Here is a 256,363-nt window from a genome sequence, read left to right as displayed (position 1 = left end):
AAGAGGTGATAGAGACTTGTAACCAATGGCACCCCATATCATCATGCAGGGTGATACGCCAGTATGGCGATGACGAATATACGCTTCCAATATGCGTTCACTGCGATGTCGCCAAACACGGTTGCGACCATCATGATGCAGTAAACAGAACCTGGATTCATCCGAAAATATGACGTTTTGCCATTCGTGCAACCAGGTTCGTCGTTGAGTACACCATCGCAGCCGCTCCTGTCTGTGAAGCAGCGTCAAGGGTAACCACAGTCATGGTCTCCGAGGTGATAGTCAATGCTGCTGCAAACGTCGACGAACTGTTCGTGCAGATGGTTGTTGTCTTGCAAACGTCCCCATCTGGTGACTCAGGGATCGAGACGTGGCTGCACGATCCGTTACAGCCATGCGGATAAGATGCCTGTCACCTCGACTGCTAGTGATACGAGGCCGTTGGGATCCTGCCCGGCGTTCCGTATTACCCTCCTGAACCCACCGATTCCATATTCTGCTAACAGTCATTGGATCTCGACCAACGCGAGCAGCAATGTCGCGATACGATAAACCGCAATCGCAAGAGGCTACAATCCGATCTTTATTAAAGTCGGAAACGTGATGGTACGCATTTCTCCTCCTTACACGAGGCATCACAACAACGTTTCACCAGGCAACGCCGGTCAACTGCTGTTTGTGTAGGAGAAATCGGTTGGAAACTTTCCTCATGTCAGCACGTTGTAGGTGTCGCCACCGACGCCAACCTTGTGTGAATGCTCTGAAAAGCTAATCATTTGCATATCACAGCATCTTCTTCCTGTGGGTTAAATTTCGCGTCTGTAGCACGTCATCTTTGTGGTGTAGCATTTTTATTGACCAGTAGTGTATTTACGAACCGAAATTTTTCAAGGTTTTCATTGAACTTGTGCCCACAGCTGTAGCGAATTTTTCGAATGGTTGCATTTCGCTTGCAACTGTCTGTCTTACTTCACTTGTAAAATTTTGGCTTTATGCTATTCTCAAGTATCTAGGCGTTTGAAGACAACATATTTGCCGAAGACCAGCGGGTACACATTATGTCATTCTACTCTCGTGCACAGGTTACATACGAAGAGTGTCCACGACATTATGCTTGTGAGTGCAAATGTCGTACTTTTTAATTAAACCATGTGTCATTAGCCTAGTAAGGCACAATGTGCCATTGCTGAATTTTGACAGACAAATGCCCACATACTTGAAAGTGGCCCAAGACAGAAATTATAAGACAGTACAACAACCAACTCACAATTGCAGAAGAAATGCAATCATCTAAACATTTTTTCAGGTTTCGTTAGGACATAATCTAATCTAGACCTTATCTATTGTGTAAAAACACGAAATTGTTTAAAGGGACAAAATTTGCTTAGCTTACAACAGTGGGAAGAATGTAAAAGATGCTTTCAAGTTTTATGTGTTACTAAGTAGGATGTTTTGATTTGTCTCCATGGCAGTCCATAGAAACTTATGCAAGGAAGTACAAGATTCTAAAATGGCCGTTTCTGGTACCATAGATTCAGTTATGTTGACATATATGTATCGGCATCCCAAGAATAAATATGACAGAAAGTACACACAAGTTCCACGATTGTTAGGTACCAACAACGTTTTTAGGTAGATTAATTTGACACATAAATGGTAAGTATATTTCATTTTATCATCTTTTTGTATTATTAAAACAAAGATGAATCGTACCTTTCTGAGTCAAGAATCTCTTATTAAAACCAGGACGTTCAACGACCTATTCACAAAAATCGTATCAACGCATTTACTACATTACCCTCCTGCCTTCTGTAATTAAATGTCTACTGGTACAACAGACCTGAAAAAGTGATACAGCAAAGCTATATTGTCTGGTTTGTTTGGGCAAGTTGGTAATAAGCATTGTTCGAGACGAGTGAGAATTGTGTAATGAATAAAAATTCTGCACGCTCAGATTCCAAGAGGCCGCCCCTCCCTGCATCGAACGGTCATACTCGTCTCAGAACTGGTGGTTCTTCGCTTTTTTATTAGTTATCAAACAGCCCTGCATTCTAATTTATTAATTTAGTATAAGTTCTGCAGAGAATTTGAGACGTTTTCAATCTGCGTAAATCGAATCAATTATTACTTATTTCCTCCATTTTATTTACTTTTTCTTTTGTCCATATCGTTTCATAGTAAAAACCAGATGGCTGCAAATATCCAAGTTACAGAATACCATATATACGAGACATCACCGTCACACAAAAGTACCCAGCATGGGAACTTCATAATCTATATATAGTAAATGCTACATGGAAACAGGTATTTTACTGGCTCGTAAAATTTCAGTTCCCAGTGTTCTGCCTGCCCAAGAAACAATACGGTTGGTCTCCATTTTTCTTCACTTTTTTTGATGCAATGAAACGAGAAACCAGTAACGAGTAGTACGTTTACTTGCAATTCATATACGATTAGGTGAATGAATGAAAGAATTGCACAGACGACAGCAAAACTGTTTCACATTACAGCATTCTGGACCTTATTCGAAAGAAGCTGAACAAACGGCGAGTATGAAAAATGAGCTGGGTAACTGTTGTCAGGTAACTTCACATGGAGTACTTGGATTTTAAAACTGAGAAAAATGTAAAGGTTTGCTATCACATAGAGAATGTATTTTCGTTGAGGTGAACATTACAGCAATTGGTTATTGTCTCGCACTAACTACATTCACTACTCAGAAATTGCTCAGGCACTTCGACACAGTTACACATACATATTATACACACGATTTACGTTCACATTTAGATCTAACGTTACTATTAGCATTACGGCGGGAACGAATCTCAAGGGCAATAATAATAATGGAAAGAGATGTAGTGGCATCGCAAATGACCGTAGCTATGGGCTACATAAAATGTTGCGTTTTAGCATCGTTTCAGTGATATAATACTTGGTTTCAACTCTGACGTATACGTCACAGAATACAGCAGTACTGGGGCAGAAATGTCTCGAATGAGGAGCCTTCTTTTGTAACGTCGTTCATCCCTAGTAGTAGTAGTGGTAGTAGTAGTAGATCGGTGGATCACTGTTACAACGATATTGGATATATCATAGTAATGGATGTCCATTATAGAATGTTATAGTATCAGCTGTAAGCGTTGTAGAGTGTCGGTTCAAGGATACAGCTAAAGAATAGCTCACGAGGGAACCTCCCCATCGCACCCCCCTCAGATTTAGTTATAAGATGGCACAGTGGATAGATCTTGAAAAACTGAACACAGATCAATCGAGAAAACAGGAAGAAGTTGTGTGGAACTATGGAAAAAATAAGCAAAATATACAAACTGAGTAGTCCATGTGCAAGATAGGCAACATCAAGGCTACTGTGAGCTCAAGAGCGCCGTGGTCCCGTGGTTAGCGTGAGCAGCCGCGGAATGAGAGGTCCTTGGTTAAAGTCTTCCCTCGAGTGAAAATCTTACTTTTTTTTATTTTCGCAAAGTTATGATCTGTCCGTTCGTTCATTGACGCCTCTGTTCACTGTAATAAGTTTAGTGTCTGTGTTTTGCGACCGCACCGCAAAACCGTGCGATTAGTAGACGAAAGGACGTGCCTCTCCAATGGTAACCGAATACATTTGATCGCAAGGTCATAGGTCAACCGATTCCTCCACAGGAAAACACGTCTGATGTATTCTATTCGACACTGGTGACGGCATGTGCGTCACATGACATGAATATGTTGTCGACCCACCTAACTTGTACACTTGGCGAATGGGTAAAAAGATTCTTCTACCTTGCCTGATTTAGGTTTTCTTGTGGATGTGATAACCACTCCCAAAAAAAGTGATCGCATCGGACGGACAGATAATAATTGTCTGAAAATAAAAAATTAAGCTTTTCACTTGAGGGAAGACTTGAACCAAGGACCTCTCGTTCGGCAGCTGCTCACGCTAACCACAGGACCACGGCGCTACTGAGCTCACCTTAGCCTTGATATTGCCTGTCCTGTTTATGGACTACTCAGTTTGTATATTTTGCTTTTTTTTTCATAGTTCTACAAAACTTCTTCCTATTTTCTTGATTGATCTGTGTTTAGTTTTTCAAGGCCTGTCCACTGTGCCAACTTATAACTAAATTTGAGAGGGGTGGGATGGGGATGTTCCCTTGTCAGATTTAGATGACGCTGGTTCATTGTTTTCCCGCTTGCAGCGCCACTTGCGCCACACACGCAAAATGGCGTGAGCGCAAAGCGTTTTGTGTTCTTTAGTCTGCTAAAAATGAATCCGTAATAACAATTCAACGTGAATTTCGTTTAAAGTTTAATTACGCGAATGCGTGGTGCCTGTTCTTTCGGACGTGGAGAATCAGCAGCTGTGAAACAAATGTAAATTGAAGAGCATCACTGCTGTCAGCTGCAGCCGGGCATTACGCGGAATCAGCGGCAACGAGCACCTGCATGGTAAGCAAGAGATGCGGGGTTCGGATCCCAGTCCGATACTCGTTTCCGCTCGTCACCGCTGTTTGCACCTAATGTCCGGCTGCTGTTGACAGCAGTGATCCCCTTCAATTTACATATAAAGGTTGACTATTATCGCCCATGTGGGAAAACATTTGCCGAAGGTACAGTCAGTTCAAAATGACAGTATGTGTGAGTAACGGAAAAAAAAACCATAGAACGGCCAAAAGCGTATGAAGAGGACGTTGACCGTGTCAGATCATTTTACCTACGTGGTCCTAAAAAGTCTCTTCAGAAAGCAAGTCTTGAACTTGAGTTGCCAAAGACGATAGTTTGGAAAATTTTAACAAAACATTTACCCCCACCTGCATACCGGCTTCAGTTGGTACATGCTTCAAAGCCAGATTCCTGCGGTGTACATTGTAACTTCGGAAGTGATGTGCTGCAGTGAGAGTATGACTTTCTTGATCACGTGGTGTTCAGCGATAAGCCTACTTTTCATCTAACCGGGAAGGTAAATACCCATAATGTTTGTATCTGGGGGATCAGAATATCTTCATGACGCTGTACAATATCAAGAAGATTCCCCAAAATTAAACGTTTTCTGAGCTGAGTCCCGACGTCGAGTGTACATACCATTTTTTTTCCACTGAAGCTACAATAACAGGGGTTGCTTACCTGGATACACTGCAACAATGGCTCTTCTTCCAATTGGAGTGTGAACCTGAAAACTTTATCTGGCAACAAGATAGAGCCCCTCCCCATTGGCATCGCTTTGTATGAGGGTGGTTGAACGCTGAAGTCACTAACCGTTGGACTGGTCGTAACGGACAATACGGTAGATCTCTTTTCCGCTAGCCTACACGTTCACCTCCTGTCATGAGATTTTTTTCCCTTTAGGACTTTATAAAAGATCGTGCCCATGTTCCACCATTAACTAATGATTTGCCACAGTTGAGATACAGAAATGAAGACGTTATTGCTTCCATTGATCCGTACTTGTTAACCAAAGTGTAGGAAGAATTTAATTTTAGGCTGGACGTGTGCCATTTAGCAAAAGGTGCACATATTGAACACTTGTAAGAAAAACTAGGTTAGTTTACCTTCAACTTGATGTATCGTAGTAAATTGTTAAACATTATAATGTACAACAATTGCCACTGCGACATTCGTTTTTGGACACCCTGTTAGTTGGTTATGTGTTCCATTGATCAATCGCACGGTACGGTAGCTGTTATGATGTGGAAAGTGTCAAGTGCACAAGAAATGGACATATGAAACAAGATTTATTTAATATATATATATATATATATATATATATATATATATATATATATATATATATATATATATATATACAAGGTTATTACAAATGATTGAAGCGATTTCACAGCTCTACAATAACTTTATTATTTGAGATATTTTCACAATGCTTTGCACACACATACAAAAACTCAAAAAGTTTTTTTAGGCATTCACAAATGTTCGATATGTGCCCCTTTAGTGATTCGGCAGACATCAAGCCGATAATCAAGTTCCTCCCACACTCGGCGCAGCATGTCTTCATCAATTAGTTCGAAAGCATCGTTGATGCGAGCTCGCAGTTCTGGCACGTTTCTTGGTAGAGGAGGTTTAAACACTGAATCTTTCACATAACCCCACAGAAAGAAATCGCATGGGGTTAAGACGGGAGAGCGTGGAGGCCATGACATGAATTGTTGATCATGATCTCCACCACGACCGATCCATCGGTTTTCCAATCTCCTGTTTAAGAAATGCTTCTGCTTTAGCCCTTTCCGTAAGATTATCCAAACCGTCGGCTGTAGTACGTATAGCTCCCTGCTTGTTTATTCGTCGACTTCCGCGGCTACGCGTGAAACTTGCCCGCACGCGTTCAACCGTTTCATCGCTCACTGCAGGCCGACCCGTTGATTTCCCCTTACAGAGGCATCCAGAAGCTTTAAACTGCGCATACCATCGCCGAATGGAGTTAGCAGTTGGTGGATCTTTGCTGAACTTCGTCCGGAAGTGTCGTTGCACTGTTATGACTAACTGATGCGAGTGCATTTCGAGCACGACATACGCTTTCTCGGCTCCTGTCGCCATTTTGTCTCACTGCGCTCTCGAGCGCTCTGGCGGCAGAAACCTGAAGTGCGGCTTCAGCGGAACAAAACTTTATGAGTTTTTCTACGTATCTGTAGTGTGTCGTGACCATATGTCAATGAATGGAGCTACAGTGAATTTATGAAATCGCTTCAATCATTTGTAATAGCCCTGTATATATATATATATATATATATATATATATATATATATATATATATATTACAATACACGGTTAAAGATTAATATTTATGTGCTGCAGAGTACGAAAAAAGAATTGTATATTCAGGAATTTGCACCCTTGCGTGCTTAGTTTGGCAAGGGCAGCCTAGTAATTCAAATCATTCCCGCATTTACTGAAGGGGATTTAGGAGAACCACGGAACAACTAAATCAGGATAGCCAGATGGGGAGCACAGCCTCCTTTTTCACGAATACAAGTCAGTCTGGCAAAACAGCGCAGTCTCATTCGGTTCAAGCTCTATACACAAAAACAGGAATTTCACTAGAGTAAAATAAAAATTAAACATGCAGAAGCAACGGTCTCGTATGAATGGAGTTTCATTTTCATATTATACAGGGTGTCAAAGCATCAAATGTGCGTCAAACGTGGTAATCGAATGCTTTTCTAGACGTCTGATCAGGAGCTGCAGTGGCATAGCCGTTAAGAGAACTTGCAGAATATCGTACGTTTCCTGATCATGCTGTTGTGACAGGAGACCACTTCAGTTTGCCAGCTATAGAATTGGAGAGTCATGCGATCACAATTGGTGCCACAGACAGGGATTTGTGCAAGATTAATCTGAATGTCGTGTCCGAAAATTACTTTGAATAGGTAGAGAATGTACTTGTGTTGGTAACATCTTAGACCTCCTAGCAACAAAGAGGCATGAATTTTCCTAATCAGTGAACATTTAGTGGAGATAATCAGTTATCAGAAAGTTGTGACAGCTTCAACGATTATCGGTGTTGCAAGAACTATTGAGTAGGAAAACATTTTTGCTTAGCAAGAGTGACAGGGTACGAATTGCAGAGTGGCCAACATCAAATATTCAAATGGAGAAAGTTCAAAAACTTTGTTCAATATGCCTTAGACAAGTATCTTACCAGCAGGTTTTTAAGGGGTGGGAGACACACACAGTGGTTTAATAGCCCCTGTTAAAAAGTTGCTAGGAAAGCAAAGAGATACTGGTCATAGATTTAAGCCGACTCCAAGTTTAACTGACAAACAAATACTGAACGAAACGAAAATAAGTGTAAGTAGTGCAATAAGATCAGCGTTAAATGAATTCGGAAGTAAAATTTTTTCTGATCAGTTCGACTAAAAACACTAAGCACTTTCAGTCTTACATAAAGTCAGTAAGCGGATCTAAATCACTTATTTAGTCGCTCAGCTACCATACTGGCCCGCTGAATCAACGAAGGGTATCAAACGACTGGAGAAGATCGCACATCATTTCGGTTTTCAAGTAGCACTGTAGGTTAGATTCACGTAATTATAGTCCTATGTCACTGACATCAAGGTGTTGTAGAATTATGGATTACGTTTTATGCTCATGCCCGTGTAATACACAACTGGCCATTAAAATTGCTACACCACGAAGATGGCGTGCTACAGACGCGACATTTAAACGACAGGAAGAAGATGCTGTGATATGCAAATGATTAGCTTTTCAGAGCATTCACACGAGGTTGGCACCGGTGGCGACACCTACAACGAGCTGACATGAGGAAATTTTCCGACCGATTTCTCATACACAAACAGCAGTTGAACGGCGTTGCCTGGTGAAACGTTGTTGTGACGCCTCGTGTAAGGAGGAGAAATGTGTACCACCACGTTTCCGACTTTGATAGAGGTCGAATTGTAGCCTATCGCGATTGTGGTTTATCGTATCGCGACATTGCTGCTCGCGTTGGTCGAGATCCAATGAATGTTAGCAGAATATGGAATCGGTGGGTCCAGGAGGGTAATACGGAACGCCGGGCTGGATCCCAACGGCCTCGTATCACTAGCAGTAGAGATGACAGGCATCCCCATGACTGTGACGGATCGCGCAGCCACGTCTCGATCCCTGAGTCAACAAATGGGGACGTTTGCAAGACAACAACCATCTGCACGAACAGTTCGACGACGTTTGCAGCAGTATGGACTGTCAACTCGGAGACCATGGCTGCGGTTACCCTTGACGCTGCATCACAGACAGGAGCGCCTGCGATGGTTTACTCAATGACGAACGGTGAACGCGCATTGGAAGCGTGTATTCGTCATCGCCATACTGGCATATCACCCAGCGTGATGGTATGGGGTGCCATTGGTTACACGTCTCGGTCACCTCTTGTTCGCAGTTACGGCACTTTGAACAGTGGACGTTACATTTCAGATGTGTTACGACCCGTGGCTCTACCCTTCATGCGATCCCTGCAAAACCCTACATTTCAGCAGGATAATGCACGAGCACATGTTGCAGGTCCTGTACGGGCCTTTCTGGATACAGAAAATGTTCGACTGCTGCCCTGGCCAGCACATTCTCCAGATCTCTCACCAACTGAAAACATCTGGTCAATAGTGGCCGAACAACTGGCTCGTCACAATACGCCAGTCACTACTCTTGATACCGAGCGAGGTGGCGCAGTGGTTAGACACTGGACTCGCATTCGGGAGGACGACGGTTCAATCCCGCGTCCGGCCATCCTGATTTAGGTTTTCCGTGATTTCCCTAAATCGCTCCAGGCAAATGCCGGGATGATTCCTTTCAAAGGGCACGGCCGACTTCCTTCCCCGTCCTTCCCTAATCCGATGAGACCGATGACCTCGCTGTCTGGTCTCCTTCCCCAAACCAACCAACTACTCTTGATGAACTGTGGTGTCGTGTTGAAGCTGCATGGGCAACTGTACCTGTACACGCCATCCAAGCTCTGTTTGACTCAATGCCCAGGCGTATCAAGGCCGTTATTACCGCTAGAGGTAGTTGTTCTGGGTACTGATTGCTCAGGATCTATGCACCCAAATTGCGTGAAAATGTAATCACATGTCAGTTCTAGTATAATATGTTTCTCCAATGAATAGCCGTTTATCACCTGCATTTCTTTTTGGTGTAGCAATTTTAATGGCCAGTAGTGTAAGTTATTTTACGATTCGGAGTCTCCGCTCAAATGAAATCCTGATGCCGTGCATTTGCCAGCGGGCCGTCCCATAAAACTGAGGGAAGCCAGGTTGGCCGAAAGATAGCCATCTCGTTGCCTTCACATGGGAAGCTTTGTGGCAGGCATTATTAAGAAATTTTTCTTGTCCTGCTTGTGGGGACGTTTAGCGATGTCTGGATGCCATTCCACGTGGACTGCAAATTTCTTGACAGTCTCTGCCGGATGCTAAAATCAACTTTATTCAGTATTATGACGATACAGCTGTTCGCCATCTGCAGGAGAACGCTGCTTCTGCAGACGGGTCCCGCTGAGAACTGACGTCAGGCTCCAGATCGACGTCTTATACTGTATTGGCCTCCGTACTGCACACGGTGGATGCGCCGCCCATCACAGTTGCTGCCCATCACGACTGCGCAGGTGGCGCCGCCATTAACAGAACACTGGCGGTAACGATATACAGCACTTAGAGACGCTTTTCGAACACTCGGACTCGTCACAACGAAGAACGTTCTGTTTTGATGCGGGATAGTACACGAGTTCTGCTGAGAGGAAACCCATTGTCTCTACTAATTAAATTGTGCGCCATCATAATTTCAATTGCCTCTTTATACTGTTCCAAAAAATCGGAAGTATTGGCAACTACCACAGTTTCGTCAAATTTCATACTGTGTCCCTCGTTGAAGCTGTGCTCTGCTACTGCCTATTTTCCGGCCGTTGTAGCCTCGTATGACGGCGATGTTCCGCACACCTGTCATGAACTGTGCGAATCGAGCGGCCAATGTAAGCCTTCCCACACTGACATGGAATTTTGCATACAGGGTGTACATTTTAAGTTGACAAACCACAATAACTCGAAAAATAAGCTTCACACGAAAAAATGTGTAGAATACAAAGTTGATTATTTTCGAGGGGGAGATCTGCTAGTGCTAAAATTAGCCCGTCACCCCAGCCCCCTGGGGGTGGGGCGGGAGGCAACTTTAAAATTTCAAATGGGAACCCCCATTTTTTATTGCAGAATCAGATTCTACATAAAAAACCACGTACATATTGTCTCAAACATTTGCTTTGATTCTTGGTAGTTGGCGCTGTAATTCAAGAAAATCCATGTTCTCATTTTTGCGTGGAAAATGGTTACGTATAAATAACAAATACTTATTTACTTCGTAAATTTTGATTCGCTAAAACTAAAACTCTCCCTCTTTCCCCTTAGGGTGAGGTTTGAGAGAGAGGAATTAGAGTTTTACAAATATTGACTCAAATACTGTATTAATTTTTCCCGCGGATTCTGGTCAACATTTGTAAAACTCTAGAACATGAATGTTTTTCAATTCCAGTGCTAACTACCACGAATCAAAACAAATATTTAAGACAAAATGTACGTAGTCTGATTTTGCAATAGAAAATGCGGATTTCCATCTGAAATTTTGAAGTTGCCTCCTGCCCCACCCCCCGGGGGCTGGGGCGACGGGCTAATTTTAGCACCAGCAGATGTCCCCCTCGAAAATAACTTTGGATTCTACATCTTTTTTGCGTGTGAAGCTTATTTTTCTAGTTATTTTGGTTTGTCAACTTAAAATTTACACCCTGTATAACAGGGTTCCTAAGCCCCAAATCATCTTTCACAGAGGTGCCCTAATCTTGGAAGAGTGGACGGAACACACACTTAATGTTAAAACTCCTTAAAATTTTTCGACTCTTAAACGGTATGCTCCCAGCATAAGGAATAAAGGCCACCGATGTATGCCCCTCTTCATGCGCCTCCGGTGATGGTCCAAACTCAATAGCCCGACGAATCTGCTTCTCAGAGTATCCATTTTCCTTAAGAACAGCCATCAAATGCGCACGTTCTTGGGACAAACTGTACGCGTCGGAAATGGCATATGCTCTGCGTACCAGAGTCCTAAGGACGCCACTGCGTTGGTATGGTGGCTGACAACTCTTAGAATACAGATACCGATATCAGTATGCGTCGGCTTTCGATAAACACTATGTCCCAAAGTATCATCTGGTTTTTGTAAACCATACGTCCAAGAATGGAAGCATCCCATCATTTTCAGCCTCCATGGTAAATCTAATACTGGGATGAAGACAGCGGAAGTGCTCCAAAAATCTGTTGAGAGCATCACGTCCAAGTGGCCAGACGAAAAAGGTTTCATCCACATACCTCCAGAAGCACGTTGGTTGCAATGCCGAAGTCCTCATTGCCATACCCTGGAAGTCCTCTAAAAAAATTGGCGACCCTGGGTGATAAAGGACTCTACATAGCCACTCCGTCATTCTATCCAAAAATTTTACCGTTAAATAAAAAATACATGGATGTCAGCACATGACGATAAAGCTTCGCCAACTATTATCTAGTTTTTCACTAATCAAACTAAGGCACTCTTCCAGAGGGCCTCGAGTAAACAGAGATACTACATGAAAATTCGCTAATAAATCTGAAGGACCCAGCCTCAAATATTTCAATCGTCCAATAAAATCCACCGAATTGGTGATACGGTGTTCACACTTGCCAACGTATGGACTGATAACAGATGCAAATTTCTCTCTCACACAATGTGGGGAGACAGTTTGTTGGTTAATATCACCTAGGCGGGCGTTTGGAATTCCGGTTCTCAAAACGTGCATGGGACGGCAGGTCGGTAGACAACTAAAAGATGTCGCCTAGGAGAGGTGTTGGAGCAGAGTCTCGGAAAAACCTTATTCGTTAATCACCGAGCCATTACTATTGGTGGAAGCTCATCTGTGCATATTTTGTATACTGCATAAAGGAAATATAAATTTTTAAGGATTCTGGGTAGGGATGCAGAAGACAGGACTCATCCATGACAGAGGGGGTTTAGGCATTTGCATGTGGAATCTTGGAATCTACATCTTCCTATCAAAGCAATCATTGCACGTCCAGCCGTGATTATAAATTGTAGAGAATAATCTGTTGACACAATGATCACTCTCATCCTTCCCACCCCTTTCGGGCCTTGCCAAGCTGATCTAACATTCAGTTAAGTTGTGCTACTGTCAATGATTGCCATTCTTTTTGTTTATTTTGTATCCTTGCTATTCTTATTAATGTGTGCTCTTTCCCTTTGCTTTTTAAACAATTGGGGTTATTTTGGACCAAGATCATCAATTCCATAGATGGTTGACCCCTCCAATTATCCAAAAATCTTTAATTATTTTGTAGGAACCAATACCCATGACTCATTTATGAGCGCCAATTTTTTTTCATTGTTCAGTCAGTTGTACAACAGATCAGTTTCTATATCTGTGTTCATAGGGATCACATTCTCTCTGACAGTCCACCTAGGACAGATTATTAAAATGACCAAAGGTTGATTAGCTCAACATCAACATCTACATGGATACTCTGCAAATCACATTAAAGTGCCTGGCAGAGGGTTCATCGAACCACCTTCACAATTATCTATTATTCCAATCTCGTACAGCGCGTGGAAAGAATGAACACCTATATCTTTCCGTACGAGCTCTGATTTCCTATTCGTTCCTCCCTATGTAGGTCGGTGTCAACAAAATATTTGCGCATTCGGAGCAGAAAGTTTGTAAGCTCCCCCCTCACTTATCGACCTTAATGACAGTGAAAAATTAAACCGCGTGTACCTAATGGAAATTTGGGAAAAGCAATCGTCACCGAAGTTAATCTGTCGGTAAAGAGGGAGGAAAGGGTTACATCTAAATGAAAGGAAAAATGCAAATGAAACTGGTGGAAATTAATTTTGAAAAGGGGTAAAGTTAATAAAGAAAGTAAATGTGCGGCCGTTACGTTAATAATTAACTAGCGGTAATTAGATATTTGAGATTTGGGGGAAATTACGGTCGCCAGTCCTATGGACAATTACTATAGTAACTGAAAAAGAAAGGTTATTACACATATAATTAGCACTAGAAGCGTGGCAACTGAAGGTTGACACGTGTAGTGTGAAAACTGAAAGTTTGTCAGAAGTAATAAATTTCGCTACACTCTGACTTAATTTAGCGAAAGAATTAATAAAACTGGAAAATTTAAAGTTAATTTAGTGACTGAAATTAATAGTGAGCTTTGTTTCTGAAGCGCATCGAAATTCAGTAAGATACGGCTAGTCTTGGGCTACCTCAACAATCATTTCAAAAGCTACTTGAATCCACGCAATTTAGAAATAAGAGATTTAACTTTGAACTTGAACTAAATGATTCTGAACAATTAACAATAGTAAAATGTAGTACGTACCAAGCTGAGCTGCAGTCACAGGTAAGCTAAAATATGCTAACAAAACTCGCACTCTTAATTTGTGCTTGTGTAATCTAAATATTGTAGCCAGCCATGAATACCTTAACTGAACTTTGAAATTAAAGCAGTGAAATCGAATGCTATTACTTTAATGCTGGCGTTTGAATTTCAACGACACTCGGGTTCATTCCGGAAAAGGAGGGGACCCTGCTTGGTAATGCAACTGGAACAATGAGCAACAAAGGTTCATGCTAAGTTGCTGTAATTTTGTGATGCAACAATTTTAAAAGCTGAGATCTGCCATCAGTTCTAAAACTTTACGTACTTCCAGTCTTCCTTGTTGGTTGATTGAAGGTTTGAAGTCGTCGGTCGAGGAGGTGGCGACAGTCACTCATTGTCGGCGCCACACAACACACCTGCTCAACCGCACTACTCCAGCCAGACTCGCTCTGCCCGCGCTCCACGCGACAGAGTTAACACTACCAAAGATCCTAAACACTTTCGTTCTCCACACGACCTATCGATGTATTCGTTCGATAGTATAGTTTTCCCTAGGCAAGACCCAGCGTAAAAATACAAATAATATTTACAGAACAAACCAATTATACATCGACATAAATGCATATATATATATATATATATATATATATATATATATATATATATATATATATATATATATATACTCCTGGAAATGGAAAAAAGAACACATTGACACCGTTGTGTCAGACCCACCATACTTGCTCCGGACACTGCGAGAGGGCTGTACAAGCAATGATCACACGCACGGCACAGCGGACACACCAGGAACCGCGGTGTTGGCCGTCGAATGGCGCTAGCTGCGCAGCATTTGTGCACCGCCGCCGTCAGTGTCAGCCAGTTTGCCGTGGCATACGGAGCTCCATCGCAGTCTTTAACACTGGTAGCATGCCGCGACAGCGTGGACGTGAACCGTATGTGCAGTTGACGGACTTTGAGCGAGGGCGTATAGTGGGCATGCGGGAGGCCGGGTGGGGTGGACGTACCGCCGAATTGCTCAACACGTGGGGCGTGAGGTCTCCACTGTACATCGATGTTGTCGCCAGTGGTCGGCGGAAGGTGCACGTGCCCGTCGACCTGGGACCGGACCGCAGCGACGCACGGATGCACGCCAAGACCGTAGGATCCTACGCAGTGCCGTAGGGGACCGCACCGCCACTTCCAAGCAAATTAGGGACACTGTTGCTCCTGGGGTATCGGCGAGGACCATTCGCAACCGTCTCCATGAAGCTGGGCTACGGTCCCGCACACCGTTAGGCCGTCTTCCGCTCACGCCCCAACATCGTGCAGCCCGCCTCCAGTGGTGTCGCGACAGGCGTGAATGGAGGGACGAATGGAGACGTGTCGTCTTCAGCGATGAGAGTCGCTTCTGCCTTGGTGCCAATGATGGTCGTATGCGTGTTTGGCGCCGTGCAGGTGAGCGCCACAATCAGGACTGCATACGACCGAGGCACACAGGGCCAACACCCGGCATCATGGTGTGGGGAGCGATCTCCTACACTGGCCGTACACCACTGGTGATCGTCGAGGGGACACTGAATAGTGCACGGTACATCCAAACCGTCATCGAACCCATCGTTCTACCATTCCTAGACCGGCAAGGGAACTTGCTGTTCCAACAGGACAATGCACGTCCGCATGTATCCCGTGCCACCCAACGTGCTCTAGAAGGTGTAAGTCAACTACCCTGGCCAGCAAGATCTCCGGATCTGTCCGCCATTGAGCATGTTTGGAACTGGATGAAGCGTCGTCTCACGCGGTCTGCACGTCCAGCACGAACGCTGGTCCAGCTGAGGCGCCAGGTGGAAATGGCATGGCAAGCCGTTCCACAGGACTACATCCAGCATCTCTACGATCGTCTCCATGGGAGAATAGCAGCCTGCATTGCTGCGAAAGGTGGATATACACTGTACTAGTGCCGACATTGTGCATGCTCTGTTGCCTGTGTCTATGTGCCTGTGGTTCTGTCAGTGTGATCCTGTGATGTATCTGACCCCAGGAATGTGTCAATAAAGTTTCCCCTTCCTGGGACAATGAATTCACGGTGTTCTTATTTCAATTTCCAGGAGTGTATATACAAATAGTAAAACAATTACAATATATAAAGACACAGAAATGTCATATCTTGAGGTAACAAAACAAGGAAAAAAATTATAGTACAATAGATGGAAATAGGAGGATATGCATTTCCGGCGTTACAAGTCTTTGATTGGAATTTCGTGAGAAGATGCCGTCGGAACGAAAAACGCCTTTCTTTTAATGATGTCAAGCCCAAATCCTGTATCATTTCTGTGACACTCTCTCCCATATTTCGCGATAATACAAAACGTGCTGCCTTTCTTTGAACTTTTTCAAGTAGGTATCTTGCAAGAAATATTGCGAAATTCTTGAAGGCATTTGATACAACTACACAATGTCATTTAATGAATAAAATGCGAGATTAGTGAGTAATGAATCAGCTTTGTCACTGGATTCACGACCTCCTTGCAGACAGAACTCAACATATCGATCTTAATGGAACAAAATTGACAAACCGGAAAGTAATTTCAGTAGCGCCCCAAGGAAATGAGATAGAACTGTTACTGTTTATAACAAACGATAGTCACTCAGAAAGGAAATAACGTTTTTTTTCGACAGAAATTTTTGTTTGATATAATTAAACGAAACTGTAATTTACATACAATTTGGTACCCAAGCTACGTTTCTACGTAGTCAGCGTTCAAATTTAGGCACTTTCTCTACCGTTTTACCAGCTATCCTATGCCGTCTGCATACTCAGTTGCCGCCAAGTAGTTAAACCTCTGATTAATGGCTTCTTTAAGTTCCTCATGACTTCCATAGGGTTTTTCACTCAAAAATCTTCAACTTTGTACAATAAGTGATAACCACTTGGGGCTAAGTCCGGATTGTGTGGCAGATGTTGAAACACAGCGACTGAGAAAAGTCAGTGCAGCTGCCACTCGTTTGGTTATGTGTTCGTCTGCCGATATTCGAGGAATCCATCTGGCACACACTTTTTTATAGCCCAGATTTGCACCAGAAACCTCGTACATCACAGTTCTAGAAATGTCTGGAAAGAATGAATGCTGTCCACTAATTGCAGAACGCCTGTCGTCTTGGATTGTTGTTTCAGACCTTGCTTTGAGTCCGTCAATCACCACTGAGGGCCAGCCCGAGCGATCTTCGTTGTGAACAGTTATCCATCCGCCATTAAACATGACACACCACTTTCGAACTGACGCTTCGTTCATCGCATTATCGGCAACCTCAGTTATCTGTCTATAAATTTCGGTGGGTCGGACTTCATGAGCACGGTTTATACTGCGCACCTCACGCTTGGCGGAATCGTTAATTTTGTCACACATTTGAAGTCGAACAGCTATGCAATAAGCAATCATATTGGATCGTAGCTTCCGCCAAAATGAAGTGGATGCGTATCGAGGCTAGTTGGTCGACGGTGGTGGTGAGGAGACGCGGTTACGTAACGAAAAAAAACGTTCTCTACTTTCCGAATGGTCCTCGTGGAAACCCTAGTGGAAAACGTCAGAAGCTCCATGAGGCTCTTCATAGATGTTGCGATTGACTGTGAGACGGTTGCAACGCCAGAAGATTGTAGCGAATTGCAAGAAACCTGCAGAAGATCTAAGATTGTTGCAGGGACTCGCAGCTGAGTCTGAACATAAATAAACGTATGGTACTGCTCAAAATTAGTCTACAATTACATAATTGGCGATAAATCACCGAAAACAGTAACTAGTGTAAAAAAGGTAATTATCTGTAGCAACTAAGACAGACTCAACACACAAAACAGACAAGAAAAAGGGATGTCAGGTGAGGTCCATTGGAAGAATCTTAAGGAAATGTAATTCATCCACGAAAGAAGTGACTTGCGAAACAATTGTCTACTGAACGTTGAGTATTGCTCATTAGCGTGGGACCATTACGTGCTCGAATAATAGAAGACAGAGAGACAAGATCTAATAAGAAGCAGGGAGTTTAGTCACTGGGTCGTTTAGTCAACGCATAAGCATTACTAAGATGCTACACTAATTCCACTTGCAGGCGTTGTAAGGGGCATTGTTCATCATGAATAAATTTTCTATTGAAATTCCAAGAGTGTACATTCTGGTGAGTGTCGAGAACCATATTACTTTCTCACATGTATGTCCCATGAAACGACTATAACGAGAAAATCCGAAAATTAGAACTAAAACAGAGGTTTACTGCCAATTATTCTTCGCAAGAGTCATTTGTGAATTTAACAGATAAGAGGATAAAGACAACAGTACCAAAAGTATCCTCCTGCATAAAATATAAGGTAAGGTGACTAGTGGAGTAGCTGAGGAATGATCATTATTCCGAGATATGACAGGAACGATCATCTGTGGGCATATGACCTATTCCGAATGGTTTCTGAGGTAGAACACGTTTTTTGTACACACATCAAAAACGTTTTGCATCAACCTGGTTCGCAGAACTCCTGAAGACAGAAATTGACTGTGTAAGGTGGCAGATTGAATGAATGTCAGTTTCGCACCTTATATGAGAGATTTCATATGTCATAACAAGTAGATCAGTATGTCATGTGACATACTTCAGTGTAAATGAGCAGATTTGCCTATTAAAATGTACAGTATGTAATGCAAAGGGATGACACTCGATTTGATGGTATTAACACACCGAACCCAAATCCTGCATGTCAATGAGCAAAAGGCGAAAAAAGCTGCTCGAGGAAACGTTTTAGTTTGGGTACAGACGCGAGTTGCACTGTCACAGCCCGAGTACAATAGAAAGCTTTTAAAAGGGGTTGGTGACCTGAGGCGATAGGGACAAGTAACACGCCGGGCGATACATCAAGCAGAGCGACGCAGTTGATCACTTGGTGGGCTCATGATCCACGGGAGTAACTTTTAGGCGTCAGGAGCGGGCAAAAAATGTCCTATTGGCTGGAATAAACTAGGAAGAAGTAGAAAGGGGCAAAATTTCGACACAGTTTGAAGGCAAGCCCTTTGTGATCGGTATAGGTAGTTCCCACAAGATGAAAGGAATGTTCCCATTGGTCTGAAAAAGGCATGACATGAAACACGAAAGGACACAGATGGGGAACAGTTTGCTACGAAAGACACAAGACCCGAAACTTCGGGGACTCTCCTCTGAACCAGAGTCAAATGTAGAACAGGGCCCCTCATGCTCCGTACGACGCCAAAAGAGGAAATTTGTGTGAACACTGCGTTCACTTCGGCTGACATTCAGCTAGAAATTAGCTGAGTCATTGAGCTCCAATAATAGAGAAACGAAACAGCCACGTTGTTAATTGTTCTTGCGAGAACTGAGAGGGCATTGTAGTATACACGCTGCTCCATCTATGCACACGTATATCGCCATATTTCCAGGCTAGAGATGACTGCATGTTTTCTCGCCTAACGAGAAACATAAGAAAGTTTCTGCTGATAAAATCAGTAAAGATTTTGATTAGTTTTTTATAGGATTTTCAGAGGGTGAGAGCAGCACCTCAGTTGACAGTTCATCGCAGCTAAGGTAAATGCCGCTAGCAGAGGTGTAAACTTGTTTCATCAACTTGCTTCCACTGTGAACTCGAACAACCTTGAGTAATCTTTTGCTCATCTTCTCACAAAAACTAACCATCCTCTGTAGACTTGATTGTCATCCTAAGTAGTATCGGGCTTAGAACCAGAATTGGATGATTTGTCGTAATATTGGCCAACTTAAACTTGTAGAGAACCATCTACTTAAATTTGATATTGTTGTGTTCAGTGTAATTTGGCTAAACAGGACGTGATGCGTTATCTTGACAACTTACATTGTCATGTCACAACCTATGTACTTCTTTGACAATAATTCAAAAAGTAAACAAATTGTGTACAGCTACACAACAATGTGCTCTGTCCTTGATTAAGGGTCTATTCCCAGCCCCAGTCACTGATTCTAGAGACGCTAATGCACTCACAGGGTGTTTTTGCTTATGTCTGACACAAGTGTAGAGTGGAGTGTCAAAACTGGGGATACTGTATCAAAGACACAGTCGATTTGACTGTTCAGAGATGTCACTAAACCCGCCCAAAGATATGAAAAACCATGCATGAGCAGCGCCTATTGGATGGAGAGGTCCGACAGCCGATCGGTTCCAGTCATTCCACCAGGAAAGAGGTAGACGGCTCGTGTTGTTTGTAGTTCAACCGTGCGTAGGCGTTTAGATCGTGTCGGCATTGTCACTTTGTGCCAGGAAGGGCTTCAACAAGGGAAGTGTGCAGGCGCCTCTGACTGAACCAAAGCGATGTTATTCGAATTTGGAGCAGATACAGAGAGACAGGAACTGTCGATGACATGCCTCGCTCAGGCCGCCCAAGGGCTACTACTGCAGTGGATGACCGCTACCTACGGACAATGGCTCGAAGGAACCCTGACAGCAACGCCACCATGTTTTGAATAACGCTTTTTGTGCAGCTAAAGGACGTCATGTTATGACTCAAACTGTGCACAATAGGCTGCACGAAGCGCAATTTCACTCTCGAAGTCCATGGCGAGGTCCATCTTTGCAACCACGACACCATGCAGCATGGTACAGAGGGGCCCAACAACATGCCGAATCGACCACTCAGGACTGGCTTCACGTTCTCTTCACCGACGAGTGTCGCATATGCCTTCAACCAGACAATTAGCGGAGACGTGTTTGGGGGCAACCCAGTCAGGCTTAACACCTTAGACACGCTGCCCAGTGAATGCAGCAAGATGGAGGTTCCCTGATGTTTTGGGGTGGCATTATGTGGCTCAAATGGCTCTGAACACTATGGGATTTAACATCTGAGGTCATGAGTCCCCTAGAACTTAGAACTAATCTAAGGACATCAAACACATCCATGCCCGACCGTAGCGGTCGCGTGGTTCCAGACTGAAGCGTCTGGAACCGCTCGGCCACTCCGGCCGGCGGCAATACGTGGGGCCGACATATGGCGATCATGGAAGGCGCCGTAACAGCTGTACCATACATAAATGCCGTGCGCTGACTGATAGTGCAAACACATTGGTAGCATATTGGCGAAGCATTCGCCTTCATGAACGACAATTCGCGCCACCATCGTGCATATCTTGTGAATGGATAATGAAATCGCTCGACTAGAGTGGACAGCATGCTCTCCTGACATGAACCCTATCGAACATGCCTGGGATAGATTGAATAAGGGTGTATATGGACCGGATGACCCACTAACCACTCTGAGGGGTGTACGCCTAATCGCTGTTGAGGAGTGGGATAATCCGGACCAACAGTGGGTTGATGAACTTCTGTTTAGTATGCCATGATGAATACAGGCATGGATTAGTGCAGGAGGACGTGCTGCTGGGTGTTAGAGGTACCGATGTGTACAGCAATATGGACCACCACCTCTGAAGGTCTCGCTGTAAGATGGTACAACATGCAATGTGTGGTTTTCACGAGCAATAAAAAGGGAAGAAATGATGTCTATGTTCATCTCCATTCCAATTTTCTATACAGGTTCCGGAACTCTCAGAACTGAGGCGATGCAAAGCTTCTTTTGATGTGTGTATATTGTTATTTATTTTATGTATTATTCAGTACATTGTTAGGTTTACACATGTACAGTCGTACTCAAAAGTATCCGAACGACCTGAATTTCATTTCGCCTGATTCGCATGCAACCCACATAACGCAGCTGTCTAGCAGGTCCTCTAAACACTTCTTGGTACAGTCGTTTGACTATTGAAAATGGCTCCAACAAGTCACCCCTAGAAAACTCGGCTCTGTAACGCAATAACGCAAAATTTAAAGTAATACCACGATACTATAAATATCAGGGAACACCTTATCAAAGATATGACTGTCCATAAGGCTTGTGAGCTCACATTTATTGCAATAAATACGTACCTGAAATGTTACCACCCTCATTATTACATCATATAGGTAATGCACCTAGTAAGTTCGTCGTATTCATGATTTCTTCTTCAAAGTAACATACCGTACTTGTTATTTAACACAAAATGACATTAAAAATTTAAGTTATTCACGAGCAGTTAGTTGAGAATATGTATGAACTTCAAATGACACGACGAACCGTCTCGTTCTGCATATGAATTCAAACACAGGTCATGCAGACTAATATTTCGTGACTGACGGAATCTAACAGTCATTCCTGATTAGGAATACAGGGAGTGATATACCTTGATTTTAGACAGTATCAGTTAGCAAATATCAACTTTAAATTACATAACGTAAACATTAACCGGAATTCGAATCCAGAACCTAATCGGATTCTTATCGAAGCACAATCAACTGTGACATATCGGCTTTTCTCGGCAGTAGTTAGATGTTTTAACTGAAATGACGAGACGAAACATTAATTTTTTGCTTCCCAGGCTCCAACCCGGAACCTATCGCTGTTATATTCCAGAGAAAACGAACGTTAAATATAAGTTTTGTTACATCAGCAGAGACATGTGAGCATGTTTGAACTAGAAATAATATGACGAAGAGTTCAGTGCTGACTGGGAATCGAACCACACACATACCGTTGTTGACTACACACAAAGAGGCGTCAGCTACCGAATTTTTCTCCACCAGCAGCTCGGAAAAACATCCTTGAACTTACAGTGATCTCTCAAATAGTCCTGTGTCTCACTGGGAGTGAAAACCGTCAGATATCGTTAGAGTTGATAACGAATGAAAGTGCATTAAAAATCAAAATTATTATCCACCAGCAGACAGGTGTTCTCATGGTAGAGCTTGATAACACATAATGAAAACTTTAGTGCCAGGGCAGCATTAGAACCCATTCATGGGCAATGTGTGGAGATGTTGAGGAATCTGCAGTTTTTAACAAACAACAAATTGTAGTCGAGCTGTATTGTCACGAAGGGATCAAATTCCGCGTTAAGGCCGATCTGAGTTGCATTCCAGTTCAGAACCAATTTTATCGACATACAGAAGCTCAAATAAAAGATGGAATAAGGGTCCTGTGACCCTACATAGCGTTTTTGCGTCACTAGAAATAAATAACTAGTATAAGAAAGGTTACGGGTGATTGAGTTCCCACATTTCGCCACTCCTAACTTTATTGTGGTTCAACCTTACGTCTACTTGGTAAAGAAGGAATATCATGTTTAATGTGAATTTCAGACCACAATGCCATTATACCTTCTTCACTTGGCGTAGCCAGAAGAGACTAGAAGCCGTCTCTCCTTATTAAAAATCACCGGCAGAAGTTGGAATCGAACCCAGACCATCATCATAGGAACCTATCACCAATCCAACAGACCACCAACGCCTACTCTATATGACTCATTTTCTATAATAACACCGCTGCGGCACACTCGATAAGAATTCTGACACACAGGCTCCCTGTAGTGGTTTGCAGCATGTTCAGTACATTCATTTACTTGGTTGACCGAATCGCCATGAACTAGCTGCCTCGGCTACCCAGTGCATACATTCGACTCTATTTTGTAATCACCGACATGAAATCACGTAACTGCCACCTACACAGAACTTCCAACAGTGTAGGATGCAGATATTTAAATAGGAAGTGTCCCTCTCCAGTTGAGCTACTCTATTGCGCTCTGTTTGTTGAAAACGTCCTGCAATGCAAAAGAAAGGCTGTAACTGTCTGTCTCTCAGAAGTCTACACCCGGCCATATGGGTTATATCCCTGCACTGTGGAGTGCGGAAGGTCTGGAGGAACAGTTGTCGACTTCTGGAGGCGCTCTCGCTAGATGGCAGCTAGTAGCGTCACGGTAAGTGTCGCACACTGTAGATAAGACGTCGCGAGTTCTATTGCATTCGCTGCTACATTTTTTACAGCGCAGTTCTGCTGTCTGCTGAAGTTAATCTAATGGAACTTCGAACATAATTCCCTTCACTTCTCAACCCAAAATAGCCGCATGTGTAAAAAGGGTTAACTTCTGCGACATTTTGTTCTTTTTAGGTTTAATAGACGGCCAGGCAGCAGATGCATCGCGAAGCTTTTGCATTATCTATGGGGAGAGCGCATCGTGCCAAAATAGTCAGAAAAGAATTTTCTGCATTAGCTGTCGCCTGGTAGTGGCATTTTATTCTTCTTCAAACCTTGTTTGACAGCTTTAACTCAGAACAAGTTTTATGCATGCATGTAATCAATAAACTGCATGTGCATTGTCAGACAGTCATAGATAACGTCAGGGATTTCACATATATCGTTGATGTTTAATTTCTCTCTCATGTTTAGTATTGTTTTAACAAAACTAAAAGAAACCTTACGAAAATTGTGCACTGCATCATAAGAAATGAAATAAAACTACCCACGATAACCTTACATAACCTTACATAACCTTACGACGACAGTCTCTTTGATAACACTGAGTATCTGTATAAAAGCGTATATCTATCGGCACGAATTGGTAAAATACTACTCGCTTAGATTTCGATTGGGTCTGCGTTTAATTGGTATGCTGTGTCATACTCAACAGGTATGCAAATATGGCATTTCATAAATAAAGTTATGTATTCCTAGAGACCCAAAATTTTCTTGTCAGCAGCGAAACGAGGCGCTACCTGTTGTGCAATATTGTAAGTTTTTCACCATTGCACTATGAGGTGAAAGTATTTCCTTGCGATTTCCTTATCGATGTTTGATCTGACTGCTTATAGCTCTTTCACAGAAGGGATAAAAACTTTACACTAAGCGAGAATGGAACCACGAACCATAGCAGACTCTTTTTCAGAGGTCAGCACGTCACCAAAGAGCTAGCGAAGACGTATGTGTCGTGCGTTCCTCTTACGAGGCCAATAGTGGCTAGAACTCGTAAACTGCAATTTAAAGGACGAGTTTAGTTGCGATTTCCACATGCAACGAATTTCCTGGGCTCAATACCGTAAATTTACAATCTTTTGTTACACCTCAAGAAACAATAACTCAGATTTTTCAATGGAAACGGCAGGAAAAGTCAAGTGAACTTTGAGGCTTAATTCTGTGCACACTAGGAAGTAACTCGTCGATCACAGGGTTGCCAAATATACCTTGCCTTGTTGCCAAATCTCAGTTACAGTACCTGCAGGAAGAAGACGAACCAATGTGATCCAACAGCGGGCTGGGAAGTGACCATAGCTGGCCTCTCAAAGACGCGGCTGCTACGGCCTGGAATACGTAATTGGTCTGATTCGCAGTTCTGTAGCCAGGTTTAGAGACTGGAGCATAGTTACTAATAATACTTAGAACTGACTGCAAACTAAGTATCATAAATCAGTAACTCTCATAGTTGTTTTTATATTTCTTTCGTAACTGTACTCAAAACTAAGAAACTCCATTCACGGACGTTTTCGTGCCTCGCCGATAGTCGAGCACACCAAACAAATAAAAATAAAAAAAGTATGTGTGTGTGTGTGTGTGTGAGAGAGAGAGAGAGAGAGAGAGAGAGAGAGAGAGAGATAGAATGAGGGAGGCAGTAAAAAAATTTTGTAATGAAATAGAATACCAGTATGTAAAGAAATCTTTCATTAAAATAACACATTCCACATCATTACGAAATGTCGTATTCATGATCTATGGCACAATTATTAATCTCATCTAATCTAATCATATCATATTGCTGACTAGCCGTGAAGAGTCATGAATTACCGGAATTTTCACTAAATCTAATCTTGAAAATAAAAGACGACAGTTTTTGTAATAACCCGGGACTCCTATCAAGACCCTTTCATCCCTGTTAACTAACCACGAGAGATGTCTGATATACCTCCTTTCAGAAGTAACAAACTGTGTATGCATTTAAAGGTGAAGTGCATGGTGTGAAGTTCTGTGACGGAGGTACGAACCCAACACGTAATCGGATTGTTAATTAAGAAAATCAAATGTTAAGCATCGGTTTTTCTTGACAGCTGCTAATTGTTTGAATATAAAATGAGCAACAATCGAACCGCACTCCTATCGTTCTTCTTTGTCGTCCATGAATATAGCTTAAGTATCAATTGCTTACAACCAACAGTAAGATGTGTGCGTGTTTGACCATAAATTGTTGGCAACACTTGAACAGACATTAAAAATACACGTTAATTTTCATTAGCAGGCCGGTGTGCACGTGATAGGGCTTGAAATGAAATTATGAATATTTTTGTACTGAATCGGGAATCGGACCCACATACTCACCTTTGGAGGGTTCTTAGAGAAGATTGCAGTCTTGGAAAAAGGAAGGAAGTGATTGAACTATACTGTTCTGAGAGATTCAGATCCTCGAAAGAGGAGATACTAATTTGAAACACAGTCCAGCACCAAATTTTTCAACGTCTCTAGTTCAATCAAGTACAAGTGAAATAAGAGCCCTGTTCCTTTAAATGGCTATCGGTTTATCAAATGAAATAAGATTTTGTAATGTAAGTAAGTTTACTGTCGACAGTATTTCTGTTTAGACCTCCGCCTATGTCATTTCCTAAAGCAAACCGGCTATGTCCAGTTGGGAATGAAGGAACGTGATGTTTAATGCGCATTCTGGATTATAAAGTATTTCTCGAGGTTACCAGAGGTACAGTAAATCTGTTTGTGCCTCTTAAAAGTAAATGCCTGAACCCACGCATTGCACTTGTGATAGTTCGTTCCACCAGACCATTGTGGCCACATTTCCCAGCCCCAGGAGTGTGCTGTAACGGATGATGTTCTTAGCATACAAAATTAGTTATGGCGGAAAAAAATGCGAGTCTATTAAATGGTTAAGTAGAAGCAAGCTTCTGACGAAGGATGTAAAGACTCTTCTAGGCATCATAGCCACGATGTGAAGCCATTTTGAAATTTTCACTAATTCAGGAAATTTCTTAGTTCGAGAAAATCCACTATGAAGTGTGAAGTTACCGGATAAATCGATTATTACCGTCATTATTACTATCATTTTCTTCATACCGCTGCTGGAACACATGTGCTTGAAGATCTTTTAAGGCCTTTTGGTCATTATAGAGGTAGCTGCCCAAGAACAGGTTCTTTCCCTGTCTACTGAATCCTTTTCATGTTAATATCAAACATCAGCAATTACTCGTAGATTACATTAAAACTAAAGTAATTGATGAAGACGTTACTTCATTTACTTGCGCCTAGAAATGGCTGTCGAATACTGCCAAACCAAAAGCCAAGGGATCTTACTGCCTTCCGATATACGTCGCTGTCAGTTCTTCCATATGATATTGTCGACGTGACCTGTTTCAAGTTGTGTATGACAGAGAATGTTTTAGAGAAACAATTGTTTTCCTTTGCAGTAAACAGAAAGATTTTCATTCTAAGCTATCCAAGTTCAAAATTTTCGCAATATTAGTTCAAATTTAATATTCGCTTCTATGATGTAGAAAAGTATTTCACAGTTGCAAAAGCCGCATCCGACTCAATGTCCTTACACTCAGTCGCTCATCATAAATGCTAGCCCAGAGTGACACCAGTTTAAGTTACCTAATGAAGCGAAGACTGTTTTCTAGTGCTATTTCCCACCGGAAAATATGCAATTCACTCATTGGGCTCCATTAGTATACTGTAACAGTAATTTCTGTGTGTGTATGCAATGCATACGGATTGTAGAATTCAGTGGTGCTCTCTCTTCCACTTCTGTATACAACATGCCTGACCTAAACGGGCCCTTTATCATTACAGCCCCTGGGCGGTGCCACATCATACTGACAACAGTAATGTGCTTATACTGACAACCTCACTGTTCGTTTTACCTTATTTTGTAATCATTTAAATAAAACAACATGACCTTCCAGTGGGAGACATTTCGTCCCCCTTTTCCTCCTGTGAAATTCGTCAGTAATATTTTGCCTTCCTACCAGCGAAATGCAGCAGAGTACGGCCGGTAAACGATTCACAAACCACGATTTAGCGCCGTTAAGACGATTTCTTTAAACATTGGCGTAGCTGCAGGAATTTAGTTTCTTCTTAAATCGCCTTATGCAGCAACGTTGACAGATATCTCAAATAGGAAAAGCTCTTTATCCAGGTACGAAGGTTGTAAAACAAACTTCCCACAGTTTGTGTCAGGTTGATCTTTTCGTCTGATAGCACTGCATAAGTATTTTGTCTAAGAGGTATCACAAGTAGTATTCCTGTAGCTGTGGGAATCATTGGTTGAAAACGAGTTTAACACCAGTGGGTACAGCACTGCTAAATATTCAAAATGATTACCAACCTAAGTCTGAGTTCGTCCACAAACTGAGGTGTATTTATAATATTGAAGATAGGCTGTGTATCCTTGTCTTCCTTGAGTGGGCATTGGAAGGCGTTGACTCACACGTATACAATACAATGAATACTTCGAACGGTATCGTTAACGTTGCTCTCATAAACTAATTTTGTTTTTTTAATTCTTATGGTTCTTATGCATGCAATCTGTGTTGTAGATACAGTCTCGGACAAAAACATTGACCACCGAGTCGTTCACGTAAGGTGGACAATACAGTCGTACTCCCCTCTGAAATCTATGTTCGGCAATATTCTCGACCTGGCAACATAGTAGACTGCTACACTTCCCGAAGGAACTCCTGACTGCAGTCAGAATACATCACTCTTGTCTACTGCCGTAGTCTTGAAGTAAAACGCGAGACTAGCTAATACGACGTCTGGTAACCAAAAGCACACATTGACAAATTTTTTATCGCCCCTTTCTCTCGGTGCTGAAGCTATGAGTATAATTCAAGCGAATCTACAATATATTTCGCTTTCTGTCACATTGGTAATAATAGTTTGGTTCAACAATATTTTAGCGGGAGGTTTCCTGGAGCTACCATCTGCTTCTGAACACTGCACGTGCCTGAGTTCTTTGGGACCCGTTTGCTGCCTACCGGCGGGCGCTGAGGCACTGCGCTGCTTCGCCTTCTGCCGACAACATCTGCTACACTCCTCAATCTCGATGGGGGTTAAATGTTTTAATGTTGTTGAGTGGTGACCCATAAAATTTATCTACGATTTGTGTTTCACACTCGATAGCATTGGAGGCACAAAACCGTTTTTATTTGATGAGTATTTTATTACACTAGTATGCATTACATCAATGTGGCATGGAATTAATTTCATTATGTCTGATCCAGTGCACTATAATTAAAACGTCACATCCTGTTCTTTTACCTTTCACAGGAGATTCTTCAAATAATTTATTTTTGCCATTGATTCATATGTGTTAGTCAAGACACAGAGAGTAACTGTAATGTAATGTGTTTGGTTTCTTTCTTTGATTCCCGATGGTAAATGGATGCGAAACATTGTGTCAATAGCTTTCAGAACCTGCTCTATAGCTACTAAGGCAAATTGCTTGTTTTGAGGTCCATACATTAAATAATGGAGAAGTGAACACTGTTCAAATGTGATATTTAAAATATTCAATTGGATTTAAGACGACAAAATTGCCCATATTTGAAGCTACCCAGAGAAAAAGTAAGTTGCTAGAGCCGCCTGTTAGCAAATGTCTGCAGAGAGTTCCTAATTTCTAATGTGGAAATTTAGCACAGATGCCCTGTAGTAACCAAGAGGTTCCTTTCTATCGTACTTATCACCAGGGCATGCGAGTCTTAAGTGAAGAACAATATTGAATTTCTTATCGTTGACAGTCTATTCGAAATTCTTCAGAGACGCTTGTATTGTGAAGCAGCTTGGCAGTCAGAAAGGCGAGATCTATGACCATTAACACAACTTACTGTAATCTTCAACTTTTGTAGTCCTGTTTTCCTCAGTTGCGTGTAATATTACGGTATATTGATTATGTTTACTTATGGACCGTCTGATACAAAGATAATATCAGATGTTGGAAGTATGAAACAAACCATTCCACATTTGCAGAACATTTTAAACACCATAACCTTCATCCTACAAACATGGAACACGAAATGAAAATAATGAGAATAAGCAACCATGACAAACATCTTATACAAATGCAAGAAAACTTCCACATCCAGAAGGCCATAGCAGAAAACAAACACGTGATAAATGAACAAACACGCATCAGCACAGGCTCCCTACTACACTTAATAAAGGAAATGATAAGATAGAACAAAAAAACTCTTCCCCCTTCACCTTCTGGACACACTCATACACTCACACACACACACACACACACACACACACAAACACAGCCAAAAAAAATTGTATCAGACCAAAATACACCCACACCCACACACACATACACATACACATAAGTAGAGCCCACAAAAAATTATATATATACCACACCAAAAAAAAAACACACACACACAAATGCATACACAACAGATCACAGATACTCCAATAATTACACTCGAAAATTTAGCAATAACATTCGATCTTTGGCAAAAACATTTGACAGTCGGCAACAGAAACCAAAACATTGCATTGAAACAAGCGTTCAGTTCATAGTGCTGTGGAATGTGGGAAAAAACGCAAATTGGCATTCATAAGAAGAAGAACAACACCAAAAATGCAACAGGAGTGTAATATGTAAGAAATTGTCCACGCAACCTGTAAGTACAGTTCAAAACATTACTACTTAATAGGAAATACCAACCGCCAGAACTGTTTATAATCTATAGGTACAGTGACAAAAATGTAAATTAAATAGCAAACATATGTACACATTCCAGGCCGCTGATGATGCCTTGCAGAAAATAAAGGCGAAACGTGTATGGCACTAAAATTGTGTTTTATTCAATTGCTTTCAGACGGTCCATAAGTAAAAATTATCAGTATGCTGTAATACAACTTACTGTGTCGAGTTACCAAGAGGATTTGATGTGTAAAGGTTTTCTCCTGATTTTGTTACAGAATTTTTCTGCAAATTCGCAGCCCCATAAAATAAATTAGAAAAAAAAAACTCACACACGCAGGCCCTGACTACCGTTAGAACTGACGACTCATTGAGCCGTTGCGACACGAGACATGGGCGGTACCAAGAGGCTACGGACACACTGCTGCCAGCACGCCACTCTTATCATGGTGTTGGTCACTCAGCCTTGTAATGCATCGTGTATGATAATAAAAGTTGTCACTTACGTGAAGAATAGAATTTCTTTAGCCAAAAAATTGAATTTTCTGTCTCACTGTCTTAGATTACATGAAGATTATATAGCACGAGTCATTCAAATGGAAAGGGAATATCAAGTAAATTTAGCGAGTCAATTCAGTACCATACACGGAAGTGATTGCAATGTCACAGTGTTGCCAAATGTTTGTGACGATGTTGCCAATTCTCAGCTGTGCTAGGAACAGCTCTGTAGCGTTATGATAGGAGAATCCCGTGCTCATGTCATAGGAGGGTACAGAGAGGAGGCGCGGGGTTTGGTTAATATGCAGCGTTTTCTCCTACCAGTTGTGTCAAACATTCAGATGTTCAATCTTCCATCACGATTACAGTTGCCCAAAAATATATATACGAATAAAACACTTACCTTGTTACTTTGTGACAAAAGATTATTTCAGTAAAATAAAAAGTCTTTGGAAATCAACTTTGTCCACCTGCCACGAAAAGTAAGATAACAAACACTTTGCACCTCGAAATCGATTGCATCTATGTGCAGTCTTGTGATCATACAAGTAGAATTTCATGAATTGCACGAGAATGTAGAAAAATGTTGGTGCGAATGGAAGGTGTAAGAAACACAGGTAACTAATTATTCTGTACCACGTAATAATCAATTCATTTGAAAATTCAGAAGAGAATAAACTAAAAATTATGCCCTTTAAGACAGAAACTAAAGTGCAGATTCGGGCACTGTGCAGATCTGCGCTTTTTCGTCTCCAGTTCTATACAAATAACGTATACTAACCAGGGTATTCATTGCTCTCTTAATGTTTCCCTTTTGTTTAGCCTTCTAGTGATGAACTGGATCCACACCCATGAGTCTGATTGTTTCTTTGTATCCTTCCATCTACTATCTTTGTGTGTTATTGTTCGATGTTCAAAAACAAAATATTATGCCTGCTCCCACGCGGTATTAAAACGAGGTCGCAAGAAGGCTAACGAATTACAATCGAAATACAGTGAGACGTTAATTTGTCTGTCGTCTTGGTATTAAGTCGACAGAAATAGTTGGGTGTTATTGCCTGCATCACCGGCATCCCGTTGTCGTCTTCCCTTATTGAGATTTTCATGTTACCCTGAACACAAGACGCCGAGATAAAGGTGTATATTCTCTGTGACGAAACATCCCACATTCCATTCATCCTGATCCATTCGTTACGTGTATCGGCAGCAATGAGTGATAGGAAAGCTGTTGTGAGGTGACGAATAACAATAAAAATGGTAGTAATAACAAATCAGTAATCAAGGATGTTTACTGCATTAGAGACGATTAACAAAATAATCAAGAAAGGCTGTTAATTGGCCCACTGCATAGGTGTTCTTACCACTTTGTTACTGAATTCTGTTCTGGTTGTTTGCAGAGAGAAAAGAAAGAACCCTTTAGCCATACATATCGCTAGTTCAACGAGATATTATCTATCAATTACCCTTGCCTTACATCACGAGACGAACATGGCGTCACCGAGCTAATATTTGAAATACATTTCTGTTTTCTCTCTCTGTCTCTCTCTTTTTATTTTTATTTTTCGAGGAAAGCATCGAGAAGCGCGAATAATAAGCAAGTAGGCATATAACCTGTTTACTGTTATTTTCATTGGACACATAATGCAAAAATACAACTTTTAAGGGTATTATTGCGTAATTCCAGTTATTGACAGTCTATTCGTGAGCTTGCTTGCATTCAGTGGGGTGAAACCTATCACAGAAGCAAGCAAAACACAAATATTTCTTGCACCATGCGCATCACACAAACGAAATCTCCCTGCACTGACGTGTCGTCCGATATATTGCACGGAAAACATATCTGATTCATGTTGCTAAATACAGCTCTATCAGATATCAATTTGGATGCGTACCAAGTGTATAAAAGTATATCTTGAAATACGCAGAAAGTCACATGGAGGTATTCGACTGAAACACAGCCACGACCAAGACTGTAACTGGGGTCGACGGCGTCGTCGTCTACCACCTTGACAACTCGAACGGTGACAGGCTCAGCCGGTTACTTACGTTTGCTGGTAAAGCAGTAATTAGTCGGAGGATTGGTTTCAACACCACAGTGCTTTAATAGGCACGGTGTTGTTGGAGGTGGTATGCCGTTGCTTTCTTCCGACCTTTGAGTTGACTTACCTAGCCAGTTAATAGGGGAACCTACAGTTTAACGTGGCTTTCGGACCACAGTGCAACTCGGCATTTTTCACATCAACAAACACTGCCTGTCGGGAAATAAGTGTAAAATGGCACATATAAATCGTGGGCCTAACGAGGGATTGAACCTGAGACCTTCGTATTCGTTCTCTTGCTCTTTATCACTTTGCCACTATGCAGCTACTACTGTGGTCTGTGCTTAGCGTTAAAATTAAGAATCTCTCATTTGTGCCTGCGTTGGCATATGCGTGTCCGCTAGGAGACCTTACTTTCTGGATTAACCTCGTATAAGTGTGTGTAAACGCCTTCCGATGCCCACTCAAGGAAGACAAGGATACACAGTCTAGCTTCTAGATTATAAATACGCCTCAGTTTGTGGATGAACTAAGACTTAGGTTGATAATCATTTTGAATATTTAGCAGTGCTGTACCCACTGGTGTTAAACTCGTTTTCAACCAATGATTCCCACAGCTACAGGAACACTGCTTGTGATACCTCTTAGACAAAATACTTACACATCGTGGTTTGTGAATCGTTTACCAGCCGTACTCTGCCGCATTTCGCTGGTAGGAAGGCAAAAAGCTTACTGACAAATTTCACACGAGGAAAAGGGAGACGGACGAAATATCTCCCACTGGATGGTCATGTTTTATTTATATGGTTACAAAATCAGGTAAAACGAACAGTGAGGTTGTCAGTATAGCACAATACTGTTGTCAGTATGATTTTGCAACGCCCAGGGCTTCTAATGATGAAGTGCCCGTTTAAGTCAGGCCTATTGTATACAGAAGTGGAAGAGAGAGCACCACTAAATTCTACAATCCGTATGCATGCATACACACAGAAATTACTGTTACAGTGTATTTATGAAGCCCAATGAGTGAATTGCATATTTACCGTTGAGAAAGAGCACTGAGAAACAGTCTTCGCTACATTAGGTTACTTAAACTGCTGCCACTCTGAGCTAGAATTTATGGTCAGCGACTAAGTGTAAGCCGGCCGTAGTGGACGAGCGATTCTAGGCGCTACAGTCTGCAACCGCGCGACCGCTACGGTCGCAGGTTCAAATCCTGACTCGGGCATGGATTTGTGTGATGTCCTTAGATTAGTTAGGTTTAAGTAGTTCTAAGTTCTAGGGGACTGATGATCTCAGCAGTTAAGTCCCATAGTGCTCAGAGCCATTTGAACCATTTTGAACTGAGTTTAAGGACAATGAGTCCGATGCGGCTTTTGCAACTGTGAAATACTTTTCTACATCATAGAAGCGAATATTAAATTTGAACTAATATTGCGAAAATTTTGAACTTGGATAGCTTAGAATGAAAATCTTTCTGTTTACTGCAAAGGAAAACATTTGTTTCTCTAAAACATTCTCTGTCATACACAACCTGAAACAGGTCACGTCGACAATATCATATGGAAGAACTGACAGAGACGTATATCGGAAGGCAGTAAGATCCCTTGGCGTTTGGTTTGGCAGTATTCGACAGCCATTTCTAGGCGCAAGTAAATGAAGAAAGGCAGCGCGTTTTTGTTATCAAGTAAAGTCTTCATCAATTACTTTAGTTTTAATGTAATCTACGAGTAATTGCTGATGTTTGATATTAATATGAAAAGGATTCAGTAGACAGGGAAAGAACCTGTTCTTGGGCAGCTACCTCTATAATGACCAAAAGGCGTTAAAAGATCTTCAAGCACATGTGTTCCAGCAGCGGTATGAAGAAAATGATAGCAATAATGACGGTAATAATCTATTTATCCGGTAACTTCACACTTCATAGTGGATTTTCTCGAACTAAGAAATTCCCTGAATTAGTGAAAATTTCAAAATAGCTTCACATCGAGGCTGTGATGCCTAGAAGAGTCTTTACATACTACTATCGTGAGAATAGCATAATATCCGCATCAGAAGCTTGCTTCTACTTAACCATTTAATAGACTCGCATTTTTTCGCCATGACTAATTTTGTATGCTAAGAACATCATCCGTTACAGCACACTCCTGGGGCTGGGAAATGTGGCCACAATGGTCTGGTGGAACGAACTATCACAAGTGCAATGCGTGGGTTCAGGCATTTACTATTAGGAGGCACAAACAGATTTACTTTACCTCTGGTAACCTCAAGAGAAAGAAGTTATAATCCAGAATCCGCATTAAACATCACGTTCCTTCATTCCCACCTGGACATAGCCGGTTTGCTTTAGGAAATGACATAGGCGGAGGTCTTTGTAAACAGAAATACTGTCGACAGTAAACTTACTTACAATACAAAATCTTATCTCATTTGATAAACCGATAGCCATTTAAAGGACCAGGGCTCTTATTTCACTTGTACTTGATTGAACTAGAGACGTTGAAAAATTTGGTGCTGGACTGTGTTTCAAATTAGTATCTCCTCTTTCGAGGATCTGAATCTCTCGGAACAGTATAGTTCAATCACTTCCTTCCTTTTTCCAAGACTGCAATCTTCTCTAAGAACCCTCCAAAGGTGAGTATGTGGGTCCGATTCCGACTCAGTACAAAAATATTCATAATTTCATTTCAAGCACTATCACGTGCACACCGGCCTGCTAATGAAAATTAACGTGTATTTTTAATGTCTGTTCAAGTGTTGCCAACAATTTCTGGTCAAACGCGCACACATCTTACTGTTGGTGGTAAGCAATTGATACTTAAGCTATATTAGTGGACGACAAAGAAGAACGATAGGAGTGCGGTTCGATTGTCGCTAATTTTATATTCAAACAATTAGCAGCTGGCAAGAAAAACCGATTCTTAACATTTGATTTTCTTAATTAACAATCCGATTACGTGTTGGGTTCGTACCTCCGTCACAGAACTTCACACCATGCACTTCATCTTTAAATGCATACACAGTTTGTTACTTCTGAAAGGAGGTATATCAGACATCTCTCGTGGTTAGTTAACAGGGATGAAAGGGTCTTGATAGGAGTCCCAGGTCATTACAAAAACTGTCGTCTTTTATTTTCAAGAATAGATTTGGTGAAAATTTCGGTAATTCATGACTCTTCACGGCTAGTCAGCAATATGATATGATTAGATTAAATGAGATTAATAATTGTGCCATAGATCATGAATACGACATTTCGTAATGATGTGGAATGTGTTATTTTAATGAAAGATTTCTTTACATACTGGTATTCTATTTCTTTACAAAATTTGTTTACTGCCTCCCTCATTCTGTTTTATCTTTATTCTCTCTCTCTCTCTCTCTCTCTCTCTCTCTCTCTCTCTCTCTCACTCACACACACACACACACACACACACACACACACACACACACACACTTTTTTTATTTTTATTTGTTTGGTGTGCTCGACTATCGGCGAGGCACGAAAACGTCCGTGAATGGAGTTTCTTAGTTTTGAGTACAGTTACGAAAGAAATATAAAAACAACTACGAGAGTTACTGATTTATGATACTTAGTTTGCAGTCAGTTCTAAGTATTATTAGTAACTATGCTCCAGTCTCTAAACCTGGCTACAGAACTGCGAATCAGACCAATTACGTATTCCAGGCCGTAGCAGCCGCGTCTTTGAGAGGCCAGCTATGGTCACTTCCCAGCCCGCTGTTGGATCACATCGGTTCGTCTTCTTCCTGCTAGTACTGTAACAGAGATTTGGCAACAAGGCAAGGTATATTTGGCAACCCTGTGATCGACGAGTTACTTCCTGGTGTGCACAGAATTAAGCCTCAAAGTTCACGTGACTTTTCCTGCCGTTTCCATTGAAAAATCTGAGTTATTGTTTCTTGAGGTGTAACAAAAGATTGTAAATTTACGGTATTGAGCCCAGGAAATTCGTTGCATGTGGAAATCGCAACTAAACTCGTCCTTTAAATAGCAGTTTACGAGTTCTAGCCACTATTGGCCTCGTAAGAGGAACGCACGACACATACCTCTTCGCTAGCTCTTTGGTGACGTGCTGACCTCTGAAAAAGAGTCTGCTATGGTTCGTGGTTCCATTCTCGCTTAGTGTAAAGTTTTTATCCCTTCTGTGAAAGAGCTATAAGCAGTCAGATCAAACATCGATAAGGAAATCGCAAGGAAATACTTTCACCTCATAGTGCAATGGTGAAAAACTTACAATATTGCACAACAGGTAGCGCCTCGTTCCGCTGCTGACAAGCAAATTTTGGGTCTCTAGGAATACATAACTTTATTTATGAAATGCCATATTTGCATACCTGTTCAGTATGACACAGCATACCAATTAAACGCAGACCCAATCGAAATCTAAGTGAGTAGTATTTTACTAATTCGTGCTGATAGATATACGTTTTTGTACAGATACTCAGTTTTATCAAAGAGACTGTCGTCGTAAGGTTATCGTGGGTAGTTTTATTTCATTTCTTATACTGCAGTGCAAAATTTTCGTAAGGTTTCTTTTAGTTTTGTTAAAATAATACTAAACATGAGAGAGAAATTAAACATCAACGATATATGTGAAATCCCTGACGTTATCTATGACAGTCTGACAATGCACATGCAGTTTATTGATTACATGCATGCATAAAACTTGTTCTGAGGTAAAGCTGTCACACAAGATTTCAAGAAGAATAAAATGCCACTACCAGACGACAGCTAATGCAGAAAATTCTTTTCTGACTATTTTGGCACGATGCGCTCTCCCCATAGATAATGCAAAAGCTTCGAGATGCATCTGCTGCCTGGCCGTCTATTAAACCTGAAAAGAACAAAATGTCGCAGAAGTTAGTCCTTTTATACATGAGGCTATTTTGGGTTGAGAAGTGAAGGGAATTATGTTCGAAGTTCCATTAGATTGGTAACTTCAGCAGACAGCAGAACTGCGCTGTAAAAAATGTAGCAGCGAATGCAATAGAACTCGCGACGTCTTATCTACAGTGTGCGACACTTACCGTGACGCTACTAGCTGCCATCTAGCGAGAGCGCCTCCAGAAGTCGACAACTGTTCCTCCAGACCTTCCGCACTCCACAGTGCAGGGATATAACCCATATGGCCGGGTGTAGACTTCTGAGAGACAGACAGTTACAGCCTTTCTTTTGCATTGCAGGACGTTTTCAACAAACAGAGCGCAATAGAGTAGCTCAACTGGAGAGGGACACTTCCTATTTAAATTTCTGCATCCTACACTGTTGGAAGTTCTGTGTAGGTGGCAGTTACGTGATTTCATGTCGGTGATTACAAAATAGAGTCGAATGTATGCACTGGGTAGCCGACGCAGCTAGTTCATGGCGATTCGGTCAACCAAGTAAATGAATGTACTGAACATGCTGCAAACCACTACAGGGAGCCTATGTGTCAGAATTCTTATCGAGTGTGCCGCAGCGGTGTCATTATAGAAAATGAGTCATATAGAATAGGCGTTGGTGGTCTGTTGGATTGGTGATAGGTTCCTATGATGATGGTCTGGGTTCGATTCCAACTTCTGCCGATGATTGTTTTAATAGGGAGAGACAGATTCTAGTCTCTTCTGGCTACGCCAAGTGAAGAAGGTATAATGACATTGTGGTCTGAAATTCACATTAAACATGATATTCCTTCTCTACCAAGTAGACGTAAGGTTGAACCACAAAGTTAGGAGTGGCGTAATGTGGGAACTCAATCACCCGTAACCTTTCTTATACTAGTTATGTATTTCTAGTGGAGCAAAAACGCTATGTAGGGTCACCGGACCCTTATTCCATCTTTTATTTGAGCTTCTGTATGTCGATAAAATTGGTTCTGAACTGGAATGCAACTCAGATCGCCCTTAACGCGGAATTTGATCCCTACGTGACAATACAGCTCGACTACAATTTGTTGTTTGTTCAAAACTGCAGATTCCTCAACATCTCCACATATTGCGCATGAATGGGTTCTAATGCTGGCCTGGCACTAAAGTTTTCATTATGTGTTATCAAGCTCTACCGTGAGAACACCTGTCTGCTGGTGGATAATAATTTTGATTTTTAATGCACTTTCATTCGTTGTCAACTCTAACGATATCTGACGGTTTTCACTCCCAGTGAGACACAGGACTATTTGAGAGATCACTGTAAGTTCAAGGATGTTTTTCCGAGCTGCTGGTGGAGAAAAATTCGGTAGCTGACGTCTCTTTGTGTATAGTCAACAACGGTATGTGTGTGGTTCGATTCCCAGTCAGCACTGAACTCTTCATCATATTATTTCTAGGTCAAACATGCTCACGTGTCGCTGCTGATGTAACAAACCCATATTTAACTTTCGTTTTCTCTAGAATATAACAGCGATAGGTTCCGGGTTGGAGTCCTGGGAAGCAAAAAATTAATGTTTCGTCTCGTCATTTCAGTTAAAACATCTAGCTATTGCTGAGAAAATCCGATATGTCACAGTTGATTGTGCTTCGCTAACAATCCGGTTAGGTTCTGGGTTCGAATCCCAGTCCAACACAAAACTTTTCCTCACGGCATTTCATGTAAGTTACCTGTGAGGAAGCAATATTTAACATCTCTCGTAGTTCGTTAACAGGGAATGCTGGGTAGTAATTCGTGTCAGTTAAAAATGTTTAAGTTATGTAATTTAAAATTGATATTTGCTAACTGATACTGTCTAAAATCGATGTATATCACTCTCTGTATGCCTAGTCAGGAATGACTGTTAGATTCCGTCAGTCACGAAATATTAGTCTGCATGACCTGTGTTTGAATCCATATGCAGAACGAGACGGTTCGTCGTGTCATTTGAAGTTCATACATATTCTCAACTAGCTGCTCGTGAATAACTTAAATTTTTAATGTCATTTTGTGTTAAATAACAAGTACGGTATGTTACTTTGAAGAAGAAATCGTGAATACGACGAACTTACTAGGTGCATTACCTATCTGACGTAATAATGAGGGTGGTAACATTTCAGGTATGGATTTATTTCAATAAATGTGAGCTTACAAGCCTTAAGGACAGTCATATCTGTGATAAGGTGTTCCCTGATATTTATAGTATCGTGGTATTACTTTAAAGTTTGCGTTATTGCGTTACAGAGCCGAGTTTTCTAGGGGTGACTTGTTGGAGCCATTTTCAATAGTCAAACGACTGTACCAAGGAGTGATTAGAGGACCTGCTAATACAGCTGCGTTATGTGGGTTGCATGCGAATCAGGCGAAATGTAGTTCAGGTCGTTCGGATACTGAGCACGACTGTACAGCAGTTAGTAAACATAACAACATGCGTTTTACAAAGTATCAACTGTAAAATAAGCATTTTCAAAACAATTACCTCTAAGCATTATCGCCATGTGGTGAAAGTATGACTGTGCTGAACCATTTCAACAATGTGTTGCTGTTCCTCCACGGATTGTTGAACTACACTTCCAGAAAATAAAAATGGGAACTTTGAAGGATACCTGTTTCATGCAATGTGCTGAAAACTCTGGTACACACTCTATGGTCAGGAATTCGAAGTGCAGGAAAGCGCCGTGGGTATTCTTCGACAGTAGCAGGAGCTCTACATTCGTAGAAGTTATAAACAAAAGCCATATCTGCATATTCTTCGTTAGTGAAGACGTGTGGCGTTTTAGCCAGTGCATAGACAAAGATAGTTACCCGATGCATCTCTCTGATACATTCTAAATTCCTTACATCACTTTACTCACAGCACACTATGGACAACTGCGCACTCAACAGGCCGCATTAATGGCAGAATGATACCTCAATAAAAAGGCTGAAAGCCACGAGGTAGGTTGGACCAGAATAAAACGTCAAAGATGTTAGGTGGTTAAGTCATACGAGCGCACCAACAGCCAAAAAAGCAAATGTACATTTAATGAGTTCTATCTCGGAAACCGTTCGAAATAGAGCTTACATCCATATGAAGTTTTGTGCTCCATTGAGCCTTCCTGTCATATCCCTGATTATTGACCATACCTCTTGGGACACACTGTAGCTGTAGATGAAGATGTAAAATATGGGGACCGAAAAGTTAAACACAACTTGTGCAGAAATCAGGCTTCCAGTATAGAGCCAAAAAATATGAAAAAGAGGCAGCAGTTGGGAAAGGAATGGGGCAAAGTTGTAGGCACGTTTCAGCGTTGTCCAATCTGTTTCTTGGGCAATCAGTAAAGGAAGGAGAAATTTACAAAGGAAATTAAAGTTCAGGGAGAAAAAGTCAATAAAGTTGCTGATGAAACTGTAATTCTGCCAGAGACGGAAAAGAACTGTTGAACAGAGTGAATAGTGTTGCCAAAAGAGAGTGTAATATGAACATAAATAAAAGGCAAGGATAATGGACTATAGTCGAATCAAGTAACGTGGTGCTGAAAGGATTAGAATAGGAAGTGAGGTGCTGAAGTAGTAAGCCAATACTACTATTTGGGCAGCTAAGTGAATGACGAAAGCAAAAGCAAGGAGGATTTAGAATCTATACTGCCAATAGCAAGAAAGGTTTTTCTGAAAAACAGAGACATGTTAACATCGAATATAAATTTAAATGTTAGGAAGTCTTATCTGAAAGCACTTGATTGTAGTGTAGCCTTATTTAGAAGTAAAACAAAGGACGATAAATAGTACAGACAGAATTAAACAATAGCTTTTGAAACGTGATGCTAGACAAGAATGCTGCAGATTAGATGAGTAGAACGGATAACTGGTGAAGAAGACCTAAATCGAATTCTGATAGGAATAGTTAATTTTCTGACTGGGGGGGGGGGGGGGGGGGGGATGTAAGAGTGGTGAAAATCATCGAGAGCCCTCGTCTTGGAAAAAGTGAACAGATTTAACTGCATGTAGTATACGACAATCACGCTGAAATTAGAAGACTTGGGCGAAATAGAGTAGTGTAGAGAGCTTGCAAATGGGCTACTGTTTTCTGATGTTACACTACCGATGCAAGTAGTATATCTCAACCGTGATTTAGTGGAACTATGCGTAGCTAAAAACAAATTCATGACCCTATAAACAATTCGTTAACGCAATCCAACTTTGAAAAAAATAAGAAATTCACTCAGAAGCTCACACTTACAAACAAAATGCGCAGTTAATAAAATGCAGACGTAGTTTCTTCAATTGAATCTCACCACTGTGAAAAATCAAAGATCATATAAAATTAGGTGTGTAATAGTGACCAACTTATAGTTGAACAAGGTGCAATGGGGATCTTGGCTCCTACTTACAGGGTGTTTCAAAAATGACCGGTATATTTGAAACGGCAATAAAAACTAAACGAGCAGCGATAGAAATACACCGTTTGTTGCAATATGCTTGGGACAACAGTACATTTTCAGGCGGACAAACTTTCGAAATTACAGTAGTTACAATTTTCAACAACAGATGGCGCTGCAAGTGGTGTGAAAGATATAGAAGACAACGCAGTCTGTGGGTGCGCCATTCTGTACGTCGTCTTTCTGCTGTAAGCGTGTGCTGTTCACAACGTGCAAGTGTGCTGTAGACAACATGTATTCCTTACAAGGGAACCTCCCCATCGCACCCCCCTCAGATTTAGTTATAAATTGACGCAGTGGATAGGCCTTGAAAAACTGAACACAGATCAATCGAGAAAACAGGAAGAAGTTGTGTGGAACTATGAAAAAATAAGCAAAATTTACAAACTGAGTAGTCCATGTGCAAGATAGGCAACATCAAGGACAAGGTGAGCTGAGGAGCGCCGTGGTCCCGTGGTTAGAGTGAACGGCTACGGAACGAGAGGTCGTTGGTTCGCATCCTCCCTCGAGTGAAAATTTTATTTTCTTTATTTTCGCAAAGTTACGATCTGTCCGTTCATTCATTGACGTCTCTGTTCACTGTAATAAGTTTAGTGTCTGTCTTTAGCGACCGCACCGCAAAACCGTGCGATTAGTAGACGAAAGGACGTGCCTCTCCAATAGGAACCGAAAACATTTGATCGCAAGGTCATAGGTCAACCGATTCCTCCACAGTAAAACACGTCTGATATATTCTATACGATACTGTTGACGGCATGTGCGTCACATGACAGGAATATGTTGTCGACCCACCTAACTTGCACACTTGGCGAATGGGTAAAAAGATTCTTCTACCTTGCCCGATTTAGGTTTTCTTGTGGATGTGATTATCATTCCCAAAAAAGTGATCGCATCGGACGGACAGACGGACAGATAATAATTGTCTGAAAACAAAAAATTAAAATTTTCAGCTGCAGGAAGACTTGAACCGTGGACCTTTTATTCCGTAGCTAGTCACATTAACCACAAGACCACAGCGCTCCTGGCTGCATGTCACCCTTGAAGTTGCATATGTTGCACGTGGACTACTCAGTTCGTATATTTTGCTAATTTTTTTCATAGTTCCACAAAACTTCTTCCTGTTTTCTCGATTGATCTGTGTTCAGTTTTTCAAGGCCTATCCACTCTGCCAACTTACAACTAAAACTGAGGGGGGTGCGATGGGGAGGTTCCCTTGTTAGAACAGAGGATTTTTCTGGTGTTGGAATTCCACCGCCTAGAACACAGTGTTGTTGCAACAAGACGAAGTTTTCAACGGAGGTTTAATGTAACCAAAGGACCGAAAAGCGATACAATAAAGGATCTGTTTGAAAAATTTCAACGGACTGTGAACGTGACGGATGAACGTGCTGGAAAGGTAGGGCGATCGCGTACGGCAACCACAGAGGGCAATGCGCAGCTAGTGCAGCAGGTGATCCAACAGCGGCCTCGGGTTTCCGTTCGCCGTGTTGCAGCTGCGGTCCAAATGACGCCAACGTCCACGTATCGTCTCATGCGCCAGAGTTTACACCTCTATCCATACAAAATTCAAACGCGGCAACCCCTCAGCGCCGCTACCATTGCTGCACGAGAGACATTCGCTAACGATATAGTGCACAGGATTGATGACGGCGATATGCATGTGGGCAGCATTTGGTTTACTGACGAAGCTTATTTTTACCTGGACAGCTTCGTCAATAAACAAAAAAAAATGGTTCAAATGGCTCTGAGCACTATGGGACTCAACTGCTGAGGTCATAAGTCCCCTAGAACTTAGAACTACTTAAACCTAACTAACCTAAGGACAACACACACATCCATGCCCGAGGCAGGATTCGAACCTGCGACCGTAGCGGTCGCGCGGTTCCAGACTGTAGCGCCAGAACCGCTCGGCCACCAGCGGCCGGTCGTCAATAAACAGAACTGGCGCATATGGGGAACCGAAAAGCCCCATGTTGCAGTCCCATCGTCCCTGCATCCTCAAAAAGTACTGGTCTGGGCCGCCATTTCTTCCAAAGGAATCATTGGCCCATTTTTCAGATCCGAAACGATTACTGCATCACGCTATCTGGACATTCTTCGTGAATTTGTGGCGGTACAAACTGCCTTAGACGACACTGCGAACACCTCGTGGTTTATGCAAGACGGTGCCCGGCCACATCGCACGGCCGACGTCTTTAATTTCCTGAATGAATATTTCGATGATCGTGTGATTGCTTTGGGCTATCCGAAACATACAGGAGGCGGCGTCGATTGGCCTCCTTATTCGCCAGACATGAACCCCTGTGACTTCTTTCTGTGGGGACACTTGAAAGACCAGGTGTACCGCCAGAATCCAGAAACAATTGAACAGCTGAAGCAGTACATCTCATCTGCATGTGAAGCCATTCCGCCAGACACGTTGTCAAAGGTTTCGGGTAATTTCATTCAGAGACTACGCCATATTATTGCTACGCATGGTGGATATGTGGAAAATATCGTACTATAGAGTTTCCCAGACCGCAGCGCCATCTGTTGTTGAAAATTGTAACTATTGTAATTTCGAAAGTTTGTCTGCCTGAAAATGTACTGTTGTCCCAAGCATATTGCAACAAACGGTGTATTTCTATCGCTGCTCGTTTAGTTTTTACTGCCGTTTCAAATATACCGGTCATTTTTGAAACACCCTGTATTATCACTGTTTTATTAAGGAAAGAGAGGCAAGATCAGCGTCTAACATCCGGTTTTCATCAAGGTCATTAGACATGGAGCATACACTCTGAATGTTTTGAAGAATGGTAAAATAAATTGGCCATGCCTTTTCATAGGAGGCATCCCAGAACCATTATATCTCAAATCATACAGGTCAAGAGTGAATGTGTCACATCATTAACATTCCAAAGTTTTCTGAAAAAGTATATGCCGAAGTTTCACAAAATACCTCTCAAAAGCAAAATATTTTGATTTTCTGATAATTTGTTAAAATGCTATAGAACTCTCTAAATGAGAAAAGCTGTAAAAATATCATAACGAAATGGAAAATAAAAAATGCAGTAAACTGTAAGCGACACAGCTCTCGTATTATTGTTAACACAAACCTTATTCACAGTATTATCAGACATTATTTACATTTACACACTTTTTAACTTATTTTTGATAAAAAGGTGAAGTGGCTGTCCCATATTCGCGACCTGAAGGCTACCTGCATGAGGAAGTTTGATTCTCTCCTCCTCCTAAACCACGTATCTTTGGGTGTAGACCATACTACTCTTCTCCATCTTGATTGCACTCTGGTTTTGTCCAGACTAGATTATGGCTGTCAGTTTTATGGCTCAGCAGCTCCTTCTACTCTGAAACTGCTTGAACATCATCATCATCTGGCTATCGGTGCCTTTTGCACTAGTCCCATCGACAGTCTCCTCGCGGAAGCGGGGATTCAGCCCCCCCCCCCCCCCCACTCCCTTGGAGGGTACCTAGACCGCGAATTAGGACCGACCTATTCCAGGGTCCTAAGGTCTCTGTCGCCCCTATAATTTTCCGGTATATTGTATCTTCCATACTTAAGAGTTTCAGGGTGCTACTATCTTCTACAGTTATGATTCCAAACGATAGGTATGGTTTTATGTCTCCTACTAGCATGGAACACCATTTACTGCTGGAATCATTTAGTATATTCAAAGCAGAGCTGCTAGCCATTAACAGGGTCCTCCGTTTTGTTACTCAGGCCTCCCTCCACAGTGTTTTAATATGTACTCATTCAATGAGCGGCCTGCAGGCTACAGACCTATGCAACTCTCGTCACCCTTTGGTGTCTGCTGCCCATGACCTCCTCTCTGCCCTCGGCTGTACCGCTTGTTCATTCGTCTTTCTTTGGGTCCCAAGTCATGTGGGCATCCTAGGAAATGAAATGGCTGACCATTTGGCTAGAGAGCCCGATACTTGCCCCCTATTCCCTTTCATTATACCAGGTGCAAATATCAGGTGATCAAAAAGTCGGTAAAAAATTGAAAACTTAATAAACCACGGAATAATGGTGGAATGACATGGGGTTTTATTATATATATATATATAAACGAAGTTCACAAAATGTCCGACAGATGGCGCTGGACAGCAAAACGTCAGTAACTGCTACCGTGATGGGTGAGAGGTACGCCGATATGTTACAGAATCGCATCATCCCCAGCCTGGCTGATAAACACCTGCTGGAACGTACGATGTTTATGCAGGATGGCGCTCCATCCCATATTGCTAGACGCGTGAAAGATCGTGTGCCCAGCGGCCACTTTCTTCATGCTTGGCCTCCCAGGTCTCCAGACTTCAGTCCGTGCGATTATTGGCTTTGGGGTTACCTGAAGTAGCAAGTGTATCGTGACCGACCAACATGTCTAGGGATGCTGAAAGACAACATCCGACGCCAATGCCTCACCATAACTCTGGGCATGCTTTACAGTGCTGTTCACAACATTATTCCTCGACTGCAGCTATTGTTGAGGAATGATGGTGGACATATTGAGCATTTCCTGTAAAGAACATCATCTTTGCTTTGTCTTACTTTGTTATGCTAATTATTGCTATTCTGATCAGATGAAGCGCCATCTGTCAGACATTTTTTAACTTTTGTATTTTTTTGATTCTAATAAAACCCCATCTCATTCCAAGCATGTGTGTCACTTTGTACCTCTCTATCTACATTATTCCGTGATATTCAGTTTTCCAATTTATACTGTCTTTTTGCTCACCCGGTATATGGATATGCAGCAAATCTCGCTTTGCCCAAAAGTGGAATGACATCTGGTGCGCTACTGCTCTCAGTAATAAACTCCTCGCAATCAAGGAGACTACTGCAGTTTGGCACTTTTCCTTCCGCCCCTCTAGAAAGGAGTCCCCTGTCTTATTCCATCTACGCATCATACTCGGCTCAGCCATTGTTTTCTCTCTTGTGTAATGAGCCACACCCACAATGTGGATGTGGAGCCAGACTGATGGTATCCCATGTATTGGTTGGATGTCCATTTCTTTTGGCCCTTAGTACTAAGTAAAGCCTTCCAGACTCCTTGTCTTTAATATCAGCAGAAGATTCACGGTGGCTGTACTGGTCCTCAGTTTCCTACGTGAATGTGATTTTTGTGTTCAGTTAAAGGTTTTGCTTCACTCCTGGAGCAGCGGCTGGGACCCATGACTAGTCCCCTTGCCAAGACCGCTCTTTTATCCCTCTTTTTAGATTTACCCTACCCTTTTATGCCTTCTACTGTGCTTTTAGCTGCCTCACTTTATAGTTTGACTCCTCTGACCTGATCCGCCCACTTTTAGTGGACACCTCTATCTTACACAAGTAACTTTTGAACCGCGGGAGTAATGACCTCGCTGTTTAGTCCCATAACACCATAATAGCCCCCTCCCCCTCAATCTGGTATCTGCCTTTCCTACTATTTGTTTCACGTGATCATTCCATTTAAGGGCGCTATGGATGGTTATTCCTAGATATTCCCATACAATGGATGAATAATTTAACCGATAAGTAAAATTCCCCCCATGAACCATGGACCTTACCATTGGTTGGGAGACTTATGTGCCTCAACGATACAGATAGCCATACCGTAGGTGCAACCACAACGGAGGGGTATCTGTTGAGAAGCCAGAAAAACGTGTGGTTCCTGAAGAGGAGCAGCAGCCTTTTCAGTAGTTGCAGGGGCAACAGTCTGGATGATTGACTGATCTGGCCTTGTAACACTAACCAAAATGGCCTTGCTGTTCTGGTACTGCGAACGGCTGAAAGCAAGGGGAAACTACAGCTGTAATTTTTCCCGAGGGCATGCAGCTATACTGTATGATTAAATGATGATGGCGTCCTCTTGGGTAAAATATTCCGGAGGTAAAATAGTCCCCCATTCGGATCTCCGGGCGAGTACTACTCAAGAGGACGTCGTTATCAGGAGAAAGAAAACCGGCGTTCTACGTATCGGAGCGTGGAATGTCAGATCCCTTAATCGGGCAGGTAGGTTAGAAAATTTAAAAAGGGAAATGGATAAGATATAGTGGGAATTAGTGAAGTTCGGTGGCAGGACGAACAAGACTTAAGGTCAGGTGAATACAGGGTTATAAATACAAAATCAAATAGGGGTAATGCAGGAGTAGGTTTAATAACGAATACAAAAATAGGAGTGCGGGTAAGCTACTACAAACAGCATAGTGAACGCATTATTGTGGCCAAGATAGACACGAAGCCCACACCTACTACAGTAGTACAAGTTTATATGCCAACTAGCTCTGCAGATGAAGAAATTGATGAAATGTATGATGAGATAAAAGAAATTATTCAGGTAGTGAAGGGAGACGAAAATTTAATAGTCATGGGTGACTGGAATTCGAGAGTAGGAAAAGGGAGAGAAGGAAACATAGTAGGTGAATATGGATTGGGGCTCAGAAATGAAAGGAGAAACCGCGGTAGAATTTTGAACAGAGCATAAACTAAACATAGCTAACACTTGGTTCAAGAATCATGAAAGAAGGTTGTATACATGGAAGAACTCTGCAGATACTAGAAGATATCAGATAGATTATATAATGGTAAGACGGAGATTTAGGAACCAGGTTTTAAGACATTTCCAGGGGTAGATGTGGACTCTGACCACAACCTATTGGTTATGAACTGTAGATTAAAACTGAAGAAACTGCAAAAAGGCTAGAATTTAAGGAGATGGGACCTGGATAAACTGAAAGAACCAGAGATTGTACAGGGTTTCAGGGAGAGCATAAGGGAACAATTGACAGGAATGGGGGAAAGAAATACAGTAGAAGAAGAATGGGTAGCTTTGAGGGATGACATAGTGAAGGCAGCAGAGGATCAAATAGGTAAAAAGACGAGGGCTAGTACAAACCCTTGGATAATAGAAAAAATATTGAATTTAATTGATGAAAAGAGAAAATATAAAAATGCAGTAAATGAAGCAGGCAAAAAGGAATACAAACGTCTCAAAAATGAGATCGACAGGAAGTGCAAAATGGCTGAGTAGGGATGGCTAGAGGACAAATGTAAGGATGTACAGGGTTATCTCCCTAGGGGTAAGATAGATACTGCTTACAGGAAAATTAAAGAGACCTTTGGAGAAAAGAGAATCACTTGCATGAATATCAAGAGCTCAGATGGAAACCCAGTTGTAAGCAAAGAAGGGAAAGCAGAAAGGTGGAAGGAGTATATAGAGGGTCTATACAAGGGCGATGTTCTTGAGGACAATATTATGGAAATGGAAGAGGATGTAGATGAAGATGAAATGGGAGATACGATACTGCTTGAAGAGTTTGACAGAGCACTGAAAGACCCGAGTCGAAACAAGGCCCCGGGAATAGAAAACATTCCATTAGAACTGCTGATAGTCTTGGGACAGCCAGCCCTGACAAAACGCTACCGTCTGGTGGGCAAGATGTACGATACAGGCAAAATACCCTCAGACTTCAATAAGAATATCATAATTCTAATCCCAAAGAAAGTAGGTGTTGACAGGTGTGAAAATTACCAAACTATCAGTTTAATAAGCTACAGCTGCAAAATACTAACACGAATCCTTTGCAGATGAACGGAATACCTGGTAGAAGCTGACCTCGGGGAAGATCAGTTTGTATTCCATAGAAATGTGGGAACACATGAGATAATACGACCCTGCAACTTACTGTAGAAAATAGATTAAGGAAAGCTAAACCTACATTTCTAGCAATTGTAGACTTGGAGAAAGCTTTTGATAATGTTGATTGGAATACTCTCTTTCAAATTCCGAAGGTGGCAGGGGTAAAGTACAGGGAGCGAAAGGCTATTTACAATTTGTACAGAAAGCAGATGGCAGTTATAAAAGTCGAGGGACATGAAAGGGAAGCAGTTGTTGGGAAGGGAGTGAGACAGGATTGTAGCCTATCCCTGATGTTATTCAATCTGAATATTGAGCAAGCAGTAAAAGAAACAAAAGAAAAGTTCGGAGTAGGTATTAAAATCCATGGAGAAGAAATAAAAACTTTGAGGTTCGCCGATGACATTGTAATTCTGTCAGAGACAGCAAAGGACTTGGAAGAGTAGTTGAACGGAATAGACAGTGTCTTGGATAATGGAATGTAGTCGAATTAAGTCGGGTGATGCTGAGGGAATTAGATTAGGAAATGAGACACTAAAAGTAGTAAAGGAGTTTTGCTATTTGGGGAGCAAAATAGCTGATGATGGTCGAAGTAGAGAGGATATAAAATGTAGACTGGCAATGGCAAGGAAAGCGTTTCTGAAGAAGAAAAATTTGTAAACATCGAGTATAGATTTAAATGTCAGGAAATCGTTTCTGAGAGTATTTGTATGGAGTGTAGCCATGTATGGAAGTGAAACGTGGACGATAAATAGTTTAGACAAGAAGAGAATAGAAGTTCGAAATGTGGTGCTATAGACGAATGCTGAAGATTGGATGGGTATATCACATAACTAATGAGGAGGTATTGATTAGAATTGGGGAGAAGAAGAGCTTGTGGCACAACTTGACTAGAAGAAGGGATCGGTTGGTAGGACATGTTCTGAGACATCGAGGGATAACCAATTTAGTATTAGAGGGCAGCGTGGAGGGTAAAAATCGTAGAGGGAGGCCAAGAGATGAATACAGTAAACAGATTCAGAAGGATGTAGGCTGCAGTAGGTACTGGGAGATTAAGAAGCTTGCACAGGGTAGAGTAGCATTGAGAGCTGCATCAAGCCAGTCTCAGGACTGAAGACAACAACAAGTAAAATTACAACCGAATGAGTCGGTTGTTTTTCAAAAGCCAACTGAACCGATTGTTTTCATTTCTTGGGGTTATTTTCGTTCTGTCGTTGCAACTACAAATCATTCTGTTGTTATTATCACTACCCTTTTGGAAACTGATGAAATCACCCTCATTGAAATATTTTATTGAAGACCTGCATGGATCACTGGATTACCATCGATGCCTTCTTGAGGAATTTTAAATCAACTTCGTTCTACGCCTTACACTTTCTTGATTGAGGTACTATTGCAGCCTTTGCTGGAACTTGCAGGGTTACCTCTGGTGAAGACACAGCTTGGCTAACTTGAGTGCACTGTACAGGTTTTACAAGGAATGTTAAGAAAGGGAGGAAGATTTTATGCTTAACAAGAGCGACAGAGTGTCTGAATAGTCAGCATCAAATATTCAGTGCTAAGAACGAAGATATGGAGCACAAATGGAAGAAGTTCAGACGCGCCGTTCAATATGCCTGATACAAGTATGTTCCGAGCAAGGTCCTCGATGAGGAACTTCAAGAAATTTGAGCGAATACAGTGGCTTACTGAGAAACGTTCTCCCCAAGCAGCATTCAAGAGTGGAACAGGGTAGGGGAGTGAGTTAGTGGTATCATAAGTACCCTCCGTCACATACCGTTAGACGGCATGCAGTGTGTGATGTAGATAGATTCTATTAATCTGCTCTTTTTTTTTTTTGCCCGGATTATCGGACGACACCACAAATGCGTATATATCCCTCATTTCGGTATTTACAACAACAGTTAATTTCATACTTTCCCAAAAACTACTAATATAAATCTCTAGTGTTTGTCTATGTCTTAATGACTACCTAAAAGAAAAACAAATGATTGTCTAACTAATTATGACTGTGTAAGTATTTGCACCCAATTACTTTCTCTTTCAGGTATCTCACAACTGGAAACAGCTGGCAGTTAATATCCAAAAATTTCGAAAAAAGTGCTAATTTCTTTCATATCCTCGGTGCTGCGGATGGTAAACACATTCCAACGGCGAGTCTTTCTTTTACAAAGATTATCATTCTGCTGTACTGACTGCTGTTGTTGACACTGGCTACAGATTCATTTGTGTGGATCTTCGGAGGTACGATGATGTGATTCATGCATCACCATAAAAAATTAAAAATTTCTATTATCGATTGTCCAATACACGAAAATACGAGTAATGCACATTTGTCGTTTTAAACTAAAATTGGTGAATATTCCAAAAGAAATTAACTTAAGATCCGATTTTGCAGGTATCATGATAAAAGCTTGATACATTCTCCAAAATTGCGTTCATGACATACGAGGTGCGACAATAAAGTAATGAGACTTAGTTTCTTTGCAAAAACCCTGCAGGCTTGCGGAGGCACAATATCTTTGACCTTGGTCTATAAGCTGCTTCTAGTCCAAGCGGCACATCGATGCAACTGCTCAGTCGTGAGTTGTGCTGTAATAAGTTAACACGTGTTTTTTTGTCTCGTCACGGAAAAATGTGGCAGCCAATCTGTTAGAGGAAACGGAAATCAATCCAAAATTGTTGAGCCGTGTTATTACTGGTGATGAAAGTTGGTTTTTTCAGTATAATCCTGAGACAAAACGCCAAAGTAGACTGAAAAAAGATGGCATCTCAAAGTAAAAAGTGAAATGCATGCATGCTTGTGTGCTTCTTTGATTCCAAGTGAATTGTTCATATAGAGTGGGTGCCTCCTGGACAAACAGTTAACCAATATTACTACAAAGAAATTTTAGAAAGACTTCATAAAAGAGTTCTTCGTGTCCGTGCCAACATTGCTGATAATTCGATTCTGCATCACGATAATGCGCCATCCCATACTGCTCTGTCAGTACAGCAATTTTTAACCACAAAACAAATTTCAGTACTACCACAGTCACCTTATTCACCAGATATCGCTCCATGCGACTTTTTCCTATTTCCAAGAGTCTAAACGGCGGTCAAGGGACACCATTTTCAAACAACACAATATGTCCAAAAAGATGTGACGATGGTCTTGGAGGATATTACAGAAGATGAGTTCCAGAAAAGTTACCATCAATGGCAGAAGCGCTGGAAAAAGTGTGTGCAATCAGAATGGAACTACTTTGAAGAGACAACACTAAACTTGACTAAAACGGTAAGCAACATTTATCACATCAGTCATTACTTTATTGTCGCACCTCGTGGGTGGATATTCGTGCAAAGCACAAGTGTGAAAACTGTACCCACTTAAAAATCATATTACTACCCAGCAAAGCGAACTGATTTCCTGGTGACGCGGACAACAACGTCGGTTTACGCCGGAGAAACAGAAAGGACGTATCAACTAAGAACACTTAAATGCGCTGTCACAGGCTACATATTTGTTCGCGCCACTGAGTGAGGTACCTACTAATAAAATCGGAAACAAACCATACAGATAACTCACCCGGCTGCTCATGACTCTGGTAGTAACCAAAAAAATGGCCTTCCCAATGATATCACTATCTTCAGCGCCGGTTCGAGAATACTTTTTCACACAAGCAACATATCAAGCGACCCCTCCGCCCACCTCCGTTTTTTCACATCACTGACATATCGTTTGCCGCCCCCGTTCTCTCTCCCTCCCTCATACAGCAGTTACCGTTCCCTGGCCTATTGATAACACCTTTAAAACTAAATCTGAATCCACTGAGCACGGAAATGGGTTATTTTCGCTAGTCACGACACATCTTGTGCAAAAATTTTCCACTAGAGTGGCCGCTTGGGCCTTAAAACAGTTACTGGCTATCTTTCTCAGCTGTTTCACAAGCTACGACATTGTCGCGAATAAAACAGTGACCCGTATATAGAATACATTTCCTTTAATTTTCGTCTATGGTCACAAACGTTTTGTTCACAGATTGCCGGTTTCGGCCTATAATGACCAACTTCAGATCTGCAGCACAAAATATGGGAAAAACATAAATACACTCGCAGATTGTCTACAGCGTAAAAACAATAAATACACCATAATGAAAAGTACTGCTGACACATATATCCATTGGTGCTCTTTAAGTATGAAGAGACATACCTGTGTTTTATAAAAACAGTGTCCTAATGTACTGCAAAATAGGTCGCTCTTTTAACTAAAACCTTAAAGAACACACAGCCACGGAACAAAACTGCTTTAGGACAGCATTTATCTGGAACTAATCATTCCATAGGCAGCATTGAGAATTGTATGCGTATTCTCCACAGAGTGGAAAAGGGCCATACTCTCAATTTGTTACAGGAGCTTGAAATGTAAAAAGCAAAAAACATAAACCAATAAAACTACTTAACTAGCAGAGCGACTTCGTACCCAATGCCTACTTTGCTTTTTTTTTTGACAATGGTTTAATTTAATCACTTTTTTCTTCATTGAATTTCGATTCCCCCCAAAGAGGGGGGGGGGGGGCTGGCAGCAGCTTAGTACGCTGCTCTTCAGCCTACAGAATTTTAGAAATATATGAATAAACAATAAAAGCAGGCGATAAAACGGTGATTTAAATTGTAAAACGGCGGAAAATTGTGGAAAGTTGAAACATAAAACAAAGGGTGGGTGATGCTAATAAAATACACAGGAAGCAGACATGTAAAATAGTAGACAGACAATTAAAATACACGGCGACAGTCTGGTTTCTGTTCGCAAGAGATATAAATATCACACCCAGCGACAGTATGATGTCAGTTTGCAACACTTTGGAAAAGACGCGCAACACTGAACACTGCACTAAAAAGTTGGCACAAGTATGACACACCACAGCCGAGGGCAGATGGGGGGAACCTGGACAGATGATGGGAAAGAAAAGGGGGAAGGAGAGGAAAAACGAAGTGGGGTAAGGGGGGAATGAGCCGACGGAGGACAAGGACTCGTAAGAGGGGGAGGGGGCTGGGCAGACGCGAGAGGGAGTGGGGAAAGGCAGAGAAGGGGAACGCAAAAGGACTCGGGGCGGGGAGGGGGTGGGGAGAAAGGGAGGCAGAGAGGGCATCATTGGGGAGGGAGATTTGAAGGAAGCCACCTTGGGAAAGGAGATGAAGGGTGTAGAGATGGAGGATAGGGAGGAACACAACAGTGAAGACACGGCAGACGGTGGGTGTTGGAGAAGAGAGGAGCAACCAGAGGATGAGGGGGATCAAGGCAGCAGGAGGCGTAGGGGATGCGGATATGTTCGAGTAATAGGAGCAGTTGGGGAAAGGAATCAGGTCGTAGAGGATCTGTGTGGGGGACGGGGAGGCATAGACAGAAGACGAGGCTGAGTGCATGGTGCTCGAGGATCTGGAAGAACTTACAGAATTTTGGGGGGGGGGGGGGGGGGTGGCGGGCGGATGTCCAGATGGGACTGGTATAACAAAGGATAGGATGGTAGAGGGGTTGAACCTGAGGGCGGGTGGGAGGGAGGAGAGAGGGCTGAGAGAGGGCTGAGAGAGGGAGGGCTGAGAGAGGGCTGAGAGAGGGAGGGCTGAGAGAGGGCTAAGAGAGGGAGGGCTGAGGGAGAGGGAGGAGAGAGGGCTGAGAGAGGGCTGAGAGAGGGAGGGAGAGGGAGGAGAGAGGGCTGAGAGAGGGAGGGAGAGGGAGGAGAGAGGGCTGAGAGAGGGAGGAGAGAGGGCTGAGAGAGGGAGGAGAGAGGGCTGAGAGAGGGCTGAGAGAGGGCTGAGAGAGGGCTGAGAGAGGGCTGAGAGAGGGCTGAGAGAGGGCTGAGAGAGGGCTGAGAGAGGGCTGAGAGAGGGCTGAGAGAGGGAGGGGAGAGGGCTGAGAGAGGGAGGGGAGAGGGCTGAGAGAGGGAGGAGAGAGGGCTGAGAGAGGGCTGAGAGAGGGAGGAGAGAGGGCTGAGAGAGGGCTGAGAGAGGGAGGAGAGAGGGAGGAGAGAGGGCTGAGAGAGGGCTGAGAGAGGGAGGAGAGAGGGAGGAGAGAGGGCTGAGAGAGGGAGGAGAGAGGGCTGAGAGAGGGAGGAGAGAGGGCTGAGAGAGGGAGGAGAGAGGGCTGAGAGAGGGAGGAGAGAGGGCTGAGAGAGGGAGGAGAGAGGGCTGAGAGAGGGAGGAGAGAGGGCTGAGAGAGGGAGGAGAGAGGGAGGAGAGAGGGCTGAGAGAGGGAGGAGAGAGGGCTGAGAGAGGGAGGAGAGAGGGCTGAGAGAGGGAGGAGAGAGGGCTGAGAGAGGGAGGAGAGAGGGCTGAGAGAGGGAGGAGAGAGGGCTGAGAGAGGGAGGAGAGAGGGCTGAGAGAGGGAGGAGAGAGGGAGGCAGAGGGAGGAGAGAGGGAGGAGAGAGGGCTGAGAGAGGGAGGAGAGAGGGCTGAGAGAGGGAGGAGAGAGGGCTGAGAGAGGGAGGAGAGAGGGCTGAGAGAGGGAGGAGAGAGGGAGGAGAGAGGGCTGAGAGAGGGAGGAGAGAGGGAGGAGAGAGGGAGGGAGAGGGAGGAGAGAGGGCTGAGAGAGGGAGGAGAGAGGGAGGGCGGGCGGGGCGGGGAGAGGGCGGGCGGGGCGGGGAGAGGGCGGGCGGGGCGGGGAGAGGGCGGGCGGGGCGGGGAGAGGGCGGGCGGGGCGGGGAGAGGGCGGGCGGGGCGGGGAGAGGGCGGGCGGGGCGGGGAGAGGGCGGGCGGGGCGGGGAGAGGGCGGGCGGGGCGGGGAGAGGGCGGGCGGGGCGGGGAGAGGGCGGGCGGGGCGGGGAGAGGGCGGGCGGGGCGGGGAGAGGGCGGGCGGGGCGGGGAGAGGGCGGGCGGGGCGGGGAGAGGGCGGGCGGGGCGGGGAGAGGGCGGGCGGGGCGGGGAGAGGGCGGGCGGGGCGGGGAGAGGGCGGGCGGGGCGGGGAGAGGGCGGGCGGGGCGGGGAGAGGGCGGGCGGGGCGGGGAGAGGGCGGGCGGGGCGGGGAGAGGGCGGGCGGGGCGGGGAGAGGGCGGGCGGGGCGGGGAGAGGGCGGGCGGGGCGGGGAGAGGGCGGGCGGGGCGGGGAGAGGGCGGGCGGGGCGGAGAGAGGGCGGGCGGGGCGGAGAGAGGGCGGGCGGGGCGGAGAGAGGGCGGGCGGGGCGGAGAGAGGGCGGGCGGGGCGGAGAGAGGGCGGGCGGGGCGGAGAGAGGGCGGGCGGGGCGGAGAGAGGGCGGGCGGGGCGGAGAGAGAGAGAGAGAGAGAGAGAGAGAGAGAGAGAGAGGGCGGGCGGGGCGGCGAGAGAGAGAGAGAGAGAGAGAGAGAGAGAGAGAGAGAGAGGGCGGGCGGGGCGGAGAGAGAGAGAGAGAGAGAGAGAGGGCGGGCGGGGCGGAGAGAGCGAGGAGGGGTGAGGGGAGAGCGAGGAGGGGTGAGGGGGAGAGCGAGGAGGGGGGAGGGGAGAGCGAGGAGGGGGGAGGGGAGAGCGAGGAGGGGGGAGGGGAGAGCGAGGAGGGGGGAGGGGAGAGCGAGGAGGGGGGAGGGGAGAGCGAGGAGGGGGGAGGGGAGCGAGGAGGGGGGAGGGGAGAGCGAGGAGGGGGGAGGGGAGAGCGAGGAGGGGGAGGGGAGAGCGAGGAGGGGGGAGGGGAGAGCGAGGAGGGGGGAGGAGAGAGCGAGGAGGGGGGAGGAGAGAGCGAGGAGGGGGGAGGAGAGAGAGAGGAGGGGGAGGAGAGAGAGAGGAGGGGGAGGAGAGAGAGAGGAGGGGGAGGAGAGAGCGAGGAGAGAGCGAGGAGGGGGGAGGAGAGAGCGAGGAGAGAGCGAGGGAGGGGGGAGGAGAGTGGGAGGGAGGGCGGGAGGAGAGTGGGAGGGAGGGCGGGAGGAGAGTGGGAGGGAGGGCGGGAGGAGAGTGGGAGGGAGGGCGGGAGGAGAGTGGGAGGGAGGGCGGGAGGAGAGTGGGAGGGAGGGCGGGAGGAGAGTGGGAGGGAGGGGGGAGGAGAGTGGGATGGAGGGGGGAGGAGAGTGGGATGGAGGGAGGAGATGAGAGTGGGAGGGAGGGAGGAGATGAGAGTGGGAGGGAGGGAGGAGAGTGGGAGGGAGGGAGGAGAGTGGGAGGGAGGGAGGAGAGTGGGAGGGAGGGAGGAGAGTGGGAGGGAGGGAGGAGTGTGGGAGGGAGGGAGGAGTGTGGGAGGGAGGGAGGAGTGTGGGAGGGAGGGAGGAGTGTGGGAGGGCGGGAGGAGTGTGGGAGGGCGGGAGGAGAGTGGGAGGGCGGGAGGAGAGTGGGAGGGCGGGAGGAGAGTGGGAGGGCGGGAGGAGAGTGGGAGGGCGGGAGGAGAGTGGGAGGGCGGGAGGAGAGTGGGAGGGCGGGAGGAGAGTGGGAGGGCGGGAGGAGAGTGGGAGGGCGGGAGGAGAGTGGGAGGGCGGGAGGAGAGTGGGAGGGCGGGAGGAGAGTGGGAGGGCGGGAGGAGAGTGGGAGGGCGGGAGGAGAGTGGGAGGGCGGGAGGAGAGTGGGAGGGCGGGAGGAGAGTGGGAGGGCGGGAGGAGAGTGGGAGGGCGGGAGGAGAGTGGGAGGGCGGGAGGAGAGTGGGAGGGCGGGAGGAGAGTGGGAGGGCGGGAGGAGAGTGGGAGGGCGGGAGGAGAGTGGGAGGGCGGGAGGATAGTGGGAGGGCGGGAGGATAGTGGGAGGGCGGGAGGATAGTGGGAGGGCGGGAGGATAGTGGGAGGGCGGGAGGATAGTGGGAGGGCGGGAGGATAGTGGGAGGGAGGGGGAGAGAGTGTGGGTGGAGTGAGGGAGGGAGGGGGAAGGGGAAGAGGAAGAGGAAAGGGCAAGAGAGGATGGTAAAGGGAGGGGAGTGGGTGAGCAGAGGGGAGGAGGATAGAGGGAGGGGAGTGGGTGAGCGGAGGGGAGGAGGATAGAGGGAGGGGAGTGGGTGAGCGGAGGGGAGGGGGATAGAGGGAGGGGAGTGGGTGAGCGGAGGGGAGGAGGATAGAGGGAGGGGAGTGGGTGAGCAGAGGGGAGGAGGATAGAGGGAGGGGAGTGGGTGAGCGGAGGGGAGTGGGTGAGCGGAGGGGAGTGGGTGAGCGGAGGGGAGGAGGATAGAGGGAGGGGAGAGGGTGAGCAGAGGTGAGGAAGATAGAGAGGGGGGAGGAGAGGGAGGGAGAAAGCAAGCAAGAGCGAGGTAGGGAAAGAGAAAGCAAGCAAGCAAGAGCGAGGTAGGGAAGGAGAAAGCAAGCAAGCAAGAGCGAGGTAGGGAAGGAGAAAGCAAGCAAGCAAGAGCGAGGTAGGGAAGGAGAAAGCAAGCAAGCAAGAGCGAGGTAGGGAAGGAGAAAGCAAGCAAGCAAGCAAGAGCGAGGGAGGGAGGGACTGGAGGAGGAGGAGGGAGGGAGAGACTGGAGGAGGAGGAGGAGGAGGGAGGGAGAGACTGGAGGAGGAGGAGGGGGGAGGGAGAGATTGGAGGAGGAGGAGGGGGGAGGGAGAGATTGGAGGAGGAGGAGGGGAGGGAGAGATTGGAGGAGGAGGAGGGGAGGGAGAGTTTGGAGGAGGAGGGGGGGAGGGAGAGTTTGGAGGAGGAGGAGGAGGGGAGGGAGAGATTGGAGGAGGAGGGGGGAGGGAGAGACTGGAGGTGGAGGAGAGACTGGAGGAGGAGGAGGGAGAGACTGGAGGTGGAGGAGAGACTGGAGGAGGAGGAGGAGGGAGGGAGGGAGAGAGAGAGAGAGAGAGAGAGAGAGAGAGAGGAAGAGAGGAAGGGAGGGTGAGGGGGGAGAGGGTGGTGATGGAGTAGGAGGTTGTGTGTTTGGGAGCAGGTCAAAGAGGAGAGGGGGTGAGGGAGAGGGAGTGGTAAGGAGAGTTGGAATGGAGTAGTGGCGCCAGGTCCGCGACACAAGGCTTCTTGTACCAGAAACATACATGTAGACTGCAGCAATAAAAGAAAATATGTACAAAGGCTGGTATTCGAACTCAGGTCTACTGATCATTAGGCAGATCCCACCAGTCACAATGCCATCCTCGTACAGTGGCTTCACACAACTGCACAAACTACCCTAGCATGTCTCCCTCCTCAATCCCAACTCCTATTCACATTCAGTCTCTTCATATTCCCAGTAAACTCTAACAGCATCACAGAATCATATTGTTTCATTTGATTTTGTTCTATATTTATATCGTCCTCCTATTGAATAGTTATATTTTATGAAATCTCTGTTAAGATATTTTGGACCTAGTGTGACAACTGTTGATTCTTCCAATGTTATTTTTTCTGCTCTCATCACTTTTTTAACTAAATTTTATCCCATTTTTAACACATTTAGTTAGCAACATGTAGCACTTACCTACAAGCCCCAAATTCTTATTTGGATTGTATTTCTTTGGGATTTATTATTCAGATTATTGTTTCATTACAGCACAGTTAATTAAAAGTTACAGTTAAATGAAATTAGCATAACAGTTTGTTATCTGCAAAAACTGTGAGCTAATCAGCATAATTTTACAAAGTGACCTACACCATTTCAGAGTTTAAGCATTTTAAATTGCCCAAAGCTAATTCTCTTCCGCAATAATTAAACTTTAAATTTTGGTTCAGTACCACTTTCCATAGCAGATATTTTCAAAACTGCTGTTAGATTTCGGACTTCAGCTATTTACTTTTGGTACCCTAACTTTTTAATACAGTATTGATTAACTTACTAATTAATAATATCATATATTTTAGATTTTTTAAGTATGGTGTCTACTCATGTAAACAAGGTGAAACACATTGCAGAAGAAAACAGTGTCCATGCATTTTTTCTACATTTGTAACTAGTAACGTTTTCTGCAATCCAAAGCTCCATTGATTCTCATAGTTCCTGTCTAGCCAGATTTCTAAATATGTATGTACTTTTCAAATATCAGTTTGTTCTTACACCCATCTATAAGTAGTCAGATGTCACTCAAAATAGGCGGTCTATGGTTGAGATCTGATGTGTAATGTCTGTGTCTACTGCACTCTGATCGTTTGGCTCAAGTTGTGGTTACATTTATTCTGTACACGAGAATACGTGCACCTGAAGCTCATGAATTTTAATATTCAATTAGTTTTGAATGAATTCAGGATGTAAAATTAATTAATATTCTGACTGAACTGCGTCCTGATTATCAAAAGTGTATAAGGTTACAGTCAGTGAAGTGTGTGACTGCTGAATTTGGTGATGTTAGTTATGGACCGACTTAAATGATGTGATAAATTACTAATGGCCTTTGCTAAATGTGAATTGTGACTTTTTAGATAAATGTGAACTGTTTAGTTTGTGTTGAAATCTTTGCCACTGTGACTGTGTGCTGGCCTGCATAATCGAGTTACAATTGTCTGTAGTGTAAAAACAGTATCCATTCTTAGAATTCAGATTTTGAAAGAGAAAAAATTGCATGTTAATATCAACTAAAATATGGTGGTGCATACATCAATGAACAAACACCATCCCATGTACAATTAATTTCCAGCGTGGCGGTGATTGAGAATGGTGCTACTGAGGGGGCAAGACTATCAAATCCATGTAAGTTCCGCCACACAGACTTAATTTTCCAAATGTGACCAGCGTTTGCAATTGCTGCTGACAGTGTATGAAGTGAAGAGTGTGCCTGTTTACTCATGGATGACCTACATTTCTGTTATTCTTATGGTCTTCCAGTAATTAAAGCAAGTTGATGACAAAAAAATGTGCAGAACATACTAGTTTTATATTTCCAACTGATGTATCTGCCTGCACTCTGTTTAAACAATCACAGAGCACTTTTAACTGAATTGTGAATTAAAAACAATATTATAGCAATGGAAAATCCAGGATGGAATAATGACAATATTATGAAAAGAATATTTCTACTTACCATGTAGATGATGTGTCACAGACAGGCACTTGTTTAGCACTCTCTTTGTTGTGCCTGTCTGCATTCAACATGTCTACTTTATGATGATAAGCAATCTATGCTTTTCATATTGTCTGTATTTTTAAAATCTGAGTGTCAAATATCATGCTTATCATAAGGATACAGACTGAAAAGTAGTCTCCAAAAGCTTGTAAAATGGGTCAATTACATGCCACTAGTAGCAGATATAATTCATTTGCTTCAGTTGTATGTTGTTGTCATTAGTCCAGAGACTGGTTGGATGCAGCACTCCATGCTACTACATCATGTGCAAGCTACTTCATCTCCAAGTAACTCCTGCAGCCTACATCCTTTTGAATCTGTCTAGCGTATTCATCTCTTGGTTTACCCTACAATACTACACTGGCGATTCCTTGATGCCTCAGAACATGGCCTACCAACCGATCCCTTCTTCTAGTTAAGTTGTGCCACAAATTCCTCTTCTCCCCAATTTCATTCAGTACCTCCTCGTTAGTTACATTATCTACCCATCTAATCTTCAGCATTCTTCTGTAGCACCACATTTCGAAAGCTATTTTCTTCTTTTCTATAAACTATTTATCATCCATGTTTCAATTCCATACATGGCTGCACTCTATACAAATACTTTCAGAAGAGACTTCCTGACACTTAAATCTATACTCGATGTTAACAAATTTCTCTTCTTCATAAACGCTTTCCTTGCCACTGCCAGTCTACATTTTATATCCTCTCTACATCAACCATCATCTGTTGTTTTGCGCCGCCCCCCCCCCCTCCCCTTTTAGCAAAACTCATCGACTACTTTTAAGTGTTTAAGTGTCTCATTTCCTAATCGAATTACCCTCAGCATCACCTGATTTAATTCAACTACATTCCATTATCCTCGTTTTGCTTTTGTTGATGTTCATCTTATATCCTCCTTTCAGGACACTGTCCATTCCGTTCAACTGCTCTTCCAGGTCCTTTGATGTCTCCGACAGAATTACAATGTCATCAGCAAACCTTAAGGTTTTTCTTTCTTCTCCATGGATTTTAATGCCTACACCAAATTTTTCTTTTGTTTCCTTTACTGCTTGCTCAATATTCAGATTGAATAACATCAGGGATAGGCTACAATCCTGTCTCACTCCCTTCCCAACAACTGCTTCCCTTTCATGTCCCTCGACTTTTATAACTGCCATCTGCTTTCTGCACAAACTGTAAATAGCCTTTCGCTCCCTGTACTTTACCCCTGCCACCTTCGGAATTTGAAAGAGAGTATTCCAATCAACATTATCAAAAGCTTTCTCTAAGTCTACAATTGCTAGAAATGTAGGTTTAGCTTTCCTTAATCTATTTTCTACAGTAAGTTGCAGGGTCGTATTATCTCGTGTTCCCACATTTCTATGGAATACAAACTGATCTTCCCCGAGGTCAGCTTCTACCAGGTATTCCGTTCATCTGCAAAGGATTCGTGTTAGTATTTTGCAGCTGTAGCTTATTAAACTGATAGTTTGGTAATTTTCACACCTGTCAACACCTACTTTCTTTGGGATTATAATTATGATAGGATTAGAATTATGATATTCTTCTTGAAGTCTGAGGGTATTTTGCCTGTATCATACATCTTGCCCACCAGACGGTAGCATTTTGTCAGGGCTGGCTGTCCCAAGACTATCAGCAGTTCTAATTGAATGTTTTCTATTCCCGGGGCCTTGTTTCGACTTAGATCTTTCAGTGCCCTGTCGAATTCTTCATGCCGAATTCTTCATGCAGTATCATATCTCCCATTTCATCTACGTCCTCTTCCATTTCCAAAATATTGCCCTCAAGTACATCATCCTTGTATAGACCCTCTATATACTCCTTCCACCTTTCTGTTTTCCCTCCTTTGCTTAGAAATGGTTTTCCATCTAAGCTCTTAATATTCATGCAAGTGGTTCTCTTTTTCTCCAAAGGCCTCATTAATTTTCCTGTAGGCAGTGCCTATCTTACCTCTAGTGATACATGCCTCTACATCCTTCCATTTGTCCTCTACCCATACCTGCTTAGTCATTTTACACTTCCTGTAGATTTCATTTTTGAGATGTTTGTATTCCTTTTTGCCTGCTTCATTTACTGCATTTTTATATTTCCTCCTTTCATCAATTCAGTTCACTATCTCTTCTGTTACCGAAGGATTTTTACTAGCCATTGTCTTTTTACCTACTTGATCCTCTACTGCCTTCACTAATTCATCTCCCAAAGCTATCCATTCTTCTCTTTCTGTATCTCTACAATCTCTGGTTCTTTCAGTTTATCCAGGTCCCATCTCCTTAAATTCCCATCTTTTTGCTGTTTATTCAGTTTTAATGTACAGTTCATAACCAATAGATTGCGGTCAGCATCCACATCCACCCATGGAAATGCCTTACAGTTTAAAACCTGGTTCCCCAATCTCTCTCTTGCCATTATATAATCTATCTGAAACCTTCCAGTGTCTCCAGGCCTCTTCCACATATACAACCTCCTATCATGATTCTTAAACAAAGTGCTAGCTATGATTACGTTATGCTCTGTGCAAAATTCTACCAGATGGCTTCCTCTTTCATTCTTTACCCCCATTCCATATTCACCTACTTTTCCTATTCTTCCTTTTCCTACTATAAAATTCCTGTCCCCCATGAGAGTCAGGTAAGTCTTTAGTGCCTGGAAATACTGCAAGCAGGACAACTGCTTTACATTAGCTAGCAAATAGCATGGTGCAGTCCGTGTAAGAAACATACTATGTAGCCCCTACACCTCACTACAGCACCCCTATTTGCCCATAAAGATGTCATACTTTACAGTATTTCTAAACCAATGTACTCCAAATTTGATATAACAGTTCATGGGTGAATGGCCAGATGTTGTGTCCAACTGAGCACAATATTTCGGCAAGCAACCATGTACTCATCATCAGCGTACCTGATGATGATAGCAATGTGGTCAGTTGCCAAAACATTTTGGCCATTGGACACCTGGCCATTGACCTGTGAACTATTTTTTCAGGAATTAAACCAGAAGAAGTTGAAAAGTTAGCTACTCCAAATTTATATTTCAATCTCCATTTTACATTATGATAAATAAGCTCCATAATTTTAATACTGCATGTAGTGATATATGTAAACATAATGATTTCTTAGCACTTCTGATTGTATCTTTTATTTTTGCCTTCCATATCTTGATACACTCACGACAAAGCTGTATATAACCCTGAATGGACTGGGATATACAATGTGCGGTAGGGAGAATAACTTTTTGTCACTTCAGAATTCTTCAGTGCTCTCTAAACTGATTCACCAGATGCACATAGAAGAGAAAATTATCCAGAACAGAACTACCCTCTCTAGCTACAAACACAATGGAAGGTGTCTTGTTTTGTACGAAGACCCACAGGAGTGTTGCGGAGATATTGTATTAAACAGTATGGAAGAAAAACAAAAATTGGAGTTTAACATCCTGTCAGTGAAAAAGGCCATTACAGACAGAGCATATGATCAGACGGGGGAAGGTATTCAGTTGTGTCATTTTCAATGAAACCATCCTAGCATTTACCTTAAGTGATTTAGGGAAACTATGAAAAACCTTGACCTGGATGGCTGGACCAAAAGCAAGCCCAGTGTCTTAACCAATCTGCCAGCTTACTCACTTGAGTGCTACGTCATTTCACTGTCATATTCCTTTTTGTCATGACAGAAGGTTCTGCATGGGTGGGAGGCTGGAAGAGAGAATGAACAGCTGCTGATAAAATTAACTACAGCCATACTGTACCTCCCCTTCCTCTATCACAAAAAAGTTATCTTCATCCATAGAAGCATAGAGAATAGTCCTCCCACTCAGCTTTTTACTCCAGCAAAAGGACTCTCTAGTTTATGGTGGTTACAGAGCGCACAGTTCATAATGTCACTTCCAGATGTGGTATGTTATTTTTCAGACAAGTGGGTAGTTATGAGTTTAAGTCAGCTATTTTTATAGATTGTGAAAAGTCATGTATTATCAAATTTTTCCCTTAAACTTTTATGGTGTAACTCATATTTGCAGAGTATGTGGCTCATTTTACATACCTACCTACACCTAACTATCTTTGAACTTCCATTCATGAACTGCACACAAGAAAAAGGCTGGTGAAAATTTTTATTTGGGTGCATATAAAGATATACCAGTGATGTTCACATTGTACAGCACTTCACATGTGTGTGTGTGGGGGGGAGGGGGGGGGTGTGTTTCTTTTTGAAGTAGTCCTGCCTTATTTTACTTCCTGTTTCAAATAATTTGGACTCATTAATTTCAGTTTTATGCTACATATTGGCTTCGTAAATCTGAGACTGAAATCTAATTGTGGTGCTACTCTGATATAACTTTCACTTCTTACCTCCCAGAATCAATTTTCATTCAGCAGTGAAGTGTGCACCAACCTGAAAATTCCAGATTAAAACAGTATGATGAATTGGGACCTTTGCCTTCTGTGAGCAAGTGCTTTACAGATTGAGCTATTCAAGCACGGCTCATGACCTGTCCCACAGATTTACTTCTGCCACTTCCTCAACTCCTACCTTTCCAAACTTCACGAAAGTTCTCCTCCATAACTTGCAGCATTAGCACTCCTGGAAGAAAGGAGATTGCAGACACCTTTCCAGCCCTGTTAAGATCACTGTCACCATGAACTAACTGGTTTACAAACTTCAAATGAAGCTGTTGCAGAATCATGAATAACCCACTCAACAAACTCTCGAAGAAATATAATAATCATCTAGAAATGATTGTGACAGAGATATGGCTTTAATTTTACAGAATATTAAAAATTAGTGTTCAATGACCTAGTTATTCTGCAGCCATCAATGCAACGTTCACACCACGGGACACAAAATCCCTTTACCTTTCTTGCAAACAGGTTGCTGAATTTTATATTTTAAGCAAGCAACTGACAAGTCAGTACTGAAACAAAATAAGAAGCAATGCCACATAATGATGTTATGTCCCATGTCAGTACTCTATTTTCTCAGTATTATTAAGTGTCTACTACATATGAATACAGCTTCTTTATTCCAAATATAACTGCAGTCTTAAGTATTGGTGGTGGAATATAAAATGTTGGTGACATGGCATCATTCAACAACAGTTTTCCAGTTGGTATCTTATGTAAAAGGTACATCATTCAACCTTCCCAAACTAGTGCACTGACACAATATTGCAATTAAATTAAATGAATTCACTCCATGCACAAATCTAAACTGTAGTATGGTAAACTGAATGGTATAAATTCAACGGAACAGGATGTTAAAAATCTTGCAAGCTAAACCGAACAAAGGAAAGAGAGAGTAAATCATGTAACCAGTCATAATCACTTGCCACAAAAGAAAATATATCTGATTAATACACAGAGACAGACACATTCAGAACTAATACGGCTGTCAGAAATAGTTAAAAATATATTTCACATGCAGGAAACATGTCTTAACACCACCATATTACATTCTTGTAGGCCATTTCAAAGATAATTCCTGTCCCCAGTTACATTGTTAGTGACAGGAATATGAACATAATTATACAAGGGATGATTAGACCGAAAAGTCAGAAATTGTCAGGTAAGACAGATCAGTGACAAACAGAGAGAAGCACGAGATGAAAAGGGAACGAAAGAAGAAATACAAAACGATAGATAGGAAACAAAAATAAAAGAATATATTTGCAGAATAAGGTGCCATAAAGAATGTTCTTCATTCTACAGGCAAGGGACGACAGCAACTCAATACATTGTCAAGTGATTTCTTACAATGTAGGAATACAAGTAAACTTTTTCTCTGGTGCAGAACATTCTTTCCACGAAGGAACAGAAATATAGCCATCTGTTTACCGCACAAGCCATCTTTATGGTCTTTCCCAGGAATGGCATCCCAGTTTTACAATTTTGAACATGCTGAGAAGCATGCCCTTGGTACCCATGACATCCCTTGTGTAGATTTCAACAAACCTCTTTTATGATAGGCTCTTCTCTTCTTCAACCCTTTATTTATTCCCCCACCTCATCCCTCTTTTCCAGTGCTGTGCAGCCTCACCAGCACTTCTAACTGCTTTCTCCTTGGCGGTGTTCCATTAACTCCAGAATTTCAATATTCTTACATTGTTTTGCTGTTTCAAACCCAACATACTAATCCCACATTCTGAATTTGTATGGAAATGTTACTTAGCATCCAAATAAGAAAAATAAACTCCAATAACAAATGTGACAACAAGTCAAATCATTGATGAATTAAATTTTCACTCTGCAGTGGAGTGTGAGCTGATATGAAACTTCCTGGCAGATTAAACTGTGTGCCAGACCGAGACTCTAACTCGGGACCTTTGTGTAGATTTCAACAAGTGCTCTACCGACTGAGCTACTCAAGCATGACACATGACTAATCCACACAGCTTCAATTCTGCCAGTACCTCATCTCCTACCTTCCAAACTTCACAGTACACAGTAGCTCTTCTGTGGACCTTGCCGAACTAACACTCCTGGAAAAAAGGATATGCCACAAAGTTTCATACCACCGCACATTCCGCTGCAGAGTGAAAATGTCATTCTGGAAACATCCCCCAGGCTGTGGCTAGACCATGTCCCCGCATATCCTTTCTTACAGGAGTGCTAGTTCTGCAAGGTTCACAGAAGAGCTTCTGTGAAGTTTGGAAGGTAGGAGACGAGGTACTGTCGGATTGAAGCTCTGAGGATGAGTCGTGCTTGGGTAGTTCAGATGGTAGAGCACTGGCCCGCGAAAGGCAAAGGTCCCAAGTTCAAGTCTCAGTCTGGAAAACAGTTGTAATCTGCCAGAAGTTTCAAATCAATGATGCTTATCACCAGAAAATTGCTTCCTCATATTCCTGGAATCCAATAGCATCCACAATGAACATAAATACGTAGGCATGAAAGTTCTATCATAAGCTGGAAACATTGACCACATTTATAAATCATCTATGAAGAATGATAAGTTTGTTGGCAGTATTGACAAAAAACTGGAAATCACATTATTTCTGAACAGCGGAATTTTAATGAGACAAATAAGTGTTCCATAAATCTATTTTTATCTGCCTGCTAACAAATGTCAGGGCACAATCTTACAAAAACACAACCCCTCTCTCTCTCTCTCTCTCTCTCTCTCTCTCTCTCTATATATATATATATATATATATATATATATATATATATAGAAGGAAACATTCCAAGCGTGAAAAATATAAAAACAAAGATGATGAGACTTACCAAACAAAAGCACACACACACGTGTGTGTGTGTGTGTGTGTGTGTGTGTGTGTGTGCGTGTGTGTGTGTGTGCGTGTGTGCGCGCGCGCGAGCGCGCGCGCGAAAGGCAAAGGTCCCGAGTTAGAGTCTCCGTCTGGCACACAGTTTAATCTGCCAGGAAGTTTCATATCAGCTCACACTCCACTGCAGAGTGAAAATTTAATTCATCAATGATTTGACTTCTTGTCACATTTGTTACTGGAGTTTATTTTTCTTATTTGGATGCTAAGTAACATTTCCATACAAATTCAGAATGTGGGATTAGTATGTTGGGTTTGAAACAGCAAAACAATGTAAGAATATTGAAATTCTGGAGTTAATGGAACACCGCCAAGGAGAAAGCAGTTAGAAGTGCTGGTGAGGCTGCACAGCACTGGAAAAGAGGGATGAGGTGGGGGAATAAATAAAGGGTTGAAGAAGAGAAGAGCCTATCATAAAAGAGGTTTGTTGAAATCTACACAAGGGATGTCATGGGTACCAAGGGCATGCTGCTCAGCATGTTCAAAATTGTAAAACTGGGATGCCATTCCTGGGAATGTTCTGCACCAGAGAAAAAGTTTACTTGTATTCCTACATTGTAAGAAATCACTTGACAATGTATACCTGTCCTTTTTTCCCCCTAAGGTAAGTCTTTCCGCTCCCGGGATTGGAATGACTCCTTACCCTCTCTCTTGAAACCCACATCCTTTCGTCTTTCCCTCTCCTTCCCTCTTTCCTGATGAAGCAACCGTTCATTGCGAAAGCTCGAATTTTGTGTGTCTATTGACCTGCCAGCACCAGGGGCGGTTACAGGGGTAGGAGCCAGAGGGTAGGGAAGGTGGTTTGGGAATTTCATAGGGATGAACCAAGAGGTTACTAAGGTTAGGTGGACGGCAGAAAGACACTCTTAGTGGAGTGGGGAGGATTTCATGAAGAATGGATCTCATTTCAGGGCAGGATTTGAGGAAGTCATATCCCTGCTGGAGAGCCACATTCAGAGTCTGATCCAGTCCCGGAAAGTATCCTGTCACAAGTGGGGCACTTTTGAGGTTGTTCTGTGGGAGGTTCTGGGTTTGAGGGGATGAGGAAGTGGCTCTGGTTATTTGCTTCTGTACCAGGTCGGGAGGGTAGTTGCGGGATGCGAAAGCTGTTTTCAGGTTGTTGGTGTAATGGTTCAGGGATTTAGGACTGGAGCAGATTCGTTTGCCACGAAGACCTAAGCTGTAGGGAAGGGACCGTTTTATGTGGAATGGGTGGCAGCTGTCATAATGGAGGTACTGTTGCTTGTTGGTGGGTTTGATGTGGATGGATGTGTGAAGCTGGCCATTGGACAGATGAAGGTCAACGTCAAGGAAAGTGGCACGGGATTTGGAGTAGGACCAGGTGAATCTGATGGAACCAAAGGAGTTGAGGTTGGAGAGGAAATTCTTCACTGTGAGTCCAGATCATGAAGATGTCATCAATAAATCTGTACCAAACTTTGGGTTGGCAGGCCTGGGTAACCAAGAAGGCTTCCTCTAAGTGACCCATAAATAGGTTGGCGTACGAGGGGGCCATCCTGGTACCCATGGCTGTTCCCTTTAATTGTTGGTATGTCTGGCCTTCGAAAGTGAAGAAGTTGTGAGTTAGGATGAAGGTAATGAGGAAAGAGGTTTTAGGTAGGTTTTTTTTTTTTTTTTGTGGTTTTAGGGCGCACAACTTCAACGGTCATTAGCGCCCAGACTACGTTAGGAATGCACCGCGAGTCACAAGTTTAAAACAGCAACGAAACGGAAAACACGATAAAAGACAGACTGACAGGCATAGGATTAAAAAAGAAAACAGCATAATCAAATGTCCTTTGAGAGGGTTGTCAAATTGATAAAATAAAGAACGCGAGCAGCTGCTCGTGGGTCATCCGCTAAAATGGCTTCTACAGTACAGGGCAGGCCAAGATCAAGACGCAGGGTGTTAAAATCCGGACAGGACGTTAAAATGTGGCGGACCGTCAGCAATTGCCCACATGGGCAGAACGGCGCCGGCGCAGCCGTCAGCAGATGGCGATGGCTGAACCAGCAGTGTCCAATTCGTAACCGGGCCAAAACTACCTCCTCCCGCCGAGAAGGGCGTGAGGAGGACATCCAAGCCACGGGAAGAGGTTTTAAGGCCCGAAGCTTGTTGTCTGTAAGTGCAGCCCAATCGGCATGCCACAACGATAAAATGCGCCGACAAATTACCCTGCTACAATCTGATGAAGGGACACAACAAGAAGCTGTCCGAGGCTGGAGGACCGCAGCCTTGGCCGCGGCATCTGCAGCTTCGTTCCCGGGGATACCGACATGGCCAGGAACCCACATAAAGCTAACCGGAGAACCGACATCCACCAGCTGCTGAAGAGAGCGTTGGATCCGGTGCACGAAAGGGTGAACCGGGTACGGATCACTGAGGCTCTGGATAGCGCTCAGGGAATCGGAGCAGATGATATATCCAGAATGTCGGTGGCGGCAGATGTAAAGAACAGCCTGGTAGAGGGCAAAGAGCTCAGCTGTGAAGACCGAACAATGGCCATGGAGCCGGTATTTGAAACTTTGTGCCCCGACAATAAAAGAACACCCGACCCCGTCATTGGTCTTAGGTAGGGTGGCACTTGATCGGTGTGAAAGGAAGTGCTCCATCGCAGTAAGGCCCTGGACGTGTGGGATATTTGTGTACAGGGAAGTGGCATCAATCATTACAAGGATGGTTTCCGGGGTAACAGATTTGGTAAGGATTCCAGGCGTTCAAGAAAGTGGTTGGTGTCTTTGATGAAGGATGGGAGACAGCATGTAATGGGTTGAAGGTGTTGATCTACGTAGGCAGAGAGATGTTCTGTGGGGGCTTGGTAACCAGCTACAATGGGGCAGCCGGGATGTTTGGGTTTGTGAATTTTAGGAAGTAGGTAGAAGGTAGGGGTGTGGGGTGTCGGTGGGGTCAGGAGGTTGATGGAGTCAGGTGAAAGGTTTTGTGGGGGGTCTAAGGTTCTGAGGATTCCTTGAAGCTCCGCCTGGACATCAGGAATGGAATTACCTTGGCAAACTTTGTATGTAGTGTTGTATGAAAGCTGACGCAGTCCCTCAGCCACATACTCCCGACGATCAAGTACCGCGGTCGTGGAACCCTTGTCAGCCGGAAGAATGATGATGGATCGGTCAGCCTTCTGATCACGGATAGCCTGGGCTTCAGCTGTGGTGATGTTGGGAGTAGGATTAAGGTTTTTCAAGAAAGATTGAGAGGCAAGGCTGGAAGTGAGAAATTCCTGTAAGGTTTGGAGAGGGTGATTTTGAGGAAGAGGAGGTGGGTCCCACTGTGATGGAGGACAGAACTGTTCCAGGCAGGGTTCAATTTGGATAGTGTCTTGAGGAGTTGGATCATTAGGAGTAGGATTAGGATTATTTTTCTTCATGGCAAAGTGATATTTCCAGCAGAGACTACGTGTGTAGGACAGTAAATCTTTGACGAGGGCTGTTTGGTTGAATCTGGGAGTGGGGCTGAAGGTGAGGCCTTTGGATAGGACAGAGGTTTCGGATTGGGAGAGAGGTTTGGAGGAAAGGTTAACTACTGAATTGGGGTGCTGTGGTTCCAGATTGTGTCGACTAGAATTTTGAGGTTTTGGTGGGAGTGGAGCTGGAAGTGGGAGATTGGGTAGATGGGAGAGACTGGGTCTGTGTGCAATGAGAGGAGGTTGAGGTTAGTTGGAAAGGTTGTGGAGGGTGAGTGAGTTGCCTTCCGAAGGTGGGAAACTAGGAGATTAGATAGTTTTTTGAGGTGGAGGGTGACATGCTGTTCTAATTTGAGGTTGGCCTGTAGGAGGATGCTCTGAACAGCCAATGTGGATGTGGGAGAGGAAAGATTGAGGACTTTGATTAGGGATAGGAGTTGACGGGTGTGTTCATTGGCTGAGTTGATGTGTAGTTGAAGAATTAGGCGGGCGAGGGCAATGGATTGTTCAGTTTGGAACTGGTATAGGGACTGATGGAAAGAAGGGTTACAGCCAGAGATGGGAACTCCCAAACCACCTTCCCTACCCTCTGGCTCCTACCCTTATAACCGCCCCCGGTGTAAAACCTGTCCCATGCACCCTCCCACCACCACCTACTCCAGTCCTGTAACCTGGAACGTGTACACGATCAAAGGCAGAGCCACGTGTGAAAGCACCCACGCGATTTACCAACTGACCTGCCTACACTGTGAAGCCTTCTATGTGGGAATGACCAAAAACAAACTGTCTATTCGCATGAACGGACACAGGCAGACAGTGTTTGTTGCTAATGAGGATCACCCTGTGGCTAAACATGCTTTGGGGCACGGGCAGCACACCTTGGCACAGTGTTACATCATCAGGGTTATCTGGATACTTCCCACTGACACCAACCTATCAGAATTCCGGAGATGGGAACTTGCCCTTCAATATATCCTCTCTTCCCGTCACCCACCAGGCCTCAACCTCCGCTAATTTCAAGTTGCCCCCCTCGTACATCACTTTTCACTCAACATCTTTGCCTCTGTACTTCCATCTGAACTGACATCTCTGCCCAAACTCTTTGCCTTTACATATGTCTGCCTGTGTCTGTATATGTGCGGATGGATGTGCGCGTGCACACACACACACACACACACACACACACACACACACACACACACACACACACACACACACACACACCCATCCATCCGTACATATACAGACACGCACACGCGCATGTATAACTGTCCCTTTTCCCCCCCTAAGGTAAGTCTTTCCGCTCCCGGGATTGGAATGACTCCTTACCCTCTCCCTTAAAACCCACAACCTTTCGTCTTTCCCTCTCCTTCCCTCTTTGCTGATGAAGCAACCATGGGTTGCGAAAGCTTGAAATTGGTGTGTGTGTTTCTGTGTTTTTTATTGTGTATCTACCAGCGCTTTCTCGTTTGGAAAGTCACAGCATCTTTGTTTTTTAATATATTTTTCGCATGTGGAATGTTTGTATCTATTATCCTCTGCGTGTGTGTGGGAGGGAGTGGAGGAGGGGGGAGGGGGAGGCCACACATGTAATATCTGTCTCACGCAAGTTCAAAAGATGTAATGATTCCATTAAATTTGTGCACATACAGTGTGTCATCTACATTTTGAATGTGAATGTATCATCTGGCGACTTACCATTTTGGTACATAATTCAAAAAATACACTATTATTAAAAACAGCTATCATCAAAGGGATGAGAAACAACTAATCCCATTGAACTATTGTATTAATTATGTTATAGTCGTAACATGTTAGTGATTAAATTGTTGGTTTTAAGGGCACAACCTGCTGGCCTTCATTACACCAACAACTGTGCAATCACGTTAAACAGCAGGTTTTGTTTTCATTACTTAATGTTCCTAGATCCTAGTAACGAAATATTGTTATAAACATTAGGAATTACTTTGAGTTTCCTAGGGTCAAAGATGACATCAACTTTCTCTTTGTTGCATGTGCAGCCATAAAGTGGTACCTGAACTTTTACTGCTTAATACATTATGCAATATTGCTACGTAGTAATCACACTAGAGCAATATGCAGGATTTGAATCACGTCACAAAAGCAGAACAGCTTTTACTGAATTCAGATGGAAAGATAAATCATTTGAATGAAACAAAACAATGGAAGTTTGACAGAAATAGTAAGTGATTTGTCACATGCGAATCATTTTCTAAAAGTCTTTTATGTTACAGCTAAATTTTATTAATAGTATTAACATATTCATAGCCAAAAAACAATGAAAAGGGAAAGAGAAGAAAAATCGAAGAAAGGGACAAAAGAAAGAAAGAACACACAGTTTTAGAACCCACAGAGTTGAAGCTGTTGTGGTAGTTCTCGAAACATAAGTATAGTTCGACTTCTGTTGAATTGTGATAATATAACAACCTCTTCAATTTTTAAGATCACACTAAGGCCAAAGTACAATTATACTTGGAGTCCCATAAAAAAATATTTCCTTACGGGTAGGTTGTATGTCTATTCCTAAGAACATTTTTTATCTCATTTAATTTTGGTTTGTATTGTTGACTCTCTCTCTCTCTCTCTCTCTCTAAATCCGCTGTTTTCTATAGATGTTATGGACATTCAGTTTTGGTTTTTGGTTTACAAACATTGATTTTACTGAATACATTTCCTGGTTACATCTGCAGTATGTATTGCTCAGTTGAGTGCAGTTACAAACTCTGCATTTACAAGAGTAAGAGAACAAAACAACCAAATGTGCAGAACAAAGCAATAAGTTAAATTAAAGAGTAGATTTCTTGTGCACATACCATCAAAATAATGGTTTCTGTCGAAAGAGTGCAGATAAATAACTGTACATTTAATTTCATTGGACTATAATGTTTCCCATAAATTTTACTGTACTGTGCATGTTTTTCAATTCTCATGCTGATGCTAACTAGTAAGTTAGCCAGTGGAAAAATAACACTTCTACACATAACACATGTTTCTAAATACACAAATGAAACAATAATAAGGTGAATTTAGCATACAGTTAACAAAAATCTTCAAGTGAGAAATTGTTAACAAAGTCTACCTGGAGCTACAATTATCCCTGAAGATCAAATAAATCAGATGCTATGACTTAAAAAAGTAACAGCACAGCAGTAAAATATAAGAGAAAAATTTAAAATCTTTCTACAGTGGATTGTGATTCCACAGTACTGATAAAATATTCAGCAACACAGATATAAATTAAAACCAAAACATTCCAGTTCAATTCCAGCAGATTAACAAATGAATAACGCTGATCGTAATTCTGCTGTAACTTACCAGTTCTAAAATTTAACCACAGCTCTCAATATTTTCTCTAACTGAATACTCGTAAATACCTACATGCAGATGTCTCCATTTTTGTTTTGGTTACATTTAATTGTAACCAACAAAGAATACTGAAATGTTCTAAAGTGTCACACATGATGCTGCATTTAAAGAACTCACACAAACTGGAATCAGTTACACGAAAGAACACACGAAACTCTTCTGAAGCTGTGTAATACTGGTAAGGCCAAGCACATCTCTCCAGATATGCAAAACTATGTATTAAGTAACGCTGGGCACTGTTACAAGAATCTATCAACAACAGCAAAGCAGGAGAAATCAAATTAAAACTCAAAAAGTCTACTAAACTCCTTCACAACAGAAGGAAGGAAAAATTTGGTTTAATGTTCGCTAACAATTGTCACAGGAGTTGATGGATTTATCTTACAATGTTGGTGTCCCTCTGCATCACCCCACACAACATGAAGTCAGTGGGTAACAGCATCATAACTCAGCACTTGAGTACTTGAGGTTCCCCCCCCCCCTCCCCCCTTGTGTACCAGTACACAATATATGAAAGAACAGGGTAACCACCATATAGCAACACTATTACTTAGTTTCCACAATCAACTCTATTGCAAAATTAAGCAAATTCAACAGAACAACATACTTCTTGAAGAACACAATGTTTTGAAAGAATGCATTGACTTTTTTTAAAATTTTTGAAGATTTTGGAAGTAACAGTGAACTTTCAGCTGACCTTGTCCTCTCAAATGGCAGCACAAAATACAATGTGTGTTATGGAGATGGTAAGTTTCTAATGAAGTATTTCTTTTTATTTCATAATCAGGCAAACTGTATAAATATGATCTGATGAATATTTTAAAACAATAGTTCTTGCACTGAAATGTCATTCATAACAACAACACTTCACACTGCAATACAAGTTAAAGATTTCGTGAGATAGGCAAGTATAAGTAAGCAAACTTTTGATGCAGGGTGAAGATTCTGCACAACAAAAAACACATCACAAATATCTACTCACCAGACCACGTAATTTCATTACACACTGATACTGCATTAATATACATAACTTCAAAGAAACATGAGGTTCTGTGTAACACTTTGATCTCACACACTTAATTTTATGACTGTGCTAATTTGTCGTCTGGTCTGTAAGTAAATGCTACTAGAACACACAACGCACACACGCCTGTCTACACACAAACTGACGTGCACGCACACACGCGTGCGCCTACACACACACACACACACACACACACACACACACACACACACACACACACACGCCTGTCTACACACAAACTGACGTGCACGCACACACGCGTGCGCCTACACACACACACACACACACACACACACACACAAACTTTTCACACGAGAAGTTATTTACTACAATCCCGTCAAATGTAGACTCCTTATTCTAAGAAAAAAAAAAAAAAAAAAGAACAAAATTCAGAAATTTTTTATCATATGTTACAACAAACTTTGTTTAGAGAGATTTCATAATTATTACAGAAATAGCTCTAAACAAGCCTGCATTCACATATTTCTTTTCTGAATATCGTCACACCTTGCATAAAAGTCACTACCAATTAACACTAAGTAAAACTTGCCAATTAAGTGAACAAAGTGTCTCTGTAAAACCAGAGATACCAATTCCAATATTGTATAATGCACACATGTGTACAAAATGTTTATATAGTAATATTACATATAGTAGATCAAAAGCATTCTAAAAAATCTTATCAATTCTGTAATGAGTACGAATACAGTTAACACATTGCTTTCTTCTCTTTATTTTCTAGCACAATGACTACTGCAATCTTGCAGAAACAACACACTAAAAACTAAAACAAAACTGAGTACAGTTTTGGCTTACCCTAAGTTTGAAATGAAGAGGGGAAAATAATTCATGGCTCAGCCAAACAAGACACAATGCTCCATTTTCAACCAAAGCCAGCAGACCTTTCACAGATTAGTGACTTTCGTATCCGATGGAGCACCTTGTCTCATTCTTTTCAATAACAATCTTCCCTTGTGAGAGTGCAGTACAATCACCACATGGCCTACAGTACTTCTAACTACACAAATATCTTAACTGTACGTTTTTTTTTTTTTGCAAATATTTAGAAGGATTTGAAGAGTCTGCATCAAAGCAGTACTGATAACACAAACGCACACAAAAATGTGTACAGCCATTAGCACACAGTGAATCTACCATCCTACCATTCACTTGCTGCAACTGCACTCAGTCAAGAATGGGAGTTATGCATCCCTCGTGCACATTTAATTTTAGACTCAACATCCTTTCAATTACAAAAATTCTACAGTAATCATAACAAAAGCAAACGAAAAGATTAATTAGTAGGCACAGTTAGAAAAAACATTTCAATCAGTTTCAAACTCAGATTCCCCAGCAGATGTTTCTGTACAGACAATGCCATTCTCTGTAACAGTCTGCAACTGTTCAACAGCATCAATGCCATTAACTTGTCCATGATCCTCAACTAAATGTTTCTGCAATAGTTCGGACTGAAAAAAATTTTGAGGACATGATGGACATTTGTATGAACCTTTGTGTGACTTCTTGTGTTTCCACAGGACTGACTGACGAGAGAAGCAGCGGCCACATTCAGAACACGAAAATGGCTTTTCACCTGTGTGGATTCTCACATGCTGTATGAGGTATTTTTCCTTCTTGAACTGTCGCTGGCAGATCTGGCAAGTGATGCCAGGACCATCCCCTGATGTAGTAACATTGGGGCCTTCTTCATCACCATCATCATCATCGTCGTCATCGTCATCATCAACTGTAGTGACATCTACATCATCATCTTTCATGGTAATCGTTCCAGGATCACTTCCTTTCATTTGGAAGTTTTGAGCATTTGTTTTTGAAGTGCTTACCACGCCATTTGCTGCTGTACTGCCCCCAGGAGTATTTGGAGTGGTATGGATTTTCATATGCTGTAGGAGATATTTTTCCTTTGAACATTTTCGGTCACAAATTGGGCAACTGACACCACCACCTTGAGGAGTACTTTGAGTGCTTGGTGTGCTTCTATGAATCATTAGATCATCTTGAGCAAGACATTTGTGCCTCCTGAATGCTGATGTATTACTAAATGTCCTCCAGCATGCATTGCACCTGAAAGTCAAAGTTACAAATGATTAAATAGACTGCACATACCAAATCATAAAAATTTAGACAATATGCTATGAAATACTTACAGAAATAAATGTTACAAAATGAAATAATATTTCAGCCACCTACTGATTGGTGGTTTGATTGGTTAGATTGACAACTACATACATTTGTTCATATCAAGAAATGAAAAAACTATACCAGTTAAATTGAGCAGAGATACAGTAAGTCATTCAGAATAATAAAGAAATTTTAATTGCTGTCACTAATAGCTCAAAGGTGAATCCAGATTTCACTCTAATTAAAACTGCTCCAGAGAGACTTTCCATTTGAAAAAGAAATATATCAAATGAGTGAATAAATAAATTATGAACTTCCACTTTCCTCCCATCATTTTGGGGTCTTTGTCATTTAGAAATTCATTCAAAATTCATTTTCGATACATAAACATTAAAAACGAAAAGTAAAAGCATGAAAAATTACACACAAAAAAATTACACGTAGTTCCTTCATATTACACAAAAGCAGAAAGCAGATGAAAAGGTCAAGTAAAATAAAATTTGTGACAGAAACAAAGAAAAGCTGCTCAAAATATCTGATCAGGGACGAGAAAGCTTTAGCTAATAGTTTTACGAACTGGTAAGAAAAAATCAGAGGTAGAAAGACAACTGAAAGCCATAGCAAAGCTAAAATGAACAGAGAGAGAAAAGAGTGAAAATAAATAAAATGTAAAAGATGGACCTTTCTGAAACAAAAAGGAGCTTGCGTAAAAAGAGAGAAATAAATACGTAACAGGAGGCATACACTGGGCAAAGAGGCAGAGTAGTTAAAGCACAGGACTTCTATTTGCAACAAGTTAGTTTTGTAATCTCTAGATTTCCTACAGTTTTGCTGGCACATTTCAGGCAAATGTTGAGATGTTCCTGTGGCTGTACCAAACCTAAAGCCTTCCTCCACAATACATTTTTTGTCTTAAGAGTTCACTTCCAATGACACATTAGGCTCTAACCTTCTTACTTTCGGAGACGTGTGGAGGTGTTGTGGTAGAGCACCATGATAGGGAGAAGATTTTAGCAAAATTTTGAACCAATCAGATGATAAGAATTCCTCCCCTATAATTAAGTATGTTATGTCAGTGACATGACGAAGCTCAAAGCACAAGATTGGAGCAGTGAACAAAATTTAAATGACATACAGCATAAATTAGTAAATCACATACAGTGTTGCATGACAAGTATTGTGTGAGTTACACGGACAGCAATAGAGTTCTCTGAAATGTGGTAGAATATTCTCAGGAGTGTCAGACCCATTTCGTACCATGGCTTCAGTCACAGCCTTGGAGAAGAAGCTAAACCTATGTAACAAGAGGGGGACTCATAATACACCAAGTGCAGTATCACAGTGCTTGTAACAACACACTCTTAATCAAGTCCAGTCACCATTCAGTCACCCAGATTTGTATTATGTTTTTACTTAAACCAAATGATGAAATAGTTCTTTTGATTCAGCCATGACCAATTCATCTTACGGCTTTAACCAAATGAGATATGACTTCATCTGAATTAACCTTGTAATATGAAAAATCCAGGATGGAATGTGACAGTATAAAGAAAAGGTTAGTTGCTACTCACAACAGAAAGACTGTCAGAAAGTAAGCTTTTGGCCAACAAGGCTTCATCGGAAATAAACTAAACACACACACACACACACACACACACACACACACACACACACACACACACACACGTGACCACAGTCTGTGGCTGCTGAGGCCAGTCTGCAAGCAGCAGTGTATGATGGGAGAAGCAAGTGGAAGGTGAGGGTAAGGAGGGGGGTGGGAGGGTGAGGGACAGCAGAGTAGGGGACGATAAAGTGCTGCTTGTGAGAGCATATAAGGACGAGATAGAGAGAGGATGGGTGGGGGGTAGCAGAAAATGAGAGGAGTAAAAAGACTGTGGGTGCATTGCTGGAACAGATGGCTGTGTAGTGCTGGAATGAAAACAGGGAAGTGGTTAGATGGGTAAGGACGATGACTAGTGAAGCTTGAAGCCAAGAGGATTAGGGCAACGTAGGATATATTGCAGGGAGAGTTCCCACCTGCACAACTAAGAAAAACTGGTGTTGTTGGGAAGGATGCAGATGGCACAGGCTGTGAAGCAGTCACTGAAATGAACGTCATGTTAGGCGGCATGATCAGCAACTGAGCGGTCCAGCTGTTTCTTGGCCACAGTTTGTTAGTAGCCATTCATGTGGACAAACAGCTTGTTGGTTGTTGTACTCAAGTAGAATGCAGCACACTGGTTGCAGCTTAGTTTGCTGATCATGTGACTTGATTCCACAGGTGGCGGCTCTACCTTTGATGGGAGAGGTGATGCTTGTGGTACCAGACTGGAGTCCGTGCTGGTGGGAGGATGTTTGGGACAGGTCTTGCGTCTGGGTCTATTAAAAGGATATGAGCTATGAGGCAAGGGGCTGAGAGCAGGGGTTTTGTAGGGATGGACAAGGATATTGTGTAGGTTTGGTAGGATGCAGAATATCACTGTGCGATGGTTGGGAAGGGTAGTGGGTGGGATATTCCTCATTTCAGAGGTAGTCAAAATCCTGGCTGACAATGTCATTCAGTTGCTCCAATCCTGGGTGGTACTGAGTCACCATGGGAATGCTCCTCTGTGGCTGGACAGTGGAACTTGGGGAGGTGGTGGTTGACTGGAGAGATAAGGCACGGGAGATTTGTTTTTGTACAAGTTTGGGAAGGCAATTACTGTCTGTGAAGGCCTCATCGAGACCCTTGGTAAATTTTGAGATGGATAGTTTGTCACTACAGATGTGACAGCCTTGGGCAGCTAGGCTGTATGGAAGGGACTTCTTGGTATGGTATAGGTGGCAGCTTTTGAAGTGGAGGTATTGCTGGTGGTTGGTAGGTTTGATATGGACGGAGGTACTGATGTAGCCATATTTGAGGTGGAGGTCAACAATGAGGAAGGTGGCTTGTTGGGTTGAGGAGGACCAGCTGAAGTGACTTGGGGAGAAGGTGTTGAGGTTCTGGAGGAATGTAGAGAGTGTCCTCACCCTAAAACCAGATCACACAGATATCATGAATGAATCTGAATCAGGTGAGGGGTTTGGGATTCTGGGGTTTAAAAAGGATTCCTCTAGATGGCCCACGAATAGGTTGGCATAGGATGGTGCCATGTGGGTGCCCATAGCTGTACCCCAAATTTGTTTGTAGGTAATGCCTTCAAAGGAGAAGTAATTTTGGGTCAGGATATAGTTGGTCATGGTGACTAGGAAGGAGATTGTAGGTTTGGAATCAGTTGGGTGTTGGGAAAGGTAGTGTTCAACAGTGATAAGGTCATGTGTATTAGGTATGTTAGTGTAAAGGAAGGGCATCAACAGTGACAAGCAGGGCACCATGAGGTACAGGAACCAGAACTGTGGAGAGTTTGTGGAGGAGATGGTTGGTACCTTTTATGTGGGAGGGTAGATCGTGGGTAATAGACTGAAGGTGATGGTTTATGAGAGCAGACATTCTCTAATTGGAGGCACAGTAACCGGTCATAATGTGACATCTTGGGTGGTTGGGTTTATGGACTTTAAGAAGCATGTAGCAGGTAGGAGTGTGGAGAATGGTAGGGGTGAAGAGAGAACTGGACTCCAGGTAGAGGTTCTGGGATGGATCCAAGGATTTGAGGAGAAACTGGAGATCCTGCTGGATTTCTGAAATGAGGTCACTGTGGCACAGTTTGTAGATGGACAACTCTCACAATTGGCGAGGGTCCTTATGCTGGGTAATCCTTGCATTTCAAAACAAATGGTGAAGCCTTTGTCAGCAGGTAGGATTATAAGGCCAGGATCAGTTTTTAGACGGTGGATTGCAGTTTGACCATTAATAGCTCCACTTAGACAGCTGCCACCCATTCTGTACCAAGAAGTCCCTTCCATACAGCAGACCCCCCTGTGGCCATCACATCTGTAGTGATGAGGGTTCCCTATCGAAATATACCAACGGTCTCACTGAGGCCTTCACAAACCGTAATTACCATCCCAACCTTGTACGAAAACAAATCTCCTCGGCTGCATCTCTCTAGTCACCCACCACCTCCCAAAGTCCCACCGTCCGGCCACAGCCGAGCATTCCCTTCATGACTCCATATCACCCATGACTGGAGCAACTGAATCACATTGTCCGCCAGGGTTTTGACTACTACTCATTGCGCCTTGTAATGAGGAATATCCCACCCACTACCCTTCCCAACCATCCCACAGTGGTACTCTGCAGCCCACTGAACCTACACAATATCCTCGCCCATCCCTACAAAACCCCTGCTCTCAACCGCTTGCCTCATGGCTCATATACCTGTGATAGACCCAGACGCAAGACCTGTTCCATACATCCTCCCACCAGCACCTACTACAGTCTGTTGCCACAGGCATCACCTTTCCCATCAAAGGCAGGGCCACTACCTGTGACATCAGTCATGTGATCCAAAAGCTAAGCTGCAACCAGTGTTCTGCATTCTATGTGGGCATGACAAGCAACAAGCTGTCCGCATGAACGGCCATTGACAAATGTGGCCAAGAAACAACTGGATCACCAAGTTGCTGATCATGTCCCCAACACAATGTTCTTCATTTCAATGGTTGCTTCACAGCTTGTGCAAGTGGGAACTCTCCCTGTAATATATCTTATGTTCCCGTAACCTTCCTGGCCTGAAACTTTGTTAGTCATTTTCCTTACCCATCTGGCCCCTTCGCAGTTCCCATTCTAGCAGTACACAGCCCCCTATTCCACCAACGCACCCACTGTCATTTAACTCCCCACCCCCCTCCACTCACCTAGACTCCAGATGGCACCTAGTTGCCCTGATCTCTCTCTACCTCACCCTGGTACACTCCCACCAGCAGCATTTTACTGCCCCTCCACCTCTACCCTGCTATCCCTACCCCTCACCACCCAAGCCTCTTCCTTATCCCTATCACCCAGTTGCTTCGCCCATCAAGTGCAGCTGCTTGCAGTCTGGTCACAGTGTAACCACAGACTCTCCACTCTATGGTGAGTAGCAACTATCCTTTTCATAATATTGTCATTAACCTTACAATAGGATGTTAAATACTAATAACACTTCCTTCCCATAATATCAATTTACAGGTCTCCATCACAATTAAATTTTTGACTCCCTCGACTTCCTTTTAGCTCACCACACATTATGTCAATCTCATCATTTTTGGATGTATAAACTTTTATTACTATAATGTGTGTGGGCTTCATGTGCAACTTGACTACTGTAATGCATTCATTATGTGGTTCACAGTAGCTTTCTCATGTTCCTATTTTCTTATTCATTATTAGACCTACTGCTGCAGTAACCCTATCCAATTTTGTATTTACAACCCTATACTCACATTATCACAGGTCCTGTACTTCCCGGCATTGCTATTCCCACTATATCTAACTTCAGTTTATCTATTTCCCTTTTTAAATTTCCAAAATTATCTATCTCATTAAGAGATCTAAACTTCCATACCCCAACTTGTAGGATGATAGTTGTGCTTCTCCTGATTATAACATTCTCCTCGGTAGTCCTCACCCAGATATATGAACAGGGAACTGTTTTACCTCTCTAAATTTTTACCAAAGAGGATGCCATTATTAATTCATACAACCAAGCTGCATGTTACTGGAAAACATAATGGGTGTTTTAGATTCCCTTTCCTTTCAGCCATTTGCATTACCAACATAGTAAGGCTATGTTACATGATGTTACACAGTCAAATTAATCAATCAACCAGACTGTAGCCCCTGCAATTACTGAAACGGCTGCTGCCCTTCTTCAGGGACCATAGGCTAATCTGGCCGCTCCACAGATACCCAACCATTTCAATTGCACATATGGTACAGTTATCCGTATTGTTGAGGTGTGCAATCCACCTCCATTGGAATATCCATGGTTCATGAGGTGTGATGCATCGTAGTTCCCATAACTGTACATCTTATGTTAGTTCTTCCAAGATGAAGTAAAGCTTCTTTAGCTTTCTCTGCTAACTAAATTTTTCCATTTTCTTTCCATGTAAAATACTATAAAGGTGGCAACGATATATTGATAAATTTACAGAATATATTGGGCTTTCATAATATGGTTATTGGATGTAAATAACAAATTTTTTCCACTCATTCTGTTGAACAAAATTTACAAAACTAAGAGTCATTAAGTATTTCTAATATCAGATTGATGCACAACACAAATGAAAGATAAGTAAGAGACACTGCAAATTCCTAAATAACAGTTCCACAGTTACATTTCACTTTTTATGGTTCTGTACATCAATCAATAAAACTTGAACCTTTATAGGATCACTCTGTTGCCTGTCAGTATGTCTGTCCTACTGTTAAGATGCGTTTTTCTCAGGAACTGATAGAGGTAGCACAATGAACTTGATGTTGCACACTAAAGTCTACTGTTCTCAGTGGTGTAAAAAATTTTGAGCTACCCAGTCAATGCAATCAAAAGATATGGCCACATGTCACATATTTTGATACTCGCAAACTCATTCATCAAAACCTATAGGTAAACTGTGTACATCCAGGTTGGGCCTGGTGGTCTAGCAGGGAAGAGTGTACCTAGAAACCGAGAGGCTGCAGGGGGGAATCTCATTTGGACCATAGACTTTTCAGTCTTAGTTTCAGCCTAGCCTACACCTCTCAAGATGCAAGGAGTCACCAGAAACAATATGGGGTTTGAATTCCATATTAAACGGTAAGTCCCCTTTCCCCTGTCGGATAACTGGAGTAATTGCTGAAATGGTGCCCAACAGAAAGACTTGCCCCAGGTCATCGAGCCATATGAAATTATTGTCCATATACATAATTAAATTTGTACAGAACCCCCAGAGCACAAGTCCTCCTCACACTTGTCCATCATTTATTTCTTTTTTACTAAAATTTCAGGGTGACAGCCTCATTATCTAGTGACAACTTTCATTCAAGTCAGCCAAACAGCCATGCTACAACCTGGAAACATTATCACTGTGAGCAATGTTAAATGATTTTCAGTTTTCTAAGAGCAAATATATTCTTACATTCGAGATATTTTCTGTTAGTATTTAAATTGATATTTTTGAATATCATTCATTTGAGCCATGATTTAATTACACAGAAATGTTAATATAATTATTTCTCACTATTACTTGCAATCTGCAAGTATTACTTTCCCTCTGGATCTAAATTAACATAAGCACAGTATAATAAACCATCTCTATAAATTTCCTTAACTTTAAATTCAATACTACCTATACAAACTAAACATTTATCTTTAAAAACTTTTGTAGATATACACTACCACAGGCGTTTAATACAATAATTCAAACAGCATATTCCTGTCTGAAACCTCCCTACTTTTCTTATTTTTATTTTATTTAAAATCCAATATATCAAAAGTATCACTATTTCACCTCCCAATATATATTCGGCATTCATATCACTCAACTATTTACTGAAAAGTTAATACACTGATATTTCCTAAAAGATTGCAATCTCTAATAGCCAGACACCACAGTTAGGACTATTTTCTCAATATTTTCATTAGTCCACTTAATTCAGAGGTTTTTTTTTTCCTTGATCAAGATAATTATCTCACAAGTTGGAGCCTGTAAACCTGTTCAACCATTTCAAAATGAAACACAGCACCATTATGTTTACCTGCACACTTTCTGGTTCACAATTTCCACTGCACATGAAAAGGCACTACAATTTCACTGGCTCTCCAGAATACTGTTTTTAACTTTGGTGTACATTTTACATGTATCATGACTAATATTGTCCATATAATTATTCATTTCTGTACACTGGTTGGCTTCAATTACAAACATGTCAGTAGCATGAGGGGGGGGGGGGGGGGAGGGAGGGAGGGAGGGAGGGGGGGGGGGGAGAGAGAGAGAGGGGGAGAGAGAGAGAGACAGTAGAAGTAACATAAACAGTCAAAGATCACATTGAAACACTTAAAAACAGAGAGCAAGAGAAGAGATCATAACTAATGGGAACTGTACACAATGTCACTCAAGTGAATGTATATTCTCTTGATTCCCTCTGCATTAGTTTACTTGCAGTCTTGACTGTTGACTATGCAGTTTCTAACATCAATATATACAAAATGAGAATTTCATTGATTTCATCAGCTATGCTCCTCTGCCTATTTTGCTCCTCCGCTTTTTTCTTTATCTGGCCCATCCTTTATTGAAGTTTTGAATGATTTATTGCCTGCCCTGTCTCTCATTGAGAAGAATTACCCTGTGTCCCTTCATGAATTACTCACCTCTAGCTCCAAAAGTATAAAATTCCATTTAGGCCTCAAATACTTCTTTCTTATCAGTTCTACTGGCGCATATGAAGTACTAAAGTTTTGTTTTTCAAGATTTGGTGTGAATCTAATGAAGTTTTTATTACACTATATCAAAACTCGGCAATGAATCCCTTGTTAAAAACAGTAAACTGCCAATCATTTTCAACAACAGGGAGCTGTATGCACCTTGTAAATTTTACAGATCATGTGGTTTTAAGAATTTTTAACACACATGACTAGTTTCATAAAAACACTTCATTGTGTGTGTGTGTGTGTGTGTGTGTGTGTGTGTGTGAGAGAGAGAGAGAGAGAGAGAGAGAGAGAGAGGTTCAATACAGAAAAGCTAAACGTAGGCAACAGCTTTGACCTTGGGTCAATTTCCTGCATGTGTTCAACAGATAATACATTGTCCACATGATCAATTCCATGCCTGAAACAAATACCATCCTAATAACAACAGCTCTCCTGAATAAATTGTCTGTTCTGAGTGACTTAACCAGATTACAATTCCACTCTCCTTTCTGTCACTTTAATGCTTTTTCCCACTACCAAAAAAAATTAAAAACTAAATTTCCCACATAAAATCATTTTTATGCAACACTGTAGTGTAAAATGCAATATGAACTCTATCCAGCAAATCATAAAGACAGGTTACACCACAGGAATCCCATACAAAACTGCTACTTTGTTAATACAACCGACCTCCAAACAAACTGTGTATAAGGCTGTCCACGTGATGAGATTTAAACCTGTTGTGGTAGAATAATCTTTATGCATTCTGAAGATATCATCAGAAAATTACAACTTAAGGATGAACACCATTACACAACTGCGGTTGTTGCTGTGCAGAGATTAATGAACTGTGTGTGTTAAGAGCCTTCTACAAAATTAACATACACTAACTACGACAATAAATTCAGAAAACTAAATATATATTCATAGAATAGGAATACTTCTTAGGTCCAACTATTCCAGATTAACTGCTTGCCCATAGCATGACAGGCACTCATGGGCACAGTTGGGGAGGGCTGGAGAAACTGCTCACACATGGGCAGCCAACACTTTGCACACAAGAAGGCCAGCTAGGGTGTTTAACCATGACTTAGCAAATAACTGTAACAAGATATGTTTAACAAATGCACAACCTAAGTAAATCAAAATACTACAATTTTATTATATTTCTGGCAGATTATATTTCTTTTTGTTCACAAATGACACAATATTTTGTGTTGGAGCCAAAACTGCTACAAAAAGAACAGAAAGAATGCTCATCAGTGTTGGATTGTGATACTGGGACCATTCTGCAATGTTAATCCTTTTCATGAGAGGATAAAATAAAATCATTAACAAAAATAAAAATAGCAACAAGAAGAATAAGAAGAAGCTGTTCCCAAAAAAAATGTTGAACCATAAACTTCAGGTCTCCTGCATTCCCGTGCAACTTGAAAAACACTTCTACTTGTAAATCACTATACCACTGTAGTACATGTGTGCTACTTTAACACCTATTACTTGGGCAGAGTGCAATATAGTAAATCAATAACTTCTCAATATTGTATATGGTGCAACTGAATATGAACTGAGAGCAGTAAATACTTTCACTTTCTTTTTGGAATTGAACAGGACTTGACCCTTTGACTCAAAATTTTGCTGGTAGCGATGAAAGACATTTCATTAAAAGGCTAAGCTATTTGTATCACACTGCCTTTTGAGTGAGCACATGTCGTCCATCATTATGTTAATTCTACAGCAAACGTTAATAATCAACAGATTTTTCACTTGAGATGTCATATTTACATTATCCAAAATACTCATGTCGTTTGGAGGGTTTGTATGCACATGATGGAACATGGTGCGAATGCAATGCAATGCAATGCAATGGGTCCCCTTTGTGGGTAGCTGACCATCTGTGCCTGCCTGGTGGGTGAGCTACGGAGATTGTCAGGTGTCCATGCTCCATGAAGCACAGTTTGAACAACCTGGCCCAAACGGAAAAACAATGACAGCCTCTGGTCACACAAACAGTTCCATAACCAGTCTTGAGTTCTTAGAATGTCATCAGATGATTTTAATAGAAGAATATCTTTTTCATAATGCACGACACACCACTGAATTAACTGTCCCTTATTACTGCCAGTTTCTGTGTCACACCACCAGTGGAAGAATGCTCCTATCAGGGCACAAAAAACGTGAAATGTTCCCGTTTACTTAAAAGACACTGACTGAAAAATGGGATACCAGTTGCTTCATTCTACCTTCCTCGGCACCTTTAAAAATTTTGGCATGCAAATATTTTCAATCTTTTTTTTTTTTTACATGCAACTTATCTCAACCTCCCACAAATTCCCCTAACTATATATCACATACACCCAATAGTTCATCACTGTAAGTCGTTCATATCCATCCACTCCCAGTTGCCCTTTTCAATCACTATCTGCCCAACTCATTGTCATTCTCGCTTAGTGTATTTCTGTCATTGTCTCCTGTGCCACAGCGACAGTCCCCTTTGTTCTGTCCTACTACTATAGTCTCATTGTCTCCCTCTTGGTCTCTCTTACACCCCCCCCCCCCCCAGCACTGTCTTTTTCACTCTTTTCCTGGCAGTGTTCTGCCACTATCAACTATGTTCCATTGCCATGTCCCCCCCCCCCCTCGCTCCCTCACACACACACACACACACACACACACACACACACACACACACACACACACGACTTTTCTCTTTTGCTCTTTCTATGACATAACCACTGTCTAGAATCTTTCAATATTTATTATTTTTATGTCTCTTTGCCACTGCCACTGTGTTCTTATTTCTCAGCATAAAGGAAGTGAGAATATGTTCACATGGCAAAATTCTTGAGAAAATTTTTTAAGCTGCTGAGGAAGGTAGAATTACGCAGCTAGCGTCCTACTTTTCAGTCATAAACATGAACATATTCACATTTTTTGTGCTCCGATAGGAGCATTTTTCCACTGGTCCCCTTCTTTTTCCTGCTGCAGCATGGCATTTAACGTGTATGAAAAATGAATTGGTCAGTCAAATTTAGATAGTTTACTTATGTGAAACTGAAGTAATGCAAAACTAATTTTACATCTCAGACCAGATTTTATTTGAGGAGGAAGAAATTGCATGTGCTTAAGTACTACAACATGAGGTTCCCAGGTGATAATGAAGACACTACTGCATATTTTTCCACGCTACATCACTTTACAACTATGATTTCGCCACATCACTTTACAACTACAATTTCGCCTCACACCATACTTTACGTGTAACTTTGAACTTCTTTATCTCAGATATGGATAAATATATGACGAAAATTTGCAAGGTTGTTCGAGACCAGGATCTTAGGAAACATTATAAAAATTACAGCCATTTGCTGCACATAGCCATCTCAGAAATCTCGGCTGGCTTTTGGTCTGTTGGTAATGGTGAGAATATAGTAAAAAGCCCTTCTTGTGGGGTTTCCCATGGAATCACCCATGAACTACTGATGCCTCCACAAGTCCCATCAAGCCCACCATAGACCATATCAAAGAACCAACTGATTTGCTTCGTTTGTCTAAGCAGGAGGAAGTGTGTAACATTCCTAGTTGGACCATGTACTGTAGGATATTGACACTAAGACGATCCTTCTGTTGGGTATACAAACAGTTCCCAGTCCAAGGGCTATCCAAAACACTTGACAGAACCAAAGGTATGATCACCAGAAAATACTGCTTTTATGCACAGCATTTCAGAACATATTAGGTACCCACATGTTGCATGCATACCGATAATCTCATTATGTTTCTGTTAAAACTGAGATTATAGCATTATACTGAAACTGGTAGCAATAACAGACAACAAATACAATCGTATCTCATGCATTAAAAATATTACTTCAGAAAAAAAATCCTTATTTTGTTTTAGCACATGTAAGTTTTCAGCTGTAGTGAACAACCAGAACCATTACAGGTCAATGTGAATAACACGATACATCTAACAAGAAGAACCACGCAAACTGTTACTTCAGAATAGTTTCTCTGTACTGGCTATCCCCACTGTTTACTTCCACATCAAGGTTTCTGTGCACATGCCTTGAATTATTAGGAAAGCACTCTGAAAGAAGTGAACAAGAAATGTCTGACACATTTGGAGATTTTGACCTCAATTCTACCTTGGTTCCAGTGCTCACTACAGTAATGGGGTGTGAAATTCTAATACAAAATGTCTGACAGCAGGAAGTATTTCAACTCACAAAGAGAACGACAGTAAGCGCAGATGAGTTGCTTCATAAGACTGATTGGGCCCTTGGTTCAGTAAATGGCACAGGAAACCAACAAGGTAGTGTCTGTTACACCAATGTCAGGCTGAAGCGACAAACCAACTCCCTTGCCACAAGACTGAAGGCTGAAATGGAAGAAATACAAAACCACAAAATGGGGCAAAAACTATATTGTGACTGCAACTTCCACAAGACAGAAATCACAGTAACAAGTCCACCCAGAGTAAGAACAACTCATGGAATTTGTATTTTGATCGAATACACAAAAACTACATTTATAAACCTAAACATTCCGACAGAACATTAAATCTAATGAAGTCTAACATATATAAGTACTCAAAGTTTTAAATAATGCCTCAAAAAATAGTTACATAAGTTTTTTGTCTGTTTGCAGTTACATGTCTGCAGACCTGGTACACACTGAAATTCCCAGGCTATAGTTCGCCGCTTTACGCCTCATAACATTATCAATGTAATTGACGGTTCGCACCTATCGGTACGAACCCTCCAAAAATTTCAAATGTGCAATTCACAGACCTGGTACACACTGAAATTCCCATGCTATAGTACCATAGCATGCTGCTAGAAGAATCAAATCAAAATGGTGCAGCCAATTAATAAAGTGGAGTATTAGATAGTAGTCAATTTTCTGTATTTGAAAGGGAATAATGTTGGAACAATATATCCTGTGCTGGAGGAACTGTACGACTGCAATAAACCACAATATGACACAATGGTAAATGGCACAAATACTGCCACTGTGGTCAAACACGTGTGAATGCAAAAACTGAAGTGGCAGACCATCTCTAGGAAGACCCGAGAATCTCTAGAAAAGCGGAGACACTGATGTTCTAAGACCAATGTGTCACCAATCATACAATAGTGGAAAATATGAAAATCAGTTATGGATCAGTTTTGAAAATCTTACCCTATATTTTGAACACGGAAAAGGCCACACCTGCTCGATTATCAATTTACCATGCCTGATCAAAAAGGCGCCTGATCAAAAAGGCCATGAGCCAAGGCAGTTGCAGAAATGTTGCATCTGTTGTCTTTAGTTGCCTAGTCACCATGGACAAATTCTGGGTGTTCCACTACAGCCCCAAAACAAAGGAGCCAAGCAAGCAGTGCAAACATGTGCTTTCAACACTGTCAAAAGAAAGCAATGCAAAGACTCCATCATCATTGGGAAAGTTACTGGTAAGTGCTTTTTGGCGGCTGTCATGGTGTGGTGCTAACAAATTATGCTCATAAGGGGCAAACTGTTGCACCACTGTACCAAACAGCCAAAATGCAGACTTCAACAACAAGCATCTACACTATGTCATCCATTGTTGGGAAAAAGTGTCACACTGAAGGGTGAATATGTAGAGCAAGACTAGTGCCACCACTAAGTTTAATGATCACAGCTTTATTTTTTCAAGGTGATAACTAAAATTAACTAAAATTAAATGACTATCCCTCGAACCAATAACTTATGTCTCATCTACAAATGATGGCAGAATTAGCAGTGATGGAAGACCTATAATCAAAGTGCCAGGGATGCAATGGTAGGTCACCCGCAGGGTGCTGCTTGACAATCAAACATGCACCTAGAGTCCAACTGTAGCACTGAATGGCAACGAGAGAGAGGCTAGGAAAATGGTCATTAAAAGACATCTCCATGCTGTTCAGATGCATAGGTAATGTTGGATAACACTTGGCAATAGTATTTTTAACACTTGCCAACAAAATTTTTCTTCTTCGGTAAGTCATGGATGAACCAGTTTCTGGCTGTCAATCTCAGTTTTCTTGAGACACACTACCATTTATCTTTCAAAGACGTTGAAAAATGTTGCTAATTGGTTTTTCTTCTGTGGCTTAAGTTAAATATTCCACTGATTTAATTGTTGAAAAAAATAATCAAAAACATGTACAAGAAATTTCCAAATATGGTCCTTAGTTCAGAAATCTACCTCCAGGAAAATGAAGGTGGTTCTGACAATTCATGCTTGAACATGTAGAATCACACTGTTTTTGTTCAAAGTCCCTTGCAACTGAGCACAGAGTTCTGACAACTGTTGCAAGTGGAAGGGTTGTTGTTCGAAGAACATGAAAGTTTGCAGTTTGTGTTAATTCAGAAAAAAATGATTCTTATCTGCTACTCACACTTACCCAGTATAAGAAATGTAAATTATGTGTATGCGAAGATCAAGGTAATTGCAATTCTTCTTGGCATGTAGCTCAGGTACATAAAGCACTGCCACTTTCCAAGTGAGTGTGACAGCAGAGAAAGAAAAACTCCACTATAATATAAAAAAGGCCATCTCTGTATGAAAGCCATATATATAACTTCACATGGATTCATGCACTTATGAAAGAAGTTTCCAAGGATCAGTGAAGCAAATATTTGTAGGACTGCAAATATGGGAATTCAAATCTAATAAATGTTTCCTTGATTTGGTGAGTTATGTTGAAAGAATGGCATTGCTATCTTTCACAAGTGTCTGCAATTTTTTTTGGTAACCACAGGACATGGAACTATCGCCATACTGTACACTAAGTATGAAGACCATCCACTTATGTTATGTAACATGTCACTGACACTATGGTCTTGAATGATCATTTGGAATTCTTCCTGGGTAACCTCGGCACTTGTGGTATCATTTGCTATCAATGCCATACGAAGCCAGTCCACATTTAGAAGCTGGCAGCAACCATGTGAATGCGCCACCACTGTGCGCACAACTCCAAGACACACCCTCCTCAGCCAGAGCGAACAGTGGTGCCACAGAGCCGAGTTAAAGGATGCCACATGTTGTACCCGTCAATTGTGTCTGTCTAGTCTAGTCTTTGTACCATGACACACTGCCTCTGTTACTACAGTGGATATAAGGACTCTGCCTCGCTCCAGTACTTGCACTGTTTAGTGATCTGTATTTTGCTATGGGAATTCAAGCTAAGTAAAAGTAGTTTGTCATACACTACATTTGCATCTTATTGTTTTGCTGTCTTATCTTAAAACCCACAAACTCCTTGGCATCCACCAGCAGAACAACCCAACAGCTGGCAACGAGGAGAAACTACATTTTCTTTTGCTGCTTGGTCCTATTTCTTGTCAATGCAGAACACTGGCAACATTGTTTCTTTTTGTTTCACTTCCTGCCAATTGTATTTACTGTGTGTATTTCTTGCAGAATCATGGACATTATCTATGCTTGCCTGGCACATTGCTTCAGTGGCGTGTGTGTTTCAGAACATTTGCCCAGCAGCTGACTGTGTTTCTTGTGCTTTTGGATAGCCTTTAATTCATACTCTCTTCCAGCATAACATGTTTGCAGTCTGTTTTTCGTATAACTTCCACTTTTTGGGTGTTTGATCATGACCAGTCCCTCTGAAGAACTACTATCATTAACTAAGATTATTCAGTTTCATGCTCAGCAGGTGCTACAGCTAATGCAAATTATGAACAGGCTGCCGCAGTGCAAACAAACACAGGAGCGCTGCCCCAGCACTGTCACAGCATGCAGCACCTGTTTCTGCCTCACCATTCCAAACAATTGATTCTTAACAAGAGGAACAGTTCAAATAATGTGCGCAGCTTGACTCTCACTTCAGGTGCACCACACTGAAGGTAGGAACAAACAATTACGAGGGTGGTTTGAAAAGTTCTTGAAATAGAACAGGAAAAAAGTACTCACATCACTGAAACTTTTTTTATTTTTCAATGTAGTCTCCTTGTAGATTAATGCACTTTGTTCGATGATGTTCCAGTGCCTTGATCCCATCTCGAAAATGAGTTTCCCCAGGCCTGCAAAATAGTTGTCAACTCTGGCTATCAATTCTTCACTTGAAGTGAGTCTTCGTACACCAAGAAAAATTTTCAGTTTTGGGAAGAAATGGAAAGCTGACAGAGCCATATCAGGTGAATAAGGAAGGTGTGACAACAATTCAGACCTTAGTTCGTGTAATTTTGCCATGGCAACGACACGTGCAGGTGCGCATTGTCTTGTCACGGCACCCATCTTGCAAATAATTTTTTTTATTTCTAATTCTTCAGTTAAAATGTTCAGATGACATCTGGAAAGTATGAGCAATTTCACACACTTTCAATCGGCGATCCTCCATGACCATTTTGCAACGATTTCTGGAGTAGTGACACATCTTGGCCAACAACTATGCAGATCATCATCTAAGCTCTCCTGGCCAAATTTAAATTCGTTTGCCCACTTGGCAAAAGTTGAATATGAAGGAGCAGAGTCCCCCACTGTATTCTGGAAATCAGCATGAATGTCCTTTGCTTTCATACCTTTCTTTACAAAGTACTTAATCACTGCTCGAATCTCGATTTTTTCCATCTTCTCAAATCACCATGAAGGAACGACAACAGAGTCAAGTCACCACCACAGCTCTCTTCCAAGAACACTGACATGGCACGTGTTGACAGGCAACAGTCTACTGAATATCACGCGAACAACTTGTTGCACTAGCGCTGACCTCTCGTGGTGATTTCAAGAACTTTTCAAATCAACCTCGTATATTTTCTTACACCTGTTGTGAGAATCAGTGTACTGGTTAGTCTGGAAACTTTTTCCCACTGCCTGCCATGAAAGTGTTGCTTATGATGAACTATACTGAGGTGACAAAAGTCATGAGATAGCAATATGCACATATAGACATGGCAGCATTATCACGTACACAAGGTATAAAAGAGCAGTGCACTGGTGGAGCTGTCATTTCTACTCATGTGATTCATAAGAGAAGGTTTGCAATGTGACTATGGCCGCAAGACGGCAATTAACAGACTTTGAATGTGGAATGGTACTTGGAGCTAGGCACAAGGTTCATTCCATTTTGGAAATCATTATGGAATTCAATATCTCAAGATCCGCTGTGTCAAATGTATGCTGAGAATACCAAATTTCAGATATTACCTCTCTTTGTGAACAACGCAGTGGCTGACACCCTCCACTTAACAACCAAGAGCAGTGGGTTTGCATAGTGTTGTCAGTGGTAACAGACAAGCAACACTGCATGAAATAATTGCATAAATCAATGTGGGATATATGATGGAGTGGCATTAATGGGCTATGGCAGCAGATGACCAAAGTGAGTGCCTTTGCTAGCAGCACAATATTACCTGCTGTGCCTCTCTTGGGCCCGTGATCATATCAGTTGGAACCTAAATGATTGGAAAACTGTGGCCTGCTGATATGAGTCCCGATTTCAGTTGTTAAGAACTGATGGCAGGGTTCAAGTGTGGTGAAGACCCCATGAAGCCAAGGACCCAAGTTGTCAACAAGACAGTGCAAAGCTGATGGTGACTCCGTAATGGTATGGGCTGTGTTTAAATGAAATGGTCTGTTCCTCTGGTTATGTTCAGCTACTCTGAGTACATTTGCAGCCATTCATGGACTTCATGTCCCCAAACAACAAGAATTTTTATGGATATTAATGAACCACAATTGTTCGTACTTGGTTTGAAAAACATTCTGGACAATTTGAGCGAATGATTTGACCACTCAGATCACCCGACATGAATCCCATGATCATTTATGGGCCATAATCAAGTGGTCAGTTCACGCATAAAGTCCTGCACTGTCAAAACTTTCACAATTATGGAATCTGTAGAGGCAGCCTAGCTAAATATATCTGTAGGGGACTTCCTACGACTTGATGGGTCCATGCCATGTCGAGCTGCTGCATTACACCAGGAAAATGGAGGTCCAAAATGATATTACAAGGTATCCCATGACTTTTGTCACCTCAGTGTGCCTGGTGTGCTAAACAACTACTATGATGAACAAATTAATGTGGCAACTGTGAGTTACAAATTCTTTTGTTTGTGTAGGCAACCCAACCAGTGGGTGGCTGACTCACAAAGACTTGCCCAACATCCCACAACCCTACTCATAGCTGTTGAGCTCCTCTGCTGGGACTCCAACCATGCCACCAGTTGACCTAAAATGTCATCCAGACTGCTTCAGGCCTTATGTGCCCAGTTTGGTGGGGAGGTATCATGTTTCCTGGACTGATGAGCTTGAAAGCCTGTCAGCATGCATTATCTGGACAACAGTCCCAAAGCAGAGCTCTCAAAATTTGTGAGCGCCAACTCAGTGCTATGTGCAGGCCAAGCTGCCCCGTACTGGCCTATTGGAACTTGTGGCCACTCGATAAAACTAGCAGCACATGGGCTTGAACCTCTGTCACCTTCTGACTGTGCTCTCATAGTTTTCATTGTACTCATCATTTGATTCATGATTTTGCTATGTGTAGGCTCTCCATTTAGTTCAATCTCCAAAACTGGTATTCTGCTGTGTTGTCTTTGTTGTCCATCAATTGATGCTGTTTCTTTCCATTGTTTTCAGCAACTCACCATCAACACACTTGGCCGGTTGGCCAGTGTCTACTGTTCATGTCCGATTCCTATTACTACAGTACCATATTCAACAATTTAGAGGTCAATACACCAATCCAACATCATGCCTCTCCACACTATAACACTTGGTCCACTTAAACATCACCTTCGACAATGCTCCTTGGTATATTACGTATTCTAACCTCTCACTGTTTGAGGGTACATCCAGAATCACTATTCAGACTGAATCTGCTCTCACCCAAGAAGAGTGCAAGACCACATTACTCGTTGGTTTAGTCCTGAACATACCAGTCACATGCTGCAGCAGTTGCCCATGGTCGACCACCTCCACTCCTACGTGCAGCAGTGCCTGTGGTCTGGCATGCTCCCCACAGACATGAAACAATGCTTTGAGCAATAACAAACTTCGGGACTACACTGACTGCACTTCATCCTTCTTCCCTTCCTTTCTTACTCATCTCTTTATTCTGGTTAAGAACTATGTCCACATTTTTGTTGTTGTTAGCTGGCTCATTAATGGCAAATTGTGAGAAGTCAAAATTTTGGGTACATCACAGGCAATCCTCAAGCTCTAAGTACTGTTGTCATAAATACAGGTATCCATAATTTTTTTACACATGGTGCTGAGAAAATGAAGAATTGCTCATGCACCATGGACACAACATTCCACCCCTTCTTCAGGAAAAAAGCTCACCACACACAGAATGGAACAGAACCTGAGCAGCAGTAAAATGGAACAGCATTCAAAATGTGCTGCCTCACACCAGATGGCATTCAAGCAATATCTCTCACTAGTATTACTGCTATCACTAATATCTTGTTTCATTGTCAGTTAAATGTATACAGTAGTCAGCCCAAAGGTTGATCACAGAGCACTGCTAGGGCAGGATCCTGTAACAAGTAGGTGGCACTCCTTTGCTGCACAAAGCATAAACTACTGGATTATTACATGCTACATCCACACAAAAAAATTATAAACCAGGTATATTATTTCAATGATCAATGAAAATTAAAGTTTTTCTATACACAATACAAAAGTTTTGCATCACAAGAAACTTGAAAAATTATCAATGTTCCTGATGTGTTACTTCTGACAGTAATAATTACAGTACACAAACACCGATACTTCAAGATTTCAGATTAATCACAGACAGTGCACCGGGATTTGTATATTTGCTTCATGTGTACGTGTCTTATTTTCAAAGAATGAACAAAACAGACAGGCAGGAAAAAACACAATACATCACAAACAGAAAATGCCAGATAACCAACCGACAGGCTCACAAATTTCAGAAATGTGCATATAAAGAATTATTGGTAAGAAAGTATTGTAAAGATCAAGGAAGAAAAACAACAGATCAGAAAGTGAAAGCTAATCATAATTCATACAAAGAGAAATGAAACAAACATTAAGAGTGACAGGACTGCTAGCAAAAAATCTCTCTGCTCTGATTTCTTGCAGTTTCGGGGAAAACAAAACAATCAGAGAAATTATGCATGTTGTGAAAGGTTTTATAAACATATTGCCTGGTCAAGAGGTAATGAAAAAATTAGAGCCAACAGAACCCTACCATCACACAACTCACAAAACAGCCACCTACAGCATACTGTCTCAAACACAACAGAAATATAATTACATTCATACCACTGAGAAGTTTTCACAAGGGACACTTGAGAAATTAAAAAATATACGTAAGAAAAACATGCACTACACTATGCACAAAGTATTTGCAACCACAATTAAAATACACAGAGTGGAGGTAGACACTACATGCAGAGCAGTCCCAGAGCATTTTAAGGAGACAGCTATTACAAACAGGAACTATAAAACCTACAGCCACTTATAGCTACAGGTTTTATGATTTCTGTTTGTAAAATTCAATAACATATCAGTTTCAACACAAATATCTGTATTGCACAAGCGAAACTCCAATTCCTTTAGGCTACCATCTACTGTATTACAGCCTACTGCACATACCAACAATCTTCACAAGTAAGGCATACCAGAATCCCAAAGGTTTATATAGAATATCTAAAACCTACTGCACACACTGTGGCAAATCGAGATTGACACATGAACTGTTTCAACAGAAAATAATACTAGAATACTTGAGTACAGAATAACACATCAGAATTTTGCCAGATCAGAATTTACTATTTTTATATGAGAACCACTGTCCTGTCTACTGGATTGCTCAAGTATCTATTGACACTCATAACAAAACAGTTCCTACATCATCATAGTTGTGCCTGGTCATGACAGCTTTTAACTGCATAAGAAAACTGCGTGGACTGACTTTATTCATAGCTCATAGTTACATTGTACCTCAAAATATTATAAGTTTCTCTGAAAAAGTGTGAACCTGCCACAATGTAATCAATTTCCAACTGAATCTTAAAATTTGCTATGCAAACTTTGAATTTTTTCTTTTTTGATAATAATGAAAATTGTACCCTCTAAAGAAGAGAAAGCTGATCTTATCATAAAGAGGTGGCAAAAAATGAACAGTTATGTGCATACCTCAGCAGCTGTATGGACTGCATGCACAGTTTCCATTAAAGACCACAAGACATTCATTCCATGGACAGTGGCATCATGAAATGTGTCAAGTTTAAGAGTTGCAAATTCGCCGTGTCATTGACACTGTCTGTAGCCACATCTTCTGCCATGAAATCTGTTAAATTTATTTCTGATTCTTGGACAGTCATTTTCCTAGTAGAAACAACAAAAAAGTATCACCAGAAACATTTCAGAAATTCTTCTGTAACACCATTCTCTTTCTGAAATATACTTGAAAAAGAAGAGAAAGTTAAAGAAAATGCAGAAATAACGAAATGCAAATGATGATCTAATACACTAAATACAAGAGTGCTACAGTATATAAGGCCATTCTGGATGCCAAAACAATCAAAATATCATGGAACTAGTAACTGTTTTCAACTCCCAAGCACCATTGCTACAAATAACAGCAGAGATGAATATGAACCTGACATCCTACAGAAGTAATAATTACATTGTTTCATACTGTTTCTAATTTCTGACGTACTGCGGTTATCATATAAAAAATTTTAAGTTATTGCAATGACTGAAGAAGTATCCTCTCAACAGCAAACATTTTGACCATGTCTGTATCAGAAGAAAGCAAATCACTTACGGTTTCCTTTACAACAGCAAGTATGTGAGGAGAAAATCATATTCTGCAGCAAAGTAGAGTTATAAGATATCAGGACCCTTCCGATGACACAAATGCCATCAGTGGCTGAATTATACACTATACACAAACCACAATGAATTAAAATGGAAGTTCACTTGTCAATTCAAGTCAAAATTGTCTTTTCAAAAATTAATAATGCCACTAAAGTCAAATCCTCATACCAGACTAGCAAGTGATGTTCAGTTAATACAAAATGAGTAATAGACCAACTGGAAAGCTGTAATAGCACTGAATGAAACTTCCTTGTAGTCAGCAACAGTGATGGGTAACTTGAATTTTGAAGAACTGTCATATGTACACCTTATTTTTATATTATATATAAACAAACAAACACACACACACACACACACACACACACACACACACACACACACACACACACACAGATGTTAGAAATTGTCTCAGGGGATGTGAACTTGATATAGTATACCTGAGGTCAAAAAATTTAGAAATGTCCTATCAATGGGGGTGGAGAAATAGCTCTCAATTTTTGAGCAGTTTAAATTGGGACAGATTTATTCCAGTAATATTGTGTGTCAACACTGCTGAACAGCTTTTAGCAATGCTAAGAATTGCGTTATATCGAACACAAATAGCTATTTTTATTTTCAGCTATCAATTTCAGACCATCCATAGGTCATGAAACCTATTCAAATGTGTAGTCTACAACTGCAATGTTTACACATTCTGTAAACTTCTACTAAAACATAACGTGTTGACCCAACATGACCTCTGTCTTAGGATGGAGGTTTGCATGCACTGCACTGCAACTGTTGGATATGCATTTGATTAGGTTTTTATGACCACTGATAATCTTAAATCAACCAAAATTGATAACCAATAAAAAAAATAACTATAACAGTAGTGTGTTGTATAATATAATCTTGATGTATCCCACTTTTATTTTATTTGGTTGAATTCACGTATTGCATCACTGAAACACTGTTCCATGCATTAATATTTGACAACAGGGTTCGAATTTCTAGAACAGACAAAGCTATGTTGGATACTATAGTTTCATATAACATCAAAACAAATGAAGCCCAATGTATTCAATTCTTAAAAACATACTGTGAAACAAAGTAATTCTTCCTTCACATTGGACTTCCAAAAACAATTAACAAGAGCAATTTCCCAATGTTCCTAAGTGGTAAGAAGTGTCATAATCAATGGAACCTGTGTGAAGCCCTATATCAAATTACATGTATTAATACCCAACAGAGAGATTTAAAACAACTGTGACACCTCACACATACATTTCCCTCCACATAAGTTTCAAAATAATGAAGACTCAAATGGATCTTTTTTGACAAATAATTGAATGAAAATCAGTCAAATAAGAAAATAAAGGTTTTGCATAGGCTAAGAGATCTAACAAAGAAGTAAGAAAAGCAAAACAGCAAAGGGATACAGAAACCCTAGTTAAATCTGTATAGATATGTAGTAACGAGGACGGGATACTGCATGATGTGGGTGATAAACACTTTTGAAGTAGTCTAGCAGAAACTGTAAATACACAGCAAAGTTAAGCATAAAGGAAAATAACATTACCTAGCAGTAAGAGGAGGCAGATGATATCAAGAAGAAGAAGAAGAAGAAGAAGAAGAAGACAGTAACATGCATGCATGATACCTCAAAGGTACACGAAAATACATTTAAAGAATTGAAAATAAATGATTGAATACATCGGAAAGTGTTTGAGTAGTGGATGCTTTAATGGTACAAAGAAAGCAAATGCGATGCTCTTTCTCCATTGTTGGCCAACAGATAGACCTGTCAATATTTGTGAGTTTAGGATCAACTCACAGCTGCCCACAATAAGAATACACAACATGCACTGTGATGGCTTGTTTCTTACTTGTTTTCGAGCTTTTATCATACTTGTAGAACAGCAGAAACTATATTTTTTAATATATACTAACTCTTCTGTTATCTTTTCAGGCATTGGTAGCCATATGAAAGCAGATATTCGAACTTATCATAGTTTTGTAACTGTACTTTGTATACTAAAAATTTAACTGTCGTGGTCAGTGATGACATGATTGGTCGCCCACATTTAATACATGCATTTGCTGTTTGCACAGGTTGATGACATTCATAGTTAGGTATGTATAATCTGCCAATATAAGTGAACTTGATACACCATAGTGTAAATTTTATATACTATATATGCAGAATTTACAAATATTACTGGAAATGTTCTTGAAATATTTCAAACTAATGACAACTTGGAATTAAATTTCTTCAGAGGTTGCATGTGATGATGTGTAATTTTCACGAGATTATACTATAAACATATAACCGAATGCATGCTGTGGTGCTACTAATGAATGCATAAGCATAAATGAAGCAAAACGTCTCCACCATTCCCCCTCTACTCCAGGCCCCAGTTGATTATGAATTCAGGATGGAGGCAGTTCTGTGCACTCTGAAGGAGCATCTCAGAGGTTTGCTCCCACATTGAGGGGGGGTTTAAACACATAAGATCCATGTAACATAAGACTTTGTGTATTAATTAAACGATATGTAAGGTTTTGATTTGTGCTAGTAAACACACACAACAACTCATGTTCTGTAAATACATTCTTTGTAATAGAGCACTTGTTTAATATTGGCCACATTACAGAATTTGATATCAAAATTCCAGTTTTCTAAGTGTTCAACATCTGCGGTCTACTTATCCAAGAAACTGCAGAAATTCAGAAGGTGACGAATATAATTAACAAAAGCAGTTACTCAGTTACACTGGGCTTGAAACCTGCTTCGTTAAGGATACAGCACTACTATCTGCCATATGTGTATTCTCTGATATCCACTCAAGAACATGAATAAGAGTGAGATTTGCAGCTAACTGTTGCTGTTTGTGTGAATGAGACACAGAACAACATGGCATCATGACATGCTTCAAATTTTCACTACATGCACGCCTTCTTTGGTCTTCATTGTCATTTTAAAAGAAAGACAGGGTATTTAAAAAAAAAGATCCGTTTGTGAACAAAGGGTGAGAACAACGCACGATCGCAGTAGTGTATAATAATGTAAGCTGTGTGAAACTTGGGATCAGAAGGATACAGGCGGTAATAAAAGTAAGGGAGGGGTAAAGCACTCTCACGTTGGATTGCATGATGGTTCCCCACCAGTCTCTGTCACCTTACTGCCATGCAGGGGGCTGTGCATATTTTCTATGACATGCTCCAGTTCTATTTCCCTTGTAAGATTCCCTACATGCTAACTGAGCTGGACCATCAGGAGACCTATATGGCATCTGGTGTCACAGTCTATAGGGCGGGAACATCCTGACAACACCAGTTAACCCTCAAGACCAAACGGAACTTCTTTGCACTCGTCAACCTATCTGCAATCTTTCTCAAGTGATTTTCATTAAACCACTCAGTAAAAAAAGACAAGAAAAAAAAGAATTATTTTCACAAATTTTATAGCTTCAATTGTCAGCTTCATGATTAACTGCCTGTCGCATAGTTAATGGTCACAGTCTCAGTGTTATTTTGAGAGTAAGTAAAGAACTGCAAAAAATTCTCCTTTCCTCTGGACGCATTCCTCTACTTCTTTCAGCCATCTGTCTCTCAGTCTACCTCTCGGTCTCTTTCCTACCAGTTTCATCTCATGTATCCTCCTGGGCATCCTCTTCTCCTCCATTCTCTTAATGTGTCCATACCATCTCAGCCTTGATTTCTCTGTTCCACCTTCATTAACTCTCTGATCCTCTCATTTCTTAACCTATCTTTGTCACTCCAATACTGTTTCTCAAGAATTTCATCTCACTAGCTTGTACTTAGCTTTTCTCTCTTCCTTTAATAACCCAGGTTTCTGATGCATGTCAGAATCGAGACATAGTATGACCGGTATATAGCCTTTTAATGATTTGGGGTACATCCTTGCTCCATATCAGGCTTCTGACTCTCTTCTGAAATGCTTCTGCTTTTCTCCCCCGGCCGTTTATTTCTCTGCCATTTTTTCCGTCTTCCTGTATCAGGCTTCCTAGGTACTTTAAACTCTCCACTCCCCTCAAACATTCCTCACCAATTGTTATTCCAGTTGTTCCTCTCTCCTTTCTGGTTGTGATAATCATCTCACTCTTACTTGCACTAAATTTCATCCCATATTCTTGTACTGTTTGTTCCCATATGTCCAACTGCTCTTGTACTTCCTCCTACTTATTCCCCCAAATCATCAGATCATTTACAAACACCATCGCTTACATCTTCCTTTCACCAATTACTTGTGCTACTGTACTCATTATATCATCCATCACTACAATGAAGAGTAATAATGAAAGTGCACTTCCCTGCCTCAAGCCATTCTTCTGTTCAATCCAAACTGATCTCTCTCCTCCCACTTTCACACAGCTTACACTTCCATGGTACATTTCCCGTATCCCCCAAATAATCTGTTTTGCTACTCCTCTATTCTCCAGGGCTTTCCACACTTTGCTTCTACGTACACTATTGTACGCTTTTCAATGTCCAGGAAGCTCATTAGTAGATCTACTCCATATTCATAGTGCTGTTCCTGCAGTTGTCTTACAGCAAAAATTAGTACCACTATGGGTCTTCCTGTTCTGAAGCCAAGTTGCTCTTCTCTCGTTCTTCCTTCTAATTTTGCCTGAATTCTTGCTTCCAAAATTTTCTCAAAAATCTTTGGGCAGTGAGTCATCAATGTTATTCCCCCCCCCCCAATAGTTCTTGCACTCTTTTCCATTTCCCTTCTTAAAGATCAGGACAATTATTCACTTCTTCCAGTTTCCTGGGATCATCTTCTGTCTCCACACAATTTTTCATTACTTGATATAGCCATTGTATCCTCCGCTCTCCTGCTGCTCTCACCATCTCTACACTTAGCTCATCTAGACATGACTTCCCTCTCTTCATCTTGCCCAATGCCTCTTCCACTTCCCCCTATGTAAGGTCTTTACCTATTTGCTGTTCCTCCTCTTTTTTCTCCTTGGCTTGTTCCTCCTCATCCAGGTCTCCATACGGGTTCAGGAGTTCTTCAAAATACTCCTTCCACATATTCTTGAGTTCCTCCTTATTCTCTACATCTTGTCCACTTTTGTTCACCATTCGAGCATAATCTGTCATACCGTTCTTCCTCTTACTTTTAATCATCCCTTATCACACCTGTTTTGAACCTTCACTATCATCCTCCATCATTCTTGTCCACTGTTCCATCCACTTTCTTCTTTCCTCTGCCACCACTCTTTTTGCTTCTTTCTTTCTTGCCTGATACTCTTCTCTTGTCTCTACTGTTCTCTTCTGGAACCACAACCTAAAGGCTCTATTCTTCTTGCGTACTACATCCTTTGTTTTATCATTCCACCAGGGTGTTTCTTTCCATCTCTTTTTGTTGCTTGTCTTGTGATTCTGTGATAAGTCACACAAATCTGAAGGGTGTAAATTCAACTAAATACCTAGGGATTACAATTACAAATAACCTAAATTGAAACAATCACGTAGATAATGTTGGGGTAGAGCAAACCAAAGACATTCATTGGCAGAACACTTAGAAGGTGCAACAGATCTACCAAAGAGACTGCTTGCACTACACTTGTCAGCCCTATTCTGGAGTACTGCTGTGCGGTGTGGGATCTGTATCAGGTGGGACTGACAGATGATACTGAAAAAGCTCAAAGAAGGGTGGGGCTCGTTTTGTATTATCATGAAATAGGGGAGATAGTGTCACAGACATGATACGTGAATTGGAGTGGCAATCATTAAAACAATGGCATTTTTCGTTGCAATGGGATATTCTCATGAAATTTCAGTCACCAGTTTTCTCCTCTGATTGCAAAAACATACTGTTGTCACCCACATACATAGGGAGAAATGATTATCACGATAAAACAAGAGAAACCAGGGCTCACACAGAAAAATTTAAGTGCACGTTTTTACTGCGCGCCGTTCGAGAATGGAATGGTAGAGAGACAGCTTGAAGGTGGTTCACTGAACCCTCTGCCAGACACTTAATTGTGAATAGCAGAGTAATCGCATAGATGTATATGTCCTCCCAAATATTGCTTCCGCCGCCCTTACTAATGTTCCCTTGAATCTAATTTTTCATTAGATAACAAATAATAATGCACTGAAATTTATGAATATAAATTAAATGTTGGAAATACTGAATTCTCTTTTGTAATATTAAATAACAGTGATGGTTGTGATTATAAGCTTGGTATCTCTGCACTGAACAGTGGTAGAAATTGTAAATGATTGTCTGTCTACCAAACCTGAGGAGTGAACACTGAAAACCAATGCAATGAAACATGCAAGAAGTTCTTTAAATGAGATAATGTTAACACTAATAATAATAATAATAATAATAATAATAATAATAATATATCACCAGCAGATTTTGTGATATCACAAGATTCAGTAAGTGAGAATGTGCGGGAAAACGTATTTTAAAAATTCTGATGTTAAGCAACTGATTTCGGAGGTGGAGTACTCAATCTTTTAATAATGATAAAGTTTTAAGCCATGATCAAGGTGAACTTACATCATCAAAGGGTGACAGTGCGATAGGAAATAACTTTTCAAGGCCCTGGCAGAAAAATCGATCATGTTTAATGCTTATTACTACCCAGTGCTTGATTTTAAAAAAATTATGTTTTAGTACTGTGACCTACCGGGGGTTCTTTTGAAATTTAGACTTCTTAAAATGTTATTTTAACACTTTCCTAGACATTTTAAAAGAGTGAATAGAACATTTGTTTGACATCGCTTCAACTGCAGTATCAAAATGTTGCTTCTGTGATCTTCAGTCCAAAGACTAGTTTGATGCAGCTCTCCAAGCTACTCTATCCTGTGCAAGCCTCTTCATCTCCAAATAACTAATGCAACCTACATCCTTCTGAATTGCTTACTGTATTCATCTCTTGGTCTCCCTCTACAACTTTTACACCCAACACTTCCCTCCAATACCAAACTTGAAATCCCTTGAAGTCTCATAATATGTCCTATCAACTGATCCTTTCTTTTAGTCAAGCTGTACCACAGATTTCTTACCTTCCCTCCTCATTAGTTACGTGGGCTACTAATCTAATCTTCAGTATTATTCTGCAGCTCTACATTTCAAAAGCTTCTATTCTCTTACTACCTAAACTGTTTTAACATCTATGTATCACTTCCATAAATTGCTACATTACACACAAATAATTTCCGAAAAGACTTCCTAACACTTAAATCTATATAAAATGTTAACAAATTTGTCTTCTTCAGAAATTCTTTTCCTGCCATTGCCAGTCTACATTCTATATCCTCTCTACTTCACCCATGATCAATAATTTTGGTGCCCAAATAGCAAAACCTACCTACTAGTTTAAAGCATCTCATTTTCTAATCTAATTCCCTCAGCACCATCTGATTTAATTTGACTGCATTCCATTATTCATGTCTTTGCTTTTGTTGATGTTCATCTTATATCTCCCTTTGAAGACACTGTCTGTTCTGTTCAACTGCTCTTCCAAATCTTTTGCTGTATGGCAGAATTACAATGTCATTGGCAAACCTCAGAGTTTTCATTTCTTCTCCTTGAATTTTAATTCCTACTCCAAATTTGTCTTTGGTTTTCTTTGCTGCTTGCTCAATGTACCGACTGAATAACATCGAGGATAGACTATAACCCTATCTCACTCCCTTCTCAACCACTGCTTCCTTTTATGACCCTTGACACACTATAAATGTCATCTGGTTTCTACAGAAGTTATAAATACCCTTTCCCTTCCTGTATTTTACCCTTGCTGCCTTCAGAATTTCAAAGAGGGTATTCCAGTTAACACTGTCAAAATTTTTCTCCAAGTCTACAAATGTAGTTTTGCCTACCTTCTAAAATAAGCTGTTAGATCAGTACTGCCTTGCAAGTTCCTATATTTCTCCAGAATCCAAACTAATATTGCCCACGGTTAGCTTTTACCAATTTTTTCCATTCTTCTGTAAAGAATTTGTGTTAATATTTTACAACCATGACTTTACTTATAGTTGGATAATTTTCACACCTGCCAGGAACTGCTTTCTTTGGAATTGGAATTATTATATTCTTCTTAAAGTATGATGGTATTTCACCTGTCACATACATCTTTAACACCAGATGGAAGTTTTGTCACGGCTGTCCCTCTCAAGACTGTCAGTAGGTCTGACGGAATTTCGTCCACTGCTAGGGCCTCATTCCGACTTGCTCTTTCTCAGTGCTCTGTCAAATTCTTCTCACAGCATCGTATCTCCCATTACATCTTCATCTATGTCTTCTTCCATTTCTAAAATATTGCCTTCAAGTTCATCTCCCTTGCATAGAACTGCTATATACTCCTTTGGCCTTTCAATTTCCCTGTTTTACTTAGTGCTGGTTTTCCATCTGAGCTCTTGATATTTGTACAGCTGTTTCTCTTTTTTTTCCAAAGTCTCTTTAATTTTCCTGTAGACAGTATTTATTTTTCCTCTAGAGAAATATGCTTCTAAATCCTTACACTTGTCCTCTAGCCATTCCTGCTTAGCCATTTGGCACATTGTCAATCTCATTTTTTAGACATTTGTATCACTTCTGCCTGCTTCACTTGTAGTATTTCTATATTTTTGGCTTCCACCAATAAATTAAATATGTCATGTGTTATCAAAGGATGTCTAATAGGCCTTGTCTCTTTATTTATTTGATCCTCTGCTGCCTTCCCTAATTCATCTCTTAAAGCTACCCATTCTTCATCTTCTGTATTCCTTTCCCCTGTTCTAGGCAACCATTGCCTAATGCTCCCTATCAAACTCTCAACAACTTCTGGTTCTTCCAACTTATCCAGGTCTCATTTCCTTAATTTTCTACCTTTTTGCAATTTCTTGAATTTTAATCTACAGTTTTTAACCAATAACTTGTGGTCATAGTCTACATCTTCCCTAGATATGCATTTAAAAATCTGGTTCAAAAATCTGTCTTACCATTATATAACCAATTTGAAACCTTCCGGCGTCTCGAGGTCTCTCCCACATATGCACCCTCTGTCATGATTCTTAAACCAAGTGTTAACAATGATTAAATTGGGCTCTTGAGCAAAATCCTACCAGGCAGCTTTCTCTTCCATTCCTTTCCATATACATCTACTATTTTCATTCTATATGAAAATGTGGGGTCTGTTCTCTCGGACATATCTGGAAGAACAGACACTACCCAGAATTCACAGCTCTGATATAATTTCCTATAAATTGAAGGTGGGGGGAGAGAAGGTAAGGTAAGGGGAGGGGAAGAGCTATTGATGTCAGCTCCATTGCGACTTTATGCGGACTCAGCAGTAACAAGCGGAAATGTATGCTGGATCGAGATTCGAGTCCGGGACCTCTTGCTTACTAGGCAGCCCAGGATCTCCTGCTTAATAGGCAGTTGAGTTAAAAACTGTGCCAACCAGACACAATGTTTATCACAATTGTGTTAGATGGAAATGTGGCTAGGCCTAGAGCAGTGCTGTTTGCAGTACCAGCACAGCAAGACCGGTTTAGTTCGTGTTACAAGGAAAGATCAGCCAATCATAGAGACTGTTGTCCCTGCAACTACTGAAAACGCTGCTGCCACTCTTCAGAAACTGCACATTTGTCTGGCCTCTCAACAGACACCCCTCGGTTGTGGTTGCATCTATAGGACAGCTACCTGTATCACTGAGGTACACATGCTACCTCACCGACGGCAAGGTCCATGGTTCATTTTTGCAAAAGCCACAGCAATTCTCACATCACCAGCCATCGACAGCCATTAAAAAATTACATTAATTTATTAAAATAAAAAGAGTTGTAGTTACTTGAATGTTAAAGTACATATGGAAGTTTTACATATGTGGGATATTACGAATATTTCATTCCCGTTTTTATCCATTTCCTTGAGACTGGAGATGGATAGCAACATCCGTCTAAGTTTAAAGAATAACTCAAAATGTTAGTCCCTTTTCGTATGCAGCAGTAAATGACTTAACAGGCACCAAACTTGAATTCATAGCTACCCCTATTTTTCAATGCAAACCTTTAGAATTTCTTGCAGTACTCTACTCAATCTCTGAGTATCACAATTACTGTGATAGTTACATGATCTTTGCGATACAGTCTGCAGCTGTGATGAATTTTTTGAATGATTCCACAATGCCCTCAGCTGTCATTCTCTTTATTTCATGTACAAATGTATAATTTTGGCTTTAGGCCATTTTCAAGTATTTCATGGACAATTGTTTAACGGTATATTATGCCATGTGCATACTTCTTCCTATCACTGAAAGTAACTGTCACAAAATAAAACTATTTCTAATTTATTTTGTGACCATTACATGCAGCTGTAGGAGGAAGGGTGTATATGCCATAATATACCATTAAAAAATCACCCATAAAATTCTTGAAAATGGCCTGATTGTACATCAAATAAACAGAATGGCAGCTGAAGACATCACAAAATCATTTTAAAAAACTGTGACAACTAGTTAAATGTGTCGCAGTTCATCCTGAAGCTGACGAATGAAGCTATAGTATTTGCAAGAATCAAATTTTTTTACAAAATAGTTTCCTTAAAGTCGCTGAGAAAAATTACAGATTGGCCGCCTCGCGTGCCTTGCTTTTCACGCAGCGCAGTCAACAGAGCCTGGTAGCTTTAGGGCCAACTCACACCATGTCAGAGTTTGTGCACCAACTCCACCCTGCAAGCCAGCAGTCAAGCATGTTATCTAACAAACTTGCAGTGAAGCTCACTCCATAACTGAAGATGGGCTAAAGCAAAGGTTATGGTTACAGAGAAACATCAATTTCAAAAAAATATTTGTTGGGCATTACAAATTATTTAATGAAGCTAGGTTGTTTACTTAAATCTCCTGAAGTGAATTAGCAGAGGACAGGTAGTGAAAGGCCAGAGCAGGCACAGTCATCATTTTTTTTTTAAACCAGTGCACTCAACCCCAGTTGTCTTTCGCCTCTGAGGGAAGGTAGTAGTCATAACAAAGACAATGCCTTTGTTTCCAATTAATTTATGAAATAAAAATTTACTGGCTCAGTTATTAGTGGATATTTAAATTTACATCAAAGAGCTAAAAGAGCTGTTTTGGAAACAATGATTTATTGAGAAACAATACAAATTCCAATACAGAACATGTGAAATTGAATTACCTTGTGTCCAGTCTAGAATAAGTGAAGACACAATCCAAACTGGTCATGGAACACTTTATTCAACTCAACGTGTTCCAAATTCTCAACTTTGTCCGAGATACCTTAAGAGAATGGCAGCACAAAGAGAATCGCTGGAAATTTTTAGAATTAAATGGCAACATTTCATGATGAAGTAACAACTCATATCATCTCGCTGTCCTCCAGGGCCATCCATCATGTACAGTGGATAGAGATAGCTATTAAATGGTTGAAAATAATCAAAATATCCACGGGTGTGCTGCCGGTCTATAGTGCCCGTTGGACACTATAGACCGGCAGCACACCCGTGGATATTTAGATTATCGAATACGCCGGGAGAAACTCAAGAATCACAAATGGTTGAAAATGTTTATGTTCTGTGCCGAATTTGAAATTTCACCAAAAGGAGAAACTGAAAAGTGACTAGCAGAGGGGTCACAGACCTACTTTCAGACTATTTCTCAACCATTACACTTAGTTAGCATGTCCATGACATTCTCTCTCCCTATTTCACGACAATGCAAAACTATCTGCACTTTTTCCATCAATCCTACCTGGTAATAATCCCATATCGCATAGCAATACTCCAGAAAATGAAAGACAGCTGCATTGCAGGCAGTCTTTTTAGTACATTTGTTGCATCTTCTAAGTGTTCTGCCAATAACAGACAATCTTTGGTTTTCTTACCCCTCAACATTTACTATGTGATGGTTCCAACTTAAGTTGCCCATAATTGTTGTATCAACAACCTTTGAATTTTTATGATTTATTATGTAACTAAAATACTACAGACTTTTTTAAAGTGCTCATATGGAGGAACACTCACTTTCTATTATATAGGGTTAACTATGACTCTTCACACAGCGCAGGTACCTCGCCGAAATTATTTTGCAATTTGTTTTGATCTTCTGATGATTTTAGCAGATGGTAAGTTACAGCCTCATCTACAGGCAATCCATAAGGGCTGCTAGGGTTTTAATCTGAATCATTTATGTACATAAAGAACAGCTGGGGGACCTATAACACCTCACTGGGGAACCACAGATATCACTTCTGTTTCAGTAGATGACTTTCCACCAACTGCTATGAACTGTGATCTTTCCGACAGGAAACCAGGAATCTACTGACACAACTGAAATGACACCCCAAAGGCACACAATTTGATAAGAAGCCACTTGTGAAGAATGGAGTCAAAAGCCTTCTAATAATCTAGAAATATGGTATCAGCTGTCAGTGGCACTCATAACTTCATGTGAGTAGAAGCCTGTGGTATCACAAGAACGATATTTTTTTATCCATGTTATTTATGTGTTGATACATCCTTTTTCTTCAAGGTGTTTTATGATATTCAAATGCAATGTATGTTTCACAATCCTACAGTGAATCAATGTCAATGACACGTTTAAAAATTAAAACATTGCACGATCAACAGTGTGATATTTGTAGTCTCACATGTGGCCCTATAAAAATTGAAATGGAATTTATGGTGGCTATCTTCTCAGTTTGTCATCTCGGCATTCTTCGACCCCACCCCCTTCTCTTAAAAAGCAAAATATCTAAGTAATCAAAACACTGAATTGTTGGGTCAGACGGAAATATTAAAAGGATTCGAGTATGAAGCAACCAATCACAGGTATCAATAACAGGATTGCACAAGTTCTTCCTAACAAGACAATGATTTAATGTTGATATCATTAACCGCTGCTTCCACAATTTGTTCAATATGAGCACCGAAGACATCGATGAGGTGCTGCATCTGTGAAACGACTTTATCAATAGTTGCTTGCAGCTTTCCAGTGGGATCTGAGCAACGTGTTCACATATAGTGGCCTTCAGTTCAGGCCAAGATCAGATGTGTCACTGGTAAATGTGTTCTTTTAGATACCCCCAGAGCCAAAAGTCACATGGATTTGGATCAGACGATCTTGCATGCCATGCATCTGGAAAACGTCTAGAGATACCAAGCTTGTGGAAGGTGGCATTAAGCAAATCTTTCAAATTGAGGTGTCGCCCAATCCTGCATGAAAATAGTGGTTTCTACTCAGTTGCGCTCTTCCAAAGCAGTTTGACAGTTCTGTGTATCTACTGCACACTGCAGTGTAAAATGGGCCTCGTCACTCCACAGAATATTGCCCGGTCACATGTCATCGACTTAGATCCGTGCCAGAAACTGAAGAGCAAATTCAGAATGTTGCTGCAGATAATGAGATTTCAGTTGCTGCACCATCTGGATCTTGAATGGACACCAATGTAAAACAGATTGCAAAACTTCTAGTATTGCTGGGCATGGGGTGGACAATTCTCATGTCACTGCACAAACCACAGCAGTACCTGGGGTACAGGCCACATGGTCAGTTACAGCAACAGCAACCTCATCAATAACTCCACTGTGATAGGATGCCTTCCTCTTCCTAGTACCACACCACATTCACCCATGTTTTCAAAATTTCATTATCACCTTCTTTAAGCCATACCTCTCCTCAGACCTTTCAGTTGATGGTAACCTCTTCATGCAGCATTGCAACTGCTGCCTTTCACTAATAGTGCATGATCTCTCTTCTTGAAAGCCCTACTGTTCACACACTTCATGGCTCGTCAAATGGTAGCATGGATGACACGTTCGTACAACAAACAGTGTGCTGAAACTGATTCTCCCCCCCCCCCCCCCCCAAGTGTAAATTTGTTCTGCATTAATGTATTAGCATGTCTACCAAGTTCTGCTGCCACACGATAATTACAGCCCACACTGAAACTGTGTGTGCAGCTGCACTTTAATTACAATCAACTGATATTTTAAAAGAAAACATAATTTTCCTCACAAACCTAATACTGTACAGGGTAGTCTTACAGATTGTAATATAAAAGTTATACTGCAATATTAATAATTAGGCAGAATGTGATACAGCTATTAGTTAATTAGCTAATTCTGTACAGTAATTCTTAGATAAAAAATTATTTTTATTCGATTTTCGCTAAGAAACATCCCTTTCATATTTCCTATTCAGACCAAATTGTACACAACTCAATTTTTTCCTTGCAACAGAACAAAACTGGGTTGCCTAGCACAAATAAAAAAGCAAACATGGAAAATAAGAGCCACCCTGATGTGTAATAATGCGGAGCAGGTTAAGGTAGCATACCACTATCCCAGCAATTTAACAGAAGGTTTAAACACCAGAGGAGCTACTTCTCCTTCAAATAGCTCCTCACTTGTTCTCAGCAGGCTCTAATGATTAGAGCATCTACTACTTTATGGTACCAGGGATTTAAATTTGGTACATTTGAACTGAACAGAACAGGATCAGGATGATGATGATGATGATGATGATGATGATGATGATGACGTTTAGTGGTTGGTAAAGACTTCCATATGTGCTCATGTTATTTCTATAATTCTATTTTTCTGGCTCTTAATTCAATTTATAGTAAAAGGAAAAAGAGGGGAAAAGGGAGGAAGAGCTAAAGCTCAAATATATGCAATATTCACTCATGCGTGTTAAAGGAGTTTTAAAATTTTCAGTCAAAAATACACAAAATTATGAAATACTCATCACCATTTAACACAAAGTTGCCATTATCGGATTCCGTCATTTGTGAACATGCCACTATAGTTAGATATACATATATGATGCATGGTAATGCTAAAAACGCAGGCAGGCTAGTGAGTTAACAGCAATGGAATTTACAAGTGCTCTAAACATGCAAGAACAGCGAACAATCTCGCTCTCGCACAAATTTAAAGCTATACATGAAGATGAAAACTATTTCAAAAATTATGTAATTTTATACAGAGAGGATGAATTTCCATATAACTGACAGGCCACAACTTTAATCTCATGCAGTTTGCTAATCAAAATTTCATTGCTAATATACAAATATCTATGTACTAGGATCTTTTTCCTTCTCTACAGTTTTTAGCTCTATCAAAGATCAGATAACAAGTCTTGCTTTTTTCCCACATAAATCTATTTAGTTGGTGGTTAAACAATTTACTTGCAAATAAACTTAAGAAAATATTACTTTTAGAAGGAGGAAGCAAGTACTTCCACAAATTAAGCCAAGCTAAATTCAGTTAGATCAAAATGTGATTTCACTTGAGAGAAATGGTAACATTAGAAAGAGACAGAATGGCTTACCAATACTTACCTTCAGGTGGTGAAATTTCAGTATCACCAATAGAAATATTCATATTTAGGAAAAAAAAGAAGAAAAAGTAGAAAAATGTTTTTAAAGGGTACTTTAGCAATACCAGAATGGACCATGGACCTCGCCAACTGGGAAAGGGGGGAGGCGGGGGGGGGAGGCAGGGGGGTTGGCAGCTTGAGCACCTAAACAATACAGATAGCCATACACCCCAACTGGCTGAGACTAGACTATCTTGTGGTTCCTGAAGGGGAGCAGTAGCCTTTTCAGTAGCTGCAGGGGCAACAGTTCGAATGCTAAATTGGTGTGTTGTGCTGACGATGTGAATGGCTGAAAGGAAGAGCAAACTACAGCCGTGATTTTTACAGAGGGCACACAGTTTTACTGTGTGCTTAAGAATGATGATATCTTCTTGGGTAAGATATTCCGGATGTACAATAGTCCCCATTCAGATCTCCAGGCGTGGACTACTCAGGAAGATGTCATCATCAGTAAAAACAAAAATGCATTCTATGGGTCAGAGCATGGAAAGTTAGATCCTATAATTGGATACGTAGTTTAGAACATTTAGAAATGGGAAAGGATAGATTGATGCTACATATAGTGGAAATTAAGAAGTGTGGTGACAGAAAGAATGGGGCTTCTGGTCAGGTGACCACAGGGTTACACACAAACATTAGGAACCCTGGCCACCGCTACAGTAGATGCTGCCTGGTGATGTTGCGAGTACGTGACATGGTAACAGAATTATGTAAGCGGAACAGACAGATAAAGGGTAGATTATCATAAAGCAGAGCCTGTGAATGAGCGTCTAGAAAACGGCGAAGCTGGTCGAATGTTCATGTGCTACTATCACGAGCTTCTACAGAAAGAGGTAGAAGGACAATGAAACTACCACTAGGCACTAAATCGTTGCATGTCCACGACACTTCATGGTACATAGGTTTCAGGGGCTTGTCTGCTCTGTAAAGTAGGATAGATGGTGATCTGTGGCATCTCTGCGGAAAGACACAATGTTGGTGCACACATTGGTGTTTCGGAGCACACCGTTCATTGTGCGTTGTTGAACTTGGAGCTTCGCAGCAGACCTCCTCAGTATATTCAGATGTTGACCCAATGACATTGTCAATTACGATTACAGGGGGGACAAGACCATTGGGATTTGACCGTCAATTTAAATGTGTCAGCTCATCATGTGAATTACATTTTTGCTACACTATGTCGACAGTCATCTCCACAATCATCATCATCGAGGTGAACGGCTCGAAACGTGCATCATACCAAGGGCACAGGCTGGTGGGAGCAGTATTAAGCTATAGGAGACATTCTCCTGCACTTGCATGGGACCTGTGGCACTAATGGAAGTCACGCTGACAGCTGCGAACCACCTGCGTTCCTTTACGCTTGATGTCTTCCCCAATGGCGATGTCATCTTTCTATCTGATGTAAATTCTATGGAACCCATCTGGATCACTATTGGGCGCTATCACCATGCACGCAAATCAGAGGCCCGTTATTTACGTGAATTACATGACCTGTGCATAGAAATCTAATCTAATGCCACATACCTCCACAAACTTGCCAACAAACTGTCAGATAAGCGGAATCAGTGATGTATTTCTTTCCAAAGACAGACCAACAAGCAAGCAAGTGGTTATAATGTTTTTGCTCATGAGTGCAAATACAAAATCAAGTAAGAGTAATGCAGGGATAGGTCTAATAATGAATAAGAAAACATGAATTTGGGTAAGCTACCATGAACAGCATAGCGAATGCATTATTGTAGCACAGATTGACACGAAACCAACACACATGACAATAGTAACAGATTATATGCCCAACAGCTTTGCAGATGACTAAGAGATAAAGAAAGTATAATGAGATAAAAGGAATTAATCACATGGTTAATGGAAATGAAAATTTTACTGTGATGGCAGACTGGAATTTGACAGGAAAAGAAAGAGAAGAAAAAATAGCACAACATGGGCTGTGGGGAAAGGAATGAAACAGGAAGTTATCTGGTAGAATCATGCACAGAACACAATTTAATCATTACTAACAATTGGTTTAAGAATCAGTAAAGATATCGTTTACATGGAAGAAACTTTGAGGCAGGAAAGTTTCAGGTAGAATATATAGTAGTGAGACAGAGCTTACAGAACCAGATTTTAAACTATAAGACACTTCTATCAACAGATGTGGACTTTGACCATAATTTATTGGTTATGAACTGCAGATTACAACTGAATACAGAGAGATTAAATTAAGAAGATGGGGACTTGCATAAATTGAAAAAACCAGAGATTGTTGAGAGTTTCAAGGAGAGCATTAGGCAGCGACTGAGTGAAACAGAGGAAAGGAATATAACAGAAGACAAATGGACAGCTCTGAGAGATGAAATACTGAAGCCAACAGATGATAAATAGGTAAAAAGATAAGGCCTAGAAGAAGTCCTTGGAAAACGTAACAGATACTGAATTTAACTGACATAAAGAGAAAACATACAGATACAGCAAAGGAAGCAGTTGAAAGGAAATAGATAGGTAGGTAGTAGGTTTCTAAGGGACTCAAAGCTCCCATGCTGATCTCATATGATTCCTCCAGATGCTCCTGTCTTGTGCTGCCTCTTGACAGTTATTTATTCCCAATATTTCGCATATGCAATCAATTTCATTGCTCCAGGTACTCCTTGGTCTCCCCCTTGATCTTTTGCCATATGGCTTCTCCCTGAATATTCGTAACACAATTTAGTCTTCTTCCATTCTCATCAGATGTCCAGCCCATTGCAGTCTTCTAGCATTTATTATGTTTACTATCATTGGTTGTTGTGATAGCTCGTGCATTTCTATGTTGCATCTTCTCTTCCAGCATTGTGATTCATTGTCATAATATGGACCAAAGATTTTTCTATAAACTTTATTCTCAAACACTTGTAAATGGTGGTGGTCTGTTTTCATTATGCTCCATGTTTCTGTCCCATAGATTAGAACTGGTCTGATGATTGTATTATACAGCTTTATTTTAGTTTTACTAGTCAGCAGTTTGGACCATAATAGATTTTGTATTGCATAATAGGCTCAGTTAGCATTTTACAGTCTTGCTTTTATTTCTGCCTGACTCTGATTTTGTTCATCTATCACTGATCCCAGAAATTTGAACTGTTCAACATGCTCAAATGTGTGTTTACCAACTATTAGATGTGATTGGTTATCCCATTGATCTCTACAGCTTTGAACTATCATGTATTTCGAAACTTCCTGGCAGATTAAAAATGTATGCCAGACTGAGACTCGAACTCGGGACCTTTGCCTTTCGCAGGCAAGTGTTCTACCATCTGAGCTACCCAAGCACAACTCACACCCCGTCCTCACAGCTTTACTTCCGCCAGTACCTTGCCTTCTACCTTCCAAACTTTACAGAAGCTCTCCTGCGAATCCTGTAGGACTAGCACACCTGAAAGAAGTGTAAGGCAAAGGTCCCGAGTTCGAGTCTCAGTCCGGCACACAGTTTTAATCTGCCAGGAAGTTTCATATCAGTGCACACTCCGCTGCAGAGTGAAAATCTCATCATGTTTTTCGTTTTCTTGTCATTTACTTTCAGGCCAAGTCTTGATGCTTCTGTTGCAAGCTCCACAAATAACGGCCTAATCTCTATTTCACTGTATCCAATGAGCACTACGTCATCTGCATATGCTAACATGTTAATTTTGCTTTCTTGAAGGATCCCAGCAGGTACCACTTTGAGTTTCCTCACAACTCTTTCTAAAGCTATATTGAAAAGAAGGGGCGGGGTGGGGGGTGGGGCAAAGCATCTTCTTGTCTTAACCCTGTTTTATTTTTAAAATGGTCACCCATTTAGTAAAACCCTGCTTGTATTTTCATCCAAGCATACTTTGCAGAGATTTATCAGTTTAACTGGGAAACCAAATTCAGTCATTACATTCCACAAGCTTTGTCTATGGATGGAGTCATAAGCTTTCATGAAATCGATGAACAGGTAATGTATTTTATTTTTTTATATTCCCAAACTTTTTCATTTATTGATTTGATTGCAAATATGTTGTCAGTAGTGTATCTGTTTTTGCGGAAGCCATTTTGATAATGCCCAATTACATTTTCTGCATATGGTTTTAAGTGGTATAGCAATGAACAAGATAAGATCTTATAACTTTTATTTACTAATGATATTCCTCTATAGTTTCCGAGATCTTCCCTGTCTCCTTTTTTATGGTTAGGGACTATTAATGATTCTCTCCACTGTGTTTTCCAGATTATCTGTATAAGATGAAATAAACGTCTGTGCTAGGAAATATAGGTGCCTAAAAAATGCGATTAACAAAAAGTGAAAAACTGCTAAGTAGAAGTAGCTAGAGGACAAAAGCACGGCTGTAGAAACACACATGGCTAGGATACAGATAGATGAGGCCTACATGAAAAGGGAAGCAGTTGTATGACTATCAAGAGCTCAGATGGCAAGCCAGTACAAAGCAAAGAAGGGAAAGCTGAAAATACAAAGAAACAAACAGAAAGACAATACAAGGGAAATGAATTTGAAGCAATATTGTAAGAAGGGAAGAGGATGACAAGGGAGACATGATACTATGAGAAGAATTTGACAGACCTCTGTGAGAAAGCTGTGCTCTAACATGGCCTCTGAAGTACACAGTATTCCCTCAAAATTGAATAGTTTTGTTATGGCTGTGGCTCCCTCAAGAATCTCAAGACCAAACTATTCCACCTGGTGTGCAAAACAATGCAACAATTGCAAACCTTTTCAAATACAACAACACTTTCAAGATGATAGACTTAGTGTATTTCCTCCTGTGTTTGAAACTGCGAAATTTTAACAAGCGCAATGGACTGTTGTAGTGGCTTGTTTACAGTTTCTCGTATACCCCAGTACAAGTGCCACCTAAGTCAAATTTCATGATTGTTCAAGCAATGTTGACACTGTATCGAGCGCTTCAGCACTTCAGGGAATCTTGAGCCTCTTTGAATGCAAATATCGTCTGCTCATCCTGCCCTTCAGAATTCTCCAAAATCAATCGGCATGTGACCTCAGTTGCCAAAGTGTTATGTGCAAATGTAAGATGACCCCTACATAATCTATTAAACAAAATAAAAATATTACAGTCAGCAGCAGCAGTTTAATATGAAAATACAAGATGACCATGTATTTTTCGAATGATGAATATGGAAAAAACTCTAGTCTTATAATCGGGTGAATATGGCAATAATTCAGATTCCCAAGAAGGCACGTGCTGAACTATCAGTTTTATGAGTAATGGCTGCAAAATACTGACAAGAATTATTTACTGAAGAATGGAAAAATTGGTTGAAGTGGAACATGATAAAGATCAGTTTGGATTACAGAGAAATGTAGGAACATGTGAGGCAGTGCTGAACCTGCGATTTACCTTAGAAGATATGTTCAAGAAAGGCAAACCTATCTTTGCAGATTTATACAATGCCTTTGATAATGATGGCTGGAATACACTGTTTCAAATTCTGAAGATAGCAGGTATTTAATACAGGGGGCAAACTATTATATCAGTTCATTGGGCAAGCAGTAAAATAAACCCAAAAAGAAATTTGGGAAAGGGATTAAAGTTCGGCAAGAAGAAATAAGAACTTTGAGCATGTCGATGCTACTAATTCCGCCAGAGACAGCAGACTTGGAACAGCAGTTGAATGTACTTGTAAACAGGGTGTACAGTGACCATGAAAATGTAAAACAAAGGTAATGGAATCCAATCAAATTAAATTAGGCAAGTGTGTGTAGGGGGGAGGAGGGGGGGGGGGGGAAGAGTGTAGAGTGAATCCAAGTAGTAAGCAGTTTCAAATGGATGTCATCTCTAGTAATTACACAGAGATGAAGATGCTTTCACAGGATAGGCAATCATGGAGAGCTGCATCAAATTAGTCTTTGAACTGAAGGCGGCGGCAGCAGCAGCAGCAGCAGCAGCAGCAACAAAATTTCATCCCTTATGTGTCCTGGCATTCTGTAGTCTTATGAAATTACATACAATAACGCTCTGTTAACAATTACCACTGTGAATAAAGATTTGTGTTGGTCATAGTGTTTACTGGTAACTACATATTTATTCTGGATGCAAATTTATCTGATGTCTTATCTGTTCTGTGGCTGTCTCAAACCAATTATTTCTACATGATTTGCCGAAATATTTCTACAAAGTTGCATTTCATCACCTGTAGAGTCTGTTTTCATCCATTGTTTCACTGGCATCCATTAATGTGTAGGAGCGTCCATCTCCATCATCCTTTGGGCGAGATGAGCTGTCAGCAAAAGGCAGCTGAGGTGGAGACGGCCTAGGCGACCGAGCGTGCCAGCCACGATGCACTACAAGTGCTTTGGGTGTACGGAATACTTTTGGGCACAGAGCACATGGATGTCTCTCAAAACTAGTAGTTGCAGTTGGAATGGTAACTGGGCCGTTGCTGGTTGCGACAGGCGTCCCATCATCCCCATCTTCTTGAAGCACTACAAGAGGTTGTAACACAGGCTTTATGTCCTCATCTTCATCCTCTTGGTCCAATGTTTCTGGTTCCATGTCTGTCTGTTCAACATTACTGACATGTAGACGGGGACAGTTCGTTCGTCTATGTTTGGACAATGAGCCTGCATTGCTGTAGGATTTGTTGCAGTAGTCACATGGATAGAGGCGGCTGAAAAACATCAATAAGTGTTAAAAAAAATACAAAATATTCAATTATAAGTTACAATTGTCCAAGTAGCTACAACAGTAGAACAAATGATTGAAACACTTCATCGTTTCTTAAACTTATGGGAGTCAGGGGATTGGGAGAGGAGTGGGCGGTTGTCGCATCTTCATGTTACAAAATTTCACATACTCAGCATTAACATAGGTAGTTAATACAGTTTTAATACCCAAGTACTACTGGTAAATTGAAGAGACCCCAATTGAATTAATGACAAAAAAGACATTGAAAATTAACTGTACTCAAAATTCCTTCCACTTAAGACCATGACCAGCTGAAACACAGTGAAAAATTTCACTCTGTAATAATCATGGTTCCCTGCAACCCACATTAGATTCTATGGGGGATGCAGAACCAATTGGAAAAATTACATTTAATCTACAGAAATGAAATCCCCGTTACAATATGGATTTCTACAACCATAGCACAGAAGCAAAAATATGACAGCCAGGATTTGGGATTTGGTACAAGTTAAGCCACAAAAGTAACTAAGACAGTCTGCAACAAACCAAACAACACAACACAATGCCCTCTTTCCTTTGCAATAAATAAAATAATATCATACTCAGGGAATGGCCGAGGACAACACCCACTGCGCACACCAACATATTCAATGCACTCTCGGGATTTAACTGAGTCTTCTGATAGGAAGGGCTCCTGTGTGAACATGGACTCGGAGATAAAAAGATATTTTCAAAGTTATGCCTATCCAACAAAAGGGGGAAAGTGAATAAAGCCAATATTGTCAGGGCATTAACCAAATAAGCTTTGCAAGTGGGCACATTTTCACAATAGTACCCAGTGAATGTAGGGCAGTAACAGGTGACTGATATGCTACAGAAAACACATTTTTGAAGTTTTCCAGAAGAATCCAGGAAAAACAGCTGAAACTAAATGTGGGCTCAGTCGAAACCCAGTGCTTCAAGATTACAATATACACAAACTGAACTGAAGGAAAGTAATTTCAGGAAACATAAACTGGACTTCTCTTCGAAGTAAGGATATATATTTAAAAAAAAAAAAAAAATCTTTTACAGGAAACCCTGAAAAATGATGAAAAAGGGTGCAACTGCAAGTATCAACCAGGACCCCAAGGATTTGCGCCGATTTGAGAAGAGTCATGTACGGGTTTCAAGGGGACAATAACAACAACAACAACTTAGTGTGGCTCAATGGCCTGCTGCAAGTCTTCCAATTCGTTGAGATGTGTGCCCCTAACTTACGCCAGGCATCCAATCAGGAAAAGGGGACTTACAGTTTAGCTTTGACTCCAAGGCTTGTGTCGTTTCTGGCAACTCTCCCACATTGTAGAAACTTGAAGGCTAAGTTAAAATGCAGACTGAAAAATCCTTGGTCCAATTGGGATTCGATCTCTTTGTTTCCAGACACTTAAATGGCTCTCTTACAATCTTTCTTAATATTTTAACTGCATTTTGAGCAGAAAATGTGCACATGGTAGGTGGGGAAGGGGTTGGGGATGGGGGTGAATACACAGGATGTTCAGAAATTGCCCTAAAAAAATTCTAGGGCATGGACTATCCACTGTTGTGGCTAGTGCGAACAACAAGAATGTGGTATCTAATCAGGTGTGCATTATTATATAACGTAGAACTGAACAGTATAGACCATTCTAAAAACATTTTCAAGGATGCAGCTACATCAGTATTGTAAGTGTGACTAATCTAATAAGTTTCAAGCAATGTAAATGTACCAAATCATCATGTGTTTTTAGTTTATTGATACTTTAGGAATAATATTGGCCAAGTCCTTTACCGTGTGGCCTTGGTATTACTAGCTGCAGTACAAATAGATTATTAATCATACTGTCACCGTGTAAGCAACTGCTGAAATGAACAAATAAAAGAAAAATCAGATAACATGAATGATCAAAAACAAAACAAAACACAGCAAGACTGACAATTCAGTCCACCTATAATGAAATATTTGTCACATCGCTCAACAACAATTTAATATGACTGATACTAGAAGAATGTCATTTTGTCACTGAAAAGTCAATGTTCCATATACAAGACCTGAACTGATCTACATGTAGGGACTCAGGTACTCTGGCCCAGGATAACAACCAGTTCCACATGAACTGGTAACATATATGTCTTGTGCAAAGGATGGATGTTATGCTAAGCAGATGTTATAGTTCACCATGAACACCAATGATTTTATGGATGAACACATAATGTACAAAGGCATAAGATCCACTAGGTATGATTTGAATTAAGTTAGTCTGCTTGGTATCAACTTAACAAAAATGTGACGACCTTGTTTTCAGAGTATTTTTCCAACTGAATTTCAAAGGTGTAAATTCAAGATAATTTATGGACTAAGATGAAACAATTTACGAACAACTTCTCACACAATTCCTCTGTAACATTAGCTGACCCCTTAGATCATGTATTCTGCACATGGGAGATGTCAGCACCGAATAATCTGGACGTTCCGTAAAGCCGAAGTACATAAACTAAATCTGACAAGTCACATTAAAATACTTTTTTTTTTTTTTTCTTCTGGTACATATTATGACACTCTGAGACTTAAATTATATTTTTGTTTGCTGTTGCCATTCCATATTATTTCCCAGTGTTCCTGTATGACTCTCCTTATTTAGAATAACTTTGTGATACACATTCGTATATATTAGATAGAATGGAACCCCAATGTGAATACTATTCACAGGCTCAGAATGAGTTGGTTTAACTTGTGCACATTTGAAAACTACTTGAAGTTGGAACAAAGCTGTTACAATTAAGCATGTTGGGTAAACTATTCTGACAAAGGTACCTGAAATACAGTAGTATCCTGACTTATACTACCCGGTTTTATGCAAATCTGAAGTTCCGCGTTCTGTCTGTCTGAGTGCTGTGCAAATCTATTTGCCTACTCCACCCATACAGTGTTCAGCTTATAACAGGTTCGGACGTTTTTCATGTGGAATTATTTCATCCATGGAGCTTGTTTGATAGGTTCTGCATCTACATCTAGATACATACTATACAAGTGACCATATGCAGGAACATAAGCTTTTTAGTCTCTAGGAAATTTATTATCTTTAAACTCAGAATAGGTCCTTAAAATTCTACAGCAAACTCATGTTCAGGATATTGATGCGTAATTTTGCAGGTCCTTTCCTTTACCCTTCTTATATACAGGAGTCACTTGCGCTTTTTTTCAGTCGCTTGGGACTTTGTGCTGCAAGAGTGATTTGCAATAAATGCTAGCTAAGTAAGGAGCCAAAGCCAGAGTACTATTTGTAAAACCAGGTTGGGATTCCATCTGAACATGGCAGCTTATTTGTTTCCAACTCTTTCAGTTGTTTCTCTTTACCAGGGATCCTTATTACTACAGTGCCCACACAGGACTCTGTGCAATGGTTGAACGATGAGCCTTCAGATAAATGTTCCACAACTTGTTAAATACGTTGGAGCTTCCTATGTTGGCTTTCAACCAGTTCTCATTCCCAAAATTAATTTGAGTGTGACAAATTTCTTGGAGAGCAGTAAATTCAGGAACTTTGTCATGAATACTTCGACTATTTATTCATAAAATTTTGGCAGTCAACATGCCTTTACTCTGAACATAGTCTCATGTATCTATATGCACATAAAATGTTGAGTGTTCATCAGAGTGTACCTCAATCGACCACCTAGCCTACAAATATACCATGTGCCAATAAACAGATCTAGAAACCCGCAGCCAAGACCTTCACAAAGTTGACAAAGCCTTTGGTTGAAACCCTCCATTCAAATCCAAAGCAGACGACCCCCATCAATTCTGGGAACAATGCTGCAAACTGCAAGCTCTGTTTGCACCCCACAGGCGAGGCCAGTAGCTTTCACCACCTTTGCCAACTGCCTGTACGAACTGAGGATGGTCTCAGAGCCCATGCGACATGCATCATGTGTCCCAATGTGAGCCACAACCTGCCAATGACTGCACCTTGCATGCTCTAGAGCCACAGGCAAGGCTGCCTCCAGATCTCAGATGTATGGCCCTATTAATCTATCGCCAAACGCACCTGCCCATAAATACAATGGTTGAGAATCGGTGTTGAGTCCTCTTTCCTGAAGTACTTGGGGCTGCCCATAACTGCTGTCATGGAAATTCACAAAACCATCTCTTGTGAATCCTGACTCGACTGAAAATAAAATGTAAACAGCGGATCTGCGGCACATGTCTGCAACAGCCATTGACAGAACCACCATCTGCCATGATGATCCTGTGGCCTGAGGGTCTAAATGAGCTGTAGATGATATGAGTACAGTAATTGTTCACGACGTCCCCCCCTCCATTCCGACAAGAGAGTGAGGCACACCTCCTGCTGCTGGTGCTGCTAATTTTTGCACACTGGTCCCTGGGTTTCTTCCACCAAACCACCAAACATAGCACATGTTCCTGCATGCCAGATGTGTGGACTGTGTGGGGCCTTCCACTGTCAATCTTCTGAGGGGCAAGGACACTTGTGTTGGAACAGTCTGCCGAACAGCTTATCAGAGGGCACTCTGTGCTGTGGAAATTTTTCAGCATAGAGGGCACAGGCTCACAGGCTACATCCATTTGCAAAACCAAAGCACAATATTATATCCATCATTTCACTTGTCAAGTAGTGGGCTTCCACTGCTAACAAGTGTTGGAAGAGAGAAAATGTAAATGTACTACACGATTTGTACGCACAGGCAGCGCAATAACACATAAGTTACTCAGCATTTGGAAGGAGGTAAAAAGCCACAATACATACCCAGGGTTGACAGTACTGTACAATAAGGCACAGCAATATGACAAAAACTAACACAGCTTACAATACAACTCTAATCACACAGCTGACTACAGACCACCTAATGGTAGGTAGAGTACTGTGAGTATTACGACGTAATACCCTGCCAACACATTTGACGGAGTGCCAATCAAATGCCCGTGATAATATCCACAACTAGGCATCGCGCAACCCTTCCTATAAACACATGTTTATTTCAGAAAGTACGCACTATGTTTATTGGACTTTTTTTCCTTGTTTCGATGAGTACTACCACCTCTCAAAGTATTTGACCCTTTTTTTTAACATCCTATATACTACTAAGGTAACACAGGAAAAGCTAAATATATAATCTGCTGACCTGGAGATGTCCCGAACGACTACATCATACAAACAAAGCAGAACTGACTCATTTGCTTCAAGCAAGAAAAGAAACCATTATCTTTGGAACATAAACTTAATATTATCAAAGAGTATGATGCAAAAATTAAGTTTGATGTACTAGAATCAGCAGTCAGAACAATTACAAAAGGTAAAGAGAAAAGTCCTCAAAACTGAGAAAAATGCTAAAATTTTTGAATTCAAGTATCACTTGTAAATATCACGGCATTATTACTCAGACGGAAACAATTTTACAATTATGGTGTGATAATCAAGTAAGAGTGAAAAACTGTCCTCTACACCAGAATACAGTGTGCTTTCAAGCTAAGCTGATTTTTGGAGACTGAAAGTAGTAGTATTGGAGGTGGCCAAGATGAAATGTTTAAAGTTAGTAACAGTTGGTTTAAGCTGTTCAAAAGTCGTTATAATTGACACAGTAAGGGTAGAAAGTGGAGAAGTAGCATCTGTTGATACAAACACTGCATTGTTCTATCCAGAGAAACTCAAGTCACTTATAAAAAAGGGTAGCTATAACAGCTAAATGATATTCAAAGTAGATGAGATTGGTCTTTTCCAGAAGAAGATGCCTAAAATAACTTTTATCATGCACAAGAGAAAACCTACCCATATTTTAAAGACCCCAAAAATCAATTGACAGTGATTGTTGCCGTGAATGCAGATGGTGACTGGAAATTAAAACCTCTCTTAGTTTATCACTCAGAAACTCCAAGAGCTTTAAAAAATAGATCTAAAGCTGGATTGCCATGATTTGGTAGTCAAATGCTGAAGTCTGGGTAACAGCTTCCCTTTTGAGGACTGGTCTGATCATCACTTCATACTTTTTAAGTCTAATGTTATTGCCAACTAAAGCAAATCCCATTTAAAGGGATGCTATTAATCAACAATGCACCAGGCCGTCCACCCATTACTCCAATTTCAATCCATGTGTGAAAGTTATATTTTTGCCACCGAAAACAACCAGCTTGCTTCAACCAATCGACCAAGGAGTCATTAAAACACTACACGAGACAAATCATCTGTGCATCCACATTAAGCTATGAGACAAACACTGAGCTCTCTTAGAGATTTCTGGAAGCAATTCAATATTTTGGATACTATGGGAATTAGTAGACAATCTAGGAACTAAGTTTCACAAAAAAACGTAAATGTTCCCTGGAAAAACTGTCCATTTTTCATCAATAGAACCCAGGGGGAATCAGCACCAAATCCTGATAAAACCATTCATGTGACTGAAGAAGTGGTCAATCTTGCCAGACAAATAAATTTAGAGGTAGATGGTGATTATGTTCAAGAAGTACTGGATTCACACAGCTTACAGAAGTGCATGACCGAGAGCAAAACATTGAACAACCTGATTCTTTAGACCAAGCTAAATCAGAAGATCAAATGACAGTTGCAAACTTCACAGAATTCCTCATTTCAAGTGCAAAAGGGTTACAAACTTTAGAAAAAAACAGACTCCAACAAATTCTGCTATAAAGGGGAATAAAAAATTTACTGGCATGCTACGAGAAAATTTCAGGTGAGAAGAAAAAAAAAAAAAATGACAATTCAGATGACGTTAGATTTAAAGCCTCCTATGTCACAAAAGGATATAAAATGTAGACTGGCAATGGCAAGGAAAGCGTTTCTGAAGAAAAGAAATTTGTTAACATCGAGTATAGATTTAAGTGCCAGGAAGTCGTTTCTGAAAGTATTTCTATGGGGTGTAGCCATGTATGGAAATGAAACATGGACAACAAATAGTTTGCACAAGAAGAGAATAGAAGCTTTCAAAATGTGGTGCTACAGAAGAATGCTGAAGATTAGATGGGTAGATCACAGAACTAATGAGGAGGTACTGAATAGAATTGGGGAGAAGAGGAGATTGTGGCATAACTTGACTAGAAGAAGGGATCGGTTGGTAGGACATGTTCTGAGGCATCAAGGGATCACCAATTTAGTATTGGAGAGCAGCATGGAGGGTAAAAATCGTAGACGGAGACCAAGAGATGAATACACTAAACAGATTCAGAAGGATGTAGGTTGCAGTAGGTACTGGGAGACGAAGAAGCTTGCACAGGATAGAGTAGCACGGAGAGCTGCATCAAACCAGTTTCAGGACTGAAGACGACAACAACAACAACAACAACAACAACAAACAACAATGACACAATAACTTTGGTTTACATTGTCACAATGCATAGTACTGTACAGTAATATAATTTGTTGTATAGTTGAACATTAATTGATTTTCTTCTAATTATACTGTTTTCTTTACTCTCTGGCCCCGATTACACATAATTTGTATGTATTTATGTGCAAAATTTGACCCCTACTTATGCAAATTTGACTTACATGGCTGTCACTCAGTCACATCTACTGCGTAAGTCCAGGGTATTATTCTATATTAAACAACTGCGTGTACGGACTGAACTGCAATATGTTCATCCAGTTGATTGTTGATGGCATGTCAGTGGCAGGCCTAGATAATCCATACAGAGGAAGCTGTTATGAGAACAGCCTGATATACAGCACTCTTCCCTCTTACCATCACATATATTAAGTGTGTTTGAAAGTTACAGTGAAAATGAGCAAGTGCAGATACACTTTTAGGATTGGAGAACCATCTACATCCCACGTCAGGGCAAAGCAGATGCAGGAGGATTGGATCTATTGAGCATTCGTAATTTAAAGATACAGTAAACAATGGTATTCCTTTGAAAAATGGTGGCAAGAGATAGGAAGGAGAACCATATACACTCAGTGTGTATGTCGGCAGGGGAAGGGGGGGCTAACATTAATACTTTGGAGACTGGCCGCTTAGAATAATATCAGGCCTAGTAAACTGGCCATTTATGCCATTATTTAAAGTGTTACATCACGGCAGCAGCTGATATGTTTGCTATAGTTTCTTCCAAAGTAATTCTAGAAATTGAGAACAGAAGGCAGTATGCCAAGGGAAAGGTAGTGATTCTCATGTGCATTAAGTCCAGTTCTGGAGCAACAGATCACTCACATGTTGAGAAAATCACAGTCCAATCCATAATTGGGCATGGTCTTTTAAATGTGAAGCTACGGCTAGAGTTATACTTAAGCTTTAACTACGAAGTATAAAAGAGGTCGTCCTCGCATCAATTGGAGGTATAAGGTGCAACCAGTTGCAGATAACCCACAGCAAAGCAAATAATGCCTGTTGCCTGGGTTCAGAGGTGCTAGTATCTTCTCTGCAACTATTAATACAGAAAGTGAAAACAACTAGTACTGACTATAGTGTCTCAATGAAATTTGCAATCTGTAGTATTTACTGTTTCCGAAAAGATCATGGAATTCTGTGATAAGCTATGCTGTCACTTCCTAGACTTGTGCCACAGAGCTGACAGTTACAGTATTGCACTAAATAGACTATGAATGCATTAACATACAACAGGTGTCTACCAGTGTAGTTTACTGTGCGTGGAACACATACAAGATTTTATTTTTAGGATAGGTGACTCTCCATCCGGTCAGAATAAATGTTGTTATAGAGGCTCCAAAATACTCACATCAACCTCAATAAAACTACCGCACAGATGAAGATATCAGAATGTTAGTGATATATTGTAGAAGTTATTGGAAGGAAGTGCCCGAAGTTGAAGGACAATTTAAAAGCAATGAGGTGCACACACTACTCTGTCTCAAGAGTTGGTTAAAACCAGGAGGAGGAGATTAGTGTTTAACGTCCCGTCAACAACGGGTGAGGGAAGGATGGGGAAGGAAATCGGCCGTGCCCTTTGAAAGGAACCATCCCGGCATTTGCCTGAAGCGATTTAGGGAAATCACGGAAAACCTAAATCAGGATGGCCGGAGACGGGATTGAACCGTCGTCCTCCCGAATGCGAGTCCAGTGTGCTAACCACTGCGCCACCTCACTCGGTTTAAAACCAGAAATTGATAGTAATGAGAAAGTACAGCAAATGTGTTTACCAAAAACATAGATTTCTCAGGACCGGTGACAGTGTATTTTGGCAGTAGACAAGGGTCTTAAGTCAACTGGGGTAGAAACTGAGTCTGCAGAGGAAATGGTTTGCGCACAAATAACCATCACATATGAGATAAAATTTGTAGTTACACCTTTCCTTTAGTAGCCAGATTCAACAGTAAAAGTAACTGATAATTTCACAGAAAACCTGTTCCCTTCATATGTGTTTCTATGAATATTGCATAGAGCACTGGTTCAGCATCCTTCCCAAAATGGAAATATACAAGACATCTGAAAGCTAACAGACCTAACCTATGCAAGAATGCTCAAATAGTGTCTGTAACCAATTATCACTGCGCAGTTGCATCAACACCAGATAACCAACATACAAATGACAAAATTATCAGAAAGTCTACATGTTCGGTAAAATGAATAAGAATGAGGTTATATAATTTCTTAGGCAGGAGCTAGAACATCTGATTCAAGCGGTGGCCAATAGCAGAACTGTGGCTCATGTTTAAATTAACAGTCCATCAGGCACTCAAAAATTATATACCTTACAACATAATTCAAAATGATGAAGATCGTCCTTAGTATACACATAACAACAGGAAAGATTTTTAAGAAACAGTGCCTACCACAGAAACTATAAACTTGAATCACATTCAGCTCCCAGAAGGGCAATATGTGAAGCCTGTAAGGATACTGTGATCAATATCCCTACCAGAGAGTGGACTACAAGCAAGCACTACCTGGTGAGTCTTGGCATCCAGAACATTCTGTGTTTATTGCCTTTTCTGCCAGAAGCACAAAATGTACTTCTACTTAACAATGCCTACCACAGAAATACCACATGGAACCCACTGCACCAGTAATGCTACCATCATTGATGTCTTGTTATATGATGTCTCGTTCCTCTATACTCTGTCTTTTATTCTAGTTGATGATGGTTTCCGAAGTTTCACACATACAACACTTCCCCTGAACATGTCTGTAACAATCGCTGCTCATCTGTGGTACATCCCTATTGTTACCTTGCATAGTTCAGTACAGTCTCTTTCTGCGATTATCAAATCTGAAAACTGTGTCGTGGCATAGTACACAAAGTGGAGGCTCTCAATGCTGACGGGGAAGGAAGTCAGCCATGCCCTTTCAAAGGATCCATCCCAGCATTTGCTTTGAGCGATATTTAATTTTAAGGGATCTGACAGTGAGTTGGCCACTGGACTGTGTGGTGGGAGACTTACTTCAGTTATACTCACAAAAAGAAGAAGAAGAAGAAGAATTAAACTACCGCTTAGCTGTTATGTTGGTACATAAATTCTTAGCATTTTTCCTGTAAGTTTAATAAACACAACAGAAACATTATTCATCAATAATACATTATCTTTCACTATTTGCAACAGTTTGCCAACATTGTGGTAACTTTTAGATTCCGCAATTATAGAAATCACGTAGTTTTGAGGCAAAGGACTTGTCAAGCGAAGTTCAGTCTGCATTTTCATCCCGGAAGGAAGTTCCTTGGAGGCTGTTTCATAGTGTGTGGAGAAGGTGAAATTTTTTTTTTTTTTCCGTTTAGTGAAATGTGGGTAGGCGTTACAGAATAGCATCACTTCGTAGTGTTCTCGGTCGTCGTTCTTGGATTGTGTCTGAGAAACTTCTCACTTGTTGACAATAAATGTCAACAATGATGCAGTGATGGTTACATCTTGGGGAAGCAATTCAAAGTACACAACACCTTTGCTATTCCTCCAGACGCATAACATTATCTTTTGAGGGTGCACACAGGTCTTTGTATGAAGAGTTGCTGCTTTGTTTGGGATGCACATTACTGCGGATAAGGCATTTAAATGATCTTCTTCAAATTCCGAAGGCCTTCTTGAACATAGAGAGTCACTAATGTCAAAATGATCCTCCTCAAAATGAGGAAACTAATTTCTTGTTGTGCTCTGCCCATTTGCATTACCCCATACATAGTGCAAATGTTGCTGGCTTCTGTGGCTGCTGTAACCCCTCTGTAAAACTCAAACAGAAGAACATATTGAAAATGTCCCAAATTCTCTAGTGTCCACAGCCCCACTCACTAATTCAAATGACTATGTGTAAACTAGAATAGCAACACTGAACTACAAACAAAAGATGACTATCAATACATAGACCCATTGCCACTGCAATAGCAACAAGTAAAACAAAAATGCTATGAACTTGTGCACCAACCTAATATACTTGCTGGCACCACTGTAATAATTTACTTCAAAACTGTGGATGTGAATACACTAATGTACCATGTCAGAAAATGAGAATCAATGTAACAAGGAAAAAGTAGCAGAAGTCGTGAATAAAAATAATAAAAGAAGAATAAGTGGCCATGAGGAAAGTAGCTGTAGATTCAGGAATTGCAGAAATGACAAGTAGTGCAAGAGTGTCTTATTTGATGGATGAGACAGAGGGAGTGAAAGACAGTAGTATATTAATTTCACAACAGAGGCAGGAAGACTTACAAATTAAAGGAAATAAGACAAATCAGGTAACTATAAAGACAATTACGGGAAGCCAAGGGTGTTTAGATACGCAAAAGCTTTTAGCAACAATAATGGGAAAGATGGAGGACAACACATCCTACTTGCAAGGAATAGAAGAAAAGATACACGAAAACACAGCTGGAAATGCAGCTGAAAGGAGACAAGTAAAAGCTCAGCAAGCAGAATTCATCACTTACTGGAATGAGAAGATCACAAGACATGAGGAATGGTGTCGCAAGCACAAACTAATAACCCTGCAGGTACAAGTAGTTTTAACAGGTTGCACTGAGAAATACAACCAGCTCAGCACACAGCTAATCTCTGTACAAGACAACACGAAGAACAGAGCAAAACAGGTAACCGAAATTAGTGAAAGAAGTGAGGTGGAAATTGCCAAGGTGAAAATGGAATTAACAATGATTGCTAGCACTGTGATGACTAACAATAAGAACTTGGGTAACTTCACAACAGATATTTTGCAAAAAGAAATGGGGAACCACAATATTGGAGTAAACAACATAATATTAACTCATTTGGAAGAAGTAACAAGCTTTTGATAGGGACTGCAACAGATTTCGATCTGGAGAAAGATTACACTCAGTGACATTCTTGCATCGGCTTGAAAGAACAATGATTGAGAAATGGGCAGACACTTAAAAGGCAGATTTCACAGTGAGGTGGATGGTTCAAATGGCTCTGAGCACTATGGGACTCAACTGCTGCGGTCATTAGTCCCCTAGAACTTAGAACTAGTTAAACCTAACTAACCTAAGGACATCACAAACATCCATGCCCGAGGCAGGATTCGAACCTGCGACCGTAGCGGTCTTGCGGTTCCAGACTGCAGCGCCTTTAACCGCACGGCCACTTCGGCCGGCAGTGAGGTGGATGGAAGAAGGAAAGACTAACTGGGTAGATTCTCTAAATTTAACCAGGATGGTGTACAATGAGTCTGAAAAAGCCTTTGCAGATAAATTTGGTCACAAGAAATGCAAGATTAGGTTAGGTACGAAAGGAGACTACGAGCAGCAATAACCAGACATATGGGTCACTAGTTGGCATGTTAGGAAGTCACTAGAATTACATAAATATTTGGATATGCCATTGGAAGAGAAAACCTTGATAAAATAGATAATGAGCAGAGTACCAGCACTGTATGGATGTTCATCATACTGTCTTACAACTGAGAAAGAAGAGCAACCAAACTAGATTTTAGAACACACAGAAGAAAGGGAGCGAGAGGAGGGTCATAACTGTAATAGGAATAATACACTACTGGCCATTAAAATTGCTACACCAAGAAGAAATGCAGATGATAAACGGGTGTTCACTGGACAAATATACTAGAACTGACAAGCGATTACATTTTCACGCAATTGGGGTGCATAGATTCTGAGAAATCAGTACCCATAACAACCACCTCTGGCAGTAATAACAGCCTTGATACGCCTGGGCACTGAGTGAAGCAGACTTGGGTGGCGTGTACACGTACAGCTGTCCATGCAGCTTCAACACGATACCACAGTTCATCAAGAGTAGTGACTGGCGTATTGTGACGAGCCAGTTGCTCGGTCTCCATTGACCAGACGTTTTCAATTTGTGAGAGATCTGGAGAATGTGCTGGCCAGGGCAGCAGTCGAACATTTTCTGTATCCAGAAAGGCCCGTACAGTACCTGCAACATGTGGTCGTGCATTATCCTGCTGAAATGTAGGGTTTTGCAGGGATCGAGTGAAGGGTAGAGCCATGGGTCGTAACACATCTGAAATGTAACGTCCACTGTTCAAAGTGCCGTCAATGCAAACAAGAGGTGACCGAGATGTGTAACCATTGGCACCCCGTACCATCACGTCGGGTGATAGGCCAGTATGGCGATGACGAATACACGATTCCAATGTGCATTCACCGCGATGTCGCCAATCACGGATGCGACCATCATGATGCTGTAAACAGAACCAGGATTCATGCGAAAAAATGACATTTTGCCATTTGTGCACCCAGGTTCGTTACTGAGTACACCATCGCAGGCGCTCCTGTCTGTGGTGCAGCATCAAGGGTGTCCGAGCTGATAGTCCATGCTGCTGTAAACATCGTCGAACTGTTTGTACAGATGGTTGTTGTCTTGCAAACGTCCCCATCTGTTGACTCAGGGATCGAGACATGGCTGCACGATCCTTTACAGCCATGCTAGTGATACGAGGCCGTTGGGATCCAGCACGGTGTTCCGTACTACCCTCCTGAACCCACCAATTCCATATTCTGCTAACAGTAATTGGATCACGAGCAGCAATGTCGCGATACGATAAACTGCAATCGCAATAGGCTACAATCCGACCTTTATCAAAATCTGAAGCGTGATGGTACGCATTTCTTCTCCTTACCTGAGGCATCACAACAACGTTTCACCAGGCAATGCCAGTCAACTGCTGTTTGTGTAGGAGAAATCGGTTGGAAACTTTCCTCATGTCAGCACGTTGTAGGTGTCGCCACTGGCGCCAACCTTGTGTGAATGCTCTGAAAAGCTAATCCCTTGCATATCACAGCATCTTCTTCCTGTCGGTTAAATTTCGCATCTGTGGCACGTCATCTTCGTGGTGTAGCAGTTTTAATGGCCAGTAGTGTGCAAACCCAAACAACAGAAATAATGAATACAGAGGTGAATGGTCATTGCCCGAGTGGCATGACAACGATCAGCAGCCTGAAGTGTGGAATGACGAATAGGGAAGGTTTTGTTTGGTTTGGTTTGGTTGTTTGGGGAAGGAGACCAGACAGCGTGGTCATCGGTCTCATCGGATTAGGGAAGGATGGAGAAGGATGTCGGCCGTGCCCTTTCAGAGGAACCATCCCGGCATTTGCCTGGAGTGATTAAGGGACATCACGGAAAACCTAAATCAGGATGGCCGGACGTGGGATTGAACCGTCGTCCTCCCGAATGCGAGTCCAGTACGAATAGGGAAGGAGGAAGAGATGACTGCACAAAGGGAAATTTCCATGGTCACAGTGTATACAATCACAACTTCATAGGCTTTCAGTCACACAAACAAGAGAAGAGGCAACTGGTGGAGGAAGGAACGGGAACCTGGAAAACAAAGATCGGTATAAGCTTGGCTCAACCTGAACCTAAAACTAAGAGGTAAACTGTGCCATTACCACTTATAAATACCAGAAGACATACTGCAGAAATGAAATATAATCTGAGGAATAAAATTCAAGAATTAGCCAGTAATATACATGGTATAATGGCACAAAGCAGCCACCATACAATAACGAAAGAAAAGACAATACACTGACTAAGATAGATGACCACCTTATGGACGGTAGTATAGTCCAGCCAGTTGAAGATGTGATAGTTAATGAAGAGATTATGACTGAGTCAGAAGAATAAGAAGAAGAAGAAACCACAGATGATGATACAGGAGTATCAGAAGAGAGGGCTTTAGAAGTATCAAGTACTTCTAATGCTGAGCCATTGGGTGGCTCTGGATCATCATTTGAAGTAATGGTAAATGTGTGTGTGGAAGACAGATGGGTGCCAGGAGAAAGAAGCAAGATGCCAACCCAACAACAGCATTTGCAGAATCAAAAGCACAAATAGTCGCCATCAAAACAGAGATGAACAAGAGGAATTAATAGAGGAAAGAGAAATAGCAGAATGAGAGCAGTGGAGCTGTTAGTAGAGAGGTGTCAGGTGTTACTAGTTGTCTTAATCAAAGAAAAGAGGTATAAAGTAGTAGCAGTGGTAGTACCACATTTGATGATGGCATTTACTATCAATACAGACAAGATGGAAGTGCACAAGGGGAAAAACTATTTTCACAAAAGGAGTAATACGAATCATGACACGAGAAGAACAGCGGATAATAAAATTCAAAGGCAGGTCAATGCGATACTACGAAATGGGAGCTCAAGTGTTTGTCGGCTGCCAACAGAAGAAAAGCAGTTGAAACAAGAAGAATGAGGAGATCATTATCTTTACAATGAAGGGAAATGAACCAAACATCCAAGAAGAAACTGATGGGACAATTCGGGAAACAAATCTGGACCAAACATTGATCAATTGAAGATGATGTTAAGGAGGTGTAAAAATGTTCTTTCTAAGAAAACAAGAGTGGTCAAAGGACCACATTACAAAATAAAGATCTGACCACAGAAAGCATTCTTTGTTTAACTGCACCCTCTACCATAAGCAAAACACTGACATATATCTCTTTTTAGGTGCACGAAAAGGCAATCAGATATTCACGCCGGAAAGTGAAACTAACTGCATCTGATGAACTGTCACAGAAACTCAAGATATTTAGCAGTTTCAACCTGACAAGTCTTATTGGATAGAGAATCCAGACAATATGTCGCAATTTATAATGGCAGCAGATGTTATCAGTACCAAGCGTTGTCTTTTCAACTAAATGTGTCTATCACTGCCTTTATATGGACACTAGACCAAGTATTGGGCAAAGATTTGCTACGTGAATTATGCTCTATATCAACAGCCTCACAGTGGTGAGTGGGATGTGGGAGGGACAAATTTACATTACTGTGAACAAGAGATCAGTTTATTGACAACCTCACTGCACAATGTCTGACTTCTGTAATGGAGCCAAAATCTCACCTCTGCTCGCACTGCTTCTCCACTATCAAAGTGAAGTTGTTGAAGGTGTTCTTTAATTTTTGGAAACAAATGAAAGTCGGATGGAGCTAAGTCAGGATTGTATGGAGGACGATCAATGACATTGAACCCAAGACGTCGTCAGATTGTTGCAAGTGCCAAAGTGCTTGAGTGTGGTCTGGCATTGTCATGCTGAAGAAGAGCGTGCTTAAAACATTGACAAACTCTTCAAATTTGTGCTTTCTATTTTCAGAGGGTCTCACAGTAACTTGCAGAGTTTATGGTGGTGCATTTGGGCACGAATTCCAAATGCACTAGAACACTGTGATCATAACTGTCTGCGGATGGCAAGTTCTTGAACTTTTTTGGCATTGGTGATCCTTTTTAGTGGGTCTCCATTGATGCTCTTATTTTCAGGGCAAAAATCGTGACCCAGCTTTCATCACCTGTCAACATGTCGTTAAGGAACCCATCACTCTCACACTCAAAACACAAAACAAATTATTGATGGATATTCAGTCTCTTCTGCTTCATGTAATGAAACCTGAAAGCTGTGTATTTTATCTGACAATTTTCTCTGATGAGTTCATGAACTTGATTCCAATGAGTCTTGTTGACTGCCGCACACGGTCATGCACTCTGCTCCATTACCGCACCACTGCTTCCTTCATTAGAAGCACAAACAACTTAACGTAACATTTTACTGATATTGCTAAAATCATCACAGCTTTCATTCTTCTATAAATTTCAATTGGAGGAATGTTTTATGTGGTTAGAAATTCTTATGCACCAACATAGCAACGTTACACAAAGCAATGTTACACGCTGCAATTTGGAGCCCTCCAGCAGCACAGGTTTGCAACTTGCATCTGCAAAGTGGGAAGTTGACCAAGAAATACGCACAAATGTAGTATCTCAATGAACATTGAGAACAGAAATTAACAAAAGTTGAAGGCACTATTTTTTAGCACACTCTCATGGTAGAAATACTAAGATGATTGGACAAAGCTGGAGTCACCATAAATTTCAGCAAATCTGAGTTTGGACAACAAGAAATCAAATTTTAAGGCACCCCGCAAGGTGTAAGCAACTGAAGGATTTCTTAGGTTTATGCTCTTTCTAGAGTCATTTCATAGATGAGCAAACACTAAACACAGTTTATTAACTTTCTATGTCTTTAGACTTCAAGTCTGCATATTTTTCAAGACAGTCACCCTGGCAACGAACGTGTCTCCCAACACGAGACTAGTTTGTTGATACTCTCACTGCAGAATATATGACTTTGTTAATGGACCCAAAACCTCACTTCTGCTTGCACTGCTTCTTCACTATCAAAGTGAAGTCTTCAAAGGTGTTCTTTACTCTTTGGAAACAAATGAAAGTCAGCTGTGAAGACGTGTTTCAAAGGATTAAGGCAAAGCTCAATAATTCAGAAATACTAGCACTCACAAACTTGAAGAAAGTATTTTATTTGACATGTGACAGTTCAGAATATGGTATCCATTGCCAAGTGTACCAAGTGGGTGAAGAACAAGAAACAGTTGTGGAAAAAACAGTAGCATTTGCCAGCAGGATCTTAACCTCGTGGGATAGGAAGTACTCCAACGCAGAAAAGTAGGAACTAGCCGTATTGTATGGGTTTACTAAATTATGGCACTATTTAGCCAGCCAGTAGAAAAACCATTGTAGTAATGGACCAGAAACAACTGTTATTTATCATAAACACTAAGTTGTGGTACAGGTGACTAACAAAGTTGCTCTCGAGCCTTCAAGAACTAGAGTTTGAGATTGGATATAGGCCAGGTAAAGATAACAGCAGCCCTGATGTCGTGTCACGTATGCCAACTGGTTTAGGAAAAAACTAATATGCAGCTGCAGAGAGCGGAACAGCTGATTACAAATTTGGTGAAGGGAATGTGGTGAAGGGAGTGTAGTGCAAGAAACAAACATGGGAGACGTTGAGACAAATCTGCGGAGAACAAAATGCAGATGAGCGTTTAAGGGGAGCTGGAATACCCTATCTCACCAATGTTAAATTTGCTACCTTTATGTACCTTTTTTCTCTAGTACTGTTATACCTAGACACTAAAATTTTGACATCTGCTTTCAGCATGTATTGTTAGCTCCCTGAACTAGACTCAACGTTTATGAACTTTTCATCCTTAAGCCATTTTTCGTAAGGGAAAATTTCATATGAATCTCCCCAATTTAGCGAATAAGCCAGTTGTTAACATGGTTATAATTCAATGGCACCTTTTAACTATTTTGTAGCAGTCCTGAAAATCTGAATGTAATTTGTTTAGTAATTTGCGAGATAAAGGTATGTATAGGACTGAAAATGTCAAATGTCAGAAAGTGTGATTAAAGTAATTTATTATGAAAATTCACACATATCACTTATTTTATCGTCAAAAATGTCCATCAGAATAAACAGGGCCATCATACCGTTCTGTAAGCTTTCTTCTTCCTGCTGCCCTTATTCTCTTTGTACTGAATTCAGTTGCATACCGAGTTATGCTTACTTGCAATTTGTCCAGAAGCTGAAGACCTTCGATGGTGTTAATGTCACGAGCAATGCCAAGCCTTTCCATGACCTTCAAACTTCCCATATGATCATTACTGAATGAAGTAACACTAACACTGACTGCCTATTTCAGTTTTTGTCCCAACAAATATATTCTTAGGAATCCCAAGTTCATGTGAGGTTGTTCAATGATACATTCTGATTCTGGGCATGACAAAGTGTCTGCATGTGAGAGCGATAAGAAATTCCAGCTATCACTTACATAAAAGATGCCTGTAAATCGATTCCTGCAAAACTTGTGCTTTTTAAATAATTACGCTCTCCTAGGCATCAAAGTAACTAAGTCAATCAGCACTCAAAGTATAAAGGAGACTTATAACGAATCCCGTATGGGGCACACACAAAACTCTACACTTGAATCACTAACTCACAGATCAAAAATTGAACTATAAACACAGCTGGTTGCTATGACAATGGTACCAACTGAAAGATCAAAGTTGCTACAGCAGAAGTGTGAAACCCAGAGCCTTCAATATCTAATGTTTTCGCTTCAAACACAAACAAATCACCAGTTGGAAAACTTTCCTAAGCGCACACACAATTCTGAAAAATGAAATAAAAATACTTGTAATTAGAATTTCTTAACAAATTTCACACCATTTAAGCAGAAAATTCCAAATTATTTCATAGATTTAAAAACTGAAAATTTGTTTTTTTTTTAATTATTTTGTGGCATTCCATTTCCTTAAGGTTACCAAAAAGAGAACAAGGTTGTGTTGCTGATGAAGTAATTAGATCTTATAACGTGGTACATGGAGGTGTTCCATATAGGCAGACAAGCATACCAACGAACAACTGGAAGGTGTGTGCCAGAACAAAAAACCTCAGAACTGATTTGGTATAATCATTACAATAATGCACATTTAGGTGCATAGAAGTGGTTGGATATACTATGCTGAGTCTACTTTTTTTTAATAATATGGCTTTAAGAGTGAGGAATGAACTATGCAACTGTGAAATATGATGAAAGACAAAAACTCCAACTGCGCAACATAAGAGGCACATGTACCTGATAATACCAAATGAGCCCAAAGAAATACTTGTAGCAGACCTACTGGGACCGTTACTGACATCATAACTGGAGCTATTCAAGTGCAAGTAGTCACCGAGTTATTTTCCAAATATGTGAGGTTCTACCAAATGTGGAATACGCATGGTAAAATAAGTAACAAGATGGATATAGACTATTTTAACATCTGCCTTCCGAAAAAGATATTAAGTGATAATGGATCTCAATTCATAAGTAAGGTATGGCCTGAGGCTGTGCTTCGATGGTCTTTATATCTTGGCACAAGTCCATATCAAACCTGGATGATTGCACAATGATGGGTATAAACAGAATGTATTGAGCATACAGTCACAATGAAGGCTTTCAGTGGTACAAAACCTAGTACCCAGACACTTGAGAACAAGAGAGGAACTGAGATAGAAGAAAATGTCCTCCACAAAAGAAAATCGTGGAATGTTATCGCCTTTCAATAGTTGTAGCTCTGCTATCATGAGTGTCATTGTAGTCAATGCCAGTGGTGCTGAAAAACAGCTACAATTGCCGATGCTTTGCAGAGCCCCTTGGCTCAATGGAGTCCCTGTCAAATTCTATAAAGAATTTGTGATTTAACTCCACTCCAGATTATAATTTACTGTAGAATCCTTCAAGCAAATATGTGTTACCTGTGAATGGAAGGAGCATGTTGCATGTGCTTCATAAAAGAAAGTAGAACTCACCCACAGATCTGCTGTCCTATGTCATACACATGTATTTGTAGCAGAATCCTAGAACGATCCCAGAACGAATAGTATGACTTATTCAAACAGTATGACCTACCTTGAACAAAATAACCTTCTCCATGGAAATAAGCATGCATTCTTAAAACATCAGTCATGTGAAATTCAACTCATAATTTTTCCACATGATACCATCAGTGCAGCAGATAGCTTCTAGACTTTTGATTCAATACCACACTGATGTATTCTAAAAAACATGTGCGTCTATTGCATATCTAACAAGGTTTGGGATGTCATACAAATATTTTGGAGTAGCAATGTGTAGATATATATATTGGAATTACTACGTAAGTAAATCAAATGTCTGGCTACAATACATTAGTAAGATACTGGTTATGGTTGTCTGACAGATTAAATGGTTTAGCCAAAATACTGGTTTGAAAACTTTAACAAATTTCTTTCAGGGCAAAACTATGAATATTCTTCAGGTCCCTACGTACCTAACCTGTAGAGATTGTGCAAATAAAATTAATAAAGTAACAGCTTGCACAGAAGTGTGTACAAGCAATAATACGTACCATCTCTGAAGTGACTGGGGAAGAAACCTAGATATACGGCACATTATGAATCACCTTGAAGAAAATGACATTGATACATAACCAACACGGATTCAGAAAATATTGTTCTTGTGCAACGCAGCTAGCTCTTTACTCCCACGAAGTGTAATGAGTGCTGTCGACAAGGGCTCTCAGACTGAATCCATATTCCTAGATTTCCAGCAGACTTGATACCGTTCCTCACAAGCGACTATTAATCATGTGATTCTTGAGTTTCTCCCGGCGTATTTGACAATCAAAATATCCACAGGTGTACTACCGGTCTACAGTGTCCAACGGGCACAATATTTCGGCGATCATACATGACTATTAATCAAATTGCACGCAAAAGGAGTATCGTCACAGTTGTGTGTTTGGATGCGTGATTTCCTCTCAGAGGGGTCACAGTTCGTAGTGATAGATAGTAAATCATCGAGTACAACAGAAGTGATATCTGGCGTCCTGCAAGGTAGTGTCACAGGCCCTCAGCTGTTCCTGATTTACATAAATGATCTAGGTGCAGTCCCCTTAGATTTTTTGCAGATGACGCTGTAATTTACCATCTAATAAAAATCATCAGACGATCAATTCTAACTACAAAGTGATCTGGAGATAATTTCTGTATGGTGCGAAAAGTGGCAATTGGTACTAAACAAAGAAAAGTCCGAGGTCATCCACATGGGTACTAAAAGAAATCCAATAAATTTTGGGTATACGATAAATCACACAATTCTAAGGGCTGTCAATTTGACTAAATACCTAGGAATTACAATTACGAGCAACTTAAATTGGAAAGACCACATAGATAATATTGTGGTGAAGGTGAAACAAAGACTGCGCTTTGTTGGCTGAACACTTGGAAGATGCGACAAACCCAATAAAGAGATAGCCTACATTACACTTGTCTGTCCTCTGCTGGAATATTGCTGCGCGTTGTGGGATCCTTACCAGATAGGATTGATGGAGGACATCGAAAAAGTGCAAAGAAGGGCAGCTCGTTTTGTGTTATCGCGCAATAGGAGTGAGAGTGTCACTGATATGATACGCGAGTTGGGGTGGCAATCACTGAAACAAAGGTGGTTTTCTTTGTGGCGAGATCTATTTACGAAATTTCAATCACCAACTATCTCTTCCGAATGCGAAAATATTTTGTTTACACCCACCTGCGTAAGGAGAAATGATCATCATAATAAGATAAGCGAAATCAGAGTTCGAATGGAAAGATTTAGGTGTTCCTTTTTCCCACGCGCCATTCAAGAATGGAATGGTAGAGAAGTAGAATGAAAATGGTTCGATGAACCCTCTGCCAGGCACTAAGTGTGAATTGCAGAGTAACCACGTAGATGTAGACTATACAAAGTATCTTCTACCACACACTTCACAATAGTTCACAAAGTATACAGGGCACCCCAGGAGGAAGGATCAATATTAAGGGATATGATACAAATGATCGTTTGAAGCGAGAAAGTCTAGTAAACACAGGCTCTAAAACACTTTCCTTAAGAGCTTTGAGCACTTGTTCAGCAGAACATATGTGTTTCACAGCATCAAAGATGAAGTGCTCACAGCTCTTTAAGGTACGCATTTTAGAACCCACATTTACTAGGCTTTCTGCTTAAAATGATCGTTCCTGCCATAGCCCTGAATATTGAGCGTTCCACCAGGAACACCCTGTACCTGTAGAATAGGGGTTATTTTGCCAACCTGGTGGCATCAGCATAAAATTAACTGCCAGATGTTGCTTGTCCTTTTGATATCCAAGTCAAAAAGTAACCTACACTTGAAGCCTGAACTTCTAAAGCTTATTATACAAGCTGGATAATAAATTGTAGCATTCTGATAATTTTTAATATGATTTCAGCATCACCTGATGCGCTAGGGAGGCATTAGCTCAAGCAATTGGATAGACTGATTAATTGAGAGAGACATCCCTGCTCACACATTAACGTATCTTTTTTTCTCTCTCTCCATGCAGTTTGCTAGTGGTGACATCCTCGTAGATGGCAAACACATCAAACTAAAGTGTTGCAGTAGATGGCAAACACATCAAACCAAAGTGTTGCAGTATACTCTGTTACACCACAAGTTATATATTTACATATTTATTTGTGATATTTTTTTTGCATGAAGTTGAAAATTCATACTGGGCATTTCCAAGAAATTTATGATCCAGTTTTGTGTTAACTGTACATATCCATGCATCTAGCAATGATCACACACAATTTTGATTGTGTTTCTTAGCGTAACAAAATATAATGCACAGATATGTACCTGTTTGGTGAGCTTGCATCTGCAAGTACTGCTGCTGATGTCGTTTCTTCTGAAACATCATGGTTCACGATGACAGGAATCTGATTCGGTCGACGAGTATGCCAACCCTTATGTCGAATGAGACTAAGATGATCACGGAATGTGCGGTTGCATAGTGTACAGTGACTGCTCTCTGCTGGAGAATTTGCTGTTGAAGGAGTTGAACCACCAATTAAAGGTGTGGGAGTGCTCCTCCGTCTGTGCACAGCCAGGTGGCGTGTGTAAGTTTCTGCATCATTGAACACTTTTCCACATTCAGAGCACACAAATGGCTTATTATCTGGCATATCTCCTACATTTTCGGATGATTCATAATGTCCATGTTTGCGTTTATGTTTGCTGAGTGCTGAGGAGCTGTTATACGAGTTCTTGCAAACTTGACAAGTGTACAACTTGAGGCTAATATGGCTCTCTCTGTGTTGGGCAAGCTCTGATCGTGTTGCAAAACGTTCACCACAAGTGTCACAATGAAACAGGTATGATATTCCTATTGAGCCTGCATTTGCAAGAGGGTGAGCCTGTGCTTTATGGGCCTCCAACCGCTGTACACCATTGAAACTTTGGCTACACAATGGGCACTGAAGCAGTTTGAATCGCTTATGTACTCCTTTGTGATTGTTTAGTGTTCTCAGATCAGAAAACTGCTTCATGCAAACAAGGCACGTGAAGCCACCGTGAGTCTTTATGTGACGAAGTAGCAGGTAGCGATGAGCAAAAGCATGTCCACAGAGCTGTGAAAGAAAATACAAAGTTTTAAGAAACATCTAAAGTTTATCCTTATTTTAGACAATAGAGTTCAGCAGCAAAGTGTTTTAAAATACAATATATAATTGAAATGATAATTAAATGGACGTCCCCCAGCTGCAAACAGGCGTTGGTGTACTTCATTGGGGACATGTTGAAAATGTGTGCCCCGACCAGGACTCGAACCTGGGATCTCTTGCTTACATGGCAGACGCTCTATCCATCTGAGCAGCTAGGGTGTCCATTTAATTACAATTTCATTTCTAGCAAAGCTGCATGGTCATCTACGGTAACTGTTCTTTCGGGACCAGATACTACTGTCATATATAATCAATATATAATGGATTAAAGGCATATTTTAAACAGTAAGAGCTACGGCATAAAAACATTTCACACTCACTTTTTCAGCTCAAGCAAAAGCTAGAAAACAATGACAGATAAAGGGCAATATTAATAATATTTAAACACTATTCTTCCTTTTTTTTATATGCATTCAAAATAACGCAAGGCCATTTCTCACTGCTAATACTGCCAACATCTGCCAAATAAAAACAGCAAACCTTTTCTTTTTATGTAGCTCACATTTCCTGTAGTCAGAACAAGCAATCACCTCTCTTTCCTGACTGGTACATAAATATCACTCTGATTACATGGAGTAAAGGATTTTTTACAACTTTGTTCAGAAGACACAGTACCTATCCTAGGTGTGGGATCAGGTACCAGCCCAGTGCACAATCTTCAACCATCATGAAGTTTTGCAACTGCATGCTCTACTGCAAAGGAGAGATGTTCACTTTGGAAACACAAAATCTTTTTCTGTATCACACTTATCTGCTTACAGTGCAAATTGGTGCTGATTATCAGAGGTTGGTGAAAAAAAGGTGGGGAGGGGGGAGTCTTACTGAATTCTGTGACAATGTTCTACAATTTATACCTTGCATAATTTGACAGTTGTCCACAGTCTTTAACAGCAACTGGCTTTAGGTCTACCCATTTCCTTGAGGTTTGATGCTTATCACACGTCTAACGTTGTCTCCTACTGAGGGTGACATAACAGTTTCTGTCTACAAGAAAGTTGTCAATTCACTGAGATATCTTTTCAAATAGTCTCGAAGTGCGTAGTATGTCTGCAGAAAGACAATGTGGAATTAAAATGCAGTTAATGTGAATGATGATACTGCACATCACCCCTGCCTCGATGTGTTTCATGCACATGTACATGTAATTACCTATAAAGGACCTACAGCACAAAATTAAGTTGGATAGAAACTGAAATGGAGAGAATAAAGGAAAATGGGAATTTATTTATTCTAAAACAAATTAAACTCATTTTTTAACTGCCCCTTCTACATATCAGAATTATGTAATCTGATACTGCAATCCTCTACTTTACTTGTAGTACAAAGCAGAAGGTGGTTTCAAAACTGTATTTTAGGTATGGTCATATGGGTGATTGTGCACCCTAACCTTGCTCTTGTAAGCTATTCATCTCACAGAGAGAATTGCATCCACATATATGTAAACACATCTACACAGATACTTGAAGCAGTAAGTGGCTCTCTGGGGCAGCCCCCTGAGGTAGCTGGGAATGCCTTAATTTTCAAGTCTAAGAAATATGTGGTATCTTAGGTATGCAATAGGTGATACCTTAGATATGCAAGGGGGACCGTGTTTCGAGGCCAATTTTTCACAAGATACTTTTCAATCAGTAACAACCTTACCTAACGGTACATACCTTCCTTTAACTTTAAAGAATTTGTCTTCATGAACCAGCTTTGTAATGAATGATGTAAAGGCAATACACTGCCATGTACCTCAATTGCATTCATCTCCTACTGCAGCCATATGTACAATTCAACAAACATGTGCACCCACTGACATTGTTGTTGTAAATGTGTAAAAACATTATACCAGTATATTTTGCAGGATAGCTGTTAGAGTGAGATCATACTGCACATTTTTACTTTACTGTACAGTTACCTGTACGCATGTGGGCACTACGTCTCCAGAAGAATTAGGGGCTTCCCATTCCTAAAAACAACTTACCCAAATAATTACAAGAATGGGAAATTTTGGCATTGAGCTGTGAAAGACTGAATTGAGAGACTTATTTTTTTAACATATTTCTCTTTTAGGTAATTTCTCTTTGTCCAACCTTTTTCCAGCAAGTAGCTTTCAACTCTGAGGTGTTAACAGCTGTGGTAAGTTCTTCAATGGGGCTGCTATGTTTCCCAGTAACAAGTTTCTTTAAATGTGGGAACGGTTGGAAATCAGGAGAGTGTGACATCTGGTGAAAAGGTTGGTATTTCAACATTCATACTTGAAATACCTTTTCTTACCACCACAGTATCTTTGCGGGCAAGTGCATTGTCTTGATGAAACACAATTTTTTAAATTTACAACTGAGGACTAGTCTCAATTTTTCCCATTCAGTTCATTCAGAAGACGCGGGGTATTTGTTTAATCCTTTACAAGGCAGTCAGTAGGAAAAATTCCTTTCGCCTGCCAGAAAACACTGACAAAAATCTTTCCACTATGTGAAATGAACTCGCATTTCATGGTACAGTGGTCAACAACTTCCCCTCACTGCCTTTAATTGCTGTTTCTTTTCTTACATGAAGTGGTCACTCGTGTCTTGTACACAGTAATAAACTGAGGCACAATACCATATTATTTATAAAAAGGCACAAATATTGCTGACAAGGAGAACACAGCAAATGCAATAACCCAAGTTCTCAGAAACTTTACTCAGTGGATGAGGAGTCTAAATAAGTGAACACGTGTTTCGGCTTATCCCTACATAATTGACCGTTTCTAAGCAAATGAGGGTCACAGTTTTCGAGGTACTTCATGAGCTTTAAGCGAATAAGAAGTTCGTAGCTTTACAACACTGCTTGCCATATTTTAAAGCTGATTATTATATTTATTTCAGTTTTTCATTTATCTACCAATGTATGTGCAGGATTACTAAACAAATTTTATTTCCAATGTATATTGAAATAATGTTGCCCTTATTCATCTACTAATTGTACAAGAGCATTTTGAAAAGTAAAGATACAATGGCTCGCAGTCCTTAAATAGAAGATTTATTTAGAAAACATCAGTTACACCTTATTAACTGGATTATTTGTTATTTTTCGACATAATCACTCCCGTTATCCAAACATTTGTTAAGTTGGTGCACAAGCTTCTGTATCCCACAGTCATAGAGGTTGCCGCCTGTTGTCAGAACCACATTTCAACTTCGTCTTTGATCTCTTCATCGTCGTGGAATGATTTTCCACCAAGATGTGACTTTAGGTAACGGAAGACATGGAAATCGGTGAGTGCAAGGTCCGGGCTGTATGGCGGATGGTCCAATACATCCCATTTGAATTGTTTGAGTAGTGCTTTGGTTACGAGCTCTGTGTCAGGCCGAGCATTGTCATGAAGCAAGCGGACTCCACTTGTCAGCGCTCCCCTGCATTTGTTTTCAATTGCCCTTTTTAAGATGCTTCAAAGTCTGGCAATATGCAGCAGCATTAATTGTCGTTCCAGGAGACATAAATTCCAAAAAACAGAAGCCATGATTTTCTTCGCTGAAATTGACGTTTTGCATTTCTTTACTTTTGGTGAATTCGAATGGCACCATTGCATTGATTGTTGCTTGGATTCAGGTGTATGGTGATAAACCCATGTCTCGTCACCTGTCACAATGTGATCAAGGAACTCATCACCTGCTTCAGCATAGCGTGTGAGGAAGTTGAGTGCAAAGCCCATCCTTTTCTTTTTGTGTTCTTCCGTTAACAGTTTTGGAACCCAGCACGCACACAATTTCCTGTACCCTAACTTGACAGTCACATCATAAAGAGTTGTCACTGACATGTCTGGTATGATCCGAAGCAATTCTTTCAATGTGAGACGTCTATTCACACAAACTGTTTCCTCTGTTCTCCGAAGAAGGGCATCAGAGATCACAGATGGCCAACCTGTTCTTTGTTCGTCATGAACATCGGTCCTACCTTCAGAGAAATGACGACACCATTTCGTTACACTTTGTCGATTCATAATGTTCCCATAAACAGAAACAATTTCTTTGTGAATATCCGCTGGTCGCTGACCTCTTGCATGAAGAAAACGTATGACGGAGCGCACTTCGCATTTGGCGGGATTCTGAATCGGCGCAGCCATTTTAAACACAACCTACTTCAACCAGAAGCAACGTTCAACTGCTGAACGACCGTGAGGAGAAAGCTAACGATTCAAGGTTAACACCAGTGTTGCCAACTTGCTCGCTAAAACTCTTCTGTTCCTCTGGTGTACGGTGTATCTTTACTTTCCGAAATACCCTCGTATATCTGGTAAAAAAAGGAATGAACTGGAAAATTATTTGAAACTGTTTTTGGTGAATTCCTGTAATGTAACTTGTTCATAATCAACAGCAAATGCCAATTTTCAGTAAAGTGATCTATTATGCGTGGCCTCCCGTGAAATTATTGCTAAGACATGAAGTCTTAAGCAATGTTAATGACGTTTCTTTCCAAAGTGAGATTCACACACAGCAATGTAACTGTGGCAAACCTGCCTTCGCGCAATGCTCAATGTGTTTGCAGTTTCTAAGATCGATATAATCCAAGGCAATGCACCAAGTCTTCCTGAAGAATAAACATAACAAAGTATCACAATTAACATAAGAATTGATACAAATATGAAATATAATAAGAATACGTGAATTTAAAAATACTGTAACTTGTGAAAATACCATACACACACATACCGAATATAATACATTTAGGACACTTACTGTGAAGCCAGTTGTAATTCTACAACCAACACAATACCCTTTTATCCCCTTAACTTGATAAGGAACATTCGCATTGTTGCCTTCAACAAACATAGGTAGATAAATTAAAAGTGAATAAATAAATAAGATAAACAAAAACAATGACCGGGTTTCGAAAATGGTGCGCAGAAGTAAGAGGCCACAACCATTGCAACACCATTTTAACTAACATTATCACGTGCTAATATTAATCTAAATTACATCAAAAACTTCATCATTTTCACAGAAATGATTGGGAATCTATGAATAAGCCAAGACACTTGTTCGCTTATTTTGGCTCCTCTTCCATTTTGTGAAGTTTCTGCGAAATTGGGTTATGGCATTTGGCATATTGTCCTCATGAGAAATACAATTGTGCTTTGCTTTTGGACAACATTCAACAAATGTGCCATCCATATTAAACAAAGCATCCTTAAGTAAGATGTACTCTTCTTTTCCTACTGATCCACATCTTAAGATTGCAGACTGGTGCACTGACTGGAAACAGACTTTAAATGTTCATATATCTAAAACTGTGAACTTCACAAAACACAAAAACAAACTTCCCTTTGATTACAATAGCGAGGAGTCACAAATGGAATTAACCCACTCATAATAAGACTAAAATAATGTATGTAAAATACACAATACAAATACACACGAGTAAAAATTTAATGGAATGATCGTGTAAGCTCAACTGTAGGTAAAACACATGGAAGACTTCGGTTCATTGGTAGGACACTGGGAAAACGCAACAGGTTTACAAAGGGGATTTCTGGCACAACACTCGTGCAACATGCTAAATATGACTAATAGAGTATACTGAACAAAATACAGAATGGAATGCAAAGAAAAGCAGTGCACAGGTTTGCCTGACTGTCATAAAAGCATTGCAGAACTGTTGATAAACTTGAAACGGCAGACACTAAGACGGATATCAACTATCCCTAAAAACCATATTCCAAAGTTTCAAGAACCAATATCAAGTAAGGAATAAACTACAGCAGCCTATGGATCACTCCCTGCAGAAGTGCACAGAGTGTCATTTAAGTGGTCAATCTTCCCATATTTCATATGTAAATGAAACAGGAACGAACCCATGCTCAGTATCCTCTGCAACACACTTCACAGGGTTTTGCAGAGTATGGACACTTCCACAGGGAGTGATCCATAGGTTGCTGTGGAAATACAATAATCTCATACACCTGTAATTGGGGGTCATCCACAACGAAAGATGCCCTTTCTTGATGTTTTCCTTTGTGTTTGCATGTTTGAGGTTTCATTCATGTGGATCATCTTTAAAAGAAGTACTCTTCTGTTCACTCTTTTATGCTGTCCGTACAGTCATTTTCTTTAACCGACTTAATTCAAAAACTCCCGAACTGGTTCTATGATTTCATTGTTAATTTGTATTACTTTCTTTTCGATGTCTTCACCATACATTATTTTAGTCTTATTATACTACATTTACATTTCTACTCGCAGACTTGCTCCAGTAAGTTCCTCCATTTGTTGATAAGGTTTATGTACCCTAAAGACAACAGCACATTGTCATCAGCAAAATAAAACTGAGTTACGTATGTTCAACTGACAGATGTATGTTCTTCAAAAATTTCCTCTATGGTTGCTGGAAATTTGGGTGTGTCCTTCCTTACTTGACAGTTTATTTAAACTGTAAATTTCTCACAATCCTAAAGGCCTCAAACTGAAGTTGTATAATTAATGACTACATATTCCTAAGTGTAGTACCTTAGATTGAATGAATGTGTTGTTTCTCAAGAGCTGTCACAAATGAATTTATTGAAATATCAAAATATCTGAACATCCAGATATTGTGGCAATACATACTCCTCCATTCTGTATTGCATTCACAACTTCCAAAAGGTTTGATCAGTAAGATTTGTTGCTAGAGCTGTCCCTTTGTGTGATTTAAGTACAATGTTTTTTCTTCATTGCTGGTGATAATCTTGGTGATTACAGTGTATATTACAGAGAGGTGGCTGGTAAATCTGTACATTCTCAGCAAAGTAGAATTATAAACATTTTGACTACCACACACACAGTGATGGATGTTTCACTGGCAGACTGGGACAGTCACATGGCTTTGGGCTCTTCTGTGGCTCCTGGCAGATGCACAGTGACAGGCAAGAGGTTCTGGTGCAGTCATCAGCTGTGACTTGGCAGTCAATGTGTTATGACATTGTTCTAGTTTTGAAACACCCTCGTCTTCGGCAGACATTCTGTAAATTGCAATTTCTGCAAGTTTCTTTTGTATTACTTTGACTACTACTTAACCTATTTCGGCTGAAATATTACCTCTAGGGATCTTTTCTTTCTTCGTAACTTAAATGCCTCTGTGTGCCTCACTTGGCATTACTTACAGAATTCCATTATTTTTATTATTAACTATCTGTATTATTGATTCATTTCTTGAACTACACAACATTAAACAAAATCGTCACATTTTGATGCCATTTTCTTCCTGTTGTTGTTGTGCTACTTTATTTGATGAAATTTGGTATCTTCCCAGCATATGCTTCTGCTGTGCTTTCTTCATACTTTTACTGCTGTCAATTCTCTCTTGCCATGTTTTCATTATATAATATCTCCTTATATTCTCTCAAACACATTTGTGATTAGCTTTACTTGGTTAAGCACATTCTATCTCATTCCAATTATTGTTTGTTTGAAATATTCACTTACTCTTTAGCAGCTGCCTTGTTCCACTACTGACTTATCTATATTTATACAATCTTCGTTTCCAGAGATGCTGAACTTACTGCTTAATCCGATGTGATAGTCTCATAATTCAGACTTTCTTGGTGAGTAAATTTCTAACTTTCTAGTTATTAGCTCCTATAACTCTTATCACAGGCCCTTCTGCTTTAATGATTTCCATAGAATATTGTTTGCTTATTTTTTAAAACTAGTCTCAGTGCTCTGTTAGAAACTTTTTCAACATTCAATTATATATACAACAGGTTAAAGACAGCAAAGATTCTTTCTTAAATGAGAACCTGTGCTTTAACTTCTATGACTAACCTGAGAACACACTCAACAAACTGTCTGTCGATTTTATACAAGAGCATGAAATTACCACCAAAGCTTTTATCAGCAAATGTTGCATTGTTAACTGAGAGCATTGAATGTTTTCACCAAACGGTAGGCTACATTAAAAGTTATTTTAGCCACTACCATTAACTATTTTTGCTTTTTAAAACTAGGCAATAAGTAACTGCATACTAAACAACGTCAAAAATAGCTATTTTTTAAACACACACACACACACACACACACACACACACACACACACAGAGAGAGAGAGAGAGAGAGAGAGAGAGAGAGAGATAGAGATATTTTTACTCACCTGGCACTGGTGAGTACCATTTGTTCCTGTATGAGTTGCTCGGATGTGCGCTGCTAAAAATGATTTATGAGTAAACGTCCGAGAACAAAATGTGCATGGAAATGTCGTTGGTTGTGGAACAGGCTGTTCTGGTCGGCTCTGCACAGCTGGCCCACAGAAAGGCGGATTGATCCGTGGGGCAGGAGGTCCTGCTGGTGGGACAGTACCAAGAAGTTGCTGGCGAATTGTATGATAGTCAACAGTAACACCATGCATCTTACGCATGTGTTTGTATACTGATGAGGCGTATCCCAACAGAAGTCCACACACTGAACATGAATACGGCTTATTCGTCGAATGTGTTACTAAGTGCTGCTCAAGCATTGAGAAACTGTTAAACCACTTATTGCAAAGGCGGCACAATACAGCATTGCCACGAGATGAATCTGTCTCTGTCATAGGTGTTGATGACTGCTGTGAAACTGACAACTGCGCTGGCACTGGTGTGGGTGCCGATGTCGCATGAGCTGGAGGTGCCGGTGGTACTGGTGGTGGTTGTGCACTGGAGGTATGCACTGAAGCTGCACCTGCTCGGTAGTGTGTCTTACGGTGACTCATCATTGCCGCTAATGAGGCAAATGATCTGCAAATTAATAACAAACTTCATGAATATCATTTCTCTACACTTAAAAATCAATGTGAAGCTTTGATATTTACGAGGGTTTTTCAACAAAGACAAACTAATTTTCAATCATGTTGAAAAGGCCGTTGCACTGCCACCTACTGGCTGCCTTGTGTACTATTAAGTATCCTCGTCTTCCACCAGGTGCCAATCTCAACCATTCTCTGGCAGTAGCGTCTTGAATGTGGTTGTAGCTCGATCTGCCTCTAAATTTTACAATGGTAGAAAGTCAAGACCAATGTTATGCATTACAGTTTTGCATTCTGCTGAAGAAGACTAGTTGAGAAATGCTTGAAGATCTTGATAGAGCTTAGGGTGAGTATACAATGTCTCATGCAGCATGTTTCCAACGGCACAAAGCTTTCAAAGACTGAAGAGGGAGTTGTCAGTAGAAAGGGGAGGAGGAAGCGAACACGTCTATCCTTACTGACATTACAATGAACACTGCCACAGGAGTCATGCACAAGGACTTTCGTGTCACTGTTAGACAACTCACAAAAATGGCGGAAATTATGATGGAGAGTGACCACATCATTTGCAAGGATCATTTGAACAGGTCACAAGTGTATGCTTGCTGGATTCACAGACTAGTGATTCCTGCTCAAAAACATAACAGAGTTGACATTTGGACATGGGTGCATGATGAAGGAGATGATTAGTAGAAAATAATCACTGCTGGTGAATCTTGGGTCTAGTCTCAAGGCCATGAAATGAAGAGACAGAGTACACAGTGGATTAAAATGGGAGAGTCTCACCCAAAAAAAGCACATGTTCAGAAATCAGACAATAAGGCTATGGAGTTCCATAACTCACTTTGCCACTCCAAGTGCCATCTACTGTTGTCATGCAAACTGGACATGTCAGGCTCTCCAGTATAATCTGCTCCGTTGGGAAATGCTGTAGCTTTGGGTGTGCATAAAAGGACCTTCGCGGCCTTTGTACTTGCAGGTGCTGGTGAGTGATGGCTCACGTCGGGTGTGCATGCAAGTGGACACATTACAGCAAGCAGACGTATGTCGCGACCAAGCAAGGGCCACAGTTCACAGACACCTTAGAAAGCATTACTGAGCAGCACCTTGTAAAGCATTACTGAGCAGCACCTTGTAAAGTATTACTGAGCAGCACCTTGTAAAGTATTACTGAGCAGCACCTTGTAAAGTATTACCGAACAGCACCTTGTTTACTTCGTAAAGTGCAAAGACTATCTGGAGAGTAACACACGTTTTGGCCTATCATAGTCATAGCTACAGTTGCCAGCCTGGTGCCGTAATGTTCCTATTCTCATACACAGCCAGCAATGGTAGCATGTTGTCTGAATCTCTGCTACTTTTCTTCTGTGATGTGTTAAAATTTTCACTGCTACAGAAAATTGGGCCAATTGTGACGCGTGTTCTGTGATTAGGTTTATGTTGGCAACAAACGGCAAACCAATTGAAATTTATCGTGACCTCTGTAACGTGTACAGAAAAGGAATAATGAGTGGCAGCTGAATAAGGCAATGGTGCACTGATTTTAAATGACTTTAAAAAGTCGCCACACCAATGTTCACTGCAGTGGTAAGCCTAGCCTTGTGATTCATGAACTGATGATGAAAATTGATGACAAAATTATGGAAAATCAGTGTTTCACGATTACAGAACTTCCGCACCATTTCCCCAGAATTCTGTGGAATTTGCTGAATGAAATTGTGGAGCAGAAGCTTGGTTATCACAAATTTTATGCTAAGTGTGTTCCAAAAATCCGAACGGAGGAAAAAAAAGAAGACTGGGTGCAGCACTGACCTTCCTCAAAAAGATTGCTAGACAAATGGAAACAAAGCTATCAATCCTGTTGTGACTGGATAAGAGACTTGGGTGAAGCACATCAACTGTGAAATGGGGACAACAGAGGACACAACAAATTCTCCGAAGAAACCAAGTAAGTGTTTGCAAATGGTGTCAGCAAGAATGATCCTGGCTACTGTGTTTTGGGACTCTTACGGGAGAGATTCTCAATGATGTCCTTTTATCTTAAAATGCTAGTACCTTATGATGTCTCTTATGCAGTGGGACAGCAATATTTTTTGTGTGTATCCTAAATGTTAGTGTATCTCATTTTTGTATGCTCCAACATTGTGCCTAGTGATACCGTTTTCCTTGTTTGGAATTTACATGCTCATTTTGTTGCTTGTTAAATTTATGTATATCTTGTAAAATGAGAAGACTCATTTTAGAGTGAGAGTATGCTGAGTGCCATAACTCACTTTGCCAGTCCAAGTGCCATCTAGTGGTGTCTTGCAAACTCGAGAAGTCAGTTTTCCAATATAATCTGCTCCCTGTTGGTGAACAATGTAACTGAGTGTGCATAATGGGACCTTGCAGGACCTTTGTTCACGTGGGTACTGATGAGCGGCAACTGAGAGCAGATGTGCAGGTAGCATGATGACACTGCAGTGGGTAGATGTATGTTTCGAAAAGCCAAGGGCCACATGTCACAGGCACCTTTTAAAGTGTTACAGAATATCATATTGTGTACCTTCTAAAGTATTGACAAACAGCACCCTGTAATGTAATACACAATAAAGTGTTTTTATACAACAAGTTGTGGTCTGTCTAACCACTGCCAGTGGAGATAAGGAGAGGGCAATGAATCCTCTCGCACTAAACGCTCAAAACTTAAATGTACCAGTGCAGGGCCAGAGGCCTACAAGTGAACTGAACAAAAGCCCTAGCGATCACATTTTTTGATTATCGTGGCATAGTGTACACACATCAAGTTCCCACTTGTCACTCAGTAAGTCTAGACTATTACAAGAATGTTCTTCAACAACTCGTGGAAGATCATATCCAAATGACATGGTGGGAACTTCACTGTGAAAACACACTGCCTCTCGTTGCAGCAGCTTACGACAATTTTTAGCCAAGAAGGGCACTTGTACAGCTCTCCCTGTATAGCTCTGATCTTGCCCCATGAGATGTTTTTCTTTGCACTCTACTGCAAAATATGATCATAAAGGATGTCAATTTGACTAAAGAAAGGGGGGCAATGAAGGCTTTGATTATCCAGAAATGTATTTGAGGACGTCCTGCAAAAGTGGATCAGAAGATGGGACACGAGCATTGTTCTTAATGGTGACTGTATTGAAGGGGAAAAATACTGATTTTGATTATTTGGTAACAAAATTTTTTCAGTATAGGTCTCAGTCTTTGTTGAACGACATACATACAAATCGCAACTGTCAGACAAGAGATGATGTTATATGCCAGTTTACACTGGAAAGTATTACATTTCTTAAGAGACAAGGTAACACTGAGCAATTATTGTCATAGTCTCTGCTGAAAAACCCTCATATAAATGGCAACTGTCACACAAGACATGATGTTATATGCCAGTTTATAGCGTAAAGGATTATATTTCTTCATAGACAAGGTAACAATAAAAAATTATTCTTATTCAGGAGAATATGTCAACAGAAAGGATTGTGTTAACAAATAAATAAATAAAGTAAGGAAAAGCATACATGCAACATTTACAAAGTTAATCCACAGATCCTTGCAGTAGGCTTAACAATATTATGAAACCTAGTCTACTGTTTAAATTTCCTTCAAATGACTTGTGCCACAATGCATATTATGCAAACAGAGTCACCCTACAGAAAAAAATTGATGCATTGGTACACTAACTCAGTAAAATGAAAACATTAAGTGACTGGACACTTAAGAGACAAATAAAAGAATAAAAATAGCTTGCAATTCACTTGGGGAATTCAATGCTGTGCTAAGAAGAAAATTTCCAATGAAACTTAAATGGAAAGTTTATAATTAGAATATACTCCCTTATGTAAGTGAAACATAGTCATTAAATTAGCAAGCAATCCATAAAATTGAGGTATGCGATTGTCATCATCAACACTCCCTCTTTCATAGTCGGCAGTTGGTGAACCACCACACAATCCTCTTAACAGTCTGTCTCCGTTTTTCCCTGTCTTCTAAATCTCAGAGTAGCTGTCCCCAGGTTTGATGCGTCTTCTCCTTCATCTGCTCTATCCATCATCTCAATGCGTCTCCCCTCAATCTTCTCCCTTTGACTCTGTCTTGATGATCATCTTTTCTACATTGTCCTCTTGTAGTTGAATTATCTGACCAAAGATCTGCAGGATTCACTGGAAACAGAGTTCTTTCTTGAAAGACATTTGTTGGTTCATTTGTCCACCCATGATATTCTCAGCAACCTCCTACATGTCCAGGTCTCAAAACCATTAATTCTCTCGTGGTTCCCTTCAGTTGTTGTCCATAGAAGCGCCACAAAGGAAAACTTGAAACATTAGATTTCAGCACTCCCAATTTAGTATGCCTTGTTAGGGCTCAGTCTTTCGAAATCACTGCAGCCGCCCTACCCAGAACAATCTTACGTTGTATTCCCTGTGTAGAGCCACTCTCTTTCTGAATCTATGAGCCCAGGTAGGCAAAGTGATAAACTTCTTCACATTCTGATAGTACATCAGTAGCTGGAGCAAATATCAATCCCCCAAAGCAGTCTGTCAATTATCTTGATCTTCTTATTAACTAACAATCCAAGTTTCTCACTTTCTCTGTTAACTCTATCCAATAGTTCCTTCATTTCTGCTTGTGATTCTGTGCACAGTGTGGTGTTATCAGAGTTGCTAAATCCCTGAAATTAGCGACTCTGCCTACACGAGCTCTTGGTTTGTCCCAGGAACTGTGCAAAAGAGGCATGTTGAGTACTACATGAAGGAAACAGATAAATGGATAAGAGAAAATACACAAGTTGATTATGTGATAGTGACAGTTCTGGTAAGCTGTCAAAGCAGAAGGTTGGTTTGAACACCCCCTTGCTTTACTAGGTATGGTCTTTTTCGAAGTGGTATGCCCTCACATTCTCCCGACTTTTCAACTGCCAGTTACAGGGGTACCTACAGTTCTTGATAAAATTTACTGTGCAGTTCTCCAAGTGTGCGTAATTCTCCAAAGATAGAATGAACTGTCAATGGGCAATGTAGCTCTGTGGTAGAATGCTTGTCTGACACTTGCATGCTCTCCGTTCAATTCCCGGCCAATGTAAATCCATACATATTATACAAATGTATGTATGTATGTTCCATATCTCCTCCTAAAATATAGACTGATTTCACCAAACTTGGTACACATATCACTTACACTGTCTGGAAATAAGCACTAGTGCTAAGAACTCCCTAGCTATCAACACAGTGGGGATGAAAAAGAAGTGTAGCCCATAACATGCAAATATCTAACATTTAGTCATCCAATATTTCAGAATGAGAGCACTTAGTCACTTGCAACAAACTTTACATCTAATTTCAAACCTCCATAAAACTTTTCTCGCAAAATGATGAAAGGAGGAAGGTTTATAGCTTACTACATTTTTACTGTTACACAGTAGAAATGCTGCATCAAGCACATTTTAATTTGTTACCGTAATTACCTGAGTACAAGATAGGCTCCTCGGAAAAATTTATTTTTAAAATATTCTGACTAATCAAAATTACAACCTGTCTTATTGACCAAGCATCAAAAAGTTAACAATTAGCTATTGTAAACTTACACCATTTGTTGTCCACATTTTGCTAATACTGCGAGAAATAAACAAAAAGAAATGGTTCACATTAATTTCTGGACCATGTTCTTTTCTACCTTTTTTGCTTAAGTAGTTGGTACTACTACTAATAATAATAATAAGAATAATAATAATAATAATACTGCTGTGAAATTTATTTGTTTGTTGTCACAAATATTTGGCTATTTCTTCAGAATGTGTTGCTATTTCTGACATCGCTACAACAGGTTCTGAGAACACAGCTGTTTTTTTCCGAATAGGTATTGGATTTCACTTCTGTACTGACAAGTGAATGTTACAATGCCTCTTGCTTCTAGACATATAGCCTGCTCACCACTCTTTAATTGGCTGTATAGAACCACCTGACCCACCCCCTTTCAGAATGTCAAACATTTTAAAAAACACACGCAAATACACCACTGGCCTCTACCTAGACTTTTACTGTCTCCTGCAGAAATAAATACTACTATCGAGTATTTGTCTAATTTTAAAATCAGTTCAATTCCAACTACAATGGATACAAGAAAAATGCCCTTTAAACTTCGTAGATGCTCATAAAAAGCCAAGTACATGGTAGAGATTCCCATGGATGCCAACACGATGAAATCTGCTCTTCAGTCACCGCTGCCCTCCCCGCAATCATCCTAGTTCTCAGTCAAGCTTTTATCACTGTCCCCATTCCAACCCTTCCACAGTGCTGAGCTTGAGCAACTGTGAAAAACAGACTGCAATAGCTTCTAGTGTGCAGGACATATGTAACACACCGACTAATACATGAATTGAAGATCACATTTACAATTCAGTACCATTCTCTAACTTTCGCTAGTCCCATGACCTAGTGATGTCTGTTGGTACTATTTCCATTCTGTGTCTTTATTCTCGCAATAACAATTATGATCAGTTTACTGTGAGTTATTTCATTTGTTAGACATTTCATTCTGGATTAATTTTCATTTTTGTTTCAACTGAATGTCACCAACATGTTCTAAAGCTGATTAAAAGCTGGTAATGTTTTCACCAGTATTTTAATATGTTAACAGCAAGCGAATTTCTCATTTGCAACCCACTTGGTAGGTCATTACAGTCTTTTGTAATCAAATAAAAGCTGCAATAATGTTTGTACACAGTATTCACTCATGTACGAGAACTTTTATTGCAAATCTTTTCAAATATAATAATAGTCTGTAAGGTGATAGAATTTTATGCTTTTTCCACCTGTGTTTCACAAAATTGTCAAATTTTAACCACAGCAATTGATTGTTTAGTGGATAGTCCATAGTTTCTCACGCATCTCTTGCACTAGCGTTGCACAAGTCAATGTTACGCAGTTGTTTGCACTTCAGTGCATCGGGAAACCTCAAGCCTGTTGGAATGCAAGTATCGCTTGCCAAGGTCTGCCCTTCCAAATTCTTCAAAATAAATCTGTATATGACAAATAACCAAAGCTTCATCTGTACATGTAAAATAACCCTCTATTTTTTTAATTACTAATTTGGGAGGGGGGAGAGTGGGGAAAAGGGGGAGGAGAGAGGGTAGAGGGGGTAGAGGGGGTAGAGGGGGTAGAGGGGGTAGAGGGAGTACAGGGGGTAGAGGGAGTACAGGGGGTACAGGGGGTACAGGGAGAGGGGGGAGAGGGGGGAGAGGGGGGAGAGGGGGGAGAGGGGGGAGAGGGGGGAGAGGGGGGAGAGGGGGGAGAGGGGGGAGAGGGGGGAGAGGGGGGAGAGGGGGGAGAGGGGGGAGAGGGGGGAGAGGGGGGAGAGGGGGGAGAGGGGGGAGAAAATCCTATCCCTGGGGCAACAGTTTGGCTTTTCCTGTGCTAATAGATTGAGCTCCCCATACAATCAATCATTGAACCAGTTCACATTCCACTGAATTACAAGACCCATATTTAACTGAGAGTTTCCTCTGGCCATTTCTCTCTGCTGGTATGATATCCAAGAGATGTTTGGGGAAAGAGTACTTTGGCTCCTCCGTGGGGCAATGACGTCCCCAACATTGCCTTTGCCATCATGAAATGTCTGCTCAGCCATCTGAGGGTTGTAACATTATTTTTCTTTGGCTTTTGTCAAGTTTTTGCTGAGCTTTTTTCTTTATTTAGAGGTTGTAGTATTTGCACAGACAAGGATGCTGAATTCTTAGTTTCTTGATGCCAAATATTTTTGTTTTAAAGTCCCACTGGTTTCAGAACAGTTGAGGATTCAGAAGTGGCAGGAGCTGTTTCAAGTACACGTGTTTGTGTCCAACTGATGTTGGAGTTTGGATTGAGATACCTTTCTTTTTTTTGTGATTTTTTTAAAATAAAAGAGCTAATTCCATGGCTGTGGCGAATGCTAGAGGTTGCATCACCTTGGAGGTATCCTTAGCCTCCTCATATGGGATTCTCCTTGTTACCTTCAGCTACAGAATTTTTTCTTTCCCTGGCATAAACACAGCTGACTCTGCTTCACACAGGATAATCACGTGGAGGAGATATACAACATTGATTCTTTTCATGTGCCTTTGATCTCCATCTACCACACAGGGACGGCTTCACCATTATAGCCAAGGGTTGAAAGTCCCAACCTCTGGCATTTAAAACATCTCATAGGATTTGGTATACACACCAACTTTGATAAGGGAAGTCCTGACAGAAAGTAAATAATTTGGAAGTGAAGGAGACTGCTCAATGAACAGAAGGGTTGTTGAATAGTTAACAGGCACACAAAAAAACAAAAGTTCGCTAGCTTTCAGATTAAGCCTTTAACAAGCTACAGCGTCTATAAGTGCCCCCCCCTACCCCCCCCCCCCAGCCCACCCCACTCCTCCTCACCTATTCAGCTACATTGTGCCGTCCGAGCACACAAAGTCTCAGGACTGCAGTTCAGCAGCTAGACTGTGGAAAGCTGTTATGTTGGGTCAGGTGGGTACGAAGAGAAAAAAAGAGGTGGGAAGTGGGAGTTTTTGTTGGGGGAGAGTAAGCTGGCAGCTTCCAAAGGAGGCAGCAGGTGTGTGCAATAGAAATGCCAGAGAGCGAAGCAGCAGGTTTGCAGGCTAAAAGTACAAGAGGGAAAGACATCGAGTGCACAGCACAACAAGGAGACATACGGTCATTGAAGCTGGTTAGTTGGTGGGGGCACAGTGACGTGGGGGCACAGTGACATGGGGGCATGGATTGGGAGATGATGACAGGACAGAGGAAGGGGGCACTCTTGGGTTAGAAGGTGTGGGAGCAATGGGTTAGCAGAGATTCGGAGACTGGGGCTAGGGAGATTATGGGAGTGAAAGGTGTGCTGCAATGATAACTCTCACATGCATACTTCAGAAAATCTGGTGCTGGAAAGAAGGATCCAGATGACATGAGCTATGAAGCAGCCACTGAACTTTAGGACTTTGTTCTCAGCAGCGTGTTCCACTACCGGATAGTCTTGGCCACAATTTGATATTGCTTATTCATTCTGTTGGACAGCTGGTTGGTGGTCATGCCCACATAAAACTGTGTTTAAAGTTCAGCAGAGCTGGCATATGACATTCTAACTTTGAGGGGGATAAAGCCAGCTATGAAACATCCTGGTAGCTTGGAGTGTTCGATGTTAAAATAATTGCTGTAGCTTTTTCTAGCAACTCATTTAGTCATTTCATAATGTTCTTCAGCTCTGCAACACCAACATTTAACCATCCTTCTCTAGTTCTCTGGGGTCAATTTCCATTATGTCATGCCATGTTACTAACCCTCAGCTGAAATTAAGGGTTTTATGTGTATCAGTTAATACAGAATAGTTGCCTCTCTCTCCCTTTTTTTTGTGCTAAAAGCTCTACTCTTGTTGTACTGTTGCTATTCCAACCAGTAGAGTGCAATTTAGAAATAATGTTACTCACTGCAAAGACCCAGCAACTGTTTTGTAAAGCTTTGTAAATGTAGAATAGAGAAAATGTTTTTGAAGGATCCCACCTGTCTCTTAATTACTACAACTGAACTTCCCACTTGTGCCCTATTACTTCCGTTACTATAATCCTTCCAAGTGTGTGTGTGTGTGTGTGTGTGTGTGTGTGTGTGTGTGTAAGTCTCACACATCAAGGATGTGGCAAGTTGCCCTAGAAGTAGCCCTCTTGGAATCATTTAGTCTTAACAATTGAACCAAACCACCATGATGGTACATAGCACACCATGTAGTTGAGTTTTTTTTTTTTCTCTTTTTTTTTTCCCCCAAAGCTTTCTACCATCCTCACAAACCAGGCTGCTAATCAGAGGTCCACATTCTCCAAGAAACACAACTTTCCACCTTTAAGTCTAACAGTGGTCACTGAAGTATGACCAGAGTTTACAGTAACAGAGGGCTGGCAACAGTGACCATCCTACAGCTCCAGAATCTTGGGATCACCAGGCCCATATCCAGCCATTACTGACTATGTTGATGAAGGGAGGAATAGCACCGTCAGATGTTAGACATGTAGTTCTGAATAGGTGCAGGGTGACATTTTCAGTTATCACATACTCACGAAAGCATTGGGAGGCACTGGGAGGACCTGTACTGCAGAGGAAATTCAAATAATGTTCCAGAGTGGTCACAAGATCTGAGGTCTGTTGAAGCCCGCAAAGGATCCTGTATATGCTCTCCACACTTCAGGCATATGTGTATTTCAATGTGAATGTGGCAAAGTGTATTTGGTGAAGCCGAGAGATCAATTAGCACTGTTGTGTTGAAGTATGAATGCTACGTGGGACTGGGACAACATTTGAAAAACCACCACGTCTGCAGTCCAATTTTCAAGAACCTCATGTGCTTGCTTGGATAGAGCAGCTGGTCTTGATGCTGGCGGTCCCAGTCCAAAGGGTCAAGTATATTCACCAGCCAGCAGTTCCGTGTAACCTAGGTTCAATAGAATAAACAATCGGCCACAAGAGAACTGCTGTGCCATATCAGTGTCTCACTGCAGGTTAACACTATCCCTTGTACTACCTGCTAGTTCACTCTTGCCCACCAATCACCTACCAGAGTAGCACAGGCAGCCTAGCACACAACCAACATTTCATAGGAATCTTTACTTCAAACTGTTCATGGATATCCCAGAATGAGGTATCAGCGGTCACCTAACAACTGAAGTAACATAGCATAGAGAGGAGACCATCCACAAAATCTAGCAGTTAGATGCCCTGAAGATAATTGCTGCAAAGATGGTCAAAATATCAGTGACAAAGTTGTTTTAATTTATTCAATAGCAGTCAACTACTGCCCCGATTCAGGACTTTTTAGGCAGCAACAACAGAAATGCCAAATTTCACAATACTGTAATAAAAACTGCTTTACCCTCATTACACTGTTAAAACTTAAAATTTTCACACAGTTGACTGATCCATCAATTAAAATTAAACTTTCTAATAGCCCTATCCATTCTAACTCCATTTACTCTGTAGCATCATCATTGCTGAAGCAGAGAGCTACAAACTTATAATAGCTGCAAATATTTAATAATATGTAATTTACTAGCCCACTATATGAAGTAAAACTGCCTCAAATGTCTTCTTTTTTCCCTGAAATATCTTCTATATCTCTGTGTAGCTGCCTATTTATTACTAATTGCTTTCTTTATGTCCTGTTACAAGAGGTGTCTTCTTGCTAACAGAGGGGTGGTTCCAATGGTAGAAGGGGCAAAGTAACAATATCAAACTTCAAGTTGTTTACTGAAATTGCTGGGTAGGGTTGATGACACAAAAGTTGCAGGTTTACACATCATGCATTAAAACAATAATACAATAAGCATTCATCTTTTCAAAGCACCACTGCGATATTTCACATTTACAATGACTTTAATCTCACACAGCATGTCTAGTGAGTGTAGACTACATTCCTTACCTCATGCAAAATCGGCATGTGTGCTTCACAAAGCCCCTTATATTATGAATGCGTAGATGGTTGGAAAGGGCAGTGCCACCCTTGAAGCATTTGCCACATTTTGGGCATTTGTAGTTTGAATGCTGGCCCATATGCATCTTTAGGCGATACTGTGAAAGGAAGGTTTTGCCACACAAGTAACAATAATAATCAGCTTCTGGCTCTGCTGAGCCACTTTCTACTGCTTGTCCAGTGTTTGGTTCTGAATTTTGCCAGGATGGTCCATTCTGCCTTGTATTTCCAAGCTCAAGGGCAGTTTGCAACTGATGGCCTCTGTGTAAACGCAGGTGGCGGTCCAAATTTGAACGATTTGAGAAAGTCTTGTTGCACATCTGAACAGAAATAAAAATATCATCAGACAAATGAACTGAAAAAGAAAATTATAGCAGTACTTCTCTTCATTAACAATTACCATAAAGCGGAGATGCTGCGTCGCAGACAGGCACAACAAAAAGATTCTCACAATTAAAGATTTTGGGCATTACGGCTTTCATAAACTCTCTCTCTCTCTCTCTCTCTCTCTCTCTCTCTCTCTCTCTCTCACACACACACACACGGGCAAACGCAACTCTCACACATGACTGCAAGCTCCGGCAACAGAAACCACATTCCATCCGGGTTTTTCCATGTTTGATGTTTGCTTCTCCTCATTAACATTGCAAAAACACAAACAAGTTATTAATAACAAAACAATACAAAGTCCAGTATGGAACCACAACAATATGGCAAGGATATATTACTACTCACCACACTGAGGGTAGGAGGCAGCTCAAGTTAAGTTACACGCCTAGAAAAATTATTTTCTGAAATGTCTAGAAATGTTGTGCAATATACATCAATATAGCCATTGCATCATAAATTGAGGCAGGGAGGGATGAGCAGCCACAGCAACAAGCAAGAAGCTTGTCATTAATGAAGGGGTAGCAAGGGAGTTCCAAACAGCACATATCCGGAGCAACTAACAAGTACTTACATTAAATTTTAAGAATAACAACGAGAGGGATTGTAGAGATTAATCTAAGATTGTAAATGTGAAATGTAAATTATTTTCTAAAGCAAGCCAGGATTAAATTAAACACAACAGGAGGCCAAAAAACTGACCAATGGGAGTGTCCTTTGGTGGGGATGGCTTGGAGAAAGTGACACTATGGTTTTTGCCAAATACAGAACCACTAGAGAGACTCACGTGGACTGTTAACAGTGATGGTTGCATTTCACAAGATGAGCTACCTGGGATGGCAGTAGATACTTCACCAGTCTGCCACCATCAACCTTGGCATCTGACAATGTGCTCCAGCACACCACTACAGCCATCATCATCAGCAAGCTTCACTTTTAACACTGGGGGACTTTGGCCAGAAACAGAGGAGTAAATGGCTCTCAATATCTATGCTGTATAGATGAGAGACCCATCCACAAAGATGTCAGGAATTTATTGCAATATACTTCACAGGCTTGCTGAGATAGAATCAAATAGTGGCCATTAACGACGGAACTCCATTGTACAGAAATGTTTTTGTCTATTCATGGGGAATATAGTGTTCAGAGTTGGTTTCTTGAACCACAGACTTATTTCAAAGAAGCATTAAATATTTCTGACCAAACTTTGCTAATTTCTTGTTTAACCCTGCTTCGGGCACAAGATAGGAGCAGTTAGGGCATGGATTGGCATCTCTGCATTGACAGCTGCATCACCATGTCAAATAAAAGTAAGTGAACATTAACATCGCCTACAGCTGCAGTCACGTTATTTCATTTGGACAGTTGCTGATCACATGTGGCTTGTTGCTGGAGCTGCCATTATTTTTATTTCTCATTTTCTCAAAACCAATAGTAGTGGAAAATTCAGTAGAAGCTATTGGAAATTTTAATCCTTACATAATAACTTTGGGTCTGACTTCTTCCGAGGAGTTAAAACTGGTATTTGGCATTGTTGGTCCGACTGCTGCACACACAGTTCTGTTGAAAGCAAGTAGTGGATGTTACATACCTAAGATGTTGTGTGTAAAATATTAGCATAGGCTAGAGTGTGGTGTTTGGACATTGTCATAAAATGAGAGTTGCCTAGCTGATTGACTCTAGGTGCACAGCGGGGTAGCTTTTTGTTCCTTGTGCATTTTACAAACCTTAGTGGATTGGTGAGAGGCATGGCCAGCTGGCATTTTTGAGGACAGCTGCTGGGAATCACAATATAGGTGACAAATGCACCACTGTAGGAAAATGGAAGAAGACTTGAAGTTATCAAAATACACTGGTGTCCAAAATTAAAGCAACAAACGGACATTTCTCCATCCTGTGTCTCATTCACATTATAATCATACAAACTGTCAACAGATGTCATTATAATCATGTTCTACACAGAAGATTGCATTCCAACCAATGGACAATTACATTGTAAATAACATTAGGGCACCTATCATGTGTGGTAGTGTTTGCAGGGTAGTCCCATATCCGCAATCACAGTGTACACAGTCACCGACGGTGTAGTATGGCACAAAGAAGGCACCTTTGTCTTTCTGCTGTGGAGGGCTATAGGAAGAATGGAAGCTGATGTGGCCTGATGACTTAATGTGAATGGTTCAGTTGATTCTTGGATAAGGTGACAGTTTAGAGAGACCAAAACTGTATCCCGGAGACCAGGACAGGGCTGACCATGTGTGACATCAGAAAGAGTGAACCATTATTTGGTGGTAAAGGTACAACGGTACGGATTAGTACTGCACTACAACTGGCATCTGACCTCACAGCATCCTCTGAATGTGTTGTATCGAGGCAAACTGTGGCATGTCTTCACAGAAAGGAATATCTAAAGTGGAGCCATCAATATGCCACCTGGACAGTTGAACAGAGGGCCAATGTGTGAAGAGATCTTGGGATCTCACGAGCAGTTGTTGCAAGGTACTGTGGGCCCATACTTCGTAGTGATGGGCGATAATGCTCGACCTCAGAGCTTTTATTGGAAACTGAGGATATTGCACGCATGGTGTGGCCTGCTCACTCTCCCAATTTGAATCCAACAGAGGATGTCTGGGATGCATAAGGGTGACGGGCTGCATCACGTCATCATCCACCAACCACTCTCCAAAACTTGCAAGCAGCACTGCAGGAAGAATGGTCATTATTGCCTCAATATGAGATTGATGACACAATTCACAGAAGGCCCCATCGTTGTCAGGCCTGTACTGGTGCCAGAGGTGGTCATACTCCATGGCGAGCACATTAACCAGTTGTCAAAGTGTGTGCAAATTCATCATGTTGGGGGGATAAAAAAAAGAAGAAGAAGAAGATGAACATTTTTGTCTACTGCTATGCACATGTTGCAGTTGATTACATTCTGTATTCTTTACATGGTTTCTACTTTACTATCACCTGTTTATACTGTTTTGTGGCAAAATAAATGCAACCCTGCAAAATTTCTGTTTGTTACTTTAATTTTGGACACCAGTGTATTTGGAGTAAAGAACCGAATCAGTCATGGAAACTGGCAGGTTTCTTGCTGTGTGTCACCTGAGTCAGTAGTAAAATGTATAAAGTGTTAGTGGCCAAAGTGATGGAACCCTAGCTTAAATAACAGAATAACAACGTCCAATCACAAGGCAGGTAATCAGGGGAGCCTTCGCAAGGTATTGAGTCGCAGCAGGCATAATGAAAGAGAATGCTCAAAATATTTCAACTAAGTCCTCCTCCAGAAGGAAAAAATACACACACACAATTTTAACTCTCACACATATGGACATTGCCGTCCCCAGGCACTAAGGCCCAACTGCAACTGTACTTGATGGTCACAGCAATCTAGCTGGGAAGGATAGTGGGAGTAAGGATAGCATGGTAGGAGTTGTGAATGATGCTAGTGCTACCTGTGGGATTGTGTATGGACATGGTGGTGCTGCTTTATGCAGTATGTGGAGCCTGTGCTGAGGGAGGGGTTGGGCTGTTTGGGATAAAGAGACTAAACTGCGAAGTCATCGGTCTCATCAGATTAGGGAAGGAAGTCGGCCATGCCCTTTCAAAGGAAAGCCTGGAGAGATTTAGGGAAATCAAGGGGAAACCTAAATCAGGATTGCCAGATGCGGGATAGAACCATCGTCCTCCTGAATGCGAGTCCAGTGTGCTAACCACTGTGCCACCTTGCTCGGTCCTGTGCTGAGGGAGGGAGGGCGGGCAGGAGGAAAGTAGAGAAGAGGAAATGACTATGTAGGTGCACTGATGGGATAGAAGGCATGTATAGTACTGGAGTGGGAGCAGGCAAGAGGATAGGCAGGTGGAGGACAGGGACTAAGGAAGGTTGAGACCAAGTGAGCTACAAGACCAAAGTATATATTGTAGGGAGAGTTCCCATCTGTGCAATGTAGAAATGTAGAAAACGAGCATTGGTGAAATGAATCCAGGTGGCACAGGCTGTGAGCAAGACATTAAAGTGAAGTACATCGTGTTGGACAGCTTGTTCAGCAGCTGGGTGGTCCAGCTGCCTCTTGGTCAGTTTGGCAGTGGCCATTCTTGTGGACAGGTGGGTGGTTAATTGCCATGCCCACGCAGAATGCGACACAGAGGTAGACCACATGGCTGCTTTCACAGGTGGTCCAGCCTTTGAGGGAGTAGGAGGGGGCTGTGACAGGACAGGAGGAGGAGGTAATGAGAGAATTTTGGTCTGTTGCAGGCATATGAGTGGAGTAGGGACAGACAAGGAATTCTGTTGATTGGGTAGGTGGCAGAATACCACTGTGGGAGGGTGGGGAGGATAGTGGGAAGAATATTTCTCATTTGGGGACATGATGAGAGGTAGTTGAAATGCTGGCAGAGAATGTGACTCAGTTGCTCCAACATTTGGTGTTTCCGAGTCAAGATAGGAGCATTAATTTGTGGCCAGATAGTGTTCAAATGGAGAATGGTAGGTGACTGGTGAGACAAGGCATGGGAAGTACGACTTCTAGACAAGGTTGAGAGGCTAATCTCTTTGAAGGCCTCAGTGAGGCACTTGGCATATTGCAAGAGGGACAGCTCGACACTAGAAATGCAACAACAAATGGTGGCTAGGCTGTATGGAAGGCAGTTCATGGTTTGAAATGGGTGGCAGCTGTTGAAGAGGAGGTACTGCTGGTGGTTGGTAGGCCTGATATGGACATAGGTACTGATTTAGCCATCTTTGTGGTGAAAGTCAACATTGAGGAAGGTGACTTGTTGAGTCGAAGAGGACCAGGTCAAGCAATTGTGGGAGAAGCTGTTCAGGTTCTGGGAGAGAGGATAGGGTGTTCTCACCCTCGGTCCAGATAACCAAGATATCATCAATGAACCTGAACCAGGTTAGGGGTTTGGGATTCTGGGTGGTTAGAAAGGCTTCCTCTCAATTGCCGATGAAATGGGTTACACACATTGGTGGCATGCGGGTGCCCATTACTGTACCATGGTTTTGTTGTAAGTGATGCATTCAAAGGAGAAGTAACTGTATGTGAGAATATAATTGGTCATGGTATCCAGTAAGGAGGTTGTAGGTTTGGAGTCAGTTGGGCATTGGGAAGGATAGTGTTCACTAATGACAATGGGAATGTGGATGTCAGAGTAGAGGGACATGGGTTTGATGGCGACGAGCAAGGAGCAGGGATGGTAAAGGAACAGAAACTATGGAATTTCATTGGAGGATAGGTTTTGGGCACCAGACTGAAGGTGTTGGGCCACGAGAGCAGAGATTCACTCCATGGGGGCACAGAAACTGGTCCGAATGGGGTGCCCTGAGAGGTTTCCTAAAATACATTTGAGGGAGGAGACCAAACAACGAGGTCATCAATCCCATTGGATTAGAGAAGGATGGGGAAGGAAGTCGGCCATGTACTTTCGAAGGAACCATCCTGGCATTTGCCTGAAGCGATTTAGGGAGATCACAGAAAACCTAAATCAGAACGGCTGGACATGGGTTTGAACTGTTGTCCTCCCAAATGCGAGTGCAATGTGCTAACCACTGCATCACCTCGCTTGATCAAAGCACGTAAAAAATACGAGTGCCGGACTGGTGCGCATCAGGGGAAGTTCTGATATGGGCCTAAGGATTTGAACTGGGACCAGAGGCCCTGCAGGATTGCAGATACTGTGGCAAGACTTTTACGTGAGCATATCTGATAGCTGGCAGAGTCCCCCTGTCAGGCAATCACTGTGGTTCAGAATCCACAATGGTGGAGCATTTGTCTACAGATAGGACTGCCTGATTGGAATCACTTTTTAGATGGTGAATTGCAATCATTTCTGTAGACGCAAGATTAGTTTTCATGTTGAGGGCTTTGGGGAATGATGATGGGGAAATGTTCAAGGTTAAAAAATTCTGAGAAGTTAACAGGGGGAGATCTGAGGGGTAGTGGGGATGGATCACAGTTGGCTGGAAGAGTTAATTGTGTCAGGCAACATTCAATACTGCCTTTGGATTGAGTCTGATTGGTAAGGTTAGTTGTGAGAAAGTGTTTCCCTGTAGGGACTGGGAGGAAACAAGATCTTTCCAAGTACATAACGTTTGAATTTTTTTGGGGAGGAGAGTGGGGGGATGGGGGGGGGGGGGGGGGGGAGCAAAACATAGAGCCTTTGGAAAGGAGTGATAATTTTGTAGTACTGAGATTTAAAAACATGACTGTGTTGCAAGTCTGTTTAGGCTCTGGTTTCTGATACTCTCACCTCCTCCCCCCTCACCCCTCTCCTCTTCCTAGATGTCTTCCTTAACCCCATCACCAACCCCCGCTAGTTTGCTATTCACATCATATGCAGTCACAGTCAAGCATTATCACCTGGAGGTAACAGTAGCCAAGTGTGTGTACGAGTTATGCTTATATGAACGTTTAGGAATTTTCAGGAGTTTTCTACTTCGGAAGACCCACAAGCTGGAATTTTTCTAGCATTCTTTTTCATTGTGCAAGTCTGCAATCAATGCCTCCTCTACATGATGAGCAGCTACCTATCCTTTCCATATTTCATAAACTACCAAGAAGGGTCTTGAATTTTAAAGAATCTTTTTACGAGACAAATATCCATATTTAGTTATCATTACCTAATTGCATGAATTATTACACTTTACTTTAAAGTATGGAAGTCCAAAATTCACATACACACATAAACCTTAATTAAATCATTCATGAACACTAATTATGAAAAACAAAAATGTGAACATTTTTCATTAATCTTACTGTTCTGCTCTAACTCTTTGTAGCAGCCTCAGTAGACAAAGAAAGGATACACGAAAATATCGAAACTTTGGTTTTACACGCAACATGCTACAGCATTAAGAGCTGAATCTATTTCCTTCCACTCAGTTTTACCACAGTTCTGGACCAACCTGTTCAATACGCTCCATTATTACGCACAATGCAGTTTTAACTTATTGTTTGGTTTTTGTTTGTAATATTTTGTTTTTTCTTCATTTTATATGTAAACCACTAAATTCAAATTGTGAACAGCCGGCTAGTGGCCCCGTGTTCTTCTCTCCGTCAACAGATGGCAGCACTTTTGCCACTCTGGCTTACCAATTTGCCTCTTCGTTCGCATCCGCTACTCCCTGTTCTGCACTCATAGGCAGCACACCGCGCTTGGGGACCACAGCACAGCGTAAGTGTCGTGATATCATTTGTACATATTCCATACACACACACACACACACACACACACACACACACACACACACACACACACACACACACAAATGCAACTCAAGCCACACTCAACATTTTTGTCACTATTACCAACTCAAAAGCATATCTCATGGTGGAATATTTTTTATCAAGCTACTTGAGAGTGATGTGTTTATCAAAAATACTACACTCACATGCACTGCCACTCTTAATATTTTGAGATGATACAAATAACAATTTTCCTTCCTGTGGTAATGAAATTTTCCAACTATGGTTCAAAAACGACAACATTATGAAAAGGATAGACTGCTACTCACTATATAGAGGTGGTGTCGAGTTGGAGACGGGCACAACAGAAAGGCTGACAGCTTTCAGCCAAAATGCCTTCTTCTAAAGTAGGAAACACACACACACATTCATGCAAGCACGACTCACACATGATACAGTCTCTGGCCACTGAGGTTGTAAATGCTAGAAATATTTCAGCTTCTGGATCTTCAGAAGTAGAAAACACACATACATTTACACAAGCACAACTCTCAAAACTTGTCCTTGAAAATGCTATCCAGCTGATAAGATAATGTTTCATACAATGCTATAACCTGTACTTGTTGATAATACAGTAAATTAATTTAAAAGGGGGAAGGAAACACTGAATTCAACATATTGATTGCAACCAGATTAGGAACTTTTATTTACTGCACTGTAACAACCAACTGTCAATGAGGCCGGCCTCAGTGGCCCTTTCTGGATAGAGATAATGTCTTGATTGTAGTTCATTGGAAAGATTATAGATGTACTTAAGCTACAATGGAGGCAACAAGCAAAATTTCTCTGTGAAATACTGCTGAATATGCTGCAAAGACTAAGAACTTATTCTAAAGTAAATAGGTGCAGAAATGAGAAGACTCACATATCAGTTATAATATTTGTAATCAGTTTGTTTACATGACTTTTCAAGAAATACCCAAACAATACTATGGAAGAGATTACTGTCATACTGAAAATCACAAAGGAGAACTTCTATTCGAAACAAACACATTACTACCACATACAGGCACATCTGACATGTCGTTCAAGAACCCTACAGTTAATTAAATAAATTACAAGCATAATCATTTTCCTGAGCACCACCAATTAATGGAAGAGGAAGGAGAGTCATGCTGGGACACTTTCCTATGCATTTTATACTGGCTTAACTCTTTCAGACACTTGTGTACAGTAACTTATTCTGTATCTCAGATGCAACCGAAGTATTTTTTCCCCAATGGAAATCTGAGCTACACATTTCTGAATGTTCAACCTGTTCACCACGTGCAAGTCCTGCCAACTGTTGGACAACACTATGAAAATATAAGCAAGTTAATGTAGTAGTTCACAGCAGCTCGTGGCCACTAGAATACACAGATGTGTTTTTTTCACTATATTCCACTGTATAGTTAAATATATTATTATTATTATTATTATTATTATTATTGTTGTTGTTATTTGCATGGTAAATATTGAATCATCATTTTACTTTAATTACAATAGACTATTTCATAATTAGTTATATTACTCCATAAAATTAAGTCAAGTGTAGAAAGTATGTTTTGGAAACATGTACATATTTTTGTATAAATCTTGTATCTAAATTCTTTAAAAAATCACTGAAGAGCATTACCAAATAAATAAAAATATTCCTTGCTCCTGAAAAAAATTCATGTCTGAAAGGATTAAAGAATGCAAAGAAATTTATTCCCACTGTAATAAGATTGATTATGATGAGATAAATGTGCCAACCGATCTTGGATCATATGAAATGAACGATACTGCACCGAAAACATAAAAACCAAAAATCCACTAATATACAGCTATGCGAATATGTTTAAATGTCAATACTTATAAACACTTAATGTAATTGCAACCACAATTGTGGACTTCTCAAAAAAGATGGCCAATAAATTGTATTTTATTTATGAAATGTACATTCCAATAACTGTCTTGCATAAACAGATCGATATATGCTAGTAATTTCTTTGTTACTTTGTTACATGTTGTTAGAGGTAAAGCTTTGTTATTTTGTGTAGTTGGTTGCACAAGTTTGAAGTGCAGGGATGGAGAATGAGTTGTGTGTGTTTTAATGATTTTTATTGTGAAGTGAAATGACTGAAAATACATGTGTAATTCTGCCGGAAGTCCACCAGAATTCATATTAGTATCGAAACATCAACCCGATCATCCTGTACATGATTATAGAAAGATAAACCACAGAATGGAAATGCACAATGAGCCATCGATACACAACAAAGAAGAGCAACAAAAAAGATTAGTATTTTCATCATTAAGAGAACTGGTTATTTAAATTTGACTGTCCCTGTCACTCGCTGCAGTGTGTCACTATCTCAGCGTGGCAAGTGCTGTGAAAATGTGATGGGCCGCCCAAATTACTCACTTACTCCAAACATTAATGAGCAAACTTTTGGCAACAGAAGCATGGGGATGGTCAGGCCCCGCAGATCAGTTGCTGTAGGGTTACAATCTGTAACAACAACATGGCTCAAATTATGCAAGTCCGTATCATTCGAGTTACTTCAAGAGGTGCAGATGCAGAAGCCTGTCTTTAAAATTATCAATAACGTGCACAGAAATGACACTATCTAGAACATGCCTACAATAGAGCTCCTGTCAGTACACAGGTAGTATAGCATAAGTGAACACTAAACAGTGCAGCACTTGGCAAAGTAAAGATAAATTAGAAATATGAAATTCCGCCTATTCAAGGTTCGGTACCAATTCTGATGGACGTTATAAGGGACATTTGAAATATTGTTCACGGCGAATTGGAAAAAATATTTTATCTATTAAGGCAACTGTAATTTACATTTATAATTTACATAGCCCAGCAACAAACTATATGCAACTTTGACATGCACATTAAAATAAGGAGAAAAATCTCAGATGACATGTCTATTGTCTACCAACACATTATTACAAAGTAAAATACAACCTTCTAACCTGTAAGTTGATCTCCACAGTTCAAATCTTTAATGCCCAATTCTCTGAAAGATCTTTGTGACAATGTCAATAACTGAATAATACAGTTGTGTTTGTATTTTTGTCTTTAGTTTCTTGCTATCATTGCATTTAGGTATGTGCAAGAAAGAAATCATACTACTAAATGTTTCGGCAACCGTGCCCCTGTATACATGCATTACAGTACAAGTGCCACATGTGACTTGAATGCACCCAACAGCTAACACTAACAACACTGGTGGGAGAATATATGGGACAGGTCTTGCATATAGCTCTGTTACAGGAATATGAACCACAAAGCAAGGTGTTAGGAGGAAGGGTAGAGTAGGGATGGACAAGGAAATTGTGTAGATTCTGTGGGCAGGTAAATACCATTATGGGAGTGGTGGGACAGATAGTGGGTAGAATATTCTGTGTTTCAGGGCATGACAAAATGTAGTCTCAGCCCTGGCAGAGAATGTGATTCAGTTGTTCCAGTTCTGTGTGAGTCGTGACGGAAGTGCTCCTTTGTGGCCAGTGGGTGGGAGTGTGGTAGGTAGTAGGTGACTGGAGAGACAAGGCATGGGAGATGTGTTTCTGTACAAGGTTGGGAGGCTAATTTCAGTCTGTAAGGTCCCCAATGAGGGCCAAGGTATATTTGGAGAGGGACTGCTCATCTCTAAAGACGTGACAGCCGTAAGAGGCTAGGCTTTATGGGATGGACTTCTTGGTATGGAATGGGTGGCTGCTGTCAAGTGGATGTATTACTGGTGGTTGGTAGGTTAGATATGGGCAGAGGTACTGAAGCTGCCATCTTTGAGGTGGAGATGAACATCAAGGAAGGTTACCTATTGGTTTTAGGAGGACCAGGTGAAGCGATTGGGGGAGACTGTTGTGGTTCTGGAGGAAAGTGGATAAGGTGTCCTCACTGTCGGTCCAAATTACTGAAGTATTATCAATGAATCTGAACCAGTTGAGGAGTATGGTATTCTGGGTGATTAGGAAGAATTCCTCTAGATGGCCCATGAGTAGGCAGGCATAGGATGGTGCCATGCAGGTGCCCATTACTGCATCACAGATTTGTGAGTAGATGATGCCTTCAAAGTTGAAGTCATTGGGGTGAGGATATGGATGCTCTTAGTGACCATTAGAAGGTTGTAGGTCTGGAATCGGTCAGATGTTGGGAAAAGTAATGTTCAATAAGGGTAAGTCTATGGGCATTAAGGAAGTTAGTCTACAAGGGGGTGACGTCAATAGTGATGAACAGGGTTTTGAGTGATAAAGGAACAGGAACTTTGGAGAGTCAGTGGAGGAAATGGTTGCTGCCTTGGATATATGCATGTAGGTTATCCATAATAGGCTGCAGATGCTGGCCCATGAAAGCAGAAATTCTCTCAGTGGGGGCATTATAACTGGTCACAGTGGGACGTCCTGGGTGGTTATGGACTTTAGGAAGCATGTAGAAGGTAGGAGTCTGGTGAGAGGTAGGGGTGAGGAGCGATATAAGACTCAGGGGGGACGTTCTGGGATGGGCCTTAGGATTTGAGAAGAGACTGAGGTCCTTTTACACTTCTGGAATTGGGTCACTGTGGCATGGTTCAGAGGTGGATGAATCTGACGAAGGCCTTCCATCAGTAACTCTTGCAGTTTAAAACCACAGTGGTTGAGCCTTTGTCAGTTAACTGATTGTTTTGTATTTTCATGTGTGTTTATACTCTGATTAAAACTTTGTGATTGACAGATTGCTGTGGTGGGAGTCAGTATTACTAGCTTTACTCTGATTAAAACTTTGTGATTGACAGATTGCTGTGGTGGGGGTCAGTATTACTAGCTTGTAGTCAACCATACTTTACAATGGTCTGCATATACAGTGTAACCTAGATTTTACTTTCTCCAATTTTACGTTTTTCACAATTCTTCACCATAAACTCCGCCATGCACCGTATGGTGGACTGCAGAGTATGCATGATGATGTAGATGTAGCCTCTGTGAAAAACCCATAACATTAATGCTAAAAATTGCCTGTTTTTACATTTTTTTTCAGCAAAGTTTACTCGATTCCACATTCTTACTCCACATCTGGCTTGACCTCATCTGTTTTCTTTTCTTTTGACATTTGATGTGACCAGGGTGTATACGTGGACAAGGAAAAAAAATTCCTGGATTTCTCCCGGATTTCCTGGTTAAAAATACACTTTCTCCCGGGTGAAAACATGCTTATTCCCTGTTAAATGACAGTATATTTTCTCTCGGAACAGTATAACTAATCAGTCGTTTGAATGATTATGGTTTTATACACGGGCGTAGAATTTCCCGGCGCTTTAGAAAACTAAACACGAGGAAAAAACACGTTTCGGAACGATCTTTGATGTGCAGTAACAAGTATTACGAAAGTATAAATTCGAATTCCACCAAACACCACATGTTACTTTCCGAGCATTGAAATCGAGATTGCGATCCGTTTTTGTAAGCCAGTCATAGCTAATGTCACGAGATCTCGCCAGCCGATGACTGCGGGTATTCAGAGCTTAGGACACGTAATGTAGTCAGCCAACAGCAATATCACTGTTAAGTAGCACGAACACACAAACAGAAAAAGTTAATGGTTTAAATTAATATACATAGTGTTGCTACATGAAACGGAAAGCTTTCACATATAATATTGTTCTATAAGATTAATAAGCTGCAAGAGAAGCTAAGCTTTCACATATAATGTTGGTCTTTTGGCGCGTATTACAATTTACAATATATCACACAAATGTGCCAGTAAAATTTTTGATAACGACATAAATGTCTGATCTTCTGGGCTCGAAATTCATCTAAATGGCTCGTTATCAAAGAGTTGATTTTTAAATGAGAGTCAAACGCTCTGTGATTTAGGAAATTCATCGTACATTCTCGCACATAGTTCAACTTGCCTAAAACGAAATGTGCTTTGATGGTAACGCTTTTCAAACCACCATTCGGAATATTTTTCCGTGACCTGTTAGAAATAGGTTCGTTTCTGCAGTTGCCAGAGAGCGCCAGATGGCAGGTGTCACCGCACTTGCGCAGCTATGGTGCCGTAAGGAGCCCATATGTTCGGACGTGTAAAACATTAATAGATCTTACATTATGTCATAAAAGAAACAAGACATCAGAGGATACTCCAAGAGCATCAGAATTTCGTGACCCATACTGAAATGTGCACATTTAAAGTGCACATTCGTATGTCCAGATTCCCAGTGAAGTTGGCCACGACCTGATATTAAGCTTATCAATGTGGTTTTCGGGATGTAAATTTTCTTGGAGTACCAATACCGTACTCCAAAAAAATTTACCAATACCGTCTTCCCCCATGAACCATGGACCTTGCCGTTGGTGGGGAGGCTTGCGTGCCTCAGCGATACAGATGGCCGTACCGTAGGTGGAACCACAACGGAGCGGTATCTGTTGAGAGGCCAGACAAACATGTGGTTCCTGAAGAGGGGCAGCAGCCTTTTCAGTAGTTGCAGGGGCAACAGTCTGGATGATTGACTGATCTGGCCTTGTAACATTAACCAAAACGGCCTTGCTGTGCTGGTACTGCGAACGGCTGAAAGCAAGGGGAAACTACAGCCGTAATTTTTCCCGAGGACATGCAGCTTTACTGTATGATTAAATGATGATGGCGTCCTCTTGGGTAAAATATTCCGGAGGTAAAATAGTCCCCCATTCGGATCTCCGGGCGGGGACTACTCAAGAGGACGTCGTTATCAGGAGAAAGAAAACTGGCGTTCTACGGATCGGAGCGTGGAATGTCAGATCCCTTAATCGGGCAGGTAGGTTAGAAAATTTAAAAAGGGAAATGGATAGGTTAAAGTTAGATATAGTGGGAATTAGTGAACTTCGGTGGCAGGAGGAACAAGACTTTTGGTCACGTGATTACAGGGTTATAAATACAAAATCAAATAGGGGTAATGCAGGAGTAGGTTTAATAATGAATAAAAAAATAGGAGTGCGGGTTAGCTACTACAAACAGCATAGTGAACGCATTATTGTGGCCAAGATAGACACAAAGCCCATGCCTACTACAGTAGTGCAAGTTTATATGCCAACTAGCTCTGCAGATGATGAAGAAATTGATGAAATGTATGACGAGATAAAAGAAATTATTCAGGTAGTGAAGGGAGACGAAAATTTAATAGTAATGGGTGACTGGAATTCGTCAGTAGGAAAAGGGAGAGAAGGAAACATAGTAGGTGAATATGGATTGGGGGGAAGAAATGAAAGAGGAAGCCGCCTTGTAGAATTTTGCACAGAGCATAACTTAATCATAGCTAACACTTGGTTTAAGAATCATGTAAGAAGGTTGTATACATGGAAGAATCCTGGAGATACTAATAGGTATCAGATATATTATATAATGGTAAGACAGAGGTTTAGGAACAAGGTTTTAAATTGTAAGACATTTCCAGGGGCAGGTGTGGACTCTGACCACAATCTATTGGTTATGAACTGCAGATTGAAACTGAAGAAACTGCAAAAAGGTGGGAATTTAAGGAGATGGGACCTGGATAAACTGAAAGAACCAGTGATTGTACAGAGATTCAGGGAGAGCATAAGGGAACAATTGACAGGAATGGGGGAAAGAAATACAGTAGAAGAAGAATGGGTAGCTCTGAGGGATGAAGTAGTGAAGGCAGCAGAGAATCAAGTAGGTAAAAAGACGAGGGCTAATATAAATCCTTGGGTAACAGAAGAAATATTGAATTTAATTGATGAAAGGAGAAAATATAAAAATGCAGTAAATGAAACAGGCAAAAGGGAATACAAACGTCTCAAAAATGAGATCGACAGAAAGTGCAAAATGGCTAAGCAGGGATGGCTAGAGGACAAATGTAAGGATGTAGAGGCTTGTCTCACTAGGGGTAAGATAGATACTGCCTACAGGAAAATTAAACAGACCTTTGGAGAGAAGAGAACCACTTGTATGAATATCAAGAGCTCAGATGGCAACCCAGTTCTAAGCAAAGAAGGGAAGGCAGAAAGGTGGAAGAAGTATATAGAGGGTTTATACAAGGGCGATGTACTTGAGGACAGTATTATGGAAATGGAAGAGGATGTAGATGAAGATGAAATGGGAGATAAGATACTGCGTGAAGAGTTTGACAGAGCACTGAAAGACCTGAGTCGAAACAAGGCCCCGGGAGTAGACAACATTCCATTAGAACTACTGATGGCCTTGGGAGAGCCAGTCATGACAAAACTCTACCATCTGGTGAGCAAGATGTATGAGACAGGCGAAATACCCTCAGACTTCAAGAAGAATATAATAATTCCAATACCAAAGAAAGCAGGTGTTGACAGATGTGAAAATTACCAAACTATCAGTTTAATAAGTCACAGCTGCAAAATACTAACGCGAATTCTTTACAGACGAATGGAAAAACTGGTAGAAGCGGACCTCGGGGAAGATCAGTTTGGATTCCGTAGAAATGTTGGAACACGTGAGGCAATACTTACCTTACGACTTATCTTAGAAGAAAGATTAAGAAAAGGCAAACCTACGTTTCTAGCATTTGTAGACTTAGAGAAAGCTTTTGACAACGTTAACTGGAATACTCTCTTTCAAATTCTGAAGGTGGCAGGGGTAAAATACAGAGAGCGAAAGGCTATTTACAATTTGTACAGAAACCAGATGGCAGTTATGAGTCGAGGGGCATGAAAGGGAAGCAGTGGTTGGGAAAGGAGTGAGACAGGGTTGTAGCCTCTCCCCGATGTTATTCAACCTGTATATTGAGCAAACAGTAAAGGAAACAAAAGAAAAATTCGGAGTAGGTATTAAAATGCATGGAGAAGAAGTAAAAACTTTGAGGTTCGCCGATGACATTGTAATTCTGTCAGAGACAGCAAAGGACTTGGAAGAGTAGTTGAACGGAATGGACAGTGTCTTGAAAGGAGGATATAAGATGAACATCAACAAAAGCAAAACGAGGATAATGGAATGTAGTCAAATTAAATCGGGTGATGCTGAGGGGATTAGATTAGGAAATGAGGCACTTAAAGTAGTAAAGGAGTTTTGCTATTTAGGGAGTAAAATAACTGATGATGGTCGAAGTAGAGAGGATATAGAATGTAGACTGGCAATGGCAAGGAAATCGTTTCTGAAGAAGAGAAGTTTGTTAACATCGAGTATAGATTTAAGTGTCAGGAAGTCGTTTCTGAAAGTATTTGTATGGAGTGTAGCCATGTATGGAAGTGAAACATGGACGATAACCAGTTTGGGCAAGAAGAGAACAGAAGCTTTCGAAATGTGGTGCTACAGAAGAATGCTGAAGATAAGGTGGGTAGATCACGTAACTAATGAGGAGGTATTGAATAGGATTGGGGAGAAGAGAAGTTTGTGGCACAACTTGACTAGAAGAAGGAATCGGTTGGTAGGACATGTTTTGAGGCATCAAGGGATCACAAATTTAGCATTGGAGGGCAGCGTGGAGGGTAAAAATTGTAGAGGGAGACCAAGAGATCAATACACTAAGCAGATTCAGAAGGATGTAGGTTGCAGTAGGTACTGGGAGATGAAGAAGCTTGCACAGGATAGAGGAGCATGGAGAGCTGCATCAAACCAGTCTCAGGACTGAAGACCACAACAACAACAGCAACAGCAACAACAACAACAACAACAACCAATACCGTGTTATCTCATGATTGGTTGTTTATTATGGCATAGCGCCATACGTGCTAGAAGTTGAAAACGCGCACTTGAAATGCAGCGAACCAGTGTGTGGAATTAAACACTTCGCTTCAAATATATTGTCTGCGTCAGTGGAAAAAATTAATAAAAGAAAATTTCCTTAGCAAACCGACAAAAATAACTTCATTGTTGTGCAAGGCAATTACTGCTTGACTGTCAGGAAGGTGGAAATAAAATAAAATCTGCAACTAACAACACATTTTAGCCTTCCATAATTATGTGAATGTATTTTAATTCACTTGATGGCTCCCGGCCACAGAAATATGATTTATTTTCATTTGACGTGAGAGCAGTAAACGAAGAGGAAACAGCAAAATCACTAAATGTAAACACGGGTCACGTGGAGACTACGCACATACCCACTATAACTCAGACTGCTCTGCGCATCAGCCCCGAGTCTATGATATTTCCGAACCGGGGCAATACCCCGCCACTCCCCGAGCGTTTGAGACAGGACGTAAAAAAAAAAAAAAAAAAAAAGAATTTTCAAAAATATGTTCATTTTGTAGCGCTCACTTTTCTGAAGAGTCTGAAAACATATGTGTTCGAGGAAATGTAAAACGTTATTTGGTCTACGTGTGCCAAAGTGCAGTGCCTCGCCTCCTCACACAGCATTTTTCTATCGCACATAACTGTACTTCGCTCTGTGGAATTGAAACATGTATATTTTGTATTTTGTAATGGATGCCATCAAACCATATTCAGGACAATGGAAATTAAAATGACCTTTGGTGCCTCTCCTGCTTACAGTCACCCGGTCTGAAATCCTGTCCCTCTTTTTTATTAAGAAAAAGAACTCTTCAGAAAATATGAACTCTTTATTCCCTATCAGCTAACAACTTGCTGCTTTGTGTGACATAAAATTAAATATAGGACACACAGACCCAGTAAAGACATGAGACAAGCAAGACAATATACAATCCTTAGCCCCGAGAATTTCTCTCTCTCTAATCTTGCTACAGCTTTATATGGCGAGCTTTTCTTTCTGCGAAAGTTCTTCAAACGTTTTGCTACATGAAAAATCGAAATGTTGCTGTTTAATACTGAAAAAGCTGTTAATACAAATAGGACCCAAGACAGGTGTGGTTTCCCGATCTAATTACGTCTATTTTGTCACGGCAACAATTGTAACATACACTAAATAAACGAGACTGTTTTGGCACAAACGGTCTTTTTTGTAACGACAGAATATATAACTCACAAAGTACCAATATCAAATGCCTATTAGGCCTACTACAAGCAAAAAGTTTTACGTTAGGGGATAGTTTCACACTTCATTCATACGCTACAGTTTCTCAAACATGATCGAAAAGTAGTAGTAGTATGGAATTTTTATACAAACTTGGAATCGTCATATTGTTCCATAACTTGTGTAATTTCCCCGTTTCTTCTCCTTCCTCGTTCTAACAAACAGGCTTGTTATCACTAATTCTGTAACTATTCCTGCCAATGTCAAAGCTTATTCACACGTTAACTTCACTAACTCTGCTAGAATCACCGGTTTAGTTATTCCGCGATTATTCTCTGGTTAGGCGTTGTTACATGTTCGTACAACGCGTTTTCGGCACTTCTTCCAGATTAGAACTTAAAGCAGCTGCTAGCTGGGCACTGTGCAACTGGCCCTTACTAGTATAGCGATCTGGCCAAAAATTTTCCGTCAAAATTTCATTTTCTTAGAAACACCGAGAAGGGAATATGTAATCTTTATTACCTGTTATTCGTTTTATTTCCACTTCTGTAGTCTGAATCTATGGATTTCGCTAATAATTATAACAACGCTCATCATTCGCAAACCCAATCAACCAGACAACCTCCAGTCAGCTCGTATAGCTGCTTTTGTGTGTAGGAAAGTTTGTTTCTACATGCGACAAGGATTGCCCTGACAGAGACATCATGTACACTATGCACGCATTCACAAATAAACTTATGATTCATTCAGAAATCAACTTATAATGTGTTCAAAAAGCGACAGGGATGCGTTTCAAAGTCATATGAATAATCGATAGACTTAAGTGCGCTGGATGCTAGTCGCTTTGTGAAACAACGTTTTTTCCCCCTCAAGAATATGAATTTGCCCACACCCCTCCCCCTCCTAGATCTGGACCTGCTGCGCATGCATGAATCTGGCAACTTGGGTGCTCCAGTAAAATTTTTCCCGGTAGCATCTAGCTGCTTGCTGCGACTGCTTACACAGCCAACAGCCACATTTCTGTAGCCAGAAGCAGGAGAAGGTACTACTTAACTGTGCATGTGCTTGATCCCGCTCGTAACTGCTAAAACGAATCTAATGTAAACAGTTGTGACGTCACGCTCATCGGAGGCAATTTGTTGTTACGAAGCATCGCATAGTCTTCCTAAAGCCTTTGACTCATTTTGCTGTTGGTAGACGCTTGTATGAGCACTGTGTTTTGTTGCTGTATATGGCGCATTTCCCATGCAATTTATGTTTTATTTCCGTTTTTTTTCTCGTTCATGTCTTATTGCTGCAGTATTATCTGTAGTAGCAGGAGACAGTAATATCCTTTGTTAGAGTATCAGTTCTTACCAGTCAAAATTACAAAAATTTAACTGAAAACAAAAACAATGAAAAATTCCCGGAATTCTAAAAAATTCCCGGGTTTTTCCCGGTTTTCTCCCGGATGAAAAAATTCCCAGGTTTTTCCCGGTTTTCTCCCGGATGAAAAAATTCCCAGGTTTTTCCCGGATCTCCCGGTTGTCCCGGGTCGTATACACCCTGTGTGACTGAATGAGCTATAATGGCACAAAAGATAAACAATTCGCACCATGGCTGATGGCAGTGTTAAGGGAATATTTCATGCCGTTTCGGAGAGGGGAGACATGGGAGCGGAAAGTTTGACGTAATCCACCATCTGCGTTGCCAACACAACTTGCAAAGTTTAGCTTCACTGAACAATGATAATGGCTCGAGTAAATTTCACACTACTTTTTGCAGAAATTGACGTAATCGTGACATCGTGGCGCTGTGAAGGTGACCAGGAATGAGGCTATTGATTTGTCGATCACTATAGTGTCAATTTGATGTTAATGGAAATATGTTTGTGGTTGTGCAATGTGCAAAATATTTGTGACAAGGAAGAATATGAATGTTGCTGCTCACTGTTTCGCTTGCAGCACTGTAGCTGTCCTCTTAGATTCCTGCCTAACCACACACTCAGAAATCACCATATATTCAGAAATAAACAGGCAAATATTTATTTCATCCTTTGTTCTCTAACTAGACAAAATTGTTTAATAATATCGAATATTGTGGAACGTATGTATTGTGGTAATAATATTGGGATGCAGCAAGTTGTGAACCTATAACCTCAAAATCTGCTAACCATGAGGTTATCCATTACGCTACAGCTTATTCATCTAAATTTTGTATTGTGCATTAGTTGTCATAAAATCTCTTGAAGCCTTATGTTATTGATGTTTTAATAAATTGACATTTAATGATAAGTGTGACATATTTGTGATATAGTATTTGTAATGCACCGTTGCTTTGGAACATATGAGTGCAGTATGCACACTACGCTGGAAATGAATAATCAAAGTACCAAAAGTAGCATAAAGCGGCATCCACACTGCCACAGGAAATATGTTTCTGTTGGAAACAGTATTTCCTCCAGTGTTCTGAATCTTTTTCCAACTATTTCTTGTCTCTGTTTCTGTCCACACTGGCAGCAAACATTTCTCAGTGTATTCACATTGTCTGCAACACTATTTGTTGTGTCATTTCATATTATCTGCCACGTCATGCCTAGAGATGAAGAAATTGTAATACATGTTGCTGCATTATTAATACTCTAAGGTTCATATAAACAAAATGAAAGACATCATCATCGATCATTCTTTGTTTTATTTATTTCTTGTGAAATGTGATCAGAAAGCCATAAGCTTCTCTCAGTGTTTCATAGTTTTAAAGAATAAGGTTGCATTTACGAAAGAATTTCATAACTGGTTTTAAAACTGTGATATTATTTTGATGGAGGGTTGTACAGTAGATGGCAATGGGTGACAAAATTGGATTAGTTGTTGTACAAAATCAATTTGTTGCTCTACATGCAGTCATCTCCGGTGAGTGAAAATATTCTATAGAACAACTGGTGGGAAAAACTTGCTGCATACGGAGTATGGAAGACAGTTCTAGTTTCTGTAATTTCACTTTGATATCATCTAACGATTTTAAATTCCTGGGAAATATGGTGTCACTGTTTCTCTAAAAACAAGACAGAAATTTCAAGAAAGCAATTACAACTAGACACGCTGATAACCTTAGGGGCTTTTGAGAGATTCATTCCAGAGCCTTTAGTATTTATTTCACATTTCAAAGCAAGCTATGACAAATGACCTAATTTTCTTTTCTACACAGTCTTTCTGCATATTCTACCAAATGTAGCAACAGTTTTCTGCAGGATGTCTTGTTTTATTGCTCTCCTTGTACTGCTAGCATCGTATATTCCACATGCAGCCATCAGCCTGGTACAACGATAACAGCTCAACAGTTTACTGCCTCATCCACTGAATTTTTTTTAATAGAAAAAAATATAGCTCTAGAAAGCAAAACACTTAACAACTCTGTACAACAGATGACACAATGTGATATACAAACATACACTTGTGCCGTGCAGTGGTGACAACTGGTAGCTGGCCTGAAACATTATTTCCTATGATCTGTACAGACACTGCTATGGACAGATGTTTCTGTGTTTTGAAAGATGTTTCGAAATGGTGTCCACATCAAATAGCCAGGCAATGTTTTGAAAACATGTTTCAAGCTTAGTGTGTATATGGCTTGACGTCTAGTCAACCCAAGTAAACTATCATTGGCTACGGAAGGAAAATGCACACACGCTCCCATGTTAGATTCTGACGCCTTTCACTGTACTTCAGTTTTCAGTTTAATTCACTATGTTCATCAAATTTTGCTTTTTTTTTCTAGGTGACCAAAAGGAAAGATGTCTCAAAAAAAGTGTTTTTTAATGTATAATTGGTGGTTGTAGCATGTTGGAAAATAGCTCAATTACCTCATAGACAGATATCAATTTCAATTTTTTGATGAGTTTTTACTTTCTGTTACACATCCATGGTTTTATTTTTAGGAGCTGATGAAATTCATTACCACAAATTATTGTATAAACATGATACTGTACATCGTATTTCCTTCACTTATGGTGATTTTTTGCAATGTATTTTTGAGGATTATGATTTATAATCATGTATGTCAATTACACAAGTTTTTGCTCTATTTTGGGAGTATCAACATTTTTCTCGATTCCGCATTTTCCTCAATTTTGTGGTTTTTAAGTCTGAATCCCCATGAATACATAAAATAGGGGTTTTACTGTACCTAAAAAACCTACAAAACAGGCAACATAGTGAGTATGTGATGCTTGAGAAACAACTATGATTGGCTCACACCTGGCTCCTATCATTAGACTTGCTGAAACGTCAATTTTAATCAGAGTATATCAATAGTTCTTAGAAGTTCACCTCTCAAAGTTGAGTACTGACCAGCCACTCTGTCTTTTTGTAACAATATTCGATAGGAAATGAAATATAAGAAACAAGGTGACTGATAACAGAAGCTGTGATTAAAAATTATTGCTTTGGAGAGTTATGCTTATAATTAACATAAAAATTTATGTGATTCCCCCCACAGTTAAAACATTGAGCTAAGAATCGAAAAAGATGGGTTACCTGAAAATAAATTGTTCACACTCAGATGCACACATTCATCTTCTTTTTAGTCCAGCTAATGATGACACATACTGTCAAACTTCATACATTTTATTATATAACCAGGCTTTCTTTGGCACAACCAGCTACCACACCCGAGAATGATTTTTAATTGAATTGCAATCAGTTGTGCCAGTTTACATATTCACTAGCAACTCTACCACTTCCTTCTTAGTAACACAAAAATTCATCTTATTTGTTTTTTCTCTCAAAATTCAATGTTCAAAGTTTGAGTTCAAATCATATTTTATTATTGCACATTTAAATGTTGCAATTTGTATTCTTAGTCATTATGACAGTGCATGAACTCTGAAATCAGAGCAACTATTGAACACTTGAGAAATAGGTATAACATCTTAATATTGTCAAGTCACTCACCAAACAGGAATTTCCAGAAGTTGCCTGAGAAAGTTGAATCATATGGCTGTGTGACATTTCATGGCGAATTGCGTGTGATTTTCTCCCAAAACCTTTATTGCAGACATGACAAGGGAATATTTTTGATCCACCCGAACTTAGCCCAAAACGTTTTTTACGAGCAAGGAAGAGTCTCCGTGGACGACGTGTTAGCCGCTGCGACTGACCGTGATGGTTGCCAGCTTCAGTTCCTGAACCTTCTCGTTCAGTCTTTACTACATTTTTGCTCAATCCTGAGTCAACCTGAGTGGAACTTCCAGCAACTTGAGAATTATGTGAATATTCATTATCACTTCCATCAGAGACTTCTATCTCTTCCTGTTTTATTTCCACAGGCACATGCTGGAAGACAAAAAAGCTAAATTATATTAACATTTTTTTTTACATGGCTCCCAAGAAATGCACAGTATGGTTTCATCCCGTGTAAAATATAATTTTACAGTATGCAGTTCCTTCATAAACACACTGGAAGCATAAATTTCAACTTTAATGATTTACAGAAAATAATGTATTACTAGTGGTAAAAATGTTGAGACAAAATCAGTTTCTAAGGAAAAAAATGTTAGTGGCCACAAGTTAGTAAATAAATGTGAACAGCATGTTGTGACCCCAATTATGAAGTCAAGGTGAAGCTCAGATCAAAGACTATGAGCTAACTGTTCATTTACAATACAAAATGAGAAGATTAAAGAGATACACAACAGCTATTAGCAGTTTGATATGACTTGTGAATATATCAGAATTTTGCTAGCCTATGACAACCCTTCATTAATCAGACATTGTATTATTCACACTGTAACTGTACGCAATGGATTCCTAACGAGTTTGCTACTCAAGCTGGTGTCGGCACCAAAACAAAAGTGGTGAAGAGGCTGCCTACATATATTCCATTAGCCTAGGTGAAAGTGTCAGCTTAATCATGGACCAGCTATTTCTTCAATTTTGAAAAATCAGCAACAATGACAATAAGGAAAACTGTATCAGCAGTATATATAGTAGGTTATACAACAGGAAAGTAAACAAAAGCGGTCATTAATGTAGTTGTTACAGCACTAATAGCAGTCTTCAGCTATACACACTATCTAGTCTGTCTACACCACCAACGTATTTCCAGCTTTTGAGAAAAACATGGAGAGTAGTACACCAGCATCAGTTAAACCCCCATTTCCAGGCCATGTAACATTACCAATTTTGTAGTGCCACCCACAGACTGAACAAGTAAGGAATTAAGTCTGCCTGCATTGAGTCAAAAGGAACTGGGGAAGGTAACAACCACAGGGGCAGGCCTGTATATGAATATGCAGATTTCTGATGTGGGATGTAGCAGTTTATGGTAAAATGAAGAGGACAGCTGACAAGCAAGGTAGCCCCAATGCACTCATCACTGTCCAAATAAGAAAGGCAATTATGTAAAGTTTTATTCATTAATTACAAATACAATGGATCAAAATCTAAATGAAACTCTGTCCAGTCATATTCACCAACACTAAAGTTCCATGTTGTTGGGGGTTCCAATTCCTATTCTGCACCATTCAAGAGTGGAATGGTAGAGAAGTAGTATGAAAATGGTCCGATGAACCCTCTGCCAGGCACTTAAGTGTCAATTGCAGAGTAACCATGTAGATGTAGAAATCAGACTTAGGTTGAAACTAATTAACATTTTGCCTCTGTTTTGCCACTGCTTTAGTCTTTATAGGAACCATCCAGTCGGGCTCTACTCTTTGCCGTTGCTAAAACTTTAGGGCTATAAAATTTCATTTAGGTCGCGATCAGTCATATTTGTGATTAATAAATGGAACTTTTATACCATCACTTAGTTTATTTGAAGGACAGTAAGTACAATAATAATATGTCACTCATGCTAAAAGACACAGATGTATGCCATCTACAACAACCAAAATGTCAGAGAGAGATGTAGTAACTATCTTCATTTCTTCTTAAAAACGTTATGTGAGAAAGTTTTAAATATTGTTGGAAATTATTACTGCAGCTGAAGACTGTTCCATTCATGTCTTCACTTAGTAATACTGTAAATTTGAAAAGATTCACCACATGGGATCATTACATATTGTTCCTGTTTCAAAGTGAACAGATTTTGCACCAAGCAAACCAGTACAGACACCAACAGGGTGAAACAGAATTGTCTAATCTGAAATTGACATGGACATCCTAGGGTCCTAGGTCAAGATACCTTTATCACCTCATAATCCAGTCAATGAAGGAAAAACACTTATATAGTTGCAGACTCTTGTGTAGTGGTAGGAGGGAGGGCCCCACAGACAACATACAAAAAATTCTGGCTGCTTGGGTTTGAGCTTGAGAGTGGGTGGGCGTTTAAAGGTACTTTTATACGATTTTCTTGAATAACTAAGACATTGGCTTAAAGTAAAAACGTTTCCCAGTGAAAAATTAAAGTACATTTGATTTTCTCCAAAAACGATCCTGTTTGTTTTTTCTCTAGTAGTGAAGGGGATATGTTGCAGGGGATAGAAAAAACCACTGATTATTAAAAATAGTGTTTTAATGGTATAAAAGTAATATCTATTGTTAAATGAAGTAGGTTATGAAGAAATGTTAAATGTGTGTACCATACCATGTAGTCAAATTAAATCGGGTGATGCTGAGGGAATTAGATTAGGAAATGAGACACTTAAAGTAGTAAAGGAGTTTTGCTATTTAGGAAGTAAAATAACTGATGATGGTTGAAGTAGAGAGGATATAAAATGTAGACTGGAAATGGGAAGGAAAGCGTTTCTGAAGAAGAGAAATTTGTTAACATCGAGTATGGATTTAAGTGTCAGGAAGTCATTTCTGAAAGTATTTGTATGGAGTGTAGCCATGTATGGAAGTGAAACATGGACGATAAATAGTTTGGACACGAAGAGAATAGAAGCTTTCGAAATGTGGTGCTACAGAAGAATGCTGATAGATCACATAACTAATGAGGAGGTGTTGAATAGAATTGGGGAGAAGAGGAGTTTGTGGCACAACTTGACAAAAAGAAGGGACCGTTGGTAGGACATGTTTTGAGGCATCAAGGGATCACAAATTTAGCATTGGAGGGCAGCGTGGGGGGTAAAAATTGTAGAGGGAGACCAAGAGATCAATACACTAAGCAGATTCAGAAGGATGTAGGTTGCAGTAAGTACTTTGAGATGAAGAAGCTTGCACAGGATAGAGTAGCATGGAGAGCTGTATCAAACCAGTCTCAGGACTGAAGACCACAACAACAACAACAACAACAACAACAACAACCATACCTAAATGCAGCAGAGCTGTATTAATAGACAAATTGTGTCCTGAGGTAAATAACAACAAGGTGGAAGGGCAGAGGAGGAGCAGGGGGGGGGGTGGAAGATAAGGTCGTTGGCTTGTGCCCATGTACCACGTACTTATCACTTTCATCAGACTACAAACAGAAGAGGGAGCAGGTGACTCCCCACTCTCTCTATGCCACTATGTCACATGAAGTCACTATAAGGTGTTGCACTACCGTATTTACTCGAATCCAAGCCGCACCTGAAAAATGACTCGAAATCAAGGGAAAAAAAAATTTTCCCGAATCTAAGCCGCACCTGAAATTTGAGACTCGAAATTCAAGGGGAGAGAAAAGTTTTAGGCCGCACCTCCAAATAAAACAAAATTGGTCCATTGTAATATGAGACACAATTTAGGTCGAATGAATGACGATACAGCTACAGTAGTTTGGTTCGAGTCGTAAGCTTAGCAGTTAAGCTTTACCAGGTAGCCATTGCTATGCGTCAGGTGCTCCATCCGTATTTATACGGGTACCCTTCCTTTTTCGCGTACTTCGTCTGGTTTGAATTGATTGTTTATTTTCCTTTGTTATAGGTGTTTACGTCACACTAAGCTGAAAATGCATTACTGACGACCTGTCGCCGCTCGCAGCATGGCTTGGTTCTGTGCACGCTACTGCCGCTTACAATTTAAAAAAAGAGAGAGGAATCGTCTCATTAGCGAAACAATGGCAAGAGACTGCTATTTGCTGTTACCTACACTCCTGCTTTCTTTGATAATGATCAACAAGAACCAAATAATAGACAGCGTATGATAGAAGATGTTCTGAACGAGAGTTTAGCGAAAATTTTTCTCCGTTTGAAAATCTTTGCAGACGCCTCTTAAGTACATTACATTCTGCACTGAAATTAGAGTCATCTTAGATTTAAAAATCTAGTCAATTGCAGTCCTTCATTTTTGACTGTACCACTATTAGGCATAAGAATAATACGAATATAAACATGACATGATATGTACATTCTTCCTCGTTTTCTGTTGTCTCACTCTAGTTTCGTAGTTTATTAGGCAGACAGGATTTAAATGATTTAGCAGCAAACATGAAAGAATACATGGCAAAATGTTAATATTTGTATTATTCTTATGGTGAAGAGAATACGGCATGCGATTCACAATTCATAAAAGTTCCTATAAGGAACCATCTCTTCTCACAGGTAGGAAAACATTCAGAACGTATAGTTGGCCATATTGACAAACATCCCAAACAGTCTTGCCAGTCGGATTTTCGTAGTACATTGAAATGCTGCTACATTCGAAGATGCACAATACGAAATTTGTATTTACTTCGTTGGATAAAGTATGAAAATGCAGTGGTCGAAACTCAAGGCGGGGAAAAAAGCTTGTCTTCCACCTTTTTTTTAAAAAATTTATTTACTGACGCAGAGGGTTTGGCGCCAGTATTTATCTTCGTGCCTGCAAAGCATGCCTGTGTAGCGCTACATATGTTCGACGGCAGAAGTTAGTTGTGGCAGCACCTACCAACATTTTCTGGAACTTCCACTTACTTTGCACTCGATTCTAAGCCGCAGGCGGTTTTTTGGATTACAAAAACAGGAAAAAAAGTGCGGCTCAGATTCGAGTAAATACGGTAAGTTATATAGACCGTCCACAGCAAACCTTGTGAATCACTGCCACGACAGTGCATAGACATACTAGGACGGGGCTGTGTTTCACAAAGTGTGTTAACAGTAGGTGGAATACAGATATGATTTACTAATAATGCTCAAGCAAGAGACACATATCAACAACAGATTCTCTGTAAATTTCTGCACACTGTTTCAGAGTAAACTGGTTCTTAGTCACTCTGTATGCAACTGAAGTGTTCATCTGTGGAAGGCATCTTTCCCCACCATGAGTGCTGCTTGCTCTTCAATTTACAAACATACTATACATCACAGCATTTCTTGTGCAGTTCTCTTACGCAATTAACTAATTTCACTGAGCTTTTGTTTGTATACTGGAGTTACTTTCAGTTTATTAAGTGAGTACACATTTGCAGTTGTTTAAGTGAGCTAGTTTTTTTAAAAATCTGACACTGTAAAGTGTCTACCACACTATTGAGCCTGACCCCAAGCGCAACACTGTCAATAGGTATTCAACAATGTCACTTTCATTGTCTCCACTATCAATGGCTGGAAGACTTTCACAGCATGGGAGTATCAAATGCATCACCCCAGCTTCAGCTTTCGTAACATCTGAAGAGACCAAGAGGTTTTAACTGGTTACCCGTCACAATAGCAGATCACCTAGGTGTTATGGAACTTCCGATATTTCAACGTAAGTCAAACAATGCATTAACGGCAGAATACTATTCCAGACTAACTTAATCAGCCCCATTCCATCAAACATATTAATACCCTCCTTGCAAGACATAATGAGAATGTGTGGTAAGTGGCTCCACTCGGTGCAGCCCACTCTACAAATTTCAGCAATTCCTAGACCAGTGTGCAGAGATTTATGTAGAATCTGCTTATATGCATTTCTTGCATTAGTATTATGAGCAACTCATGTCTTTACTCCATGTAATGTTAATTAACTTCGAACAATAACCCCAGCCCCCTCTCACCTGGGTATGTTTGTACATTGTGTCGCCAGCGATTCATAAGCAATACTGCAGAAGGCAAATTACTGAATGTGAAGAAGCAATTATAGTGAAACCATCTTTTATACTTTTCAAGGGAGTATAAAATAATGGTGAAACTTGTGAGAATGTGTAAACTGTGGGAAATCACTTTTTAAGAACATACCATACAAAACATCAATTGGTCATTTTATTGCAGGCTACTGATCTTTAACTGAGAACTTTGGCCTCACATAAGTTTTACTTATTATAATTAGAGTTGGTTTCAAATATTTTTGGTGAACTGTTTTCTATCTGGTTTTATAATTCATAAATATATTCAAAAGTTTTGATGTCTACATGAACAAATTTGCAGAAATCTGAAGAAGACCAAAAAGCTGCATGTGTGTCACATACACAAACTTATGATGCCACTTCAAATCTTAAAGTTTACTACACTGTATGCTAAAAATGATTGTTTTAGCAAAAATATGCAAGAGATGCGATAGCAGTGATGACTGATTACATAAGTTGATGGCCTCCAGTGACAGAACACGTAGGCAGATAGGTGTCAGCATAATGAAATATACTTCTGTGGGACTTAAGTATACAGCGGAGATGTTGAGTCACAGATAGGCACAACTAAAACACTGTCGACCTATCCTTTTTATTATTCCATCCTGGATTTTCTATTGTTTGATTCTATAGGACTTAATATAGATCAAAATGTGCAGTTAAATTTTAGCCCTGCTGTCAGGTTCCAATCAAATCAAAACCTTGGAAATCAGGACACATTCTGACTGAAGTGTCATGTATGTGACAATCGTGATTGTATTTAAATACTGTTGCTTCTTGTTTCACTCATAGCTACTTAGACTGCCCTATTACACCCTAACCTAATCACCACCTCGCAAATTGCTACATATTATACACCATACAGCACTTGATAATATATCCTGAAAATATATATATTTTTTTAAAATACAAGATAATATACCAGCAATTCCCATAAAATTCAGACACTTTTCACTAGAGGCACCACACCTGTGATGATTTGAAACTAGATGTATATTATATGGAGAAGGAGCTACCAATGCTCTTCTTTGTTGTTGCCAACTTTCCATTCATTCAGATGAATACTGAAATTTAGTCCAACACAACACTTAGTTCAATAACATAACTATGAACAATGATACACACAATACAGTTATTATTGTTATGTTTACAGTGTTATGGAGACCAAGCACTAGCAGCATAAATTATTTGAACTCTTAAGGACTTTCATCACTCCAGGGCAAGGCATTCTAGATCCCTAGGAAGTTAACTGTGTCATGTTTGTAAACATTTCTTGAAAGCTAATGCCTTTCCAGCACGACTTTATGTCAATTGCACTGATTTATTGTTTGTTACTACCACCGACATTGTTTCACTAAGTGTAAATGGCAGGAAATTAATAATATGATAACATAATTAACACTGTGAACATAGAAAATTTGAAGGAATCTGTAGTCAAACACCAGCAAACATTAATACCGGAAATTTAAAAGTGTGCTTACATTGTACAAGCAAAGAAATCTTGTTTTAAACCTCTCCATCACTATGCATGTGACTTACCTACATGAACTCAACTTAGCACTGAGCAATCTGAGGACTAATAATGTAGCTGGATACCATGGAGCGTATTCAAAGTTCAATAAAACTGTAGGCCCCCATATGAAACAATGACTTCTAGAATTCTTCAATTAAATATTACAAAATGGTAAACTACCTAACATGATGAAGCAGACTATAGTAATCACAGAAGAAGAAGGAACTGAGGTGGCTAACTATCTGCCTATCTCTCTATTCAATAACAGAATGACTTGGACAGACTGCTATTCGCCACACAGAGGTGGTGTTGAGATGGGAGGCAGGCACATGTGAAAGCTTATCTCTCTATTCAACAACAGTATGAATTGGATAGACTGCTAATCACCCCCCCCCCCCTTACTAACCCACCCACCCACCATCTGGCAGAAGTTTCATATCAGCGCACACTCCGCTGCAGAGTGAAAATCTCATTCTGGAAACATCCCCTAGGCTGTGGCTAAGCCATGTCTCCGCAATATCCTTTCTTTCAGGAGTGATAGTTCTGCAAGGTTCGCAGGAGAGCTTCTGTCAAGTTTGGAAGGTAGGAGACGAGGTACTGGCAGAAGTAAAGCTGTGAGGACGGGGCGTGAGTCGTGCTTGGGTAGCTCAGTTGGTAGAGCACTTGCCCGCGAATGGCAAAGGTCCCGAGTTCGAGTCTCGGTCCGGCACACAGATTTAATATGCCAGGCAGTTTCATAAATGAGCTAGATTGCAGTATCTCACCTGCGTAATCAGTTGCTTAACATTGTGCCCCTGTATGGGATTACATGCACATGCAAATATACATCTGAATGAGGCCATGAGAACAATTACTAGAACTGCCAAATCATCTCCCATCTGGTGCTTGCCTATTCTATTCCATACTGCCCCTTCCATATTACAGGAGAAATGGTGCATAGATACGAATTCTTAATGAGACAGTCCCCCATAAGATCTCAGTTCTAAATAACCCTTTCCAGAATCCACCAGCTAGATGACTGAAGTCACACAAGCCACCTTGAGCCAATTTTCAAATCAAAAAGGTTTTCAGTGATACCGTAAAGTGGAAAACTGCTGGAATAAATATCCACCCCAGACCATCCCTCTAATTTAAAATGTAGTGAAGAAGGCTGCAGTGTTTGATCTTCCCAACTAATTCAACTCCATCTGAATACGATAAAGCAGATGTGGGCACAACCGACACCAATTGCTGTTAACTTGTTATTGAGTTAAACAAAAATACACAAAAAAAAACATTTGGTATGTAATGTGCATGTTGTGTATAGCTGTATGATGGCGGTGATAATACTAACAACAACACCAACTTAATTTTCAGCATCCTTCAACAACATCACATCTCAAACTCACCAATTCTCTTCTTTTCAAGTTGTGCTACAGTCAACGATTCATTTCCATATATACTCAAAATTTTCTTTCTCAGTTTAATATCCATTTGATACTATTAACTCTTCTGTAAACAAACGGCCGTCAATTTGTCATTCTGATCCAGATATAGATGGGCTGACAGCAGTCATAAAATGTTTAACACAAAAGATAACAGTTTATTTCACAAATTACATATTCTAAGGGGGGGGAAGGGGGGGGGTGGTGGGGGACTTCAGAACTAATCTCGAGAGTAGAAAAAGCCAATAAGCTATAAAATTAACTATAACTCAAATTAATTTGCATTTACGTGATCCAGATCCATTATTAGCTCCCTGATGATAATATTGGTGGGAGATGTGGTGTACCCAGTGTGGTGTAGTGGTTAGCGTCACTGGCTGGAGTGTTGTTGGTTACCAGTTCAAACCAGCCCACAAACAATTATTATTTGTTATTTAGTATGATCAGTTCCGGAAGCTTCTAGAAATACCTTACATTTGTATATTTTGGAATATTCTGTGTATGTATAAATACAAACAATCTGGAATATTCCAAAATTGTATAAACAGCTGCACTCTTTGTTTATGAGTTCTGTTCTGTTCTGGCTGTAAACTTGTGTTCATAATTAATGTGCTTTCAGAGATAAAGTGTTTTATTTCACTGGCAGACCTTCAGATTTGGTCTTGAATGTGATTCCAACATGACACTGTTTGGTGTACACACTGAATCCTCAGGGTGTATACGAAAAAATCTGAATTTTTCCCACAGTTCCCAGTTAAAAATGCACTTTTTCTCAGGTGAAAATACGCTTTTTCCTGGGTCAAAATAGACTACGCCCCTGGTGAAAGCACATTTTTTCCCACATCAAATGACAATTTACTTTCCCTTGGAGTAGTAAAACTTATCAATCGTTTGAATGGTAAACGTTTTATCCACTGGTATAGAACTTTCCTACATTATGGAAACAAAACCCAGCAAAGAATAATGTGTTTTGGAAAGATCTTTAATGTGCGGCAACATTTACAATGCAAATTTTTGTATTACGAAAGTATAAACACAAATTCCACCAAATACAGCACTGTAGTTCTGAGGCACTCAAATCGAGATTGCAACGCATTTTTGTCAACCAACCATAGCTCACACTACAAGTACCACGAGCACATAAATACGAAAAGTTAATGGTTTAAATTAATATATATACAGTATACCTACAAGAAAAGCTAAGCTCTCACATGTAATATTGGTCACCAAAAATTGTTTGCTGTGTTTTCTGAGGGTGTGGTTAGGCAGGATCCTCAGCATAAAACTTGAAACTGCAGCAAGTGAAAATTGCTGACAAGCACAATTATAAATTTCACTGCTGTGTAACAAACATTTTGTGGGTTACCTGGATGGATACATGTTCTGTTGAGCACTTTGACTTTTTGATAGAAAAACCAATTCATTAAAAAACCAATTAATTACATGTGCAATTGCTCAAGAACTCATTAAACATTTTTAAGGATAATTATGCTCTATGCCATCATTATTGCATAATCTGTAATCTATGAAAGAACTAAAATAAATATGAAAAACTAACCTTGAATCCTGGTCTTTTTTAACATGTATTATGCTGCAAAATATATCAAACACAAATGTGCCAGTAAAATTTTTAATAATTGCATAAATGGCTGTTCTTCTGAGCTCGAAATTTTTCTACGTGGCTGGCCCTCAGTGTTAAGTTTTGGATGAGGGTCTAACGCTCTGTGATTTAAGAAAGTCACTGCACATTCTCATGTGTAACGTAATTCATCTCACGTAAAAGGAAATTTACTTTGAAATTAACGCCTCACAAATCACAATTCACAATATTTTTGAGTGACTTTTTAGAAATGTAAACAGTTGTGACATCACTTTCATCAAAATGAGGCCCACGAGAAACACACATCAAAAGCAGTTTGTTGTTACACAGCATTGTATATCTCTGACACATTTTTCTGTCAGCTGATGCATCTGTATGCAGTGAGTTTTTTTGTTGTTGTAAATGGCACATTTTCTTTGCACAGTTTTATTTTAGTGTTATTCTCCCATTTGTTACGTTGAAGTATTATTTTGCAGTAGAGAGCTAAAGTAAAATTCTTTGTTACAATATGAATTCTTATCAGTCAAAATTAATTCAACCACTGCTTCCCTTTCATGCTCCTCGACTCTCATAACAGGTACAATGACATGATGTGTTTGGCAAACGTGTACTTTCACTTTGATGGTACAGTTCAGCAATGCCTGGAGAAAAACAAAAATAAGCCCTATAGCTCAGACAAATTCAAAGTCGAACTGAAGGAAACATTTGATAAAAATCAACAGCAAGTCCACTAAGCGAATAACAATTGAAGAACAGACCTTATGTCATAGCAAAATGACACAGCCTTACATACAGAATATTTTGGCCCAATGCCACTAATTGAATCCAAGTGACTGTAGCTGACAATCTCACATTTGATGAAAGGAATTGCGGAAGACATGTACAAAGTCTTTTGGGTTAAGTCTGTCACAACAGGAGAATTCAAGTGGTGCCAGCGTATCAAGGAAATGCAACACAGAAAGATTTGGACAAAAGAACTATGACCAATTCCCAAACACGGTCCCTATGGCAGTTGTGGAAGATCAATGTGACCTAGCCTCTTTCATAAACCAGGTCATAAGAAAGGACATACAACAGTTTTTTGGCAGCCAGGACTATCAGATCTAGTGCACAAGAAATATTGGTCATGAACATTGACACTATATCTCAGGAGGTAATACAGAATGTTCAAAAAGAGTTCTATCAGAATCTGGCACCAATCTCCACCACCAGTCCAACACACAGTGAGAAACGGATTTGTAACTCTGACCTACACCACCATTGTCAAACCATGATTAGATTAGATTAGATTAGATTAGATTAATACTAGTTCCATGGATCATGAATACGATATTTCGTAATGATGTGGAACGAGTCGAATTTTCCAATACATGACATAATTAGGTTTATTTAACAACATACTTAAGTTAATATAACAACTTTATTTTATTGTGTTTTTTTGTTTTTCTTTATTTTTTATTTTATTTTTTTATATTTTTTATGTTTTTTTTTCTTAATTTATATCTAAAAATTCCTCTATGGAGTAGAAGGAGTTGTCATTCAGAAATTCTTTTAATTTCTTCTTAAATACTTGTTGGTTATCTGTCAGACTTTTGATACTATTTGGTAAGTGACCAAAGACTTTAGTGCCAGTATAATTCACCCCTTTCTGGGCCAAAGTTAGATTTAATCTTGAATAGTGAAGATCATCCTTTCTCCTAGTATTGTAGTTATGCACACTGCTATTACTTTTGAATTGGGTTTGGTTGTTAATAACAAATTTCATAAGAGAGTATATATACTGAGAAGCTACTGTGAATATCCCTAGATCCTTAAATAAATGTCTGCAGGATGATCTTGGGTGGACTCCAGCTATTATTCTGATTACACGCTTTTGTGCAATAAATACTTTATTCCTCAGTGATGAATTACCCCAAAATATGATGCCATATGAAAGCAATGAGTGAAAATAGGCGTAGTAAGCTAATTTACTAAGATGTTTATCACCAAAATTTGCAATGACCCTTATTGCATTAGTAGCTGAACTCAAACGTTTCAGCAGATCATCAATGTGTTTCTTCCAATTTAATCTCTCATCAATGGACACACCTAAAAATTTGCAATATTCTACCTTAGCTATATGCTTCTGATTAAGGTCTATATTTATTAATGGCGTCATACCATTCACTGTACGGAACTGTATGTACTGTGTCTTATCAAAATTCAGTGAGAGTCCGTTTACAAGGAACCACTTAGTAATTTTCTGAAAGACAGTATTGACAATTTCATCAGTTAATTCTTGTTTGTCAGGTGTGATTACTATACTTGTATCATCAGCAAAGAGAACTAACTTTGCCTCTTCATGAATATAGAATGGCAAGTCATTAATATATAATAAGAACAACAAAGGACCCAAGACTGACCCTTGTGGAACCCCATTCTTGATAGTTCCCCAGTTTGAGGAATGTGCTGATCTTTGCATGTTACGAGAACTACTTATTTCTACTTTCTGCACTCTTCCAGTTAGGTACGAATTAAACCATTTGTGCACTGTCCCACTCATGCCACAATACTTGAGCTTGTCTAACAGAATTTCATGATTTACACAATCAAAAGCCTTTGAGAGATCACAAAAAATCCCAATGGGTGGTGTTCGGTTATTCAGATCATTCAAAATTTGACTGGTGAAAGCATATATGGCATTTTCTGTTGAAAAACCTTTCTGGAAACCAAACTGACATTTTGTTAGTACTTCATTTTTACAGATATGTGAAGCTACTCTTGAATACATTACTTTCTCAAAAATTTTGGATAAAGCTGTTAGAAGGGAGATTGGATGGTAATTGTTGACATCAGATCTATCCCCCTTTTTATGCAAAGGTATAACAATAGCATATTTCAGTCTATCAGAGAAAATGCCCTGTTCCAGAGAGCTATTACACGTGGCTGAGAATCTTACTTATCTGTTGAGAACAAGCTTTTAGTATTTTGCTGGAAATGCCATCAATTCCATGTGAGTTTTTGCTTTTAAGCAAGTTTATTATTTTCCTAATTTCAGAGGGAGAAGTGGGTGAGATTTCAATTGTATCAAATTGCATAGGTATGGCCTCTTCCATTAACAGCCTAGCATCTTCTAATGAACACCTGGATCCTACTATATCCACAACATTTAGAAAATGATTATTAAAAATATTTTCAACTTCTGACTTTTTGTTCGTAAAGTTTTCATTCAATTTGATGGTAATACTGTCTTCCTCTGCTCTTGGTTGACCTGTTTCTCTTTTAATAATATTCCAAATTGTTTTAATTTTATTATCAGAGTTGCTGATTTCAGACATGATACACATACTCCTGGATTTTTTAATAACTTTTCTTAATATAACACAGTAGTTTTTATAATTTTTGATAGTTTCTGGGTCACTACTCTTTCTTGCTGTCAGATACATTTCCCTTTTCCGGTTACAAGATATTTTTATACCCTTAGTAAGCCATGGTTTGTTACAAGGTTTCTTACGAGTATATTTAACTATTTTCTTGGGGAAGCAGTTTTCAAATGCATTTACAAAAATGTCATGAAATAAATTATATTTTAAATTGGCATCAGGTTCACGGTACACCTCATCCCAGTCTAACTGCTGTAGGCTTTCCCTGAAATTTGCAATTGTTAAATCGTTGACTGAACGTACTACTTTGGAGGACTGTTTAGTATTGCCGAATGGAGCTATGTCATATATTGTAACTAGCTGTGCACCATGATCAGAAAGACCATTCTCAACAGGCTGAGCATTTATCTGGTTAAACTTATCTTGGTCTATAAAGAAGTTATCTATCAGTGAGCTGCTATCCTTTACCACCCGAGTAGGAAAATCAATAATGGGTGTCAAATTGAATCCAGCACCCGACCAATGCAGGTACAAACAACTCCTTTGCCTAGTATAGCACCCCGCAGAAGAATGGATATTTGGAAAATGAGGACAACAAGAAAGAAGATGACAGTTAGACAACTAATACTCTGCAAGAAATCAACCATAACAATAGTCCTATTTTCATCAGTCAACTGCAGACAACTATAATTGATCTACACATCAAGGCTTGTCGCCATTCTTGGACAAGGTCACTCCCCAACATGCTGTAGCGACTCCCATCATCAAAGAAGTGCCAGCCACTTTTCTAGCCCCCTAATTTAGGAAAACTACATGAGGTGACCATTTACAGAGGTGGTGGTGGTGGTGGTGGTGGTGACACCACACGTGAAAATTCTCCAAGGACAACAGCAAGGTGGCTGAAAGTATCGACACCATCATCAATGGTCAACCTGTCTGAGCACATGTTGACTTAAAGGCCTTCTTTTCTTGTAATGTCGAATGCTTATCATCACCAGTTAAAGAGGACTCTGTTCCTTGATAAGACAATGATTGTGCTGATGGTTGTACAAGGAAAATGTGTCCAGCTGATAGGGACATGTATTGCTAGAATACCAATCAATGACAGAACACAGCCCTTTGAATTTGTTATTTTAACAGAATGTAGTCAATGATGATATTCTCGGATGAGACTTCTTGCAGACATTATAAGCAGTCAAACTGTGGAAGTTCAGAGTTCAAGATTAATGAAGCTATCCCAACAATCACACTTAACAAAAATCGTTCTGGGTGGCTGTTTGCTGTTGAAGACATTGTCACCCCCTGTCATCAAGACAACTTCCAGTCATCAGTCAAGATGCTCAGTTAAACAGTGAAGTTTTTGTTGACTGCAAAAAGCTGCTCAGGCTCCAAAAGAAATCTGCATGCCAGCAATGATTGTAAGCAGTGTAGGTGATCAAGAACTTTGGATTGTTAACGGCAGCCACAACTCGTTCATAAAAGTGTATGCTTAAGGACAGCTCAGCCAGTCCAGGAAAGGTAGCTTAGTGTCACTGATGAAGAATCATGCTCTGCTACCACTTCAGACAATACAGGGGAAGGGGTAGAGTGAAGCTACTATAGAACTGCCAATGGGATGTGGTCTGATCGAGGAACAAATTCAATGAGTGGTAGCTATTCTGTGTCAGCTTTTGGATGATTTTAAATCTAGTGGAGAAAAGAAAGACCAATTGGCCCATGGTAAAACATCATATCAGCACTGAAGATCATCCACCAATAAGCCAGCATTCATATCATTGAGCCTTCAGAGTGTCCTTGGTCTTCTCTTGTGATCCTTGTGAAGGATGGCACATGGCGTTTCTGCATCAATTACAAATGATTAAACAAAATCATGAAGAAAGACCACCATCAAGTATTGATGACACCCTTGACTGCTTGAAAGAGCAAAGTATTTCTCAATTATGGACATGCGCGCGGACTACTGGCAAATCTAGGTTCACAAAGCTGAGCGAGAAAAGACTGCCTTCCTAGCTTCAGATGGCCTCGATGAGGTTTTGAAAAGTTATGCCATTTGAACTGTGTAATGCTCCAGCTACCTTCGATCATATGATGGAAAAAACTCACTTAGACCAATAAGCAGACAATATGTAATCGTCATCTGAATGACATTGTCATTTGCCCCTCCAGAAGAAGTTTAGAGAGCATCTACACCGACTGAAAAACCTAATAAAGTGTGTTCACACTGCAGGCCTCGGCCTGAACTGGGAAAGTGCCTCTTCAATGTCCAAGACACAAAAATCTTAGAGCATCTAGTAAATGGCAATTAAGTGTGTCCTGACCCTGACCCAAAAGAATAGAAAGAGCAGTCACAGATTTTCCGACTCCTTGCACATTCGTGATGTGGAAAGTCTTCTTGAAAGGTACTTGTACAGGGTGGCAAACTCAAACGTCCCTTATTTCAAGCACCCAGGAGAGGAAAACCACAGTAGATACGACAATGAAAAATGCATCACATTGTAGAGCATCTCAAAGAATTTACATCTCCGCACCAGAAGTGCCAAGCATTGTCGCCAGAGTGCAGCATGGTCGCATAAAGTGAAAATGGCGACTTCACAGCAGCGCACGCAAGCAGTAGTATGGTTTGCGGAAACAAAATCACCGATTACTGTGCAAATAAATTACTGTCGTGTGTATGAATGTGATCCACCTGATGTGAAAACAATTAAGGAATGGTATAGGAAGTTTCTGTCAACAGGAAGTGTTCTGAAACATTCTGGCAGTTCACGTTATGGAGTTACAGACGAGACAGTGGAGGACATCAGACAAAAGTTTCTCAGAAGCCCACATAAGTCAATTCGTCACGCATCTAGGCAACTTCATGTACCATCACCACACGAAATTCTTTTTCATCCATTTTTTGACAATGACTAGACTTCCTTGACACACAAATGCCAAACACAAAGAAATAGACCAATATGGCTCAAACTTGGTGTGCGTTCTTTCCAAAGGTGCTACTAACTAAACATGACCTTGATACGTGCCGGTGGTGCCATCTCTCGGACTTTGCACGGACATTCCAAATGCCCCTCGTACTGTGGGTTTAAACTCAGAAGAGAGTTCCTGCAGCCACTCTGTAGCAATTCTGGATGCATAAGGTGTCACACTGTCTTGCTGCAATTGCCCAAGTCCATCAGAATGCACAATGAACATGAATGGATGCACGTAATCAAACAGGACGCTTACATATGTGTCACCTGTCAGAGTCTTATCTACATGTATCAGGGGTTCCATATCACTCCAACTGCACACACCCCACACCATTACAGAGCCTCCACCAGCTTGAACAGACCAGTGCTGACATGCTGGGTTCATGGCTTCATGAAGTTGTCTCCATACCCGTACACATTTATCCACTCAATACAATTTGAAACGAGACTCGTCCAACCAGGCAACATGTTTCCTGTCATCAACAGTCCATTGTCAGTGTTGATGGTCCAGGCAAGGTGTAAAGCTATGTGTCATGCAGTCATCAAAGGTACACGAGTGGGCCTTCAACTTGGAAAGCCCATATCGATGACATTCCATAGAATGGTTCGCACGCTGATACTTGCTGATGGCCCAGAATTGAAATCTGCAGCTATTTGCAGAAGGGTTGCATTTCTGTAACACTGAAAGATTCTCTTCAGTCGTCATCGGTCTCGTTCTTGCAGGATCTTTTTCCGGCTTCAGTGATGTTGGAGATTTGATATTTTATTGGATTCCTGTTATTCACAGTACACTCATGAAATGATTGTACAGGAAAATCCCCACTTCATCATTACCTCGGAGATGCTGTCCTGTCACTCATGCGCCAACAGAAACACCAAGTCCAGACCCACTCAAGTCTTGAGAACCTGCCATTGTAGCAGCAGTAACCAAGCTAACAACTGCACCAGACACTTACTGTCTTATATAGGCACTGCTGACTGCAGTGCCATATTCAGCCTTTTCACATATATCTGTATCTGAATACGCATGCCTATACCAGTTTCTTCGGCATTTCAGTTTATAATCCAATGGGATGTAAACAGATCCTTGTCATTGCAGCTCACACGTATCACTGGCCACGTCTCTACTGATCCGTTAACAAGTATGTGAGCCATTTTAAGGATTGCCAATGATATAACCACATGCTACAATTACATTATGGGCATCTGGTACCATTTCTTTCTGCAGTAGCACCACTCCAAATAATTGGAATCGACTTCTTGTGGAAATTTCTGAAGACAGCAAACAGGAATCAATAGATAACAGTCTGCACTGACTTCCTCACCAGCTATGCTATCACCAAAGCTGTGTTGACTGCTGAAGCTCCAGAAATTGCGAAGACCCTTACAGAAGAAACAATTTTGAAGCATGTAGGATCTCATGTGATGTTCATTGATCATGGTAAAGTTTTCCAAGTCAAGACTGGTATCAAAGGTTATTACATGTTGCATCATCACTCACAGGATGGCCAACAGATGAATGGCCTCACAGAACATTTTACTATGACATTAGTAGATATACTATTGACTACGTTGATGTCAAACAGAGAGACTGGGGTACAATACTGTCTCTCATGAAATTTGCATACAATACAGCGAAGCAAGACGCTTTCTAAGATGTGGTCGCCAGGCCAAAATAACAATGAACTCACTGTTCCCATTTTAATCGTAAGGATGACTACGTGAAACATCTTTCCACCAGGACTGAAGACGCAAGGCAGCTGGCTCACATACAGACCCTGCCTGCCAAGCACTATGATGCTAAGCACTGGCCAGTGATACACAACTTGGGACACTGGGTATGACTTTTTACACCTATGCGAAAAGTTGGAACTACTGGGAAAGATAGAGAAGTGCTACTTTGGGCTGTACTGCATCCCTGTCATGTCATATGTCACAAAGTTGAGGATTATGATCCTATGATCCTCCATCAAGAAGACAAAAGCAAATAGATGTCAATCGTGTCCTCCGTATGAAGCCCTACTATTGTCCATAGGTGCAGATTGAACATGGGATGTTCAAGGAACCAGACGACCCACTTGTTGATCATTAAACTTTGATGGGAGGGGCTTCCTTCACAGTGAAGGTGATGAAGCAACACAAAGAGAATGCGAGGATCTCCCAGTACTGTCATACTCTACATTGTGTAGTGTCATGATTAGTGTCAGGCTGGCATGCTCCAGGTCACCACTTAAAACCCAACCATCAACAGTTATTTATTACTTAGTATTTATCAGTTCTGGAAGGTTCCTGAAATATCTTATGTTTGTAATGTTTGAATATTCAATGTATTAACTAGAAGTAGTAATTAGGCTCATTGCTAAGAGCTATTTAAAAAACTGGTCATTCTTTCTTCATCAGTGGAGTGCATATTATGGTAAACATTGTTACCTATTTCACTAATAGTTCTATACACACACATGTACCAAGAGCCAGTTTGGATTTACATTTACCAGTAAAACAAATGAAAAATTTGAAACAGAAGTTTCTATTAGGTAAGAAAATTGTATAATAAATTTCCTAACGAAATGAAAGAGATTACTACAATACATCGGTTCAAAAGGGTAGCCAAGGCATTCTCCACCAATAATGCATAATACACAAAGCTTAACTACAGCACCCTGTTGCATCTCAATACACAATCACAATTTACTGCTTTTATATGGAAATCACTTGTTAAGATCTAAAGTGTGTGATAGTAATGTCTTGTCATTCTTCAGAGTTCAGTGTCTAACTCCTCATTTGGAGGGAGGGGGCTTCAGTTTTTCAGGTCAGAGGGAAGAACAGAAAAACATACAAAGAGTACAGTTCATTATCTGCAAGCCTGCAGTAAGTTTTCTGAACAGACTGGAATTAGCACAAGGGGCATAGTAGCATCTTTAAGGCCCAGAAGTCATCAACAGGTGTCCTTGCTGAGCACTGCAATAGACAGTAAAATGACGTTTTATAAGTTATCTCAAGCAAACTGTGTGTAAACTAAAGGACTTTGTATAATAAGGACCAACCAAATGAGGTGATGAAGCTGTTAAGACACTGACTTCATATTCAGGACAATATAGTTTGCTTTGTTCAACAATTCTGATTTACATTTTTTGTTGTTTTCCTAGTCACTTCAGGCAATTGCTTGAATGGTTCCTTCATCAAGGCCATAGATGACCACCTGTTCTATCCTATAGAGCACACTTATGTATTCCATGCATATCTGTACTTTTAGTTACTGATTTTAATTTTATTGCTGCAACAATTCCTTTATTACTGATATGATTCTTGGATGTATTAAAAAAAGTAAAGAAATATATAAAACCAGCCTTCTGGAATATTCTAAGTTTGTCTAAACAGCTGCATTCCACATCCATGAATTTCATCCTGTCCTGGCTGTACATTTGTGTTCATGATAAATGTTCTTTCAGTGGTAAGTGCCTTATTTCACTGACAACCCTGCTCCTGAATTTGAACTTGATCGTGGTCCTCATGTGACAATACGGCAGCTTGCAGTGATACTTTGAAGACGTCTCACTGTTAGAGGTTGCTTCTCAAAGATCTGGAGTATGTCATTTGGCTTCCACTGATTATTTTAAATAAATTTTATAGCAAAAAAATTCAACAAAAATCAACTTTGCAATTTTGCCTACCTCCTCAACAACAGCTCTCTAAATGTGATTGCGATTATTTACTTAATTTATGTGTAAAGAAAAATAGATTATTTCATAAGTGTTCTGTAACTTCATCTGTAATATTAGAGCACACAACACTTATGAGCAACAGGCACAATGGAAAAATAATAGTAGTATGTACAATACTTCTCTAAGCAAAACTGTTACAAAGGCTCTTACTGAATACATTCTTCTATCATCTTCACAGGAAGAAACACTCTCAGCATCATCAACGAGTTCAGTCATGCTATCATCATCCTCTTCCTCCTCTTCTTCCTCGTCTTCCAAAATATCATCATCGTCATTCCCATAATCATCCGGGGGCTCCTGCTTTATTGTAGTTTCCTGTATAAATCAAGAAACAAGAGGAAAGAAAGAGGATTAATATCATAAATATAGTGCTAAACTATACACAATTCTGCAAGGTCTTTTTTTCCCCATATCATTTTAATAGTTTATTTCTTTTTGCTTATGAGTAATTAACTCCAATATAAAATATTTATCAGTGGATATGCAATTATGCTAACTGCAGCTATGCTGATGAATTTAAATTCAATTTTATTTGCCCTATACATTTAGTCCCCTGTGTCTTATTAACTACATGATTTACACAATGTCTGTGTTTATACAGTGTTTGTAAATTACCTTACAACACACAATGAATGCATGCCTGAAGGAACACAGCACCCCCCCCCCCCCCAAATCATTGGTATATATGCCTAAATGGGCTAGTAACAAAAATAAAAAAAATTCTGTCTTCATGTGGGGGAGTGAAAAGTGCAAGCATAGGGTATATGGACAGCATGACATGCATATAGACATTTGGATGGGTCAAGGAGGTGTGTACGGGTGGCTGAAATGGTAAAGGTCACCGTTCGCAAAAAGTAGGACTTCCATGTTGAGAGTTCCGCTCTGGCACAAATTTGTGTGTGTCACTAATAAAATTTACAGCTAATGTCAATAAGTATTCTCAGTTTTCAAATCCATTTCTTAAGATTAACTACTTGGGCATTACATAGTAGATTTTTTGTTTACTGGGAAGAATAAAGGAAATGGCAGTTTATTTTTAAATGAACTGATATATAAGTCTGGACATGCTATATACTCTCAAACACTAGTCATTAATGTAATACTCCTGTTAACATAACAAGCAATTATCTAAAGTGACAGAAAGAATGTGTGGAACAACCTATTTCCACTGTCAAAGAATTAACAGACGTGCTACTTTTTTTGTAAATGTGGGCATTTTGCACACTTTAGCCCCTCTAAAAGTAAGTTGAGCATAACATTTAGCATCTAATTTGTTTTTTCGTCTTAATATCACTAAAAATTTTGTACTAAGCAGTGTGGCTATTAGCATGATTTCCATTTCCAACACCTTCAACCTATTACCCGGAACCTATCCTCCTATATAAAAGATACCAACCATTTCCTCAACCGACTCTCCACAGTTCCTGTCCCTTTACCACACGGTGCCCTGCTCGTCACTATTGATGTCGCCTCCCTGTACAGTAACATTCCTAATGCCCACGGCCTTACGGCTATCGAGCACTACCTTTCGAGACGCCCTATGGATTCCAAACCAACAACTCCTTCCTCGTCTCCATGACCAACTATATCCTTCCCACCCCTCCTACCGTGGTATTCCGCCGTCCACCGAACCTACACAATATGCTCGTCCATCCTTACACAATCCCTGCTCCCAATCCCTTACCTCATGGCTCATACCCCTGTAATAGGTCTAAATGTAAGACCTGTCCCATACATCCTCCTACCACCACCTACTCCAGTCCGGTCACTAACATCACATATCCCATCAAAGGCAGGGCTACCTGTGAAACCAGTCATGTGATTTACAAGCTAAGCTGCAACCACTGTGCTGCATTCTATGTAGGCATGAAAACCAACAAGCTGTCTGTCCGCATGAACGGCCACCAACAAACTGCTGAACACGCTGCCAAACATGATATCCCTCATCTCATCTCAATAACTGCTTCACAGCCTGTGCCATATGGATCCTTCCCACCAACACCAGCTTTTCTGAATTGCGCAGTGGGAACTTTCCCCGCAATACATCCTACGCTCCCGTAACCTTCCTGGCCTCAACCTTCGTTAATCACTGTCCTCACCCATCCAGCCCCCTCCCTGTTCACATTCCAGCACTACACAGCTGTCATTTCACTGCCACACCCAGTCTTTTAATTTCTTTTTATTTCTCTTTTCTACTACTTACCCCCTCCCCCCTCCGCACCTTCTCTCCTGCCCTCCGTCTAAACTGCAACAGTTCACTGCCCACCACTCCCACCATACTATCCCTCCCCCTCCCCACCCCAGCCTCCTCCTTACCCCCACCCAGTCGCCACTCCCATCATGCACAGATGCTGCAGTTCACAGTGTGGTTTCAGCTCTCCGAGACTGCAGACGTGTGTGTGTGTGTGTGTGTGTGTGTGTGTGTGTGTGTGTGTGTGTGTACTGCTGACAAAGGTCTTATTGGCTGAAAGCTTTAATTGTGTGAATCTTTTTGCTGCGCCTATCGCGACTCAGCATCTCCGCTATATGGTGAGTAGCAACTTTCCTTCTCTGCTATTGTTACAAACAAAGAAACTATACATCAATAAACTAAAAACCTTTTCTAAATCTGATGTGCCATCAATCACTCTCATTCACTCACACAGTATTTAAACCTATTAATTCAATCCTTGTACAAATATTTATCTTTATGAAGCTTTGTCTGCAGTGCTACTGGTTTGACTAAGTAGCCGGGCAGCGCTGTTGCCAGTCTCAAGCCAGTGTAAAGGAAGAGGTGAGAGGGGCATCTAGAGAAGCCAAACAAGAGTAAACAGAACATATCTTGAGCCACTTCTGGGACTAACTACTTCAACTGAAATCCTGTCAACACCCTTGTTTGGCCTCCAACAGATATTATCTGTTTCAGCATGGTGCAAAGTTGGGTAATTGTGCCCTAGAACAGTAAACAGTCCAAAGCTGTCATAGAACTGTCAGTGAGCTAACAGATTCTGGGGCATTCCCACATACAAATGTCATACTCTGCTACTGTCAACATTACATTACATTACTCGCCAAAAATGGAAAACTGAAATACCTTATAGACACCCTGAGCAAACAGCATATCATTACAATAGCATTGTAAGAGACCAGGCATACGGATGAAATAGCTTTTAATTCAGGAAAGTATTGGATTTTGGCAGGAAAGCCAAGCAAAGAATACGAAAATACAAGTAAGAATATGCTTTTATAATCCATAAACAAATCCGGAGTTATTACTGACTGTAGTTCCAAGAACTGTAGACACTTCACAGTCTCCTTTAGAGGAGCAAACAATGCATATGCCCCCACCAAGTGACTAACACAACAGCCCAAGGGAAGTTAGAAATGTTACCACACCAAAAGAGCTGCTGTAAAGTGTTCCAGACAAAACTATTATCATACATCTTCGAGATTCCAATGCTCAACTTCAGCAGATTTGGTCCCCCAAACCTTAACTCTAAGAACAAGGAAAGAAAGGTAGCATATGTTGAGGTGGAAAACATTCAGATACTGACCAAGAACATTCGCTCAAGTGCTCCTACACTGTAAAAACACTACCTGAGATGTTCAACAACAATCAGCAATAACCAAATCAAGACTCAGAAGAACCTACTGTGGAGTAGGTTGGGAGCAGCATAAACAACTAAGATTAATAAAGTTCACAGGGATGATGGGCACAATGCACTACTCTTTAAATATGCAAATGAGAAAGCAATCACTGAACAGGGACGTAATATAAATAAAATGTGAGAAGAGGAGCAACTTGCAAAGGATGGATGTCAACACTAAGATATCTTCTTCACAAAAAAGGCGATAAGTCATAACATCTACTAGTACATCAATACTCAACAAACCACTGTGAACTGCATCACATTCTCACTGCACCCCATATTAGGGTCTCTTCTTGTTCAAGTCATATATGGAGCATGGACAGAAAATTGCTTAAATGTCTCTCTCTGCACATGGTGTAACTGATCTAATCTTATCTTCACAGTACCCATAGAAATGTTACATATGATGCTGTAATACATTCACAGATTCTCACTAATACAAGTTCTTGAAACTTTATAAATAGGTTTTGGTGGGATAATTAACGTCTATCTTTAAATGTCTGCCAATTAAGGTTTCTTCACCATTTCCATTATGCTTTCCCATGGGTTGAACACACCTGTGACCATTCGTACTGCCAGTCTCTGTATATGATCAATGTCTCCAGTTGGTCCCACTTGCACATGTTCCACAAAGGTTTCTTTTTTGATAGCAATTTATTTGTAAACTAATCTTATTTTCTCAGTATCCTACCAATGAACCAGAGTCTACCACCTATATTCTTACATCTGAGATTACGCGATCGTTTCATTTCATAACCTACAAACTGTTACTCCAAGATATTTGTATGAGTTGACCAGTTCCAATCCAATGGTCTCCTTGATATTGTAGTCACAGGACACTATGTTTTTTTTTCCCCATTACCCTAGTGCACATTTTACCTAACTGAAAATTTACTGCGAGTTGCAACCTTCGCACTTCGCTGAAATATAATCGAGATCTTCCTGTACGTTACACAGCATTTTTCAGGTCGTACTTCATTACAGGTAACTGCATCATTTCAAAAACTCTGAGGATACTGTTCATATTGTTGGCCAGTTTGTTAATAAACAAAATGAGCAGCAAGGATCCTAACACACTTCACTATGGCACCCCTGAAGCTATTTTAACATCTGTCAATGACTCCACGTAAGACAACGTGTTCCATCCTCCCTACCAAAATATCCCTCAACCCCACTCATAAATTTCATTTGATACCCCATATGGTCATCCTCTAATTAATAAACAATAATTAATGTGGTACTAAATCAAAAGCTACTCTGAAGTCAAGACATACAGCATCTACCTGATTGTCTTGATCCGCAGCTTCCAGAATATCATCTGAGAAAAGTTTGCATTACATTACAGAATACATGCTGTTTTGCATGGAGGACGTCATACCCCTTTCCACTCTGAACACCTTTGTTTTGAAAATGGTGAATCAAAATGAATTCTCTGTACACTTTGGCATCGTAGACACTGTGAAAATAATAAAAAAACTCTTCCATAAAAATTGTAGCGGGAAAACAATTAGCACAATCATGAGGGTCAGGTTTTATTTCACCAAAATTCTTCTCCGACTTCCTGCTGTTTGTTTGATATTATAAGTTACCTGAGGAACAGTTATGAATCAAAAATTATTCTTTCATTACTTTTATTTATTAGTTATTACAAAAAATGTTACATAGATTGCAAATCATATTCTGTGTCAAAAAAAATTAATAATAATTTTTTTTTATATATTTTGTAACACAAAGTCATGGTTCAGACTGCTTCACTTTTCGTGAAATAATTTGAAACAATCCTTTCCTTTTGCAAGACATAAGTACTGATTGCATTTTATGCACTTTGTCTTTGTTCTGGAACTGCAGCGCTCATACTGACATGTTCATGGTGACAAAACCTGGTTTCGGATGGGGTTTGTAAACTTCTGCCTTGGTGGAGGTACTTAACATATCATCTAACGGTGTTTCAGACTCTTCAGCTCTCTTCTTTCTGTCTGGACATGACAGAAGAGCCTCAGCTACAGACATTCTAAATTTCAATAGATCCATAATGTTCTTTCTGGCAGTCTGGTTTTCATGACAGTGCTCTCTGTAGAGAAACCAGCAGATGACCACTGAAAGGTCTATGAAATGCAGCAAGCACTTGAGTGTCCATTTTCTGGTTCTGAACCACGTTCGGTAACACTCAACCTGCTGGTCATGAATGTCTACGCCACCCATATTGGCATTGTATTGCTGAATTACAAAAGGGCAATCTACATCAAGATAGTGACCCTCCTTCTTACACCACCTTTGAACTTTACATTTTGGCTCAATACCAGCACAAGTGGATGCTGTCACGACCCTCTGACTGTCCTGCCACTCAGTAATTACTACAGCTTCATCTGCTCTAACATATGAATGACACTCTCCTCTTTTCATTCTTCCCTCTTTCAAATTAACATTCTTAATTCTGTTTACCATTATTGTGCCAGTAGCCTCAATTCCTTTCTCCTTAAGCTTTGCTAAGAGAGGAATTGTGGGAAAGTACCTATCAAAATAAACAAAACTTCCTTGTGGGAGAGTCTGTTAGTCATAAAATAACAGAAGGGCCTAATCCTAATGACTTATCACCCAGAGGTGTAGTAGCCCCCTGAAAAATTTCAAAATCCAACACTATACCTGATGCTGAGGTCAAGATAAAGTTTTTAAGACCTACAGGCCTTGGTTTTCCTTTAACATATTGTTTCACTTTGCAACACCCAGTAAAAGGGATCATTTGCTCATCAATACTGTAGTAGTTAAAGCTACGAGGTAAACTGTGACATCTTTTTCTTACTGTGTTGATCACTGTCTGAACTTTCCACAGTCTATTTGTTTTAGCCTCTTCAGGTGGTTTTATAGTATCAACAAAGTGCACATTATTCCTGAGTGCAAGGAACAGGTCTCTAGACATAGTGTCACTAATATCTGATAAAGAAATAGATTTCTTCCAGTACATGAGCAGCCTAGGATACCTTTGCACCCTATCACTAAATTTATCCCAAAGAACACCTTCACTTCATGAGCTGTAGTCCCTAGGGATTTCCTTGTCTTTGCAACACTATATATATCTGTATATTTCGCTGCCTCTTCAAAAAACTTTTCACTGAAATATTCACAGAAATATTCAGCAGGAGTTCCAATTGCTGAAGGACTCTAGAATTAAAAAGAAGATATTTTAGTAAGAAAATGGGAATGATACACGAAATAGGTAACTCAGATCGCACCTCTTTGTCACTGACCTCAACAGCACTTTAATTAATGTTTGGTGGATGAAAGTTTGGAACAAAATTTAGTCTCCGAAAAAGCAGTGGTTGGTTGGTTGGTTGGTTTTGGGGAAGGAGACCAGACAGCGTGGTCATCGGTCTCATCGGATTAGGGAAGGATGGGGAAGGAAGTCGGCCGTGCCCTTTCAGAGGAACCATCCCGGCATTTGCCTGGAGTGATTTAGGGAAATCACGGAAAACCTAAATCAGGATGGCCGGACGCGGGATTGAACCGTCGTCCTCCCGAATGCGAGTCCAGTGTCTTACCACTGCGCCACCTCGCTCGGTAAAGCAGTGGTCATACACCTTCTGTGACACTGTGTGAACTCCTGCACTCTTCAGGAACTTTTTCAGCACTCAAATCATCATCAGACGACTCGTCTGCCTGCTGAATATTTGAAGGAGAAGGAACAAACTCGTTGTCTTCATCTGACGAAATGCCACTCAAATCTGAATCCTCTAATAGAGAACGGATTTGATTGTCTGATAAACCTGCGTACCATAATGGGAATGGTTCAAATGGCTCTGAGCACTATGGGACTTAACTTCTCAGGTCATCAGTCCCCTAGAACTTAGAACTACTTAAACCTAAGGACATCACACATATACATGCCCTAGGCAGGATTCGAACCTGCAACCGTAGCGGTCACACGTTTCCAGAGTGAAGCGCCTAGAAGCGCATGGCCACACCGGCCGGCCATAACGGGAATGTCCATAAAAACTTCCCCATTCAAAACTATATGAAAAGCAGTAATATAGGGAGGCCAATGACACAATCAACAACAGCCACTCGAGGATGAAGTTACGCAGTCAACAACTAACACGCACAATCGTGCTAGTACAAATTTAACGCACAATTACTGTACAAAGATATGAAGTTACTAATAATTGTCAATATCACAACGTTGTACACATTATTACAAATAACCAGATCCAGCAAATCGCCGAAACAATTCAATTTAACTTAATTATGAGCTACTAACCAGGTGCCGGCATAATGCTCATTTCTCTATCAACTTAAACAACATGTGCTGCAATCTGTTGGCGCCGAATGGCAACATAAACATGAGAAATGCGTAGCGCACAACCTGCACGATCGTTGCAGGTCGGTTGGAAGCAAGGCAAGAGATTCAGTTTGTCGTAAAAAATAGAAACCGAACCCGCACAATCGTGTGGGTTCGGGTGGAAACAGATACTTTTCAAGGTAGGTCATTACATTTAATTCAACATGTTCTTATACTCAACAGAAGGATGTCAATTATATTGGGTGGTCATTTTGGAGATCGCCCTCTTGTAGAGGGGTGTGATCTATACCTTCTTCTGACTGATGGGCATGGCATGTATAGTTAACAGAATGGGCTAACTCAATTACAAATTCTGTAGAGAATCTGACAGTAGTTCCATTGAGCCTTATAGCTTTGCTCAATTTCAGCAATCTCTCAACACCACTAATACTAATTTTTGTGCAATTCATCTTTGCAGTGGTGCAAGAATTAAACTGGAACAATGCAGCTGGACTTCCCCTTAAAGAAAGGAACATTTTACAACAGAGTTCAGCACTTCAGATTTATCTCTGTTACCCTAAATTTTAGGTTCTGCATCGCTCATAAGTGCTGGGCAGTAACTTCGATGCCACAGCCAGCCTTTGCACAAGACCAAATTTCTCTGGGTTGCATGAGAGATTTTTTGATAAGACTATGCTACAATGGTCATTGAAGGTTTCACATGTTTCTCTCTTAACAGTCAAATGCATTTCATTCAGCACCTTCATGTCTACGGTCTTACACTTTGTTTTACACATACAGGGTGGGTTCCATAAGTAATGCAATGAAATTCATTAAAAAAATAATTTATTGAACAAAGTCATACAATTAGTCAAAAATTTCTGAAAGAGCATCATCCTGCATCAATACACTTCTGGATGTGGTGTTTCAAGGCCTGGAAAGACTCTTGGAAGACCTTCTCTGGGATGTCCTTTAGAGCCAATGAAAACAAGCCTGGATGTATTCAATCATGTCCCAATGTTGTTTTTCCAGGCCTCCTTTTATGCAAGGAATCTCCTAGGGGAGTCAGATCAGGACTGTAGGGAAGGTGAGAAGACAGTAAGGTGTGGATCCTGGCCAAAATCATTGACAATGAAGACACAGTGGCTGGGACATTGTCATGATTCAGTTTACTATCTTACCTGACACTGTTGCGGCAATAACAATCCTTTTCAGACTTCTGAGCACTCCAAGTAGCAAGTTGCTTTCACAGTAATCCCAGTAGCTATGAATTCATGGTGGACACCACCTATGATGTCAAAAAGGACACTGAGCATGGTTTTGATCCTGGACTTGCATATGCATGCCTTCTTGGAGCGGGGTGGTGATGGGCTGTGTCAACCTGAACTTGTGTCTTTTTATTTCCGGGTCGCAATCAAGAATTCATGACTCATCACCGATGATAACTGAATTTAAAAAATTAGGGCCATTTTCACACATTTACAAGAGTTATTGGCACTGGAGCACTCCCATGTCCTTTTGTTTGTGGGTCAGCACTTTTGGAACCACCTTGGCGCACACTCTTTTCATGTTCAAACCTTTGGTTTCACAGCGATAAGCAGTTGGTTTCATAGTGTTTAGAGTTTCTGCCATCACTGAAGGCTTGACCATCGGTCAGAAATCAAACAATCATGCACTCAGCTCATACTTTCATTGATTCAGAAGGCTGATGGACGTCCACTGCAGACTTCAGCAGTGACCTCCCCATGGCCCTCCTTGCCAGTGGAGAACTTGTAATTTGGACAAGCAATCATTCCCAAAGGCCTCCTGAATTATTGGAAATGTTTCAGTGACAGACTTCCCAAGTTTAGCACAAAATCTGATAGTGCACAGCTGCTTCAATCTATTGCACTGTTTATATAATCTCAAAATAGGGTTCACAGGAACACATGTCCAGACTCTCCAGCAGCTTAAGAGGCAACTGAGACCAGATGCACTGTGACGCTAACACCACTCTCCACCTAGTCCATTAGGTTAGAACACGCTGTGGTGTATCATATTGTTAGGAAAAAATTGGTTGCATTACTTATGGAATCCACCTTGTATTAAACAAAACTCATCTCTTTACAGATAGCGTAAACCATGCAGTGCTTTCCCATTGTGTGCTGTTCTATTGGGTACGTATCTAAACCTGAGCCTCAGTTTCTCTACACACACACACACACACACACACACACACACAAAGCTAAATGTTTCGAGTTCTCCCTTGAGATAGCACCCTACTGCCTATTTATCCTAGTTATCTACTTTAAGAGGATAATTTTCCAGATTAAGGACATATAAAAATTTCAACCCTGTGGCAGATGGAACTCATATCATTTCTGAGGACAATGTTACGAATTGTGAGTTATGTTCAAATTTCACAAGCAAGGCAGGTATAGTCTCAACTTCCTCTGCCAGTCAGAATGATCCCAATATGACTTCCAAATCCAGATGACAGGCACTGTTCCTTAAAATGTATATTATAAACTGCAGCTGGTTGGACCTTGCTTGCATGGCTGCTGGAAGAATGAGGCTCCCTAGCATATACAATGAGTGCACAAGGTGATCCTTCTTATCACCTACAACCATTTCCCCTAAAGGGTGCCATTTTTTGCCATACGTTTGAACTGCTGGCAATTAATTGAGCCCAGAGAGGGTCAGGATGACACCGATAGCTCAGAGATTTAGTGAATCGAGTTGCAGATATGAACCATGTTGTTCTCGACACTGTTTAGTACTCAAAGGATCCATCTTGGTTCTATCTATTCGGGTGGCTGTTCCAACAAGTGAACAAAAATAACACACAGCAAGTGGTTACTACACCGCAGATCTACTTATACTTCTCACTGCTTTGAGCCCTCAAGAGCTGGAGAACAAAATGATAGGTTGATTGCACTGCAAACTGAAGTGTGCAGCAAGCCATAAATACTAAGAGCATAATTTCCAAATTAAGGACATATAACTACTTCAACCCTGTGGCAAATGGAACCATAAAATGCTGTGTGTTCACTAAATGTGGCAAGGGAACTTCTGCCAGAATGTAAATAATTTAAGGGGAGTACATATGGTGAAACTGGTCAAAGAGTGACATTTTCTGATTATTATCGCTTAATAATTTTGATCTTTCTCAAATAAGTGCCTGTGTAGAAAAATCAGGCCATTCTGCACTGACTTCCTTAAGTATCTCTATCTCCGGAACTATTCAATCTAGAAGGCTGTGGTTCTCAGCTGTTTAATCCTTGAATTCATGTTAATGTTTGTGCTACGATGTTGGATGCAGTGTATAAACAGAAATGGTGATATTGCACATGCATTTTGTGGAGTTACTTTAAGGATGCAGTGTTTTATAGGTTTTGAACTGTCACTACGGTGGTTTGGTGCATTATTACACATTCTTATACCTCTTTTCAACATGATGAAAAGAAATGGTTGTTTTAAGAAGCGATGTTTCCATGGAAATCAACATACATCTGAATCACAGACACATGATAAGAACACGCCCACTAGTACTTCAAAGAGGAAACTTTAAAACTTACAAATCTTTAACATATTGCAGCGTGTCAGCAACTGTGAAATGTACAACAATTAAACAATTTTTTCAGCCTTCAGTTGCAAGGTAATTTTATTCGTTTACCTAGGTTTCGATTCCAGTAATGGAATCTTCTTCAGAACCTATAAATTAAACCACATACAGACATATGTTACTACTACAATGCATTATCAGTCTAATGTTGAATATTAAAGAAATTGGGATACTTACAAAAATTAAATTATTTTGTGAGCCAAACTCTGGCCATGTCACAGATTAAAAATTAACATTAACGACGCATAATCATAAGATTATGTCAGTCAAAATTAACACCATTGAGGCGAACGTGGACGCTACGCCGGCCAGAAATAAGGACCACACGTAAGCGGCTCGAAAACTAGGCGTTGTGAGCCGTTACGCGGCGAGGCTGGCCGCGGCCAAGCGCATGCGCAAGCGCAGGGGCGAGAGACAACTGTCTCAAAATTACTTAGAGCAACTATACATATAAGCAAAATGTGACTGAAAGCCGTCCTAAATTGGACAAACCTATCTATTAGTATAGCAACATTAAACAATTTTTTTTTTTTTTTTTTATATATTTATGTAAAGGTTTCAAGTTTAATGTACAACCTAAATGTACTTCTCAAAGTGTAGAAAATTTAATTGTCGACCTCAAAGTTGGGCTTGATTGTTCTAAAATAGCAAAAAATGTGCAAACAAGAGTAGCTTATAACGCCTGTAAAATAATCCAAAAAGATTACTCTATTCAAAATCCTGTTTCTGCTGTACATCAAACGTTGAAGAGCATTAATTTTAAGCTTAGAAATAATGAAGCACTAATAACTAAGGCCGACAAAGGCAATTCCCTAATTATCGCCCACAAAAGCGAATACATCCGTAAAACTGAAATGTTTTTTGAGGAAAATGGCATCGTGCCAATCGAGGTGGACCCCACACCCGTGATCCAAAAAGAGATAAGGTCGGCTCTTAGCAGTACAAAAAAGTTAATCGGCGAGTTTTATAAAAAATGCCTTATAAACATGAATCCGAAACCGCCTATTTTGAGAAGCCAGTTTAAGGTTCATAAAATTTCCCAACCTATCCGTCCGATCGTTGACAGCACCAAAAGTGCATACCACAAACTAGCTTGGTTCCTACACCGTAAATTGAAAGAGTATTTTGTGTTTGAAAAAAATTCTCCGTCAAAAATTCGGTAGACGTGGCCAACAAACTTAAAACTTTAGCCTGTTCTGACATCACAAAACTCGTATCATTTGATATTAAAAATTTATACACTAATGTACCCGTTGAACAGACGATGGACATTATAGAATCCAATTTGCGATACCATAAAAAATTATCGGCCCCTGAGATCGATGAACTAATGGTTCTGTTACGCACCACCCTCAAGTACAATTATTTCTCTTTCAATAATAAAATATATTCGCAACCCTGTGGTCTAGCTATGGGCAGCCCGTTAGCTGGTATCATGTCAGATATTTTTATAAACTCAATGGAGCAGATGTTTTTTCGGAATTATCCAGATATGGCAAATAATATAATATTCTATGCGAGATATGTAGATGACCTGCTATTTGTGTTTGAAGGTTCCCATGAAGAGCTAGAACTGTTATTTACCACTTTCAATAACCTACATGAAAAAATCAGATTCACGCAAGAAAATCAGACAGCTGATAGGACCTTAGACTATCTCGATCTGACTCTATCCATTATTGGCAACAAAATAGATTTTAAAATTTTTCGGAAAGCAACCTATTCCGACATCATCATCCCAGCTGATTCCACCCATCCTCAGGCCCAAAAAATGGCCTTTTTTCACTCGAGTATCCATCGAGCTCTTTCCATTCCACTTTCGCCAGTCAACTTACAGAACGAATTAAAAGTCCTCGAAAACATCGCTCAGAATAATGGATATAATCCCAGTATAGTGAGACAGTTGTTCAATAAAAAAACACGAAAGAAGACTACCACTCTTTCCAGTTCAGATACTCACAATCAACACCAGGCAACGAAATACATAACAGTTCCCTTTATAGGTAACATCTCCTATAAGGTAGGTAGGTTATTAAAAAACCTAGGGTGCAAAGTTTCATACTCTACCACCAACAACCTCAAAAAGAACTTAATTCATTCCCTGGTTAAAGATAATGATAAATCATCGCTGTCAGGTGTGTATAAAATCACGTGTGCTGAATGCCCTTCTTATTACATTGGCCAGACAGGAAGGGCCCTGTCTGTTAGGTTTAAAGAGCATCTGCCGACAAAAAGCGGTGATGGAACTCGAGGATCTACATTTGCTGAACATCTGGTCCAAAAGGCGCATGCTCCCAAGCCTCTAAAAGACGCAGAGCTTTTGCATAATGAAGTAAAGGGATGTAGGCTAGACACCCTCGAAGAATTGCAAATTTTTAAACATCTTAGTATTGATAGAGACAACTTACTTAATGATCAGCTGCAATTAAAAAATAGAAGTTATTTCGAAGGATTCCAACCTTTACTCCAGTGGAGTTGACCAACAGTCCGCCTCGAATGACCGATGCTGTTTTCCCCATCTGCTTCGTCCCTTTATTATAATGCAATTGTACATGTGTATCTTTGTACTACGTTATATAAAAAAAAAAAAAAAAAAAATTGTTTAATGTTGCTATACTAATAGATAGGTTTGTCCAATTTAGGACGGCTTTCAGTCACATTTTGCTTATATGTATAGTTGCTCTAAGTAATTTTGAGACAGTTGTCTCTCGCCCCTGCGCTTGCGCATGCGCTTGGCCGCGGCCAGCCTCGCCGCGTAACGGCTCACAACGCCTAGTTTTCGAGCCGCTTACGTGTGGTCCTTATTTCTGGCCGGCGTAGCGTCCACGTTCGCCTCAATGGTGTTAATTTTGACTGACATAATCTTATGATTATGCGTCGTTAATGTTAATTTTTAATCTGTGACATGGCCAGAGTTTGGCTCACAAAATAATTTAATTTTTGTAAGTATCCCAATTTCTTTAATATTCAACATTAGACTGATAATGCATTGTAGTAGTAACATATGTCTGTATGTGGTTTAATTTATAGGTTCTGAAGAAGATTCCATTACTGGAATCGAAACCTAGGTAAACGAATAAAATTACCTTGCAACTGAAGGCTGAAAAAATTGTTTAATTGTTGTACATTTCACAGTTGCTGACACGCTGCAATATGTTAAAGATTTGTAAATTTGTACCTGCCGAGGCAAGTAAAGCAGCTAACAGATATATGGACATAGTGTATAAAATACTGAAAACAGGTATGGCAATATCTTTCATTAAGCAATGCAAGCTGTCAAATGTAGTACCTGATTTTGTAAAAGGCTATATTAATAACAAAGTTTGTAATAAGTCCCCTGGTCTTAAAAGGAAACTCGTACACCAGATTTTAAATGAAAGAAGTGCTGAATTGTACTCCAAGAAAGACAACCTGAATGAAGAAGCTTATGAACTGTATCTTGAACTTTCAAAAATTTTTAAGACTACCTATAATTTTCAAATTGATTCTTTTTGGATGCAAATTAGTTTATGGTTAGCAAACCGTAAAACCGAAATTAGTGTTAGACATGAAAGAAAGCTAGCCAAATTATTAAAATGTGGTGATGTTTCTGGCGTTCATAACACATGTAAAGGGGCGGCCACCCAAACCCAATTTTACGAACGCGTAGTGAATAAGACTAATATTTGTTTCTCCAAAGCTGAGAACGAGCTTTTATGTAAAGGTTTCAAGTTTAATGTACAACCTAAATGTACTTCTCAAAGTGTAGAAAATTTAATTGTCGACCTCAAAGTTGGGCTTGATTGTTCTAAAATAGCAAAAAATGTGCAAACAAGAGTAGCTTATAACGCCTGTAAAATAATCCAAAAAGATTACTCTATTCAAAATCCTGTTTCTGCTGTACATCAAACGTTGAAGAGCATTAATTTTAAGCTTAGAAATAATGAAGCACTAATAACTAAGGCCGACAAAGGCAATTCCCTAATTATCGCCCACAAAAGCGAATACATCCGTAAAACTGAAATGTTTTTTGAGGAAAATGGCATCGTGCCAATCGAGGTGGACCCCACACCCGTGATCCAAAAAGAGATAAGGTCGGCTCTTAGCAGTACAAAAAAGTTAATCGGCGAGTTTTATAAAAAATGCCTTATAAACATGAATCCGAAACCGCCTATTTTGAGAAGCCAGTTTAAGGTTCATAAAATTTCCCAACCTATCCGTCCGATCGTTGACAGCACCAAAAGTGCATACCACAAACTAGCTTGGTTCCTACACCGTAAATTGAAAGAGTATTTTGTGTTTGAAAAAAATTTCTCCGTCAAAAATTCGGTAGACGTGGCCAACAAACTTAAAACTTTAGCCTGTTCTGACATCACAAAACTCGTATCATTTGATATTAAAAATTTATACACTAATGTACCCGTTGAACAGACGATGGACATTATAGAATCCAATTTGCGATACCATAAAAAATTATCGGCCCCTGAGATCGATGAACTAATGGTTCTGTTACGCACCACCCTCAAGTACAATTATTTCTCTTTCAATAATAAAATATATTCGCAACCCTGTGGTCTAGCTATGGGCAGCCCGTTAGCTGGTATCATGTCAGATATTTTTATAAACTCAATGGAGCAGATGTTTTTTCGGAATTATCCAGATATGGCAAATAATATAATATTCTATGCGAGATATGTAGATGACCTGCTATTTGTGTTTGAAGGTTCCCATGAAGAGCTAGAACTGTTATTTACCACTTTCAATAACCTACATGAAAAAATCAGATTCACGCAAGAAAATCAGACAGCTGATAGGACCTTAGACTATCTCGATCTGACTCTATCCATTATTGGCAGCAAAATAGATTTTAAAAATTTTTCGGAAAGCAACCTATTCCGACATCATCATCCCAGCTGATTCCACCCATCCTCAGGCCCAAAAAATGGCCTTTTTTCACTCGAGTATCCATCGAGCTCTTTCCATTCCACTTTCGCCAGTCAACTTACAGAACGAATTAAAAGTCCTCGAAAACATCGCTCAGAATAATGGATATAATCCCAGTATAGTGAGACAGTTGTTCAATAAAAAAACACGAAAGAAGACTACCACTCTTTCCAGTTCAGATACTCACAATCAACACCAGGCAACGAAATACATAACAGTTCCCTTTATAGGTAACATCTCCTATAAGGTAGGTAGGTTATTAAAAAACCTAGGGTGCAAAGTTTCATACTCTACCACCAACAACCTCAAAAAGAACTTAATTCATTCCCTGGTTAAAGATAATGATAAATCATCGCTGTCAGGTGTGTATAAAATCACGTGTGCTGAATGCCCTTCTTATTACATTGGCCAGACAGGAAGGGCCCTGTCTGTTAGGTTTAAAGAGCATCTGCCGACAAAAAGCGGTGATGGAACTCGAGGATCTACATTTGCTGAACATCTGGTCCAAAAGGCGCATGCTCCCAAGCCTCTAAAAGACGCAGAGCTTTTGCATAATGAAGTAAAGGGATGTAGGCTAGACACCCTCGAAGAATTGCAAATTTTTAAACATCTTAGTATTGATAGAGACAACTTACTTAATGATCAGCTGCAATTAAAAAATAGAAGTTATTTCGAAGGATTCCAACCTTTACTCCAGTGGAGTTGACCAACAGTCCGCCTCGAATGACCGATGCTGTTTTCCCCATCTGCTTCGTCCCTTTATTATAATGCAATTGTACATGTGTATCTTTGTACTACGTTATATAAAAAAAAAAAAAAAAAATTGTTTAATGTTGCTATACTAATAGATAGGTTTGTCCAATTTAGGACGGCTTTCAGTCACATTTTGCTTATATGTATAGTTGCTCTAAGTAATTTTGAGACAGTTGTCTCTCGCCCCTGCGCTTGCGCATGCGCTTGGCCGCGGCCAGCCTCGCCGCGTAACGGCTCACAACGCCTAGTTTTCGAGCCGCTTACGTGTGGTCCTTATTTCTGGCCGGCGTAGCGTCCACGTTCGCCTCAATGGTGTTAATTTTGACTGACATAATCTTATGATTATGCGTCGTTAATGTTAATTTTTAATCTGTGACATGGCCAGAGTTTGGCTCACAAAATAATTTAATTTTTGTAAGTATCCCAATTTCTTTAATATTCAACATTAGACTGATAATGCATTGTAGTAGTAACATATGTCTGTATGTGGTTTAATTTATAGGTTCTGAAGAAGATTCCATTACTGGAATCGAAACCTAGGTAAACGAATAAAATTACCTTGCAACTGAAGGCTGAAAAAATTGTTTAATTGTTGAACTTTAAAACTATGCGGATTTCTTTATTCACAAAGAAGGTCATGTAAATAATTTACGTTGCTTTATTCGATTTGTGTTTGTAAGGATAAGTTTTACAAGATGCTGTCTCATCTAAGGTTTGTGGTGGGCAAATTAACATCTGTGAGGACACATCTGCAAGGACTAGACTTGCTAACAAACTTGTTATTCAGTGCAAAGTTTGCAGGCGCTTTACTTCATTTTGGACTTCTCAAAAGTGCATGAATGATTTGTTTGAGAGCAATGTTAGATTCTTGTATGGAATGAGGTGCTTAGGTAAAGGATCGACTACAGTTCAAATATTATGTGTAAATCTAAACTTGACAAATCCACCAACCAGATCCACCAAAGTATATCATACCATCTGCAGTGATGGAAGCTATTAAACCAATATACAAAGTGGTAGCTCATCCTGACCTCATTTCCAAATGTGTCTATGGTCGAACGCAAAACCCAAATGAATCTTTCAATAATGCCATTTGGACCCGCATACCTAACAATGTCTTTGTACGAATGAAAACTATGTTTGGGTTTTTGTGATGCTGTGATAATATTTAATGACGGTAATAAGAGAAGAATTAAGGTACTAGATTGCAACTTGGTATCACTCCTGTAGCCAACACACCACAAGCCTTCCAGCAAATGGATTGACTTAGGATAGTGAAAGCCCAGAGTGCAGCAGAGGAAATGACTAAAGCAGCAAGAGGCAGGAAAAGAAAGTAGCTTTTAGGTTTGCAGGATGATCAAGAACAGAATCCAGATGATGATGATTATGGGCATGGCTAATTCTAGGAGCTGGCATGCCTCCACAGGCGAGTTAATATCAAATGAAAAGTTTAACCTTGATTTCCTGAAAATTACCTTTAAGTTTGGCCCATTACCTCATGAATTATTAAAGACAAGTATACCTAATTTTACCTCTTAGTATACTGCTGCTGCTGAACCACCAAAACTTTCTACCTATAATGGTTTTTTTACTTACAGAAGCAAAAGCAGATTTAAGAAAAAAATTGAACATAATTTTTTTAAAAATAATAACTAGTTATTTGTCTATATATTATGATTCTGGTTCAGTAATCAGAAAAATTTCAGATCTCTGTCAACAGTTCTGAGATAATGGGTTATAAATATTGCAAATTTAGCACTGTAGGTATAGGACGTATGTACTCCCCTTACGAGTTACATACCAGTTTTTCTCCTTCCTGGCACTTTTCATATTTATGGTATTTTGCCTACAGCTAATCAACAATTCATACTATGTTCCCTGTATATTCTATCTAATGTATCAATGACAACGAAAACAATCATTTTTGACAAAATAATGTAACTGGATAGATAAAAAAAATCTACACATCAAGCAGTGGCAGAACACACGTCCCACTACACACCACACACCTTGCTTGTCACCAATTATGCCACCTTCCTCTATACCAACATCCCCCACTACATGACCTGTCTGCCGCTGAACATTTCCACAGTCAGCAATCACCTGATTCCAAACCTATGACATCCTTCCTACTCACCTTAATCAACTTTATACTTACCAACAACTACTTCACCTTTGAGGGGCAAACATACAAGCAGATCAGGGGTGCTGCCATGAGAACCAGGATGTCCTACACCACTTTTTCATGGATCACTTGGAGGGGCTTTCCTGAAATCCATATGTCTTCAGCTCCTAGTTTGGTTTAGTTACATTGATGGCATCTTTACCATATGGACTCATGGTGAAACTGATGTGTTAAAATTCCTAGATTCTCTGAATACCTTCTCCCAATTAAATTTCACATGGTCCTTTTCCAAATCCCGTGCCACTTTCCTTGATATTGATCTCATCCTCTTCAAAGACCAGCTACACACTACTGTCCACATTAAACCTACTAAAAAACAACAGTACTTACATTCTGACAGCTGCCATCCACTCCATGTCAAACATTCACTCCCATAGCCTTGGCATTCAAGGCAAATTTATTTATTTGGTTGCAGACTTTTTACGGCAATGCATCACCACTCTCATGTCAGCCTTCACTGGACTTAATTGTCATACCAGCGTAGTTCAAAAGCAGATTTCCCAGGCCATCACATCCAATCCTACTACTGTTGATCCCTCCGGAAAACAAGTTCAGAACACACCCCTGGTCATTCGGTATTATCCGGGCAGTAATGTATTGACAAGGCCATGACTTCCTAAAAATCATGCCCTGAAATTAGATCCATTTTGTCTGAGATTCTGCCCACCACACCTATAATAGATTTTCATTGCCCATCCAATCTGCAATATTCTTGTCAGACCCTATGCTGCTCCTGCATCCATCTCCCTACATAATGGCTCCTGCCCCTGTAACCATTCCTGCTGCAAGACTTGCCCTATGCACACTCCTACCACCACCTATATCAGCCTTGTGACTCGCAAAACATAGACTATCAACGGGAGAGCCACCTGTGAAATGACACGACATATACCAGCTGTGTAAACACTGTTTGGCCTTCTATATCAGCATAACAACCACCAAATTATTGGTTAGCATGAATGGGTATAGGCAGAGGGTCAATCTGGCAACATGTAATATCCTGTTGCAGTACGAGGGCTGCTCAAAAAGTAAGGTGACTTTTCAATTTGCGCAGGCGACATATATTCGATTATCAATCTTTTTTTTTTTTTTGTGATGTTGCTACACATGTCCTGAACACATGTTCACAGTTTCAAGTGTACAGCATACTTCATTTATTTTTTAAAGAAAGGTTAGACGTGTTTAAGTGGGCTCAGCGATTTTCAATTATTATAAAAAATGGAGCAAAGAATTTGAATCAAATTTTGCGTGAAAAATGGAATCAAGTGCTCTAAAACACTTGAAATGTTAACAGTAGCATACAGTGAGTCTGCTATAAGTAAAAATATGTTTACAAGTGGTACAAGCTCTTCCAAGATGGCCGAGAAGATGCCAATGACGAACCTGGTTCTGCACGCCCTAGCACATCAACAGCAGATGATAACTTCAAAGCAGTGAAGAAAATTGTTTTGCAAAATAGATTACCATAAGAGAAGTTGCTGAGGATGTTGGCGTCATGCAATTCGTTTGGATGTTTTGGGGACGAGACGTGTGTCGGCGAAGTTTGTTCCAAAACTTCTCAATTTTGATCAGAACTGTCACATGAGCATTGCTCAGGAGCACTTGAATGATGTCAATGATGATCCTGATTTGCTCAAAAGGGTCATAGCTGGTGATGAAACATAGGTTTACAGTTATGATGTCGAAACCAAAGCCCAATCATCCCAATGGAAGCATCCCGGAGAGCCAAGACCGAAAAAAGCACGCCAAGTTCAATAAAATGTCAAAATTAAGCTCACTGTTTTTTTCAATTACAGTGATATAGTGCATTATGAATGTTTCTCTCAAGGTCGTACAGTCAATAAGGAGTAATACCTCGATGTTATGCGCCGTTTGCGAGAAGCAATATGCAAGAAACATCCGGAATTGTGGAAAAACAATTCATGGCTTTTGCATTACGACAATGCACCTGGTCATTCATTGTCACTTGTGATACATTGTTTGGCCAAAACAATACGACTATCTTGTCCCATCCACCATATTCACCGGATTTGGCCTCCTGCGACTATTTCCTGTTCCCAAAACTGAAGAGACCTATGAAAGTACGAAGATTTTCAACGATTGAGGAAATAAAAACTGCATCACTGGAAGTACTAAAGGCTGCACCAAAAATTGCTTATGAGAAGTGCTTCAAGAATTGGAAGAAGCGTTGGCACAATGGAATTATATCTGAGGGGTATTACTTTGAAGGGGACAACATGAGTATTGTTGAATAAACAAATATTTTTTTTATAAACATATAAAGTAACCTTACTTTTTGAACACACCTCGTACATGCTCTACAACATGTCAATCGTGACCTCAATGCCAGTTTCACTACATGCACCATCTGGATTCTTCCCCCAGACACCAGTTTCTCAGAACTTAACAGCTAGGAACTTGGTTCTCACCACCCACCGGGCCTTAATTTACATTAATTTCTTCCGTCTCAGCATTTCTTCACAGTAACTACTGCTTTCTTCACTCCGTTTTAGTTTTCTAAATCTTTCATTTTCTTACCTGTCTATTTTTTGCCTACCCCTCCCATCTCTGTTATGTGCAATGCACTTAGCTTTTCATTCTTATTAACTCATGCACAATGTTTACATCTCTGTCTTGCATATTACCCCGTATTCCCTCTTTAAACTCTCATGTTTTCAAAGCACGTCCGGTGCAGTCCCCCAACAATCAGTCTTCCTTCTCATCCCATCTGGTAAGTCTCCCCTGACTTGCAGTTCTGAGTGACTTTCGCAAAATCTACCCCTTTCCCTTGACCTCTCAGTCCTTTTCCTTCGCCCCTCTTCCTTCCCCATCAACCTTCTATCTGAAGGAAGAGCCACTGGCTGTGAAAGCTTGCCTAGTTAAATTTTTATATTTGTGTTCTGCCACTGCTTGGTCAGTAGATTTTTTTTATCTACCCAGTTATATTACAGTGCATCAATGAGATGATTGAAGATTTGTCCGCAAATCAAAATGATCATCCATTCGTTTATCTAAAGCAATAAACAATTTGAAGAGGGAGGGGGGGGGGGGCACGGGGGGACAAAATCTGAATGAACAGACTGGGAACTGAGCCATGATGATCTCCAAATGGAAGTGTACTGTCATGACTACTGCATTTGGTCTATTACAAGGATTTTGGGCAGCTATTAGATAGCCTCAATTCATTAAATTTTCCAATATGCTGTACGTTTTTGGGCAGTTCACTTCTGTGACTGATGACTGTATCCAAGTTCACTACATACTGGAAGCTACTATCGCTTTTGCACACCTATTCATAGAGGAGTCTGGCTTCTAGATGAAACTGTGTAATGTTTCTTCCGTGAGAATCTCCTTGTCTCTCAGTATGTGAAAAAGAAATTCTCAATAAGGCCAGAAAACATGCCATCCATCAGTCACAGCCACAGATTCTATTAAATTAACCACTCTGTGGCTTTTAGCCATTCCAAGGTATCTCTGTTGCTTGTCTCGTAGATAACAGTATTTATTGGGGGCTCTTTATTGACTGAATGTTATTTTCATTTATTTTTTTATTACTTAACCAAACAACATTTCACGTAATTGGTTTCAGTGTCTAGCAGTTGTTTCTACACTGCCAGGGGGAAAAAATGCAACACCCTCTGTTTACTGATAAGGGTAATGACGAATCACTGTAGGAGTATATAACAACAAATTCAGGAAAATGAAGCAGAAGTCACAGAAAAGGATGTCCCAACAGCTGCACGAAATACAAAATGTGCCCCCTCTGGCGGCAAAGCATATAAAGTATCAAAAGGTGCCAATGGCATCCTGTGATAGATTTTCCCAAGCACCCTGTGTATGTTTATTTTTTTTAATTTAGCAATGGTTCTTGCAGGGCTTGGAGAAAGAGTATGTTAAGTTTTAACATCACGAAGTCCCAGATATGTTCAATTGGAGAGAGATCTGATAACCTCACTAGCCACAGTGGTGGTTGTACACCATTTTGTCCTGCTGGGAAGGCACATCACTTTCCTGTCAAAGCACAGCGATAACAACATTTCTCCATTTTTTCCGAAACAGAACCGAAAAGATACAGCTGTACAATATTTTGAAACATTTTGAAATCTACCATTTTCAGGTTGTTCAGTATTATGAGCAAAATGTAACGCGCGCGCGCACACGGGTGTGTGTGTGTGTGTGTGTGTGTGTGTGTGTGTGTGTGTGTGTGTGTAAGGGGGGAGGAGGGGCAGCCACGTCGTCCCCTCTATCCCCCTTGCGCGCGCGCGTGCTCTCTCTCTCTCTCTCTCTCTCTCTCTCTCTCTCTCTCTCTCTCTCTCTCTCACACACACACACACACACACACACACACACACACACCTTTTTAATCCACAAACCACAAAAACATTTCATATGTAGCAATATTTAAATTTCAGCACCTTGAATCTGTTTGAAATATTTCAATTATCAAGCAAAAATATGCATATTCTTAACACACGTATCTTCAGTGTTCAGAAACACAGAGAGTGGAAGGGTATAAGTCACTTTGCTGTGTGCCTGGACATGGCTTTCAGTCAAATGCAATTATTTACGTCAAATTTCGACTGTAGCTGCAACATGCTCACAGTGAAGTACTCATTTACACTTTGTAATGATAGTGATTTCTGCTGCAACACTACAACAATATCACTCAGATGGCCACCAAAACAGACACTGAATCATATGTCAAATTATAACTACTTGGAGATGAGGTTTACACATCTAAACACATAGTACAGTATGAATTAAATCACTAATACTCATGCTTTAGAAACTCACAAGTACCTAACTTATAAAAAAAAAATCTACTTTTAATATACTATAATGCCCTATAGGTAAATATGAACTGATCTGCGAAGGTCTCTTGCTGACCAGTCTAGTGTGGCAGTTGAAAATAGCAAAACGAAAGCCAAAGTTTTCAATTTGACATTAAATCATTCACAAGGGAGAATCATACAAATATACCATCATCTGAACATCGGACAGTTTCCCATAAGGACCTTATAGTAATAATTATCCCTGGCATAGAGAAACAACTGAAAGATTTGAAAGCAAATAAATCACCAGGTCCAGATGGAATCCCAATTTGGTTTTACAAGAAGTACTCTGTTTTACAAGGAGTACTCTATGGCATTATCCCTTACCTAGCCTGCATTTATCATGAATCTCTCATCCAGCACGAAGTCCCAAGTGACTGGAAGTGACTGGAAAAAAGTACAGGTGACACCAGTATATAAGAAGTGTAGAAGAGCAGACCTGCAAAATTACAGACCATTATCTCTAACTTTGGTTTGCTGCAGAACCCTTGATCATATTCTCAGTTCGAATATGATAAACTTTCTTGAGACTGAGAAGCATATGTCCATGAATTAGCATGGTTTTAGAAAGCATTGTCATGCTAAACTCAGCTTGCCCTTTTCTCACACAATGTACTGTGAACTATGTATGAACGACAACAGGCAGATGCCATATTTCTAGATTTCCTGAAGGTGTCAACACTGTGTCCCACTGCACACTGTTAATGAAGGTACGAGCATATGGAATAAGTTCACAGATATTTGAGTGGCTCAAATATTTCTCAAGTAATAGAACCCAGTACATTGTCCTCGACTGTGAGTGTTCATCAGAGACAATGGTATTGTCAGGAGTGCCCAGGGAATTGCGATACGACCGCTGTTGTTCTCTGTATACATAAATGATTTGGCAAGTACGGTTGGCAGCAATCTGTGGTTGGCCCTTCCGATCTCTGATGTCATTACAGGGTGTATACGCAGACAAGGAAAAAAAAAAAATCCCGGATTTACTGGTTAACAATACACTTTGTCCCAGGTGAAAACACACTTTTTCCGTGTTAAGTGACAATATATTTTCCCTCAAAACTGCAAAACTTATCAATCCTTTGAACGGTTATTGTTTTATACACGGCGTAGAATTTCCCGGCACTTTAGAAAACGAAACTCAGGGAAAAAAGACACGTTCTGGAAATATCTTTGATGTACAGCAACATGTACGCTGTGTATTTTCGTATTACAAAAGTATACATTGGAATTCCACCAAACACCGCATGTTACTTTCCTAATCACCGAAATCGAGATTGTGATGTGCTTTTGTAAGCCAATCATAACTCATGTCATGTGATCTCGCCAGTCGATGACAGCGGATATTCAGACCGTAGGACATGTGATGTAGTCAGCCAACAGAAACATCACTGTTAAGTAGCATGAACACACAACAGGGAAGGTTAATAGTTTACATTAATATACATAGTGTTTCTACAAGAAAGGCAAAGCTTTCACATATAATATTGGTCTCTAAGGTTAATAAGCTGCAAGAGCTAAGCTTTCGCATACAATGTTGATCTTTTCTGCACGTGTTACACTTTAAGATATATCACACAAATGTGCCAGTAAAATTTTTAATAATGACATAAATGTCTGATCTTCAGGGTTCGAAATTATTTTAAATGGCTCGTCATCAAAATGATGATTTTTAAATAAGAGTAAAACACTCAGTTATTTAAGAAATTGATGGTACATTCTCGCACATAGTTCAACCTACATAAAAGGATATTTACTCTGAAAGCAACTCTGTTCAAACTACCATTCGCAATATTTCTCCCGACTTGTTAGAAACAGGTTCGTTTCAGCAGGTGCCAGATAACAGGTGACACCACGCTTGCACAGCTACCATGACGTAGGAAGCCTGTATGTACGTACGTGTAAAACATTGAAAGATCATACACTATGTCTTAAAAGAAACAAGACATCATCAGAGGATACTCCAAGAGCATCGGAATTTCGTGAACCATACTAAAATGTGCACATTTAAAGTGCATACTTAAAGTGCACATTCGTGTGTCCAGATTCCCAATGAAGTAGACCTCAACCTGATATGAAGCTTTTCAGTGTGGTTTTCGGGATGTAAATTTTCTTGGAGCACCAGTACTGTATTATATCATGTTTGGTTCTTTATTATGGCATAATGCCATACGTGCTAGAAAATGAAAATGTGTACCTGAAATGCAGCAAACAGTTGAAACTAGCCAATACTGTGGAATTAAACATTTAGTTTCAATTACATTGACTGTCTCTGCAGAAAAGGTTAATAAAAGTCAAATTTCCTTAGCAAACAGACAAAAATAACTTCATTGTTCTGCAAGGCAATTAATGCTTGGAAATAAAATAAAATCTGAAACTAGTAACATATTTTAGCCTTCCATAATTATGTGACTGTATTTTAATTCACTTGATAGCTCCCGGCCACAGATATCTCTTTTTTATTCATTTGACGTGAGTCAGCGAAGGGGAAACAGCAAAATCACTAAATGTAAACACAGGTCACGTGGAGACTACCCATTATTACTCAGACTGCTCTGCGCCATCAGCCCCGGAACAACGATATTTGTAACCAGGTCGAACTTTCAAAAATATGTTCATCTTGTAGCGCACATCTTTCCGAAAAGTCTGAAACATAAAACGTGTATTTGAGGAAACGTAGGACATGTTATTTGGTCTTCTGTGCCAAAGTGCAGTGCCAAGCCTCCTCATACAGCATTCTTCTGTCGCGCGTCACTATATTTCGCTCTGTGGAATGGAAACGTGTGTATTTTGTAATCAATACTATCAAACTATATTCAGGACAGTGGAAATTGAAATGTCCTGTGGTGCCACTCCTGCTCCCAGTCGGCGGGTTTGACAGCTTGCCCTCTTAAAAAAAATCTCGCAATTAAAAGCAGATAGGGTTATTTGTAATCGGGAGAACAAGAACTCTTCAGGAAATTTGCACTCTATTGTCGATTAGCTAATAACTTGCTGTTTTGTGTGACAAAATTAAATATAGGATACAAAAAAGCAATAAAGACAATACACAAGCAAGAAAGTACAAATTTCTTCAATCCTTAGCTCCTAGCATTTTTTTTTCTCCCTAATCTTGCTACAGCTTTACATGGCATACTTTCCTTTCTGCGAAAGAATCTATGACCTCATCAAAGTTCGCCAAATGTTTTGCTACATGAAAAATGTAAATGTCGTTGTCTAATACTTAAAAAAACTTTTAATACAAATAATGCCCAAGACTGGTGTGGTTTCTCAATATGATAACGTCTATTTTGTCACTGTCTGTTAGATAAAACAAAATAGGCCTTTCTAATATTGCAGCAATTTTGCAAGACACACCAAATAAACAAAACTGTTTTGGCATAAACGGACATTTTTATAACAACAGAATATATTTCACGAAGCACCAATATCAAATGCCTATAGGGCCTACTACAAGCAAAAAGCTTTATGTTAGGAAATAGTTTCACATTTCATTCATATGCGCCAGTTTCTCAAGCACGAGATCGAAAAGTAGTATTACAAAATTTTTATATAAATTTGAAATCGTCTTACTCTTCCATAATTTGTGTGATGTCCACGTTTCTTCTTCTTCCTTGTTCTAACAAACAATCTTATCACCAATTTTGTAGCTATAGCTGCCATTGTCAAAATTTGTTCACCGATTAACTTCACTAACCCTGCCAGAATTACAGGTTCAGTTATCCTGCCATTACTCTCCGGTTAGGTGTTGTTACATGCTCGTACAACACGTTTCTGGCGTTACTTCCAGGATAGAACTTAAGCGGCTGCTAGCCCAGGACTGTACAACTGGTCCTTACTAGTGTAGTGATCTGGCCTAACATTTTCTGTCAAAATTTCATTTTCTTTGATACACCGAGAAGATAATATGTAATCTTTCTCACCTGTTATTCCTGTTCATCATTTATTTTCATTCTGGTAGTTTGAATCTATGGATTTCGCTAGTAATTGTAACAACGCTGATCATTCGGAAACCCAATTAACCACATAATCAATTCATTCGTTTGGCTTTACTCCACTCAGCACGTATAGCCCTGTCCCATTTTGTCTGCGGAAAGTTTATTTCTAGATGTGACGAGGATTCTCCTGACAGAGACATCATGTACACTATGCACGCATTCAAAAATCAACTTATGATTCATTCAGAAATCAAGTTAAAATGTGTTCAAAAATGTTCAAAAACCAATAGGGATGCATTTCAAAATCATATGAACAATCTATAGACCAACTTGCACTGGATGATAGGCGCTTTGTGAAACAAGTTTCCCCCCCCCCCTCAAGAATATGAATTTTGCGCCCCCTTTTCCCAGTAACATCTAGCTGCTTGCTGCGACTGCTCGCACAGCCAACAGCCACATTCCTGTAGCCAGAAGCGGGAGAATCTACTTACTCAAAAGCGACTCAACTGCGCATGCGCTCGTACCTGCTAAAACAAATCTAATTTAAACAGTTGTGACTTCACGCTCATCGAAGCGTGTGTCATCGTATACGGCGCATTTCCTTTGCAATTTATTTTCTCTTTTTTCTCTCATTTATGTTTTATTGTTGAAGTATTATTCTGCAGTAGTGGGATACAGTAATATCCCTTTTTAGAGTATCTGTTCTTTCCAGTCAAAATTACAAAAATTTAACAGAAAACTAAAACAATGAAAAATTCCCAGATTTTTCCCAGTTTTCTCCTGGATGAAAAAATTCTCGGGTGTTTCCCGGATCATATAGACCCTGCATTAATATAGTCGCGGAGCACAGTTCCAGATGTAAGCAAGCCTGACGACATTTTTTATTTGGGAAGAGAGAGGTACAAATCTTCATCCAGCCATCACGATTTAGATCTGGTGTCAACTGGTAAATCACAATGCCTCATTCAACAAGGACACAGTCAATTTCCTGTCTTTGGTATGTCCACACATGCTGGTTACCACTACTCTCATTACTTCATTATTACAAGACAACAGTACAAAGCTCTGTTCTCAGATCATTCAAAGATGAAAAGGGAACTGATCATACCCCTGAAAACACATTTGGTGCATCTGAAACTTATAAAGAGTCATAATGAGCCAAAAGCAGTTGCTACTTGTCAGCATTTCCGTGATCAACGAGTCTGTGTGGCAGACACTTATAATCACACACATTCACAGTTGTATTATTCAGTGTTTAAATCTGTGCACATTTGTTTGTAGAAGAGCAGTAACATATCGGAGTATTTTCATGCTTACAGTCCTTTTCTCTTGTGCTTAGTTATCTGTGACAGTTCTTTCTTTGAAGATAATCAGCTGACACTGGGATATTTTTTTGCAAAAGTAAGAAATAGTAAGAAGAATGAAAAATTTAGGTGATGCATCAGCTGAATGTTTTACAAGACAAAGACAGTTAGCTCAGAGATAACAGGAGAATGGCTGGAATCTCAAGAATGCGGAAAATTAGCACAGTGATGACTGTGTGGATGCACAACTTTTAAATATATTTTGTGGTACTGCTGAATATGAAGATATGGGCAAATAATTGTGATTAAATGCACTAGCAGAAGTAAATAAATTGGGTGATACTTCACGTAAGGAACAACATGACATGCAGTAACATCTGTTTACAAAACAAGAATGTTTGCATTTTCATCCTACTAGTAATACAATGAAGGATTTCTATAGACTACTCAGATGTCACTTCAGTTTGCCGCTGATAATTGAGAGGAGATGCAGATTTATTTCAACGACAGACTGTGTCAAGTTGCCACACAGAAAGAGACCTATCTTTAGCTGAATCAAAGTATTTGGAAGGGGAATTTGTCATTTAGACAATATATGAAACAAAAGGCATAAATATAGAAGCAAGGTATACATACTGAACAATCAAGGTTGTTTTATAAATAAGTGCACTGTGTACACAGGACTGTTGGATAATACGAGTCAGGGAGAGAGCGGTGAATCACGCTGAAAAGGCGGTTTCACATTTGATGGAAGAGAAGCTGAATGTTAGCTTGGATAGTCTGATTAAATTAGCTTTAGTGTCAGCTAAAAAACATCTGAATCTTAAAATGCATTCCACTAAGGTTAGGTAGGAGGATTACCCATTATAGGAGGATTATACATTAAAATGGGAAAAACAACCATTACTCTGTATTCATAAGACATGACTGGAAAATGGGAGAATGGATGAGAGGGGTTAGTTACTGACAACACACAAGGACAGAGACTGTCCAAATCAGTCTGCATTTTGATTAAAATGCAGTACAGTTACACATACTTAGTAAACATTTTTGTGTCATAAAGAAATTTCTTAACAGGTCCTCAGATTCTGTTCCAGCATATCTAAAATCTTTGAATTTTTTCACTAAGTACTGAAAGTCTGTTAGAATGTATTTATTCTTCATCGAAGATGCATACTTGATTCTTGTTTGAGCTGCATTTTGTTTGTACAGAGGAACCTTGCATAGCCAGCATAATTTGTTCCAGAATCTTACTCTTATCAAGGTATTCCATGCAAAAGAAGTACTCAAAGTTTTATCTTATCCGTGCCATTTATTCAAACAAAATTATACATACAGTGTTATGTACTTTATTATTCACTATACAAAACTAATTCTTTTTTACTAGGAAGCTATGCATAGTCATTTGTTTCTGTTGAGACTTCACTTCAACACTTGTGAAAGTGTGACACAGCATTATCATCAAATACATTTGTAGCCCATGTAGCCATTGCTTTATTGGGGTGATGATTTTCAATGTACAATGTATCTAACTCCCATGCTCACAGCATTTCTCTTATTGCACAAAAAGGTTGTTGCTTTACTGTTACCGCATCCGCCTCCTCCTCCTCCTCTCCCCCCCCCTCCTCCTCCTCCTCCTCTGAAGAACTCCTTGCCACAACTTCCTGCTGTGAAACACACTACAATCCCATAAGCTCTTCGGTGATCATTTCTTAGCTATGATTTCCACAAGCTCATTGATATCATTGTTATCCACTTCTAATCCCATGCTCTTGGCCAAAGACACAATCTCATTGAGTACAGGCTCTGCAGGTACTTAGTCAAATGCCTCCAAGTCACATTAGACATGCCAAGAGATGAAAACGTGCACTTGAAATTCAGTGAAAAGTTGAAACTTGCCAATAGTGCGGAATGAAACATTTCACTTCTAATAAATTGACTGTCTCTGGGGAAAAGATTAATAAAAGCCACATTTATTTAGCAAGCCAACAAAAATAACTTCATTGTTCTACAAGGCGACTGACTGCCTGCCAAAAATGTGGGAATAAAATAAAATCAGAAAACAAACTAATAACATATGTTAGCCTTCCATAATTATGTAAATGTATTTTAACTCACTTGATAGCTCTCAACCACAGAAATCCATTCTGTTTTCATTCGATGAGAGAAGTGTAAATGAAGAGGAAACAGCAAAATCACTAACTGTAAACACGGCTTACATGGACATTAACCCCCTCCCCACTACAACCCACACTGCTATGCGCATGCATGAATTTGGCAGCTTGGGCACAGCAGAAAAATTTTTCAGGGTATCATCTGGCTGCTTGTTGCTACTGCTGATACAGCTAACAACCATACCTCAAGCAGCCAAAAGCCGGAGAAGGTACTGCCCACACACAACTCAACTGCGCAAGCGTGTGAGCCTACAGGCAACTGGTCAAACAAACTTAATGTAAACAATTTTGACATCATGCTCGTCGGCAGCAGTTTATTGTTATGGTATAGTCTTCGTCCTAAAGCCTTTGATACATTTTGCTGTTTATCAGTTCTTACCAAACAAAATTACAAAAATTTAACTGAAGACTAAAACAACGCAAAATACCCAGAATTCTAAAAAATTCTTAAAGTTTTCCCCAGTTTTCTCCTGGATGAAAAAATTCCTGTGTGTTCCCGGTCATCCCAGAGCATATACACCCTGTTATTATTTATCAAGGTTTGACTTGGGTTTTCCTAGCCTGTCCCTCCTCCTTGAAAATTTAATTACAGGTAACATATAAAATTTACTACAACTTCATGAAAATGCCTTGGGTCTCTCATTGTATTACCTCTAAAATGCCAAATTAAAGAGCAATACCACTGATGAAAAACATACAGATTAAAAAGTAAGTATTGGTGGGACTAACTACTGCTTTGTCCATGACCCACTTGCCATGTGAGAACACTAACTGAATGACCAGGCATTCAGCTTTGTACATATACATGATGTACATAATGGACTTATAAAACTTCTCTTGCGATTTTCTCATTTATTTGTGATCCCGACATCGTGGCCTCCCCTTGCAAGTATAGAATATGAACTTCTAAGATTTTGAACAAGTATTATGTAAGCTCTTAGCTCTCACATTGACAAGCATTGATCTTGTGGTTAGTTGTGCGCGCTAATGACCACACCGAATGGAAAGTGGTACCCAGAAGAAAGGGTATTGTGATAATCAGTGACAAAAGTCGAAAAGTACTCACAGATGAAGAACATTATAAAGTGCAGACTGTCTCCTCTAGTAATTTAGCTCTATGAAATCTAGAGAACCTGATCTGAACTGTGTGATACAGAAACAGATTACTGGTAATAGGTACAAACCTATCACAATTGGTGTAGGACTGAAAAAAATTCCTTAAGAATAACACAGAAAAATTTTTAGTATACAAAAAATAGGCCTCCACTCTTATAGCAAGAATATAATTATTTCTCTCTGACAATAATGAGTTCAATGATAGAAGGTATTAAAGCAGTAGTTGAAAATAAATGAAATCTACCTAGAATAATGTGGGGAAGAGAGAACTTTCACAATAGTTGTGGTTTCTCTACTAACTTAATTCAAGTTAACAGTTATAATTATTTACAGAGGTAGGTTGACAGCTACTTCTGTTAATTTATACCTTGACTTGATCCACAGCAATGAAGTGTCTCCTCCGTGATGAGATCTATGGAACATCATGTATGAATGAGTTAATGTACAAGGCTCCATCAACTAAGAGGATAACAGCAAAATACATTATGTAGATAACAAACTAAGTGACGTGAAATAATAAAGTGGCAACATCAGAATCCGACACATGACAAATGTACGATGCAATATTTTCCTTCAGAGAAATAATACAGGCCTATAATTCTAGGTCCAAGAGGTCGTGTCACTTGTATTACAAGGCATCACTAAAACTGGCAGCATCACATGCTGTAATCATACAGTATGACCATTGGAACACTAGTAATGAATTTAACGATGAATTTTTTCTTACATGAGCTGGTCCTGTGTGATTACATACTCCATCACTGGTAGCATTCTGATAAGTATGTGAAGAAAGAGAGAGAGAGAGAGAGAGAGAGAGAGAGAGAGAGTGCCTCTAGGGTGCCGTGATATACGAGCTACATTATATGCAACTCCAACAGAATCATGTTCTGCTCCATTGCGCTGGTAAATTCACAACTTAACAGCCAGTCTTATATTGCATGAAAAAAAATAAAAACATAGTAGCTGTCACAATTGAGATTCTAACTCTAAAAAGAGGGCAAATTATGGAAAAAAGGCAGGTGTACCTGAGTACAACATATTTTTTGTTACAGCATTTAGTTTTTTTCCCAGTAATGTAAGCCAAAGGAAAGTGGTGATGAGAGCTGCTTGACATGCAAACATTAGATATGAAACTCCACACTTTCCTTAAAAAATTGAGACCATTTCTATACTCCGATTAAAATTACTTTGTGATTGACAGATTACAGTGGCAGGATGGTGGGCAGAAGGGCAGTGTCCCCAGTGTGCGACAACCACACTTTCCAAGATGCTGAACATTCCTACAAAACAGGTGATAGAGTTATGATTGAATGATGGCTGTCCCTTGCCATTTGAGTAACTAGAAAAGTCAATCACAAAGTAATTTCAATCAGAGTGTAGCAATTCCTGTTTTGAGCTGCATTGTGCTCAATATGCATATCAATGGTAAATTATAAAGGTGATTGTGAGTTTCATATTGGATTTATCTTTTCATTAATTTTTCTTAATTACTTCAAACAGACAAAGGACTGTTTCAGCAAAACATACCCCTCCAGCTGACAGCCTCCCTTAAAAAGAATACCGACATCAACAGTATAAGATTCTGTGTGTTTATGTCCAGATGTGAGAGTTACTAACACAATAAACACACATAAATAGATAATATGATTACTAAGTACCTTGTTGGCAGCAGGGGATGGTTGGCTGCCAAGATCTGTGACATCGGAAACAGAAGTTACAACACGGTCTGGGGTATCATTGGTAGAGGAATCCAGTGCAGCTGCAGCTTCTGCAGCACGCTGCCATTCCTTCAGAGTTGCCTGAGAAGCATCACACTGTTGCTTGAACTCTGTCCATGAATCTACTTGCTTCAAACATTGCTGGCATATCAGAGAAGGCAGTCCATCACTGTGTGTAACCTGTAACATGATATTTGGTTAGCTTTAATATCACAATTAAAAACACAAATACATAAATGGTGCATGTTTGCAATCAGACACAGCACCCATCACATATGTGCACATTTATACCACTACACCTTTATCATCACCCAGGAAATATAAACTATACTGCAAGGTGAGAGAAAATTGCATTCAACTGTCCAAAAAAAGAAAATTAAAAACTTAGAGAAAATAAGGTGTCTTACACATTACCTATATGGGCTAAGGCTAATAGAGATATCATGCTATAATGGTTGACAAAACAAACTTAAATATAAATATCTTAAGACATTTACAGAATACGAAACAAAAATCATCAGTTTGCAGTATCATTAAACAGATCAGTAAAAAACTGTTGATGGTGATGTGATACAAAGGGTACCATAGCAAGGAAGTATTTCTTTCGACAGACAATCATGTAATACTTTGCACTACTGAATGTTGCATATGAATGAAAATGCCAGCAGTTTTGCCTTTCTTTAGGAGTTTTACACTTTCCCACCATTCACTTTCAACGAATATATTTTTATGTGCATTATTCCAGGTGAGGTCACTTTAATTTGTGCAGCAAAACTCACAAGTAGATTTGCCTTGTTGATGACTTCATCAGCAGCAGTCTGGAAGTGAATGAAGTCTTTTTCCTCCGGTCTGCATATGTTGACTAGTAAAGAAGGGTGTGCTGAAGTAATTACTTCTAGTAAACCATAACCTTCTTATACTTCTCTATTAAGGCACAATTTTTATCACAAGATAGGAAACTGTGGCCAAAAGCCACATACTTATATACAATCAAACAGGCAACAAAACAGTACAAACTTGTGTGTATACACAAGTACACAGTTGTTTTGTCCAAAGCAGTTATCACTCCAAATCACAAGTTTCTTTTTGTTTTCAGTTACAGTGAGGGTATTTTTAGTGCAATTCAAAACATGAAGCACATATGATACTATGTTGTTTGCTTCACAAGATCCTTCATGCTTTTGTCCCCATTACATTGCCGCCTCACTGTTGTTATGAGTATGAGTGTGAGTACTACCCTGGCTCTTCATTTCAGTGCATGCCTAAATACTGCACTTAAAAATAAATAAATAAATAAATATACTCTCAAATAGTATGGTTTACAGAACTCATAGCTCAAATATCAACACTTCAATGTTCCGAAGTAGCCTAATCCTTGTAACCAATTATTCTATCTGCCATTATTGTCGCCAATTTTTTCACCAGCTATCACTTACTAGCATATGTAATTATGTCAATGGGCAAAAGTCAGTAAGTATAATAATTCTGGCAGTCTTTCAAAATGTAGTTATATAAAAATAAAAGGTAGTAAATGTATGATGTTACATTCTATTGATCAAGGCTGTCAAGAGATCAGGTACAATAATATTTTACAGATTACATTATTCTCAAGGCAATCTTCAGGCACTATAAATATCACCATCAGATATTTTTATGTTACTGAAGTTTATAAATAATTATATAAATCAGATTTCACGTATCAAGTATAAGAATGATAGGCCTACATAAAAAGTAGGCATACTTCCCAATGAATATTTTCGTTAAACTGAAATATGATCATACACGATTTTTCCTGATGATATACTATTGCGAACTATATCAGAAATTACGAACTGATATTCTATGCATGGACTTACTCTTCTTTCTGAAAATGCAGTGTCATATTGGTAATAATGTTTCACTCCGAAACACCAATATGGGACGTTTACAATGCAGCTTTTCTAGTTCAACCAATGACATCATTATCTGCACTATTCTTTTGTAATGAAAGCTGTGGTGACAGGTTCCTTTCTAATACAGCCTGGAGACTTGGTTAAACCGGAAGACAGGAGTTCGGTTCTGATTCAGCGAAGACATTGAATGTGTTGTGATAATCTATTTTACTTTATTTCTTACATTGTACATTTAGTAGTTATATTTATATCCACACTGAAAACCCAATTTTCTCACTGTGATCTGATGTATTTCAAGTTTTTAATGTGTCAGAAGCTTACTCGGGCCAAAGCCCATAGTCACATTGGGTACAGATACTTTGATAGTTAAAATACGAGTTATTGTATAGTGTATAGTAGCCTTAGTGGTTACAGAGGTCTGCCAAATAGTTGCCTTGTTGACAGAATGTTCATATTGTCTTCATCAGTGTCCATTAACAATACAGATAGACATCATCATGGACCAGAAACAGAATCTCTTGTTCTTTAACACAACAAAAATTGAAATATGGTATGCAACTTTCTAACAGAACTCCAAAAATAGCAGCCACAACAGAAAACATTGGTAGTGGTTGGAGTAAGTCTCACAGCCTGTAGTATCACCTCGAAAGGCACAGTACACACTTCATCAAGCTACATAATACTGGTCTCAGTCATAACAAAGCATCGTAACAGATCAAATCATTATTTCTATCTTGGTACAATGGTAAACTTTGTCAAAATTGTCATCTGAATTAGTATTATAAAGAAAACACTGCACTGCAGTACACTATCACATTAATTCAAAAGTATGTGTTTTCTACTACAGACATTTTATACCCAAAAGCTAACAGCAAATAAGGATAGATATGATCAAATTTTATAGAATCACTCAAAGCAACACTAGTACAAGTGTGTTTGTCTGTATAGCAATCCACTATGGAAATTGCAGTCTTCCAGAGAAATATTAAGGACGCAACTTACACTAGAAACAAATTTCCATCATGCACAATCCATGTACTACTGTTCAATACAATTTCACTTACTACATAGTCGTGCAAATGACATGTATTATCAGTATTGCAAACGTAGGAGACCACGATGGGCACTGTTAGTAAATTACAGTAAATGTGTTACAAGTAATTACCTAAATCTGCAACAAACATGGGGCAGCACTGGTTGCATGCAATCACTGCAATCCACTCCAGAATGGCACATAAGAAACTTCATTATTTGAAAAAGATTACAGTGAAATAAAATCACCTTTAAAAACTCTACACTGTGAAGATCAGGATAATGAGGACTGTTTGATATGAGTCATCGGCTTTGATCAGTGACATACGAAACTTGTGACAAATGTCATAAACAATATGGAGACTATAATGTGATGTTATTGTTTGTGTGTGTGTTTTTCTCCTTGCAAGCTAAGCTACAGGTCAGTCTGTCACCCCAACCAGTTTACTTTTTGTATCGGATTCGCTTGTTTCATCAAATCAATCCGACCCAACTGTCACCTTCCAAACTAACCTAGAGCTTGGGCTATGCTACAGATTTTTTCCCCTTCTTTTCTCTCTCTCTCTCTCTCTCTCTCTCTCTCTCTCTCTCTCTCTCTCTGCTTTCACATCCACTAGCTTTTTTCAATTAACAACAAAACTGTGACACTATGCACTGAAAGGTGATGTGACAGCAGTAATTAACATTATGTCCCTGCAAAACCCCATGACTCACCATGAACATTCCTCTTGATCCAAAGATCATTCACCGAAAAAGAGAACATTCACACTAAAACCTTTCATGGAAATACGGAAGCGTCTGATCCCACCCGTCTGCTTTGACCCATGACGTCACAAATATGGCGGAAACAAAAACAAACACACACACTTTCCACAAGAAGCCTAATGACACTAACGGGACAAGTGCGGGAAATGGGGTGTTTTGGGTGGGGGGCAAACTAAATATAAACAAATTTAGATGCCTTGCATAGCTACAACGTGTAAGTGAAGACAGCCATGCATGAATACCCACCCACCTCCCCTGCAACCCATAGAAGATAAAGATGCTTCACTAGCTGATTAGTGTTTTTTGTCTTTTTTAAAAAAAAAATCTCATGGGATAGAACGAACAGATCAGAAAGATAAATATAATAAACTAAAACAGAAATTCGAGGAAACAGATAATTAAAATAAGTAATAAGTGTTTTTAAATTAAAAAAAAAAAAAAATCTCACGAGATAGAACGAACAGATCAGAAAAGTAAATAAAATAAGATAAAACAGAACTGGAGACAGCCACACTCAAACCAAACTCCGCGCCGTCATGACATCACACACGACAACACCCTTACGTCACAGGTCAAAGCCGACACGTGGGATCGGATGCTTCTGTCGACCCCCTTTCATTCTCCTGCTAAATGTACAGTATGCTGTATACACTGAAAAGAGTTTTACATTCACAACTTGAAGATGCACAAGAGAAAGCATGTGTATTTTTTCATAAAAAATGCTGCACAACATTCAAAAACAGGGCAAATGCTGTTGCAAATACTTATAACTTTCTAGATATTTTACTGGGAGGAGAGAAATCTTTAAATTCCAACATTAACCAGGTAGAAAATAATCTTGATTATGTTGAGCACCACAGCTGTCACTAATGTTAATGAAAACCACCTCAGCCGTGATGATCATAGTTTTTGGATTTTGTCTTTAACATTACATGTGACTAGACAATTTGTCTCATGACTTTAGCACAACTTGGCAGCCTGAAGAAGTTCTACAAACGACGAAATTGGTCTTAACACAATAAATATGTAATAACACAACTGAGGCAGTTTTCATTAATAATTAACATTACCCAGGCACTAACAATTTACAATTCATGAGGAAAGATATATGTAGAGTGTTGCTGTTTAGGCTACATTGACACTGTGAAACTGGCTGTTAAACAGAAGTATAATTATAAAACAATGAATACCAAAATTGTAATAAAATTTCTTAGGCACTATAAATGTAATATCAATCATGGATGACTGCACCACCAAGAGCAAAAAACAAGTCGGTAAATAAAATAAGCTTAGCTATAGCAACGGCAGAAAACTATTTGTTTATGGCCAAGGGTTCCAAGACATGTGACACACACTTACTTCCAATCATACTAGTTATTTACAGTAACAAATATAAAACATGTAACTGGGAAAATCAGAAAAGTGCAACAACATACAAGTCAAAGATGATGGCAGAATGACAGAAAATCCACAGGAAATGGTAAACTCTGTAAATGACTAGACCATAATAGGCCTACTCTGATATTGCAGAAAAGTAGCAACAAAATCTTCCTAAAGCCACATGCAGCACCAACAATGATACACACAGTGAGCAGAATGATGTTTTCCGCAATAGAGTCTGAATTGAGGAAGACATTATAGAAATTAAAAAACAGGAAGTTTGCAGGTATAAATGAGGTTCCAATCTGTTCTGAAGACATTATAGACAACAAACAAGACCCATAAACAAGAACAATATATGAATCCTTCACTTTGGGCACTTTTCCAGTGTTCCTGAATCACACACAAGTTGTGCCATGCTAATGCAGAGAGTACTGAAAACTCGAGTCCAGTTTCGCTACTGTCTGTATTCTCAAAAACACTGAATCAATCATCATAAAAAGACTAATGGATTACATAAATAAGAACAGCCCTTTTAGAGAATTCATAAAAGTGGTAGGCAACTTATAGCTCTTGACAAGAATGACCCTGTTATGGGTATTTTCTCAGGCATGTCCTTGGCTTTCAGCACTGTTGACCATAAAATACTACTAAACACACTACAGTAGGCTCAGCGACAGAAGATGGCAGACAGTTGCAAAAAATTTGACACAGCTGCTCCGCACATATAACTTAACCAGTCACATAATGTGATTTTTTATATATCTTAAATACAATGTCTCAGTGTTCTTTTTGCACCAGCTGTCATTTGAGCTCCAAATTTGAGAGATGGCAACAGCACCACCAGCTGTCAGAGCTTTCCTTCACAAACTATTATAGGAGCACTACACGCAAGAGAAACAGCGAACGATTGGTTCCAGTCATACCTGGAGAAAAGGGTGCAAAAGGTAGAGGTGGATCAAGTATCTGCTGATGATGAATTTTTATTAAAACTGTTGTCAGACAGGGAACATACGTGTGGCTCAGGACAGTGTACTGGATCCTAGTCTCTTCTTAATGTATATCCGACTTTTCGGACAGTATAATACAAGCCTAGGGAGTAAAATTGCTCCTTGCTGATGACAGCAACATCATAGTCACTGACAAAATCAGAACTAATAGACAAGACAAATGAAACCCTCAAGGATGATTGGAATTACACTGTATGTAATAAATTAACATTAAACACAAAGAAAACAAAAAGTATACACTACAGCATAAAGATGAAAAAGAGCTCCATCACATTAAGCGTAGATGATATGTCTATATATCGCGCAAAAAGCACAAAGTTTTAAGGAAGGTGAATAGCTATCAGCAATTACATGGAATGATCAGATCAGGTTGCAACAGCCGCTGTTGTGTGGTGACATACAATTCCTACATACATTCAATTCTTAGCTCTACAGTTTTCTTTTCTGGGGATCAAAGCAACAAAACAGAAACACATTTTTTAAACTGCAGAAAAGGTCCATAAGAATAATAACTAGAAGTAGCAGAAAGTACTCTGTAAACAACTGTTGAAAAAATGGGTATCCTTACTGCACCAAGTGAGTGCAGATACCATCCTTTTGTGCAAACCAGGGTAAACAGTACTACGTAACCAGGGTAAACAGTACTAAGTACAGTGATTCACTTAACAGTTTTATACAGAGGCGTAATCATAATCAACGAACAAGAGCCAGTTTGCATTTGCACATTTACCACACAAAAACTAACAAAAAATTTTAAACATTTTAAAGCAAGCACTCAAATTTTCTAGGTAATAAATTGCCCAAAAGAGATGATAACTGAAGCACATCCATTTAAAAAGGCAGCTACAACATTCATCAGTAATGCAGAAGCCCCAATTACACAAATCAAAATAGCTTAGACTAAAGAGTACGCACTAATGGTAAATAATGAAAGGGACAACTACAATTCATTTTACAATACATGGAACACCGTAGGCCTAATGCTTTTACAAGAAAAGCATATACCATGCTGTATATTGCATGATAATAGTGTTTTATCTGTCTCCTAAGTTCAGCATCTCATTCATCATGGGAGTATGCTGGCTCACTTTTTCGGGCTTACTAAGGGTGGACATAAAGATGTGCATGGGGAATAGTTGTGCGTTTACAGGACTGGAGTCAGTTTTTCAAACAGGCTGCAGGGACTGCAAGGCAAATAACAGCATGTTTGTGATCCAGGAGTCACCAGCAGGAGTCCTTAGTGTGTAAAGTGAAGTAATACAAGACTGTGTATTACAATTAAAGGGTGCAAATTGTGTGTGTAAAAAAAAAAAAAAAAAAAAAAAAACACACTGACCTGACATCAGGTTAGAGTTTGCTCTATCCGGCCACCCTGATTGAGGTTTTCTGTTGTTTTCCTAAAACCATTTCAGACAAATGCCAGGATGATTCCTTCAGCAAGGCTATGACCACCCTTGTCCTACCCTAATATTTGATAGTAAGTAGCCTAAATTTCCAGCTATTATCTTCACTGTGTTCTGATGATAAAGCCTGCATCACTGTGAGATGATCCCACGATAAATGAACGAATGACTAAAATAATCAAATTTAAATCATATTGCTTTAAACGGGACAAGCAAATTATCAAAAATACCCGAGTCCCACAAATTTGTAATTATCCCTCCATTAACATACCAGATAAGTGTAAGTAAAATGCCAAACTTCTGCTTATTAACACTACGTAAAACGAACTACGATTCCACTCGTTACTCTTCCAATGATCGTTTCTGTCCGCGGTCTGATACAAACAATCTTCGTTGATCCAATCCGTCGATTAATAACACACAAATCGAGCACTTTACTTACCTCGACAGAAACGCACGCCAGAATCCTGAAGGACAGGGGGATATGCGGCTCTTCCGCCTCCTCTTCACCAAATATTGGCAGAATGCTACCCTCACTTGACAAACACAACCTACATATCTCACTCATGTTACTTGGTATACTTCTGGAGGGCTGCATTTTGAAACTTCACTATTTTCACAGTACAAATACAGCACACATTATACACTATTCACGATACAACGAAGACAACATGAATAATAATGTGGATGAAAAGTTGATTTCCGTGTATTAACTATTGCGCCCACAGCCTTCTCAATAACTATGAAACGAATGAGATTACTAAGACCGGTTGGTGTTACTCTTAAAAAAACACCAGCGTCAAAACAACTTACACTTAGCACCTATCATACACCTTGCTTATGAACCACTACATTCTTCGCCAACGAGAACGGAGCAACACAGCCATACTTTATACATGTATTGATGGACGAAAGCCGATTCATTAATGGTAACAGTTTAGCGAAATATAGGGATAAGTTTTCAAGTTTTAACAAAGTACAATGGACAGAAAACACTTATTTGACACATCATTTTGGTGAACATCACCACAGAAGCGCAAACACGATGTTTTTCTTATCGCAGTCGAAGAATGGCTATCATCGAGACGCCTTGACATATCATGTTCGAAGACGTGATGCAAAAATGTCTGACCACTAAACATTTCGCCACTCTCCATCTTGTGAACCAAAAAGTGGATTCAGTCTTCGATAAAGTTACCAATGCAACATATAGAACTTAAAAAGAAGTGATCCGAAAGTCGGTTGCCATTACGAAGTTCTCAACAGTACGAACAAAAGGAACCATATTTCTTTCATCGATAATTCTGCGTTTCACATTATACTCTTCACACATGACTAACCAGTCAGTCTCAAAATCGAACAGTAACGCGCAACGGGCTGAATCAGTTTTGTGACTGTAGTTCCTAAAATTGTTTTTTCTTCTTTTTAAAAAATACTTTTATGCTAAGTTACTCTTTACTACCAGGAAGAACAGATTCGTTGAAACAAAACCTCAATTCCACCTGACATTTTTACAGCCAATTTATGTATAAAAATTGCTCCCAAGCCTTTCGATATGCATATTAAGAGTTTATCATTTACTGAACATATTGACGACTTGCTTTTCGGCACGTATTTACATATATACAATTTGGTTTGACATCTTCAGTAGTCTAGTTTGTGAACAAGAATATCGCTATGTCACTAAAAAAAGGTATTGTAAGTTATGTTGACAAACATGGGTAAAGGAGAGGCTTCCTCGAAAAACAGTACTGTAATTACTGAAAAAAACTTGACATTTATGTTACGTAAACGATGCAGAAACTAAGCAAATATAATGTTTAACTCGAAATGCCGACTATCTCTGCAGATGACGAAGAAATTTAAGACACGTATGATGATATAAAAGAAATTATGCAGATAGTGAAGGGAGACGAAAATTTAATAGTCATGGGTGACTGGAATTCGACAGTAGGAAAAGGAAGAGAAGGAAACGTAGTAGCTGAATATGGATTGGGGGTAAGAAATGAAAGAGGAAGCCGCCTCCTAGAATTTTGCACAGAGCATAACTTAATCATAGATACCATGAAAGAAGGTTGTATACGTGGAGAAAGCCTGGAGATACTAGAAGGTATCAGATACATTATATAATGGTAAGACAGAGATTTAGGAACCAGGTTTTAAATTGTAAGACATTTCCAGGGGCAGACGTGGACTCTGACCACAATCTATTGGTTATGAACTGTAGATTAGTAGATTAAAACTGAAGAAATTGCAAAAAAGGTAGGAATTTAAGGAGATGGGACCTGGATAAACTGAGAGAACCAGAAGTTGTACAGAGTTTCAGGGAGAGCACAAGGGAACAATTGACAAGAATGGGGAAAGAAATACAGTAGAAGAAGAATGGGTAGCTTTGAGGGATGAAGTAGTGAAGGTAGCAGAGGATCAAGTAGGTAAAAAGACGAGGGCTAGTAGAAATCCTTTGGTAACAGAAGAAATATTGAATTTAATTGATGAAAGGAGAAAATATAAAAATGCAGTAAATAAAGCAGGCAAAAAGGAATACAAACATCTCAAAAATGAGATCGACAGAAAGTGCAAAATGTAAGGATGTACAGAGGCTTATCTCACTAGGGGTAAGATAGATACTGCCTATAGGAAAATTAAAGAGACCTTTGGAGAAAAGAGAACCACTTGTATGAATATCAAGAGCTCAGATGTAAACCCAGTTCTAATCAAAGAAGGGAAAGCAGAAAGGTGGAAGGAGTATATAGAGGGTTTAT

General features: G+C 40.3%; 1 protein-coding gene across 3 annotated transcripts; it reads right to left on the bottom strand.

The window, feature by feature from the left end:
• Positions 1-77,272: 77,272 nt before the first annotated feature.
• On the bottom strand, positions 77,273-254,996 carry LOC126199489 (zinc finger protein 91-like). Of its 3 annotated transcripts, XR_007540164.1 has the most exons (11): positions 254,044-254,996; positions 246,060-246,299; positions 244,769-244,813; positions 211,821-211,985; positions 191,095-191,475; positions 167,626-167,996; positions 155,560-156,181; positions 146,609-147,378; positions 122,668-123,144; positions 100,472-100,663; positions 78,855-78,991 (listed from the first exon to the last, which is right to left on the bottom strand). XR_007540164.1 is itself a non-coding variant. In XM_049936412.1 (10 exons), the coding sequence occupies exons 1-10, from the start codon at positions 254,197-254,199 to the stop codon at positions 78,232-78,234; spliced, it is 3,987 nt and encodes a 1,328-aa protein (XP_049792369.1). In that variant the 5' UTR covers positions 254,200-254,986; the 3' UTR covers positions 77,273-78,231. The 3 variants fall into 3 exon arrangements, 2 of the variants coding, with proteins under 2 accessions (XP_049792369.1, XP_049792377.1); XM_049936412.1 differs by lacking the exon at positions 100,472-100,663 and having other exon boundaries at positions 77,273-78,991; positions 254,044-254,986; XM_049936420.1 differs by lacking the exons at positions 100,472-100,663; positions 244,769-244,813 and having other exon boundaries at positions 77,273-78,991; positions 254,044-254,985.
• Positions 254,997-256,363: the final 1,367 nt, after the last annotated feature.

Source organism: Schistocerca nitens, chromosome 1, assembly GCF_023898315.1.
Source record: "Schistocerca nitens isolate TAMUIC-IGC-003100 chromosome 1, iqSchNite1.1, whole genome shotgun sequence".
Taxonomy (NCBI): Eukaryota; Metazoa; Arthropoda; class Insecta; order Orthoptera; family Acrididae; genus Schistocerca; species Schistocerca nitens.
Note: the sequence above shows the minus strand (reverse complement) of the source record. Positions and strands in the feature narration are given on the sequence as shown.

Coding starts and splice junctions, on each gene's coding strand:
- LOC126199489 (XM_049936412.1), bottom strand. CDS start 254,199: ATGCAGCCCTCCAGAAGTATACCAAGTAACATGAGTGAGATATGTAGG. Junction 246,300..254,043: donor TGGCGTGCGTTTCTGTCGAG/GTAAGTAAAGTG, acceptor ATCATGTTACAG/GTTACACACAGTGATGGACT. Junction 191,476..211,820: donor ATGATAGAAGAATGTATTCA/GTAAGAGCCTTT, acceptor TTTGTCTTCCAG/CATGTGCCTGTGGAAATAAA.